The sequence below is a fragment of the Mirounga angustirostris genome, unplaced genomic scaffold (genome assembly GCF_029215605.1).
Source record: "Mirounga angustirostris isolate CCGP_5_RB_7025 unplaced genomic scaffold, mMirAng1.0.hap1 SCAF_14, whole genome shotgun sequence".
Taxonomy (NCBI): Eukaryota; Metazoa; Chordata; class Mammalia; order Carnivora; family Phocidae; genus Mirounga; species Mirounga angustirostris.
Genome location: NW_026991722.1, coordinates 83764058 through 84018736, shown reverse-complemented (window position 1 = coordinate 84018736; position 254679 = coordinate 83764058). Strand labels below are relative to the sequence as shown.

The 254679-nt window shown below is 49.3% G+C and overlaps 5 protein-coding genes and 1 non-coding gene across 13 annotated transcripts; 3 read left to right on the top strand and 3 right to left on the bottom strand.

Moving 5' to 3' along the window:
* The first annotated feature begins 52727 nt into the window (after positions 1 to 52727).
* MYO1H (myosin IH) lies at positions 52728 to 97766 on the top strand. Its single transcript, XM_045887474.2, has 30 exons — positions 52728 to 52874; positions 55221 to 55336; positions 56487 to 56685; positions 57560 to 57640; positions 60355 to 60534; positions 63229 to 63327; positions 64097 to 64210; positions 64551 to 64622; positions 65285 to 65404; positions 66326 to 66393; positions 67535 to 67640; positions 67933 to 68013; positions 69682 to 69773; positions 72067 to 72161; positions 76051 to 76097; positions 79444 to 79524; positions 80202 to 80307; positions 81069 to 81186; positions 86077 to 86190; positions 88827 to 88903; positions 90463 to 90531; positions 92031 to 92115; positions 92547 to 92706; positions 93753 to 93836; positions 94628 to 94721; positions 94907 to 94962; positions 95714 to 95849; positions 96200 to 96270; positions 96411 to 96508; positions 97332 to 97766. The coding sequence occupies exons 1-30, from the start codon at positions 52749 to 52751 to the stop codon at positions 97471 to 97473; spliced, it is 3087 nt and encodes a 1028-aa protein (XP_045743430.2). The 5' UTR covers positions 52728 to 52748; the 3' UTR covers positions 97474 to 97766.
* TRNAG-CCC (transfer RNA glycine (anticodon CCC)) lies at positions 73104 to 73176 on the bottom strand. Its single transcript has one exon. It is a non-coding gene; the product is annotated as a tRNA-Gly (tRNA).
* Positions 97767 to 99166: 1400 nt separating the features above from the next.
* KCTD10 (potassium channel tetramerization domain containing 10) lies at positions 99167 to 126727 on the bottom strand. 3 transcript variants are annotated; one of them, XM_045887472.2, is made up of 7 exons: positions 126538 to 126625; positions 119869 to 120082; positions 110812 to 110981; positions 107744 to 107833; positions 107376 to 107428; positions 106142 to 106337; positions 99167 to 101903 (listed from the first exon to the last, which is right to left on the bottom strand). In XM_045887472.2, exons 1-7 carry the CDS (start codon positions 126538 to 126540, stop codon positions 101679 to 101681), a joined length of 951 nt encoding a protein of 316 aa, XP_045743428.1. In that variant the 5' UTR covers positions 126541 to 126625; the 3' UTR covers positions 99167 to 101678. The 3 variants fall into 3 exon arrangements, with proteins under 3 accessions (XP_045743428.1, XP_045743429.1, XP_064434608.1); XM_045887473.3 differs by having other exon boundaries at positions 107744 to 107830; XM_064578538.1 differs by lacking the exon at positions 119869 to 120082 and having other exon boundaries at positions 126538 to 126727.
* An 80-nt stretch (positions 126728 to 126807) lies between these two features.
* Positions 126808 to 178490, top strand: UBE3B (ubiquitin protein ligase E3B). 6 transcript variants are annotated; one of them, XM_045887476.3, is made up of 28 exons: positions 126813 to 126990; positions 130896 to 130998; positions 132267 to 132448; positions 132605 to 132725; positions 134017 to 134076; positions 134497 to 134601; positions 136228 to 136324; positions 137630 to 137715; positions 138608 to 138690; positions 144088 to 144193; positions 144496 to 144616; positions 145564 to 145741; positions 147336 to 147499; positions 148197 to 148364; positions 151653 to 151824; positions 153426 to 153544; positions 154163 to 154277; positions 154935 to 155034; positions 159428 to 159547; positions 163956 to 164132; positions 164245 to 164355; positions 166808 to 166945; positions 167272 to 167337; positions 169028 to 169086; positions 171400 to 171582; positions 172057 to 172168; positions 175171 to 175263; positions 176270 to 178490. In XM_045887476.3, exons 3-28 carry the CDS (start codon positions 132288 to 132290, stop codon positions 176459 to 176461), a joined length of 3207 nt encoding a protein of 1068 aa, XP_045743432.1. In that variant the 5' UTR covers positions 126813 to 126990; positions 130896 to 130998; positions 132267 to 132287; the 3' UTR covers positions 176462 to 178490. The 6 variants fall into 6 exon arrangements, with proteins under 6 accessions (XP_064434607.1, XP_064434606.1, XP_045743432.1 ...); XM_045887475.3 differs by having other exon boundaries at positions 126813 to 127055; XM_064578535.1 differs by having other exon boundaries at positions 126813 to 127059.
* A 13732-nt stretch (positions 178491 to 192222) lies between these two features.
* On the bottom strand, positions 192223 to 203355 carry MMAB (metabolism of cobalamin associated B). Its single transcript, XM_045887479.3, has 9 exons — positions 203177 to 203355; positions 201944 to 202005; positions 200609 to 200702; positions 198605 to 198662; positions 196461 to 196533; positions 196143 to 196240; positions 195712 to 195776; positions 193990 to 194049; positions 192223 to 192568 (listed from the first exon to the last, which is right to left on the bottom strand). Exons 1-9 carry the CDS (start codon positions 203290 to 203292, stop codon positions 192469 to 192471), a joined length of 726 nt encoding a protein of 241 aa, XP_045743435.1. The 5' UTR covers positions 203293 to 203355; the 3' UTR covers positions 192223 to 192468.
* A 227-nt stretch (positions 203356 to 203582) lies between these two features.
* Positions 203583 to 225253, top strand: MVK (mevalonate kinase). The gene is given in 12 exon segments (XM_045887483.3): positions 203583 to 203653; positions 204794 to 204885; positions 205774 to 205921; positions 208946 to 209090; positions 210436 to 210591; positions 213925 to 214028; positions 214585 to 214630; positions 218420 to 218510; positions 218911 to 219027; positions 222324 to 222477; positions 223605 to 223702; positions 223704 to 225253. Coding segments are annotated over 11 exon segments (1641 nt in total). The 5' UTR covers positions 203583 to 203653; positions 204794 to 204807; the 3' UTR covers positions 224208 to 225253.
* The last annotated feature ends 29426 nt before the right edge of the window (positions 225254 to 254679 follow it).

The following is a 254679-nucleotide window of genomic DNA, read 5'->3' as shown; positions in this document are numbered from 1 at the left end:
CCAAAAATGTCTTCAGACATTAATGTCCTTGGGTCTCAGGGAGAAAGTTGCCTTGGCTGAGAACCATTGGTCTATTGAAAGACTAGGGAGGAAAGGAAACAGATTAAAAAAAAAAAATTGTCTGGACCTTCACTGTCCAATATGGTAATCACTAGTCATATGGGGCTACTTAAAATTAAACAATTAAAATGAAAGTTTCAGTTTACTAGCCACATCTCAAGAGCTTGTTGGTCACGTGGCTCATGGCTACCATATTGGACACCACAGATAGAGACCATCACCATCCTCACAGAAAGCTCTATTGGCAGCACTATCTAGGTGTTTAGTTTAGTCACTGTATTTCTCCTCTCACCCGTTTGGTGTGTGTACTCCTTTTTAAAGTCCTTTCCAGGCTATCCGTGTGTGTGATGTTGATAGTGAATGACCGAGCAGATCTGCCATTAGCCAGGCCAGTAACTGTTAACAAAGCTGCCCCTTGTTACCGGCTCACAACTGCCCTAGTCAGAAAAACATGAATGGGGGACAAAAGCAAATAGCTTGTGAGTTGAGCTCCCCTACCTGTTAGTGATCCCAGTTAACACCTCTTAAGGCTCCTTTGTTTTGCCTCTTAAAAATCTAACAGCACCCATCAGCTGAAGATAATCCTGGTCAGCAATCCCTCCCAATTCTGGCCATCTTGGTGTCTTCCCCAAGCAGCTGGATCTTAGGAGCCGACAAGCAGATGGAAGCCAAGGTCTGTTTGGCCCTGAAGGTGAAGGGTAGAAGGACCGTGCATGCAGTTGGATGTTACATTCTGTGAGCACATTGAAAGGGTTTCTGGGGTCTTCTACTGTGGATCTACTCTCCTTTCTTAGGCAAATAGAAACTAGCTGTTAATACTCAAATACACCTTTAGTTCTCAGAATTGGGAAATGCAGACTTCCTCCTCCTCCTCTTTCCCAAGACCTTGAAGTCACAAAAATAGACATGATAGCATTAGGCAGGACCTTTCAGAGAGAAGATAGTTCTGTGAGATCTGACACTCAATGAGATCCTTGTGTGGTCTGAGTATGAGGGGGGTCCGATAACTATTTTTGTTTACCAAAAAAAAAAAAATTTCTCCTTTGGTTGTCAGAGATGGAGTGAAGTCATTCTCATATGCTCTATCCCATTCCTTGTTGGTGTTTTAAAACTCAAATGTTAAGTCACTGTCACCAGGGCTCCTGGTGGGAGAGGGGCGTGGAGGAGTGCGGGATGGTGTAAGGTGTTTGTACACCTTTGGCTGATTTTTTTTTTTTTAAGTAAATTAGGATTTAAAAAAATATTTTAAGCATGGGGCGCCTGGGTGGCTTAGTCATTAAGAGTCTGCCTTTGGCTCAGGTCATGATCCCAGGGTCCTGGGATGGAGCCCCACATCAGGCTCCCTGCTCTGTGGGGTTGAAAAGGAGCTCAGGGAACAGGATGTGGCTCTTTATCTTTCATGGCCCTCAGTTCGGGGTCCAGCCAACATGGGTGCTCAACTAGTCTCTGACTTAATGACGGCGAGCTAGAATAGTAGAAAGAAACTGCTGGGGACGCCTGGGTGGCTCAGTCTCAGGTCATGATCCCAGGATCCTGGGATCGAGCCCCACATCAGGCTCCCTGCTTGGAGAGAAGCCTGCTTCTCCCTGTCCCACTTCCCCTGCTTGTGTCCCCTCTCTCGCTGTGTCTCTCTCTGTCAAATAAATAAAATATTTTAAAAATATATTTTAAGCATACAACATCATAGTGACAAGAACTAAGAAGTAAATAGAAATTAGCCAACCTTGAAGACATTATGCTAAGTGAAGTAAGCCAGTCACAGAACAAATGCTGCCTGGTTTACTTATGAGGTCCCTAAGACAGTCAAACTTGTAGAAACAGTAGATTGGTGGTTGCCAGGGGGTGGGGGGAGGGGGGCATGGGGACTTGACTAAACAGGTGTAAAGGTTGAATTGCATAAATAAGTTCTACAGATCACTACAACATGGTGCCTATAGTTAACTGTTAAGAGGGTAGACTTCATGTTAAAGGTTCTTACCACATGAAAAGTAAATGTTACAGGCTAACAGAAAAAAATTAGCCAAAGAATACAAACCATTGGGTTTTTTCTAGTTTAAGGTATAATGGACAAAGTTGTAAGATATTGAAGTATATAATGTGATGATTTGACACACCTATACTTTGAACAGGTTTCTCCCATCAAGTTAATTAACCTGTCCATCACCTCACATATTTTTTATGTGCAAGAACATTTAAGTTGTGGTCCCTCAGCAAATTTTAATTATACAGTAGTGTGACCAACTATAGTCACCATGTTTTACATTAGATCCTCAGATCTTATTTTATAACTGAGAGTTTATACGTTTTGACCAACCTCTCCATATTCCACCCCCTTCCAGCCCCTGGCAACCACTTTCCTACTGTTTTATTGAGTTTGACTCTTCTAGATTGCACATAGAAGTGATCCCATGCCTTATTTGTCTTTCTCTGGATTATTGCACTTAGCATGGTGTCCTCCAGACTCATCCATGTTGTTGCAAATGGCAGGATTTCCCTCTTTTCTGAGGCTGAATAATATTCCATTGTATGTACACACACACACACACACACACACCCCCCACATCTTCTTTATCCATTCATCCATTGACAGACACTTAGATTGTTTCCATATCTTGGCTATTGTGAATAATGACACAGTGAACATGGGAGTGTAGGAACCTCTTCAAGATTGTGATTTCATTTCCTTTGGATATATACCCAGGAGTGGGCTTGCTGGATCATATGGTAGTTTTATTACGTTCTTGAGGAAACTTCATACTATTTTCCATGGTGGCTGCACCAATTTATATACTCCCCAGCACCGTACAAGGGTTCCATTTTCTCCACATTCTCAGCAACCTCTGCTATTCCTTGTCGTCTTGATAATAGATATCCCTACAAGTATGAGATGATCTCACTGTGGTTTTGATTTGCATTTCCCTGATGATCACTCATGTTGAACGTCTTTTCATGTACCTGTTAACCATTTGTATGTCTTCTTTGGAAAAATGACTATATAAGTCCTGTGCCTATTTTTTCATTGTTTTTTTTGTTTGTTTGTTTATTTGGGGTTTTTTTTACTATTGAGTTGTATGGGTTCCTTGGATATTTCATATAAGAACCCCCTTATTGGATATATGGTTTGCAAGTATTTTCTCCCATTCTGTAGGTGAACTTTTCATTTTGTTAATGGTTTCCTTTGCTGTGCAGAAACTTTTTAGTTTGCTATAGTCCCACATGTTTATTTTTGCTCTTGATGCCTTGCTTTTGGTGTCAAAACCAAAAAATCATTGCTAAGACCAATGTCAGGGAGCTGATCCTCTGTTTTCTTCTAGGAGTTTTATGGTTTCATGTCTTTAATCCATTTTTAGTTGATTTTTGTGTATGGTGTAAGATAGTGGTCCAGTTTGTTTTGTATATGGCTGTCCAGTTCTCCCAATACCATTTAATAAAGAGACTATCCTTTCTCTATATTCTTGGCTCTATTGTTGTATATTAATTGGCTCCTTTTTCATAAACTGATATACACATGAGTTTATTTCTGAGCTCTCTGTTCCATTGATCTGTGTCTGTTTTTATGCCAGTACCATACTGTTTTGATTATTAGAGCTTTGTAACGTAGTTTGAAATCTGGAAGTGTGAGACCTCTGGCTTTGTTGTTGTTTGTCAATATTGCCATGGCTATTCAGGGTCTTTTTTTTTTTTTGGTTCATACAATTTTTTTTTAAGATTTTATTTATTTTAGAGAGAGAACAAGAGAGAGCACAAGCAGGGAGGGGAGTAGAGGGAGAGGGTCAAGCAGATTCTGTGCTGAGTGCACAGTCCGATGCAGGGCTTGATCCCAGGACCCTGAGATCAAAATCAAGAGTCAGATACTTAACTGACTGAGCCACCCAGGTGCCCCTGGTTCATACAAATTTTAGGTTTTTTTTCATATCTGTGAAAAATGGCATTGGAATTTTGATAAGGATTGTATTGGATCTATAGATTCCTTTAGGTAGTATGGACATTTTAACAATATTCTAATCCATGAATGTGGAATATCTTTCCACTTATTAGTGTTCAATTTCTTTCAATATCTAAGTTTTCAGTGTACAGATCTTTTACCTCCTTGGTTAAACTTATTCATAAGTATTTTATTCTTTTTGATGCTACTCTAAGTTGAATTGTTTTTTTAATTTTTCTTCTAGTTCATTGTTGCCAAGGAGTTTTATGGAGAAAGGCTTTAAATCCCTTAAAGGTCTGGAAGGAAGACCGGAATAAATGTAAAGAGATTTTTCATGGGTGAGATAATTTTTTAATGGTGAGAAATATACATAAAATTTACTATCTTAACCATTTCTAAGTATACAGTTATGTAGCATTCAGTATATTGACAGTGTTGTGCAACCATTCATCTCCAAAACTTAATCATTTTCTCAAACTGAAACTCTGTCCCCATCAAACACTAACTCCCATCCCCTATATCCCCAGCCCCTGGTAAGCACTGTTCTTTCTGTATGCATTTTACTACTCCAGGAATCTCCTATAAGTGGGATCATTCAGGATTTGTCCATTTGCAACTTACTTTGCTTAACATGATGTCGTCAAGATGCATCCATATTATAGCATGTGTCAGAATTTTCTTCTCTTCCTTTTTAAGGCTGAATAATGTCCCATTGCACATGTATATAAATATACATTTATTCTATTGCCTGTGTACACATACATACACATACCACATTTTATTTATCTATTGATAGACATGGGTTATTTCTACCTTTTGGCTATTGCAAATGACATTGCTATGAACATGGGTTACAAATACCTGTTTGAGTCCCTGAGTCCCTGTTTTCAATTCTTTTGAGTATATACCTAGGAGTGGAATTGCTGGATTATATGGCAGGAGACTGCTCTTTAAGACCCTGAGTACAGAATCTGTGCTAGTCTGCTTGGGCTGCTATAACAAAATACCACAGACTGAGTGGTTTACATGACAGGCTTTTATTTTTCATAGTTCTGGAGGCAAGGAATTCTAATCAAGGTGCTAGGAGATTTGGTTCTTGGTGAAGGCTTTTTCAGAGGGTCATCTTGTTGTGTGCTCACATGGCCTTTCTTTCTTGCTCTTCTTATAAGGGTACCATTCCCATCATGGATGTTCCACTCTGGTGACCTCCTCTAAACCCAATTACCTCCCAAAGAGGTTTTACCTCTAAATATCATCACACTGGGGATTAGGGCTTCAACACAGAAATTTGGGGGGACACAAACATATGGTCTAAAATCGAATCCTTCTAGATTTTTATCCTAAATCTTTCACAATTTTCTCCCCTTTACTCATTTAATGGAAATTAACCCCTGGGTCACATTCTCTTTGTAAGACCTATTGAGGACTGTCTGTGTATTTGAATTTCATCAGTTTGCTTGACGTTGAAATGAATTACTTAATTAAAACAGGTTTAATCAGGTACAAATAGGTTTGGAAACAAATAAAGGTGACTCTTAAGCATTCAGTTCAACCTGTGGGGACAGAAGCAGGAATCCATTTCTCTCACTTTACAATGCATGTAGGTCGCCTGGAGATCTTATTAAAAGGCGGGTTCTGATTCAGTAAGTCTAGGATGAGGCCTGAGATTGTACAGTTCTGAGTGCTCCCAGTTGGTGCTGACGCTGCTGGTTCCCAGACCTTAGGCAGCAAGGTTCTAGAAGGTCTCTTGCTGCTTTTGAGAATTCAGCAGAAGTGGGTGTCCTCTGTGTGTTCATCAGGGTTGAGAAAGCAATGGCTAATTTTGGGATTCAGTTGGTGGAGGTCAGTTAAGAGAGTATATTTGTCATGGTTTTAGTTAATCCTGGGGCGTAATAAGCCACCCTAAATTTAGTGGCATAAGACCTCCGCCTTTCTTGTTCTCACTGATTCTGTGGGTAATGAATCCCAGCAGGTCTTGTCTTTGCTCCTCGATGTTTGGGACCTCAGCTGGGAAGACTGGAAGGTTGGGGTTAGGAGTAACTTGACAGCTGGACTCAAAGTATCTGAAGACTCATTCACTCTCAAGTCTGGCTCCTTGCTGGGGTGGACTGAAGGACAAGACCCTGCCATTCAGAGGGCCTGTATATGGCCTTTCCACATAGCGGGTCTTCCTCACAGCCTGGCGGCCTTGGGGCAACCAGACTGCTGATGGCAATGGTCTTTGACCTAGCCCCAGAAGCCACAGTGTCCCTTCTGCCACATTCTTTTGGTTAAAAGTGAGACACAAGCTCATCTAAATTCAAGAGAGGGAATTAAACTCCAACTTTTATAGAGGAATGGAAAGATCTAGAGGAGCAAGAGGAATGGGACCTATTGTGGTGGCCATTTTTAGAAAGAAAATCCAATCTGCCAAAACTACTTTTGAGACTTTTTTTTTCTCTTCTAGATTAAGGTATTTTTGACAAGATGCACCTTTTCAGTACATCTCTTTGATGTTAAAATCATTTTATTAGTGGTTAAAATCTTGCTAAGGGAGCCAGGAGTGGTGATGATGTATTCACACTGAAGTCTTCCCAAATGTATCACTCTGAGAGGACCTTGGTTCTCCTCCTTGCAGGCTTTTTTCTTTCTTTTGTTAAAGATTTTATTCATTTACTTGACACAGAGAGCGAGAGCGCACAAGCAGGGGGAGCAGCAGGCAGAGGGAGAGGGAGAAGCAGACTCCCCACCGAGCAAAGAGCCCAACATGGGGCTCCATCCCAGGACCGTGGGATCATGACCCCAGCCAAAGACAGATGCCCAACCCACTGAGCCACCCAGGAGCCTCCTCCTTTTAAGGCTTTCATCAGACCATTGCATCCTTGATAACTGTTCATTTTTGCATCACGGGCCTGTCCAGACAGGACCTCAGACAGCACAGAAATGCTATCAACTTGCGGTGGCCTTTGCGAAAATGTTAATCAGAGTCCTTGGGCACAACTTGCTTGCCTGCCTATACCTGTCCAGGTGTTCTCCTCTTCCACCAGGTGAGCAGTTCCAGCACTGTTCCCGTTGCCCAGGTCCCCCGCAGTTTGCAGACCCCAGCATTACTTCCTGCTGCCTCCCTCCCCTATCCAATCCTGACTCGCCATCTTGATCTCACTTCTCCCGCTCCCAGGTTAATGAGTCTAGTTGACAGTAATGTTAATTTCACTTCTTTGTTGTGACAAATGTGCCAGGTTATGTAAGATGTTGTCGTTAGGGGGAACTGGGTGACGGATCTGGAGGAACCCTGTATTCTCGCAACTTTTCTGTAAGTCTGTAAACATCCCAAGTAGTGTGTGTGTGTGTGTGTGTGTGTGTATGTGTGTACAAGTACACGTAAGCACACACACAGATACAGGAAGTCTGCCACACTTCTTGGTACTTTTAAAAACATTTCAGTGATCTAGTTACTATTAGAAAGTTTTAATATTAACAGACGCAATGTTTGGCTAGCAGTGCATATCTGAATGTGGCAGATGATAAGTGGCTGATGGATGAATGACTTGCGGGGTTATTCCTACTTCCTTATTTAATAACTGGATTCTTAAGGGCTTCTTAAGCCTGAGTGACCCATGCTTTGTTGCAAGGCCTGGCCCAATGACCCCTACCAAGGCCCCTGTCCCAATTCGTCTATCAGAGAAAAATGAATCTATTTCAGGAGCTATCAGTCCTCATTATCTCTAATTGGGTCTGGCAGCTGGAGACGGGCCTCATTATTTTTAATTGGGGCCCATCATTCTAGAACAAAACGCCACCCAGTTGCATGCAGATCATGCAGGGATATGTGCTTGCAAGTTCAAAGTGAAATTGCATTGTGGGATTTCCAGGAAATCACACTATTTTCTGTCCTTTTGTTTCACCTAGATTTATAGTTGTAGTCTTGGGTTGTTAAACCAAAAATAACAATTGAATTGGGACTGTCGGTGTTTATGTCAGAGGGTTTTTGTTGTTGTTAGCACGTGGGTAGTCATAATGGAAGTTTTTCTTTCAAAATTAATGAATATTATAATACTAGATATAATTTGGCAGATTGCTCACTTAAGTATCATTTAAATGCTGCTTTAGGCATGGTGTTATGCCATGGATAAATTTGCCTTGTTTCAAGGGACTCATTTTTGCTCATTCTAATTTACTACAAAATAGATAATCCTTTACATATCCCATGCTTTTGTGTTTCTTTGTTATCCTGCTAAATCATCCGTCCTTTCCTAACTTTCTGGAAGTAGAAAGTCCATTTTAGAAAAATCCAAAAGTGTCTAGCTCCAGTATTGATTTTTTTTTTTTTAAGAGTTTTTGGCTGCCCCAGCTTTCGAAATATTTTAACGATCTAAGATGGCAAGTAATTTCTTTTTTGATAAGCTCGAATGCCTTCCAAAGGCTCTCAGAGGACTTGCTGCCACTGGACTTAGACGCTCTGAGGTCCAGCAAGGGTCCAATCCCCTGAGAGAGAGTGCCTGGATGGGGCGGGGGTCTCTCTGGTCCCCAGATGCCTTAGCAAACATTCAGACAAAAATCTGGGCCCTCTTTAGAGCCAAGAGCTGTAAGCAAAGCAGACCACCCTGGAAGGGGGATTTTAGTAGCAGCTTCTCCTTGCTTTTCTTCCTCAGGGATTCGTTTTAGACCTTTCAGAAAAGAAAGGCCAGGGCAGGCCTTCCATGGAATGTGAAAGGATCAATATGGCAAGGGTCAGTTCCTCCAGTCCCCATGCAATGATTTCTCCCACCCACACTCAGTTTTATGATGAGCCCCTGGGTTAGCTGGGGGTAGTGGCTTTTGTTTCATTTGCTATTAATGCTTTTCTGTAACCTGGTAGGGATTTTCTGCCACCCTCTCATGTTTGAGATTCCTTCTGAAATCTCTTTTTGTCTTGAGTAGATAGTCCGATTAGGTGCTATGTCTTTCAGTGACAAATTTGCCATATAAAGTACAGAGACTTGCCACAGATCTTTCTGAGGTACTCCTGAGCAGCTGTAGACTTATTTCCCACTTTTTAAGAAACAAAAAGAATAGGTCTTCTGGCACCCTTTGTTCTGTGGATACTTAGTGAATATTTACCAATGAGGAGGAAAGTAGATTGGTAGTTATTAATGTCTACAAACATGGGCACTATTGTCCGGGGATGGATGCAGAGCATGTTCCAAATATAAGCTTGATGGGCCCCTGGCCCCCTCTTGAAGGGGGGAGTTTGTCCCCATATGGAGTGTCAGGCCTGTGTGCATGAACCTGGGAAGTAGATGTTATCCACTTTTTTGCAAATGAGACAATATGGCTCAGAAAGGTTAAGCAGTTAGCAAAGCCAGAACTAGATCCACTGAAAACACCAGCTGAGGCTACTACACTTCTCACCATCTCCAGCTGCCTCCAGCTGCCTCACCAACAAACAGCTGCATTTCCTCCTCTTATATTTAGCATCCTTGTTAGTTCTGTGGTGAATATCTCTTCCCTGTTAGTTGCTATTCTTTTGTTTCTTTAAATAACAGCTTTACTGAGATACAATTCACATACCGTTAAAATATGTACTTTTACTTATTTATTAAGTAATCTCTACCTGCAATGTGGGGCTCAAACTCATGACCCCAAGATCAAGAGTTACATGCTCTATCAACTGAGTGATTCAGGTATCTGAAATATGTACTTTTGAAGTGTACAACTCAGTTTTAGTATATATACAAAGTCATGCAGTCATCACCACTATTACAGACCATTTTTGTTACTTCAAAAAGAAAACCTGTACTCATTAGCAATCAATCCCCTTTTGTATCTCCCCTCAATCCCTGGCAACCACTAATCTACTTTGTCTCTATGGGTTTGCCTATTCCAGATGCTTCATATAAATTTTTACCTTTTGTGTCTGGTTTATTTCATTTAGCACAAAGTTTCCAAGATTTATCCATGTTGTAGCATGTGTCATGCCTCATTCTTTTTTGTAGCTGAGTAATATTCCATTGCATGTATATATCCTATTTGTTTATCCATTTATCACTTGATGGACATTTTTTTTTTCATGCTGTATAACTTAGTCCACGATTCCTACATGGTCTTTTGGAGGTTGGCTGGATTAGGAAACTTTGTGGCAAATGAAAACATTTCTTACAACATGTGTATAAATTACTTTTTTTTTTTGACAATACTGTACAGAATTGCTCTCTTTATAGTATAAAAGGAATCAACCACAAATGAAAAATAAACTGAACAGCTACATAACCTCACCAGTATTCTGCAGTACTTTTTTTCTGTCCACATCTAACTTTTTTTTTTCAATAAGCTTTGAAGCACAACACAGCTGGGACTAGGGTGAGGCAAGTGAGGCACTCGTCTCAGGTGCAAAATTTCAGGGGTCATCAAAAAAATTCAATGTAATATTTTAATGCATTTTTTAAAAAAAATCACAATGCAAAAATCCATGATGAGTAAAAAAAAATACTAAAAATTCAAGTATAGTATCTCTGCGTACCATACAGTATGATTAAGTTTATTATTGGTCATATACTACTTCTGGATAGTAACCAGACCTTAGACTTAGAGAACTTTGGGTCTAGAATGCAGTATCTTGAGACTTTTGTGCTGATGCTGCCCTGGTAACTGTGAAGGCCAGGATGTAAGCGAGAATATTTGGAAAAGTACGTCTCAGGTACAGTTTTGCATGTTGGGATTGGGTGGAAAGGAGAAAAGGGAACTTTTTTTTTTTTTTTTCTGAGACAACAAAGAGAAGGGTAAAGAGATTACAATAGTTAAAACAGGTAAGGGTTTGTTTCTTTGGGAATACAATATAATTAGCCTTGTAATCATCAGAAACCTATCAAAACCAAACCTGGAACCAAAAAGAATGGTTTTACATATTTTTTTAATGTTAAAACCTACTTGCAAGAAGAAGAAAAGTGCAAGAATTAGTAGAAAGAAGACCCCTGCTCACTTTGCCCAGGTTCACCTATTGTTAAACTGCTTATCCCATTTGCTTTATCATTTGTGCTGCTTTTACCCCTAAGTCACTTTCTTTCTGGCATTTTTCCCATCCAGTACAGGATTCAGTGTGGGGTCAGGGATTACATTTAGTTGTCAGGTCTTTAGCCTCTTTATTTTTTCAACCTTTTTTTTTTTCTTCCCCCCCCCCCCCCCCCCCGCTTTATTCCTTCTTTCCTCCCTTTAGCCTCTTTTAACTGGAACTTTTTCTCTTTAAAATATTGACCTTATGGGGCCACCTGGGTGGCTCAGTCAGTTCAGTGTCTGATTCTTGATTTTGGCTCAATCATGATCTCAGGGTTGTAAGATCGAGCCTTACTTTGGGCTCTATGCTCAGCGCTGAGTCTGCTTGAGACACTCTCCCTCTCCCTTTGCTGGTCCCCCAGCTAGAGCTCCCTTTCTCTCTCTCAAATAAATAGATAAAATCTTAAAATACTGACATTTTTGGAAGAATACAGTCCCTCTCCATTTTATTCATAGAACATTCCTTGTGTTCTGCTTGTTCCCTCACAATTCAATTCTGGCTATGCATTCTTGGCCATAATACGGCACAGGTGATACTGCATCCTTCTTAGGGAATCCCACCTGGAGGCTCATAATGTCCATTTGCCCCTCATTGGTGATGCTAACTTTTGACACCCAGTGAAGATTTGTCTGATTTCTCCATTGTATAATTACCATCTTCCTCCTTTCTGTTAATATGCTACCTGTGGGAAGATAACCTGCACCTCATCGAAATTTTTTCCCCTGGATTCAGTGTTCTTTGAGGATTCTAACTTGATCCCATCTTTTTTAAGATGGTTGTAAAATGCTAATTTAACTCTTTTTAAGAGCCCAAAGACAATAGGACAGAAAAGAGGGGAAAAAAGGAACTTTTTGTTTTGATTATATCGGGACCTGCTAAATGAGAGCCACTATACTTTCCCAACATCCAGTGCGGTGGCAGGCAGGAAAGGAGGAAAGAAAATCAGTCAATACTGGCTTGGATGTCTGCCCGCTAACACCACTTTAGCGTGTGCCTTTGGGCAAGTTACTTGGTTTCTCAGATCTATAGCTTGCCCCTCTGCAAAATGAAGTTATTAATATTTGACTCAAGTTTCTAATGAGGTGTGATCATTAATTTTATGTGTCCACTTGCCTAGGCTAAGGAATGCCCAGATAACTGGTAAAACATTAATTTCTGGGTGTGTCTGTGTGGTGTTTCCAGAAGAGTTTAGTACTTGAGTTGATAGACTGAATAAAATGGGCCTCATGTAATCTATTGAGGGCCTGAATAGAATCAAAAGGCAGAGGAAGGGTAAATTTGTGATTTTTGGTTGAGCTGGAGCATCCATCTTCTCCTGTCTCAGATATTGGTGCTCTTGGCTCTTGGGCCTTTGGATTTAGATTAGGACGTACACCATTAGCTCCCTGGTTCTTAGGCCTGTGGGCTGAATTACCCCACCAGCTTTCCTGGTTCTCCAAATCACAGATGGCAGATCGTGGGACTTCTTGGACCCCCGAGATAGCATGAGCCAATTTCTATAATAAATCTCTTAGGTACATATCTATATATCCTATTGGTTCTGTTTCTCTTGAGAATGTTGACTAATAAATATATAAGGGTTAGGTACAAAAAATGTATACACATTGCTTGGCATATATCGAGCACTTAGTAAGAGGGTACCTGTTGTAGGTACACATCCCAAATAGAAAAAGCCTGGGGAATCCTATTTTTTAACCACCTAAACATTATTCCAGGCACTCTATGAACTCTCTCAATACATGTCCTATAAATTGACCACACGTCACCTTTTTCTTCTTTAATCCTCTCCTTAAAGCAACCTATATTTGTGATTTTTCTTTCTGGAGAATACATTCTAGAAGCAAAGGGACATACACACAGTGATCTAATAAATGCCAAGTAAAAGAATGAATGATTGATCTAAGGACTGCGATCCCAATCCAATTCACTCATTATTTACTTGGGTGGTGAACTTCAGCTTTTTCAAACTCCACTAATACCTCATTTACTGGGGTTTGGTAATAGGAGACAACATTCTGAGATCTGTGAATCTAGAATTGGCAGCACTTGCTAAGCATATAAATTAGGGTACTGGCTGAGTGCTGAAATGGAGACCTCCAAAGGACAGAGCCTTAAGGATGATAGAAGCTATTTCTCTCAACAGTCCAGACGTAGGTGAATAGCCCAGTGTGGTTGGGTATTTCTGCTCTACAGGGCCATCCAGGATCCCAGGCTTCTTCCATCTTGTTCTACCATCTCCTGGGGGTGGTCCTTGTTTGCATGGTCAAAGCTTACTACCAGGTCTATAATCCAACCTGTGGGAAGGGGAAAGATGGAGGGGGAAGCCACACAATTTCCTTTTTAGGAAAGTGATGTGGAATGTGCACACATTGCTTCTGCTCACATTCCATTGGTGAGTCACATGGCTACTCCTAACTGCAAGGGAGGTTGGGAAGTGTAGTTTCTAGCTGGGCAGACATGTGCCTGCCTAATAGGGAAGGATTCTCTAGTCCTGAAAAGAGAAAGAGGGGAGGCATGCCACATAGAGTCCCTGTTGTTTGTAACATGGAAAGAAAAGAGAGATGTGCTTTCTACATATCAAAGACCTTACAAAGGACCACAGCAGGCTGACTACAGCTGACCTGTCTAGCCATTTGTTCTGAGGTATCCTGTATTCCACCCAAATCTAGACATTTGCTGATTTTTCTGCCATTTTTTTTTTGGCGGGGGGAGTGCTGGAAAGCATTTCTTACCCCATCCTTCAAAGACCATCTCCAATATCCCTCCTGTACAAAGGTTCCAAGTGGATCTTGTCTACAGATAGCCCTTTGCTCATCTCTTTCTCTTGGTCTGGTATGTTGGTTACTAGTATTCTTGTCTCATCTAACCACATCTGCATTTTATGCTGCTTGGTGGGTATTTCTGTGTCTTGTATCTCCTGTATAGCAGGTGCTTATAAATGGGAGTGGCTGACATCATATGATAAGCCATCTTGGGCTCCATGGGCTAATTACCTCGTTCAATCCAAAGACAACACTGTGAGGTAGGGAATACTGTTTTTTTTTCCCATTTCATGGATGCAAAAACTGAGGTCTAGCCAGATTAAGACACTTTCCCAAAGTCATTCAGTCAGGGAAGCAGTGGAGACAGACTTCCCTCCCAACTTATTGGATTCTGAAACTCTTGGTCCTCTTATCCTACAGCCTTCCCTGACTGATTTTCTTTCCTCCTTTCCTGCCTGCCTTCTTGCCTGCCTGCCTTCTTTTTGCCTGCCTCCCTCCCTCCCTTCCTTTCTAGATTCCATTCATTTATTTTGAGAGAGAGCGAGTGTGCGAGTGGGGGGAGGGGCAGAGAGAGAAGGAGAGAGAGAATCTCAGGCAGGCTCCACACTCAGTGCAGAGCCCGACACGGGGCTTGATCCCATGACCCTGAGATAAGAGATTAACCAACTGAGCTACCCAGGTGCCCCCTCCCTGATTTCTTGAAATGAATTGGATAACACTGTGTGCATGTGTATGCATACGTGTAGGTGTGTGTATCAGGTTGGGGGCAACAGTGTTCTTGCCATAGTGCTTCTGTTTATAGAAGGCTTATATATTTTTCTTATATATTTTTCCATAAAGGAGTGGTTTGTTCATAGCACCTCATGGCTTCCTCTGTAAATTTTTAGGGGGAAAGGAGGGCTTCCTATTAGAAAGTAAACGTTCCTACCTGGAGCCATTGTTGTACTTCAAAGTCTAGAGCACTTAGTGTAGCAAAGGCCTTGATGAGCAAAATCCTAGCCTAGAAACCACTGAGGAAGAGACTTCGAATCAAATTTAACTGTATTCAAATAGAAAACAAATTTTGAAAAATCCTACATGTCAAAGGGCAAGGAACAAATGGAGATAATTTTTTGCAAATCCTGTCAAAGGGCCAAATTCCTTATGTTATAAAGAGTTCTTGCAAGTCAATGAGAAAAGTCCATAATCCAAAAAGGAGTTGGGTGAGGTTGGGGGCTGGGGGGGGGGGGGCGGGCGGGGAGAAGTGGTGGATTAAAGACAAATTCATATGGGTTTTAGGCACGTGAAAAGAGACTTAACCTTCCTTACAATTAAAGGAATGCTCCTTTTTATCCCTCAGAGAGGTGACAAGCAAGACTTTTGGTAATACCTAGCAAGCCACGTTGTGATGGAAAGAACATGCATCTTTGGGTCCTGCTGGGAATGTAAATTTGTGCATCCTTCATGCAGGGCAGTGTGGCAATGTTGAGCAAAACATTAATGGCACATAAACCTTGACTTAACAATTTCAGTTAGGAAATCAGTATTCTGCAGTTTTCCACATATTTGTGCCTCAGAGTCAGATGTATATTACTCACAGTAGCAAAAACTTTAGAACACCTTAAATACTCACCTCCAGGTTCTGGGTCAATATTTTATTTTATTTTTTAAAGATCTATTTACTTTAGAGAGCGAGCATGCCCGCAAGCTGGGGGAGAGGGAGAGAGACAATCTCAAGCAGACTCCCCACCGAGCATGGAGCCAGGGCAGGGCTTGATCCCAGGACCCTGAGATCATGACCTGAGCTGAAATCAAGAGTCGGACGCTTAACCGACTGAGCCACCCAGGCGCCACTGGGTCAATATTTTATGGTGACTCAGCACAACAGGAACCCACAGGGCCGTGAGAAAGAACACTAGACCATACAGCTGCATACCTGGAAAGTATCTGGCACCTGCAGAGGTCACTTCTAACATCTTTCTTTTCTAGACAACAAAATTATTGTCTGTAGTAATCATGAAATGAAACAAATTACAGAATTGTCAGAAAATAAATGGAGTGTAATTTGAACTTTGTATATATAAATCATGCCAGCAAAACATTTCCAAATTAAAATATTACAGTCCAAAATAGGAAAAGAAGTAATGGATTGGTACTTTATAATCGCATTAAGGTATCTTTGGACCAAAGGGGGAAAAAGTTCTACCTGCCTATTTGTCACAATAATGAATATAAACTTTACATTATGATTTTAAACCTTAATTTCTGCATATTTGTCAATGACTTCAATAGTGATCTTTTTTTGCATATGCATGTTCAATAGATGTAAAGCAACAGATATACAAGCAGGAAGTCTTTTTTTTTTTTTTTTTTTTTTTTTTTAAAGATTTTATTTTTGAGTAATCTCTACACCCAGCCTGGGGGTCGAACTCACAACCCTGAGCAAAATCCTAGCCTAGAAGGGTCACACACTCCACCGACTAAGCCCGCCAGGTGGCCCCAAGCAGGAAAAGTCTTAAATAAAAGGATAGATTGGGAGAGAATCACAAAAACTCCTTTTCACAGTACATTCCAGAAATGGCAGTATTATCCATGTCTTTGTATCTTCAGATCCATTCTTGTAGCTTTCAGATGTCTCCATAGCTGAAAATTTCCACCAGAACAATTCACTAGAGAGTGCGTTACATTTAGTAAAAATTTCTGAAGTTTTTCTTCTACAGAAATCAGTTCATGGCTGATTGTTTTCTTTTGGTTGGTCTTTGTTTCTTTCCAGTCAAAGGCTATTTATTCAGAGCTTGCTGTAACAAGGGAGTTGGCCACCATTGCTTGTGTTTTGGCAGAGAATCTAAGGGAGACAGAGAAGTGGGAAAGTGTTATGGGGGGGGCAGAGGAGGAGAAAGGAAGGCTTTCAGTTAAGTTCAGAGTGGAGGCTGTGGGCACAGGAAGTTGAAGATGGACTATTAAGAAGGGCATTCTGTGTGAGTGGTTAGGAAGCTTATCTGACTTTCCCCGGTTGGTCCTCAGTTGGAAGTGGAAACAGAAAGGGGGGACGGTTGGCAATTAGGAATCAAGTCCTGGCCATTTTGAGCTGATGGTGACAGGCGCCACTGCATGGTTTTCCTGGATTGTTAGCACAGATAGGGAGCAGTCTGGCTCCTGGGAAGTCTCACCTAGCAGGCTGGCTTCCTGGGGCCAGATCGCTGCAGAGCTGTGGGTCAGGGTTCTGTTTTTATACACAGGCTGGTCATTGTCCTTTTGTAGTCAGTCTCTCATGATATTGACATCAAGGCATCCTTTGCTTTAGAACAAGCCTCTAGTTAAAGATGATAGAGACTTTTAAACCCTGTCATTTTTATTTCTACCAGTAAAACCAGCATCTTCTGCCATTTCTCCTGCTATTCTTCTTTGAAAATTTTTTTTTCTATGTATGTATCCACTTCCTTACATTTTGTTGTTGCGTAGTTATTGAATTTCTCCATTGCTAAAGCCACAGTTAGTGACTTTCACACAATTTTCTCTGTGAGGATCTTCAGGGTACAATTCTAAAGCCTGATTCTGGCTCTTCACAAATGTTTTTATGATTGACGAACTTCATTTAAAACTGCACGTGAGAAAAAGAACTCTGAAAAGAAAAAAAGAATGCATAAAGCTATCATTATATCTAATCCATTGTTTAAGCCCAGAAATGGGTAAATACAACAGAACCTGGACGCACAGACCAGAGCCCAAAGTGAGCACAAACAATTCGAATTCAATATGATCTTACTCTGAATAGGAACACATGTGGTTGAGTCTCCGTGTGTCAGAGGATGACCACATAACTAGGAAATCTCCAAATTCTATGTAGAATTCCATGCCTTTTAGAGGATAATTCACAAAATGTGCTAATATGAAGCTTACAAATACATTATTAAAACTCAATAGAGTCGGGCTATAATCATTTAAGACTTAGATGAACAAAAGATTCTTTTGCAGAAGGACTATTTTATCCCTGACATTGCCTAGAATTGCTGGTGCCTAGCGATGATCTAAAAGCAGACGGACTTTTAGTTGATTTTATTATGATTTGTAAATACTCTATAGTCCCCTGGGCGATCCTGCCATTCCCAGTTCCCCACCAGTCTGCCTCTGGAAGTGTACTAACACCACAGGATGACCACTAAGAGTGGGTAAGGGAAACCTCAAAAGCAAGGAGAACAGTGTGCCTACATTGTATGCTCCCGGGGACGTGTATGTTAAGTGAAGTATGCACTTCCATATACATACATACTTCAGCGTGGAATAACTCGCAGAACAGAAGACATCATTCAAATGACTATTTCAAGAAGTCTGGGAAACTAAGGGGTGGGATGGGAGCTGGTCTCTGTCTAGTTGACTCTCTGATGATGACTTCGGTTCACTGAGAGACTTTCCTGGATCTCAGCTGAGAAGTCAAGAGCATCTTTACTTTTCTTAAGGGTGCTGACTTCAATGTGCGGTGACTGGTCAGAAATGTAGGTGACTAATCAAAGATCAGCAGTGGCTGTAACGTAATCCCTAGGGAGGTCCGGTTTCCAGTTCTTATCACTTGCAAGCAGCCCCGTGTGCCGCAGGTGGGAGGCCCTAGGGTGCAGTCACCGCCTCCTACGATGAATTATTAATACTGCCCCGCCAAGTGAACTAGAATCGCATCATACCTTGCTGTATGTGCTGAGAAGGCACAGACTTCTCATGCACAATGAAGAAACTCTAGCTACAGCCTGTCATCGATCCATGCATCGCAGGATCATACGCCAACAGAGAGGAGGTTTTGAATGGCTCAAGCAGAGTAACCGTTAACAGCCCACGCTCTCTCCTTGCGGGATGGCATCCAAGGTAATGCGACTGGGAGGTGGCACCTTTTCTTCTATTGGGAGCTGTTGAAACAATAGTAAGCTGGGCCTCCAGGAGGCATGGAGTGAGAACTGGGCCCCCATTTAAGATTCTGAATTTATTTGGTGAGCATTTTGAGATGATTGGTAGGTGTCCCCCTTTTATTGTTTGGGGAGGTGTGATCCCTTTGGATGGAAGTGTGGGGTGTTATCAATTCATTGGAGATGAGAGATGGAGCAGTGCTGTCGATGAACCTTTCTGTGATTATGGAAATTGTCTATATTCTCGACATCTGGTGCAGTAGCTGCCGGCCATGTGTGACTACGGAGTGCTTGGAATGTGGCTACTGTGCCTGGGAACCTGAATTCTCAATTTCACTTAATTTTAATTCAAATAGCCACGTGCGGCTAGTGACTGCTGTGTGGGGCAGCAGAAGCAGAACCTTAAATAATAGGTAGATACCCAACGTTGAAGAAAATCGTGGGTAGTAATGACCTTCACATATGAGACTGTTTGTAAATCTGTCCCAAGTACTTTGTGTTTACTTTTAGACGTGCTAGCCCCAAATTGTCCCAGGGAAAGAGCACCCTAAGAAGCTTAAACTGAGCTATTTTCCTAGGCATGTAGACAATGACAATAATTCTCCTGGGGCAATGGAAGACAGAATTTGAGTATGCCCTACTGGCTTTTTCCAGGAGTTCATTAAAAGCTTAAAGATGTAGAAGGACAATTTTTTCTCTGACCTTTTTTTTTCTTTTGCTTGACCATCTCTAGTTAATTGCCTATTTGGAAAACATTATCTGTTGAAAAGATAATTTCTCCTTCTCTAGACAGCCAAAAAAGGTCACAGAAGCATTTATATATGTAGCTAGAATAATTTAGTAGCCAGGCACAGACTTCTCATGCACAATGAAGAAACTCTAGCTACAGCCTGTCATCGATCCATTCAGTCAATGATCCATTTCTATAGCACCTAATACCGTTGCCTTGGCAACTGGTGACTCCAAATGGCACTGTCCTTGACCGGAAATGTACGTGAACTCCCAGAGGTCCTGGTTTTACCTGCCATTCCTGCATTATGTCTCAGAATAGTAACTCTAGGAAACATGATTCATGGGGAGAAATAATTTGGTTCATTGGAGAGGAGTATTCACTGTGGAGTGGGTCTTGCAGAGGAAATATAACAGGTAGGTCTATCCTCAAGCAAGGTGTCCTATGGCATCTCCCATTGTCATGGCTGTATGAAATTCATGTAGAAGTATACACGCAGATTCATCTATATGTGGTTATGCTTTCAAAAAAATGAAGGCAAGTTATGCTTCCTTAACTTGCGAATTAACTCCCAGATTCCTTTGGTAAATATTTGAGTGGAAATGCTACTTCATAATAAGAATAAGCCAACCATTGATACATCCAGCGTCTTGGAGGGATCTCAAAGGCATTATGCTGAGTGAAAAAAAAGATAATCTCAAAAGGTTATATACTCTGTGACTCCATTTACATATCCTTCTTAAAATAACATGGTTATAGGGGCGCCTGGGTGGCTCAGTCATTAAGCGTCGGCCTTCAGCTCAGGTCATGATCCCAGGGTTCTGGGATCAAGCCCCACATCAGGCTCCCTGCTCTGTGGGAAGCCTGCTTCTCCCACTCCCCCTGCTTGTGTTCCCTCTCTCGCTGTCTCTCTCTGTCAAATAAATAAATAAAATCTTTAAAAAAAAAATATGGTTATAGAGCTGAAGAACAGAACATGGGTTGCCAGGAGTTGGAGAAAGTGGTTGGTATGACTTTAGGAAATGACGGAGCAATTCTGGGTCTCGATTGTCATGGTGGTTACGTGAATACACACATGGGATAAAATTATATATAAGTACATGACATGACTACATATAAAAATTAGTGAAATCTGAATAAAATCTGAAGATTGTCCTAGTGTTGATTTCCTGGTACTATAGTTACTGCTAACTTTGGGGGAGGCTGGATGAAGGGTACATGGGATCTTTCTGTACTAGTTTTGCAACTTCTTGTGAGTCTATAATTATTTCAAAATAAAAAGTTTTTTTAGAGCCCGATTCGGAAATTTTAGCAACGGAGCCATTAGAAATGACCTCTGAAGGAGTTGGACCAGATGAACCAAACAAAATGAGTAATGGTGCTAACATTAACTGAGCACTTGGTTCATGCCACTCAAGTGAACATCATTCATATGTTGGCATTTTTAGTTCATGGGTAATTTATTCAAAGCCTCACTTTGTGCAAATCATCTGGGCAGTTGCCTCTTTCCTCCAAGTTAGTCGAATTGTAGGAACTTGCCATTTGGTCAGAAATCAGGAAGCTCCCCTGCCAGATAATAAGGAAGCAACTCATGATTTCCAGCCATGTTCCATGTTTGTACAGAATGGATTCCACCCTGTTTCTTTCTTTCTTTTTACAGTCTTTGTTTTAAAGTCTGGTTTCTCCAATATAAGTATTGCTACTCTGGCTTTCTTTTGGCATCCATCCATAAATGTTTCACCATCCCCTCACTTTTCAATCTGCAGGTGTCTCTAGGTCTAAAATGAGTCTCTTGTAGACAGCACATAGACGGGTTTTATTTATCCATTCTGACATCTTATGTCTTTTGATTGGAGCATTTAGTCCATTTACATTCAAAGTAATTATTGACAGAGGGGCCCCTGGGTGGCTCAGTCAGTTAAGCATCTAACTGTTGATTTTTGACTCAGGTCATGATCTCAGGGTCATGGGATTGAGCCCCCGTGTCATGCTCATTTGCTCACTCTCTCAAAAAAAAATATTGATAATTTTATTTTGCCACTTTATTACTTGTTTTGTCATTGTTTCTGGAGATTTGCTCTGATCCTTTCTTGTCTTTGGTCTCTCCTTTGCTGTTTTATGATGGAATGTTCAGAATATATCTGCTAAGTCCATCTGGTCCATGTGTCATTCAAAGCCATTGTTCCCTTGTTGATTTTCTGTTTAAATGATCTGTCCATTGATGTAAATGAGGTGTTAAAATCTCCGACTATTATTGTGTTATTATCAGTTCCTTTAGTTTGTTATATATTTGGGGGCTCCCATGTTAGGTGCATAAATATTTACAGTTGTGATATCTTCTTACTGGACTGTCCCCTTTATGACTATATAATGCCTTTCTTTGTCTCTTTTGACACACCATGTTTCAAATAATAAGTCCTTTGCCATAGTTCAAATATATTTTGGTGTCTATATATTTTTATGACTGTAACACATCAGAGACAAAAGCATGGATCATTTTTTTAAAACTTTTAAAATAATTACAGACTCACAAAGTTGCAAAAATAGCACAGAGAGGTCCCATGTACACTTCATCCAGTGTCCCTCAATGGTTACATCTTACATAACTGTCGTACGATATTTAAACCAGGACAGATTACGTTGGTACGATGTGTGTCGGTAGTGACCTGCCATTTTTGAACATTTGTAGATTTGTGGAACAGCTGCTACAATTAAGAGTAATCATTTTCACCCTGGTTATCTTAAGTGCTAATTCACTAAGTTCCTTATGCCTAGGATAGACTCATTTTCTTGTCTGGGTAGGAGGCAATGTCACTAGAAGAGAGGTAAAGTAGTACGTTGGATTCAGAGAATAATTGGGTTCAATAAGCTGTTGGCTCTTATTTCTGATGCCTACATTTAAAATTTTACAACTCATTTTGGTGCAGCTTATTTTTAAAGCAAAACTTCATCTAAACAAGGCTGGTGTGGGGTGTGTGTGTGTGTGTGTGTGTTTGTATTACTACTATAAAAACTTTTGGGGTGCCTAGGTGGCTCAGTCGGTTAAGCGTCTGCCTACGATCTCAGGGTCCTGGGATCAAGCACTGCATCGGGCTCCCCTCCCTGCTCAGCAGAGAGCCTGCTTCTCCCTCCCCCTCTGCCTCCTCCCTCTGCTTGTGTTTTTTCTCTCTCTCTCTCAAATAAAATCACATCGTCCCTGGTGGTCTAGTGGTTAGAATTCGGCGCTCTCAAATAAATAAAATCTTAAAAAAAAAAAACAAAAAAACAAAAAACCTCTTTTGAACACTTGCCTCTCTTCAACCTCCACTATCTTCCCTTATCTTTTGACTAACGAAGCATTTTATATTGAAATGTTGAAGAAAAGCAAACACACACAGTTGGACAGAAGGAACTTATACTATTTTAAGTAACTTCCTAATTTTTTTATTGGAATCTAAAAGCCATTTAAAAGGTTAGGCATGGAGTCTTCACTGTGCCTATAATTGTGTTTTTATCTCTAAAGAGATTGTATGTTCCTGGGGACAAAGTGCTTCCCATAATACCTTGCACACATTAAATGTTCAGAAATTGTTTAATCGGGTGCTGTGTTCACATAGTTTTGATTTTGATTGTGCTCATAGTCCCTATTTATTAAAATCACTCAACTTTTGGGGCACCTGGCTGGCTCAGTCGGTAGAGCATGTGACTCTTGATGTCTGGGTTATAAGTTCAAGCCCCACATTGGATGTAGAGATTACTTAAAAATAAAATCTTAAAAAAAATGTCCCTCAACTTTCTAATCTGATCACTGGCTTCTTAAATAAACAATACAGACTCTACAGTCAACATTTCTAATAGTTTTAGCTGATTGGATAAAATGACCTCATTTTGTCTCTGCTTAAATCAAGCATCATCTAACACAAAGGATCCCATGGTGGTCAGAGAAGCTGGTTCTAATTATGCTGTTTTTCATCACTGTCAGAGAAGGTGAAACTCCATTTTCCCTCCCATATAGTTTCCTAGATATTCAGGATTCTGTCAGATGAGCTTTGCTCTCTTTCTTTGCTTCAGAATTTTACTACCAAATGGAACAAGAAGGTGCTCTCAATATGATACAGAAAATGAAGGGTTTTTTTCATCTTTCCAGGTGTCAGTCTCTTGTTACAGAAGTCCGGTTCTGTTCATAATTCCACTTTTAAGTGAGTCTTTAAAAGATGATACTTGGGGTGCCTAGGTGGCTCAGTCGTTAAGCGTCTGCCTTCGGCTCAGGTCGTGGTCCCAGGGTCCTGGGATCGAGCTCCTCACTGGGCTCCCTGCTTCACGGGAAGCCTGCTTCTCCCTCTCCCACTCCTCCGCTTGTGTTCCTCTCTTGCTGTGTCTCTGTCAAATAAATAAATAAAATACTTAAATAAATAAAAAAAATATGATACTTAACTGTTTTAACTTTTAATGAGGGCATCAGGGAGGGGCAGAGAGAATCTTTAAGAAGGTTTCACACGGAGCATGGAGCCCAACATGGGGCTCCATCTCACAACTCTGAGATCATGACCTGAGCTGAAATCAAGATCAGATGCTTAACCGACTGAGCCACCCAGGCAACCCAGTCATGTTATTTTTAAAAGATAAAAAAAAACCATGTATAAAACATTATCCCAGTATTTTTACATACACACATGCCTAGGGTGAGGAAGACTAGAAAGGAATATTCCAAAATGAAAACAGTGGGAATTTCTGAATGGTGATGATTTTTATTCTCTTTATTGTATTTTTCCAGAATGTCTAAAACGAATGTGTATTTCTTTTATAATCGGACAGAAAAAAGATACCATTTTAAAGAGCTGTATCTGTGGGGGCATTTAATAGATGTTTACTTTTTAAGTATATTTCTCAGTCTCCTTTCCCTACTTAATCTCATCATAAACCTATGTCAACAACAAAATCCAGAAAAGGCTTTTTTTTTTTTTTTCTTAAGTATAGTTGACAATGTTACATTAGTTTCATGCGTAGGAGATAGTGGTTCGACAAGTGTGTATATTACATATTACACTATCCCCACAGGTAGCAGCTACCATCTGTCCCCAGGCATTCCTATCACAATATCATTGACACTATTCTGTATGCTGTGCCTTTTATTCCTGTGATTTACTCATTCCATAACTGGAAGCCTGTATTTCTGCAGAAAAGTAAATTTTAAAAAGCTGTACATATGTATCTTTATTTCGTGCATGTTTGTCCCCGAGAGGTGCCTGTTGCATGCTGTCTTTCTCCTCCTTTCCTATAAGAAGCCCTAGAAATCCCAGCCCAAAGACACCCAGGGTACAACTTGTTGGGAATTCTACCCTTTGTGGAGTGAACGTTTCCAATAAGTTTATCCAGCCCATGGCTAAAGAGCTTGTACATACGTTTTGTTTTTTAATTAAAAATTTGGGACAGGAAAAATTCGGAAAGAGGAAGCTGAAAGACTGGCAGTATCATTTTGGTTTTGGTGTCTACCTACCCTTTGCTTTTATAGATTTGAGAGGAGTCCTTTGGGGCCCACCTCCCCAGAAGGAAAAGAAAAAAAAAAAAAAAAGGAGGTGGGAGGAGGGTATGACCTGCCTGGCAAGTCCAATATCAGAAAAGGGAAATAACCTGGCTGGCATTGGACATGGGGGAAGAAAATCTCTAATCTCCATGGAGGATTGGAAAATCTCCAAAGAATTCCAGTCATAGGAAAAGTAAAACCATTGAACTTGCAGTTTGCATAAGCAGCAATAACCTTCTCAGGTGATGTTAATACTGCAGGTATACAAAGTACTAGCACACTTGAGGGAATGGGGTTCTAAGTACGGTCCTGGGCTGCCTGGACCTATTCATTGGGATGGCTTGGGGCACCTGCTAAACATCCAGGTTCCTGGGCCCACACTCTGTGTTTTCCCAGGCTTCGCCAGGTGATCCGCTGCCATATTCAAGTTGGAGAACCACAGTCTCCACTTTCAGTGATTTCTTCTTCTTCTTTTTTTTTTTTTAAAGATTTTATTTATTTATTTGAGAGAGAGAGAGAATGAGAGACAGAGCATGAGAGGGAGGAGGGTCAGAGGGAGAAGCAGACTTCCCGCCGAGCAGGGAGCCCGATGCAGGACTCGATCCCGGGACTCCAGGATCATGACCTGAGCCGAAGGCAGTCGCTTAACCAACTGAGCCACCCAGGCGCCCTCCACTTTCAGTGATTTCTAAGCCTGCTGGAAGTCCTAGCTGTTTTCACCAGAGTGTTATTTAGGCACAGATGTCAGAATGGGGACTACTTAAAAGGCCACTTAGAAAGTTGTCTGCTGTGGGACATCTGTTAATTTCCTCATTGTCCCCAGAGGGATGTGGACTGAGATGGAGGGGGGGGAATATATCCTGGGAAAATTCCAAGCGACACTTTTGTGTTCCTTGATCCAAATAGGTTTTAGTGTAATCCATGGTCAATATCCAATTTCCGCTGAGTGTTTTTAAGGCTCCCAGATCATGAAATATCTTTTGTTCCGGGGAAAGCTAGCTGAGGATGCCAGGAAGATTCTTTTTTTTTTTTTTTTTTTTAAAGATTTTATTTATTTGACAGAGAGAGACACAGCGAGAGAGGGAACACAAGCAGGGGGAGTGGGAGAGCGAGAAGCAGGTTTCCCGCCGAGCAGGGAGCCCGATGCGGGACTCGATCCCAGGACTCTGGGATCATGACCTGAGCCGAAGGCAGATGCTTAACGACTGAGCCACCCAGGCGCCCCCAGTAAGATTCTTAAGGCAAGAAAATGCCTCTTGTATAATTTTGTCTATAAACTCAGGGAAACAGGGTTTCTGGGTACTTCCATGGACTTCAGGAAAGGCAAAAAGTATCAAATATCCTCAAATAAATATCCTCCGCTTACAACTGCCGTATTGCAGAATTATTAACATAGCCAAAACATGGAAGTAATCTAGGTGTTGATCAGTGGATGAATGGATAAAGAAAGTGTGTGTGTGTGTGTGTGTGTGTATTATTCAACCGTAAGAAGATTTTACCATTTGTGACAACATTAATGGCATTATGCTAAGTGAAACAAGTCAGATAAAGACAAATATTGAGGGCGTCTGGGTGGCTCAGTTGTTGAGCAACTGCCTTCGGCTCAGGTCATGGTCCCAGGGTCCTAGGATCGAGCCCCGCCTCCGGCTCCCTGCTCCGCGGGAAGCCTGCTTCTCCCTCTCCCACTCCCCCTGCTTGTGTTCCCTCTCTCGCTGTGTCTCTGTCAAATAAATAAAATCTTAAAAAAAAAAAAAAGACAAATATTGAATGATGTCACTCATATGTAGACTCCTAAAACAATGACAAAAACCAAGCATATAGATACACAGAACGGATTGTTGGTTGCCAGTGTTGGGGGCTGGGCAAAATGGTTGAAGGGGGTCAAAAGGAACAAACTTCCAGGGGTAAAATAAGTAAATCCTGTGGTTGTAATATACAGCATGGTGACTATAGTTAATAATATTGTACTGTATACTTGAAAGTTGCTAAGAGTAAATCTTTAAAAGTTCTCCTCACAAAAAAGAGTTTTGTAACTGTGGTGATGGATGTTAACTAGACTTTTCCTGATCCTTTCATAGTGGATACAAATATTGAACTATGTTGCACATCTGAGATTAATATAATGTTACATGTCCATTATATCTCAATTTAAAAAATGTATACTATGGGAAAACTATGAATTTTCCAAGATCTTTTCTTCTAACATGTATTTAATTTATGGTTGGGAGTTCAGTGAGCAACATCTATGTCTTGCATTCAGTATTTTTTTTTAGCCCCTGCTTAGGCTGGAAGATATGGCCATATACTGTAACAGAAAATGTTTTCTCTACCTGCAACTCCCATGGGGCAGTTAAGAACCCATGAACTCCATTTTTCACTAGGAGACAATCTAATCCCTAAGGTAATTTAGGAGCATTATTCTGTTTGCTGATATTCATTATTATACTCATTCACTAGTGATTAAGAGGCTGCAGTTGGATAATAAAATGCCAACAGTCCCCTTGTCCTGAGACGAAAAGATAGTCCCTCATTTCAACTGTTGAGCTGTCACTGTTGAGCGAATCAGAGACCTAAAAACTTGCAGTATTATAATGCTTTTATCACTCAAGTTCGATCCTTGTCAGTTCCACAGCTGAGACCCCTCGAATCAAAATATCTGACCACGGTCTCTTAATGGGCATTTTATTTAAATTTTAGCTGCCACTGAGGATGGCCATTCAGAATTGGGGACAGCACCTTCAGACGGGTTTCTTTTGAGAGCTAGACAAGTCTGCCTGCTCGGGGAGCAGACACTCTCTGAGTTCTATGCTTGAAACTGCTCCTGCTGTTTAAAGTGAATTTCTGGTTTCTGTTTGGGAAGGTAATGTCTCCACTCAAGTTCCAAATGACCTCATTTGTCAAGATTGTCAGGCACTGCAAAAGTGGAGCTGCTGGGAATCCAGAAAATCTTAATGAGGAAGTATCACACCTCCAGATCTGAACGATGTATCAACAAACCCTTGAACACTTATTTGGGAAGTGTTCTATTTGAAATTCCGCTTTGATTCTCTTGGTGCGTGCAGTTTTTTTTGTTTTTGTTCTTACCGTTGATTCAGAAGTCTGGCTCCTAAGGAAAAGAGAAATGCATGCTAACCAAGAGACAGAGCAGGGATCAGCAAGCTTGTTCTGTAAAGGTCCAGATAGTAAGTATTTCAGGTTTTATGGGTCATACAGTCTCTTGTGTAAAAGCAGCCACAGACTTGTTTATATATATATATATGTAAACAACAGTGAGCATGGCTGTGTTCCAATAAATGATGCTGAAATTGGAATTTCATAGAATTTTCTCATGTCATGAAATATTATGCTCTTGATTCCCCATCACCCCATCCCCCGACCATTTAAAAATGTAAAAACCATCTGTAGCTTGTGACCAAAACAGGCAGCTGTCTGGATTTGGCCCACAGGATGACACAGAGCCTCAAAGCCGTTTTTTTTGTTGTTGTCGTCGTTTGTTTGTTTTTAGAATTTCATTCTCCACTGGCCAAGCTCCTACAACTGGCTTCACGATGAATTTTGCTTTCTCCCTAAGTCCCCACTGATACAGCCCATCACATTCTTGCTGTTGGACTGTGACCAGAGGCAGTTTTCTATAGCACGTCATGATCATCAGAAGCAAGTGTAATGTTCAAACATCAGGATTGCTGTGATAGGAAAAAGAACAATAATACAGTGACGTGAGCCATTGCCTACTCGTGCCTGCCGGTTTCTTATGGAAACCAACAACAAGAACATTAATAGGTGGCGTACACCCTGCTTTGTGGAAACATCAGTGCATGCTGTATACCCTGCAGTTTATGCAGAGTAGAAATGATATTAGCAGAGTTTAGGTCTGTATCCCTGTACAATGAGCTATGTCCGCTCATCTGATGAGACTTGCAAGATGGGTTTTCTCCCCCGTTGTGTTAGTGAAGGATCCCCTGGTGTTCAACTATTTTACCCTGTTGAGAACAACCAAGAGAACGGCTCTAAGATAAGTATTTCCCAGCCTTTTCTACTAGCAGGCTTCTGTTAGTGAAATCTTTAAATGTAGACATTACAGGAATATACGTCCAGCCCCTCGGGAGTTGGCATGCAATCCCTTGCCGATGGAGCAAACGTGTCAAACTGACGTTCTTAAAGATAGTTTTTGGTGTCCGCCTGGGAGATGGCCCTTCACTACGGGAGGGTGGGAGGTGGTTGGGGCCTGCCCTGCTAACTAACCGATCTGCGGGCCGGATTTCTGGCCTGAACCCAGACGTTAGAGCGCCTCGTAGCTCCTAGGGAACCTGACAGGCAATTGTATTATGAAAGCTGACGTGCTGAATGGACTGCTTTTAACGATATTCTTTACCTGTCTCTTTGTGTTAAAGTGGGAACAAGCGAAGGAACAGAGTGGAGAGTCGGGGAAGGCGGGAGGGGGACAGCAGGTGGAATAAAATATCGGTGGTTTCATGTGTGGAGCTGATGTAGACTGGGTAACAAGAAAGGGTTGCACAGAACAAATCTCTTTTGTTCCCTGTCATCTTTAAATGAGTGTCAAAGTAGGCAGGGGGGCTTTGACCGTTAACCGCACAATTTAGCCGGCCTGTTGTGTCCTGCAGGCCCCACCTCCTTGGAGTTTCTCAGATTAGAAAAGAAGTCCCCAGCCCCTTATAAATGGGCCATCTCTTGTTCTTTGTGTCCAGACTGCCCAGTGTGAAATCCACAGTGACGTTAAATGTTTTCTAATGAATAATTCCTGAAAGGAAATGGGGGACTATATGTGTAATGGATTGTAGCGCATTAAAATGTTTTATTTTGCGCACAAAAATGTTGTCCTTCACAAGCACCATGATTGTTGCCAAAAGGCCTTTGTGACGGACCTGTTTCAATGGATTATCTGCAAGCGTTTCCATCCCAAATGGGAATCAAAGGCTGCCTTTGGCAAACTAATGTTTTTCAAGATGGCAGCCATGAAACACAGTTAGTATTTAAAGTTGCGGGTTTTAAAGGAATGTTTGAACTCGGGAGATTTTCTCACTTACTTTCCCCCCTTTTGATTTGAGAAAGTGAAGCGCCCCCCCCCCCCCCCCAACCCCGACCTCTGTCCTGTTCTGGCGGCCGAATGGTCAGCCTTTACAAGATCCTTGGAGCCTATTTCTTAGAGACGAGCAAGAGGTCCCAGGAATGGGTGGTGGGCACTTTTTCTTTGGCTAAACTTCATTTTTCATCTTCTTCTTCTTCTTCTGGATGTGTGTGGATAAACATCACTGCGGGGAATTTCAAATGACATCTTGTTGTGATCTTAAGGCGTTCCTGGTGGGTTTCACTGGGAAAATTATTGGGATTTGAGCAGCTCTTCAATGTCTAAGTACAGGGACCCTTGGGTTTGTGGGCTAGCTCTGATCCGTTTATAACAAAACTAATGGGAGTTTCTGTGCTTCTTGAATTGGTTTGATGTCTGCTTCAGTTTCAGTGCTATTTGGTTGCCAGTTAGCCAGCCACCATGGCAAGGGTCTGCCCTCTCCCTGCCTCTGTCTCTGGAACTTTACTAATAGGGAGCTAGAGACAGAACAGCTGAGAGACTCAACTTCCGTGAAAGGTCTAGTTTTCCAACTTTTTGGTTATCTGTCTTCATAGGAGAGAGGGTAAGTGTGCTTGTTCCCCAGAAAAAAAGTCTCCTTGGCCCTCATGGAGGATGTGTGAAGTGTAGCCAAAAACATCTGCCATGTAGCTTTTCTCCACGAGAATGATGATAATGAAGTATCGTCGGAGAGAAGAAACCAGTAAACATTCTGCTTCTGTGAATTAGAGATGTCAACAGAAGTAGGTCTTGACTACAAGACTCTGCCCCAAATCCTTGTTGATTGTGAAGCTCTAGACATGTGCCTACCACAGGGTTCTGTGTTGGAGGAGAAAAAGAAACAAAAACCAACACTTTTAGAAAGTACCACAGAGAATTGATCTAGTCACTTTTCCACGTAATTCCCGTCTACCAAGTTGTTCTCTTTTCGTTTGTCCTATTTATCTGCCATCTCTACAAGCTTAACTGAATTTCCATATGAGATAAGACCTCTCAGCGATTTGGCTTCCCCACCTACAACTTTATAGAGAATAAGTGAATAATAAAAGCACGGAATTCATCACCGGGACTGCTGTGCTATATTCTCTTCCTTGAGAGGAAACACAACAGAATTAGGACATGTGATGTTTTTAAAAGGCTTTTTATTGTGGGATGTAACCCACATACTGAAAAGTGCATAAAATCAATGTGCAGCTTAATTATTATAAGGTACACACCGACCTAGAACATTCTAGCCCTCCAGAAACCCTTCATGTGCCTTTTTCACGCCATTTCCTTCATACCCACTTAAAGATAACCACTATTGGAATTTTCATGATCTATTTTTGAATCATTTGCTGAGCATTTACAAACAAAACTTCAGCTTTAAAAAAAAAAATCAGACTAGTTTCACAAAGTGGAAGCCTCTAGATGAGCATAGCCAGCGCAGAAATGAGCAGTTATGTGTTAATGTGCATTATGAAAAATAACGAGCAACCCCAAGGCATCACTGCTTAGGTACTATCACTTAGGACAAGATAAAAGTAGACCCTGTTGTTAACACTGCCTCGGTGTATGTCCACACACAAAAATCCAAACTGAAATGTACAGGATTCATTAGTAATTGGGGTTTTTTTTGGTGGGGGCGGGGAGTGGCTTGCTTTCTGTTTGAGTTTGGAAAGAGAAAGCAGACATCCAATGGCATTTATTGCTCAGCTACCAAAGCCTTTGTAAGTCTGTCCGTGAGAATGAGCGCTTTTACCCAAATACTACAAGTCACCAAATAATCACTGGGGAATATCAGGGTAAGCTGCGGGCCCTTGGTTATTTCAACGAGGGAAGGTGGGGCTCCGTTGACTGCGATTTACTGAACCAACATATCCCTGTATTCAATGTATGGTTTTACAGTCTGAGCTCTAGTGTGAGCCAAAACATCCTCTTTTTTTCTTCTGAATTTAAATTTTATTATAAAAAAAAAAAAAACCTCTATCCGCTGTTTTTGTGTTTGGTTTCATTGGTTACACGCAACAGAAACAGTCCTCACTTATTCTGAAAAGGAATTACTTTTTTGCTTTTGACCTGAGATGCAGGCAGTGAAGATGGTGTGTCCCCAGTACACATCACACCGTCACTATGGTCTTTGTAAAGCCTCTCTGCTGATTTGTTTTGCTTTATTCATCTCCACCATTTAGAGACTCCCCAGCCCCTGTGCATTTGGTATGCATCTTTAAATATGGCTATATCCATGTGCAGCATGCAGCTTTGCTGCTGTTGGTTTTTGTTTTTTTTTTTTTAAATTTAGTTGTTATTAGAGCATGTTCGTCGGTGGGGGGAGGGGCAGAGGGAGAGAGAGAATCCACAAGCAAACTCCTTGCTGAGCGTGGAGCCCGACATGGGGCTCTATCCCAGGACCCGCAGATCATGACATGAGCCAAAACCAAGAGTCAGCCGCTCAACTGACTGAGCCATCCAGGCGTCCCCATGCAGCTTTGTTTTGCATGTGAATTAACTGCTCGTGAGTTACACTTGTTTCTTTTCTCTTCATAATGCATTTAATATCTTTCCACGACGCTGCGAGACTGTTCCCCAAGTGCCTCTCCCATGCTTACCCAGTCCCTAGTGGTAGACACTGAAGTTGCCTCCGAACTCAGATGTCGGCAATCGCCATTTTCCTTTTTTTTTTTTTTTTTTTTTTTAAGATTTTATTTATTTGACAGAGAGAGACACAGTGAGAGAGGGAACACAAGCAGGGGGAATGGGAGAGGGAGAAGCAGGCTCTCCGTGGAGCAGGGAGCCTGATGCGGGGCTCGATCCCAGGACCCTGAGATCATGACCTGCGCAGAAGGAAGACACTTAAGGACTGAGCCACCCAGGCGCCCCGGCCATTTTCCTTCTTTACACTTCTGTGGCCAAGATCTAAGTGCCTGGAGAGCGCGATCGGGAAGACTGAGCTATGTCTGCCGCCGCCTCCTGGCTAGAGATGGGAGCGTCTTGTTGGACTGTCCCACCTGAGCCCTTCCAGTCGGGAAGAGGACGTACCTCCGGGGCAAGCCAGAGGAGGAGGTACAGGTGCTGGGAGGGCGAACGCTGTTATTGAGCATCACAGTAGGAAAAAGAAGAAAGAATTCTCTCGGGCTCAGTGTGTGACCAGTCAGCGGGGAAAGTAGAGAGACATAGAAATGGGAATCCAGTATCTGCACGTGCCACCTCCCCTCCCCCTCCTGTAACTGTGTCTGGCCCCTGTCCCAGTCCAGGCTGGGTCCATAAGCATCCATATGCATACATATTTTGTAATTATAGGGCACTTGAACATTTGTATTCTGTGGCCCTCACTTAAAAGGGAGAAAACGTTGGTTACATAATCTTCATAAGCAGTATTTTAACATATGACAATGTTGCCTTTCTAAGGGATCGTCAAAATTTACAAGGCTACTCGTGGTACATTTGGTTGCAATTTCATCTCAGCCTTGCCGGTATTGTGTATTATTGTTTCCCTGGCCATTTTACAGTAATAACATGGTGCTGTTACAGTTTTCCTCTGTATGAATTTAATTGATACCAATGTTGAGGACCAAAAGGCAATCTTTAGCCAGTGTTCCAGGAACCGAACTGGCAAAAGCAATAATACAGCTCAACACGGGGCATGTTTCCTTATTCTAATTTTGTTGCCTAACTGAAAATATTTCTTGGGCAGATGATGGTATCTAGGCAAAACCAAAGTAGACCAAGCTTCTATCTAGAAAGATGGTTTTGAGATGTTCTTCTGAGTCCTTTTCTTCCATCTCTTCCTTACCTGGGGCATCCAGAGCCTCCCTGGAGATAGTGAGCATGGAACTGGGTGCAGGGCGTCCAGAGTCAAGTGGTTGGTATGAATCCTGCCTCCCTCATTTATCCCCTCTGGGTCTTGGATAGTTTAGCACAAGTTTTCCCTTGAAAAATCGAGGTACCAGCACTTATCTCACAGGAGGGAGCTTTGTGAGGATTAAAGGGGATGAGACCATCAACATGATTGAGGCTGTGGGCCTGGTGCCAACACGTGGGAAGCAGTTGTGACCCATCAGTCATGATAGGAGGGGGATGAGCTCTTTCTGTGGGCCTCCCCATCACCCAGATATGCCTTCCCAGAACTTGTCATGCTTTTTCTTTTCAATTCTCTGCTTTTGCCAAAACTTCTTACAACCGCATCCCACCAGCCTTCATTTAAGCACTACCATTTAGCTCAAGCAAAAGGATCCAGAGATGAATTTTTATTTTTTTCAACTTAAAAATTTTTTTTTGTTTCAAATTTTTATTTAAATTTGAGAGATGAATTTTTAGCTGTGCTAAAGTTTATCCAAGATGCAGAAAGGTTCAGAGAAATTGGGGGAGTCTCTTTTCTATAGCTCTCAAGTCTAGCCATGTAGGGATCCTTGAAACTGCTCTAGGACTGGCTTAAGACCCATTGCAGCTGGGAGTTTTATCTTGTGGTTGAAGTAGAAGAGCAAACCTCAAGATTCCAGAATAATCTCCTGGCCATAGCTCTGGATGCAGGCCAAATGTGTGTGTGTGTGTGTGTGTTTTTCACTCAAATGCAGATAAACCTAATTATAAATTCAAAGGGAAAAAGTACAATGTTGAGCACTGAAACAGAGAACACTTGTATTTGCTATATAAGAGCCCAATTTGAATAGGGAAAGAGGGATGAGTTTGAAGTGACAGATGTGGGTTGAATCCGGGGCTCTGCCCCTTACTGGCTGTAGAAAGTTAGTCATTTCTCACTATTATTATGTCTTTCCGTATTTTATTATCTACTACTTCCAGAGGAGGGGCTCAGTTTTATTCGGTGACACATCTGTAGTTGCCTCCTTATGAAAGAAACATTATGACCCCACTTAGAAATGAGAAACGATTATATTATTTAGTTTCCAGGAACAAAAGCCCAGACAAGTGAGTTTGAGTTTATTTTGTTACAGATCACAAACTCCAAAGGATGCAAGAAGTAAATAGTGCTGGAGTCCTAGACCCTATAAAGGAAAATTTCAATTTTTTAAAAGATTTTATTTAGAGAAAGAGAGCATGAGCAGGGGGAGGGGCATAGGGAGAGGGAGAGAGAGAATCCCAAGCAGATTCCCCACTGAGAGCAGAGCCAGATGTGGGACTCGACCCTGAGACCCTGACCTGAGCCGAAATCGAGAGTCAGATGCTTAACTGACGGAGCCACCCAGGCGCCCCAAGGAAAAATTTTCATACAGTACACCTCATCAGGTATTCCTCTGCAGGAAAAACTGGGTAAGCAAAATCAAAAGACAAATGACAAACTGGGAAAAATATTCCCAGCACGTGGCAAAGGGCTGATTTCCTAACTCCACAAAGAGGTCATTCAAATAAAAGACAAAAATAGTTCCTTATTAGAATCTAAGGAAGGATATGAGTGGGCAGATGATAGAAAAAGAAATACAAAAGCCCAATAGACATGCAAATATTAAAAACTCAATAAACTTGCAAAAAGATGCCCCCACCTGCTTGCAATTCACAAAATGCTCCCATTCCCAGCTATGTGGTGACAGTGAAAAAGATCCATAGAGCAGTATTGGAGAGAGTTGGGGGGAAAACTGCATTTTCATATCCACTTTGTTGAAGGGGAAGTTGGAGTGATCTTTCTGATGCATGTTTACTAAGCTGGCTCTCCAAATTGTCTTTTGATCCAGCAATTCCTCCTCTGTAAAAAAAAAAAAGCCAAGTTGCAACTGACAGGATGCCCATGACAAATGGTCCGTGATGCCAAAAACTAAAAATAACCTAATGTCCATCTGTAAGAATGTCAGCTCCTCAAGGTCAAGGCTATTTTTCTGGCCTGTTCATTGATGCATCCCAAGTGAAGCATCTAGAATGGGATTTGACACACAAAAAAATGAGCTCCATGAATGCTGGTGGATAATTGAAGGTAGTAAACAATGAGTATGCAGTCATTAAAAAAAAATAGGTTGTTCTCATGGATATTAAAAGCTATCTAGATATATTAAGTGAGAAAAAAGCAAGAGGTAAAATGCCATGTAGTACACGGTTCTGTCTGTATAAATAGAAAAATGTTATGTGCAAATGTTCAAGAAGGACAACAGCAAACCTTTGGGGAGAGGGACTGAGGTTTTAAAAAGATGAGAAAGTCTTATTTATTTGGGGGGACTGTTTGACATTTAAAAATTGAGTGACCCAGGTGCCCTGTATCTGTACAATCAGGTGGCATTCGACGCCTGATTTCGGTTTGAGTCATGATCTCAGGGTCGTGAGATCGAGTCCCACATCAGGCTCCACACTCAGGGGTATGGAGTCTGCTTGAGAGTGTCTCTCCCTCTGCCCCTCCCCCCCCCCCCCCGCTGGCCCCTGCATGTGTGCTCTCTCTCAAATAAATAAAAATCTTTAAAAAAATTTACAGACATACCAATCTGTACCGCCAATCCATGTCCTTGCCTCTACGTGGGCTACCACGGCCCGCATCACTGTGTTCATAACCTTGCAATTCTTACACCCCCGTGGTAAAAAGAATGGAGCCTCTTAGATGCCCCCGGCTGGATTCTGTCTCCTCATTTAGGTCTATTCGCCTTCCCAGGGAAGAGCCATACCCTGGCCCACCTGTGACCAATCCAGTTCACCTCTTCAGCAGGAGTGGGAAGGAAGCAGATTCCCCTGGAAGAGACTGTAGGTGGGGAGGCAATTCTTGTCAGCCCTACCATGCTGAGGTTCAAAAGGGGCAATGACATGGTCAAAGTCACACAACTACACAGCAGTGGGTCTAGCCTATAGACTGATCCAAAGCCTGAGTCCTTTCTACAACCTCTCACTTAACTTCTGTTTCGACTTTCACCAAGGGAGAAAAATACCTTCTATGGGATGAGTTGTCATGGATATTTCATGAGATTGATATTTGTAAACAGCCCAGGTACCGTGCACTGTGCATAGTACATGCTCAGTAAATAGAAATGACTATTACCCACATCAATATTATGTTTTATTGGCAGGAGGAATACATTTGGGTAAACCAGTGTTGATTATCTTTCTTTAAACTGTGTTATCTCCCAGACCAATGGCTTTAACTGCAATGCTGTCTCTCTGAATTCTCCAGATGGTTTCTTTTCTCTTTTCTTTCTTTTTTTTTCTTCTTTTTACAGATTTTATTTATTTATTTGAGAGAAAGAGCGAGAGAGCACAAGCAGGGAGAGCAAGAGAGGGAGAGGGAGAAGCAGGCTCCCCGCTAAGCAGGGAGCCTGATGTGGGGCTTAATCCTAGGACCCTGGGTTCATGACCTGAGCTGGAAGGAGATGCTTAAATGACTGAGCCACCCAGGCACCCTCTGGATTGTTTCTAATCTATACAAGGTACAGGATTGGCATAAAATTCTAATTCACTCAAATTTACTGAGCATCTCTTATGTGGCAAGAATGAACTAGAAGCTGGGGATACAACAATGCATAAGATTTACTCTTGAGAGGCTTCTAGAAAGGGTCAGCCTAAGATCCAAGAAATCATGTAATTAACTGCAAGTTGTAGAAAGTCCTATAAAAATGGGGTGCAGAGATCTTGACTATTAGGGACATTTACTTATTTCTAACTTTTGTTTTTGAATAGATAACACAGATACAACATAGAAAATCCAAAAGGCGCAGACAGGTGTACAATGAGAGTTAAGCCTCTTTCTCCAGAAGGAGCCACTGTTGCTAATCTCTTGGGCATCTTTCAGGGAGATGTCATGAATTTGTAAACATATATGTATGTGCATGTGTATTTCTTAAAAATTGTGGCAATCTATTCAGGAGATTCTTTACCTCTATAGTATTCAACTGTATCATCTATACCATAATTTACTTGTTCCTTATTATTGGAAATGTAGATTTTGTCTAATGAAAAGGTTAGAGAGCTTATTTATAGGATAAATATCTAGAAATGAAATTGCTGCCTCAAAGAATAATTTTAAAAAACATATTATTAAATTATATTTCATAGAGGCTCTACAATATATAGACCCTCTCATGTGTAATAGACGTTAGTACTTTTCTTTTTTTAATTTATTTATTTGAGAGCGAGAGAAAGAGAGTGAGTGAGAGAGAGCACAAGCCAGGGGCGCAGCAGAGGATGAGCAAGGAGCCCAATGAGGGACTCGATCCCAGGACCCCGGGATCATGACCTGAGCTGAAGACAGACAGTTAACGGACTGAGCCACCCAGGCGCCTGATGCCAGTGCTTCTTTGCTATACTCTCACCGAGAGTATGTTCTCAAACTTCTACCTATCAGATTGCCAAAAATGAAAAATGGTATCTCGATGCACTTTAATAGCATTTTCCTTTGAAGTTCAGTATTTTTTTTCTTGTGTTTATAAGATAAATCTTCATTTTCTTTTATGTGAATTATTTATCCCTTGTCTATTTTTGATGTGTGAGTGTGTGTTTTTAGGGGGTGTTAGACATTGACTTATAGAAGCTCTTTATATATTAAGGAATCTAGTCATTTGTTTAGAATGCGAGTTGCAAATATTTTTTTCCAAAATTCTTTTTGTCCTTTGACTGTGCTTACAACATTTTTTCTAGGCAGAAATTTTTCTGTGTAGTTGAACTGATCAGTCTTTTTTTCTGTGTGTGTGTGTGGCTTCCTGAATTTTTTTTAAATCATACTTAGAACATTTCTTACTTGACCTATATTTTTTCTAGTATTTTTCCGTTTTAATTTTCTTTTTTAATGTTTGAATCCTTGATTCATCTGGACTTTGTTTTGGCATAAAGTATGAGGTAGATCTCCAACTTTTTTTTTTTTTTTTTAAGTAACACTATCCAGTGTCCTAACACTAATTTTGGAAGTTAGGTTAATAAAGGTATAATTTATGTACAGTAAAATTCATCCTTCTTAGATGAGCAGCTCTGAGTTTTCAGAATTGTATAATGCCATTTGTTGAATAATTGATTTTCTCACCACAAATTTGAAATGCTACCTTAATCTTTTAATAAACCCACCTTTAAGTTTGGGACAAGCTCTAGCTTTTCTGTTCAGTTACATTGAATTGATTGTCTATTCATGAGCAGTCACACACTATTAGATTAACTTTATGTTTTAATATCTGTTTAGGCTGGTATTTTCCCATAAATTTTTTTGTTTATTTCAGGAATTTCCTGGGTATTCTTACTTACTTTTTCAAGATGAACTTTAGACTTAATTTTAGTACCCCCAAAATCATGGCATTAATTTTTAAGTAATCTCTATGCCCAACATGGGGCTTGAACAGAGGACCCTGAGATCAAGAGTTGCATGCTCAACCGACTGAGCCAGCCGGTAGTAATTTAAGTGAGATTGATTTATTTTATAGATGAACTTGGTGGAACTGAGATCTTTGTGATATTGAATCTTCCCATACAACACGGTGTGTTTTTCCATTTGTTTCAGTCTTTTGTTGTCCTCAGGAGGATGTTAAAACTATTTTTATATAAACCTGACACATTTGCTGGTAAGATTATTTCTATATTTCATCTCTCTTGTGATATTTTAAGTAGAGTTGTTTTGTCCATTACATCTTCTAACTAATAACTATCTGGTTGTGCTAAAGCTGTTTATTTCTGATGATTAACTTTGTATTTGGCCTGGATTTATATATCATGCATAATTTTTGGTTGATATTCTTGGATTTTCCATATAAGCACTTAGACAATCTGCAAATACTTTTATTTCTTTTTCTCCAGTATTTCTATCGCTTTCTTTCTTTTGTCTAATTGCACTGGCTAATACTTCCAGAACAGTGTTAAATACGATGATAAAGGCCATCTGTGTCTTGTTCCTTATTTTAATAGGTATGCTTCTATATTTACTATTAGGTATGCGTCTATATTTACCATCAAGTATGGTGCTAGTGTAAAAAAATAATGTTAAATAAGTATCTATTGCTTTTGATAAATGCAATTATTGAGAATGAAAGTTGAATTTTATCAAGTGCCTTTTCAAAATCAATGGATAGGTATAATCTTTCACTCTTGATCTACTGATATAGCAACAAATCTATTGTGTCTATTTTTAAGTCTAATTTCTCTATAATCTATTATTTATTAATCTATTATTTTTTATTAATAGATTTTCCACTGTTGAATTCTTATAACTGATTTTATTAATAAATTATCTAATACTGAATTTCTGGAATAAATCTGACTTGGTCATGTTTTACTATTCCTTTATTATTTTTTTTTAATGTCATTTTTTTAAAGATTTTATTTATTTATTTGAGAGAGAGGGGCAGAGGGGAAGGAGGAGAGAGAGAATTCCAAGCAGACTCCATGCTGAATGCAGAGCCTGACTCAGGGTCTCCATCTCATGACCCTGAGATCATGCCCTGAGTTGAAACCAAGAGTCGGATACTTAACCGATTGAGCCACCCAGTCACCCCTATTCCTTTATTATTTTATTAGGTTTGGTTTGCTAATCATTTATTGAGGAGTTTGTATGGATATACGTGAGTGAGATTGGTCTGTTTCTTTTATATTTCCATTAGAAAATATTCGTGGAGGGCGCCTGGGTGGCTCAGTTGGTTAAGCGACTGCCTTCGGCTCAGGTCATGATCCTGGAGTCCCTGGATCGAGTCCCGCATCAGGCTCCCTGCTCGGCAGGGAGCCTGCTTCTGCCTCTGACCCTCCTCCCTCTCATGTGCTCTCTCTTTCTCATTCTCTCTGTCTCAAATAAATAAATAAATAAAATCTTAAAAAAAAAATATTCGTGGAGAAGAGTATATACAATATATGTATAACTTAAACAATACTAAACACCTGTATGCCTCTACCCAGTGGAATATCTGAAGCACAATCCTTGGTTTCCTTGGGAGTTTTGCCAGCTATGCATGTATCCTCAAGCAGTATATTGCTTGATTTTGCTTGTTTGGGACATTTGTTAAAAGAGAATCAAAGCGTATATACGACTTGCTTTCTCTGAACAAGGCTGGTTGTGAGATTAACCCATGCTGATGAGCATCATGGTGATCCATTCACCTTTACAGCTGTGCATAGCATAATGGTTGAATTAAACATCTTTATTGACTCTCCCTACCCAGGATTTGGCATGTATTTCTGTTTCTTAAAGTCTTCTTTCGTGCCCTTCTGGAGTGTGTTAAAAACAGCATGGATTCTGGAGTCTGGCTATTTAGGTTTGAATCTTGGTTGACATGTACTGGTTATGTGGCAAGTTATTTGATTTCCCCGTGCCTCAATTTCCCCACCTATAAAATGAGAGCTAAAGTACCTATTACCTCCTAAGTCTGTTGAAAGGTTTCGCATGGATTCATATATGAAAAGCCCTTGAGACAGCGGCTGGTGCATTGTAACTCTATATATAACTGTCAGAGGTCGGACGACACCACTAGCCAACAGCAATAGTAATGTATTCTATCAAATGGGGATGTTACAGATGCTGCTGGGCACCTCTTGTACTCGTCCCCCACTACACATAAACAAGGGGAATGAAGTTGCTTGGTCACAGGAGATACGTCTCCAACCTTACCCGGCTATGCTAAACTGTTTTCCGAAGTAGTTGTGCCCATTTACACTCCTCCTCACAGAGTGTGAGTGTTTCTGTTGCTCAGCATCCTTTGGACGAACTGCCAGACTGTTTTTGCAAAGTGTCCATGCCATTTTACATTCCCACCAACAGTGGGGCGGGGGGGGTTCCAGTTTTCCCACTTCCTCACCAACACTGGTTCTTGCCTGACATTTTGATTGTAGCCATCCCGATGGGTGTGAAGCGGTATCTCACTGTGGTTTTGGTTTTCCTCTTTCATCTCTTTACTTTTTTTTTTATTGATGTGTAGTTGATACACAATGTTACATCAGTTCCGGATGTACAGTAGAGTGATTGGACAACTCTATACATTGTGCTCTGATCACCCCAGGCGTAGCTCCCAGCTGCCCCATATACCACCGTTACAACACCATTGCCAGGGCGCCTGGGTGGCTCAGTCAGTTAAGCGACTGCCTTCGGCTCAGGTCATGATCCTGGAGTCCCGGAATCGAGTCCCGCATTGGGCTCCCTGCTCAGTGGGGAGTCTGCTTCTCCCTCTGACCCTCCTCCCTCTTGTGCTCTCTGTCTCTCATTCTCTCTCTCGCAAATAAATAAATAAAATCTTTAAAAAAAAAAAAAAAAAACCAACACCATTGCCTATATTCCCTTTGCTATACCTTTCATCTGCAGGACTGTACCTCCCACTCCCCTCCCTCATTTTGCCCATCCCCTCAGCCCCTTTCATCTCTTTTTTTTTTTAAGATTTTATTTATTTATATGAGAGAGAACATGAGAGGGAAGAGGATCAGAGGGAGAAGCAGACTCCCCGCCGATCAGGGAGCCCGATGCGGGACTCGATCCTGGGACTCCAGGATCATGACCTGAGCCGAAGGCAGTCACTTAACCAACTGAGCCAGCCACCCGGGCGCCCGTCTTTCATCTCTCTTAATATACAAGTTCCCTTGTGCTTTTCTTGGGAAAAAAAAAAAAAAAGTTGAGCCTGGATAGTTTGTCCCGTAGACTTTTCCATTCTGGATTTAGGTGATTGTATACTGTAGCATTGCTTAGTGTTTCTCATTCTTTGTTGTCCTTCAAATGGGAAGTTAGTTCTAGGCCTGTGCTGTTTAAATTAGTTGAAATTAAATTTCAATTCCTCAGTCTTACTCATCATTTTTTTTTTTTTAAGATTTTTATTTATTGAGAGAGAGAGAGAGCATGGACAATGGGAGGGGCCAAGGGAGAGGGAGGAGCAGGCTTCCCGCTGAGCAAGGAGCCCAATGCGGGGCTCCATCCCAGGACCCTGGGATCATGACCTGAGCCGAAGGCAGATGCTTAATGACTGAGCCACCCAGGCGCCCCAAACTATAGAACTTTCTATTGGACTGTTGACCTAGATGCTTTGTATGACATAAAGCCTTTGAGATTTGCCTTATGGCCCAGGCTGTGGCCAACTTTTGTAAATATTCTATGTGCTTTTGAAAGAAAATGTATACTCTGCAATGTCTGGGTGCAGTGTCCTACTTGTGGTAGTTAATTGTGTTGTTCAGATTTTCTGTGTCCTACAGATTTTTTTCTTTTTTTTTGCCATTGTTTTCTCTCAGTTTCTGAGAAAGGTTAGTCAAGCTCTTCCTCTATGGGACTATTTGAATAAACTACAGTGTAGAACAGACATGCAATGGAGTACGTTGCAACTCTGAAAAGGCAAGAGTAATGTTGTTATAAACCACTTTGAAGTGATCACCAGGAGATTTCCTAGTGAAAGACAAATTGGAAAAATGGAATGTAGAATTTGCAAATATATGCATAAGAAAGGAGGGAAACAAACCTACAGGTGCTTGCTAATATTTAAGAAACAGTTTTAGCATTTTAATAATTTTTAAATCGTTATTTACAGAAAACAGAAGGGAATAGGGCTGAAGGGACAGTGATAGGAGCTAGTTTTTGAATATGCCTGATTTTGTTCTTGGAAGCCTTTTAAAATGTTTACATGATTACAGAATAAAATAAAATTTAAAAAATAATCTCAAGTAAGGAAGCGAAATAAACCTCAATGTGTATCTAGTTGCTAATATGGCCACATAGAGATCAACTATTTCAAGGGAGCTTAAAAACGCAGTGATTTGCCTACATAACCCCAACAAAGTACACTCCAAACACACATAATTCAAAAAATTTCAAACTATTTTCAGTAATTATATTGGGGATCGTGTTAGTATTATTACTTTGGAGCTATGATGTGTGTATTATGGGGGGAAAAAGCCAATGCATAATTGTGTCACTGAACTGGGATTTTGGATAGGAGAAAGGGGAAGTAATATAAGAAAGATAAGGCTAAGGACAAACCCCTTAGCTATGTATTTGAATTGATAGAATGAACTCATCATGCATTTTGAGAGATACTTTCTTGCTTCCTTTAAGATGGGGAGCAAGACAAAATGCCCACTCTCACCACTCGTATTCGACATAAGACTGGAAGTCCTAGCCAGAGCAATCAGGCAAGCAAAAGAAATAAAAGGTGTCAGAATTGGAAAAGAGGAAGTAAAACTGGCTCTATTTGCAGGTGGTATGATTTTACATAGAGAAAATCCTAAAGACTCCATCAAAAAATGGTTAGATCTAATGACCAAACCCAGTAAACTGGCAGGATACAAAATTGACATACAGAAATCAATAGCATTTCTCTACGCTATCCATGAATTATCTGGAAAGGAAAGAAAAAAAATCCCATAAAGAATACTTTCTCATTCTCTCTACTGAGAAGACAGAAGCAATGACCAACCCAGTAGCAATGAGTTTCCCTAAGGTCAGATTATTGTACTTTCCCCTTTCCCACAAAGAAACCAGAGCTCATGAGAATATATAAGATAAGCCTGAGACAACTTGGCTTCCTGATAAGTAAGGAAGCTCTGAAAGACTATGAAGGCCATGTCAAAAGAACACAAGAAAAAAAAAAAAAGAGTCCATTTAATAGGTTCCCACTAGCCAAAAATGAGATACTCTGAGCATCATTAAGGATAATTACTATCATGGGATGAAACCCATCAAAACACTTAAATCCATGAGTTCAAAATGACATTAAAAACTGATAGTCACCTTGGGAGGATGCTATGGAACCAGCTCATTATTCTGAAAACTGGTAAATCAAACGTTTATCCTGCCTTGCCTATTTAAACTGTACCTCAGGGCATCCAAATAGTTTATGGAAAGGTCCCAGCTAATAAATGAGGAAGGAGCAGTAGAACTGGAATATTACCATTTTTTACAAACTCCTAAGAAAATGACCTGTGTGGGAACATCGACTTCTTTATTTTTTTATGTTATTTAATTAATTGTATTAAATATATTAAATATATTAATATATTAATAATATAATAAATATATTAATCCCCATACATTACATCATTAGTTTTAGATGTAGTGTTCCATGATTCATTGTTTGCGTATAACACCCAGTGTTCCATGCAGAACGTGCCCTCTTTAATATCCATCACCAGGCTAACCCATCCCCCCAACCCCTTCCCCTCTAGAACCCTCAGTTTGTTTTTCAGAGTCCAGAGTCTCTCATGGTTCATCTCCCCCTCCGATTTCCCCCTTCATTCTTCCCCTCTGCTATCTTCTTCTTCTTCTTTTTTTAAACATATAATGTATTATTTGTTTCAGAGGTACAGATCTGTGATTCATCAGTCTTACACAATTCACAGCGCTCACCATAGCACATACCCCCACCAATGTCTATCACCCAGCCACCCAATCCCTCCCACCCTCCACCACTCCAGCAACCCTCAGTTTGTTTCCTGAGATTAAGAATTCCTCATATCAGTGAGGTTATATGATACATGTCTTTCTCTGATTGACTTATTTCACTCAGCATAATACCCTCCAGGGAACAATGATTTCCTAAAAGACAGCCAGACCTTATGTGTCTTTTGCTGGAAGTACAATTCACTGCTTATAAAGTCTTTTGGCCAAAACAAATCAGTCCTGTATCTGATCAAGCCCCTCGATTAAACTACCAGTTTTCAGGAAATGCAGGAGAAAGAGGACCATCTGAAATGAACTCAGAAGAATGCAATCAACAAAATCCAGAATGTGGACGAATTGTCCACTTTCTTCTAGTTGCAAGAAAATAAAGGGGGAGGGGACCCTATAGAATAAGAAACTTGGGAGACACATCAACTAAATACAATATGTGGACCTTGTTAGGATACTGATTTGAACAAACCAATAGTAAAAAAAAAAACAAAGTTGAACATTGGGTATGATAACTAAGAAATTATTGGGGCACCTGCATGGCTCAGTCAGTTGAGCATCCAACTCTTGATTTTTGGCTTGGTCATGATTTCAGGGTCGTGGGATCAAGCCCTGCGTCAGGCTCTGTGCTCAGTGGGGAGTCTGCTTGAGATTCTCTCTCTCCCTCTGCTCCTCCCTCCTGTATGTGCTCTCTCTCTCTCTCAACTAAATAAATCTTGAAAAAAAATTAATTTGAAGTCCTTTATGTATGACAATGGTACTGTGTACGTATATTTTGAAAGAATTCTTTTAGAGATACCTACTGAAATATTTATAAAGTGATATGCAGTTTGTGACTTTGCACGAATCCATTGTTGGGAGGAGAGGTGGGCATAATTGAAATAACAGAGGCCATAGGTTGTTATTTATTGAAGCTGGATAATGGGTACATTGGGTTTGTTGTGCTTTTGATGCTTTACTTTTATGTGTGAACATCTTTCATAATAAAAGCTATAACTGTATATATTTACAGGAAAAAACTAAAGAAATTATGAGGTAAAAGAGTAACACTGGGGCGCCTGGGTGGCTCAGTTGGTTAAGTGTCTGCCTTCGGCTCAGGTCATGATCCCTGGGCCCTAGGATCAAGCCCCACATCGGGCTCCCTGCTCAGCGGGGAGCCTGCTTCTCCCTCTGCCTCTGCCCCTCCACCCTACAGCTCGTGCTTATTCTCTCTCTCTGTGTGTCAAATAAATAAAATCTTTATAAAAAAATTAAAATAAGACTGGTGGTGCACAGATAGGACTATAAATGTGAAGGAAGTACTCAACGAAGCCTAGGGCACAGGAATCAGGAGATATGGAGGGGCTTGCCAACTCTCCTCTGCCCTGGGGCTTCCCACACTTTCTCCCACATGCCCATGGGTAACCTGGTAAGACTTTCCCCTTTAACCAGAAAGGCTTTGCTTTCCTTAATTTTACATATTGAGGTTTCTTAGGACTTCACTTGAAAAAAGTGGTCCCGAAGCATAAAATGTCAAAAGTTACCACTCTAGGGCTTACCTTCACCCCTTAAAAAATGCTCCCCTTCTCATATTCCAAAGTTCAGAGTAGTAGCCGGAACAGGTGACAGAGTTGAACATGCAAGAGCTGTGACTCACAGTCAAAGTGCTGTTCTCCCAATGGAAAAACCCTTTTCTGCATGTATATGAGTCAGGATAAGCAGCCTTCAGCTGCAATAACAAACAGCCCCCAATTCTCAGAAGTTTGCCATAACAGGAATTTATTTCTTGCTTACACAAAGCCTACTGTGGGTCTTGATTTTTTTTTGAGAGAGAGAGCAAGGAGCAAGCAAGTATGGTGGGGGGTGGGAGGGGGAGAGGGAGAGAGAGAGAGAGAGAGAATCCCAAGCAGGCTCCATACTCAGCATGGAACCCAATGCAGAGCTCGATCTCATGACCCTGAGATCATGACCTGAGCTGAAATCAAGAGTCAGATGCTTAACCGACTGAGCCACCCAGGAGCTCCTGGGTCTTGATGATTCTTTAGAAGATCTCTCTTCCCTGTGACGACTCAGGAATCTAGGCTATATTGATTTTGTAGCTCGTCCATTCAACAAGAGAAATTCTCACTGTGGCCTCGCAGGAGTCCAGATAACCCAAAGAACTGGCACAAATGTCACTTCTATTCACAACCTGTTGGCCAAAATTAGTCATGTGAGTCCACCTAACTGCAAGGGGAAATGTTGGGAAATGCATGGAATGTGTGACAGGCATTTTGGTTTCTGTCACTGCATTTAGCCATCTTGCTATCCATGGTGCCCCCTCCCACCCACCCATACACACATTGGGTCTAGCGCTAGGTCATGTAGAAGGTGATAGTTTTCAGGTCACCATGGAGTATATGAGGCTTCCAAGATAACTGTCCTGGTGGGAGCATCTCTTTGAATCTCCCACCTGCGGATAAGTGAAATATCTAAACCATTTGGGACAAAGGGTGTCTAGCTTGCTTTTGGCCAGTGTCCCACCGGACTAAATATGTGCAACAGGATTTCACATAGAAATTCTAAACTACTGACTTTTCTTGAATAATTAGAAGGCCCGGCAACACGGGCCATACATTCATACCTGGTGTCACCTAGTGGAGCCAAGCCTTGGCTACACAGCCTAGATGCCTATTCATTCCCTAGTCTAAGTGAATCCCCACCACCCAGCAGCTTGACTCAGTCCTAGTCCTTGCCCAGGACCCTGCAGGCAGCAGGCTGTGAGCCCTGATCTGGAAGCTTGCCCAGCAGCATCCCCTACAAAGTTGTATCACCCCGAAGATGTTCGTTCTTAGGTGTCATAAAAATCTCTCTCTTGAATTTCTTCTCTCTTATTTGATCACTTCTGGATTTAATAATCTCTTTGTGATAAAATCTTTTAGTCCTCTTCTTTTTGGTCAAAACTGAACCACTAGAATTTTTTTATTCCCCTATCCCTTTCTGCCCCAATATCCATCCCTTTGACTGTTCCTGTCAGCCATATTAGGACCCTCTGGTTTCCTCACGTCCTTTTAAGATATTTGGAAGTGAACTAGATAAAAGGAACCCAGAAATAGGAATTGAAATGTTGCAGCAAACAAAAGTCCAGTCTGAAGTGGATAGTGTGCTTTGGCCCTTGCAAGTTAAAATCACTATCCCATCCCTTAATCTTCCAAGGTTTTGTCAAATCTTTTTGGGCTGCAAGTCACATAAAGCCCTAGGTACCGACTGCAGAGCTCACTCTGGCAAGAACACACCTACCTCTAGGACTCGGATAAGAAAGCTTTTTAATTTCCTCACCCACCACCTGCAGAGATCAGTCTGTGGTGATATTTGTGGGCATAGCTCCAGACATGATTTCAGACTCCACTCCCCATTCAATAGGGGCTTGCCAACTACTAGCCAGCACATTTTTTCGCTTTATTTTCTTGTTTCTAATAATCGTATTAGCAATACTAATGAGGATAGAAGCGAGGACTCACAGAGCTGACATTGTATCTGGCACTGTTCCAAGTGCTTTCCATGGTCTGTTCAAACCAACAACCCTGTGAAGTAGGTACAATTATGTTTCCATTTTATAGGCATGAAACAGAGGGTCTTGGAGAGGTAGACTTTCCCAAGGTTGTACCACCAGGAAGCAACAGAGGCGGGATTTAAACTCCAGGCGGGCTCATGTTCCAGAGTCCTTGTGCCTAATCACGATGCTATACCACGTCTCTTATACACACACTTTAAGATGGGGCTATTTGGAATCACTAAAATATTCTTTGATCTACACGCATTGTTCTCATCCTTAGCAGGTGCTTGATCTAGCTCCATTTGACAAGTGTAGAGAGACACCTGGTGGCCATTCTGGTTTTTTAAACTTTTTATGACGCAAAACTTCAAATACATACAAAGTACACAGAATTATACGATAAATCCCCCTTACACCCATCACCCAGCTTCAACAATTCTTTACCGTTCTGCCATTCTGTTTCCATTTAGATCTCCACCCACTCTCCATCCCCTCCCCACTTCTCTTTTGTGGTCCTTTTTAAAATAAAATTTACATATGTGGAAATACACAAAGTCTTAACAAGGTATCTTGACCAAGAGACACACCCATGTAACTCACAGCCCTATCAAGACAAAGAATGTTTCCATCACTCTAAAACTGTCCTTTGTCAGACAATCCCGCTAACCAGGCGACAATTGTTCTGATTTTTCACTGCAGATTAGTTTTGCTTCTAGAATTTCATATAAATTGAATCGTAGGGCATGCACTCTTTTGTGTCTGAGTTCTTTCACTCAGCATAATGTCTGTGAGAGTCATCCGTGTCGTGCGTACCAGTCATTTCTCTTTTAGCGCTGTACCCATTCTATTGTATAGATTCTACATCCATTCTCCCGTTGGTGGAAATTTGGATTATTTCCAGTTTGGGGGCCATTATGAATCAAGTGGCTGTAAACCTTTATGTTGGAGTCTTTTTGTGACTATATGTTTACATTTCCCTTATGTAAATACTTAGGAAGGGAACAGCTGGATCAAAGGATGGAGGCATGGTTAACTTTATTAGAAACTGCCAGACCTTTCCCCAAAGTGATTCTATCATTTTGCATTCCTACCAGCAATGTAGGAGCGTTCCATCTGTTCCACGTCCTGGCTCATGGTTGATGTTGTCAGTCTCTTTCATTCGAACTATTCTGGGGCTTATCTCACTGTGATTCTAACTCGCATTTGCCCAATGACTAATGACATTGAGTGTTGTCCCACTTAGTTACCATTTGTCTATCTTCCGTCTTGAAGTGTCCGTTCAAGTCTTCTGCCCAATTTTTACTGGGTTTGACTTTTTGTTATTAAGCCATAGGAGTCTGGATACAAATCCTTTGCAGGTATATATTTTGGGAAGACTTTCTGCCAGTCCCCGGCTTGCCTATTTGTTCTCTTCTGGAAGAAGTTTTATATTTGATGAAGTCAAGTTTCTTTTTTTTTTTTTTTTAGGATTTTATTTATTTATTTGACAGAGAGAGATACAGTGAGAGAAGGAACACAAGCAGGGGGAGTAGGAGAGGGAGAAGCAGGCTTCCCGCCGAACAGGGAGCCCGATGCAGGGCTCGATCCCAGGACCCTGGGATCATGACCTGAGCCAAAGGCAGATGCTTAACAACTGAGCCACCCAGGTGCCCCTGATGAAGTCAAGTTTCTTATTTTTTTTCTTTTATAGTTATTTCTTCCTGTGTCATAAGAAAACTTTTCCTTCCTCTGGTTGCAGAGATATTCCCCTCTGTTTTCTCCTTGAAGCTTTATAGATTATGCATCTACATTTAGGTCTAAGATTCATCTCAAGTTTTTATATATACAAATAAAATGTTATAATATGTATAACATATGTGTTTTTGTAAATTTGTATCTTCATATGTGATGAAATAGGAATTATATATAAAGTTTATATACAATAATTTTCTCTATACAGTTTCATATATCAGTTTATATAGTATATAGCTATATAAAGTTCTATATAGTTTTACATATGTAAGTTTATACAGTGTATAGATATATTAAAAAGTTCTATGTATAGGGCGCCTGGGTGGCTCAGTTGGTTAAGCGACTGCCTTCGGCTCAGGTCATGATCCTGGAGTCCCGGGATCGAGTCCCGCATCGGGCTCCCTGCTCAGCGAGGAGCCTGCTTCTCCCTCTGACCCTCCCCCCTCTCATGTGCTCTCTCTCATTCTCGCTCTCTCAAATAAATAAATAAAATCTTTAAAAAAAAAAAGTTCTATGTATAGTTTTATGTATATAAGTTTATATAATATATAAATTTATTAAATAATGAACATATTTTGTAAGATGTTATTAAAATGTGTTATATTTTATAATAAAAATATGCAAAGATATTATGAGGGAGGAGTTGAAATGAAATTTATTTCATTACAATAGCTAGTTCTTCCTGCACTATTGAAAAGATTTTCCTTTTCTGCACTGAATTGTTTTAGTACCTTTGTTAAAAGTCAATCGACACATGGTCTTGATTAGTTCAAGTGAAGATGTGTGAGTCCTCTGGCTTTGTTTTCCTTTTCCAAGGCTGCTTCAGCTACTCTAGAACCTCTGCACACCCCAAAATAGCAGGTGTCAATTTCCTGTCTCTCAGATCCAGATTCATCCTCTGCCCCTGCTCCGTTATAACAAATTGGCCTCCTTAGGGGCGCTGGCCTCCTTAGGGGCACCTGAGTGGCTCAGTCCTTGGGCGTCTGCCTTCAGCTCAGGTCATGATCTCAGGGTCCTGGGATCGAGCCCCACATCGGACTCCCTGCTCCGCAGGAAGCCTGCTTCTACCCCCGCCCACTCCCCCTGCTTCTGTTCCCTCTCTCGCTGTCTCTTTCTCTGTGTCAAATAAATAAAATCTTAAAAAAAAAAACCCCCAACAAATTGGCCTCCTTAGGCATTTCTCCTGGAAGGGAGCATATTAATCTTTGTCACTAGAGGGCACTGGAGGGACACTGCGAGAGCCAGAGGTTCGTCTTCCTTTCTCCCTTTGCTATGTTTTGCTTGTTCTTTTCCACTGCACAGCCACCTGCGCCGCAGTCCATGGGTGGGGGACATGCAGCAACTGTGATCAACTGTGTGCTCAGAGCACAGTCCCTGGGTGCCCTTGCAGCTTGGGTCAGGTGACCGCCTTGCGCAATCCTCCCAACACATACCTCTCACCCCCACCCCCCAGGCCACCACCTATAGCCATGACCCCCACTCTTTCTGTACACCCTCCAGTCTCCAGCCTCAGCTTGCCCAAGACCTGGGAGCTGTTTCCCACGGCCGTCCTGACTCAAGCACCACTGGTGCTGATCTGATTCCCTTTGCTCACCTGTGCCCGGTGGGGGGGGGGGGGGGGGTTCCGCTGCCTCCTGACAATGTACCAGCTCTGCCCCCTAGTGACACAGTGAGATTCTGCACTGTCCAGTGGGCGAGCAAACCGCTCCTTTTCCAGGGAGGTCTGAAGCCCAGCCTTGGGGAGACGACCCTCCAGGTTTGTCCTTCCTTGAGTACTCACTCCCCTGAAACAAGAAATTCCCGTTCCAACCAAACTCCTCATCACTCATGTCAGAATTACACAGCAAATTTGGGCAACTAACATCCAGTTGAGTAAGGGATGGTCGGAAAAGAGGGCTCTGGGGCCAGACTGTCTGGGTTCGTATCCTGGCTCTGCCCTTTTGGCAGGACATATGCATGTTTTGTAATGTCTCTCCTCAGTTTCCACATCTGTTAAATGGGCACGGTAATAGCCCTTACTTCATAGGGTCAGAATGAGGGTTAAGGGAGATAATACAGGTCAAGTATTTAGCGTAGTACCTAACAGGGTACCTGCTCAGCTCTGGTCAGCTGCCGCTGTTACTGTTAATGCTTTTATTACCATCCCCTTGTACCCCTAACCAGATGGTAGACTCTTAACTGAGAGCAAATCTCATCTCAGTGCTCTACCGTCCCCAGGGTTGAGTATCTTGTTATGTCCGTATTACATGAGCAACAGGAACTCCAGAATAAGTGAGCTGCTGAGGAATGTTCTGTTTGCTGCAGAAAGAAGTGAGGAGGAAGCACATTCGTTTGCACATGGAAGGCGCGCTGACGGCCAGGGACAAGGTTGGAGTGCAGGATTTTGTGCTGTTGGACGCCTACACCAGCGAATCTGCTTTTCTGGACAATCTTCGCAAGCGTTTCAGCGAGAACCTCATCTATGTAACGTAACCCTTTTCTCAGCTGTTTTCCTAGACTGGTGGTTCCCCACCCCCACCCCCACCCCACCCCACCCCTGCCTGTCTTCACAGCCTTGATGATAGTGAACAAAATCCCTCTGTTAGGTTAGTCCTTAAGGGGACGAGTGAAGGGACCACTGCCAGATGCACCCCGATCCTTTGTATTCGGCCTTTAGGGCTGCCAGTGACAGAGACCCAGTTTAAACAGGCCTAACCCCCAAGACGGAATCTATCAACCTATGTCACTTTAGGGACCAGAAATAGATCTAGGGTCTAGGGTGATGAGTCTCGAAGAGCCTTGAGGGCTCTTTCTCCATCTGGAGGACTGTTTCCCACCTCTCTGCTCGCTTTTGCAATGGTCTCTTTCTGGGGCCAACTGCAAGGTGACAAGGTGGTCAGCAGGACCAGGCTGATGTTGGTTCAGAGACTATAGCAAGTCTTCCCGGAGACATAGACATTGGTTGCCTCTGATTGGCCCACGTGGGGTCATGTCTCTACCTCTGAACCAATCCCCGTAGCTAGGATGAGGATTATTCTGATTGGCCAGGCTATTTACCCAGGCCCAGTCCTGGAAGTGAGGGGCGAGGCCAGTGTGCACCTGACAGTAGGATATGGCCTGGAGAAGGTTCCTCAAAGGAATCTGCTGCAAGAAGGGGGTCTAGATACCAGACAGGCAAGCATAAGAGATGTCCACCGCCTCCCATGAATCTTCAAGGCTGCAACATTTTACCAGAACTGTTCTTAGCTTGGTCTGGTTGCTTCTAGTGGTAGTCAGTTTTTAACTTCTCTATTTATCACCCCACCTTGATTTGACTGATCAGTTTTCAGGTAAATTCCTTTAGGGTAAACTCCACAGTGTCTCTATGTGTGTGGTGGGGTGTTAGTAAATGTAATTAACTTTATTGAGATCTTACTAGCTTTTGCTCAGGGTAAATTAGACAAAAACAATGTAAAAATATTTGTCTCGCAGCTATTTTGTTCTTAATGGTGACTGTGACTTAGTTTGCATGTTGGAACCAAGATTACTAGGAGAAATAAGCAAAGGGCTTCTCACAGTATATATTTTTAATTGTGGAAATAGATTTTATGCATGAGCAAAGGAGAAAGAGCGTGGTGTGGAGAAGTATACATGGGATGATAGGATCATCATGAATAAATTGTTTCCAGTTTGAACAGATAGACTTCAGAAACTATATTCTACCCTGGAAGATTTCTACTGATGGAAGCAATGCAGATTTTTAGTCAAAATACGGTATTCTTATCTGTTCTAGTTCTCTGTGTGACTTGGTCCTAGAGATTAGAAATGTTCATGAGCATGATTTCAGGTGTAATTTAGCATAACCTTGGGAACCTCCAAAATGGAGACTCTGGAATGAAAACCCGTAACAAACTCAGAATTGGAAAACTCCGGATGCATTTTCAAAGGAGCCCAAATGTTTTCTTTCTTTCTTTTTTTTTTTTCTTCTTTTCTCTTTCAGAGGTTAGAGCTTTGTTTATTCCTAACTGTATGCCAAGAAGCTTTTCCATTAGTAGTTTTATTACAAATGGAAGCACTTGAAAAACTTGACTCGTAACAGAATCCCGCATTGAAATCCAGGGAAATAGCAGCGGGAGTGTGTTACCCAACTGGGGACGGCTGGGATGCATACCCACCCTGCTTTCACCCAGTGGCCAGAGAGACCTCTACGACACATAAACAAATCAGATCGAGGTGCTCCCTTCTTAAAGCTATCCATCTGACATAACAGCTTACGGCAGCCATTTCATACAGTAGGGAGAGTGGTGTCTCCACCATGCACTGCAGTTGGAATAAACCCCCAATTCTTCATGCCCTGTGATCTGAACTTGCTCCCTCTCGGACATCAGGTCTTACCATTTCCGTTCTCCCCTCCCCCACTGGGCTCCAGGACAGTCAGCCTGCCACATGTGTCCCCTCAGCCCGACTTGCCCTTTCCTGCTTCCTTTTTTCCTGACTGGCTCCTCATCCTTTCAAGTCTCAGCTCAGAGTAACCCCCTTAAAGAAGACTTCCCTAAGCCCAACAGCTAAGGTGGCCTTCCTGAGTCATACACGTTCTCATTACCCTATGTACACCTTTCTTGCCATTCTAACTGAAGCAGTATTGATCCCTTGGTTGGTTGTCTGGCCCCGCTCCCCCGCCCCATGCACACACATGGAAGCTTCATGACAGCAGAGACACCACCTGTCTTATTTATTGTTTTATATCCCCAGCGTGGAATGAATGCATGGGGATCATAGCATGTGATGGTCTTTGGCTATAGCCATTTGCACCCCAGAATTCCTCACTTGTGCTTTGGTCTGTTCCTCTAGACCTATATTGGGACCCTCCTTGTGTCTGTGAATCCATACCAGGAGCTTGGAATCTACACTGTGAGCCAGATGGAACTTTATCAAGGGGTCAATTTCTTTGAACTGCCACCGCATGTGTAAGTAGCACGTACGAGGGTCATCGATAGTATTTTTCTCTTTCTTTCATCTCTCCCTCCTTACTACTCATCCACCCATCCACCCACCCATCAGTCCAAATCCTCGATGAATGCTCATTAGGTTCTGTACCTCACTTAAACTGCTGCCTTCTTGTGAAATGTCTTTCAGTGCAGCAGAAAACATCAGATCATGGTTGAGTCTCAGCTTAAAAATCACGAGAGGTGGAATCTTTTGTAACTACCGAGAGATCCGAGAGCGTGGCTAGAGAGGGGTCTGTCTTTTCCGCAGAGGTTTGCTATAGTCCCATCTACTGGTGTCTGGGTATCATGGCGGCTAAGGAGCATCCCCGTTGGTAGCAGGACTTCAGATCCATAGGACAAGCAATTTCCTGTCTGATCTATATGTGACTCAGGCTTTGCTGAATTTCTCAGTTCTCCCTGGTTGACTTCTGGACTAGTATTTAGGCTCTCCCTCCATTTTTCTTGGTGATTCCTCTATTCGCCTCCTAAGGCATTTATAAACCTTTCTGCATCACTACCACCAACAGTTTCCCAAATAGCCAGCTTTCAAACTCCGCCACGTGGGAAGATGAGTGTCTTGGGAGATTTTCATGCTTTGGTTTCTGATCTTGAAGATAAAGCCCTTATAATAGCTTTATGTCTTGTCCTTTAGATATCACAGAGCTTTTAAGATATTTTCAGTTTCCTGTCTCTGTACTCTTAATACAGTAGGTTTTGAGGGAAAGAGGAAACATGAGATCTTAGTATATCCACTGAGCGTTTAAAATATTCAGACAAGATGTTATTTCCACCTACAGTTAATAGAGCACCTCCTGGGGATATAATTTAATATCTGGCTTATTCTTGTAAGAAATGTTGGATTTTTCCAAATTCTTTCCATTAGGAAATGTCCATTATTGCTCACATTCTCCATTTTAACTCAACTGTTTTGAGTATTGATTTCTAGAACACTTTATGCGTGATCAGTCAGTGGGGTCGTGGTCGAGTCTGATATCTGAGCTCAGTGTCTTGTACCGCTTGTCTGGATGTGGTTTCCTGGAGGCAGGGAGCTCTGATGACGTCACCACTGAGTAAGCAGCATCCCGGCCACTTTGCACTCCTTCCATTTCTGCCCCTACTCCTTCTCCAGCTACGCCATAGCCAACAACGCGTACCGCATGATGTGCTCTGAGCTAAATAACCACTTCATCCTCATTTCTGGAGAGAGTGGGGCAGGGAAAACAGAGGCCTCCAAGAAGATTCTGCAGTATTTTGCTGTGACCTGCCCAATGACCGAGGCGCTACAAATAGCCCGTGACAGATTGCTGCTCTCCAATCCAGTTTTGGAGGTAAGTGATCTTTGGGGACCTGTGGAAGGGGCAGTTCTAGGGAGGCTACTCAGCAAGAAGAATCCTCTGCCTGGGCAGGTCAGTCAAAATGGGCAGGTCACCATCCGGGAGTTAAGCAGAGGGGTCTCAAGGGCAGGATCGTGGTTAAGGGTGTAACTTTGATGTCCAGCAGGCATGGCTGCCAATCCCAGGGCAGCCATGTGCCAGCAAGTTTCAGCAAATCACTCCACATCCTAGATCCTGTTTGCCTTTCTGTGGAATGGGTCTATTCAAAGTTTCTACCTCTTAGGGAGCTTTTGAGGCTAAAACAAGATGGATGCATAAAAAGCACCTGGCAGAATTAGTAGGCACTAAAGTCATTAATATTTTTCTTATTTAATTGGAATCATCTTGATTATTCTGCCATTGCAATTCACTCACTTGCTGGATGATTTTGAACAAGGTGTTTTATTCTGGGTTTTTGTTGCCCTTCATGTTAAAGATGTTTGTGGTTGAAGGAACTTTCCCAATGGACCTATGGCCTGAACAATTTACCTCTTTGATATAAAAAGGGGTCTGGTACTGTATGTTCTAGAAGAGCAAGGACGTGGGCTCCTCTATAGCTGTCCATAGTCATTCCTAGATTGGATGCCACAGAGAAGATATTTTTCCCTCCACTCTAGCTCCATCCCAGTATTTGGCATCAAATCCTCTATACTTAGTGGTTCCTTCTTAGAAGATAAAGTATGGTTTTCATCCCTGGCTCCCCTTCTCTCCTCCATTTTCATAATCATGGCATTTGGGGTTAGGAAGTTGACGAGCACAGTGAGCTTAAATGACCATTCATCACAGTTTGGTTCAGTCTGTCCCTGTCTCCTTCACTTTGTATTCCAAGGCTTTTGGAAATGCCAGAACACTCCGGAACGACAACTCCAGCAGATTTGGAAAATACATGGACATACAGTTTGACTATAAGGTACACTGAAGTTCCTATTACTGCTTCATGGGGACCCCATAACTGACCAGTGACAGAAACCTGACCCAAGGTACCTTAAGCGAGGAAGGGCTTTATTGGCTCAAATAATCGAAAAATCCAGGGTTAGGGCTATTTGGGGAAATGCAAATAAAGACCACGATGAGATACCATTTCATACTTTCTAGGGGGGCAAAACTTAAGAAGTCTGGTGATACCAGCTATTGGTGAAAATGTGGATAATTAGGAACTCTAACACATTGCCAGTGGGGTGTACATTGGTGCAACCCATTTGGAAAACAGTATATTATCTCGTGGAAGTTGAAATCCACATAATCTAAGGTGGAGCCATTCCACCGCTAGAGATACTCCTATAGATTTGCAAGCATGCCCACAAGAGCCCTGCTCATCATGGTAAAAGGACTGGAAATGGCAACACATTTGGAGGACTGAGTGTCCATTGACACAATGGCTAAATGGTGGGATGTCCACCCAGTGAAGCGTCACATAGCGAGAGCAAATGCATGGCATCTAGCTACACATAACACGGTCAAGTCTTAGGAATGTCCTGTGTGTCGGGGTGATGCCATTTCATACAAAGCCTGAGAACAATCCCATGTAAACAATGTATTGTTTAGGCATGCATAATTATACAGCATAGGTCGGCAAACGTTTTCGGCTAGGGCCAGGTGGTCAATTTTTAGACTTTGCGGACCATATCGTTTCGGTCACAACTACTCGGCTCTGCAGTTGTGGGATGGAAGCAACCAGAGACCATCCCTAATGAAAGAGTATGGTTGTTGCACAGAATTTAAACGGGGCTAATGCAAGTCGGGGAAGGTCGACAGAGTTCTCAAGGACCTAGAATTGCATGTGACAAAGCACGTCACTTGGACTAGAGAACAGTCGTTGGCTGAGCATTGAGTGTAGTGATGACAGACTGGCTGAGGCTTTTCCGGAGCCTGGTATGTGGACTTCTGGCGAAGTGTGCCTAGACTTTGGAAAAAATTGAATAGTTACATCTGTCTTAAAACTTCTTATTAAAATTCAACACACATACTAAAAAGGACTCAAGTCGTAAGTACAGCTTGGTGAGTTTTACGTGTGTGTATCTGCCTGTGATAACCGACACTCGGATCAAGATAGAAGAAGTTCTAAGGATGCCTGGGTGGCTCAGCTGGTTAAGTCTCTGTCTTCAGCTCAGGTCATGATCCTGGGGTCCTGGGATCAAGTCCCATATCAGGCTCCTTGCTCAGCGGGGAGCCTGCTTCTCCCTCTCCCTCTGCTCCCCCTGCTCGTGTGTTCTCTCTCTCTCTCTCTGACAAATAGATAAATAAAATCTTTTAAAAAGAGTGTATGAAAGAAGATATAAAAATTCCTAGTACCTAGAAGAATCTCCTACCCTTCTCTGAAAATACCTGCCTTCCCAAAGGTTACCAACTGTTCTGACCTCTATAATCAGATTAATTTTGCTGGTTCTTGAGCCTCATGTAAATAGAATTATACAGTATGTTCTATTTTGTGTCTGGCTCCTTTCAATCAACATTCTGTCAGATTCATTCATGTCACTTCATTTAGTGGTTGGGCATTTTTGGCTTATGTGACCTCTTCACTATTTATCTGTTCTGTTGATGGACATTTGGCTTTTCCGATTTGGGGCTATTGCAAATAGTGCTCTGAACTTCCTTGCCCGTGTCTTTGAGTAGATATTAGTGCTCACTTACGTTGGGCACATGCTCAGAAGTGGCGTTGCTGAGTTCTCACCAGCAATATTATGACAATAACAGTTCCCGTTGCGAGCAGGGTTCTCTACACCCTTGTCAACATTTGGTGTTGCCAGTCCTCTTGGTCTGAGACATTCTGGTGGAGTAGAGTGGTTTCCAGCTGTGATTAACTTTTGTGTTTTCCTGATTATAAATGAAGTCCTGATAACTGGCCAATTAAAAATTTTGTGTTAGAGCCTTTTGCCCCACTTTTAATTAGGTTGTTTTTCTCCTATTGATTTGCAGGAGTTCTATATATGTTCTGGAATACAAATCCTCTACTGGAATATTCTTAAAAATAGTGTGGGGGCACCTGGGTGACTCAGTTGGTTAAGTGTCTGCCTTCGGCTCAGGTCATGATCTCCAGGTCCTGGGATTGAGTCCCATGTCGGGCTCCCTAATCAGCAGGGAGCCTGCTTCTCCCTCACCCTCTGCCACTCCCCCTGCTTGTGCTCTCTCTCTCTCTCTCAAATAAATAAATAAAATCTTTAAAAGAAAACTAGAACCGTGTGCTGCTGGCACAAGGATGTATAAACCGGCCAGTGGACCAGAATGGAGTCTACAAAGACTTCCCCGTATGATATGGTCACTTGGCTTATGACAAAGACACCACTGTAATTGAATAGGGATAGGATTGCCTTTCCAATAAATGGTGCTATCAATTGGAAATCCATGTGAATAAGACGACCTTTGACGCTCTACCTCACTCCATACACACAATTTCAATCCCAGTCCCAAACATGAATGGTAAAATAATCACACTTCTAGACAGAAGTATAGAAAATATCACTCATGACCTCAGGGTAGGCAAAAATATTTTTTAAATGAGCCCAGAAAACACTAGGCTTAGAAGAATCATTGTTTGAATTCAGAATTTCTGTTCCTCAGAAGACACCAGCAAGAGAATGGCTTAGTTATTGTTGTCATTGTGCATTTTTTTGTTGTGTTCTCAAGGGCATTCCTGTTGGTGGGCATATCATCAGCTACCTGATAGAAAAGTCTCGAGTCGTCTATCAAAACCAGGGCGAGAGGAACTTCCACATTTTCTACCAGCTGCTGGAGGGTGGTGAAGAGGAGCTCCTTGCTTACTTGGGACTTGAGCGGGACCCCCAGCTGTATAAATACCTCTCACAGGTTGGAAAGACCAGCACCTGGCTTGGGTGGCCCTTTGGAGGCAGGGATCAAGGGTGTTAGTGAGGGTTTCTAGGGGATGGTCAAGAACTTTCTCATTACCATTCTGGAGGAATCCTACGGACTGGTTTGTTGACACTTAGCATAACCCCTCTGTTTATACTTGGCAGGTAGACGGTAGATCATCTTGGTAAAGCAACCAATCTTTAGGTGAGTGGTTCTCAGCACTGGCTGATATTAGAATCACCTGAGGAGGTTTTTTCCCAACACACACCCACCCACCCACCCCTGGGCCCTACCCTCCAGAGATTCAGATCTAATTGGTCTAGGGTGGGACGTGGACATCGGGGTTGTGTTAAACACTCCCCTGTGATTCAGTGTAATTAAAGGAATCCCTGGTGATTCTAATGCACAGCGGAAGTGAGAACTGCTGGTCTGGGTGTGAGAGTAACTTGCTGTCCGTCCGTGTCCCCAGCCTGTGCTGCGTCCTTCTGCTTTCAAAACTAGTTAGGAAAAGACTCTCTGCCTCCTTGCCTCCTGTTCTGAGACTTGTTGGCAGCAAAATGAACATACTTCCTTACAGAAGGAGTTCAGGCGATTCCCATAAGCAGTCCTGGGGTCCAGTGCTGTGAAATGGAATTTCAGAATGTAACCTCCTCCCCTACCATTGCTCTTTCTGCAGCCAACACAGAGGCTCTAGAAGGTCTAGATTGTATAGCACCTACCAATCTTTGATGTTCCTAGCACCTTCCTGCCCCAAGATTTTTGGGTTTTTCTCTTCTTTACTGGGCCTGGCTTCGAATGGAGGTCACTTGGCAGAGTGCGAGTGGGGACATCATTTGAGAAAGAGAACAAGGTCTTATGAAGTGGATCTTGTAAAAGGAGGACCAACATTTCATAGTGAGTCATGGAGGAAGAGTAGACATGACTGAAATTGATCTTGAAAAATGAAGCTATATAATGAAGATAAAAGAATCCCATAATCTCCTTTTTACAGACTTTGTACTAATTGTTAGAATGAAGAGTAATTCAGGGCGCCTGGGTGGCTCAGTCGTTAAGCGCCTGCCTTCGGCTCAGGTCATGATCCCAGGGTCCTGGGATCGAGCCCCACATCGGGCTCCCTGCTCGGCGGGAGGCCTGCTTCTCCCTCTCCCGCTCCCCCTGCTTGTGTTCCTGCTCTCGCTGTCTCTCTCTCTGTCAAATAAATAAAATCTTAAAAAAAAAAAAGAATGAAGAGTAATTCAAATTTGATTTTTTTTCTTTAAAGGACCTAATTTTTCTAACAAAGCTGTATGGTAGCATCACATTTGACTTTTTTTTTTTTTTTTAAAGATTTTATTTATTTATTTGACAGAGAGAGAGACAGCGAGAGCAGGAACACAAGCAGGGGGAGCGGGAGAGGGAGAAGCAGGCCTCCCGCCGAGCAGGGAGCCCGATGTGGGGCTCGATCCCAGGACCCTGGGATCATGACCTGAGCCGAAGGCAGGCGCTTAACGACTGAGCCACCCAGGCGCCCCACATTTGACTTTTTATAACATGATCAGAGAGGGTCAATTTATAAAAAGTATTTGTGGGCTTCATTCTTTTTCCCAAGGGCTTCTTCCAACCCTTTGATATTCAAATCATTCCCTTTTGGAATGTATCTCGTCTTTATCCTTGCAGATTTTTTTCTAGTCTGTTTAATTTGGACAGATCCTCATGCCACAGTGGCTTTGGGAATAGTTCAAGCAATTCGCCAGTATTATTTTGTTCAGTTTTGTGTTCTACCGTAACTTTGACAAACTTTGTGGCTTTATTTGGCAGTATATCCACACTGCTTCTAAACCTCTAGGTGTCCTCCAAGGACTGACCTAAGCTGGCCCCACCCTTAGGGGTGGGAGCACATCTGCTGGTTGAATGGGAAGGGATATTTGGGAGGATGCAGATTTAACAGCGGCCAGTTCACTGGTGAATATTTTCATGCTATGGCACCTCTGGTTTCCCCATGCAAAATCTTTGAAGATGATAAATCTTCAGATGCCCAGGAATCCAGGAAACACCTTGTACTACAAAAGCAAAACAATAAAAAACCCACAAAACCCTCATCTAGAACATCTTCCCTTTAAATTGTGACATTTGGTGGTGTGTGTCTTACCTAAAAGACAACTTCTAAGGTAGTGGGAAGTCTCATCACTTCTCTGCTGGTGATCAGTATCCATATAACCCGCCTTTCTCTAAATGCCAAACTTTTATTTTCTTGAGTGAGGGTCTCCTTTTACCTAGTCCTGCACTGCAGTTTCTGCTGGAGGTTGTAAGTGCATCAAGATGCTTTCTGAATTTCAGTGCTGTCCTCTCCCTGCTTATTTTAGCAGATGTTTCTTGAGTCAAACATCTTCAATTTATTTGGCAAATAGGACAAGAAAAACTATTTTAAAAAATGCATTCAAAGAGATATACTAATGTGTACATTTGAAATGTGTACCTTTGAAAGTTTTCCCTGGAGAGAGATAAAATTCTAAATAAATTTGAAAAAAGCAGCAGTTAGCAAATCATCCTTCCCTAGACGATTAGTTGAACCTACCTTTTTACAATCCAGAACATTATAGAACCAGCTCTTGCGTGCTGGTAGAGAAAACCATTTCAATTCAAGACTAGCTGTGGGCATGCCTCACTGCCCTTATAAAAATGACATTAGGCAACCCAATTCTGTGTCAACAGGGTCATTGTGCCAAAGAGTCGTCTATCAACGACAAGAACAACTGGAAAACTGTTTCCAGTGCCTTTTCTGTCATCGATTTTACTGAAGATGACCTCGAGGTATGAGCCCCAAGGGCGGAACTGCTGGTCAGTCGGGTGTGGGATTGACAAAATAATCCTGGTATCTTGGTGGCCACCTAGTAGGGTTGCCAGATTCAGCCAATAAAAACACAGCACACCTAGCTACATTTTAATGGTCACCATTATTTGTGGTTACCATTGGGGACCAAAATTAGTCATTGCTTATCTGAAATTCAAATGTTAACTGTGCGTTCTGCATTTCATCTGGCAGACAAAAGATTTCCCAGTGCTGTATGCAAGGAGGAGGTCATGTTTCGTCCTTCTCTCAAATTCAATCTCAAATATTTAGATGTTCTAGAACTGCAGGATTATCATTTATTTACACTTCTATTTTTGAACAAAGTGGAGCAAATTGTGGCTTTATAAACATTGTGTTTTTATACCCCCTTTTTTTTTTGATGGTTAAAACTATTCTTTCAAGAGCCGGAATTTAAAATATTATATATATATATATACATTATATATATATATGTATATATATATATGTGTATATATATATACATATATATATAATCTGTATATATCTGGGATCATGGCATTTGCATATAAAATGGTTTATTGGTGGGGAGGGGTGGGGAAGATATAAAAATAGAAGTGTCCTGTGTCAGAGATTGGGGGGAGGCATCCTCCCCACCCTGTGCTGAGGCTCTTTATCCCTCTTCCCTTGACACCTGTCCTGTGATGACATTCATCAGTTAGGTGGCTGCCCTTCTCTCCCTGTTCTCCTCGCCCTTTCCCACGTTCCTAGAATCTCTTCGGGATTATCGCCAGCGTCCTGCACCTGGGGAACATTGGTTTTGAAGAGAACCACCAAGGCTCTGCCACCATACCAGACACCCATGAGATCAAATGGATCGCCAAGGTGATGTTGCACTTTTGAAGAGCACAGGAAAGGCCCGGCCCTTTTTGGAGGTGGAAGGGCAGGAGAGGGGAGCTCGAGGCAGCTGGATGCCCAGGTCCCAAGTGGCTAACAACGGGTCCATCCGGCTGATACTGCCTAGGAGAATTAAAGAGCGTGGGGACAGGTGAGGGAGTGGGCAAAAGCCAGCTTGTCAAAAGATCGAATGTGATCTGTTTTGCATTTAAGCAAGATTATCAGTCAGGGCATATAATCGTGGGTCTGGAAATTGCACCAGTTCTTTGTAAATTGGCAAAAAATCCAATCCAGTCACTGAATGGCATTTTGGTTTCCATTTTGACAGCTCTTGGGGGTGCACCCGTCCATCCTTCTGGAAGCTCTCACTCACAGAAAGATTGAAGCCAAAACTGAGGAGGTAAAAATGGCTCTAGGTGGAAATGCACCTGCCTTTCCTGCTACAGCTGCTGCCTGCCTCATAGAAGAGCAGGATGGTGGTCCTGGAGGAGGCCAGACCCCAGCCTTCCAGCTCCTGCAGGGGTCTCCTGCCTCAGCCTCCCCATCCCCAACAATTACACTAAACTCTCCATTCCTCCCTTTCACCATGTCTTTCCTCCATGAGGTCTTTGCACATCCTGTTCCCTCTGTTTGAACACAGTTCCCTGTGCTTCTCTAATTAATACCTTCTCATCCTTCAGTTCCTGGGGTCATGTCCTCAAAGAGCCTTCCTGATCATCCCACCCCTATCCTAAAGCACCATAGGTATCTCCTCACATTGCTCTGAGCTCGCAGCATGACTGTGTGTGAATCGTGAATGTCCCATCCCCAAACTGTGGGCCCACAGATGCTAGAACTATTTGTCTCGGTCACGGCTGTATCTCAGCAGCTCCATGCCTGGCACATAGTAGGCTCTCAAGAAATAGCTCCTGCCTGGATGCTTGCAGGTGGGGTTGGTGTCTTGCCCCCAGCACATATCCTTCACTGACCGTCATTAAAGGCTAATTTGAAAACTCAGGAGGGGGTGGGCTTTTTTTTTTTTTTTTTTAACCACTATAGTGATGCACTTGTTGTTGTTCTCAGGTAATATGCCCATTGACACTAGAACTCTCTGTCTACGCTAGAGATGCAATGGCCAAGGCCGTTTACGGACGAACATTTACATGGCTGGTCAACAAAATCAATTCCTCCTTAGTGAACAAGGTTCGTCCACATATTTTTGGTTGACTCACTCTCAGTAACGTGGTAATGTTTTATAACTGACAGCATCACTCTAAAGAATTTGTAAGCATTAGCCGTTGGCTCCTGATGGGCAGGGTTGGTGTCCTTCAGCGTCTACATTTCCAGCACACAGTAGGCTCACAAAAATGCCCGCTAAATGATTGTGCCTCAAAGTGTGGGATGCACAGTATTTGCAGTATGCCAGATGGCTTTTGTTGTACACAGAAATTTTTTACTTTAACAGTAGTATGTTTTAACATGTATAAGAAAAAAATATGAGTCCTTCAAATTTACCCTAAGTGGAATTATTTAAGTCATAAGGGGGGAGTTTATTCAAAGCTAGAAATTAAGGAAAGGGTGCTGGGGCACAGAGTACATTATTGTAAAACTCAAGGAGGTCGTATGTAAAGGACAGATTTGGAAGGCTCAGGATACCATACAGGATGTTAAATTGTGGCCCTTTCAGAAAAAATAGTCCTAATCTCTTTAAATATCCATCCTGTCTGACAGCACTTAGTCCTCTGTTTAAAATGATATTCAAACCACCTGTCCTGTCTCCTGGGTAAACCTCTCCTTTGCTGCTGTTTGTGGAGGTCTCGCTCTTTCTTTGGGATTGATGTGGCCTCGGGAGACCGAGAAGAAGCAAGGGAATGAGTCAGGAGAGGAAGGTCTCACTTCTCGGGTGGGTAGACACGGAGCCTGCAGGGGGATGCTGAGAGGCTTCAAGCCAGAGGAGTGCACTGGGAAAGTCATTTCCATCCTACGATTCCTCTGTGAACCAATGTTGGAAGGAGAGAAGGTGGGAGCTGTATAAGCAAGTCCCAGCCTTGGAGGCAGCTACTGGGTCTTAAGAGTCATTAAGTAAATGACCTAACAACAAGCAATGTGTGCTACCTTGACTAGGATTTCACCAAGAAAACTGTGATCGGATTGCTGGATATCTATGGGTTTGAGGTCTTGGACAAGAATGGGTGAGTTTGTCATTACTTACTGGTCCTCTGTTCTTCTTTAAGGTCTGAGTCTGGTTTAAGGCATCTCTAGTGTTACTGGAATTGGTTTTCCCATCCTCAGAAATTCTCTGGGTTTCTATAGCCACTAATTCATAGACTGTTCCAGAATTGGAATAACCATAAAAAATGAAAATGTTGGGCGCCTGGGTGGCTCAGTTGGTTAAGCGACTGCCTTTGGCTCAGGTCATGATCCCAGGGTCCTGGGATCGAGTCCTGCATCGGGCTCCCGGCTCAGCGGGGAGCCTGCTTCTCCCTCTGACCCTCTCCTCTCTTATGCTGTTTCTCTCTCGCTCGCTCTCTAATAAATAAATAAATAAATAAAATCTTAAAAAAAAAAAATGAAAATGTTGGGATGCCTGGTTAAGCGTCTGCCTTTGGCTCAGGTCATGATCCCAGGGTCCTGGGACCGAGTCCCATATCGGGCTCCTTGCTCAATGGGGAGCCTCCTTCTCACTCTGTCTGCCGCTTCCCCTGCTTGTGCTCTCTCTCTCTTCCTGACAAATAAATAAATAAAATCTTAAAAAAAAATGCAAACATCTTTTAGCTTGACTCTTCGGATCTATTTAGTAAATGATGTGATTAATAAGGACTTTGCTTTCTCTGTTAAAAAGCATCTTTAGGGCGCCTGGGTGGCTCAGTTGGTTGAGCGACTGCCTTCGGCTCAGGTCATGATCCTGGGGTCCCGGGATCGAGTCCCGCATCAGGCTCCCTGCTCGGCAGGGAGTCTGCTTCTCCCTCTGACCCTCCTCCCTCTCATGCTCTCTGTCTCTCATTCTCTCTCTCTCAAATAAATAAATAAAATCTTAAAAAAAAAAAAAAGCATCTTTAAAAATAAGTAAATACAGTTTTTAATTGGTCTACATGTGTAGCTCTAGTTATTTAAATTTTGCATCTCGAGGCACATGGGTGGCTCAATCGGTTAAGCGTCTGCCTTCAGTTCAGGTCATGATCCCAGGGTCCTGGGATGGAGCCCTGCTTCGGGCTCCCTGCTCGGTGGGGAGCTTGCTTCTCCCTCTCCAGCTCCCCCTGCTTCTGCTTTGTTTCTCCATCTGTCTCTCTGTCAAATAAATAAAATCTTTTAAATAAATTTTTGCATCTCCAGTTTTGAACAGTTCTGCATCAATTACTGCAATGAGAAACTCCAGCAACTGTTAATTGAGAGAACCCTAAAAGCAGAACAGGCAGAATATGAAATGGAAGGTATAGAGGTAAAACATTTTAATATTTTCTCCTCATTTGATTTCCTACTCTAGCAAAAGTGATTCGCTTGAGCAATAATATTTCACTGGAGATTTTATCCTCATTAGTACTGGGAATTATTTTTTACTCTTTCTCTGAGTATTTCCTAGGAAATTACTCTGACATTCAGAAAGTTTTTTTTTTAATGTTGGAGATAAAAATCAGATTTTGGAAAAATAACATTGGAAAATCACTTTAAAAGAGAGATTTTATGTTCATCTAAATCCTCCTTGGAGAATTCTTTCCTCTTTGTCATTTTAGTGGGAGCCAATTCAGTATTTCAACAACAAGATCATCTGTGATTTGGTGGACGAGAGACACAAAGGAATCATTTCCATTCTGGTGAGAAAATTAATGTTGGCTTAGAGTCTTCGTACGGTGTTGCCAACACGCAGAAGAATTTCCCCCCAGGCTTCAAAGGGTTGCTTAGCCTGAGCGGAAAACCAGAAAACATAAAGGAAGGTTTTACAAAGAACGTCCGTTGATCCTGAGCTGAGGCTCCTTGGGATGCACCTGTGACTTTATCTTAAACGGTTGCATCTTCTGAGAACACCCATGGCCACCAATCCACAGTTGTTCCAATTTAGACATCACTGTTTTTAAATCTAAAGGCCGATGAAAAATTATTTCTTTGCCTTTCCATTTGCGATCATCTCCCTTCTAACGAAAATAACAGGTCTCTTTTCTCCTCCTGCCCCCTCCTCCACCTAACTGTTGTGGGAACAAGATTCTAAAGCCCAATAGGGACATTAATGGGTGGTGACTGTAGTTACCAGGGACATGGGCACCACCTGAACTCAGATCCCAGCCCCCCCCCCCATTGCTTACTAGCTATGTAAACTTAGGTGGGTGGTTTAACCTCTCTGAGCTCCAATCTCCTTGTCTTTAAGTGGCTGCAATGATATAGTACTCAGAATTATTTTTCACTCTTTCTCTGAGTATTTCCTGGGAAATACTTAAGAGGAGTTGTAAGGACGAGTTGAGATTGTATATGCACAGGGCTTAGAATTATGCTGCTGTGTGGTAAGCATTCAGACTATTCACTCAACAGATACTCATCAGTGCTTACTTGGTACCATGATTGTACCTTGTGCTTTGGGACGCAGCAGTGGACAAAACAGATCAAAACCACTACACACATGAGGCTTTAAATTCTAGCACAGAGACTGGCAAGAAACAGGTTAATGGGCAAAATTAGTAAGTTGTACAATGAAGGAAAAAACAGACAAGATTAGATGTGGTGGGGAGGACGATTCAATTTTAGGTAAGATGGTCTGGGAAGAGCCGTGTGGACCTCTGGAGAAGCACGTTCCAGGAAGTGCAGACTGACCTCAGCTATTCTGTGTCACTCCATGCTCATACAGATTCCTAGACTAATATTTTTAAATATTTTAGTGATAAATACTTGTTTCTATGTGGTTTTCCATAGATGGAATCAGGAAGCATAGAGATGCTACTTAAAGAGAGTTGCCTCACCAAACTGAACCCTGGTGGGTTTTTTATTTTTTCTTGCTGTTTTAATAAAAACTGCAGGGTTGATTCATTTTTTAAGATGGTCCATTAAATGCTAACAATGTTAAGGACCCGAAATAGGAATTAGACACAGCTGGAGAAATGTGAAAAATTAGACGCAGCTTTCTTGCCATGAAGATTTTGCTCCTAGTAAAAGGGGGTATGTTTTTGGCCAGCAATGACTGGTTAAGAGAAAATGAGGTGGTATGTTTAAGTAAGCTGGTCATGGAGGCTGTGGAATGTCCTTGGGAAGACTCTGGAAATATGGCAGTCCAATGGGTGGGAGAGTTGATTTTTCAAAGAATTTCCCATCCCTCTGAGACGCTAGGCACATGTAACGGATCGCTGCCCTCCCACCCCCAATGTTCACCTGAACTTGTGTTAGATGACAAGATTTTAGTCCAGTACATTCTGCCACAGCTGGTAAGGACATTTAAACTTAGAATTGATGGCTTGTGATGGATGCTATAGATTGAGTCCTCTCCTTTTCTCTGGAAGGATGAAGAATGTATCCGTCCTGGTCCTGCTACAGACTTGAGTTTCCTGGAGAAATTGGAAGAGAAAGTAGGCAAGCATGCACACTTCCAAACGTATGTATCTCACTTGACAAGCTGTTGTATGGGGAAGCTCATCGTATATCCACTTTCTTGGGTATCTGGGCAGTGGACCCCATAGTTATTCTTCATTCACTTCTTCATACATTGAAATGTGATGCACCATAATGATACACCAAGTCATATATATGTATACCTTTTGTTAGTAGAAATCAAATTCAAATGAATTCCAGGTAGAATGTTCTAAGATTTTGTATCTTTCTTTATGATTGTTACATTTTGGATGGGGTCACATGCATCAAATAGTCTTTTTTAATGGTCTTTTTTGAAGTTAGGTTTAAAATATAAAATACATATAGTGATATGTTATATCTGAAGTATACAACCCAATGAATCTTTACATTGTATGTACCTCCCTCATCACCATCACCAGATCAAGATATAGAGCATTTATAACATCCCAGAAAATTGACTAGAAATTTAATTTAGTCTTTGAGACAAGGAAGAGAGAGTTGAATATATCATGCTCAGGAGTCCTAAAGCCCTGGTCTTAGATCCCAGCTCAGCCACTTATAAGACATGTGACTTACTGGGCACCTGGGTGGCTCAGTTGGTTAAGCAACTGCCTTCGGCTCAGGTCATGATCCTGGAGTCCTGGGATCGAGTCCCGCATCGGGCTCCCTGCTCAGCGGGGAGTCTGCTTCTCCCTCTGACCCTCCCCTCTCTCATGCTCTCTCTATCTCATTCTCTCTCTCAAATAAGTAAATAAAATCTTTAAAAAAAAAAAAAAAGACATGTGACTTACTATACCAAGCAGGTAGCTACATAAATTATCTAATACACAAATTATCTAATAAATATCTGCCCGTGGCAAAGACTCAGTAAATGGTAGTGGCTTTATCAGAGCTTTTGTAGAATATTGCAAGGATAAGTAAATGAATCGGAAATGGAAAAACTAATCATGGTATGTTCACAAATGGAATAATAGATAGCCATGAGAATATACAATCTGTAACTACATGCAGTGATGTGGGTAAATCACAGAACATGTAAACGAGAACTCAGACACAAAAGAATATATACTGTACGATTCCATTTCTGTAAAGTATAAAACCAGATAAAAACCAACCTGTTGTGTTAGATGTCAGGTCATAACTGGAAAGGGCTCAAGGTGGTGGTGGGGGTAATTCTCAGGGGGCTGGTAATATTCTGTTTCTTGATCTGGGTGCTGGTTCCATGGATGTGATTATTGTGCCAGAATTCACTGAACTGTATACTTAGGATATCTGCGCTATCAATATATATGCATATACATTTCAAGAAAAGGCTATAAAAAATTAGGAATCACGAAAATCTGAAAAATGACCTTTTGTGACTATTTTAGTCACTCAACATCATAAGAATGTAAGGCAGTAAAATTGTTTCTTAGTTGTCACCTAGAAAAAAAGAGAAGTTATTTCACTGTATAAGAAAGTGTTTCTGGGGCTCACATATGTTTCTTTAATTCCTCAGTTCTTAGAAAAAGGATCTAATTTTTAAGTTTTTATTTCAATTCCAGTTAGTTAACATACAATATAAAATTAGCTTCCGGTGTACAATATAGTGATTCAACATTTCCATACATCACCCCCGGTGCTCATCACCACACGTGCCCTCCTTCGTCCGCATCCCTATTTCCCCCATTCCCCCCATTCCCCCACCCGCCTCCCCCCCGTCACCATCAGTATGTTCTCTGTAGTTAAGAGTCTGTTTCTTGATCTTTCTTTTTTTCCCCTTTGTTCATTTGTTTCTTAAATTCTACATATGAGTGAAATCATATGGTGTCTTTCTCTGACTTCACTTAGCATTATTGTCCCTAGCTCCATCCATGTTGTTGCAAATGGCAAGATTCTATTCTTTTTTATGGCCGAGTAATATTCCATTGTGTATCTATACACCGTATCTTCTTTATCCACGCATCAATCGATGGACACTTGGGCTGCTTCCATAATTTGGCTATTGTAGTTCATGTTGCTTATATAAACATCGGGGTGGGGGGGCATGTATCCTTTTGAATTAGTGTTTTTGTTTTCTTGGGGTAAACACCTAGTGGTGCAATTTGCTGGATCATGAGGTAGTTCTATTTTAACCTTTGGAGGAAACTGCACCAGCTTGCGTTCCCACCACCAGTGCAAGAGCCTTCCCCTTTCTGCACAGAGCGGGATCTAATACTAGAGAGACCTTCGCGTGTTTGTCAAGGCTTCCCTCGCGCTCTTCGCTCCACGTATCCGTGCCTTTTGTTGCGTGACCTTGAACCGTTCCGTTCGTGTCTATTTCTGTCTTGCCACAGCCGGAAGCTGGCGGGGCCCAAGGGCTGGAAGAGGATTGGCTGGATGGAGTTCCAGCTCTCCCACTACGCTGGGGAGGTCACCTACTGCACCCAAGGCGAGTGTCGCAGCCGCGCAGGTGCCCCTGTGTCCACGGAAGACCTGGCTGTCCGTCCATCCCAAATGCTCGCTCGCCCTGCTTGCAGGCATGCCACCTGAAGGGTTTTTTGTTTTTTTTTTTTTTAAGATTTTATTTATTTATTTGAGACAGAGGATGAGAGGAGAGAGCACATGAGAGGGGGGAGGGTCAGAGGGAGAAGCAGACTCCCTGCTGAGCAGGGAGCCCGATGCGGGACTCGATCCCGGGACTCCAGGATCATGACCTGAGCCGAAGGCAGTCGCTCAACCAACTGAGCCACCCAGGCGCCCCGCCACCTGAAGGGTTTTATTCATGACTTACCGTCCAACCACTTCATTTCACCCATTTAGTTACACAACCATCACCACAGTGCATTTTAGAACACTTCACCCCCAAAAAGAAACCCCGCATGCCTTAGCAACAACTCCATTTGCCCCAGCCCCCTCCCCCACAGCCCTAGGTTACCAACTCCGCTGTTTTCTGTCTCTGCAGATTTGCCCCTTCTGAGTATTTCATATAGATGGGGTCTCACAATATGTGGTCTTTTGTGTCTGGCTTCTTTCACTTACCATCGTGTTTTTGAGGTTCTCCCATGTTAATTATTTTTATTGCTAAATCATATTCCATTCTCCAGATAGACCCCATTTTGTTTATCCTTTCATCAGTTGATGGGTGTTTGGGTTTGTTCACACTTTTGAGCTATTAGTAATAAGGCTCCTGTGAACATTTTCTTTCACAGCGTTTAAAACACATTTTCCTTGGTCACTTCTGCTTTAGGTTCTGAATTATTTTCACTTCTTTCTTTTCTTTTTTTTTTACATTTTTTTAAATTTAGTACATCATTGGTTTTGATATGATGTTCAATGATTTGTTGGTTGCATATAACACACGGTGCTTATTTTTTTTTTAAAGTAGGCTCCGTGCCCACCGTGGGGCTTGAACTCATGACCCTGAAATCGGGAGTCACATGCTCTACCGACTGAGCCAGCCAGGCCCCCCTAAATCATTTTCACTTCTAAGTAAGTTTATTTCGCTAAAAATCTTTAAAAATCAATACATTTTTTTCTCTTAAATTCCCAGTGGTATAAAAACAGAAAACATTTAAAAATAGGATGACTCTCTCTGTGGAGATAATCAATCGATTTTTGTTTAAAGAATAATATACATGTAAGGCTGGAAGTTGCTGTCCATACAGAAAAGTACAAAAAGGAAACCAAAAGCCCCTTTTACTCCTAGCTTCTCCCTGAGGTAACCACAAGAACCAACAGTTTCTTGTACTTTTTCAGGAAAATAGAAATCTACATGCGGGGGCGCCTGGGTGGCTCAGTCGTTAAGCGTCTGCCTTCGGCTCAGGTCATGATCCCAGGTCCTGGGATTGTGCCCCGCATCGGGCTCCCTGCTCGGCGGGAAGCCTGCTCCTCCCTCTCCCACTCCCCCTGCCTGTGTTCCCTCTCTCGCTGTGTCTCTCTCTCTCAAATAAATAAAATCTATAAAAAAAAAAAAAAAAGAAATATACATGCGGGTGCACACATACACATCCAAACAGCACACATGTGCACCCAAAACTAACAGAGGTTATTGTTTTGTGTTCTCTATTTTGCATCTTTTCATTTAATGACTATTAGAGATCATTTGGATTCCAGTTAACACTCAGTGAGCACTTACTGGGGGCCAGGCACTGTCCCAGTGCTTGACCTCTGTTGTTCACTTAAAGCTCACAGAACCCTTTTATTATTATTATCATATATTATCCATTCTTCACAGTAGCCTACAGATCCCATCACGTTTCTTTTGAGAGACTACAGGCACTCCCTCTAGGGCTGTGTCCTTTGACCCATTTGATGGACACTGCTTGTTTCCAGCTTTGTCTCTTGTAGACACTGCTGTGTTTGCGTCTTTGCATATTTCACTTGGCTCATCGCAGCATGTTCTATACATAGGCTGAGTTCCCAGAACCAGAAGTGGCGCCTTGCTCATTTAAAGGTGCTATCAGGGGGCGCCTGGGTGGCTCCGTCGGTTAATCGGCTGCCTTCGGCTCTGGTCATGATCCCTGGGTCCTGGGATTGAGCCCTGCATCGGGCTCCCTGCTCAGCGGAGAGCCTGCTTCTCCCTCTCCCTCTGCCTGCCGCTCTGCCTACTTCTGCTTGCTCGCTCTCTCTCTGTCAAATAAATAAATAAAAATTAAAAAAAAAATAAAGCTTCTAGCAGAAGTTAGTTTGGACCTCTTCTAGGTGTGTACCTGAAGAGAGCAGGGACTTGAACAGATATTTGTACACCCACATTCATAGCAGCATTATTTACAGTAGCCAAAAGATGAAAACAATCCAAGGGTCCATGAATGGCTGCATGGGTCGAGCTCTACATAAACAGCCGGAACATTATTCGGTCCTAGAAAGGAAAGGAGTTCTGATACGTCATGCCACACGGATGAAACCTTGAAAAAAACCTATGTTAATTGAAATCAGCCAGTCACAAAAAGGACAAAAACTGTATGGTTCTGATGACAAGGTGCCTAGAGTGGCCAAACTCATTGAGACAGAAAGTAGAAAAGTGGGTCTCAGGGGGAGGGGAAATGGGGAATTAGCATTTAACGGGGTCAGAGTTTTCAGTTTGAGAAAATGCGTTCTGGAGACAGATGGTGATGGTTGCACGAGAATGTGACTGTACTTAATGCCGCCAAACACTTAAAAATAGCTAAAATGCTGAATTTTAAGTTATTTATATTTTACCGTAATAAAAATGTTAGTTTTGATAGCTCCAAATAGTCTTCTCAAAAGGTTGTATCTTAGATGTTTTTGATGCATGTCTCTTTTTTAGCAGGTTTTGATTTTTTAATTTTTTAAGTAGACTCCATGCCAGGCAGGCGTAGAGCCCATTGTGGGGCTTGAACTCACAACCCTGAGATCAAGACCTGAGCTGAGATCAAGAGTCGGACGCTTAACCGACTGAGCCACCCAGGTGCCCCTGGTGTTGATTTTGTAATGTCATTTAGTTACTAATATTATTAACTGACTAGGTTTTAAGTGAGCACTTAAAAACCAAATTTTAACATTGGAAATGGCACGTCCTCCTTTGTATGAAGATACTGTTGGGTCCCTCTAGTCCTAATGCTTCAGTTTCACTTTCCTCAGCGGTGGGGATGATTTTTCTCACCTGGCTTCCCCTGGCCACTCTTGAAATTCAATACTCCCTCCATTGTTTTGATGTCATTCCTTTTTTTTTTTTTTTAGATTTGATTTATTCATTTATTTTAGAGATATGGGGAGGAGAAGAGGGAGAGGGCAAGCAGACTCCAAGCTGAGTGCAGAGCCTGACACAGGGCTCAATCCCATTACCCTGGGATCAGGATGCGAGCCAGAAGGAAGAGTTGGACGTTCAACCGACTGAGCAACCCAGGCGCCCCTCGATGTCATTCCTTGTTTGCATAGCTCTTTGCTACTGGACTAGGACATGTGTACAATACTTAGCATAAAGGCTCTACATTCGTGTGATAGCTCGTGAGAGGTTAGACGACAGTGTGTGTGTGCCATAAATTCAATTCTGAGGACCTTGTTCTCAACCAGGGATGGGATTAGTCTTCCAGGAACATCTGGCAATGTCTAGAGACAAATTTGGTTTTCCCAGCTGGGGAAGGTGCTGCTGGGATCGAGTGGGTAGAGGTCAGGGATGCTGCTAACCATCTTACAATTCACAAGACAGTCCCCACAATAAAGAATTCTCCAGCCCCCAAATGTCAGTAGTGCCGAGGCTGAGAAACTCTGATCTCAGCCTAGGAGATGATTCGCAGGATTTCCCTTTGCAGTCAATTGGGATGGAGTTGCATTTTTAGGCAAAACCAGTGATTCAAATAATTTTCAATGTTTTACAGGATTCTTAGAGAAAAACAACGATCTCCTCTACAGACATCTGAAAGAAGTAAGTCTGGAATTTATATGTATTTCTGATGGTATCACCCGTGACACTGATTTGGGGGTAGATTTGACCTTCTGGATTTTTCTGTTCAATGCATTACGTTAGAACTCCATCATGTCGGGCGCCTGGGTGGCTAAGTCGGTTGAGCGGCTGCCTTCAGCTCAGGTCATGATCCCAGGGTCCTGGGATCGAGCCCCACATCGGGCTCCCTGCTCAGCGGAGAGCCTGCTTCTCCCTCTCCCTCTGCCTGCCTCTCTGCCTACTTGTACTCTCTATCTCTATGTCAAATAAATAAATACAATCTTTAAAAAAAAAAAAAAAAAAGAACTCCATCATGTCATGCCCAGAACAGATATTCAAGATCATCTGTATGATATGCCCTTGATTCAAGAATGTGTGTTGGCCGTGCTGTGTGCTGGGCTAGTTCTAGGCAGTCCTCATTCTCATGGGGCTTACCATGGGGGCGGGGAGTGGCCAAGAATATATATGTACAGTTGACTCTTGAACAACATGACCCTGCTAATCCCCTGTGCAGTCAAAAATCCACATGTAACTTTTAACTCTCCCAAAACTTAACTACCAGTAGCCTACTGTTGACCGGAAGCCTTGCTGATACATAAATAGTCAATGAACACATATTTTGTATGTTCTGTATTATATACTATATACTGTGTTCTTACAATGAAATAAGCTAGAGAAAAGAGAATATTATTAAGAAAGTCCTAAGAAAAATACATTTACAGTCCTGTACTGTAAAAAAAAAAAATATCTGTGTATAAGGGGATCCACATGATTCAAACCCATTTTGTTCAAGGGTCAACCTGTACATGAATAAGTTACCCATTGGTGAGAAGTGCTACAAAGAAAGTAAGGAAACACGATTGAGAGGGATATTTTTAATTTAGTTTAGGAGATCAGAGAAAACACCCCTATGGAGGTGACTTTGGCTGAAACCTGAGTGAGAATGGTATTGGCTGTGGAAAGATCGGGCTGACTCCAGATTGAGGGACCGATGTGTGCAAAGGCCCTGAGGCCCAGATGAGTTCAGTGTGTGTTCAGTGAGGGGTATAATGTTAGGAGAGGGGACTGAGCCCAGCAGGGTCATGTCCCCAGGGAGGAACAGAGATTTTTTTATTCTGGTGCAGTGGGAATATACCGGGGTAGCATGAATAGAGGATGAGAAAACTGAGACCGAGAAGTCTCGACTTGCTCAGGGTCACATCATGAAGCAGAGCTGGAGCTGAGATTAGCCCCTGAGGCTGCCACTGCAAGTCCCAGTCTCCTTCCATATTCCTCACTGATCAGAAAAACCTTGGGTGTTTTGAAGCCTTACTTTGTATTGAAACAGTTACCTGTTTTATAAAAATTGGGTTTTAGTTAATTAGCTTGGTCTACAAAAAGCTTAAATGTAGGGAGACCTTTTCAGAGTGAACACACAGACTGTTCATTTCAGGAGTACCTTCTGGCCTTTCCCCATCTTTCTCTGCCCAATCTCTGGGCTTCAGGATAGAGAGCTATTCCTAACTTTGGATCTCTGCTCTAGGCTGAGTGTTGGCCCCACCTCTTCCCAACGGGGGGTTCTTGAGCAGATTTCCCCATTGGTGGGGTGGGTCTGGTAGTGCCTCCCTCCCAGAGTTGTGAATGACACGGGAGTGGAAGGGCCCGGCACTAGGCTTTGCCTCTGCACACCACGCCCATGCCCTTCACAAACCCACCCACGGAGGGTGCTCCCCGTGGAAAACTCTCAGAGTCTGTCACTTCACCAGCCAGGGTTGACGCTCCTTGCCCTTTCTTTTGACTTCAAGATGGGTCGTTTCTAATGTGTTCACTCCTGTCCACAAATTGCCCTTTCATGCCATCGTTAAGTGCAGAATTAGAGTGGAATAAACGTATTTTTTTTTATAGGTTAACTGGAGAGGCAGGGTTTTTTTTTAAGATTTTATTTATTGAGAGAGAGCAAGAGCGAGAGCACAAGCAGGTGGAGAAGCAGAGGGAGAGGGAGAAGCAGGCTCCCCAGTGAGCAGGGAGCCCGACGTGGGGCTCAATCCCAGGACCCTGAGATCATGACCTAAGCCTGAGCCGAAGGCAGACGCTTAACCGACTGAGCCACCCAGGTGCCCCTAAACAAATTTTTTTTTTTAATTTAAAGAAACACTGAATTGTGGTAAAATGCATGTACCATAAAAGTTACCATCTCAACTGTTTTTAAATGTGCATTTCGGTAGCTTTAAGCGCCGTCCCATCATTGCACAACCAACCTTCAGGATCCTTTTCGTCTTGGAAAACTGAAACTCTGCCCCCGTTTAAAACACTAACTCCCCGTTCTTCCTCCCTCAGCCCCTGCAGCCACCACCTTACTTCCTGTCTCTCTGAATTTGATTCCTCTAGGAACCTCATGTAAGTGGGGTCATACAGTATTTGTCCTTCTGTGTCTCATTTCTGTCCCTTAGCATAAGGTCCTCAGTTTCATCCATGCCCCCACACGTGTCACAATTTTCTTCCTTCTTAAAGGTCAAATGATATTTCGTTGTGTGGATATAAAGAAAAGAATTTTAGTGTCGAATTAATTGTTTTTTACTTAAAGATTTTTGGGGCACCTGGGTGGCTCAGTTGAATGTCCTCCTCTTGATTTCGGCTCAGGTCATGATCTCAGGGTCATGAGATTGAACCCTGAGTTGGGCTCCACACTGAGCGTGGAGCCTGCTTAAGATTCTCTCTCTTCCTCTCCCTTTGCCCCCCCCCCCACTCTCTCTCAAATCTTTTAAAAATATAAATTAAAGATTTTTGGTAATGCAGATTATTTTGAGAATGTGTGCACAGGGGGGAAAAATCAAACTGCCCTAAAGCTGGTGTCCTTGACCCCATGTCACCAACACTCACTCTCTTGAGAGCCAGCTGTTCTAGGCATTTGATTGTGTATCTTTCCAGGGATGGTACAGACCAAGAGGTGTGTGTATCTCCCTCTTTTTCCTTTCTCTTCATACAATAATCACACACTGTACATGTGGTCCTCGTCTTATTTTGTTCTTTTTTTTTTTTTTTTTTTTACTTAACGCCGTATCTTGGAGATCATTCTTCAAGAGCTGGTTCTTTCTCTAGCAGCTGGACTAGGAACAGAGATAGCTTCACTGTGTCAGAGGAAAAACGATCCGACGGCCTCACCTTATAGACAGAGCAGTGGATCTAGTATTTAAATATTTCCTTCCATGTTTGTCTTTTTTCCCATCTTGTTCAAGTGCTCCCAAAGCAAATGGCTCTGGGCTGTTGTGTGCACTTCACGCAAGTTTCCTGAACACAGCTTAGGGACTTCTGAAGCAGTGAATGCGGAGCTCATTTCCTTTACTTGCAGGTGCTGTGCAGGTCCAAAAACCGTATCCTGAAGGAATGCTTCCTGGTGGCTGAGTTAGAAAACCGGAGAAGGCCACCAACGGTGAGTGGGGGGGAAATGCCCATGCGGAATTGGAAAGGTGGTAAAAAATCAGCCAGAGGGTGCAATGATTCTCAGTTACCTGTACATTTTAAACTGTCCTTCCTTTTTCTGAAAGCGTCACTCTCTAACACATACTACTAAATATATATTTTCCGAGTGTAGCAACCATTGTGTTTATTTGCAGACACTCACTGAGCGCCCACTGTGTGTCAGGCACTTTGTGGGGGGCACGAGATTTAGCAATAACGGAATGGATGAGGTCCCTGTTCTCATGGGGCGTATAATCTAGTGGGAGAGAGTATAGGAAAACACCGTCAAAGAAAGAAGGAACTTAGCACAAATGTCAAAAAGGAAGCTTGGTAACAAGGAAATGGGAGGCCGATGGGCGTAATGGTCTCAATGGCGATTCTGACTCCCACGAGGTGCTTACCACGTATTTGCTGAGTAAGGAAAGCACCCTGGACAGGTGCTTGTCCAACCTCTGCTTGACCAGCCTGAGCTTGCACTTATCAGGCCAGAACACCCAAAACCTTCTCTTAGTGGGCAAGATGGTAATGGGTAGGGCAGTATGTCGGGGGCTGGAATCTAAAGAGCTGGAGTCTTGTGCCCTAGCCAATTTTCTCTGTATTTACTGGGAGAAGCAATATCTACTTAGCTCATTCTCTCTCTCTCTGAAGGTGGGGACTCAGTTCAAAAACAGCCTGAGCAGCCTTCTGGAAATCCTCATCTCTAAGGAACCTTCGTACATCCGTTGCATCAAGCCCAATGAGAGGAAAGAACCCAGTGAGTCGTGAATCATTCTGAACACTGAGCTCAGGGAAATGAGGCTGGGAGGAAAGCCCAGATGGCAGTGGGTTAAAATCCTTAAAAAAAAAAAACAAAAAAAACACCCCACAGCCTTGCTCCATGTCCTTTGTACATGAATTCTTTTCATTTTTAAATAATAGAAGGCAAATGAATAGGGAGGGAGAGTTTTTCTGACGGTCCTGAGTGAGCATTGCTCAGAGCCTGGCCAGTTTCAGGAGCAACACAGCTGAGTCATACAGATGTCAGAGGTGAGGGGAGCAGTGTTGTTTCTCTCCAGCCAGGGAACGGTCTTCCGAGATGGTCTATGACTTGGGCATCTTCCAAGCTCATGCTGTACAACACTGTTGTACGGAAGGCAGGCAGGAAGAGCAAATGAGTGAAGCAGACTGGATGTAAGGCAATAGGGAGTGGAGGGGACTGTGGCAAACTGCAAAGGGTACATGCTGTCCAAAGGGGCAGCCCTCTTCCCTTCCAACCAGTTGTTGCCATGTGGAACTCTAGCCCAGAATGGCCAGATAATATGGTTTTTTAAAGAGAAAGCAGAAATCCAGATTTTCCTGTAAAATTCCCCCTCATTAAAACACACACACACACACACACACACAATTAGGACCTGACAAAATTTGTCCGTGGCCAGATCCAGCCCACGGATGGTCAGCTTGCAGCCTGTGGTCTGTCTTGGTTGAAACAGAGCCGTGGGGTCCTTTACTGTCACTCTCCCTTGTGTGTTTCTAAAGACAAGTTTGACGACTTGCTTATAAGGCATCAGATCAAGTACCTGGGACTGATGGAGCACCTTCGGGTGAGACGGGCGGGCTTTGCATACCGGCGGAAATACGAGCATTTCTTGCAAAGGTAACATTTGTTTTGTTGATCCTAAGCTGGTCCAGTCAAAAACCTACTGTGTGGGGAGTCTCTGGGTGTGGCCATGAATCAAAGGCCCTCCCCCAGGGAACTCAGTTGGGTTCTTCTGTAACTGTGATGAACACTAGCATTTTGGAGAATAAGAAGCTGACTCAGTTTACCTCCTTCCCTTCATCCCCCAAGCCTGTATCTTCTTGGAGTCCAGGAAGCGCAAGGCTGATGCATAGGCCGGTCATGAGGGGGCAGACGTGGGCAGGACACCGCTTGAGTCTGTACGTAGTTGCAGAGGACCCTCTTCGTGGTGATTGTGGGTGCTGGATTAGTGCCAGCAGTCTGGGAGCGATCCTCTCAGCCTCATGGGCTATCCGGAGAAGCAAGTGTAGTGGGGGGAACATGGGCACTGAAGCCACACAAACCTGGGTGGGAACCCCCATCTGGTCTCTTCTAGCCATGACCTATTTCCTTATGGGTAACAGAGAGATTAAATTGTCTGCTCTTAGGGAGCTCATCAGGATTTAATGATATAACCCACCGCCACCCAAATTGCTTGTGCACTAATACTTCATTGGTGATGGGCTGTATGTGAATTGTGCAAAAAAAATCAACACATTCTCGCACCCCCAAGGGAAGCATAATGGTTATTTTTTGAAGGTCGACATGGTTGAATGTTGGCAATTTCATATTTCTTTTTTTTTTTTTTTTTTAAGATTTTATTTATTCAGGGCGCCTGGGTGGCTCAGTTGGTTGGGCGACTGCCTTCAGCTCAGGTCATGATCCTGGAGTCCTGGGATCGAGTCCCGCGTCGGGCTCCCTGCTCAGCAGGGGGTCTGCTTCTCCCTCTGACCCTCCCCCTTCTCATGTGCTCTCTCTCATTCTCTCTCTCAAATAAATAAATAAAATCTTTAAAAAAAAAAAAGATTTTATTTATTCATTTGAGACACAGAGATACAGAGAGAGAGAGAGAGCATGAGCAGTGGGAGAGGCAGAGGGAGAGGGAGAAGCAGACTCCCAGCCGAGCCAGGAGCCCGATGCGGGGCTCGATCCCAGGACCCCGGGATCATGACCTGAGCCGAAGGCAGACGCTTAACCATCTGAGCCACCCAGGCGCCCCGGCAATTTCATATTTCAACCTGATTACTAGGCTTCTTTGGAACTACAGCTTTATAAAAGTCGTGTACACGAGCTTACATTTTTCATCTAATTTCTTGTATTTTGCAATTTATGTCAAGATTCTGCCTTTTGGAACTTGAGCATTTCCTAGCAGCTCTTATTTTTAGCCCCTGATTTAGTGATCTCAGATCCTTCTTTACAAGGATCATGCTGGTTTTTCTCCCATGAGTCTCATGTCTTGGTAAGTGCTATCTGCTTATTTGCATTTATTAAGTAATAATCTATTTCCTCACTGTTATTTTTATTTAGCTTCTAGTTAGTTAACATATAGTGCAATATGGGTTTCTGGAGTAGAATTCAGTGATTCATCACTTATGTACAACACCCAGTGCTCATCACAAGTGCCCTCCTTAATCCCCATCCCCCATCTAGCCCATCCCCCACCCACATCCCTCCATCAACCCTCAGTTCTCTGTCGTCAAGAATCTCTTATGGCTTGTTTCCCTCTCTCCTTTTTTTCTTCTCCCCCTTCCCATATGTTCATCTGTTTTCTTTCTTAAATTACACATGTGAGGGGCGCCTGGGTGGCTCAGCCGTTAAGCGTCTTTATTTGGCTCAGTTCATGGTCCCAGGGTCCTGGGATTGAGCCCCACATCGGGCTCCCGGCTCCACGGGAAGCCTGCTTCTCCCTCTCCCACTCCCCCTGCTTGTCTTTCCCTCTCTCGCTGTGTCTCTGTCAAGTAAATAAAATCTTAAAAAAAAATAACACGTGAGATCATATGGTGTTTGTCTTTCTCCGACTGACTTATTTTGCTTAGCATAATACACTCTAGTTCTATCCACGTCCTTGCAAATGGCATGATTTCATTCTTTTTGTTGGCTGTGTAGTATTCCATTGTATGTATATACCACATCTTCTTTATCCATTCATCTGTTGACGGACATTTGGGCTTTTCCCATAGTTTGGCTATTGTTGATAATGCTGCTATAAACATCGGGGTGCATGTGACCCTTCAAATCTGTATTTTTATCTCCTTTGGGTAAATACCCAGTAGTGTGATTGCTGGATCATAGGGTAGTTCTCTTTTTAGCTTTTTGAGGAACCTCCACACTGTTCTCCAGCCTCACTGTTATGTTAATGATTTATATACCTGCTGATACCCTTTAGCTATAACCTCCTTATCTCCTTACCACCCCAGCCCCAACCCTAAGCAACCACTAACATACTTCCTGTCCCTAGAATAGATTTCCCTATTCTGGAAATTTCATATGCATGGAATCATACAGTACGTAGCCTTTTATGACTGGTTTCTGTCACTTTGCAGTGTTTTCAAGGTTCATCTCTGTGGTAGCATGTCAGTATTTCATTCCATTTTAGGGCCGAATCATACTCCGTTGTGTGGATAGACCACATTTTATATATCAGTTGATGGGCATTGGGGTGGTTTCCACTCAGGGCTATTATGAATAACGCTGCTAGGAACATGCATGTACAGGTATTTATGTGGACATGTGTTTTTATGTTGGGGGAAGGTGTATACCCAGGAGTAGATTACTAGGTCATATGATAACTCAGTGTTTAATTGGTTGAGGAACTACCAGCCTATTTGCCTTTTTTTTTTTTTTAACGTACCTCCCTTGCACCCCGTTTTTGCTTGTCAGCTATTAGTTGTTCATTTTTTTCCCCACATATTCATTTCTTCTGAATCTGACTTCCGGTGGAGATGGCCAGAATCAGTAGCCACTGCCCACCCCACCCCACCCCCAGCACATGTGCAGGGCATGTTCCCATTTTTCTGCAGTTTTTGCACTTCATACATCTTTTTTCTACTTTGTCGTCATCTGAGGCTCATTGACTCTGTTGGTAAATACTAGCAAGGTGGGAACTGGGCAGACTGCAGGACCAGCCAGGAGGGCCGGCATGGCCGCAGGTCATGGAGGGGCTGGAGATGCTCAGGGCTGTGCACCCTGCCTGGCACCGCTTCCCTTGATCAGGAAGCAACTGCATCTCAGAGCTGAAATGTCCCTGTCCCTCTACCTGTGGGTGTTGAGGACATCTCCCCATTCCCCGCCTTGTGTGTCTGCCCCATGTCTGGACAGCTTTGATGGTATGTGCTAGTGATGAGCGTGGACTGGCCAGGTGGGAGCAGGGCCTGAGGTCGTACTGTGGTCCCTGGGGTAGGCATGCACCTGCGCCTTGGTGTGTGTGCCTGGACCGAGAGAGGTCATCGTGGAAGAACATGGGACGCTTAATGTCTGTCTTCATTCGGGCTGCTGTAACAAAGTACCATAGCCTGGGTGGCTTATAAACAACGGAGAAGTACTTCTCACAGTTTTGGAGGCCGGAAATCCGAGATCAAGATACCAGCATGATCATGTCCTGGGGAGAACCCCCTCTGGGTTGCATGCAGACTGCCCTTCTCTTGGGTAGGTGGAAAGAGGGTGAGGGAGCTCTCTGGGATCTCTCTTATATAAGAGCACTGACCCCATTCATGCGAGCTCCAGCCTCACGACCTCATCACCTCCCAAAAGGCCCTCACCCCCTAATACCATCACGTGGTGGGTTAGGAGTTCAGCCTGTGAGTTTAGGATGAGGAGACGACATAGACATTCATTCCATGACAATGCCCTTAGTGGACTTTTTCATAAAGTATAGTTCCAGGAAAATAAACTTTTTTTTAAAGATTTTATTTATTTATTTGAGAGAGAGAGTGAGAGAGAGAAAGAGCACAAGAGGGGGGAGCGGGAGAGGGAGAAGCAGACTCCCTGCTGAGCAGGGAGCCCGATGCGGGACTCGATCCTGGGACTCCAGGATCATGACCTGAGCCGAAGGCAGTCGCTTAACCAACTGAGCCACCCAGGCGCCCGAAAATAAATATGTTTTTAACAGTTTAAAATTTTAAAATAGAACAAACCACATCACAGTATTAAGGGTAAGAAGCACAGTAGGAACACCGTAGCTAACATTTTTGGAAGTCTTGGACTGTGCCCAGTACTCTCCATGGATTATCTCACTTCGACCTCATGATGGCCCCACGAGGAAGGTCTTGTTACTTGCTCACGTTGCAGAGGTGAGGACGCGAAGTGACTTGTCCAGCTCCTGAGCTGGACTTGACCCCAGGCAGTGTGGACCCGATCCAGTGGCTCCAGGTGTCTAGCTTCTAGCCTTTAGTACATAGGCACTTTGAATTCTGCATTCTCTTATTTCATTATGTTACAGACCATATGGGTTTTTTTTTTTTATGGTGACTACATCCTAGAAATACATGCTGAAATCAGGATCTTAAGTCATCACTGGATCCAAGTCCCTCATTACTTACCAGGCATGGCACCTTTTCTTCCTGTGCTGACCCATGTTTATTTTATCCATTCATTCATCAGCAGACGGACATTTGGGTTGTTTCTACCTTTTGTCTGTGATGAATAATGACACTGTGATGCTGTAAGCGTTCATGTATGAGCTTGTGTTTGGACGTCTGGTTTCATGTCTCTGCGTATATACTTAGGAGTGGAATGGAGTTTCGTGGGTGGAGAGTCTGATGATGTCATTGTTCCACGAAGACAGGCCAGACCCACCCTACTGAAACGGTTTCCCCCTTTTATCTTTCTTGCCAAGTGTATATTGTTGCATTCAAGGGAGTTGGTGTGACGAGTCCGCTAGATTATGCTGAGTGACTGGCATGTTATAGCTGAGCAAAGCTGACCTCTGGCAGGGGGTGGGGGGCGAGTGTCGGGTCCGATGGCTTTCTAGAGGGCCTCTCCTCTCTGCAGGTACAAGTCCCTGTGCCCAGACACCTGGCCACACTGGCGTGGACCCCCAGCCGAGGGCGTGGAACGGCTAATCCAGTACATCGGCTACACACCGGAAGAGTACAAGTTAGGGAGGTAAGCGGCCAGGGAATCCCCGTTCGAAAGTTCTGTAAAGGAAAAACGCCTGTGTGTGCCTGCTCTCAGTACTTTGCTCACACCCAGAACATTCCACAATACTTCTGAGAGTAGCTGGGTGTCCTACACTTCTATTCTGACACTTTCCACCCCTGGAGGTGTCAGATGCGCAAGGTAAGGACTCAGTCCCACAGGACTGTCTATCTCCCACTTCAGATGCCAATTGCAAGTCCCCACTGTCACCTGGGCTTCTGACGGCCAACTGGATATCTGTTGGTGGTTCCCAGGACCCCCTCTGTGGGTTTGACGGATTTGCTAGAGAGACTCACAGAACTCAGAAGACATTTTACTTACTGGATCACCGGCTTATTACACAAGGATAGAACTCAGGAACAGCCAGATGAAAGAGATGCCTAGGGCGGGGTATAGGGAAAAAGCACAGAGCTTCCATGCTCTCTCCGGGTGCACCCAGAACATCAAACCATGTCCTTTTTGGGGTTTTATGGGAGCTTCATTACACGGCGTGGTTGATAAAACCATTGGCCGTTTGGTCATCACTTCAACCCCCAGCCCCTCTCCCCTACCTGGAGGTGGGGCTGAAAGTTCTGAGCCTCTCATTTCAAGATTGGTTCCCCTGACAACCAGCCCCCATCCTTAGGTTATCCAGGGGACTTGGCGGACATCACCTCCTTTGCATAAACTCAGGTGTGGTGTGGTCGAAAGGGATCTGTTATAAGTAGCAAGACACCCATTTCACTTTCATCACTTTGAAACTATCTCAGGAACAAAGTCCAAATATTATAACAAAAGGTGCCCCTAGTGCTCTAATTATAAGGGTTTGGGGACCTATGGCTCTAGAATGGGACAAAGACAAAATACGTATTTCTTATTATGAATCACAGCATCACAAGCTCCAGGTGGTTGGAAGGATGTTGGAGAAGATGAAGTTAGGAAGGAACCCTGTTTTCTGAAGCTGACCGAGGGCTGGGTTGCACCTCTTTGCCTGCAAAACGAGTTTGCCTGGTCGTCTTATTGTTCAAATGCACGCAGGACCTCTCAGAGGGGGTTTTAGGACTTAAAGTGTTGTGAAAGTTTCTGTGGCATCCCGGAAGGTGGTGTTCCAGAACTGTGAGCACATCACTATAGCTGTAGCTGTCTAGGAGCAGGAGAACTTTAGAACACGTTGATAGCGTTGAGGCAAACTCTGTGGGGTGAACTGGGAAGATTTTAGTCTGTCCTGTTAGTCATTTTGGTCAGGGTTGATGCGGTCGTAAGGAACAGTGCCCCAGGATGTAGAGGGGGCATTCCCAGGCTGCAGAAAATTTCTGCCTTCGAATCCATCAGTGGAATTTGCCTGCCAACCCCTAACTCCCACTTGTCTATAGCCCTCTGTGGCCACCCTGGTCCTTTTCCATCCTTACACTTCTGTCCCGGGCCCTGCTTCAAGAATTAATTACATTTGCAAGCCAGATCCCCGAGGGGATCCTGAGGGAGGCTGACCACGGAGGTCATAGGTGGTCATAGGTGGTATCTGTCCCGATTCCGTAATCTGGGATGGGGATGTGGGATCACGCGGCATGAGGCACTGCTGCCCCCTGGTGGCTTCCCTGGGAAGTTTCCCTCACAGGGTGGGTAGGCCAGGCAGGAAGTGATGGACATCGATAATTATTTTTCTTAAGATTTTATTTATTTATTTGACAGAGAGAGACACAGCAAGAGAGGGAACACAAGCAGGGGGAGTGGGAGAGGGAGAAGCAGGCTTCCTACAGAGCAGGGAGCCTGATGTGGAGCTCGATCCCAGGACCTTGGGATCATGACCTGAGCTGAAGGCAGATGCTTAATGACTGAGCCACCCAGGCGCCCGAGGACATTGATGATTGATCTTTGCTGGTCGATGGGATCTTCTTTATAATTAGACTCCTATTCCTTGTCATCAATTTTCAAAGCCCAGGGAAGTAACGTCAGGTTAAATCGGTGTCCTAGTTTCTTGAGGCTGGTTAACAAAGGACCACAGACTGGCTGGCTTAAAACAACAGGAAAGTACTCTCTCACGGTTAGTTGTCAAGGCTTGAAGTCCAAAATCAAGGTGTCGGCGGGCTCTGCGGGAGGATCCTTCCATGCCTTTTCCAGCTTTTGCTGACTCCTGACATTCCTTGGCTTGTGGCCCTGTCCCTCCAGTCTCTGCCCCATCTTCACATGAACTTCCCTGTATGTGTGTATCCCTTTCTGTCTCTTATAGGCACACGCTCATTGGGTTTAGGTCACCCCCAATTCCGTACAATCTCCTCTCAGTCCCTATCTTTTTTTTTTTTTTAAGATTTTTTTTTTTTTTTTATTCATGAGAGACAGAGCGAGAGAGAAAGGCAGAGGGAGAAACAGGCTCCCAAGGAGCAGGGAGCCCGATGCGGGACTCGATCCCAGGACCCTGAGATCATGACCTGAGCCAAAAGCAGATGCTTAACCATCTGAGCCACCCAAGCGCCCCCTCTCAGTCCCTATCTTGATGATGTCTGCAAAGACCTTATTTCCTAATAAGATCACATTCTGAGGCTCCAGGGGGAGGGAATACTACTGAAACCAGTGCAGGATTAACCAACCAAGTTAATCATTACAACAATCTCTCTTTTCACTTCTAGAACCAAAATATTCATTCGTTTCCCCAGAACTCTGTTTGCCACCGAAGATGCCTTTGAATTTAGTAAACATCAATTAGGTATGATTTTCTCTGTCCTGACTTCAGTAGAATGTGAAACGAACCAGTTTAGCTTGGGAGACGCCTTACACGTGGTATCCGATACAGTTTCAGAAGCGCTGGCTTTGGGAACCCAAAACAGGATACGGGGTTATAAGACACACAGGGATGTATGCCTTAATGCCTGTTTGGAGGGCAGTCATGGATGCGCCCAGACACTTAAACACTGGATTTGTGTCCCAGTTCTCGTTAGGAGCCAACTCTTGTGCTTCACCAGGGCCTAAGCTTTGAAAACTTCATTCGTACGGGTATCTGATGTTGGAAGGTATTGCTTTGAAGCCTACAGCTGGGGGCGGGGGGTGGGGGGCTGTGAACAGTCAAGGGGGAAAGTTATGGGGTGGGGGTAGGGGAGTGCAAAATCTTTTTTAAGCTACTGGAGGGGGGTGGGGCTTCTCCCTTGAAATCTCAACTGTTTTGTTGAGACCTACCCTGTTGAGTGATGAGTGCTTGCTGCATATTAAGTCCTCTGCACTCAGGACCTCGGTGTTTTTTTGTTTTTGTTTTTTAAAGATTTTATTTATTTATTTGACAGAGAGAGCGCACGAGAGAGGGAACACAAGCAGGGGGAGTGGGAGAGGGAGAAGCAGGCTTCCTGTTGAGCAGGGAGCCCGATGTGGGGCTAGATCCCAGGACCCTGGGATCATGACCTGAGCCGAAGGCAGCCGATTAACGCCTGAGCCACCCAGGCGCCCCCTCGGTGTGTTCTTAGAACAAACCTACATGGTCATAGTATCTCCGCTTTACATTCCGGGAAACTGAGGTCCAAGATGTCGGTAACTTGCTGAAGGCTGCACAGCTAGTAAGCGGCAGAGCTGGGGTTTGAACGTGGGTCTTTCTGGCTTCCAGACCTGGGCTTGTAACCACTGTGCTTGCTGATCTCATTTGTTGTTGTTGTTGTTGTTTTGTTTTTGGCCCTGACAGCAGCACGCACTGATCCCGGGACCTGGGACTGGGTGGGTGCTGGCTGCGGGTGGGGCAGGGGCACGCTCAGTCAGCGTTTCTAATCAGCCTCCAGGGGGATGGCATGCCGCTGGTCTGCAGGGGGGCCCTGGATGGGCTTGGCTTGTGGTGGGGACTCGGTCCCCAGGTGGAGGGAGGTGGTGGGAGAAGCTCCAGGGTGAGTGTCCCTGTGGTCCCGCATCCCTGGGTTCACACTCCTCCTCAGTAGTCGCACTGCGGTGCCCTGCAGGTAGGTGTCTCCATCGCCTGAGCCTGCATGCCCATTTGTAGCATGTACTTGACACCTGCCTCGAGGGGTGGGTGTGCAGATGAAACAGTGCCTAGCCTGGAACCCAGCGCCAGCAGGCCCTCAGTAGACCGGGTGGGCAGCTCTTACCACTGAGTCTGTTCTTTACCTTGAGGGAGGGAGCCAGGAGCTTCTGGTAGCCAGGCTTCCTGTACCCCAGCCCCTCCCACCCCTGCCCGGCTGCACCCCGAGGCCTCTTCTGACCTCCCCTCTGAAGAGCACAACTACACAGTTGCCCAACTGAAAGCCATTTCACCAACACTCTTATTTTCAGTTGCGAGGATCCAAGCCACATACAAAGCCTGCCTAGAAAGGAGAGCGTATGTGAAAAAAAGACAAGCAGGTAAGAATGACACAGAATCCTGCCCGATTGCGAAGAGCCAGAGTTCTGTGTCTCTCACCCGTGCGGCACCTAGAGGCACAGTCTCCTTTGTGGCTTTTCTCCCCCTGCCTGTCCTTGGAACCCGGGTGTGGCTCGTCTTTATTCTGTGGACCCGAGATTGTAACCCAGTGGCCCGTATTGGGTCCCACAGTTGTGGCTTATTTCATCCACAGCATGTGCTCGTTTAAAGAATAATTTTTTTAAAAGGATACTAACCCTGCAAGTACCCGGGAACCTGTCCCCTGTGGCACTCCAGTCCCTTCTCCACCCCTCACCCACGTCACTCTTCTGAATTTTGCCTTTATCCTTCCCTTTTCTTGATAATTTTACCATCTATGGATGCATCACTGAACGATATATTTAGTGGCTGGCATGTTTTGAACTTCGTAAAATTATACCATTTGTATTTTTAGGGACATTTTTGTTCCCGAAATTCAACCAGTTGGCCATGTGCAGATTTGGTCGTTTAGTTTCGTAGCTGCACAGGATCGCACGAGTTCAGACATTGGAAAACTTTTTCTTCAAGGCCAGATGATCCTTGAGACTTGTGGGTCATCTGGCCCCTCACGGCTTCTCAATGCTGACGTTGTAGCAGGAAGGGACTTTAGGCAATACATAAATAAATGGGCAGAGTCCTGTTGCAATAGAACTTTATTGACAAAAACAGATGGCCGGCCTGAGGGCCATAGCTTGCCGACCGCTGTGCTGTATGAGTATACCACAATCCAGCCGTTCTGTTGATGGACATGTGGGTTTTTGCAGCTATTTGTTTTTGGAACAGAAACAGCGCTGCTATGATAAGGAATAAAACCATTTTTTTTAAAAAAGATTTTATTCATCCATTTATTTGAGACAGGGAGAGAGAGAATCTCAAGCAGACTCCGCGCTGAACACAGAGCCTGATGCAGGGCTCGATCCCACAACCCATGAGATCACGACCTGAACTGAAGCCAAGAGTCGGACGCTTAACCGACTGAGCCCCCCAGGTGCCCCAGAAAACATTTTTTTAAAAAATTGGAATACTGAACGAAATATGAAAAGCATTAAAAATTGGGAAACAAGCCAGAAATCTGTGTGTCCCAAATGATGTGTGTCCATTTTTAAGTGTAGACAACTAAAGCATACATTGGATGAGACCAGCCAAATGCAGCCCCACGACTAACGTGTGCCCCTCGAGACGACCTGGGGAAACTCTGACCCCCTCACACAATTTCAGGGCTCTTCTTGAAGGCTCCCACAGCATCGCCGGGATTCCTCGGTTGCCCTGGTTCGGTGGCCTGAGCACCCCCAGACAGGAACTTGCTACACTCACTTAGCAACCCCGGGGAGGGGGGTGTGGGCTGAGAGTGCGGAGGTGGGCGTCTGGATGTCTGGGGGAGGGCGTGAGCAGTTCTGAAGAAAGCCTTTTGTATGTAAATGTGATTGTGCCATCTTCTAATGCTAGCAGTGAACTCTTTCAGCCATCAGACTGGAAGCGCACTGGCGTGGGGCCCTGGCTCGGAAGGCGGCCAGAAGGAGAAAGTGGGCTGTGCGGACCGTGAGGAAGTGAGTTCTCTGCAGAAGGTGATCGCGGCCTTGGTTGAATTCTTCGGCTTTGTGCAGAAAGCTAAGCTTCCGTCCAGGATGTCAGGCCTTAGGGAGTCCGCTCCGTGGCTTTCCTCCGAGCTCCCTAATCTGACGGTGATCACAATTCACTATGCTCGTTAGTTTCTCTTAGTTCAGAAGTCTCAAGGTCGGCTGCCTTCTGATGCCAGTTGCTGTTAGCAACTAATTCAAACTGCTCAAAACAAAAAAAATGGTGTGGGTGAAATAGAACCTATCTTTGGGGCAGACTTGACCCATGGGCTACGTGACTGTCGCCCTGCGTGGGGACCAAAGCAATCTCTACCGTTTTGGCCTCCTTTGAAATCAAACAGGTGGAGAGAGTCCCAGTGCAGAAATGGGCCAGAAAGCTAACAAAACGCTTGCCTCTTCAGGTTCATAAAGGGATTCATCAACCGCAACCAACCCCTCTGCCCCGACAATGAGGAGTTTATCGTGTTCATGCGGAAGAATTACATCTTGAATCTTCGGTATCATGTCCCAAAGAATGTCTTGGACAAGAGCTGGCTGAGGCCTCCCGGCATCTTGGAAAATGTGAGGACCGAACAGCGACTCCTGTTGCAAGTGACTCGGGCATTGGCGGGGCTCAGCTTTTTTTTTTTTTTTTTTTAAAGATTTTATTTATTTATTTTAGAGAAAGAGAATGAGAGACAGAGAGCATAAGAGGGAGGAGGGCCAGAGGGAGAAGCAGACTCCCCGCCGAGCAGGGAGCCCGATGCGGGACTCGATCCAGGGACTCCAGGATCATGACCTGAGCCGAAGGCAGTCGCTTAACCAGCTGAGCCACCCAGGCGCCCCTGGGGGCTCAGCTTTTTTGTGTGTCTTCGTGCAGCTTCCCTTGGCTGGAAAGGGTTGCCCTTAGTAAAGCACTTCTTTGCAAGGCTGTTACACAAGAAATGTCACTCCTCTAAATTCATACTCTAAAGCCAACAGAGGTCTGTTTGCACAGAGCACTTGTCAATAGTTCCTATCCTGATGTAGCCTTCCCGATGGCTTTTTATGACTGTCACCTGGAAAAGTGTTTCTCAAAAGACAATTCCGAGGACCCTGTGTCTAGAGCACAGGGTGGGGCCACTGTAAGATCCTGGGTCCCAGCCTGGGTCTACGGAGGATCTTTAAGAGTCCTTTTCTTTTTTGCCAGGTCCTTGGATGATTCAAACACATTCAAATTTAAGAACCAGTGATTTAGCAACAGTGAAAAAGTAGTGCAAGATTGGCAGAAGAGCTGCCTTCTTGGAGTTTAAAATACTAATGCTGTACTTTAATTTCTTTATATAAAAAATTTCATTTACTTGTTTGACAGGCGGAGAGAGCGCACAAGCAGGGGGAGCGGGAGGGAGAGGGAGAAGCAGACTCCCCGCCGAGCAGGGAGCCCGATGTGGGGCTCGATCCCGGGCCCCTGGGATCATGACCTGAGCCGAAGGCAGACGCTCAACTGACTGAGCCACCCAGGCGCCCCTAATGCTGTATTTTACATGAGACTGGATTCAACCGTGCTTTCAAAGCCTCGGTCTTGGTGGCCACAGCCAAGAACTGGGTGTGCGCAAGGCGGGTGGGACAGAAGTGTGTTCTCCACACAGGCGTCGGACCTGCTCAGGAAAATGTGCACAAGGAACCTGGTCCGGAAGTACTGTTGCGGGATCACAGCCGAGAGGAAAGCGCTGGTAGGGACGGGGCGGGGGGCGCACGGGCAGGTGGCCAGGTGGGGGAGGGGCCGGGGCTGGTCTTACCTGGGAGGCGAGGGTCGCACTGTTCCATGCCTTGAACGTGTATTGAGGACTAAACACGCCTAGGCCACTTGGCACAGAGCCCTGGCTCCAGGGCAGCTGTTACAAATAATGCTGCTCGTATTGTTGCCATGGGAACAGGACCCAGATGGTCCCCTACGCTGCCCAGAACGCAGGACGCCTTCTCTGCTGCAGGGTTTGGTTTATACTTATCTGCAGGTCGGCAGACTTTCTCTGTAAGGCACTAGAGTAGTATCTTGGGGTCTGTGGGCCACATGATCGCTGTTAGAATCACTCGACTCTGCCAGCAGAGCATGACAAGCTGCCAGGGACAACATATAAATGGATGGCAGAGCCGTGCTGCCAAAAACGAACAACAAAGCCCAAAAACTTACCCAAAAAAGTGGGCAGCAGGCTGGATTTGGCCCTCGGGTTGTAGTTTGCAGATCTCTGACCTCGAAGAAAGGAACTGCTCTCTGAAATTCTGAAACTTCCACTTCTGGGAAGAGCATGCAGTGGACCAGCCTTAAGTGTCAGCTCTGGTCTCTGCTGGTATAATTTTTAGGGCATTTTGGCCAAAGCCTGGAACCTGTTATGATTTCTGTGCCAAAGGAGGACGAGGCCACTACAGCTTATCAAGGAAAGTAAGCTGTCCTGTGGACCTAAGGGGCCTCTGCGCCAAGGATCCTCGTGGCTACCACTTTGTACTTCCAATTCTGTATTACCAGATGCAGCAAAAGGTGGTTGCAAGTGAGCTCTTCAGGGGAAAGAAAGAAGGTTATGCAGAAGTCTTAAGCCAGCCCTTTGCCAACAGTCGGATCGGCAAGTACATTTTTCCATCTGTGCTTCTATTTTAAGAGTTGAAAGAAGGTGCCTGACTCCGTAGCATGTCCTGACCGTAGCTGAGATCTTGGGTCACAGAGGGGCGTAAACCCAGCAGATACCAGTGGCTTTTGGCACCAACGTGGTATTTAGTGACGACTGCTGTGCTCTGCTTCCCTCCCCAGATGAAGGAGACATTAACCCCAAAGTGCTTCAACTCATTAGCAATGAGACAATCCAGGTAAGGAAACGTGGGTCCTTGGGTCCAACAGGATTCCCTTAACAAGGTCTGCTTTCTGTATGAAGAGTGTCTGGAAGCACTGTTGAAATGCAGGGGTGCATGTGGGTGGGCTGGGCTCTCGACTGTAATGCTCTGGGTATTAACGAAGACTGTGGGGCCCACGTGACCACTAGGTACCTATTGCTGTTCTTACGGTCCTTATCGGTCACCCTAGAAACTGGGTTCGGTTTTCTTTCTTTTTAAAAAGATTTTATTTATTTGAGAGAACACGAGCAGGGGGGAGGGGTAGAGGGAGAGGAAGAAGCAGGCTCCCCGCCAAGCAGGGAGCCTGATGCGGGACTCAATCCCAGGACCCCGGGATCATGACCTGAGCCGAAGGCAGCTGCTTCACCGACTCAGCCACCCAGGCACCCCATGGGTTTGGTTTTCTATGAAATTGAGCGAAATGCAGCTGAACCCCCCCTATTAGAAGTGGTGTGGCAGGGTGCCGACACGGGCTTCGTAACTTAGCTGAGCGCCATCTGGGCAGGTTCCTTAAGCTCTTGCTGCCTCTGTGCTTCTGCGAGTGGGGATGGTGGGGGTCTTGAGAGGCCGAAGCAGTCGATGGTGGGAAGCGCTGTATGGTAGTACCAGTTTATCTGAGCCTCTCTCTGTTTGAGTGCTTGAAGTAACTGGTCTTAGCAGTCTGGGGTAACAAGGAACTCCGTACTCCGCCCCGTCCCCCCACGGGGTCACCTCGCTCTCCTTGCAGTATGGTGTCCCGGTCATTAAATATGACCGGAAAGGCTTCAAGGCCCGGCAGCGCCAACTCCTCCTGACTCAGAAAGCGGCTTACGTGGTGGAGCTTGCCAAAATCAAGCAGAAAATAGAATACTCAACACTCAAAGGTAAGACGCAGGCTGTCTTCAGACCATTCACGGGGCGGACGTAGCTCCCGGGGAACACCCGTAAGGAAGGCGCCCTCTACTAGAAGACAGAGTGTAGGGTGCCCAGAAAGCCTGGGGCTGCCTGGGCCTGGCCTGGGCCTCTCTTTTCTGGCATAAATGAAAGCGGCCGCCCCTTCCCCCAGGTTGGACAACAGTCACCTTCTCCGATGACCTGTGTTTTATTCCGAGCGCAGCCCTTCACAGCCTCCTAGCATGCTGCCTGCTGGGGTGTGCCCTTCCTCCGCCTCTTTTTTCTGCATGAATGTCAAGTTGTCCAGTTCCTGGTCCCTAACTCTGGGGTCTGTCCTAAGGTGTCTCTACTAGCAGCCTCAGTGATGGCATCTTGGTCATTCACGTCTCGCCGGAGGACCACAAACAAAAGGTAAGTGATGGCCACCCGTGCCTGCCGGAGGAGGGAGACCCTGCCGTGCTACTGAGCTGCCCGCTGGGAAGCCTCCGTCCAGAAGAGTAATTTTCTTCGAGGCCGTGGCCTCTGAAACTGCCACGTCCTCTCCTCGTCAGGGGGATACCGTCTTACAGTGTGAGCACGTCTTCGAAGCAGTCACGAAGCTCGTCATGCTGCTCAAGAGGGGGAACGTGGTGAATGTCGCTCAGGGAAGGTAGGGGCTTTCTTCGGCGATCGCCCGTTCACCAAGGCAGCCGGGGGCTTGCGGCCCAGTTCTCCAAGGAGGGCCTGCCGTCCCTGGGGGGAAGCTGTCGGGCAGGGGAAGGTGACAGCCACACCTTTCGCTGGTTGAGGCCTGTTGTCTGAGCACCATGGGCCACAGCTTGGCAGGCTGCTTACCACACTGATGAGAGGACAGCGGTAACATTTCTTTAGGATGTAGAGGAAAAAGACTTGGCACAGAGGGTGCTCTTACTCGAGTCTCTCATCTCTGAAGGAGGGGCCGTGTTTTCAGTTTCACGGGCACAAGGTGGCTGAGCAGTGGGCCCCGTGTCAGCTGGCTGGTCAGGGACGGTGTGGGGGTTCCTGGGGCTGAATCCCGGAGGCTCCCGGACCCCCATACAAGCAGCCTGCCTCCCTCCCCGCTCCCGCTGCTCCTAGTGGGTCTCAAGCCACTGTAGGCAAATTCCTATGTGCAAGAGGGAGAGAGAGTGGGGAGGGCTCCCCTAAGGGGGAGACCTGGCCACCCCGTGAGCGTTTCAGCAGGACCATACGTAGGTGGTTCTTCAGATGGCAGACTGGCCCCCTGAAAAACTGAATATGCTAAGTTGATTTGAGAACAGCCAACAGAAACATGGGGTAAGTTTCCCAGTTGTGGCAATGGTTGTCTTTTGAGGACTCAAATGTGCACTAAAACTCTGTAATAATACAAACAGGAATTTGATCTCGAAGCTAGTAAAGTCTCGTAAGTGAATTTCTTTTGTAGACAGAAGGTGAAAAATAGAACGTCAGTAATTGATTACTTGGTGTGTTTTCAGTTTACAGTTTTGTATCAGTCCTGGAAAAAAAGGCACGATAGTTTTCAACACAGGACCGGAAGAACTAATCTATAAAGATAAAAACGGCCAGTTAACAGTGGTGAGTGGCTGTGGCGGGAGGGGAGTTTTCCTGAGAATATAGATGAAAATGTGGCCATTTTCAACCCTCCTCTAGACTTTTCACGTCTCCCTTTATTCCCGATTCTGCGTCAAAACAACAGGAAGGTATTGATGCCAAAGACACACATTCACACACGGGAATGAGAGGGTTTGAAGAAAGCAAATTTACCTCCCATTTCTAGTTGTTAGTGAACAGGACGGTGACGTTAAATATCTCCTTGGTTTTAAATGCGGAAGCCAATTTTTCACTGGAGGGCCAAGGCCTAAGGCTCTCCCAGCGAGCTTCCGAACATACCTGGTCCGGAGTCTCGGCCCTGGACGCTGTGACTGGCGGGCGTGTGGCCTGGGCTTTGCAATGGGAGCCGTGTCAGGTCCGAAGAGCAGAGCTGACCGCTGTCTGGTGCAGTCCAGGCTGGGTGCTCGGTGCTTAGTCCTCCCTGCCAGTCCCACTGTGCTGGGCCAGGCATCCCACAGCTCTCACTGGCCATGTAGTACACCAGGCTTAGTTTGATCCCATTTTGCTAGGAAATGACAGATTAAAACCTGAGGGGGCTGAATCTCAGATGTATTTTGTAGGTGCACCCAGTTTTATCTGATACAAACGAATGAGCAGTCTGCCAATATATGGGGTGTCTCATACATACTTCCATTTGCATCCCCTTAACTGTGAAACTGTTTTTGTGGGTGTAAATAGGACCCCAAAGGCTTTCATAACACAATTGCCCCTGAACTCCTTCAGGGAGAAGATAAAATCTTGAAGTATCATGTCAGATGTAACCTATCAGGTGACTTTTCAGTTTATATGCTGTCTTAGGGGGGTATAACCTTTAAGAATGATTTTGTCTTGGGAGTCACACGGCTTGTCTGCCTGACTGGCTAGAGCTGAAAATGCTAAGCAGCCTCATTGAGTCCTTTTGTAAATGCCCTTTGTCTCGGCGGCAGGTGGGGCTGGCTTCTAGAAGCTCGTCCGCACCGCTGCTGGGTCATGAAGGGTCTCTAACCTAAGTGTGGGTGCTCTCCCAAGGTGTCGGTCCGCACGAAGTCCTCTTGACCTCGCCCATGGCCATCTCTGTTCCGGCTGAGGAAAGCACCGAGGAAGCGGGAGGCTGTCCAAGGAGCTTACTTTCAAGGCAAGAAGTCCCAGCAGCTCCAGGCAAAGGAGCACCTCTGAAGAAACTGAGTGGCATCTGCCCATCTCCCGGGTCTCAGCAGCACTGGGGCACTAAAGGAAAAGGTCCTCTTCAGGGGCCCAAACAAGTCACCTGTGGGGATGGGTTTCAATGTCCCTACCTGGTCCTTCCCTCAATGGGTACTTGAACATGTCATTATAGGGTGGGCAACAGATCCTCTACCTTTATCAAATTGGTCCTCAGGGGCAGCTTGACAAAGCTGCAAATTTTGGATTTTGCTTTAACTAAATGGAACTTAGGTGCTTTGGGTTCCAGATGGGGAGCTGTAGCAGAAATGTTAAGGCCTTGGGTGTGTTTCTTTCTTGTCCCGGCCCCCCGCCTTCCCTTGTATTAAAGCAGCAGCAACCCCAGCTGATTCACTCTGCTTTCCACCTAAGACTTCCTTACAGTGTTTACTAGAACAATGACCCCCGCCGTCCCCGGAGACTTCAAGGATGACTGGAGGATAGAGGCCTTGCTCTCTCTGTGAACCCCCCTCGCGCTGGCTGGATCATGCTGGGTGTTTCTGAAGAGACCCAGAAAACATTTAAACAGAGGCATTACGTAACTTTTATTTTACACGTCCACAAATGCTTGTACAACAGACAGTGACTACTTCTAACGTTTATAGCATTTTTTTCATAGCACGAAAAGCAAGCTTAGGGACACAGGTGTGCCACAGGCCCGCTGGGTGGGGCAGGCGAGCCCACCTACGCGGAGCGCGGGCTCCCTGCACCTCGGCCACGCTGCTCATGTGCTACCTACCGGAAGGGGGGAGGGGGCAACAGAAGAGGCTACTCCAGGATTGTCTCGGGCACAGGCCCCCAGTCACCACAAAGAAGGACTTCTTTGAAAAAAGCTGTTCTACTTCAACTGTAAGCGCTTACAGTGTAATAAAACTTAACTCTTTACCAAATCTTAGGCCAGTGTTTTACTTAGATGGTTCTTAAGTATAAATATGGACCTTTGTTTGTTTGCCCTTCATGCTAGCATAAAAATCAGTTCCTTGTGCAATACGTTTGCTAGCAGAGCTTGGACCGGCCACCACTTGCTGTCCGCCCCCGGCTGTGCAGCTAACCGTTCACCACGGGATGTTTCGGGACCCTGTTCAGATCCCAGGAAAGCAAAGACTCAAAACGACAAGTGTAAAGACTGCCAGAAACATTAGCTCATACGGTGTAGAAGCCTGAACGACTCCGATTGTTCCACAAACTTACTCTCCACAGAAAGATTTAAAAAACAATTCATATGATGGCTTTTCCATTCCTACAGAAAACATCACAACTGACATTCACTTTAACTTTCTAAAAAAGTTCAACCCAAACGTTAGGGTTGGTGTTTAAAACTAAAACGGTATATAAAATATTTACCAAACAGTATTTAAACCCCCCTTTCCTTAGCACTTAATAAAACCCGAATGGCCTAATATAAAAAGTACCCCACAAAACAGTTTAAAAGGCATCGACCCCCATACATGATTTTTTAGGTTCAGTCACGATTGTTTCTAAGTTTTATTGTAGGCTTTGCTGCTGGATACAAAATAAAGGCATACAACTGTCCCAAGAAGGGCAGTATGTACAAAGCCTAAGCTGTAAAAACCGTTTCAAAATATAAACTTGTTTTTTGGAATACACTGTGTCAAAGGCTGCCCACCTTAATACCTTTGGTATAAAACAGTAACATTTCCCTTGAAGAGCAGACAAGTGCCATCTATTACCTTACACACGTTCACATCTCCTTGTAACTATTCTACCTAGTCTAGTCGCGACCAGCCACATCAGTCACCACTCACTTCTGTCCCTTCCCAGGCGCAGAGGAGACTGGGAGGTAGATAACCGAGAACGTCCGACACGAGCATCGTGCGGATAGCTGGGCTCCAGCGTGGGCCCCCCTGCGCCCCACAAGCACACATCCCCATCTACAGTCACACACGTCCCTTAAACACGAACACAAACACTTAGCTGGACCCCAAAGGGGCTGCACATCCTCTAACTTGGCTCACTGTGGTCACTCCACACTGTGTAAAAACCAGAGGCAAAGACACAAAGGCGGTCTCGGGGTGATGGCGGCGTCTACAGCAAGCAAGCTGCCCCAAGACTGCTCGTGTGAATGGGCTTCCTGCCTGGATGCCAGGCTGGGGGACAGAGGCCAGGCCACGTCCACTTTCTAAGCGAAGGGCAGGGCTTCTACGTGAGACAGGAAGCCCAGCTTAACAGGGAAGAAGGCTGAGGAAGAAAGAATGGAGCACGGGAAGTGGTGGCGTGTGAGCTCCACCCATAACCAGGCGTTGGTCAATAAGGGGGGGCAAGTGGAAGGGGCAGGAGGTAAGGAAGGAGCCGGGAAAAGTGCACTCCCTGCCAGGGCCAGCTCTGCCCTTAGCCAGGCATGTGGGGGTCCCAACAGGCCTGAACCTCCAACAGAGCCGGGCCTCCAGAGCTATGCTCTAACAGTCAGAGGCATGGAGCTCATCGGTCCTATCTTCCGTGCCACAAACTGCACGCATCTACCAACAAGCCAGGGGGCGAGATCCTGGGGCCGAATGGACTTCCGGCAAAGCCCCGGAGATGGCCCGGTCTAACGCACAGGAACGCAGCCAGCGTGCGGGGCCGGAGGATTATGAAACAAGCAGCTCAGGGAAACCTCTGGTGGCCGCCAACTGCAGGATCCCTCTTCCAGCGCTCAGACAGAACCCTGAAGGAATGCCGCCCCAAAGCCCGAATAGGTAGTCAGCACCCATCAAAATAAATACTGCAAACAAAATTTCTCACATCTACTTCATACCCATTCATACTTTTCTCCGAGAACCAAGAAAGCCTGGCTCCAAGGATTCTCAGATCCCCACGGGAAGGGGAGACCCTGGACACAGCTTGCTCAAGAACAGGGGTGCATTCACCTGGGGAAAGACAGTCACCTGGTCGAGAAATACCAAAATAATCAACTGGCTTGTTACAAAAAAGTATCTCCAGACTCCAGGGGAAGTGGAAGGTGCCCAGGAGGCTGCAGGCATCGGAGTGAAGAGCAGGGGAGAGGGGAGGAGGAGGGCGGCTCGCCTGCTTGCTCACTGGTGGAGGTGGGCCCGGTCGTCCGGACGCTTGATGTGGATCCGCCGCACGCGCTCGATCCGCTCCCGCTCTCGCTCCTCGTCTTCATCCAGGTGATGGGAGCGGCCAGCCGCCCCACCTGTGGCCTCCAGGAGTGCGTTGTCAGGTCCTCGGCCGTCCTGGGCCTCGTACAACAAAATATTGAGGGTCTCCTCATAAATCCGGGCCTCTGGGAACTCCACCTGCAACCCCACAACAAAACACAAGGCAGGTAAGTTAGCATCACACCCGCCCCCCCCCCCCACCTCCGCTGCCACCTGCTACTTCTGGGAAGGGCCCCTGGCTCAATCAGGCCCCTGGCATTCCTTTTAAGACTGCCATTACTAGTTTTACAGTAGCTTTTATTTACAGCAGGCAATACTTACACATGGTGCTTACACAAGAAACAAAAGGTATACAGTGCCTATAAATGTAGGATCACATATATTCACCTATATATTCACACCTTTATATTCCCCTATATATTCACACACTTTAAAATGCACAAAAGGTGGCCCATCACACACTCCTCTGCACCTTTTGCTTTCCCCTAACTTGGGAGATCCTTCCATAGCAGGGAATTACAACAATGTAACAATGCAATTAACCAATGAGGTCGTTTCCAAAAGGTTTCTACTAACAATAGATCTGTACCCCTAGAGCTGCTCCATAACCTCGAGCAGCCTTTAAAGCAGCCCCATTTTTTTGAATAGGGACCAGCTGAAAAGGACATGACCCCTCCTGCTTGGTAAAGTTCGGTGTCCGCTGCTTGTCCTTCGGGGTTAAGGCACTGGGAACTGGAGGGAGGCTGTCCAAGTGGGCCCCGGGCACTTGACTCACAGAGTAGAGACTTTGCTTTCAAAGGCAGGATTCTGAGGTTCCCAGAGAAATGGAGGCAGCCCACTCTCCTCTGTCTTTCCTACTGAGACCACAAAACCAGGAGAGAGAATGTGCAGCGGCCGAGGACTGAGCGACATGAATCGTGGCAGACGGGGCGGGGGGGAAAGACCAGTTTGGAATAACCCCTAACCAGCAGAGAGTTTCCTGCCCCGAGGTAGGTCAGGGCAGCCTGCAACCCCGGAACAAGCAACAGCACAGAAAGCCCCAGGGGGGCACCAGCGTCTCCCAACACCTAGAGAGTTCCAGGTTTTCCTTTTTTCTTTTCTCCATTCTCTTGCACTCCCACCCCCCAAAAATCTTGTGGCAGCAAAGGCCAGAGCCTGGGGGAGTCAAAACTCTGAAGGGGAACCTTCCTTTCTGATGAGGAGAGCTGTGGTCCCATCAGGGTGGAGCAAATCCCTGCTGGTTTTCTCTCCCTTCTTCACGCCACTTGGCTCCAGGTACAGGTCAAGTCACGGGCAGTGTGCGGCAGAGTGGGGACCTGAGGCCCCAGCTTTCTGGCCAGATGACAGGAAAGGGGAGCCCCAGGGAAGCAGGAAGCACCAAAAGATGACAAAGGACGGGTGCCTGGGAAAGTAGCTTCTTGAGGTTGTGCGTGAACTCCTGGGCTTGAGCCCAGCTGTCAACCTGTCCCTCAAGAGCACACACACAACTGAGCAATGGCACAGACTGCTACCCGGGACACAGACATGCCCTCAGTGCGACCCAGATCTGAAGGCTTTGAAACCTGGGCTGTCACTGGCACTGCGACCCACAGCTGGTTGGAACTTGTGGCCCAAACCCAACTGGGTCAACTGCCTGCTAAAACAAAAAAAATCAATGTTCTCATTAGGATTTAAACAAGACCTAGAGCCCTGTAACATTCAGAACATCCAGAGTACAATTCGAAAGTTCCTGGCATAATGAAGAACCAGAAAAATCTCAACTCCTGAAGGAAAACGTAATCAAAAGATACCAATGCCAAGTCCAAGATGACACAAGATGTTGGAATTATCTGACAGAGACTTGAAAGCAGCTGTTATAAAAATGTCCCGATAAGGAAGGGCAAACTTTCTTAAAGCAAATGCAAACACAGGAAGTCTCAGCAAGGAGACAGAACATCGAAGAAAGAAATGAAAACGGTATGACTGAAAAATATAGTAACCAACAGCAACACAAAAACAAAAACAAAAACAAACCCCAATTCACTGGCAGCGTTCAATAACCGAATGGAGATGACGGAGGAGAGTCCGTGAACTTGGAAGACACAGCAACAGAAGTGATACAATCTGAACAAGAGACCAAAAACAGACCAATAAAGGGCGTGGTTCTGTGCTCTATTCTCACCGAGTTCCTGGTGAGTCAGAATCAAGAACCAAATGGACAACATATGTGTTACATATCTACTTAAGCCTTACTTTCAGCAAGCCATACCTTTTCCAGCTTAACCACAGAAGACAGTTAAATGATTAAAAGAATTAGCAGAGCACCTGGAATGTTGTATCAAGAAAGACAGCGATACAAAAACCCCCAAGCAGGAACATTCGCCCCGTTACTTGAAACAACGAAACACAAGTGTTGGCTCCATAGCATGGCTCCTGACGGTGTTGGCCAGAAGGCGGCACCTGCTCGTGTAAGGGCAGCCATCCCCTGACGTGAACCCCCTGGAAAGCCAGTCACATGCCTTCCCTGGAGCAAGGAAGAAGCCCTTGGGGTCAGGATGGCAGAGCAAAGGGGGTCGTGGCTAGGGGCCATGGCCTGCCAGCCGGGGCCCCACCTCCAGCCAGTTTCAGAAACGCCCAGAAACCTGTGGGCTAACCTACAAATGGCTGGGATCAGACTGTGTGGTCTCTGAATCCTTTGCTCCCTGTTAAACTCTGAAAATGTAAAGTAGTATTTTAAAGCTCTAATCAATATGACGATTATCCTGTTAATATCCAAAGACAAAGGCAACCCGTGTATATAACAAAACCAAACTGACAAGACAGGGAAGCTAGTTACAGGTGGAATTCACAGCCCTAAAAAAAGCTCACAGGAGGAAAGAGGTGTGCGTCTTGCTAATGTGGTAAAGGGAAGCAGGCGATTCTAGTCCCCCTGCAATCTTTGAAAAAAGGAGGAACCTCAGGGTTTTTCCCTTCTTGGCTCTCTTAAACCAGTACCTATCTTTTGGGATATATTCTAAATACCAATGATAAAATGTTTTTAAAGTTTAAAAAAAAAATGCTAAGAACTCTGGTTTCTACGTTGTGGTCTCATTTTCTCTCATTTGCCTTTTCTTCTGAGACCAGCTCTAGAATCACAGAGAACTGTGTGTTGTTCCTGGAGCCACACTGATGATGGTAGCCTGACTGGATGATCTACAGATTCGTGCGTGAAAATCTGCTCAGCAGACCCACCGCATGTCCCTGGTAATCAGGGTCCCTTAATCAAGGTTCAGAGGGAAGAGACAAAGTGTATCGTAGGATTTTTTTTTTTTTTTAAAGAGGAAGAAAACGGAGTTGCATAGCCCAAGAAGGGCAAGCAAGCAGAAGATCTGAAGGGACCAGATCTCCGACAGCACCCTGTGGCATGATCTAGCTTCCCAGAATGGCACAGTGACAGAGGTCAAGTCTGTTGGTTTGGAGAAGATGACAGAGAAGTGCATCCAGAGTCCAGATCTGTCAGGAAGTTGTGTGCTCAGAAGGAAGCCAACAAGCCTGGGAGCTAAGGAATGCCCAGCAGGCCCATGAGGGTGGAGGGCCACTCCAGGTCAGTGGGCCAGAGGAGGACAGACAGGTGGCAGTTAAGTCATAGATCATGACTAGAAAGCCAAGGTCAAGCTCTTAAAGGTAGCATGGTCCCTCTGACGACTGAGATGGGCTGGGGCCATGCTGGCGGGAAATGGTGGTACATGGAGGGTGAGGGGCAGCATAGGGCCATGTCCCATCACTGACAGGAGACAAGGCTGCTGGCACGAGGACAGCGGTCTGAGGATACACCTGAACTTTTTTCTTTGTAAGGTTTTGTTTTGTTTAAGATTTTATTTATTTATTTAATAGAGCGAGCACACAAGCAGTGGGAGCGGCAGGCAGAGGGAGAAGCAGGCTCCCCGCCGAGCAGGGAGCCCGATGTAGGGCTCCATCCCAGGACCCTGGGACCACAACCCGAGCCGAAGGCAGACGCCCAACGACTGAACCACCCAGGCGCCCCTAAGGTTTTGTTTTTAAGTAGCCTCTACACCCAACGTGGGGCTCGAACTCAGGACCCAGAGATCAGGAGTTGCACACTCCACCGACGGAGCCAGCCGGGCGCCGCTCTGAATCAGCATTTATGGCAAAGGGACTGAGGTGCAGTAGGACTGTCCCTGTTTGCGAATGGTCAGAAAGGAAATGCCATTCTGCTTCTCCGAGACCTAGATGTGACTCTCCCCGGGGCCCCGAAGATAATGAGTATTTTCACAATGAGCAATCATGCATCAAGGAAAGCATTTTTAAAGCCTTTCCCTTTTGCTCCAGGAGAAAGGGAAGCGGTACAAGAACGCATTTCAGACCAGCCACCCAGAGCCGCCCGTCGGAGCTCTGACCTTGGTCTGTTTCTTCTCAGTGGCATAGACGATGGAGGTGCAGCAGACCTCGGCAATCTTGCGGCCCTGACCGTAAAAGGACCAGCAGCAGATTTCGTCCCCAATGACGTCCTTTATGAACAGGACCCTTCCGTTAAAGCGCAGAGACAGCTTATCAAAGAGCTCAATGTTTTTCAACATATTGTCGTCAGAATTGCTGCAAAAGAACATTTGAGAAGGTGAGTGTCTCCCCCTCCCAGGCTAGAGCGGCCGCTCTGTTGGGCTCTGCCTGGGCCGGGGAGGAATCAGGAATGACTCGGGGCCCGTGGGCACAGGCATCAGGTCTGGAGCGTGGAGGGAGCCCCGTGAGCCCCGGGAGTGGCAGAATGCAACTGCCCAAGGGAGACTTTCCAACTTGGGTCCATTTATGGGTCTTGAGGAACCTCATTAAACCCCTTACAGCTGAGACCACATGGTCCCAAGAGCCAGAAGACATCTAGAAACCTGTATATATTGCTGGTGGGAATGTAAAATAGTGCAGCTGCTTTGGAAAAACAGTTTGGCAGGTCCCCAAATGACTAAACGTAGAGTTACCATTGGACCCAGCAATTCCACTCCTAGGTACCCCCCAAGAGAAAAAAAAAAACCTCGGTCCACATAGAAAAATGTGTATACAGATGTTCACAGCAGTATTCACACTGGTCCCAAAGTGGAAACAACCCTGAATGTGCATCCACTGGTGAATGGATCAACAAAATGCAGTAAAGATCCACACGATGGGATACTAGTCAGCTATAAAAGGGCAGATGGATATTGATCCATACGCCACAACAAGGATGAACCTTGCCAACATGATGCTAAGTCAAAGAAGCCAGTCACAAAGGCAAGGTATTACATGGTCCCGTTTCCATGAAGTGTCCAGTGGGCAGACAGCCGTGTTTGCCAAGGGTCGGGGGGAGGGTGGTGTGTGTGCTGGGGGGAATGAAGAGTGACTGCTAATGGCTTTCTTTCTGAGGTGATGAAAGTGTCCACAAAGCAGGCATGTGATGATGGCTGAATAGCTCTGTCAATCTGCTGAAGCCCACTGAATTATATACTTCAAAAGGACAGCCTTCATGGTATGTGTGAATGCCATCTCATTACCTATCGTCTGTCTCCCTGGGCATCCTCGAGGTGCAGAGGGCCACCCTCACTGGAAGATAAGAGGAGGAGCCCCCCTAGCTGATGTGGGGCGGCCCTTCCCGCTGACACCTACCTGGTGTACGAGTACTTGTTGTTACTCCTGTTGTACAGCAGCTTCACGGCTGGCTGACGGCGGTCATAAAAAAGAAAGAAAAGAGTCACTTGGGGTGGAGGGACTGTGGCCTAGGGCCTGGGCCCTGCCACCAGGTCAAGGAGGCAGCTGAACACAGCTGTCAGACTGGGGGAAGGGGGTGGGCAGGGGCAGAGAGGGAGACTGCAGGACCCACAGCTGGGGTGGGGGGGGCCACACAAGATGAGCTGCAGGCTCCCATTCTTCATCCCTCCTCAGGCCTTGCTCAGGCACTTCTATAGGTCTCTATTTCAAACCTTATTCATCATTTGGGTAGCTAAAGAAAGGCCATAAGAGTGTCTCCAACATACCTTATTGGAAGTCGCTATAAGTTTCTGCTCTTCCTTGGATGAGGTGATGACAGGAACTTTGCAGAAAGGCTCGTAAGTATCTTTGTTCTGCTGGAACAAAACATACTTTCAGCCTAGGAGGCCTGCCCAGCATCGGACTATTTAAGCTGGCCTACAGGGCAAAGACAGGGCTCTGGCGAGGGAAGATGGGGCTGCCAGCACTGGGAAGAGAGGAGGATTCTTACCACCAGTGAATTAGGGTGGGGGACGGCCAAGAGTCGAGTTCTCCAGTAAGTCTGCTCTTTGGCCAGGGCGCTCAATAAATCCTAACAACGATGACACACTTCCACAGCCCAGGGAGTCACTTAAAAATAAACTCTAAACATGGCAGATGAAGTATGATCGCATCGAAGCACCCCACTGCAACAACTGTAGAAAGAACTTAAAAAGTATAAGCCTAGAAGGAGAAAAAGAATGGGAGAAGTGAGGTCTACAGACAAAAGATGTCAAAAACCTGAAGCTTTCGGGGAAGAAGATGAGGGCTAACTGAGCGGAAAGAGAAGGCGGAAACGAGTAAGCAGATGGGAAAGAATCCTGGAGGTTTTCAAACAGTTCTGAAGGCTGGCGGGCAGAGGGAAAGAGCAGAGGCTTGCCAGCCAGTCAGAAGAAGCCTCAGTGAGACACCCGCTCCCCCAAATGGATCCCCTTCCCCAGGCAGAAGAAAGGTCTGCTTTCCTAGAGTGGTTTGTAAGATGAGGACAGGGCTGAGCTACTCTTCTGAAAACAGGGGGATTAAGTGAATGGTCCACATACTAAATGGTGAGCCCCAGCTCCCAGCCCCTTCTCCTACTCAAGTAGATCCCAGAAGGCAGCCAGCCAGGCTTATCCCCACCAGGCAAGAGAGTGGAGGATTCCTCCATAGGGATCTGATCTGTCCAGGAAAAGGCTTATTATAGATTCTGACACTGGGGGTTCCCACTAAAGAGCCTTATCATCTACCACTAAAGCCCACTGGACAACAAGCCTCACCCACGCACATACAGCTTTTCAGAACTTTACTCTTGAATTTTAACAGACCAAAGATCATCAGATTATATGTGGAAAGCCTCTCAACCATGAGACTGAAACCAAAATATAGAGAAAAAGGGAAGGAGTCATGACAAGGGCAGCAGAAAGAAAACTTCAAGACAGAGGAGAGCAGATACTGAATCCTAGGAAACAAGAGCAGTGTTCTATATAAAAAAGAACACTCAGAGAACATGAAAAGGCTCTTGGAAATTAGAAATATGATAGCAGAAATGAAAAGTTCAAAAGAAGGGCTGAGAAGATAAAACTGAAGAAAATCTCTGAGAAAGTAGATAGGAAGATAAAAGCAACAGAAACTGCGAAGAGGTCAGTCCTGAAGGTTCGATCTTAAGACTAAGAGAAACCATAGGAAGGGAACCCAGAGAGCTTGTCTCTAAGACAAAGAAGGAACAGATATTCATTGGTGTGTCTGAACACACCAATAGGAGATGAACTTTCTTACCATTTAGGGATGAATTATGGATATGCACTTACAAAACCAAGCAGACAAAACAATGAGGCAATCACTAACTCTGGAAAACTGAAACGTTGCACAATAAAGAAAATTTTCACTGTGTACTCTGTGACTCAACTGTTAACAATACTTAGACATCACAATGTAAACTCTGAATACTGATTTAACCAAAGCTGTGATAAACACTATATTGGGAAAAGAGGAGAAGGAACATGTGTACATGTCTGGTAGTGGTTGGGGGGCGGGGTGTAGCGGTAGTGCATCAGCTAAATATTAATTTTCTATACGCTAGTACATAATGTTGAAAACTGAAATATCAATAAATAGCAGTGTAAGAAATATGAAAGCAAATAGAATTGTTGGGAATTAACAGAGGAGGGGCGCCTGGATGCCTCAGTAAAGCATCCAACTCTTGATTTTGATTCATTTTTATTTTATTTTTTTTTAAAGATTTTATTTATTTATTTGACAGAGAGAGAGCAAGCACAAGCAGGGAGAGCAGCAGGCAGAGGGAGAGGGAGAAGCAGGCTCCCCACAGAACAGGAAACCTGATGTAGGGCTCAATCCCAGGACCCCAGGATCATGACCTGAGCCGAAGGCAGATGCTTAACGACTGAGCCACCCAGGTGCCCCTTGATTTCAATTCAGATCATGATCTCAAGGTGGTGAGATCGAGCCCCATATCGGGCTCTGCACTCGGCATGGAGTCTGCTTGAGATTCTCCCTCTCCTTCACCCATCCCCCTCAAATAAATAAATAAATAAAATCTTAAAAAAAAAAAGAACAGAGCAAAAAAGTACGATGTATATACATTACTTTAACAAACAAAAATGAAATAAAAATACTAAGGCAAAGGCTATATAGCATTCAGTTAGATTTACAATGAGTTCAGACTCTTGGGGTAGAGGTGGTATGTGGAAACAACAGTTCCTCACGGAGCTAGGCAGTAAGGGTACTGCTCCAGTGGAGGGCCAGACAGACACATGGCCTGAGGGAGGCACAAACAAGAGCCTCAGATATACAGATCCAATTCCTACGAAAACCTAAAGGGACTCTTACGATTCTCTGCCATGTCGGAACTTTGCTTGAAATAAATGGCCACTGGCTATGTCCAGAAGCATTTTGGTTTTATAGGGATTTTGCTATCACCAAACTTGACCCCAGTGGTCCTGCCCTGGGTCCAGCTGAGGAGTGAGGGGTGTCTGAGTCTGCAGAGATTATATGAGGCTCCCAACAATGACTGGTGGGGTGAGAATAAGTCCTGAGATGCGTCCAGAAAACGGATTCCCTACACTGAAGGGTTTCAATGTACATATGAAATGACCCAACACCATGGCAACCGAAAGCCAGAGGGTAGCTAGGTGGCCTCAGCATTACAGGGAAGCCTCTAAGGGGTCACTGACCGAAGGAGAGAGAAGATCCAGGGTTACCTGTGAACTCGCACATCTCAGTGAGGAAGGAACTGCCCCCATTTTGTAGAAGAGGAAAATGAAGAAAGCAGGTTGCCTGGTACCTCCCCACTCATATGGGGAAAAACGATGATACCTACTTGTAAGGCTGCCTGGCATTCTTCCACCAGGCCCTGGACCAGGTAGTACTTGGCTTCCGCCAGTAGCTCCTCAATCTCCCGGCGGCTCTCGGGCAAGGGGACCGCCCCGTCACGGAGGTAGTTGAGTATCGTACCAAAGTGTTTCCCACACCGGTCAATAAGGATCCAGCCTGCAATGGGAGGAGGAGAAGGGAGGCCTAGTTACATGGGCACTCATCTCCTGGAAGGTGCTGAGGACAAATGGGGTATCTCTTGGTTCCCTCTACCTCCAGGGGAAGAGCAGGACCACAGAGGGGGCAGCAGCCCCACCTGCCTAGCTACCAGCAAAGGGCTAAGCCCTGCCTGGAAAAGCACTGCAACGCTCTCCAGGCTCTGCTGGCTGGGGACAACCACAACCACAACCACGGACTCATGTGGTCTCATGCTCTTTTGGATGCCAGGACCTCTGAGGCCTAAAAGCATGTTTGTAAAGTGTCCTCAAAAATCCCTTAGCCATCCCGAGAGTGCACTATACCTGGATAAAATGGGTCCAAATGACCACACCCCAACAACAGGGGAAAAGCCAGAGGTAAAAGTATCTACTCTCCCTCTTTCCACGATGCTTTTTTCAGATTTCCACATAATAGAGCCATTTCTAAGGAAGAAGACTGCAACCTCTGGCTCCCAGAGGGGATCCCCAACACTCACCACTACCACCTCGGGATGTTCCTTCCTTCACTTCCCCAAAAAAGCACTTACTGGCTAGTGACAATGACCAGAGAGAAGATGGTGAACCAGACAGACCTTGCCTCAGGCAGTTCAGTCTAGCATGGGGAGATGGAACTTGCTTTCATGAACTATGGGAAAATGTGCCAACTGCTGACCAGAATCAGGCACAGCGAGACACTCTTGGGGGTGGGGGCCAGGAAGGCAAGCCCTTCAGCTTGATGACCTCTCCAATCTGGGGACTGGCCTGCTATACCCCCACTAGGGATCCCCAGGTTTTCACAATTCCTCTTCAGAAATGGAAATATCGGGGGGGGGGGTGCGGGTTGTTACTTGCAGGAGGAAACAATGCTGAAGCCTGGGAAGTGGAGGGACCGAAAGGAGAGGTAGGGATGAAGCAAAGACCTGGTTATGTCTTAACAGAGGACAGGAGGCTCTAGAAAGAAGTCAGGTCGTAGAGAAGTCCCCCCCTCTCCCAGGCCAGCAGGGCAACCCCAGCAAGGGGCTTCCCCAGGTCTCCTATCCCCCATTACAAGGTGAGAGGACACCAAGGCACAGGGCAGTTAAGTTTAAACAGGAATCTGTAATTTTATGCCTCACTTTCCTCAACAGTTGCTCAGTTTGGGAGAAGGGCCCCCACACTTCCATTCCTAACACCATGTCACCCTGCCCCGAGTCCTCCGCAAACCCCCAAGCCCTGCCTTAGACACAAAAGCTAAGAGCAGCAAAGACACCTCTTCCATATCCAGAGTCACAAGTCCACCCACCGCCCCCTTCCCAAATCCAGCCCTGCCAAGTATGCTTTCAGAGTTAGAGGGCACTATATTTATTTGGTATGTGCAACAATCCCTAGGGGAGTTTGGTAAGAAGGCCCTTTCCATACTCCCATCCTACAAACTCCTCAACCCAGGGCTCCTGGACCTTTGCTTAAAGGTCTGGTCTTGTCCCTCCAGAGGCTTTCGCTTGGTACTTCCCCACTGCTACGGTTTCCTGAATACAGTAGGAAGAGTAATTCCCTGTGTGGCCAACACAGTGCAAACGTGCGGCCTGGAGTCAAATCCTGGTTTCAAGGAAGGAAGAGGCCTTCACAGGCGTGGTAAATCACATCACCCTGACAGTGACTGCTGGACCTCATCCCACTGCTTCTTTCTACACTGAGACAATAAAGTATGGACACAGTATCTGCCATGCAGCTCAGATGCCTACAGGGGCCTGCAGCAAGCACCATAAATGAGTGTATGGGGCCTGCGCCCACAGGCTGACCAGAAAGCACGTGCCCTGCCCCCTGGGGACAGGAGATGCGGAGGCTCTTCTCACTCCAGCCAAGAACAGCTAAGCAGGAATGTGGGCCTAGGGCTGTATGAGCCCCTGATATTCCAAGAGATGCCAGAAATGCAGGCCTCTCTGTGAAACCTCGAGCAAAGAAAACCTATCTGCAGGCCGCCTGCAGGCTGGCATTTTGTGAGCTCTCTGCTACCCTGGATCAAGTGCTTTCCTGCCAATGAGCAGACAAGGTGTGGAAGAACCATATTATCTTCCCAACAGTTCTTTCGGAAGGAGGCTAAGTCTCCTGCACTGTCCACAGATGACAACAGAGCCTCAGAGAGGGTTAGGGACATTCCCAAGTCAGGGAGGCAGAACTAGACCACAAAAAGCAAGGAAGAAACTCACAGGAAAGCTCCTTCCACCAGAATTGAGAAGACGAGTAGAGTCTCAGTCTTCAAAGCAATGGCAAACCCATTTAGCTCAACAACTCTGGGAAGAAAATGTCCACGTTCTGCCTTTGATGCGTGGATAACTTAGCTGCTCAGAATGAGCAGGGGCCCCTGAAATCAATTATCCAAGTGACAGTCCAGAGTTTCCATAAACGAATAGGCAGACCGTGACATTGGGCTCCAGCTCAAGAATGTCGTCAGGAAATGCTTGCGGTGAAGGAATCATACTTTGGACAAATAAGGGCAAAGGAGCTGGGCGTGCTCGCCATGAGGTTTCAATTAGCATTTTGATTTTAAAATATTTTAGTTGCTTTCGAAGCCGGAATCTACCCCTTTGAAAGAGCTCAAATGCCTCGCGTGTAGAAAAGCAAATGGAAGTCAAGCAGCGCCTTGCTTGTGGGGAGCCTGGGCAGCTGCCGTGGAGCACACAGCCTATCTCAGAAGGCTGCCCCGGTCAGGGCGGCCGGCGGCCCATCCCGCAAGGCTGCGGGGCAGAACAGGCAGGCACAGAGTGGGAGGCTCTGGAATGGTTTGGGAGATGCCAACACAGCCCAGTGGTTAAGAGCAAGGGCCTGTGTTGGAAATCCAGTTCTGCCGCCTACTTGCTGGATGACATGGGCATTGCACCAAACCTCCCTGTCCACCAGTCTCCGGGCACCCCTCAGGGCTGGTACAAAGGCACGACGAGAGAGGACACGGGCAAACACACAGCACACTGCGGGTTCTACTGGCAGCACTCAAATGAGGTCTGTGACAGTGAGCCCTTCCCATATCTCTTCATCCTCGCTGGAGAACAGAGCATCAGCAGTGTCCAGCGGGGGCACATTCCAGCCCTTAGGAGAGTCCCGTGGCTTTCCGGGTACCCTGGAGAAGGCTTCTCTCAGGGACTGGGGACTGGGCGACAAGGCTTGCCCCCTCCCAGCCCCGCCAGCATGCCATGCACTTCTCCTCTCTCCTTTCACTGCCCCCACCTCCAGGGGCGGGGTGGCAGGGGGAGGGGAGGGGGACACAGGGGCAGGAGGCCTTCACTGACCTCTCCTTAGCATCCGAAGGTTTTGTTTCTTTTTTTTTTTTTTTTTTTAAGATTTTATTTATTTATTTGAGAGAGCGAGAATGAGAGAGAGAGAGCGCACATGAAAAGGGGGAGGGTCAGAGGGAGAAGCAGACTCCCTGCCAAGCAGGAAGCCCGATGCGAGACTCGATCCCGGGACTCCAGGATCATGACCTGAGCCGAAGGCAGTCACTTAACCAACTGAGCAACCCAGGCACCCCAGCATCCTAAGGTTTTTATACTCTATTTCTGTGGTTCCCAAACTTGCCTATTTATAAGTCACCTGAGGTACTTGTTACAAATTCAGATTCCGGGAAGCTGCCTCATTCCCGAATCAGAATCTCTGGGGCAGGGCTTCTCAGCCTCAGCACTACTGATATTTTGGACTGGATAATTCTTTGTTATGGAGGGACTGTCCTGTGCATTGTGGGGTATTTACCAGCATCCCTGGCCACTACCCACTAGGTGCCAGGAGCATTCCCACCCCCAAACTGTGACAATCAGTAAGGTCTCTGGACACTGCCCAATGTCCCCAGGAGTCAGATTCATCCCTGTTTGAGCATCAGTTAGGTAACTGAAGACCTAAATGTAAAAAACAAAAAACAAAACAAAAACATAAAAACATTGAGATATCAAAAAAACACCATTAAAAAAGTTGTAACAAGTCACATTGGAAGAAAACATTTACAACATAAAATCACAAAGAAATGGGTCCAGAATACTTTTATAAAGCAATAAGAAAAACAAAACAAAAACAGGAAAACATGTAAATAAGAAGTAATCAGGCAGCTAAACAATGAAACACAAATGACAAAAAGATGCTCGACATGCTAGAAATTAGGAAATGTTAAATAAAACCAGAGTATCAGATCATAACCATCAGATTAGCAATGATTAAGAGGTCTGTCTGTGCCCAGTGTTGGCACAAATTCGGACCGTGGGAGTTAGGTCGGCACAACAGCTAATACCAACCAAGCCATGGATGCTAGCCCGGATGCCCCTCCCAGGAATCAACTCCAGGACAGACCTCCCAGGGGTGGGTAAGATTTCAACGCTGCAGCCCCTGGTGGCTGGGTCCACGGCCTTTTCATTTACTAAAACAGAAATACGACTTTCTGTGTGTGTCATGATGTGGCAAAGGTTGGGAAGCTCTGCCCTAGAGATGCTCACACGTGCCACGGAATGTTCAGGAAAGGTAATATTCCAAATGGTGAACACTGGAGCAATTTAAACAAACCCTCACCAGAATATGGATCCATAAACAATAGTATATTCCCAAAATGGAACACCCACATGTTTGAACTAGAGCTATATATTATTCGTGGCTCTATCTAACAAGCATAATGCAAAGAAAGCAGAGAGACTTTAGACAATGTAACATCACCTATGTAACATCGGAAAACACACCAACAATACATTGTTTAGGGACAGAAACGGTATAGCAGAATTACTGACAGATTCACATCAGTGTTTTTCACCACTGGATGCACATTAGAAGCCCCTGCAGAGCTCCTCAAAGTGCTAACACCCAGTGCATCTAGCTGGGGTGGGGGGGAGAACCCAGGCATGAGGCTTTAGCTCCCAGCTGAGTCACTGTGCTACGGAGGTTGAAATTCACCTAGTGACCCCAAGGTCAGGCAAGTGGTCATCTCTGGAAGGGAGAGAGGCAAATAAAGAAGGTAAAGAGAGGTCCCATCAGCCTAGGTAATGTTTTATTCCTTGTCTGAGTGGGGGTGATGTGGAAAACAAAGGCAAAAGAAATGTAGAAAAAACTACATCTCCTTACAACTTACAGCCCACTGACTAACACTTGGGACAGGCAGAGTGACCTTCCTCCAGGAACTCAACTGCCTCTATGTTAATACTTTGCTAGGGACAAAAAGCAACCTTAGTTTGGTAGTAGCCTGATCTCCCGGATCCTGGAAATCTTCTTTAACATATAAAAATCCCTTTGTAAAGTTCCTTTATCTCTACCTGCTCCAAATATATGTTGGCAATCATCCTCCAAACATAAGGCCCATTGAAATACATTTGAAAGGTCTCCTGACTAAGGGTTTACTAGACAGTATTGTAAATGACTTTATCCTAACCACATCTAGCCCCTCAAGGTCCTGGAAACCTTACTTCCAAATTCCTTCAACCTTACTTCCAAATTCCTTCAACCTTACTTCCAAATTCCTTCAAGACTTACGCTATCCCTAACCCTCTCCCAACTTTAAAGTACTAACCAGCCACTCCTCGTGACCTCAGTGCAGCTCTTTCTGCTCACGGGTCCTGTCCCCGACCCCGTGCTTTAATAAAAACCATCTTTTTTGCACCAAAGATGCCTCAGGAATTCCTTCTTGACCATTCGCTCCCCGGCCCCAACATTTCACATCAGGGGCACGAGGGAGTTTGTTTTATTAATCACATTTTAAAAGCTCTCGATGTATTCACAGTTTTACAGAAGAGGGCATTCTAATTTAAGCAGGAGGCGTGGAGATCTCAGGGAAACCACCGGGTACTACGGTTTTCCCACAGATTGCATGGATTTCCCCACTGGTTTTCAAGGGAATGTGTGCTGATAATAAGATTAATGATTCCCTTCTTTAATCTGGCTCACATACTCCCTCATTCCAGAAACATTAGCAAGAGACCAGAAACCACTGGGAAGGGGGCGTGGGGAGGTGGACCACTGTACTACGGAACAGGGTTATGAAATAGGCAACTATAGGTGAGTACGGAGGCAGAGCTCTTGTTGGGAAAGGTGCCACATCCCTCCATGCTGACAAGGAATCAGGTAAAAATGCCAGCACTGGAAGAACCACGCCTTTCTGGGGAGGAGTCTGGGAAAGGCCTTCTTAAGAAAAGCCATCCTTTGGGGGTAAGGTAGAACTGCAGAGCGTTCACCCCCAAGGCCAAGGCGGGCCACTTCTCCCCCAGGCGCTAAGACCTGCTTCTCCAGCCCCTCACGGCGCTCCTCCCTCCACCTGGACATACCCCACCCAGGCAAGCCCCACAGACTGAGTCTCCCATTTAATCCCGTAACAACCCTGAAAAGCATTACCATCCACAACTTGGAAAAGTGGAAACAAGCTCAGAGAAAGTCACCTGCCCCCTGTCCCATTACCAGTCAATGACAAATGAGTCTAAATCAGCCCAGGGCCACATACACAGCAGCGGCTCCATCAACGTGAGCTGTGACTGTTACCCTGGGCCGGAGCCAGGGCCCAAGCCCACTGACTGCAAACTTCCCTGTTTAGGAACTGAACACACATGCACACAGTACAAATCGCCGACAGAGAAGGGCATGGAGCGCTAGGGAGAGTGTACCACCCACCCTGGGCCCCAGGTCCTCTCCCCAGAAGCAACCGGTTTCTCGGGCATCCTTCAGGGGTTTCTAGCAGCTCAGTACATCACTGTTCTGTGCCCTCGGAGCCCCCGTTCCTCGGCCAGCAGGACACACTGCTGCATCCGCTCGCCTCACAGAGCTGCACTTGCGGTTTTGGCCTGTTTATGGCAAACCTCACTGTAGGTGACAGGCTTCCTGCCTGAAGCCCAGGGTGCAGCTGCGAGATGTGGGACATTTAGGTTAATTTGTAGACCAAAGGGTGTATGTATCTGGGCCAACACTCAGGCCACTGGTCAGGCTGTGAGGTGTACTCACCAGGGGCCAACAGGATCACGATTGCGCTGCCTGGCACAGGGTGGGCTGGAAGACCAGACACAAAGCTGGCGGCTGACCCATAAGGCTGTGGAGCTCAGGCAACCTGGCCTGGGCGCTGGGCCCTTGGTGAACTGAACCAAGGCCAGCAGAGTAAGAGCCAGCAAGCCCTGAGCTCAGTGGCTCTTCTTTTTTTTTTTTTTTTTTTTTTTTAAAGCCCCATAGCTTTTGAAAAGGACTTCTCACTTACTGCAAGGTAGCAACAGTACCACCCCGGAAGGGTTAAGATGAGAAGGAAAAACACCAAGATGTCACCCGGTGAGCTTTCCACGACAGGTGGAGGGTTGGAGTTCGAGCTTTAGTGGAGCCCTGTGAAAATGGCCGGGGCCGGAGTGCCAAAGACAGCCCTGTGTCCCTGGAGGCGCTGGGGTGTCCAGGAAGCACTGGGGACAGGACAGCCCCCGGCAACTGTTCACAAGCCCGAACAGGAGCCCTGGTAGCATCCCCATGTCTCTCCCACTGGGGGGATGAACCAGCCTGAGGACCGGCTCTTCCTCGGCATGGCACGAGGCCAGCAAGGCGAGGGCTTTCAAGGAGATGAGGCTCCAACTTCACTTCCAAAGTGACTCCGCCGCTTTTCCTGAGCCCCACCAGAGACTGGGCAGGGCGGAAGAAAAGCTACAACAATCCTGGGTTCTCAGATAAGGTCTGTTTCCTTCTGCAGCTGGGGCGCTATTGTCTCAGTCTCTACAAATACTCCCCCAGCGATGCTGGGTGTGGCCCCGCGCAGGGGATCCTCCCACTCATAAAAAGCTCTGTGCTTTCCCGGTGAGACACAGAAGGAAGCTCTGGGGCTCAAACCTCATTTACCTGATGCTTGGCCAGAAACCCGAGTTTCCCAGGAAGCCCAGGGAAGCAGAACCTCAAGCCCCACAGCCCGGCCTTCTCCAGGACACTGAGGGAAACACCCTAACTAGCACCCAGCTTGAGCTTCGGGTCCCCAATCCCCCCTACTTATATCAAAACTCGCCCACCTTTCCCAGGAACCAAAGTCCCAGGGAAGGCAGGGGCTTTAGCCAGGCACCAACCTCAGAAACAGGTAAGGCCGGGTCCAGCCAAGCTGTGGTCTGGCCAGGTCTTGAGCAATCTCAGGCCAAAGAGTGAAAGATGGTGCCATTCTTAAACCTCATTGTGACCCGCCCCGTAAACCCAGCCAGGCAAGAATGTCCCCCTTGCCAAGTGCTCTTGGATTGTTCCAGTTGGGTAGTAAGATCACTTTAAAGAATTCTTTGCCTTTCACGAACATGACTTCCCATGAAGAAAAAGGAAAGAAAAACACGCCCTGAATATACGTGTATTGAATACTACGCACCAACAGCCCCAAGAGGTGGGTACACTGGACCCATTTCACCTGGTTAGGATCACCAGCTACTACACAGGAAGCTGTGACTCAAGGCCAGGTCTGTGAGTCTCTGTCAGGCCCCCATCCCGGGAGGACAAAGGTCCAGAGAAAACATTCATGCCTCTCTCTCACTCGAGTTTCACTCTGAAGTCACAGAATCATCGCTGAGACCTGGCAGGGGACCAACCAGGGCAGCCAGTCCAGCCACCATTTCACAGGGCTGAGACCTGGACTTTATCCAAGTCGCACGGCAAGTGGACAACTGAGTCAAGACTACGAGCCCCCGCCCAGGTGACTCCATCTCCTCTTCACGTCTCGGCTCATCTGTCACTTCCTCAGGGAAGCACTCCTTTACGACACCCCCCAGACTAGATCTGGTCTCCCGGGGACGCGCTCTTGAGGCTCCCCACACACTGAGGTAACACCGAGCACAACCGGAAACGTGTACCTGTGTGGACAACTGCCCATGTGCTGTTGGCCCCCTGAACTAGGGTGAAGCCCCCAGCCACGAGCACGGCCCCAGAACCCGAGGGGGGCTTACCTTCGCTGTCAGTGAGCACTTCCATGCGCCCGCTGAACATGGCTTTCAGCATGGTGTCCTGCTTGGTCAGCGTCTGCATGGTGGTGTAATAGAGGGCCCCGCCCACATTCAGCTTCACGTACTTGGAGCTGGGGCTCGTGCCCTTGAAGGAAGTGGTGCGGGTAGCAGCCGCTGGCACCGCTGAGCTCACCACGCTTTCTCCTGACATCTCTTCCTGCCAGTGAACACGTGGAGAAGACACAGGGTCACCAGAGTCACGGCACCAGGCCTGCTTTACCTCGGTCAGCCTCTGGGCTGAATCTGGCCTCCAGAGGTGTTTTGCTTGGCCCAAGTCTATACTGCATTTAAATCTCCCAAGGCTGACAACTCAGAAGAGTTCACCAAAAAAACCCTGGATTTCTGGCTTCTCTTAAAACCAAAGGCCAACTGGGCCACCAGGGCTCCCACAACTGGTGGGAGCTGGGGTACTGGCTGCCCCGAACCCCACCCAGATAGCCTCATATACTGACCTCACCTGCTGACCCTATGGGCACAAGTTTACCACTGACTCTTGTGTCCTGAGGACTTCCTTTCTGCCTGGTCCCCACATAAACCAACACCCTGGATGCATCCTAAAGCAGCTCAAAGCACTGCCCGGGTCTCTCTCTGTTTTATTGTCACGCACCACTCAACAGCTGAACTGCAGATGAAATAAGTTTTTTTGTTTTTTTTTTTAAAGATTTTATTTGACAGAGACACAGCGAGAGAGGGAACACAAACGGGGAGTGGGAGAGGGAGAAGCAGGCTTCCCGCCGAGCAGGGAGCCCGATGCAGGGCTCGATCCCAGGACCCTGGGACCATGAACTGAGCCAAAGGCTGATGCTTAACGACTGAGCCACCCAGGCGCCCCAGATGAAATAAGCTTTTATGAATTGAGTAGGATCCCAACTACCACTCCTAATCCTTCCTATGGGGGGGGGGTGTGTGTGTTTCTCAGGACTACACGACAGACATTAAAAACCCCTGGAAGCAAGTTAGTGCAAAATTAGAGACTTCCTGTACTAGCGCTGCCCTGAACAGCAAGATCTGGTGACAGTCTCCTTAATGGCACGGCCAGCTCATGTCCGTCTCAGAGAAATGGATATACCGTCTGATTTAAGCAGGCCTACAAAAGGAAACTTGTACCTGGCAGACGTGTACTCAACGAGAACATTTCTTTGACACATTTCTTTGACACATTTCTTCTTTGGAGAAGATGTCCAAGACCAGGCTGAATCTTTAGGACTATGGGGCATAGCACAGAGGAAGCGGCCCCCGACAGCCAGACCTGGCCCTGCACTCATCTCTGGGCCTTGATGTTTCCACCAAACATGAACGATTCATATAGCATGTCACCTTCTGAGAAGGCCACTCAGTGGCTGATGGGTCAAGACACAAACAAGACTACTCCATAATTATGTCTGAACACAGACAAAAACAAGACCATTGCCCAAAACAGAAAAAGTGACCGAACATCACCATATCCTGACCAATGTGACTCACTGCTGCTTCTTTACCAGTTAGAGCTTTAACCCCATTCCATTCTTCCCCACCTTCAACACAGGAATTACTGAGACCCCATCCAAGAATGAACCCTCCTTCCTGACAGCTTTCAATAAATACAGAGCAAAGCCTCACTTCCCTGAGTCCTTCCCCAAAACCACCCAAGGCAAGCCCTAATCCTCTTTCTGAGATGCTCCGTGGTTCTCCCTCACTGCCACAAGGAAATAAACCCCACTTTGACAACAGGCATGCTTGGGGCGGGGGGGGGGGGGGGGGGTTGACAGCGCAAAGCTTTAAAAAACAATACCCTGATCCTGAAAAAGGATTGTTTTTTTAAATTTTTTATGCCTTTCTATCTTTTCCAGATCTCCCACAATTAACGTGTATTACACTCATAATGGGAAAAACACAACTGTTACTTTTCAATGGGAGAAGGGGCTAATGATGAGTGGCAACCTGCTGTCCAGTGATCCGGAATAGCAGAGGCAAGGGCCAACCCTCTCGACCTCCATCCACCCAAAAGAGCGGCCTGGAAATCAACCACTGGGGGGCTCCTGTTGGGGCCTGCAGAACGGCACAGGAAGAATGGACTCCTGGAAAGAAAAGTGTTTTCTCAAGAAAGTGCTCTTGCTTCATCAAGTGAATATATCCCAAGAAGGTATTCAAAAGCTCAAGCTTAACTCACCTGGGGTCTCTATGGCCTAACGCCACAAATAAGAGGCAGAGAGAAAGCAGTGACCCCTCCCTTCCAGCTTTCCTTTGAAATCAGTCCCCAGAAACCCTACACTAAAGGTTATCACCAACACTTCGCCCCAGAAATACTCTGTCCATGGGATGATAGCTTGGGAGAAGAAAGAGTTTCTCAAAACTTTGAAGACCTAGGGCACAGGAAGAGGGTGAAGGCCTACAGGTGTGGAGTTTTGGGGTTTTTCAGTTGGGGAAAACTGCTCCAAAATGGAAATCTTTAAAGCACCCTTTCAGATCTAAATTTACACAAAAATACGTGTTTTGGGAAATGGTCTAGCATTTTGTAAGGCACCTACGAAACAAAAAATCATAAAGTATACTTCAATGTACTTTTACTTTCCAATACCTTTTTAAAGATAATTTGCCTCCAGTAAAGTATATTTTAAGTGCGCAGTTTGAGGAGTTTTGGCCAGCATATGGATCTGTGCAGCCACCACTCTGATCAAAATCGAGAACATTTTCATGGTTCCAGAAAGCCCCTCCACGCCCCCCCCCCCCAAAGAAGATACCAGTTTTCATCTCTACCACCACATACAACATTTAAAATCCAAACAATGCTGGAACACAGCTACTGTTATTTCCAGCTAGTAGATTCGGATAGCATATCCCAGAGAAGTTCAGTCACTTCCCAAAGTGCACTGATACTGGAGGTGGGTCAGTGACAGAGCAAGGATAGGGGCAAGTCCTGTGTGGCTTTGAGCCCACGATTTTATCAACATTCATGCTTGAAATACATAGAACTGGAACATATACGTTGAGAAAGGAGTGCCCCACCCCCCCTTCTTTATCAAGTACTAAAAAAGCTTTGAAAAAAAGATGGGAGGCGGGCGCCTGGGTGGCTCAGTTGGTTAAGCAACTGCCTTCGGCTCAGGTCATGATCCTGGAGTCCCGGGATCGAGTCCTGCATCGGGCTCCTTGCTTGGCAGGGAGTCTGTTTCTCCCTCTGACCCTCCCCCATCTCATGCTCTCTCTATCTCATTCTCTCAAATAAATAAATAGAATCTTAAAAAAAAAAAAAAAAAAGATGGGAGGCAATGTGTGGCTAAGTGCGTGGGTTTGGAAGTCAGACCTGAATTTAAGCGCCCAGCCCTGCCATTGATTGACCAGTTGTGGGAGCCTGGGCGAGTCATCTGAGTCTTGTCCTGTCTATGAAACAGGGACTACAGCAGTGTCTCCCTCCCAGGACTGCTGTGAGGGATGCCACAGAGCACTCAGCTCGGCCGCCGGCTCAGAGCACACACCCCAACACAGAAGACTCACACTATGATTATTTGAGAATGCTCTCAAAGACTCAAATTATCTTCTCTCTGAAGACCATTTCCATCTCTACTGACATCCACCCGAATCACTAAGAGATAAAGGCAGAAACCATCCGGATGCATCTAGCTTGAGACTCCGGAATAGACAAAGCTCTGAACCTTTCCGGAGCCCACCCTTCCAAAGGTCAGTCACCTCAATACTGGGAATGGCCCTTGGATAAAAGGTTCTGATTGTTCATGTCCCTGAGCCTGCATGACACTGAGCTAAGGACACAAAGCAGCAGACAATAAGCCTCTCCCAGCATATCTCTCTACAGAAGACTCCCCAGCCATTGCTCCTGGGATCCTGCTTTTTCACTTGTTTCAAAGATTTGATTTCATCATTAATGAGGTTGGGGAGGTGGGACAAGAGACAGCAAAACTGGTTACAAGAAACAAAGACGGAATTGATACTTGAGGTATTGGTTACCAATTCTATTCAATCAGAAAAGTTTAATCCAGTTAGATCTCCCCAGAGTATCCTGTTGCAGATTCTAAACAGTGGCTCTCCACTTAAAAAAAAAATTACTGACATGAGGGTCCTATCCGTGTAAATTCTGATGTTAACTGGTCTGGGGGTATGGTCTGGGCAACAGAAGTTTTTTAAAACTCCCCTAGGTGATTCCAATGTGCAGCCGAGATTGCAACCCACTGCTCTAAACAGTTCTGTACACCTACTAACTTCATCATCTTGGAGAAGCTCCCCAACCTCTTGTTCTATTGGCCCAGTGAATTCCTGATCACACATAAAAATAAACCAAAGCATCATCAACAAAAGCCAGCCCCCATCTCACAGCTTCAGAGCCACAGACAGGAAGCAACTGTATACATACTTAAAAAATAAAAATCAGCCCAAGGAGGAAAAGTGTTGACTTGAAAAGAGGCTTGGGCAAGTACAATAGGAGAAAAAGGCACCAAATCTCTCACTGTTGGATGTTTTCTATACAGCTTTCTGTGGAACTGTCTCTCTCTTGTGTGTTGGGGGGAGATGTGCATGTGGAAGGTTCGATCAAAAGTCTGAGCAACCGGGCGCCTGGTGGCTCAGTCGTTAAGCATCTGCCTTCGGCTCAGGTCATGATCCCAGGGTCCTGGGATTGAGTCCCACATCGGGCTCCCTGCGGCGGGAAGCCCGCTTCTCCCTCTCCCACTCCCCCTGCTTGTGTTCCTGCTCTCGCTCGCTCTCTGTCAAATTAAAAAAAAAAAAAAAGTCTGAGCAACCTAGACTAGTCTCAGTTCCACCACTTCCTGTGTGAGGTTCAGACAAGCGTTTTAACTGAGTCTCAGTTTCCTACCTTGTAAAGTGAAGGCAAAGCCATAATCTTCATAATAAGCTTCAGGGAATGAATGTTAAAGTACTTGGCACCTGGCCCTTAAGGTCCCTCAAACTTAAAGACCAGAGGTCCCAGCCCAGGCTGTACTACAATCACCTGGGTGCACTTAAAAGCAGACGCCTGGGCTTCACCTCAGGCCAATTAATCAGAATGGGGGGGGGGGGTAGCTCAGCAGTATTTAAAAAGCTCTTCAGATGATCTATGGTGCAGCCCCAGCTAAGAGCCACAGAGCTAAGGTGTTTCTTTAACCAGCTTGATCGAAGAGTCACTACCTTTTGGCTAACTATAAAACTTGCCCAAACTAAGGGCATTTCTACAACTCAGGAAAGTCTGCTGCTCCATTTCAACCAAACCGCATTACATCATCCACATAACTGTAGTATTATTTTGCATCCAAAACTTACTTATAGGGCAGCTACTGCTATTTCCAAGTGTTCTGCTAAATTACTTTCTCTCCCTCTGGGTAACCTGCAAACTATTGGCCTCTTTCTCTCAGGGGTCCAGTGAAGATGTCATCATCAATCCCATTTTTTAGGGGAGAAAACTGAAGAATCAGAACTATAAGCGTCCTCTGACTCAGGCCCCTTTCATTACAAAACCCAAATCAAGAAATTATTAATCTCCCACAGGGCGTGTTAAAACAGATTGAGGAGCCCGACCCCCAGACTAATTCAGTAGTCAGTGGTAGGGCTTGAAAATTTGGCCATTTCTAACAAGTTCCCAGGTGATGCTGCTGCCACTGCTGGTCTGGGGACCAGTTTGAGAACCACACTGGTTTAATGCCTCCTTCCCCTCAGGTGGTCCTGATTTTGCATAAAATGGAGCAAAGTCAGATACAGGTTGGCTAAATTTTCTTCAGCAGGGTCCTTGAAACTCATCTTCTCTAAAGACTGCATTTTCCAGGAAAGACACAGGCAAAGAAGAAGTAAAAGAGCAAGGCTGAACTCTGGTCATTCCCACCCAGGGCCAAAGAGCCATTTAAGGTATAGACCCTTAAAGGATCACAAGCAAACAGAACCATTCCCACAGCTGTGTGACAGCATGTGACCCATTCCCAGCTCCTTAGGTGTGGCCCTTCGGGCTCCAACGGAAGTGACTAGATAGGTACCAAAGCGCCAGTTAAGGGCGCTGGGCTCCGTGGGGTGAAGGTACCCTGACCTCAGGCCCCCGGCATCCCTCCAGGCACCGATGCACGTCTGCCCTCCAGCTGCCTCTATTTCTCCCCCCGCCCCCTCCACTCGCCCTTGTGTTTAGAAGCACCTGGAAGTCCCTTCTCCACCTCCCCGAAACCCAGAGACTGCAGTCACAACTTCCAAAAACCCCCCAAACGCTCCGCCCCAAGGAATCCCACGTCGCTCTTTCATAACCTAACCGTTTTCTTTCGCAACACCCTCCCACCTTCACTTTCCACCCCAATGTCCATCTTCGACGACCCCTCTTTGTTCTCTTCATAATCACCAATCCCATTTCCAATGAGCACTCAAGACTCAGAGACACCCCCCCCCCAACTCACCCACACACAAATCTATTCCCCCAAGCCCAAATGCTCTTTCCAGATCCTGAACAGCCAAGGACCCCCCGTTCCAATTATCCACCGAAGCCCTTCCCCCACCCCCGGCCTCGCCCCCCTCCAATCCCCCAACCGCCTCTCCCCTTTTCGCGACAGTCCCTCATCGCAACACCCCCCCTCAGCCCCTTCTCTCTCTACTCTGCCTCTGCCGGGCTCTCCCCGCCGCCCAGAGGCCCCAGTCGGTGGGCAACGCCCTCCCTACCATGAAAAGTCGGAGGACGCCAGAGTCTCCAAACCCGGACTGAGAGAGGCAGGAAACACCCAGCTCGCGCGAGCCGGGGGCAGAGGCGGGGCCGGGGCGGGAACTTCCGCTGCCGCAGCCCGCTTCCGCCCCTCAGAGGGTGCTGTCTTAAAGGGTCCGTCGTAAGTCTACACATTAGCTGCGTTCCCTCCAGGCTCCCCGGCTGGAGGGGGTTGCATCTTCTCTTGGCTGGATCGGGCACTAACCCGCTCTTGAATGGCCCCCTTTTTTTTCACCTTCCAAAGAGGAGGGAAAGATGCAGGGAGGTCGTCCTTCCCGGGTACAGAAGCTCTTCGGAACTGTCGTTCACCGGAACTGGATAGTTGCTTCCCAGCGGAGCTTTGAGAGCGGACACCCCGGGGCAAGATGGCGGTCGGGCCTCGGCCGCTGCCCCGGGTCTGGCAAAGCTCGAAGGTATTGAGCTGAGGCGGCCTCGACCCCGAGCGCGGGGGCCTCGAGCGGATAACGGTCTACGGCCTGTGGGTAGCGAGTGGGAACAGGGTTGGGGGTTCTCCGGTGGTGGGTGGGGACTTTGAGGGAGGTGGCCCTTTGGCCGGGTCCCTGCCTCCCCAAGTCGGAGGGCAGGTGTTGGGGACTGGCTTTCGTGTTCCAGGGGGGAATCTCGTCGTAGCCGTTTCCACCCTTTTTCATCTCTGGGACGATAGGCTATTTATAGACAGACTAATGCTGGGTGAAAAAGATTTGTTATTATGTTGATGCCGAGGGAAGATGCTGGGCTCAGGAGTCACCCAAACCGGAGTTCGAGTCCTATTCACTCGCTCTGTGACCTTGGGTGAGTTTCCTCACCTCTCCGAGCCTCGGTTTCTTGCTTTGTAAAATGGAGTAATTAGCTCGTTTCACAGAGGAGGTTGTGTAATAACAAGTTTTAGTATCTGACACTCAGCTCTCTCAGTAGAGACAGCTGGTGTTAATGATTTCAATAAGAAAAACTTGGTGTAAATGGACGCAAACTTAGCCCTAGCGGCAGCCTTGCCTACTCAGCTTTTCTTTGCTGTCCTGTGAGTGACAGAGTCCCTTGGTCTTGTCTGTTTCACTTAACTAATAGCTTTGGCGTTAGAGGTGGCTTCGAATTCAGGAGTCTAGTGACCTCTCACAAGTCATGTCCCCCCCCCTTTTTTTTTTAATTTTATTTATTTATTTGACAGAGAGACAGCGAGAGAGGGAACACAAGCAGGGGGAGTGGGAGAAGGAGAAGCAGGCTTCCCGCAGAGCAGGGAGCCCGATGCGGGGCTCGATCCCAGGACCTGGAATCATGACCTGAGCCGAAGGCAGACGCTTAAGGACTGAGCCACCCAGGCGCCCAAGTCATGTCCCATTTACATTTCATTTTCTCTGTGTGAAGGTGGGATTGATAATTACACGTACCTGGATAGGCTGTAGCCTTCAATAAATGATAGCTGTTGTTCTTAATAGTCTAAGTCCTGTTGCCTATTCTTTAAAAATTGGACCCCTGAGACCTTCAAGGGCTGTTGAAAGACAAAATTAGTTAAATATCTGTGCAGTGTCTGATACATGAACCCCCCTAACAAATGGTGGTTGTCACTAAACTTGGCTGCCCAGCTCTTCCACCATAGCGGGGAAATCCTCTTGGGCTCAGACAGCAGTTGATATTTATGATGCTTCACCTTTGGATGATACTCTCTGGACTCTTTGATAATTCTCCATGAAGCTGACCTCATCCAGGGAAGACTGATTTTGAGCAGATACCATGGGAATACAGAAGTAGAAAAGTGTCTGAGTCCTGTCTCTTAGTATTAAAATCTTGGCTCTGCCCCTTAATAATGGTCTAACATGGACTATGGGACATAACTAAATGATCTCACATGGTTGCTGGTCTTACTATGTAGAAGGGACGTGACGCATAATGGATATTTAATCAACTGTTTTCCTTTTTGCTTTTTAAATAATCTCGGTTATCACCAACCTCTTGTGTTTCTAATTTTTCCACATATATCGTTTCCCTAACTGGATGGTAAGCTTTTTGTTGTTTGTTGTTGTTTGTTTGTTTTTTAAGCCTAGATGATAACAGTAAAGCTCAGTTACCTGCTATCTGCTTTCAGATACTCCTTGTTAAAAATTTCCCACTTAATCCTGTCAGAGTGTCATGTTGACTAGGTCACAATAGAAGTGTAAATGTTTCAACTAATTATTTTAGCACCCCTAGGAGGTAGGTACTATTATCCTCAACTTACAGATAAAGAAACTAAGGCCTAAAGTGGCTAAGCAATTTGGCCAAATGAGGTAGAATCAGAACTAAAAAGAACCAAGGGTACTTTGATCCAGGGTTTTTTCTACTACATACAGCCTTTTCTTTGATTATGTCAGTTTGTGTAATCTTTCATTACAGTAACTTTGAATATATAAAGACTTCATAATGAGCTTTATTTCTTTGATAACTAGTAGATTCTAGGCACATAGAAGAAGTGAATAAGAAGGAATTAGAAAAACTGCAAAGTACAGACTATGGTGTAAACAGAAACATATCGTATTGCTGAGGGGATGGAAATTTCAAGGAAGAGCTGTTCTGCAAGGCCCCCTGGGAGAAGTAAAAGTTTTGAGGTAGTCTTACAGCTACCTTGTCACAGTTTGCCTATGCGTCCTCCGGTTTTCCCATTGAGAAGAGGCTCACTCTCCTCCTCACACCTTGTGCGCACCACCCCCCGTGAGGGACTGTCTACATGTTAAAGAATGATCAGACCACTGTACTGATGGCTTGGGCCCTTTCTTTGGCAGCTCTCAGGAGCTTGAAGCTGTTACTCAATCTAAACAGGGTCCTAGCCCAAGTGACAGGACTGGTGAATCTTAGTGCACCCAGGGATAGGACAAAATTTAATGGGTGAAGAATGTACTGGTCCCAGCACTATTTCCTACCCAAAGAACCTGTGTGACTATGCAGATGAGAGCCTCTACTGAAGTTTTTTTTTTTTTTAAAGATTTTATTTGAGGGGCGTCTGGGTGGCTCAGATGGTTAAGCATCTGCCTTCAGCTCCGGTCATGATCCCAGGGTCCTGGGATCGAGCCCCATGTCCAGCTCCTGGCTCAGCGGGGAGCCTGCTTCTCCCTCTGCCTCTCCTCCTGCTCGTGCTCTCTCTCTCTCTCTGTGTCTTGAATGAATAAATAAAATCTTAAAAAAAAAAAAAAAAGATTTTATTTGAGAGCGGGAGCACAAGCAGGGGGAGGGGCAGAGGGAGAAGCAGACTCCCCACTGAGCAGGGAGCCCCGACTCAGTTGCAAGGCCAGATCCCAGACCCCCGGGATCATGACCTGAGCCAAAGGCAGACACTCAACCAACTGAACCACCCAGGCGCCCCTACCAAAGAAGTTAAAAAAACAAAACAAAAAAACCCCAAAATTCATGTCTGTAAAAATAATGCATTGATTACTTATTGGCTGTGCACTCTGTCAGCCACCTTGATAGGTATTTGACATACACCATCTCATTTGGTCCCCCTTTGCCTCTGCCAATTAAGAGATGAAGGCAGAAAGCCTCTGAGGCATTTCTCTGCAGTCCCTGGCAGAGCTGGGGACTGGCTCCAGCTCTGTGTGACTCCAAAGCATGTGTGCTTCTCAGTGCCATGCTGCCTCACCATGTGCTTTCTGCAGAAATTTTAGAAAACAGGCTAGTTAAGGAAACAGAACTTCCTACCTCAAACAACCGCCCTCAACATGTTGGTGTATTTTTCCCAGCTTTGTGCCTCTGTGTGCACATGCATTTTTCTTTTTCATTGTGTAATTGGGATCATATTGGTTCACAGCCAGCTTTTTTTTCATTTCTCCGGCGTAAACATTTTTCATATTGTTAAAAAATGTCAAACATAATTTTCAGTGGCTTTTTAACATTCCGTCCCCTCTGTTCTTACTATCATAAAGCAAGTACAGCTTTAATTCAGCTTCTCTGGATTGTTTTCAGTCTGTTCCCTTTAAACTGAAGGCCTGGGGAGATACGGTGTAACATTTAGATCAGACGTTAACTAAAAAGGACACTAGTGTTGTTTTAAGCCAGAAGCATTTTTTATTATTTTTATTCAGTGAGAAAGATCTAGGATGCCCTACCTATAAAACTTAACCCTGGGGCGCCTGGGTGGCTCAGATGGTTAAGCGTCTGCGTTTGGCTCAGGTCATGATCCCAGGGTCCTGGGATCGAGTCCCGCATCGGGCTCTCTGCTCCTTGGGAGCCTGGTTCTCCCTCTGCCTCTCTCTCTCTCTCTCTCATGAATAAATAAATAAAATCTTAAAAAAAAAAAAAAAAACTTAACCCTGAATCTGGACTTTTTTTTTCTTCCTTCTGCTTTTGCCAGAAAAGACACGCTCCTCTGAAGCAAGAAGCTGCCCTCAGCTGTGAGTCCTCGACAACATCACTAATGATTACCTGGCGTTTCTGTGTCACAGGCAGGTCCTCAGGTGAGCTCTCCAGACTTGCTTGGGCAGAGAGAGCAGGTGATTGAGAAGACTGTTCTCTTTTCCTCCCCTGCCTTCTTACCCTCCCTTCTGTGATCAGGTGGGCTTTGTTCATTTGATGAGAGACCCACGTGTTGGGAAAGACTTGTTATTTAACAGATGTGAATCCCTGTTGAAAAGGGACCACAGAGGCCCCTCGGTAGGTTGACATGGGGGGAGCCCTGAATGAGCTTTTTATTCTTAATGGTGTTTTCACATGGGCACTGCTTTGAGGGAGGTAACATAGTAAAGAGATTGTTTTCCTGAAGTCGGGATTTCTGAGTAATCGATTTCAGTCATTTTGTCAGCTGGGCTGATTATATATTTGGGACAGAATGACAGTTTTCAAGCATCCAAAGAAATCATCTCAGTGTGGGAGGCTCCCTGGGCCAGTGTTGGGTGCGCTAGGCTGATAGCCAAAGCCACCCCTTTGAGAAAAGACAGTTACTGGTGATTTAGATAAAAATGTAATGGATAATTGAGAGGCTCTGTCCAAAACATGCCAGTCAGTGGATGGCAGAGTTCTGCTCCAGAGTCTTCCTCGGCCGTTGGCAAGATGGGATCAGTCAGGACAGCAGACTAAGTTCTACAGAAAACCAAACATATTCAATTTAACAGATTGTCTTGCATTCTGGAATCACATTTGGCTTTTTTAGCATGAAAATGTCCCTTTTTCCAAAAAAATTAAGGGTTTCTTTTGTGGTAGGCACAAGATAAGTGCCAGTAAATATTTGTTGCATGAATGGCTGAATGAAATAATGACAGTAAATGATTGTTTATTTATTTTTTTCCTCCAAGTCTTGACTTGGCAAAATAAATTTGACTGCTCAGTGTTAGACTGTTCCAGAAAATTCGGTTATCTAGGAACCTTTGACCTGGAGGATGCCTGGTTTGCATTACAGCTTTATGGATGGAATCAATTCATACTTTGTTCATCTGTTAAACGATTACGGAGCCCATACCCTATGGCAGATGCTGTGCTCTTTCTCTTAAGAAGATGTAATTATTTAATACAGGAAAAAGCATCGCTGGTCTAGATGAGTCACGTGAAAGGAGCCGATAGGAAGTTGAGACTTGTGCCAGGAGAGCTATTAGCCCTTTTGGAGGGCGCAGAAGGGTCCCTACTAGCTCTTTGCTGCCCAAGTGCCTGCCTGCCCTTGGCTCCTGAGCCCCTTCCTGTGTGTTTTTTTCCTGGAATGACCTATAGAGGCTGCTCACCATTTTCCCTGCAGGGTTCGTGCAAGTTTGCAAACATGTTCACCGTTTCTCAGACCTCGAGAGCATGGTTCATCGATAGGGCCCGTCAGGCTCGAGAGGAAAGGCTCGTGCAGAAGGAGCGGGAGCGGGCAGCCGTTGAGATTCAGGCCCATGTTCGGAGTTTCCTGTGTCGGAGTCGGCTGCAGAGAGAAATCAGGTGGGTGCCAGGGACTCAGCACATTCTCCCTTGCTCCCAATTAATAGCAAGAAAAGGTGGTGTTTTCTCCTATAGTTCTTGAAAAGCCTTCCAGCTGCTGTGAGCTAATTTAAAATGTCCTTCCTTTTCTTTTCTTATCCTTTCCTCCCTCCCCAGGAGAGAGATCGATGAGTTTTTTAAAGTAGATGATGCTGAGTCCAGTAAAAGAAGCGCACTTTGTATTTTTAAGATTGCCAGGAAACTGCTGTTCCTGTTCAGAATTAAAGAGGATAATGAGGTAAAACAATAGCGAACACTCTGCTTCCCCATCGGCCAGGTCTTTTTAAAGTATTTTATAAATATGAATTCATTTAGGCCTTACAGCAAGTCTGCGAGATAGACTCTGTGACTGCCACATCCTGCCCTTTCTGTTTCTTTGGGACGTGTTTTGTAGGCATTGTGCCCAGTGCTGCTGAGAATCATCACGGCATTAGGTGAATGAGTAAAAGAAGCCATTTACAGGACAAAACATAAGAGAAATCCTAATGAGCAGTAACCCCTCGGGAGGTGGTGGGGATGGGAGATGGTGAGGACATCAGAGGGAGTGATGGTGTCTGTGGCATGCCCAAGAGTGGGCAGCCACTCTTGTGTTCTAGCCAGTGGTGGGCTGCTACTCTGATTTGGAAAGGAGGTGCTGGAAGTCCTGTGCTCATTTGTAAAAATTGGTAGCTGATTTGAAATTTCTCTCAAATCCTATAAACCACAAACAAAATGTGCTGGTTGCACCTTTGGGATTGGAACGATCAGCCTAGAGCAGCGAGTTGTCTGTAATAGGACTCCCGAGACCATTGAGGAGTGCCTCTGTGCTCCCAGGGATTAGACATTCATTACTGCTAAGTGTCCCATTGTGCCAGACCCTCCTCGAGGCGCTGGGGCCCTGGAAGGAAACAAGATGCGCAAGGTCTCTAGCCCCATGGAGCCTGTAGCCCAGAGAGAGGCAGAATTATCCTGGTGATGGACACACAGACACACAGATGAGGACAGGCAGGTGCAGTGAGGTGACCCCTGTTGATGAGGAAACTATAGCTCCGGGTAATGAGGTGGCTGCCCAGGGCCATGGCACTTTTGAGGGTGGATCCAGGGTTGGGATAGACAGTGTAACTTAGTTTCCACTTTCCTTCCTTTTGCATTTCAAGAGAAAAATGATGTGACAGTTTGTGAGGCAAAAGTCCGTGTCCATGGTGCTTACAGAATGGCCCCTGGGAGAGCACGATTCAGGGGACAGCTTCTAGTTTGCAGGAGTGCAGGCCCAGATTGCCAGATTGATTTCGTTTTTCCAAAGGAGCCCCAGTCCGAAACGCAGGTGTGGGTATCATCCAGCTCGTGGGCCACCAGTTTGAGAGCCTTTCATGAGCCTTTCTGATCCTCGGTTTCCGTATCTATGAGAGGGAATTAAATATGATCAGATATGTGAGTCATCTGGCTCCATGCAAGTGCCTGCATGTGCCAGGTGCCCACGGGACACTTGCTTCTTTCCCATTTCACCGTTGGTTGTGGGAATTTATAACCCCCACTCTGCCTCTTTGCAGAGATTTGAGAAGTTGTGTCGCTGCATCCTGAGCAGCATGGATGCTGAGAATGAACCCAAGGTAAGCGGGATGGGGACTGGGCAGCCTCCCGGAAGCTTTCAGTCCGGTCTCTTGGCTCTGAAAGTTCCTGCTGAATGTTAGGATTTTGTTAGGTATGACTTTGCATAGGTACACACAGCCCTGCGTGTAAGGAATGGATCGAAAACGTTAACAAAGTGCAACTGATTTTTTTAGTCTCTTCATTGTCCAAGAGCTATGGTCTGCTCTTACCTCTTACTCAGGATGCTAAATTCCCTTACTAGGCTATTTCATCTCTGGGTTTAGCATTAAAATAAATACTGCTTGCTGCTTACTCACCCATTCATCTCCACTGCCTTCTCTGGCACTGGACCTAACAAATTGGTCCCATTCCAGTAGCTACAATGTATATAATTTGGTCTCCGTACCTGCCCATTATGTTTCTCTTTCTCTTGCTTGTAGGTGTGGTATGTGTCCCTGGCTCTTTCCAAGGATCTCACCCTCCTGTGGATTAAACAGATCAAACACATTCTTTGGTATTGCTGTGAGTTTCTTGAGCAGCTCAAGGTAAAAACAAAACAAGACACCTATAAATATATTCTTCTCATTGGAGGCCTTTAGCATTATTTTGAGAGTCCTCGTGATTCATTCATAGGTTATTCCTTTGGAAGTTTGTCAGAATCTAGTAAGAAAGGGCGCCTGGGTGGCTCAGTTGGTTAAGCGACTGCTCAGGTCATGATCCCAGGGTCCTGAGATCGAGTCCCACATCGGGCTCCCGGCTCAGCGGGGAGCCTGCTTCTCCCTCTGACCCTCTCCTCTCTCATGCTGTTTCTCGCTCGCTCGCTCTCAAATAAATAAATAAATAAAATCTTTAAAAAAAAAAAATCTAGTAAGAAATTATTAGAGCCCTTGTTCTGAGAGAGAGCGAGTTAGATACCGTTATCATAATAAGCCCTTCTTTCCTGTGCAGTATTTTGAACATTGGGAACCTGTTGGCTTTCTTTCCATTCTTTTGATACAACGGATAATTTATTGTTTATGTTACTGTACTAGTCAGGCCTCTTGTTACAAGTGCAGATACCAAACATGAGTGCAGCTAGTGATACATACAAGCTAAGCAAGAAAGAGAATATCTTTTAAGAATGTTCTCTGTAACATGGCAGCCAGGGATGACCAGAACCAGGAGCTTCTAGGATTCTCCTTCTTGTTCCTTTCATCCCTGCTCCCTTTTGGAATCACGGTAGCCAGCAGTTCTGGCCTCAAATCCTTACCCTATCTTGACCAAAGAGAAAAGGGAGGCCTCCCCACTGGTTTAGAAATCTGGGAGGACTCAAAGGTGCAGTGGGATCCTGGTCTCAACCTTGAGCTGGTCACAGTGACAAGAGGGATGGGGTACTGCCACTGGCCCTTCCTGGTCCTGTACTCACATTTGTGTTATGAGAAGGTGGGCAGAGGTGTGAGTCGTTGCAAATGGCAGACATTTTCACTTGGCACGATGCCGGGAGAGGTTTGGCAATGACTCAGGTAGTAGTGGAGTGATGGAGCAGATGTCCCCAGAGCCTCCAGTGATCCATTAGTAGCCATCTCCCTCAAGGCACTTGTGAATGACTCACTTGGCCTTGACCTGGCAACAAGCATGAATTATGATTATAATAATAGCCAGTATTCCATAGAGTTATCTCCGTGCCGGGCACTGTTCTTAGTGCTTTATATACATTAATCCATATATTTCTAACAACAAGCCTATGGAGAAAGCAATGATCCTACCCCTAGTCAACAGCTGAGGAAACGGGTACAGAGAGGGTAAGTGACTTGGCCTAAATCACACAGCTAGGCAGTGGTAAAGCTAGCCATCTGAGCCTAGAGTACCTGTAATGTTCAATTGGATTTCTACACTGCTGCTTTACTGAACATACATGCATGCACGCATACGTACGTACTCACAGCAAGCCAGCTCCAGTCAGCTTGTTTTCCAAGAATTCTCAATTCCCAAGAGCATTTCAGATTCCATGCTTGAGCACTTCTGTCATTTAACTCCCAAAGTGGTCGTTGCCCAAGAGAAAAAGAATAAACTCGGACAGTCCTGACTCACTTTTCAGAGGCCGAGTGCATCCAGGTAGGTTGTAAGTGGATGCTCGGCTGTCAGAGACTGGAGGGCATATGTCTTAATCTCAGTCTCTCTATTGTTTCCAGCCTGAAATTTTACAGGACTCCAGACTCATCACGCTGTACCTCACAGTGCTTGTCACCTTCACAGACACTTCAACGTGGAAAATTCTCCGTGGAAAAGGTCTGTGGGGCTTGCTTCAAAACCCTTCCCAGGTGGCATTTGCATAGTGAGCTTGGGGACCTTTCCACCTTTTTGAGAAGCTTGTTCACTGCCGTAAGCCTCAGGGAAAGACCGAAAACTGTACAGATGAAGATGCCCTTGGCGCTGCCATCAGATGCATCTGCAGTATCCAGGATGTATGTTCAGTGTCGTGTCACGATTTCTCCTTTCTTTGCATTTATGGGTAAAGGCTTGGCCCTTCTGACCTCATTTTTTTAAAACCCCCAGCACCTCAGCCTCAAAGCAATAATATTTGCTCAAGCCTGTCATTCGTGTCAGAATCATTGAGCAGCAAATAATTCTATTTTGCCCATAGAATTAGTGTTGTGAAGCTGCCTCCTTTTCCCCGGATAGTGCACTGAGCCTTACGCGTTTCATACATTCGCTTCATCCATCCGTTCGGCAAATAGCCTTCTCCGTGCCAGATACCGCGCAGGCGCTGCAGAGACAGAGAGGCCACTGCCCTTGGAGGGCTTTAGGTGCCCAACGCCTGCTGTGTGCCTGCCCTTCCTCAGAGCACTAGGGAGTCTGGTGAGGGAGACAGACTCCAAAGGGAAGTCACAGATCTGTGACTGTATATGAACATAGGCAGGCTATACACGTAAACTCATAACATGTCCTGACAGCAGTGTGGCCAGTGCTTGGAAGGAAGGGTACAGGAGGCGAGAGCATTCAGCGGATGGGGGAGGACCTGCCTCGCTGTGTCTGGCGCTCGGGCTCTCCTGCAGGAGCGATGTCTGAGCTAAGAGCCGGAGGGAGAGTAGGCGTTCACGGGGCCAAGAGGAGGGACAACACTGAGAGCAGAGGCAACTGTATGTGCAGAGGCTCCCGGCCAAGAAGGGGTGATTTTAAGGCAGGGGCATTGGGGGGTGGTTTAAAACTGGGTGAGTTCTGGCCTTGAGTTCCAAGGAGCTCATATCCCAGTGTGCTAGGAGGCAGCCACAGAGAGCAGAAAGTGCCAAACCCTCGGAATCAGGAGAGGTGCTACAGGCGCTCAGAGGCTGGGGACGTTACTTCTGGCCAGGGAAGTGACAGGACTCATCACCTAAGAGGGGACACTTGAGCTGGACCTTCTGGGAGAGAATTTTGGAGATTGGCCTCTCCCTGTACTCTGGTACCGAACCAAAGCGGGGAGAGTAGGAAAGCAAGCCAGAGAAAATCTACTTTCTTTATGGCCTCGGGCCTGGGCCGTGATATTCTGTACCACATATAAAAGGTTCACAGTAAGGCCAGAGCCTTTTTTCTCAGACTTCTTTCTTCATTTAGGGGAGAGTCTTCGACCAGCCATGAACCACATTTGTGCAAACATCATGGGACATCTCAACCAGCGTGGATTTTATTCTGTGCTGCAGGTTTGTGACCCCCATCCCCTATCATGGGACCTCGTTCTTCCGTACCTAAACTTGGATTTTTACAGCTGATTTCGGCCTATCTGGTGCCCTCCCCACAGAAACCTTTTCACGGGAGTTTAAGGCCTGGCATCCTGTCTCTTCCCCTACCTTGAGTCCCTTGTGGTTTGTGTCAAGGGAGGACAGTGGCCCTGGGATCCCTTTATCGTGCTCCATCTTTGGCTCCAGGAATAACCCAGCCACTTGACATTTAAAGTTGGGAAGGAGGCCTCAGGGCTTGGTTCCCTCAGGTTCCTTCTTGGGTGGTGTCTGGAATTACCTTTCTTGCTGTGTCCTCAAACACCTTCTGTCCACACTGCCCCTGACTGCCATCTCACACCCCCAGGGAATTGTCAGAACTCTAACCGCTGTTTAAAAGCACTTTGGAAATTTCGAGTTTAAGAAGTTGCATTGATTTAGCCCTGCCTTCTGCCTGGTACTGAGATGGGCTCCTTCCTGATCGGGTTGCCTTTTCTCCTCAAACAAACCCTGTGAGGTGGCATGCTGGCCAGAGGTCGTGTCGTCAGCCGTTCATCTCCGTGAGGAAGCTTTTGGATACCAGAATGTAGGAAGAACACACAGGCGAGATTTAAGTCTGGTGTTCTTTTCACTGGCCATTAACTTTTTTAGCTCTTTATTATTTCAAAATTTTAAATACGATATCAAGAGAGGTGTATGAAGGCGATAACCCTAACCCCTAACCCTAACCCTCACTTTGCTCTCCCTTCACTTGCAGAAAACATTCCAGTAGAGTTTTTTATCTGAAGCCCTCATTTTACTTCTGTGCTGCTTTTTTACGTACAAGTGAATATATAGTTGGCGTTGTCCCCTGACCAGTTAAAATGTTCTTTTTCAGATATTATTAACCCGTGGCCTGGCGAGACCCCGGCCTTGTCTGTCCAAAGGCACTTTAACTGCAACCTTTTCTCTAGCGCTGCGGTAAGTGGTAAACTCCATCTGAGGGGTTGGCGTACTTCGGGAGGCTTCCTCCCCTCGCTTTCCTTTTCTCCTGTTCCTTATGTTCGGTGTGGGCTACCCACTTTGTCCGAATTCACAGGAAGTGTCTTTCTTCCGATTGTGACGCATCTGTGGCAGCTCTTCTGTCTGTGTCCCTGAATTTTTTGCAGCATGAGTTGAAGGAAGTTTTTCAAAGTGAATTGCTTTTCATTGTGCCAAGGGCCCGAGACACAAGCATTTTTCCTTTTGAGCTTTTAATCGATATAGAGAACCCGAGAGCTGGAGGAGGCTCAGCAAAGGGCCAAGCAGAGGGTTAAGGGAGTAGTGTTGTGAACACGGGTTTAAAATGTTCAAATCTGGAGGCCCAGAGAGGATGTGCTGTTTGTCTTCACTTAGTTAGGAGATACAAAATACATACGAAGCTAAATAGTTCCATGTAGAAATTATGCCTGCAATTCAGAGAATCGCCGTGTACACAAAGCTGTGTCTTTGTGTCTGGAACATTCTTAAACTGTTGAAAGGAGCACTGACTTGGGAGAAGATGTTAATAAGGTAACCTGCTGATCTTAATCCCTAAGATAATAATAACTTAGGGCAGAGGGAGTGTTGGGGTCAAATTAGCTTGGTAGAGCTCCCTGCTCTGTCCCCTTTGCTAATCCACAGTGGTGGAGCATGTCTATTAATGTCCCATGGAGTCCTTTTCTATGGAATACTATTTTGGAAAATGATGTTCTAGAATATCAGTTGGCAAACGTTTTCGGTAAGGGGCCAGCTAATACGTATTTTCGGTTCTGTGGGCCACACACTGTCACAACTGCCCTGCTCTTGCAGCACAAAGCAGCTGTAGACCGTACATACACAAGCAAGAAGGGCTGTGTTTCAATATAACTGTATTTAGAAAAATAGGCAGTGGGCAGAATTGGGTCTTTGAGCCATATTTTGCCACTCCTGGTCTAGACTGTGCTGTCCACTAACCACTGAACCCTGTGGGGCTGTTTAAATAGAAATACATTACAACGAAGAATTCAGTTCCTCATTTAGGCACGTTTCAAGTGCTTCCGGGCCACATGGGACTGAGCAGTGATGACCTTCCTGGACCGCACAAATAAAGGAACATTCCCATCATCACAGAAAGTTCTATGGGACAAGGCTGGTCTAGAGCAGCCCTGCCAGTAGAAATATAATGAGAACTGCATTTAAAAAGTCCAAAGAAAGGGGAAATTAAGTTTAATAATCTATTTTGTTTAAACCAGTGTATCTGAAGTATAATCATTTCTACATGAAGTCAGTATTTTTAAATAATTTATTTTATTTAAAAGTAATAATTTTTTTCTTTTCATACGGAGTCTTCAAAACCTGGGGTGGATTTTATACTTAAAGCCTGTCTGCTGCTGAACTCACCACATTGTAAGTGCCCAGGAGCCACACGTGGTCAGCGGCTACTGCTCGTTTCTAGAGGCGAGATCCTTAAGACCGAAGAGCAGGTGTCAACCAGTGATGCTATAATTAGTTCCAGAGCTAGACAGATTATCCAGTAAACAATTAGACCTTCCTTGCAGACCTTGAGAGGAGTTGTATTTAATGAGTCGTAGGATGTAGGTACAAACAGGTTTTCCAGTGGGAGGTTTCCTTCAACTTCTTTTCCTGAGTCACCTTCTGGGGCGGCTCATTCCGGCATCACCCACCCTCTCCTCTGCCAGGGGCAGCGAAGGGTTGACACACGGATGCCTGAGCTCCAGGCACAGCAGCAGCTCTGCCACCTCCTAGGTCTCCCTGAGAACACAAATCTTCCTTCTGTTCCGGCGTCCCTCCCCTGCCTCGAGAGGGTTGTCATTCATGGTGTGATTCACCAAGAGGGTCACGTCCACCCATTCCAGCACGTTTCTTCTCCCTTAAGAATACGGTAGCATCCATCATTTTAGGTTTTTTCACTCTGTACTTTAGAGTCCTTTGGCTCACTTGTGAAGGCCGGGCTGCTTTAAAGCCTTTTTCTTAAACAGTGCACTTTCTCCCCCTCGGAATATCTGTATGTAATTGAAAATGGCCGGGACCTTTTAAAACAAGATACCTAGTGGTTTTGTCATACTGGAATAAACTGTTGAAAGTCTATAAAATTATAAATGATATGTTTAGACATGATCACCAAATCTTACGATGCAAATAGCTAACATTCATGGGCCACACAATTGTTTTAAGACTTCTACTCACATATATGACTCCTTACCACGTTCTCTTATCTTGGTTTTATAGATGAGGAAGCTAAGGCCCAGAGAGGTTAAGCCACGTGCCCCCGGTCACACAGCAGGGAGCGGCAGGGCCAGGAATTAAACCCAGGCTGTCTGACTCCAGAGCCCATGCTCTTTTTTACACTTGCCTACCTGCCTCCCGTATTGGACACATTTTTGTATTCTAGGTACAATATATATAGAATTCGTGCACGTGGGAACTTTCTCAAATTCTCCCTGTTCCATTTCTTACCCAGGCCCCAGGTTTGCCCAGGCTCAGTTTCTGTTTTTCCCGTGTGCCTGTCCCGCTCCCTGGTTGCAGCATGAGCTCTCTGTTGGCGGGTACTGTGCAGTGAACCTCTCTTTTCCCCTGCTCGCCTGCCGTGCCTAACCCTGAGACCCGCACATAAGGCGCACCCTGTCCAGTGTGCCACTGACAGGACACTGGAAGGATTTGTCACCCTAGGGGGCTTAGGTGCAACAACCACAAGGCTAGAGGAAATTTTTGATGACCTCATGCTGGGGGTATAGATAACAGGGCATTGAGGGAAATGGAGTGTCTGGTGTATATGTGTGGTCTTTTGAAACTGGCCTCCCTCAGGGCAACCCTGCCTCCTAGCAGTCCTGCAGTGCCTCACTCCTGGTCAGCCAGGCGGATTTACTCCGGGATATGACTCAGGGTGGGATCCTGCCCTTGGCGTCCCCTTGGAAGCGGGAAGTGATGAGTTAAAGTTTTGGTGACATTCTCTTGTGGTTTGCTTTTCCTCTGTCTAGGTAATTGCTTAGTCCTGATCCACACCTCTTTCTAACATACAGAAAGTAACTTAATTCTCTTTTTAGAGAATTCGCTTTTGTCCAACTCAGCTCAGTGAGTCTAGCTTGACTGGTCAGCCTCCTATAGACAGGTGGTTGATGTAGACACTGGTGTTTTGAGCACTTCAGCCATATGCAGTTTTCTGGTCCCAAAAATGGTACCCTTGAAAGTGGACGTTTATAATACAAATTCTGATAGTCTAAATACTGGTAACATACTTGCTTGTTGCCACTGGAGCACGTTAGCTAGAAGAGATCAATTTCCTCCTGTAAGTTCTTTTTTTTGTTTTGTTTTTTCTTGCATGACCTCTGGTGTTTTTTTAAAATAACTTTATTGAATTCACATATCCTACCTCTCACTCCTTTGGAATACACAGTTCACTGATTTTTAGTACATTCACAGAGTTGTGCAGTCATCACCACTGTCTAATTCCCGAAATAAACCCCATACCCATCACCAGTCACATCCCTTCCACCCCCACCCCCTCCCCCCTTCCATGCCCCCAGCAACAACTAATCTACTTTCTCTCCCTTGGGATTTGCCTGTTCTGGACATTTCACATAAATGGAATCCTACAACGTGTGGTCTTCCGTGCCTGGCTTCCTTCACTTTCATCCATGTTGTAGAATGTATCCGTTCTTCGTTCTTTTTTATGGCTGAGTAATATTCCGTGGTATGGCTATGCCACATTGGGGTTGTTTCTATTTTTTGGCTATCATGAATGGTGCTACTGTGAACATTTATGTGTAAGTTTTTAGTGTGGACATGCTTTTCATTTTGTATATATTCCTCAGAGTGGAATTGCTGGATCAGGTGGTAACTCTGTGCTTAACTTTTAGAAAAACTGCCAAACAAAGTGGCCTCACCGTCTTACATTCCCACCAGTAATGAATGAGGGTTACAAATTCTCCAAGTTCCCACCAACCCTTGTTATCTCCTTTATCATAGCCCTCTTCATGGGTGTGAGGTGATCCCTCCCTGTTGTTTTGATCGGCAGTTCCCTGATGGCCAGTGATGTTAACCATCTTGTCATGTGCTTTTTAACCATTTGCATCTCTTTCTTGGGAGAAATGTCTATTTGCATTCTTTGCCCATTGTTTAATTGGGTTGTCTTTTGTTGTTGAGTGTTTGAGTTCTTTATATGTTCCAAATAAAAGTCCCTTATCAGGAGATAATTTGCACATATTTCCTCCCTTTCTGCTGGTTGTCTTTTCACTTTCTTAATGGTGTCTTTTGAAGCCACAAGTTTTATATTTTGTGATTTTTTTTTTTTAAGATTTTATTCATCCATTTTGAGAGAGAGTGAGAAAGAGCACACGTGCACACAACAGCAAGGAGGAGGGGCAGAGCCAGAGGGAGAAGCAGGCTCCCCACTGAGCCGGGAGCCCCGTGTGGGGCTCGATCCCGGGACCCTGGGGTCATGACCTGAGCCGAAGGCAGATGCTCAACCAACTGAGCCATCCAGGCGCCCCAAATTTTGTGACTTTTTTTTTTTTTTTTTTTTGTCCTAAAAAATCATTGTCAAACCCAAGGTCACAAAGATTTACTGCTGTGTTTCCTTCTAAGAGTTTTACAGTTTTAGTTGTAAAACTAGCATTTAGGTGTAAAATCCATTTTGAGTTAATTTTTACATATGGTGTGAGGTAGGGGTCATTATCTTATTTTAGTAACATTTATCTTTTTTTCTGATTATGGAGGATTGCATGCTTATTGTAGAAAACCTGAATGAAATAGCGTAGTATAAGGAAGAAAAAATGTCTCTCCTGATTCTACCACCCAGACATACGTTGTTAACATTTTTTTAAATCTGTCCTTCTTGGGTTTTTTTCACTTGTATATACTTATGGGGTTATCTATATATACACATATCTAAGTTTTATTATCATAACGCATACTTAACAGTACATTGCTTAATCGAAGTGTGAATTGTTGGTCAATTATCACATAGTAAACACGCCTGCATAAGGACCCCTCCCCTTGAGAAATAGAACAGTGCTGGCATTCCAGAAGCTCTTTTCCTTCCTCCAGGTCACTACCTTCTCTCTTGTCTCCCATAGACATAGTTCCTCATCCTGTTTTCCTTAAAGTTTATTACAGCATGAGTATACGCTCATGTCAGTAAAACTTCAAAACGGCTTTCTGTCTCATAGCTGCATCCTACCACTATACTGTCACTGACTCAGCCACTCCCCTTGCAGGTGTCCTCATTTTCAGCCTCTAGTTTTCCTAGAAGTCCTGGGAAGCATAATTCCAGGGGAACTGGGGGCATTGGCAGAGTTGCTCTTTGGCTCTGGGGTGACGTGCAAGCCCGTGTGATTAAGGTGATCTTTCTGTGTCTAGCCCTGTGATTGCCGCACAATTTTCTGACAATCTGATTCGGCCATTCCTCATCCACATCATGTCTGTACCTGCTCTTGTGACTCATCTCAGCACAGTGACCCCTGAGGTAAGTGACTCCGTGATGTCCCCCTGAGTCCGTTTTTGCTTTTCTTCTTAGTAATTAGAGAGTAAATGTTTTCTCTGTTAATTTCCACTTCTTCTCCTGAGATTTCTTCTAAACCAGTAGCCACCATAGGCACGCTCATGTTAGCAGGCCAGAGAACCAGGTTCTCATCTTTGTTAGTATTCTTCCTGGCCATTGAGGGCACATTTGGCATCCAGGTGTTGATCTGCAAGCCTTCACATTCATGCTGTGGTGGGAAATTCTTCCTGTCAGCTCCCGCTCTAACAGTCTGCAATTGTTTGCAGCGCCTCACTGTTTTAGAATCTCATGACATGCTTCGTAAATTCATCATGTTTTTAAGAAACGAAGATCGATGCCGTGACGTATGTGAAAGCTTAGAAGGATGCCATACGCTCTGTCTAATGGGTGAGTATCTGTGGCTGGAATTTGACTGTGTTCTGGGTGTCGGGAAAAGTCCCAAGTGTTTTTGTTTTTTACTGTTCTGGAGATCATGAGTTGTTTTTAGTAACACTTGGAAGTACTTAAAAGACATATAACCAGATAGATAAAACAGACACGTAAAATTGAAAATCAATGGAAAATATATCCACCTGGCAACCTAATTGAGTGACTGTAAATGAATATTAAATTTGGGCCCTCAGCTTCCTGGCAGCCAAGGGAAAAATGAAAATGCCGTGAATCGCCTGGATAATTCTCCATCTCCAGAGAGAAGAACGGGCACAGTTAGGTGGTGTTTAGATCAGAGTAGGGCCTGCATCATCTATTTTACGTTTTCCTTGTAAATGAGGACAGGACAGAAGCAAATGGATAGAAGCATTTAAAATCAGCAGTGGTACATAATTCTCATCACTTAGAAGAAGTTTATTTTACATAGAAAAGGGTTCTCGGGGCAAAATTTTAAGAGAGTTTATGGTGAGAGGCCTCACACAAGGCATATTGAATAACTTCGGTGAACATTGGACAACAGTGATTTCCCAGAACGCTCAGATGTCCTTCCAAAGGTCATTTCTTACACCGGCTCTTGATTTTTTAATCTTAGCGTAATATCAAAATGTTACGCTAACTAAAGATCACACACCTCTGTGTGATGTTTTACGTTACTTCATATAATCCTCACATCAAGAGTGGGGAGCTTTGTTCCAGTCTTACAATGAGGAAACGGGTTGGAGAGGCAGGTTGAGGGGCACGCAGCTCCTCTGTGGCAGGGCCAGGATTTGAAGCCAGGCACCTCTCTGCGTGGAGTTTCTTCCTGCACATGGACTTGTCTGCAGGAGCCCTGGGCAGAGAGCAGGGCTGTGAAGGTGACGCAGTGGGTCACCTGGCCCCACTACACTCTGTTTCTCTCTTTGTAGGCAACCTCCTGCACTTGGGCTCCCTCAGCCCCAGGGTGTTAGAGGAGGAGACGGAAGGGTTTGTGAGTTTGCTCACCCAGATGCTGTGCTACTGTCAGAAGTACGTGTCCCAGAAGAAATCCAACCTGACACACTGGCACCCTGTCCTCGGCTGGTTCTCGCAATCTGTGGACTACGGGTGAGTCCTGGAGGCAAACCGCCATCTTTCCTGTCCCCTGCCTGCCTCTCACCACCTCTCCCTTCTTCCTTCCTTTCTTCCAGCTTGTGTTGTGTTGTTTGTTACAAAAGTAATATATATTCACTGAATAAAATCTGGATAAGACCAAAAGAGACTAAAAACCACCCCATTATGCCACTACCCGGAGACAACCTGCGTGAATATCCCTTCAGTTTCTTTTTTTACCTGTAAATATCAGCAGTTGTTTTGAGGTCATTTTTTTTGTATTTAATTCTTTAGTAAACTATGAACCTCATCTATCAAATACTATTTTTTCTTTTTCAATATCGCTTTTCCTGACTCCCTAGACTGCCATATTTTGGAGATACTGAAATAAGACACATGATTGAAAGGGGATAGAAGTCACCTCATCCTTTTCAAGAGGTAGAATATCGGTTTAAAAATTCTTAATTACAGAACTCAAAAACATTAAAAATGTTAGGCAAGAAGAGCAATTAAGTGAAGTGGCATCGCAAGTTTGAAAATGAAAGCTGTACCCTTGACTGAGATGAGGCAGGTCTCAGAGCAAAGGCGGCTGTGGCTCCCCACTGTTTTCCTGTTCAGATCTCTGCGTGGGTCCCTGGCAGCTGCCCTTGAGGCAAAGAATGAGGGCCAGGGAAGGAAATCCCCAGATTGTCTCCCTTTTCCTTGTGCCTGAGAGGCATCCAGTTGAAGAGACAAATGACCAGCTGATGGCAGGTCCCTGTGTGACATCCCAGCCTGAAGAGGATGGAGCATGTGTGATTGGGACTCGGGAGGGAGGTTGTGGGAGGCAGGAGGGGCGGGAGAGCACAGCACTGTGCAGCCTGGTCTGCTCTGGGGGCTTTGGGCAAGCCGCTTTACCCCACTCTCCAATCCTGAAACATGGGGACAGTTTTCCCAGTCCTCGGATAGTGTTGTTTCAGAGGACCGAATGAGATAAGGTATGTCAAGGGCCTGCCTCTAGGCCTGGCCCATGCTCGTGGGTGGTGTCTCTTTCTCCTGTGATGCTGGGAGCCTGAGGGAGCCTTGATGGGATGGAGAGCCGGGAGGCGATGAAGGCAGATTTCAGGAGGGAGTCTGATGCTTGGGGTGCCATGTGGATTGGGGGAGGGAGCACTTGAAGGCAAGGAGACTCTTAGGAGGTTGGGGGCACGGAGACTTGCGGGCCAGGCCTGCAGTCTAGGTGTGAAGAAGAGGACCGTACAACAAGAATCATTTAGCTTTTGTCGACTGGGTGGTAAGTGGGGTGGGGTCAGGATGAAGAACTGAGACGGGGTATCTGGGAGGACTGTGCTGAGGAGAGCCTGGGGCCCTGGGGTGAGCAGGAATGCTGTCAGCGGCACAGGAAGCCCTGGGGAGGGTGGCAGAGAAGACAAAGAGGGCAGTACCTTATGCATCTAGGCCCTCAGTGGCATTTGTGGATCCCACTTTCTCTTTTTTATCCTCTTATTTGCCATGTTGAGTGGCAGGCCGTAGCCAGCCCCCCGCGTGGAAGGCCCAGTGGGGAGCTGAGAGCTGTCGGTGGCCATCCATCAGGTAGAACTGACCCACCTGGTCTCCTGCTCTCTCCTAGCCTTAATGAGTCCATGCCCTTGATCACCAAGCAGCTGCAGTTCCTGTGGGGGGTGCCTCTGATCCGGATCTTCTTCTGTGACATCCTGAGCAAGAAGCTGCTGGAGAACCAGGAGCCAGCCCACGTGCAGCCAGCATCCCCCCAGAATGTGCTTCCCGTGAAGAGTGAGTGGCTGGGGCGGGCGGAGCCCAGGGCTCTGCTTGGCTCCAGTGCAGTTCCTGTGGGCCCTGTGGGCCTGCCCCCTCCACTTCTGTGACACTCGAGCTTCTCCCACACAGGCTAAAAGACTGCTCCAACCAAGTTCACATTTAGCAAAAGAGCAACAGAAAACCCTTAGGGATGGAAAACAAGGACCAGGGAAACCTAAATAGGTGAACCAGACCAAGACCATGTGTAGAGATTATGGATTCCCTGAGGGCTACAGTGGGGATCTCTGAACTTCCATTTGGCTCTGAATTTCTAGTAGCTAGAATGAAAGGGGGTTTGTGGATCTTTTCTTACTCATTAACACGAGGAAGGAAGGCCCATTTCTTAGGGGAAGTCGAGCCTTTCTGAGCCCCTAATCAGAAAAATCTCCCTGGTAAAAGGGGGTCTGGTAAAAGAATCCCCTGTAGGAGTCAAATAGACTTGGCTTGGTCTGAGATATTTTCTGATGTTCTGAAGAGGTCTCTGGGTTGCACCTAAAAGCCTATTGTTAACGCTTTTCTAATTCGTCCCAAAGAGATGACTTGAGTCAGAGCAGCCGCCCCACCGTCCAGGCCTGGCTGTAAATCAGGCACTTTATTGAAATGCTCTTTACAGAGGAAAACCAGACAGATGGCTGAACGTCTGCTCACCCATTCCTTCTCCTCTCCATGCCAGATCTCCTGAAGCGTGCGTTTCAGAAGTCTGCATCCGTTCGGAATATTCTCAGGCCTGTTGGGGGTAAGCGTGTGGACTCTGCGGAGGTCCAGAAGGTCTGCAACATCTGTGTCCTCTACCAGACCTCGCTGACGACTCTGACCCAGATCCGGCTACAGATACTCACAGGTTCGGAGTCCTGAGGCGGCATCTTCCATCTCTGACATTTGGCGGATGATTTTTCTTAGAAAAAGTTGATATTCTTCCGGCTTTCTTGGCTCAGAAGATACATTTTGAAGGGGAGGGTATTTTTGAGCTGTTCTTCTTAGAGGTTGATACACCTCCGTTAAATGGCTCACACTGACCTCAGTCCCAGCGCTGCCAGTTCGTTCCTGTGACCTGGCTTTTATTTCCATTATGCAGTGCAATTTGCCTTCAAAAGTTACTACTTTTTCTGAATAGAAAACTAGAAAAGACATGAAAAAAGAAAACTTAGACCATATTAATCCTATAGTCCAAGGATAACCACCTGTGCCTGAGTGTACCACATTTATATATATGTATGTTTAGATTGAAATATGTAGTTTTACCTTTCCCTTTCTGTTCATCACTTTAGAAGCATCTTATCATTGTCAACAATTCTTCCAAAATTTCATTTCTGTTGACCGCATAGTATCTCATCACACGAATGTGCCCAGCGTTTTCCTTCTTAGCCGAGCAAGGAAGAAAGTCGTGTGTGTCATGAACACGGGACTTGGGCATTTGGGGCTTCCCACTGCCATGCAGGACTTGTTCATATGAATTGGTGTGATGAGGACAGAAAGTCTGTAGGCCATGAAGCTGTTGACTGCATAAAGGGTTAAGAACTTTTTCATTTTACATTTTTTTAAAATTATAGATTGCCACTGCTTCTCTCTTTCACACATATTTATTCATCTTCAGACGTTAACAGAGCACCTGTCTGTGCCAGGCCGTGGGGGTGAAGAGGTGACCAAGGCAGCGAGAGTCCCTTTCCCAAGAGGATTCTAAGAGTAGGGAGGCGAGCTGTAGGCAAGGGAAAAGCGTATTTACTGTCATGATGGGCTCTGTGACCGCGGAAGTAAGGAGACAGTGTGGGCTTGGACTGGAGCGGGCTTTCCCAGCCTCAGCACTGCTGCACTCTTGGGCCCAAAAATTCTTTGTTGTGGAGTCTGTCTTGTCCGCTGTAGGGTGGTTAGCAGCCCCTGGCCCCTACCCCGGCGTCCGGTAGTGCTGCCCCCTCCCCGGTTGTGCCAGCCCTGCGTGTCTCCGGACACTGCCAGCTGCCGCCTGGGGCAGCACGGTCTCTGGTTGAACAGCACAGGACGGGTGTGCTGGCAGGGTGGGAAGCAGGGGCCTCTGTACATGTTTCAGAGGTCGCGTCTATAGGTCTTACAGGTACATTGGATTTGGAAGAGTGAAGGCTAAAGGCCTCAAAGGTGAGGCCAGAGTGTTGGCCCCAGCAGCCTGTGTGGATGGTGGTACCATTTGCTGAGCTGGAGACAGCCAGCTGAGGGTGGGGCTTGTGGGGAACGACGAGTTCTCTTTGGCTCTGATGAGTGTGAGGTGCCAAACAGGCATGTGAGTATACTGTGGGGGTACAGACAAAGGGGTGTCATGTAAAACCGTGGGCCCAGGGCAGGCTCCATCAGGAGAATGCAAAAGGAGGCAAACGGGTCTAGACCAAGCCTGGCACCCCAGCACCCACTGTGAGGGTTTGAGAAGCATAGTGAGTGATGTGACTTTTAGGTTATGGCCTGTGCTCAGCTTTTTAAGGTGACCACAAATTCAGGCATCCCTGTTGTCTGAGTGAGAGCACCCAGAAAGAAGCTTTCTCGGCTAAGTTGAAAATACATCCTTTTAAGAAGGAGGTAAACTAGTCTAAAGTGTTTGTAGAGTATTCGGTCTGTTCAGCTACATGCAAAGCAGATTGTAGAAGATAATACACTTCTTTGCTCATGCTCCTCACATGCACTTGGTGGCCCAGAGCCACGTGCTGGCCCCTGGCAGAGCTCTCCAGAGCCCTGCATCTTCATTTCTATTGGAGTTGCTGCAGATGCAGCCCTGGTTGAATCTGTGTCTGAGGCTGGAAATGAGTATTCTCGTCCACACCGTGAGGACCATTCACATAATGTGAGAGTAGTTGCTCTTCCTAATTGTCCTGTGGGAGTACATTTGTGGTCTCCACAGTTTAACTACTCACTCTGTTTCTCTCTTACTCTATTTTTAAATTGTGAGGGTTCTGCATTCTTCTTTCTTTTTTGGTCTCTGCATTCTATAACCACATTCTGCTACCTTGAAAATGTGAGCTCAGACCCTTACGAATAATAACTAAGTGGGCACTCCCGTTTCTTTGCCTCCTCTATGGTCCCTTCAGGCCACCCCAGTCTAAGCATTTATAGCAGCATAGATTGTGTCATCCTGCCCCTGTTCCAGGCAAATATATCTTCCCCAAGCAGTTCTTTGTTCACAATTAAGTAATTCAGAGTGCTCTGTAAAATGAGAGATATTATAAGGACTCAAATATAAAGTGAAATATGAGGAAAAATTTGAGACAGACACCTTATTGTATATTCAGAGACACGTGGAACTTTAGAGCCGGGCTCTCTCAGTCAATAGCTGTATTAATAGACTTAAAATGTAACAGTGTTGTAGCCTGTGTGTCTGAGGCCTTGAGGCCATCAGAAAGCAGATCTAAAATGTCTTCTGCTTCACCCAGGGTTAAATGTTTGTGAGACACTTCACAGGATCTCTGCTACAGTCATTCATTGCTTTCCCATTTTTAGCAGAGATAGAATAATAGAAGTAGAGGAGAGGAAAGCTTTGATAAATATAGGTGAGCCTGAAAGATGGTTTAAAGCAGGGTCTGCAAACTGCAGCCTGTGGGCCAAATGTGGCCCACCACTTGGTTTTGCAAATAAAGTTTTATTGGAATACAGTCCCATCCATTCATTTATGTATTGTCTGTGGCTGCTTTTGTGCTACACGGGTAGCTTTCAGTAGTGTGACAGGGTGCTAAGCCAGGCCCATACAGCCTAAAAAAATGCTTAGTCTCTAGCCCTTTCCAGGAAAAATTTGCTGATCCCTGATTTAAAATATAAACACTGAGTCAAACAGATGTGGGTTCTCTTCTTAGCTCTGATACTTACTGGCTGAGTGGTTTGGGGCTAATTAACCTCTCCCTGCTTCAGTTTTTTTCTCTTATAAAATGGAGGTAACATTGGGTTTCACAGGATAGAAAGGAGATAATGCATGCAGAGTACTTAGATTGATATCTGAAACTTGGAAAGCACCCATGAAATATTAGCTATTACTGTGATTATTCCTCTCATGGGGATAATGATTTTCTTAGTGATTGCACCTTAGAAGTGTAAGCGTTTTGTTCCCCCAGTGGGTAGGAGAAACCGTGGACCAGATGGAGCCCCCACCTGAAGCTTGGGTTTCTCTATCCTTTTCCAGGTCTCACTTACCTTGATGACCTGCTCCCCAAACTGTGGGCGTTTATCTGTGAGCTGGGGCCCCACGGAGGGTTAAAGCTCTTCTTGGAATGCCTCAACAATGACACTGAAGAGTCCAAGCAGCTCTTGGCCATGCTGATGCTGTTCTGTGACTGCTCCCGGCACCTCATCACGTAGGTTGACTGCTGTGGGCCTCCATTCCTTTCCTCGAATGTGGAGAAGCCAAATCACAATGCTGTAAGGAAGCTGCTGCTGATGTGATTACTGCCATCGTTCGGACCCCTGTGGCAGGGTCATTAGGAAAATTAGGCCAGAAAACATTTACAGTACAAGGTGGGCAGCACGTAGTCGGGGTTCAGCAATTCTTAGTTCCCATCCTTCTAGGGGAGCTGGGTCAGTACCCTTGTGTGTGGGCTTTGGGGGTCTCCCAGAGCTGGGTTCAAGTCACACCTCCACCATTTACTCACTGGGTTAGGTAGTTACCTGGAAGATTTCAGAGCCAGGGAGCTGGGAGGCAAATCCTGGGTTGGCCACTTCCCGAGACACGTTGGGCAAGGGGGCCTCGCCTCTCTGAGCCTCCATTTTCTCCTCTGTAGATGGGAATAACAGTAGTATGTGCCTCTTGGCCATGTGGTAAGGATTAAAAGAGGTAATGCACACAAAGTGCTTGGCACAGTCCCTGGCACACAGGAAGGGCTGTGATGCTTATGATTATCAAACTGACCCTAGGCAAGTTGCTTAACCTCTCTGAGCTTCGGTTTCCTTATTCATAGAATGGGGATAATATTAGCAATCTGATAGGGAGTAAATGAGAAAAGGAACGTCACGTTCTCAGTACAGTGCCTGGCACAGAGTGGGGCATTAGCAAATGTGAGTCCCATTCAGTTCCTTTGTTTTTTAAGCTTATGTGTCTACTTGTGTGTTTGGTATTTTTTTAATTCCACGTTTTCCCAAAGGTTGGTAAAGAATTATAAGAGAGAAGGGATCCCAGACAGTTATGTTCAGGGTAGAAGACACTGATTGGTAGGAGGGGATCAGGGATGGTAGGTGGGTAAGAATCATGGTGAGCAGTTGGAGGCGAGCGCAGGGCTCTGTGGCTGCCCCTGAAGACTCGCTGATTGGCTGGGTCCAGCGTGAGCTGAGAGTGAGTTGTGCTGTAAAGCAAATGAAGCAGTCTTGGGAAATTTTCACATAGAGCTGTAACTTAAACGGTTCATTTACGCACATGTTGTTTCAGGCATCCATTCATTTCCTCATAAATACTTCTTCTCAGGCACCTACATTAGTGGTTGTCGTAGATGCAGAGGAAGATTCCATGGCTCTCCTCAGTGGACACAGACTCTCAGTCGAGATTCCTTGATCGTTAGGCATGAGTTCAGGCAGGAATTAAGAAGGGTGTCACAGTCGGATCCTTACGAATAAGAAAAATATAAAGGGGAGCTTATTTTTTTCCTCTCTCAATTGTAGGTTTAAAATTTTTACTACGGACAATTGCAAATAAATAGAAAGTGGGGAGAATAGTAGAAGGAACCCCCACGTACCCATCCACAGTGGTCAGGATGCAGCCACCTCTGCTTTCCCTCCACCCCCACCGGCTCTCCCTTCCACGTTATCCCGAAGCAGATCCTACACATCCTATTGTGTTAGCTGTACATTTTATCTGAAAGATAAAGCTTATTTCTTGAGCTTATTTTTCTCTCATAAGAGGTAGAGATCTCCTATTTTCCCCCCTTTCCTCAGTGGGAAGTTGTGACTAATTTTCCATCTGATTTAGGATCCTTGACGACATTGAAGTTTATGAAGAACAGATTTCCTTCAAACTGGAAGAGCTGGTCACCATCTCCTCTTTCCTGAACTCCTTTGTGTTTAAGATGATCTGGGATGGACTCGTAGGTACGGTAAAGATGCCAGCTGTCATTTCAGCGATGCCACACAGGGAGGCCACGGTCTGTACCATCACCTGATTCTTAGCTTTATTGCCCATCACAGTGAATTGGAAAGGCACATTTATTCACGTAATTAGAAGTTTTACTTCTTTGCTCTCTGCATGGCCCCTTAAGGTAGCAGTGTGGTTATGGAGGTCTTAGATCTCCCTCCAGCATGTACATATACATGTGGAGGATTATTGATGCTGAGGATTTTGCCCTGCCTCTCCTTTTGCTTCTTTGAGTTGATTTCCATGACGTGTCAGGGCACACTTCAAATCAAAGTTCCCGTCCTGAAGTGCTTGCAAGTTCAGTACAAAGCTCCTTACGTTAAAAAGGTCTTTTGGATCACCTGCTAGTGGGAGGCAGCATGAGTGATTGTGTCTGGGGCACCCAGGTCCTGCAGACATTTAGAACGTACCCAGGGCGCCTTTTATTCTCTTGGTTCTGTGTGAAATCCAGAATGAGGGAGATGAGGGCCTTGGTGGGGCTTGGTGACAGACGGAGACAAGAAGCTGTCCTCCTGGCCCCCCGCCGACTCTGACCAGCTCCGTGCATACAGCTCCCCCGTTCATTTGCCCCACAGAGAACGCCAAGGGGGAGACTTTGGAGCTGTTCCAGTCCGTGCACGGGTGGCTGATGGTGCTGTATGAGCGGGACTGTCGGCGCCGCTTCGCCCCTGAGGACCACTGGCTGCGCAAGTGAGGAGCGGGGTAGGGAAGGGGTTTCGCAGAAGCCAGAGTCCCCTCCGTCACTCTCTGCACTCATGCTCTGGGGCCGGAGGGTGGTCATCCCTCCTGCATCCCCTGTCCTTCTAGGAGGACAGACGCCCAGCAGTTGCGTCTGTGAGGACGTGCGGATGCTGACGGTGATGAGAGAACATTATGGTGACAGCGCCAGGTCCCATTTAGCAAATGGGAAGCACGTTCTAGCTGAACTGAACAGCAGGTTACAAAGTTCAGCGGTGGTTTTTATCAGCAGAATGAACAGGACAAAAAGGACAGCTAGGTTTTTCAGGGGTGGCGTGGGGAAATCCTCTTGCAACAACTAAACGTAAGATGTCTGCAATTTTTTATCAATGACATGTCAACTCAGGTTGTGGCACTAGAGTGGGGTCTGGCAGGCACTTCGGTAAAGGGCCAGACAGTAAATATTTTAGGCTTTGCCGACCACACGGTCTGTTTTGCAAGTGCTCAACTGTGCCGTTGTAGCGTGAAAGCAGCCAGAGACCGTATGTAGTGACTGTGTTCCATGGAAACTGATTTACAGAAACGGCAGCAGGCTGTCGTTGGCCACCCCTGCACTAGAGAATGGTTTTCGTGTTGTAATAACCCCAAACCCATGCCTTTCTTCTGAAGGGATCTCAAACCTAGCGTGCTCTTCCAAGAACTGGACAAGGACAGGAAACGGGCCCAGCTGATCCTGCAGTACATCCCTCACGTCATTCCCCACAAAAACGTGAGTTGCTCTCGGAGCTGGGCTCCTGTGAATTTTTCTGTCCCACCACGTGGTACCTGACTTGCCCTCTTCACTGTAGCAGTTGGAGAGAAAGAACTGAGCTCATTCACTCAGCAGATGCGAACGGTGATTGGATCTCCCGCTTCGTCAGGTGTTAAGCCAAGTACAGAGACTGAAGACAGTGGGAACTGGCAGTTCTGGCAGGTGGGGTGCATGTTACAGGGATGGTTGCTGTGGGGGCCCAGACAAGCGGACCTGACCCAGCTGGGAATAGGGGGAAGTGAATCAAGAGAAGCTTCTAGAGGCAAAAGCGGACAGTGGTTAAAGGCCCGGGTGATTGAGAGTATGGTGCTCCTGAAGGGCTGGCCGTATGGTCTGGCTGTGGGGAAAATAAAGGGGAGCCAGGAAGCTGAGGAGGTTTGTAGGAGTTGGAGTCAGAAGGACCTTGCAAACCAAGGGCAGGAGTGTGGATTTCGGTTGGAGTCACTGAGTGTTTTCAGCTTCGGGGGCCCCTGGTCAGAGCTATGCTTTAGAGAGTTCCTTCTGGCCGTGGGATAGAGGCCTGGCTAGGGGCAGCAGTGTTAGAGGAGTGGAAAGACAATAGAATCATAAGAACGAAGACATTCAGAGGAGAAAGAGATGGATTTCAGGTGGTGGGCGTGTTTCTGGCTCGGGCTCCCGGGCGCTTTTGGGAGTCATTTCCTGGGGTAGGAGCACAGGCAAGAGCAGGTCTTGGATGTGCTGGTGAGGTCAGCTTTGAGCAGGCAACAGCTGAGGTGTCCACGACTCCTTGAGGCCATTGGACAACGGAGCTGGAGAGAGGCTCCGCATGTGGACAGTGCCCAAACCTGGCTGCATCCACGGCCATGGACAGGGTAGTCAGGGAGCCACATGGAGTAAGACGACGAGGGAGCTGTCCTTTACAGCGCCAGCATGAGGAGAGGACTAATCAGAGGAAGGAAACCAGCAATGTGGTGTCCCAGACTCCAGGGACTGGAGAGGCTCAGAAAGGGTCGGGTCCTGTGGTGATAGTGTCCGGAAGTGAGGGTAGGCACCGCCCGCATCCCTGGTCTGTAGTGACGCTCCAGAAACGTCTGCTGGACACCGCAGCAATACGGGGCTCCTTCAGAGGGGGCTCCTACAGGTCTTCGTGTGCCTTTCTTTCCTTTCCTTCTTTTTTGACGAAAGACGTTCTTAAAAAAGAGCACAAGTCACATTTTTGTATATTGAACCTTATTTTTCGGAGATACTTACTCCTCATTGCTGATACTGTTTTGACCTTGATGTTAATACTCGCGATTGTCATTCTTCTCCCTCAAGTAGCAATTCGCAGACGGATGTGGCTGTTTAAATTCTTGTTGCACTTGACAGCAGAGCCTCTCAGAAATGAAGGGATCTCATGGAGATGACTTAGTGAAACGTGCCCCCTAGCCCCACCCCCAGAGGGAGCCCTTCCGACCATATCCCTGACCTTGCCTCAGATAGAGCCAGACGTGCTGTTGCTCTACTCTGCCCAGTGATGGAACGTTCTTCCTCACCTGAAACTGAGTGATTGCTCTGTACCTTCGACCCTTTGGTCCTTGAACAGCCACAGACAGTGGAATCTCTAAATCTTCTGAGATGCGCAGATGACTCTCACACAGCACCTCGCCCTGGGCCTGCGTGCCTGCAAAGTCAGCCTTGGACTGTGGCGTTCCCATATTGCGTGGCCTGGGATCTCCGCTCCGTCTCTGCAGTTCACAGATGGCGTGCCCGGGTGGCCCTGGGTTGTCCACAGGATATTTTAAGCTTTTGAGAGGAGCACAATGAAATCTGTTGGCCACTCTGTGAAGTACCGGCTCAAGCTCATGATGTCAGCATTCCTCTTGAGGATGTCCTATTTGCTAAGCTGGGTTTTAAAGAAGTTTTTTTAATTTCAATGTACACGTATTTTTAAAATATAGCTACTAAGTCCTTAGCACACAAATATTTATTTTTTTTAAAGATTCTATTTATTCATTTGAGAGAGATAGAAAACACAAGCAGGGGGAGGAGGGGCAGAGAGGGAGAGGGAGAAGCAGGCTCCCTACTGAGCAGGGAGCCCAACACGGGGCTCGATCCCAGGCCCCGGAGATCATGACCTGAGCTGAAAGCAGATGCTTAACCGACTGAGCCGCCCAGGTGACGATGCACACAAATACTTATTAAGTGGTTGAGGACCCTAGCCACCTTGTAAATGGCGCTGTATTTCTTTTGACCTAGGAGTGCCATGAAAGTCCTTCCTGAGCCTTTAGGGGTGCTGAGAACAAGAAGCCTGGGAACCTCTAAGATTAGTTGGCATGACCTGGGGGCTCTAATCTAATCCTTGCTGTGTTTTTCTTCGGGGAATTTTGCTGAAGATTGCCATCAAGGCTTTTGTTACTTGGTTCACGAAGTCTCTCTTTCCTGTCTCTTGGGGACTCTTCCTGGCCCCTGTCCTGATCCCGTGATGGCCCCGGCAGGTCCAGGAGGGCATCTGCGGCTCAGTGTGTCGGAGTGGTGAGGGCTCTGTTCCGTGCTGACGTGTCGTGTGCTGCCCTCGCCCTGACACGTCTTGCCGGCAGGCACAGGTGATAGGGTCTCTGTAGTCCTGCCTGCTCTCTTGCGTCTGTCACTACCACGTCGGCTCTAAATGCCAAAACTCTCCCTGTTTTTGACCTCACTCAAGTGGCTGGCTCACAACACTGTTCTTGCTTCCCTTAATGTTTTTAAAGGCCTCCACTCTGCCTGGTTCACACAGCACTTCATTCTCTGTGCTGTCTTACGTAGCTTGTACTAATCTATGTGCGACTGGGACTTGAGGCCTTTCTCTCTTCTTTGGGCCTGGAATGCCTGGCACCCTGTGAGGTGGGCAGGGGCTGTGTGGTGTGGTGGTCTGTGTGTGGGTCCTGGGTTTGAATCTGGCCCCTCTGTCCACCAGCTGTGGGACCTTAGGTGAGTCACTTTCTTCATCTGCACGGTGGAGACACGGGTCCTTTCCCAGATGTCTCCTGTGGTCGCTGAGGCCTCTCAGCCCCTTGAGCGCTGCTTACAGTTGCCCCAATCCGTCTTCCACACCCCGTGGAAATCAGGGCTTCATCCTGGGATTCCTGGGAGGCGGGCATTCCCTCAGCCTCCTCTGCACTTCCACTTCTGTGTATGAGGTCTCTGCCCCATACTGGATCCACCCAGATGGGAAGCTCTTCTGCCTTGTGTGCAGGTGATCGTGCTAAAGATCTGAGGTCAGAGGAAGCCGTTGTGCCCCACAGCCCACACAAATGAAAGACCTGTTCTGGAAGTCGGCAATCCCCCCGCACAGATGGGATAGACGACGGTGCCCTTCACCCCCATCACGGCCGCCCTCCCTGATGCTCAGTCTGTTCTTCCCCTCCATGTTGTCATAGAACCCCCAGAGCTTCTGGTACTACTCAGAGTACTTCAGTCCTTGTTTCTAGATTTGCCGACCAGCCACATTAAGCTGCCCCGCTGAGAAGTAGCCCCTCTGCCAAATACATTCCTCCTCGGGAGGCCATTGGCAATTGCTTTTCCTGTTACAGCCGTATTTACTTCGTAGCCTCAATTAAATGATCAAATGTGAATGCACTAGCCTCCCCTGTATATAGTTAACCCTTTTTACCATTGTTATTGTTCTGACTGTCCTTGTTTGTATTTAACAAAGCTTTTGGCTTCGGTGGGGCTTCTCATTTTTGCTAAAAAAAACAGCAGTGGTTGGATTTAGGTCTTCATTCAGCTGACATCTGAGTGCTTGTACAGCAGTGATGCTCAAAGCCAGGATGGGGCAGAGGGCCGTGCTCTCCTAAAAGGGGCTTATCAGAATCTTGACCATGCGGCGGGGAGAAGAGGGTTCCTCTCTAACAGTAATTGAGGAATGTTACTTGGCAGGGGGTGGGGGGCGGGGGTTGGGCTATGGTGTGCTTGAGGGCACAGAGGACGCAGATAAAATTTCTGACCATGAAAAAAATTATCTTTGAAATATTTCTGTTTTGTAACTCATACCATTGATTTCCTTTAAAGCAGGCTCAGCTATATAAGGCAGCCTCTGTAACCTGTCCTGACGCCAGGTCTTTATAGTGGTTTATCAACTGAATGAGAACCATTTTCTCCCAGACCATTGTAAAGTGCATTCTGGCTACAGCCAGACCGCTCTTTCTGGGACCTTTCTTCCTTGGCATGTATTCGGCTATAATTTCTAATTCCCCAGATTGTGTTGGGGAATGTCCACTCTTCTCCCAAGACACTTCTAACCTGCAGCTCATATCAGAGTGTCCTATTCTGTTTGCCTCTCATATGACTTTTTTCACTAATCTTGTACACTGTGTCTCCGGGAATCATCGGTTCTTGACCCAGTTTCTGGTCTCACCTTTGCTCATTTCAGAGAGTTCTCCTGTTTCGAAACATGGTCACCAAGGAGAAGGAGAAACTGGGGCTCGTGGAGACCAGCTCGGCCTCTCCCCACGTCACTCATATCACTATCCGACGGTCCCGGATGCTGGAGGTGAGAAGCCCATCAAAAAGAGGTGTACTCTGTGAAATGCTGGAGTTTTAGTGGATGATCCGTTACCTCCAACCATTCTTGTCAGTCCGTGATCTAATAGCACTGAAATCAAGGCTCGGGGTTGGAATGGGGCTGTTGGTCCCATCATGTGCTCTGGAGAGCTGCTCGATTAAACATGACCTCAGTGCTGGGGACCCACAGTGTGGTATTTCCCTGCCTTTTCCCCACCAGGGCCCCAGGGCTGGAACATCGAACACTTGGTGCTCTTTGCAGTGAGGACAAGGGGTGCTACGTGCAGACATTCCCGTGTCTGGGCAAACTCCCTTTGCCCTGGGAGACACTTTGCCCAGACTCCCAACTGTGAATGTGCAGGCTGGAGTGTAGGTAGTAAGTTGACTGAGCCATACTGGGGGGTGCATTTACCACAGAGCTAGGGGTTCTTCGTAGACAGGAGCTTAGGAGAAACAGTGGCCCACCTCAGCCAAGCCCAGTCTCCAGCGTGACTACTGTGTGGCAGCTTCATGTGAACAAGAGGTAGATGCCTGTTCTCAGAACACTTTACCTCTGTATGTCCGAAAATTGTAATAACTTAATGTTTTTGTCAGGACATGATGCTGATGACAATCCGCTGGAACGTCGATATAGTAAATGTACATGCCTATGAGGTCACTGTGTGCCGTACCCCTCAGGGTTGTGCAGTGCGGAGCCTTCCCAAATGTGCTGAGCCTGCCAAAGGTCAAACTGGTGACTGAACCCCAAGTCCACATTCCCAGGAGAGGCTGGACTTGATACAGTTGCCTGGGCTTGCCCTTCAGACCTTCTCTCTGGCTCCAGCCACAGCCCCTGGCAAATTAGCACGTTCTGCGGTGTAGGGCAGTTGTGGGATCCCGGCAGGGCACATGGCCACATAGCCAGCCACCAGCAAATGGCACTGGCAGCGGCCCTTCCTCCCCACCCCCTCCCCCACATTTTCATTTCTCCCCTTTGGGGCATTCCTGCTCCTTCCTGGAGAGCTGCTTTTAGTTCCCCTGAACACTGGCGATTGACACGGGTCTGCTGGGGAGAGGCAGCGTGTGTTAGCCAGATGATGCTTTTGACATTCTTAAAAGTAGAAGAAGCTTAAGTGCCTACAGGGACCCTCCCTGGTCACGGGAATGGGTCAAGCTGGCTGAGTATGTCCGCACAGGAGCATCTTGTTTGCACGCGAAACAGGAGGCGTATTCTTCACTTCCGTGGCTCCCTCCTGCTCTTCTTAAAACACAGCCCTCAGCATAGATAACTACGTGAGAAAAAGAGCCCCTCTCTTGAGTGGGCAGATGACACCTGACATGCAGCCTCAGGGTTGGCGAGCAGTAGAGAGGGTTGGCACCTCCTCTTCATCCCACCTGACAACTTCTGTGTGCGAATTCAGGCTCCGTTATGCTCTGGGGTTTTTTTGTTTTTTAAAGCTTTTACTCATTTATTTGAGACAGACAGAACCCAAGCGGGGAGGGAGCATCAGAGGGGGAGGGAGAAGCAGACTCCCCACTGAGCAAGGAGCCCGACATGGGACTCAATCCCAGGACCCCTGGGATCATGACCTGAGCCGAAGGCAGACACTTAACCAACTGAGCCACCCAGGCGCCCTCCTCTGGGCTTTTAAGAGCAGGCCAAGGGGCTTTTATGTTGTGAATGACTGGGGTTTTGTGAAGTGTCTGGAAGGTTAGATGACCCAGCGAATCCACCCTGTGGGCCACCAGTCTGCAGGCTTTGCTTTGACTCAGAGAGGAAAAAGCCCAGTTGTGTTTGGAAACACCCTTCTCCAGCACTTTCCTTATCAGATCTGGATGCTCCTCCCTTGTCACTTACGGTCCCCAGTCCCTCAGATTTGCCGGCACCAACAGGAAGGCTGTGGTGGTAGAGACTGGTACGTGTCCTGAGAGTGACGGAGTCCCCAGCTCCCTCCTCAAGTGTCATTGCTTGTGGGAGACTCACCGCACGTCCCGGTTACCCCAGGCCTGCTATCTCAAACACAGCCCTCAGGGTGTCACAGGAGGGGTGTCTGTCTTAGGTTCTTGGCCAAGTCCACTTTTCTTCTTCTATTCCATTAGAGTCTATCTCGTCATGAAACAGATTACTGTTGTTCCTATTGAACTAGGAGGAGGAGAGGGTCACATACTCAGTTACCCTAGTTCTCATTACCTGCTAGTTTGGTTGCGAGAGGAGAGCCCAGTGGCATTTGCTTGATTTGGACACAAGGGGGCATCAAAAAGCTGATATTAGACACGCCTATGCTCTTCTGGCCTTTTATTCAGTCTCCTTTTCTGTGGTTTTATTGAAGATGGCGCTTCAGTATTCCCCTTGCAGGTGTTAGTTTGAAGTCTTGCAAGAAGGCTTCTCCTCACAGAGGGTAAACTGGGCCAGGACCCTAGCATCTCAGGACCGGGAGGAACAGTAAGACATCCTCTGCCCAGCCCTGTCCCCTCGGTCAAAGGTGGAACTGAGGCCAGAGAAGTTAAGATTCACAGTCACGTTCACTCGGGTCTCAATGGGACAGCTGGGCTCTCATCCCCAGGTCAGAGTCCTCTGCCTATGCTGTTTGAGATGCAGTGGGGAAGAGGGATACCCTCCTCCCGCTCACCTTCCAGAAGGAAGGACACCAATCCAGTTCTTGTGTAGTGACGCTCGTGCCCAGAGGGCGCAGCAGGCAGTTTGTCAGAGGAAGCAGCTGGCAAATTCCTCTCTCCAGCTCTTCAAAGAAAAGGCCAACATGGGGCTGATAAAGAAAAAGCGAGATTCAACTCCAGCGAACATTCCTTAAGCACCTGCCATGTGTGCGGCCACATGCTAAGTGCTTGCACGTAACACCATCTCATTTAATCTGCGTGATCCTGGCACCCCTACCAATGCGAAGTCAGCTTAGGAAGGCATCATTTCAGAGCAGAATGGAGGAAGTCCTGCAAGCAAGCAAGAACATGCTGGAATTCTCCACCCATCCCGGACTCCGTGCCAAGATAATTACCATAAATGTAGGCAGAATGGTTTGACCATTCTGCTGCAGCTGCGTGCTGACTTCCTGTGTTCCGCTGCTTTTCCTCTCACTTGGTGGTTCTCAAACTTCCACTTCTCAGGTGCTTCTCAGGACTGCACACCCAAAGCCTCTGCCTTCCACAGATGGTTATTATTGGCTCTCAAACTTGGGAGTTTAACCCCAGAATAAGATCAGGAGCCACCAGGGGACAGTCATTTGCATCACGAGGGAAATATGATCAGCAGGAAGAACCCCAAAGCAGTTCTTACCAGTCTGGCCCCTGTGCTTTGTGACAAGGGCTGTCACTGGCAGGTAGGTGGCTGCCGTGGACATGGTCTGTCTCGTGTTAGCGGAACGTCTGACGGCCCCATGGCTGTGACTGGGAGGGAGATCCGCAGGGTGGCCTCAGTAGGATATTGCAGTTGATTTGCAGCTTACACGACAGTATCTAAAGAGCTCGATTGCACCCCCAAGATGGAGTATGTCCTGTTGGACCAGGAGACTGCTCCCTGGCTGCTGTCTTGTTCAGCACTGCTTCTGGCAGTCACTCCTCGAGAACAAAACCCTGAGCAGCTTGCTGATGCCAGGAACACAGAACCAGGAGCCTAAACACCTCAACAGATTAGAATCGAGAGGCGGACTAAACAATATAATCGAATACGAGAACTCTAAAGTCGCATCCTCGAGTTCTGCATGGGGGTTGCTGGATGGCTGCCAGCCAGGGGGTGTGCTGGGCTTCTCCCTGCTGCCCCTGCCTTGTGTGGGCCCAGCATCACTCCTGCACCCTTGTCTCTGCCATCTCTGCTCTGCCACCAACAAAGATCTTTCTGAGAAAGCCAGTCATGTCTCTCCCTGCCTGGACTCTTCTGTGGCTCCCTGCTGCCCTTCAGGGTGGACCCTAAATTCCTTAGCCTAACACTCACCCAGGCCTTTCATGATCTGGGGAAAGAGACCGGGAGTTGAGGCGTGGGGGTATTTTTATTTTTATCTCATAGGGTCTGAGTTTGACTGATTTTTACCATGAGCTAAATAAGCTAGTCTTTGCATTAAAATAGGGTGGGATCTTGTCCCCGTTACTTCCGTCCTTTGTCTGACGGCGAAGAGCTTGTTGCAGCTCATCTTGCCGGGTTTCCCCATCTCCGTGCTCTGCATCATCTCAAGGGCAGCCTCCCCTTGCCACAGAGCAGGGGGGTCCCGTCCCCAAGATGAGTTTTCCTTTTAACCGGCTCATTTAAAAACGGGTGAGAACTGCCCATCCCCACACCCACGTCTTGACTTGCGTGTTCAGTAGTTACGCCAGGAAGGCTTCACACAGGGGAGCCGGAACCCTGGAGCGGCAGCCGTGAGTTAGGCAGAGGGCCTCCCCCTCCTGATGGGCTGCCATTCTGCCCTTGGCAGGACGGCTACGAGCAGCTCCGGCAGCTCTCCCAGCACGCCATGAAGGGCGTGATCCGCGTTAAGTTCGTCAACGACCTCGGGGTGGACGAGGCAGGCATTGACCAGGACGGCGTCTTCAAGGAGTTCTTGGAGGAGATCATCAAGAGGGTGTTCGACCCGGCACTCAATTTGTTCAAGGTATTTAAGGGGAGTGGGAGCGGGGCTGATGGCAGCCACATTCTCTGACGAGTGAGAAGCAAAGGGCCGAGCACGTAGGCTCCCTGCCTCTCTCCATTCTTCTCCCTTGCAGACAACCAGCGGGGACGAGAGGCTCTACCCCTCGCCCACGTCCTACATTCACGAGAACTACCTGCAGCTCTTCGAGTTTGTGGGCAAGATGCTGGGGAAGGCCGTGTACGAGGTAGGCACATGCAGGAGCGGCGCACCCGGGGGGAAACAAGATGCTAGAAGCCCTGGGGACTTGTGCGCAGTGTCATGGCGGGGCCCAGCCACATAAAGGCGCTGTCATTAGGATGGAGCCCGGGAAAGAGGACAGGACCCACGATTACTGGACAGAAATCCGGGGTGCTTTCCACGGGGTATGTCATTTCACCCTCCCGCCAGTCCTGGAGCCAGGCTGCTGCTGCCCCATTTACCTGCCGGTGACAGGACCGAGGCTTTGAGAAGTCACTGGTCCAGGCTCTCAGTGCTAGTTAAGCGGTAGAACCCGAATTCAAACCCAGGCTGGCGTGGTCCTGTTGTAGGAGGGCAGCATTTTGTGGGGCATGTTAGTTGTTACAGCTGCCTCCTTAAATCTTTTGTAATTGGAGTGAGTGCTTCAGAGCAAGCCGCAGGCGTCTCAGTGTTGCGTGTGAGCCAGAACAGGACCGCAGGACAGCGCCCCCAGCTGCTGGTGGAGACTGGCCGTCCCTGGCCAGCGTATGACTGCGAGCATGTCGCGTTTATTTCTGTAGGCCCTCGTTCTGGTCGGAGGGAGTAGGGGTGATAAAAGCTACGTGATGGGGTTGCTGTAGATAGTAAATGAGCGAAGACAGGGAAGACCCCCTCCTGTGGTGCCCGGCTCGTCGGTCTCGTGGGGTCAGGGCGGCATGAACTTGTGCAGGCCCCTGGTGAGGCCCACATAGCTCCCGATCCCTGTCCACTGCAAGCCGGGCTGGCAGAACTCCCTCCAGGGGGCATTGGCCCCCACCCTGAGGGTCCCACTCCCCAGGCAGGAAGGAAAGCTGCAGCGGGAGCTTGTGGCCTTCACAGTGGGCTCCAGGAGTGCCTGAGCAGCACTCACCTCTCACCCGTCACAAACCCTAGGGAAGGCAGTGTGCCCTCCGAAGGCAGGGCTGGTAGCTGGGGCCAGTGGAGGAAGGGAGGGAGGGAGAGAGGCCATGTGCGGGCGAGCATACTCATTTTCTCTGTGTTCATGGCCTCAGTCCCTAGCCAGGGTGCGGTCAGATGCCCCCTCTGCATCCCTGCCCAGGCTCCCTCAGGCTGCCTCCTGCCCTAGACTGGGTGGGGGTCCTGGGCTCCTTTTCTGTGTTTGTTTCCACATCTGCAAATGGAGACCATTTCTCAGCTGATTCCCATTTAGAAAAGAAATCCCGGGCACCTGGGTGGCTCAGTTGGTTGAGCGACTGCCTTCGGCTCAGGTCATGATCTTGGAGTCCCGGGATCGAGTCCCGCATCGGGCTCCCTGCTCGGCAGGGAGTCTGCTCCTCCTTCTGACCCTCCCCCCTCTCATGTGCTCTCTCTCTCTCTCATTCTCTCTCTCAAATAAATAAATAAAATCTTTAAAAAAAAAAAAAAATCCCATGAGGATGTACCTGGCTACATGCCACATTTCTCTCTCAAACATGTAGCTGTGATATGCCCAGAAGAATTGGGCCAGCCGAGAAGCATGACTTCGTGGCTTCTGTGAATGTGCTCCCCCGTTCCCTGGACCCAGCGTCTGTCTCCTCCTTCTCCAGCAGTAACAGCGCAGAGAGAAATTAGGACATGCTGGGCCCCGTGTGAGGAGCAGCGTGTATTAACTCACGTAACACTCGCAGTCCTCTGAGACGGGCCATCATCGAGTCTGAGCCCCTGTCCCTTCTGAATCTCTCTGACCTGCACACTTCTCTCCAGCTAGAACAATCTGTCTGTTCTCCGCAGTGTTCTGCAACAGTTTTCGTGCTGCATCCCTCCCTGCCTCCTGTCCTCCTCCGTCCGTTCCCCACGCCAAGTACAAACCTGACACTTCTCTGCCTAGAGCCCCCCTGGGGCTCCCTGCTGCCCTCCACAGAGAGTTCAGACTCCAGGAAGCTCAGGAAGCCTCCCCTGATCTGGCCCTGATCCCTCGCCTCTCCTCCTTCAAACACTGTGCTGTGGCCAGAGAGCTCTGTGTCCCCCCCCGGGGCGTGCCTGTGGGCCTCGTACGAGAGCCCTTGTGCTCCTCAGGTCTAGCCTAGATAGGTCTCTCTCCTGGAGCCTTCCCCTGCCCTGTCTCCAAGTGAGAGCTGATGCTTTGCGTTCCTCTCCACCCTGCTCATTTAAACCTGAAAACTGGGAGGCTCTGCTGGTCCCCATTTACAGAGGGGGAGAGCCGACATCCCGCAGCCAGGCGGCAGTGCAGCCGGGACTGGACCCCTGAGCTGTGCAGCTCCAAAGCCTGTGCCCTTAACTGCTGCGCTGTGATGTCCCCCGGAGGCGCTGGATGGTGTGCAGGTGGCGGGAGGTGCTGGTCTCCACCTCAAAAGTTTACGAAGCACCTCGAGATGTCCTTGACACCCTCGGAGCCCCTCTGCGGCCCGAGCCACCCCAACAAGGTCCCTGAGGTGGGATCCTGCATGGCAGACAGTGAACTTCTGTCTCTCCTCTCGCAGGGAATTGTGGTGGACGTGCCCTTCGCGTCCTTCTTCCTGAGCCAGCTGCTTGGGCACCACCACAGTATCTTCTACAGCTCTGTGGACGAGCTTCCTTCGCTGGACTCAGAGTTCTATAAAAACCTCACTTCCATTAAGGTCAGTGCGGCATGGCGGAGGGCATCGCTGCAGGCTGGTGCAAACTCAGTGAAGTGAAGGCCTCGGGGTTCTCGTGTGGTGGGAGGCGATTTCCTGCTCTGGGGCCAGGGCTGCTCTGTAGCCACCATGGGCCCCCACGTCCCCTTCTGGCCACTCCTACCTCCTTCCTCACGGTGATGAGTGGCCTTTCCCTTTGCTTCAGGCTGGGTGGCAGTCATAGTGGTCCTGCCCATGCAGCATCGTGTGTGTGGTGGGGGGGAGTGTTAAAGCTTTCAAGGATATGGCCCGCCTGGGTCCCAACACTTGCCCTTTCTCTGTTGCATTAGCGCTACGACGGGGACATCTCCGACCTGGGCCTGACTCTGTCCTACGACGAGGACGTCATGGGTCAGGTAGGTCGGCCTCTATGGCTGAGCGATTCTTTGCCGCCCTCCACTGGCTTCCTGGGACCTGCCCTGCTCTTGGTGTTTTCCCCAGGAGAAGGTTCACAAACCGAGGCTGGCTGTCCTCTGGTGTCTGGTTCCCTTGCCCATCCCCCTACTCCCGCCTCGCCAGCCAGGGGGGCGTTCCCCCTTCCGTTCCCAGTTGACCTGGCCTTTGCCTGCTTGGCCCTCGGAGAGCTCCCCACAAAGACCCTGCTCTGCTTAGATCGCACTTAGGGTCCTTCCTGATGGAAGCTCTAATTCCCCATTTGTAACATTGCTTTTTGTTGCCATGGTGAGGATTAGCTGTCACACACGGAGGCGTGTGACTTGCAGAGGGGAAGAAGCCGCCCGAGAAGTGCCTCGAACAGAATCCAGGCCTTGCTCTTGCTCATCATGGAGAGCGGAGCAGGAGGAAAGGACAGTGGACACTGTGGCAGCAGAGAAGTCTCCTGCCAGAGCTTGCCTTTTGGCTTTCCCCCGAAGTGCCCTCTGCGCCCTCCAGTGCTGTCCTAGCAGACACCTGTGTGAGCCTCCATGCGCCCGTGTTCTGAGGGCTGCGGGAGAAACCGGACCTAGAGCTTCCTCATGCAGAGCTGGCTTCTTGGAGCCGAGCCTGCGTCGCCTCCGAAAGGTCACTCGTCTCCCCAAGCCCCGCTTCTCTTCTCTCACAAAAGTACCTCTCGTGAGTGTGAGTCCTGGCTGGGAGCAGTGTGACGCCATGAGCTCCTGTAGGGAGCCCCGAGCACACAGGTGTGTGAGCGCTCTGAGGAGCCTGTGAGGGAGGAACCTCCGCCTTCCCACAGAGCGGTTCTCCGAGGCTCTCCAAGTAGTAGCGTGCGGACGGGGCGCTCCCTGGAGCCCTTTCCAGGAAACACCAGGCCGGGGGCTTGCCAAAGACCCTTCCAGCTTCAGAGTCCTCCCGTTGCCCCAAGGTGTTGGCAACGGTGGGACTAGAGGCCACGATCGCTCCTTTCTTCATCATCAGAGACCCAGGATATTCTATTAGTAGAATTTCTGCTAAAATTAGCTTTAAAAGTATGCATTCTTTGATTTTTAGGTGACCCCCAGAAATGCCTGAAGTTGAGGAAAATACTCGATTCTGTGGTCTTCAAATCTTTAAGCAGATTTGAGCCTTCCTCAGAATTTTCTCTTTTGACAATAAAAATGATGCAAACTGGTAACCACAGATTCTGCTATAAGATGAGCACAGAACGTGAAAAAGCCAGTTACAGGACCAGCTCCAGGAAAGCACCACTGTTAATGTGTCATGTGTTTTCAGACTTTTCTCCCGGGGCACCTGTATCACTTTTTTTTTTTTTTTTCCAGAAATGGTACCATACCATTCCAGGGTACGGCTGTACCAACATTTATTTAACTATGCTCATAATGCAAACATGGTCCCCTCTGTGATATCTTTAAGCCTTAGTACAAATGTCTGCATGAGGTTCGGATGAGAAGAAACCTTCCACATTGATTGTGCAGGGTCTGCTTGTTGATATTTAAGCCCTGGCTTCTTGTGAAAATGATTATTCCCAAACACGTCCCATCTTCATTCTGTCATCATTACGGACATTGGCGTCAGGCCCTTTCATCTTCAGGAAGCCCTGTTTCCCTGTTAGAATTCTCTCAAGTAATTGCTCCCCATCTTCTCCCCCAGCTTGTTTGCCATGAACTGATTCCTGGAGGGAAGACCATTCCTGTTACGAATGAAAATAAGTGAGTATAGCAATTAGATTTTTAAGGTCAGCACTTGAAAAGACTTCATTCTGGCTCTCTGGTCTTACTTTGAGAATTTATTAAGATAGATTGAAGTAGAAAGAGGCCATAAATATCATAATGGAATTTACTCGTTACAGTTCATAGGCCAAAACTGTATTAAATTCGATTTGCAAAATAAGAATTGACAACTTATTTTTGGCAGTAGCCCATCTAAGGGCAGAGGCACCCAGGCCGCAGTGTTCCTAGGCATTTAATGACGGCTCGAGATGCAGACAAATGGGTTCTGAGCCACTTGGGCACGTAGTCCTGAACCCAGAGGGCACGGAGGCGGAAGGACACCTTGGAGGGGCAGATCATTTTGGAATGATAGCATGTGGCAGTTGCATAAAATGCTGTTCTTGAGAAGACACAGTGATGAATTCAAATGCCACAGACAGGTTCTTAGACGTGGGGGGACTCGGAGGCCCGGCAGCTATTGTCACAGATAACAGGCTTTTAGAAATCTATCATAAATGTCAACCTCTTTGGTCCCTAGAAGCAAAACTCCTTAATGCACTATCTCCACCGCACTATTCTCACCTAATTAAAACAGTAGAACCTAGCATGAGGAGTAGATATTGGCCCTTTTGTCAAACTATTAATCTTCTGCCGCCAGGCTCAGCTGAGCATCTGAACTGTTAATCTGAGCATCACTCCCCCAGTGACAAGTGAGAGCTCAGTCCCACCTGGTGAGTCATTTGGCTCAGATGCACGTTGCAGCCCGAGCATCCTGCCCCTCTCGGGTCAGGTGGTTGGGGCAGTCTGCATGCTTGCGGAGCTTTGATTTAGACTGTCAGTGTGGTCAGAAGAACGGGCCTGATTCTCCTCGGGATTGAAAGACACCAGTTTTGACTCCTGGCCACAGGGCATTAGTTGGACAACTGAGAAGAGAGCCAGGAGCTCAGGTGGGGAGGCGCTGCTGGGAGCTGTCAGCAGGGACGCGTCCTGTCGCTCCCTGCCGTGTGCCTATAACCATCCCTTCAGAGGGCTTCTGTGAGCTCATGCGTGTAAGATACCTTGCGGGATATCTGGCTCAAAGGGGGGGGCCTCAGTAAAGGAGAGCAGTGAACGTCCCCAATGTCAGCTGTGTGACATGTCCCATAGAGCCCGCCACCCTCGGATCGGCCGTGTTTTGCTGGGCGTGGCACGGGGGTGATGGTGGGAGCGGCATGGATCACAGCCAGAGGCAGCGGGCCGATGCAGCCTGTGCTGGAGTGAGACTCCTGTCCTGCCTGGACCTGTGTGAAAGCCACTTCATAAACTTACACGTTCTCAGCAAAAAAGCTCAGCATAAGGGCAAGGGGATTCGGTTCGACAGATGGTCTTAAAAGGCCTGGAAACGCCAATTCCGCCCTCCTTAGGGTCTTGTACTTTCTGTTAAATGGGAAAGTCCTCCAAAGTCCCCCTCCCTCTTTTGGTAAAATGGGACAATATCAGCAACCTGCTTCAAAGCGTGTATGAAAGGGGTATCGATAATGGAAAAAGTCATATTTAAGTATCTCAATGTGCAAGTCTGCTGCTGGATAATTTTTTTAAATAAGCATATTTTCAGGGTCAGAAACTCAGATCTGAGCACTGTGGGGTAAAATTTTTATTTGGACTGTGCTAATTTGGGATTTGGGGAGTTGTACCTGGGCTGGGCTCAGGTTCTTTGCTAAGAAATCAGCCATGCTAACAAGCCTGGATTTAACCTGCTGGAAAGGTTTGCGTTGTATTACAGTCGTAGATGAGGTCATCGTGCTCAGTAAAGCAGGCCCAGAAGACCATCTGCTCGGAACTGTTGTTAGTGCTCTGACTTCCCCTTTGAACCTAAGTGTAAGCTAGCTGCATTTGGTCACAGCTTTCTGCAGGCTTACTTTTCATGGCTTCGAGTCTTGGCCCAGATTAGCAAGGCTTTGCTGGAGGTTTCCTCATGAAGCCATTTTTTCTCCCGTTTTAAAGCTTACTGGAGGACAGAATTCTCTCTTAATTGGATGAAATTAAATAAAAGTCCAAAAAGCTGTACTTTTTGTGCTGAGAAAGGGCCCTCTCCTTATCTGGGTTTGGGGGAGGAGTGAACACATACACAGTGGCACCCAGCGTGCCATTCAGGAAGGTTAGCATTACCATCGTCGTCATCGTCGTCATCCTCGCCGTCATTCTGGTGAAACGCCCTGGTACCACTGGTGTTTTCGTTAAGTGGTCCAGAAATGGCTGGACTCATCTTTCAGCCCACTGGTAACAGCCCAGCCTGGCCTCCTAATTCCCACTGTTTTCTCCTGTTGGCAACAGGATTAGCTACATCCATTTGATGGCACATTTTCGGATGCACACCCAAATAAAAAACCAGACAGCTGCCCTCATTAGCGGATTCCGCTCCATTATCAAGCCCGAGTGGACCCGGATGTTCTCAACCCCTGAGCTACAGCGTCTCATCTCCGGTGACAATGCTGAGATTGATCTGGAAGATTTAAAGTAAGGAGCGAAGGTGGGGAGGGGGGTGAAATCTTCAGCCTCCTGGAAAGCAAGCTGCCCCCTTGCTGGGCTCCTGTTTCAGAAGCCCACTTCCAAGTGCTCTCCTCCCTGATCACTGGGTGAATTGCTCTGAAATAAAAGATCCCCCACTTGTCTGCCTAGAGACTAAGAAGTGGAAGTAGAGTTTAAGCAGGTGTCGAGGACTGTGGGGCTCTCCAGAGTTCTGGGAAGTGGCAGTGCAGGATCTCCTGTTAGCTCCTGTTCGGGAGTCTCAGGGCCCGCTCTTGAGCTCCCTACCCCCTTAGCTTCCAGGGACATGGGTTACGAAGGCGTGAACTTCCGCCTTTAAGAGAGGTCAGGAGGCACCCAGGCCTGCCGGAGTTGGCTGTGCCACTTGGCTAAGTTCCGTCCCTGCCTGTGTCTGTGAGCACCCATTGGAATGTGTGGCTGAGCCCGTCGTCTGCATTTTTTCAGGAAGCACACGGTATACTACGGTGGCTTTCATGGAAGTCACAGGGTCATCATCTGGCTCTGGGACATTCTGGCCTCTGACTTCACACCCGACGAGAGAGCCATGTTTCTGAAGGTATTTTATACGTTACCTAGATGTGCATTCATAGATATTCTCATAAACCTAGAGGTCACTTGCTGTAATAATTTATACTGGGAAAAAGTAAAATTATCAAGAGGACCTCCTATGATCAGCATATCCTCTCCCGTAGGCCGCCTCCATGGTAGGTCAGGCAGTAACCAGACAGGCCCGGGGTGAGGCTGAGTCACGTGGGCCCAGGAGCTGCTGCGGACCCCTCTGCAGAGACAGGCTTGCGTGGGCTTGAGCTCGTTGGGCTCAGCACTCCGTCTTCCCCTTCGCTGGTGCTGGCCTTGCTCACATCTCATTTCTTCCTTCCTTATAGAAGCAAATGGTGTTTATTACCTTAAAATACAGACAAGCAAATTTTTTTTAAGTTTTTTTTTTTTTTTTAAGTAATTTCTACACCCAACGTGGGGCTCAAACTTATGACCCCAAGATCAATAGTCACATACTCCACCGACTGAGCCAGCCAGGCGTCCCCAGACACGCAAACTTTTGAACAATCTCCATTCCTACTCTCCAGGGACTGCCTCTGTGTACCTTTTTCTCAGCAGTGTGAAACATGCAGCACCACACATACAGTGTCCCCATAAAACACACGTGATTGAGTAGGCTGATAGCAGTGTGTATTTCTGCAAACAGGGTAGCTGACATTAACCAGTTCCCTTATACCGGTGTCTTTAAAGTTGGAAACGTTCAAAACATTCCCTCCGATGACACCATGTTGTTTCCTGTTACTGACGTCGGCAAAGCCTTTTATAGGACCCTGGATGACATACACACTTGTCTGTGTATTTGTTACATGCTTGTGTATTTTTATAAAGATGGAATCCTCACTTTGCCACCCGCTCTGCTGTTTGATATTTTATCCTGAACACTTTGCCATATTCTGGGGGTAGATTTAAGTACCTTGAAATATTTTCCTTTGGACATTTGGGTTTCTAGAATGGTTTCCAGTGACCTTGGTGGTTGAGGCAACATGAACAGTATCACCACTAGTTGAAATGGCAGCGGGTTTTCTTTCTCCTTGGTTTGTCATTCTGAGGAGAGTTCATTCCCATCAAGGAGGCCACCACTCCTAGATGCAGAAATGCCCAGGTCATCCCTACAGGTTACAAAGGGCTTGGGGTAGGCAGGTAGACATAATTCCAGAAATTCTTAAGAGAATCAATTCTGATTTTCCAGCAGCACCTCTTATAGGCCAAACACTCCCTGAGGGCCTATAAAACCGCTCCCCTGCCTCTCCTGGAAAGAGGAGAGAGCCCATGTCTCCTAACTGTGTGCAGTCTGTCCCACACAGCGGGTGTGTTTGTGTCTCTGGATAGCCGGTCTCCAGACCTGCAGTTCCTGCAGACAGGCCCCCGAGTCGGGTGGAAGACACAGCCCTCGTATGGAGTGCACCTGACTGTGCTTGCTTTAGCTGTAACACGAGCAGATGGCAGCTTCCTGTGCCCTCTGCCCCTCGGCCTCCCGTCCCAGGGGGATGAAAGCACCGCCCCCTCCACAGAGCAGCCCCGGCTTGCGGCACACAGTAGGTCTGAGCGGCCTGAGTTGGGACAGGCACAGGCTCTTCTGGGTCTGTCTCCTCATCCTTAAAACGGAGCGAATCGCACAGCTTCCGAGGAGTGATGAGGTGCGGCCGGGTCCCAGAGCGCTCAGCACAGCGCTCGGCCCTGCTTTCTTAGTAGGAGCTGCTGCTGTGCTTCGGCTGGTGGAAAATAAGCCATACTGGATAGTAACATCGATACTGGGTGTACAAACGGTTTTTGAAACCTGCCACACAAAAACTTTGGATGCCATTTAGAACAGTTTCATTGGTAACATTTATTGTATTAAGACCCAAACACTCAGCTTGCTGAAGCACAGCTGGGTGCTGTAAGTCGCAGGCCCGTACATCCCCTGGAGAAGGGAGAGCCTTTGTAGCTGATGTTCAGTTCTTTTTATTTATTTATTTATTTATTCATTTGAGAGAGCAAGAATGAGAGAAAGAGAGAGCACATGAGAGGGGGGAGGGTCAGAGGGAGAAGCAGACTCCCCGCCGAGCAGGGAGCCCGATGCGGGACTCGATCCCGGGACTCCAGGATCATGACCTGAGCCGAAGGCAGTCGCTTAACCGACTGAGCCACCCAGGCGCCCCGAATGATGTTCAGTTCTAAAAAGCGAATGGTTTCTTCAGACTTCCCTCTGCAGGTTTATCACTTGGATTTCTAAGTCAGTCCGATTCCTCTGTGCAGACACAAGCTAGCACATATGATGAAATAACCCAGGTGCTGCCATCTGGGAGAGGCAAGGAATCCCAGGAGTGTAGCAAGGGAGCATGGGTGGCTGCCCATGGGCCCCATTCCGGGTGTCCGGCGCATTGGTGTGCCCCTCAGCCTTGCTGGCGCCGGATGCCTGATTGTTGTCTGCATGCTGAGGGCAGATTCGTCTGTCAGGGAGGGGCCCCCAGGAGCCGAGCTCACTCTGTGAGACTGCTCTGTGACACAGCAGTCCAGGGTGCTTGGGGGAACGCACCTGCACACCTCCCCCTGGCTGGCTAGGAAGCCGAGCAGGAAGCCAGGTGCCAGGGGTGTGGGGCCCTCTCTCCTGTGCCACGTGTTGGGGGCACCACCGTCTCCCTCTGCCCAGTGGTCCCATGCATGGCGTCTCTCGAAGCAAGGGCCCGCGTGCCAGTCCCACTGAGATCGGTCCCGTGGGGGGTAGTTTGTGTTGTTCCTGAACTCTTCAGCTGCACATTCTCCACCAGCCCCTGGGCTGGCACACACAAATGACTGGTCACATCCGCTGGTGTGGCTTTCGTGTGTTTTAACCTTCAAGAACAACACCCTTGAGACATGAGACGTATACAAGTTCTTGGGCCGAATGCATGGTCTGTGGTCACCCTCCTGTCATACCATGACTGGAGAAAGCAAAAAACGTGCAGCTTGCCTGCCAGGGGCCTGTTGCTGAGGGAGCAAGAGCCCCAGTCTGGCCCCTCGACCTGCCTTGTGTTGCAGTTTGTGACCAGCTGCTCCAGGCCCCCGCTCCTGGGATTCGCCTACCTCAAGCCTCCCTTCTCCATCCGCTGTGTCGAAGTGTCAGATGATCAGGTACCACTGCTGGGGGAAGAGTCAGCTGCTCTTGGTGGTGGTTTGCTGTGCCCACTGGGTAGAACCTTCACCCGGTCTGTGTCCGCGGGGCAGGCAGCGCAGCTCCTGGGAGCCAGGTGCAAAGGTTCCACAGCCCTCCAGCCAGGAGAGCAGTCGGGCCCCCAGAGGATGCCCTTGGACTCGGGCTGCTCTGGGGCCTCAGCTCTCTCGGAGGTCCCTTTCTCTTTACTCCCTCAGGAAAGAGTACCTGGGGGTGGTTTTAGTAGCTGGTGGCCTGGCCGGGGCTCCAGGTCTGAGAGGCAGTGTGGGAGGGGGCTTAGGACACCGGCTTAGGAATGGGGCAGGCGAGGGCTTGTGTGCTGGCCCTTCACGTCCTGCAGGCCGCTTCATTTCCTCTTCTGTAAGGGGGAACAGATGCCTCCGGGGTTATGCTCCGTGGAAGGAGTGCTCCAGTGGTAGCCATTGTTCGGTGTCTCAGCCCCTCTCCCCTGCCTGCAAAAACCCAGCGGCCTCTGAGCATAGCTGCCTCTCCGGATGCTGCAGTCTGGCCTCCACGTCCCTCATGTGACACTAGACAACCCTCAGTCCCCTTACTTAAGGAAGGTTGCCCCACATTACAGTCTGCCATGGGCCACGCGCTGGTGGGAGGAAATGGGAGGCTGCATTTAGACATGTTTTTGTACCTGAAGTATGTTTACAGTAGTCTGGCTCTTTGAAAATTGGTTGAGCAATAACTGGCAGTTAACCCGAAGGCCCCCTTTCTGAGTGCTTACCTAACACAGGGGTCCCTCGTGGAGCACTGGGCTGCCGGGGCTGCTGCTGTGTGCTCAGCAGTCGGGGCCGGGGGCCTCCGTTCGGGGGCGGCCTCGGGCAGCAGTGCGCTCTCACCGGCCGTTCTGCTCGGCCCCGAGGCCAGCCAGGTCCCCTCCTGCGTCGCCCGCTCTGGCACCCGCCGAGTCTCCCTCGCCAGGTGCCTCCCAACCAGGGCTGTGGTGTGTGCTTGCAGGACACCGGGGACACCCTGGGCAGCGTGCTTCGGGGCTTCTTCACCATCCGCAAGCGGGAGCCGGGCGGCCGTCTGCCCACCTCCTCCACCTGCTTCAACCTGCTCAAGCTGCCTAACTACAGCAAGAAGAGCGTCCTCCGGGAGAAGCTGCGCTACGCCGTCAGCATGAACACGGGCTTCGAGCTCTCCTAGCTCCCCGCTCCCGCCACCTGCCCTGGCCGACTCCTGGGCTGCCAGGGGCCTTCAGCTCCAGGGGGCGGGGTCACCCTGGGAGTGGGTGACCAACAAGCCAGGTGACCTCTCACTCTTTATAGCCATGAGACTCCCCTGTGGCCTCAACTACTTGGGACGCACATGACGACTCCGTAGCATTCTCCAGGTGACACTGATGGGAAGGGTGTTGAGAATAAACCTCCAGGTTCCGCCCGCGCTGATCCTTTTCTCCTACTTTCCGGGGTCTGAAGCCCAGGCCTGTGATCACAGAGGGCCTTCTCCTTTTGATAGTTTGGTTTTTTGGTGAGTCTTTTTTTTCCTTAACCTTGTGAGTGAGCTGTGCATGAACAAGTCCCAGGAACTCCAAGGGTCCAGAGCGGTTTTCACGATATGGTCCCGAGTGCACAAAGCCTACTACGGGTGAGACGCTCTCCTTCTGTTTCTGAAAACTCCCTTCTCAGGTAAGGCCTTGCCAAGCCTCTATGCACTCGACAAAGTCTCTGCCTCCGTCCCGTCCACACGCGGCCTCTCTGCAGACAGTCAGGCCCACCTGCTCCCCAGGGAAGCAGAGGTGCCTGCCGGGAAGGCTGCAGAGCCCAGGACTTTCGGGCACTGCCCCCACCTCGAAACCACGCATTCCATGCGGCGGCCGTGCCCCACCCCCAGGCTCGCCTCAGATGCTCTGAGTCCTCAGGCCAAGCTGCCAGGAGGCCCCCACTGGCTTGATCCTGTCTCGTGCATTCACATTGGCATCCTGGCTTAGGGAGAAAAAATACCTGTTGGCCCTTAAGAGCAGCTCCGTTTCCAGAGGGCGCTGGCTGTTCCCCAAGGCCTGCTGATTAGGGGGTAGCTGCCTTCCCTCTGCTTGTTTGCCCTGCTTTTGTCTAGTAAGGAACAAACACTAGCCGAGTTTCCCAGCCTGTTGGGGCGGTGGCCTCCCCCCATTGATGGTAAAATCCCAAGAAACTTGGTCTTGCCGCTCATTTTTCCTCAGCACGGGGAACCGGGAGCCCTTCACACTGATGGACGCTCAGAGGGCTGAGAGAACTCTGGGTTGGGTTTTTTGGTTTTTGGTTTTTTTACTTCGTTTTCTCTTCCAACCCATTGTGCTCCTCTGCCCTCATTCTTGCCCCTTATCATAAGAACTTTATTCTAGATCCAGGGAATTGAGACAAAGGCCATGTCCATGGTCTGTGTTGACAGCCATCCACCCTCGCCCCCCTCGTCAAGCTCCTTATGCATCCCCACCACCAAGATTGAAGCCAGGAGTGCCTGGTCCCTCCTCTGCTCTGTGGAGCTCGCTGGGGGCTTGCAGCTTTCTACCAAGCAGCAAAGCACCTTCTGGCAAAAACCTTCATGTTGGCGGCAAAGCGGGCAAGATCTATCTCCATGGCCTCCCTCAAAGGGTTGCGGCTGGGTGCCATGTCCTGCCCGGGCCCAAGCCTGGCTCCCTTAGAGCCCCTGGGCTTCTGGAAAATAGAGTTTGTGTTTTACTTTGATGGAAAGATGGCAAGGAATTTAAAGGCAGGAATTTGTTATTATTATTTAAGATTTGTTAGTAACCTCTGATTCTGTGGATTTGCCACTTTAAATACTCGACTCCTTTGAAGACCTCCTCAGAACGCGCGTGTACGCGGAGCAGGTTTGTACGTTTATGCTGGGGCCCAAAGGACGATCAGCCTGCACAGAGACGTTTGATTCCATCTTGACTTGGATTACCCGAGAATCCGCCAGCGGGGGGCTGGGGAGAGAGTGGTTTCTGAGCACCGACGCCAACTTTATCTGTTCTTTTGACGAGGAGGGGTGGTTTGTAATTTCATTTAAATTGTTCTCTTCAACAGCTGGAGATACCACACTGTCAAAAACACTGCATCTGTACTTTTATGGCTCGTGTTCATTGACACCTCGATGGCTCTTGATGGCTCTAAAAAGTTGGGGGGGGTTGGTTTCATAGATAACCTAGGGATTAAAACGTGATCAGAGGCTTTATTAAATTTATACTTCAGCACATGATGTCTGTGTTCTGCTTTTTATCTGAAGAAGGAGCGACTTAGGACCACATGCCTGGGGAGCTCACGAGGGGGCGCCTGGAGCTTAAAGGGCACATAGGCTCCCGCAGTGGAAAGACGATTCAGAGGAAAATACAACAGACACTCAAGTCTTAGCGGCGAAGCAGAGTTAGTAGCGGTTGACAATGTTCTATTTGCTTCCAGTTCTGTTTTGAGAGGTAGCACATTTCACATAAAGCTCAGGTCACCTCCAGCACCACCCAGGCCGTTGTCCCTCTCACCCACTTTTCCAGAGGCAGCCATCACTCCAGATGACGTGTTTTATACAGTAACGGATACAACAGATGTGTGTTCATTGAAAACCATCCACATAACTCTCACAAACATATGAAGGCAAATTTTACAGCTACAACGGGGTCTATGCGGTTTTGCTCCCTGAGGATTGTACTTGCAGGACACACAACCCTGTGTCATTCTGTTCAGCCCACATTTACGCTCAGCAGAAAACCCATCTCAAACCGGCCCGTTTTTCCAGCTCCACCTTAGGTGGCTTTTGCCCTCATCTGCGGTGGCTGTGGCCTCCTGGGAGCTCTCGCCGCCGCCTCCAGCCTGGAGCCCCCAGAGGGTCAGAGCAGGAGGCTGGCCCATTGAAATCCAGGGACTCAGAAAAGAAGTCCTGAAAGCCTGACGGCCCTTTTATAATAGAATGCCTGGGCACCCAAGAGGAGTTTGTGTGTGCTGGGTTTTCTCACACGGAGCATTCGTACCGGCAAAGGAAAAGAACCAACTTCCCCAGATACGCCGGCAGCGTGTGAGACACTCCCACCTAAAAATCCAAAGCCTCGTTCTGTGACATTTTGGCCTTGCCAAGTTACCGCGGCAAAGAGAAAGTTCTTACGACTAGGAAAAACAAGTGGGTTTTTTAAAAATTTATTTAAATGAAGACAATTTTAGTACACAGTCAGAACTTGCAAGTGCCTAAGAATATTGAGGTGGAACACAGTTTGAGAAACACTCCACCGTGTTTGGGACTGCAGCAAAGCCATCTGCCGGTCTTTGTCCTGTTGACTTAGCAGAGGTCGCGCTGCTAAAAGTGTGTGGCAGGCTTATGGACAGACCAGTTATCTCTAAGGTTGGTTCATCTGGAGATCCAGGCCTCCCTTAGGCCTCAGACCTCCTTCCTGGAAACTTCGTAGGTCGATGAGCCGCTGAAGAACTGAACTGTGGTTCGTTCGGTGCACTTTTTCAAGAAGCCGAGCGAGGGCTCAGGACCACAGAGGCGCATGTGAACCCTCCCTTCCTGGTTGGGGGCCGGGATCGGCCTGTGTCTCCTGAGAATCTCGGTGCCCACTTCAGGGGCACGGGGATTACATGGAGCAGCATGTGACCTGCGCCCCCCTCAGTTCCTGGCACCAAGTCGGCATCCGATGTTAGTCCTCTTCCTACACTTGCTCACCCTGCACTAGAAGAAAACGGAGCTGCCTGTGGCCTGTCCATCAGGCCCTAGCCCAACTTCTGGTAGCTTCTGCAGCCACCAACAGTCACAGCAGGGCGGTGAGAAATCGGCCGCGGTCTCCCAGGGAACTTCTGCAGAATGGCGGGAAGGCCCGCTCCCTCCTCCACGCTGCCTGCGGGCAATGGGCCGAGGCGTTCCCGGCTGGCGTGGCCTCCAGCCACCTCACTCAGACACACGCTCCTGGACGCCAGGCGGTCTTCAGGGTCAAGATGAAGTCGCTTGCTCATTATAATCATCATGAGAGCTAACATTTTTTACAAGCCCGGCTTGCATCGCCACTGACTCTGGAGCCTGAGCCCTTGGGGCTCTGAGGGCACTGGACAGAGCAGGTTTGGAGCCTCGGGAACTGGGTTCGCGTCCCAGCTCTGCCGCTCACTGCAAGGCCCGGGACAAGGCCCCTGGCGTCTCTGGGCCGTACTTCCCACCATGCAATGACCTTCCCACCTGTGCCAGGCCCTCTGAGGACAGTCGGTGATTTGCGGTCGGTGTAACTGTCACCATTATTTTATTCCAGAGACCTAACTGATGTTCTCTCTGGAATTATCTTTGTGTTTCAGACTCCTTGCAAGGAGGCCTCCAGAGGTGTTAGCAGGACATCCCGAGGGGCTTCTTCTGGACTTCACCCTCAGCGCCGGGTTTTTGGCTCCTTTACCTGAGCCCTCACCATGTCCTGAGCTTCCACCACACACTTTGGCCCAGCCTCTCCCCCGGCCTGGGACCAGCAGCCACATTCCCCTCACGGTTTTCCCAGCCCGTGGCAGTTAGGTGGCCTCTGAGCCATAGGGAGACTCAGAGACTTGGGTAGACCAGGATGGGATCTGTGTCATTTTCCAGACCTTCCACCAAGAGAGCCAGACAGAGCACCCAGTGATGGCAGGAAAAACCTCACTGAAGATGTGACCCGCTGCTCTGACCGCAAAGAAGCCTGCAGAGGAAATCAAAACCCGAGCTTCCCAAACATCCACACTCCCACGAGGCACCAGGGAGATCCTGATTCAGCAGGTCTGGGGTGCCCAAGGTCCTGCATTCCTGACTCAGGAGTCCGCCACGGCCCGGCATTGAGACAGGTGGGGTAAGACCCTGAACTTGGCATCAAAAACTGGTTTGCATCAGCTGAGTGACTCTGGACAAGTTTCCAACTCCCTGAACCTTCTTTCCTCATCAGTACAATCGCCTCCAATACTAGTAGCCCTCCTGATGACCTCACAGACAGCTCGGGGCGGTGGGGTCACACAGACCCCGGTGTCAAGCCCAGCCCCGCCTCTCACCGGCTGCGGGAGCTCTGACCCACCTCTCCCAGCCTTGGTGTCACCTGAAAAACGAGCCTGAGTCACACCCTAAAATGCGTCTCCATGGTAATGGGACAAGTAGTGCTTCTGAGTCAAAAGAGGGGTCATCTGTGTTTAGGGAGAAGGGGGCCATAAAGGATGCGTTCCTTCATCTTCACCTGGAAAGAGGGTTTACCCTTTGGAGACAGGAAGGGAGGCAGTTGGGACGGAGGAAGCAGCCCAACCAAAGGTGAGGTGGTGAGCAGTGGGAGTCACATCCCGTCTCACTGAGGGCAGAAACGGGGGCGTCCTACCACAACCAGTGGTCGTCCCCCGGACCTTCGCCGTGAGCAAAGCACTGCGCTCGGCCTTCTGTGCAAGTTCTTCACATTCTCCACCCTGGGACCCTGGGCACCGGAGTAGAACCAGTCCATTCTGCGGATGAAGATGTGGAGGTTCAGAGAGGTGGATTCACTTGCATGAGACCACACAGCTAGAAAGCACCAGAGGTAGGCTTCAGCCCTGGGTCCCTGTGACGACAGAGCCCCCTTCAACCACTAGCTTTGCTGCCGCGGGGAATAATCTGTGCAGGACAACCCATGTGGTGGGGAGTGTTAGTGTGGGAGAGCTGGGGAGGGTTAGAAGTCGTTGGGTGCAAGCAGAGACCGAGGGGGCTGTGGGAGAGGGGTCCCCAAGGGGGGGTAGGGGAGCCTAAATTTGAAGGCAAAGAGAGCCGGTTGGGGGGGTGGCGCATGACAGTGACGCTTTGTCCTCTTGGTACATGGCCTGCTCTGGGCACCTGTATCAAACATCAGGCTCCGTGACCTTCTCCCCAACCTGCTTGTGTCCCACCCAGGGACTCTGTGCCAGGGAGTGAGCGTCACCTGTGTGGGGCAGTGAGGGCCTGCCCTGCAGCCTGGGTGGCCTTGTCACCATGACAGATGATGCCCGTTGGACTCGGCAGTTGGTGGGTGTCCCAGCCAGGAGCCAGCCCAGGTAGCCAGATTGCCAGGGAGTTCGGGCTTGCCTCTATTCATCCGAAAATAGACACACAGGCTGCGCCAGGTGCTGGAGGCACAGCCGGGAAGAATGGGGACACCTCCCTGCCCTACAGTGCTCACTGTGAGGCTGGCGGAAGAGGTAGAACTAATCCAAGAGAGATGCCTGAGCACATACTGTGCTCACGCCCCCTAGAGCCACCCTGTTAGGATGCCCACTTCACAGCTAGGCAAACTGAGATTTGGGGACAGCAAGATGCTTGTCCAAGGCCCTAGAGTCTGTCAGTGGCAGAGCCAAGATCCGAACCCTGGTTTGCCATGCACTCTAAACCCCTGACCAAAGTTGGAGCAGGCAGAAGAGGAGTGGGAGAGCCTTCTGGACGATGCGATCAAGACTGAGCAAAGGCCCAGCAGCTGTTCTGTCCCTTTCTGCATCTGGTGCTCATCCCTGTCCCATCTCCCCTTGAGGGGACTGCTGGAAACAGAATTGCACCCACTTTGCAGGTAAGGCCCTATAACATATTTAAGGACTTGCTGAGGACCCCAGGGCTCTCGTCTGCCCGAGTCCTGGCAAAACTGGGAGAGGTGACAATCTCCGGAACAGCACCATTCCCAGCTACAGAGGTAAAAGGCTGACTTGGATTGGGAGTGTACCTGAGCGAAAGGGGACCCGCTCTGCTGTTAGCCTGCCTCTACCTCCCCCACCAAAGCTCCCCAGGCAGAGGCAGGCTGCAGGAGTTTCGGGACCCTCCCCCACCACTTCCTTAGCTCCTCACTCCTGTCCCAACAAGCGGAACCCCTCTCCTCACCAGGTGAGCCAGAGACCCAGGGAGGACAAGGTCAATGCCCAGAGCGCCTCCTTCATGCATCTGGGACCATGATCCATTTGGGACGGTGGTGTCTTCTCTAAGAAGGCCTTGCCCCTCAGCCCTCAAACCATGTTAATAATGACTGTGAACTTGCCTCTGCTTCCACAGCAATGGCCAGAGTTCCTCGGTCTTCCTTCTGGGCTGGCTGTAGCAGTGGCCCCTGGTGGACAAGCTGGGTGGCTTGTCCCGGCAGGTTCACACTGTGAAGCCATCGGGAGCGGTTTCCATCAGCTGGGGTTCTGCCTTATGGAGACCGAGAAGGGATTTATTGGCAGGTTTCGAGGATGAGAGAGCCAGAGCTGAGCCAGGCTGCTCAGAGTCTTAGCATACAGTGGCAGAGCCTCTTCGGGACTCGGCAGGAAGGGCTCGGCCCCAGCCAGGAACCCATCCTCGTTCCGATCATGCCAATCTTCAGGGCAAGTGCAGGGAAAGAGAAAAGACTGAGCAAGGCACTGATGTCATTCTTGCATTTATCCATTCAGTAAATGTTGGGCACCTGCTGTGTGCCAAGCACTAACTAAGCACTAGGGTACGGTCGACTTTGGGAGAGCCAGACACTAACAGGAAACCCGTAAGATCATTTCTGATGTGTTGAAAACAAAACAGAGACACCCCCCCCCATGGAGATAGTATCCCATTGGGAAAAGTAAATCCCCCAAAGGGAATTGAGGCATGGCTATGAAGAGAAGAGGGACTGGATGAGGGAGTCCCCAAACACAGCAAATATCCACAAGAGGGTTCCTGCCATTTTTAAGACTTCAAAAGCCTGCTCTCGTGCCCAGGGTGGTGGCAAGGATTTGGGTTCTGGAAGTAGATTAGACTTCATATCTGGTCCCAGCCACTTCCTTACGTGACCTGGGGCAAGTCACCTAACCTTTGCAAGCCTGCAAAATGAGGTTGATAATTCTTCCCACGTAGGGTTGTTGTCAGGTCCCATGAGGTCAGACATGCCCCACGCCTGGCACATAATGAGCACTCAATTTACTTCCCAGACCAAATACTCAATCACGTCCTGGGTGTGGGGTGTGGGGTGTGGGGACACGCACGTGCAAGGTGGGTCGCTGAGCCAGGTCCTTGAGGTTGGGGGCTATTCCTGTTGACCCTCCAGCATATTCCATTACAGCTTTATTCTTTTAAGTTAGATTGTTGAGTTTAGATTTTCCTTCCTTTTTAGATTTTTTTTTTTCCAGTATTCTCTACACCCAATGTGGGTTGTGAACTCACAACCCCAAGATCAAGAGTCACGTGCTCTACCGACGGAGCTAGCCGGGCGCCCCACCATTACAGCTTTAATATCATTCCCGCCTTCCTTCTTCTAGATAAGATTTACTAGGGTACGTAACTACAGAACTGCCCTTTCTTCCTTGAACCACCCCTCAAAACTCCCAGCACACGCTGAAGAAACCCTCCTCCTGAAACACCCCACATTTCCCCAGGGTGTGTGTGCTTTCGTGTTGCAACAAGACCATCTGACATTGTTCAACTATAGGCGCGCTCTTCGGGGTCTTCAGTGGGAGGTCATTGCAAACCATAAACTCAAAAATGTCCCCCTAAACAAACTGCCTCCCCTGAATGCAGCACCGCAGGGAGGGGAGCTGGATCTGGTGCCGAGCACAGCAGGAAGCAACCCCACAGGGAACCGAGAGAAGAAACAGCCAAAGGGATGTGGCTTCCAGGACACCTGCCTGCTGACAGGAGGGGGTGGGGGAGAGAGGATTGTGGCAGAGGCTGGGGGTCGGCTGGGAGATGGGAGGTGTCATGCTATTTCTCACTGGTCTTAATCTTAACTTTACGTGCTCTAATGTGAAATGTAATTACAGATTCTGAATTATGGTGGCGAGCTCATCAGGGCTGACTCATCAATTAGTCAGATTTATACGCATGTGGTTCTCGGAGATCTATGACCCTGATGTGTCACCTCGAAGCTCTGAGAAATCTGTCCTGCCTGTTCGCTGTCTTGGGGAACCGTGGGGTCGAGAGAGCCATTTTGAGGGCCGGCTGGGAGGGACAGTGTGACCACTATCAGGAAGCCTGGAGACCATACATGCCTCTGAAGTCCCCAGTCTTTGAAATCTGTGAGGGCGTTGGCCTAGGAATCCAGAGATGTCAAATACACATCAGAAACCATGCGAGGCTTCACTAATGGACTACCAGCACCTTCTGCTGCATGGGGACCCAGCCTCGAGCTCCTTCTTAACATAGCCTTCCAGGCAGCCCCTACCAATCACCGTGCATTGGCACTTCTTTCCCACCCCTGGGATCAGCCCGTCCACTATCTCCGCAGAATCATAATCGGGAAAGGAAGCTGGGTTTTGACGCAGAAGCCCCGGGTTGAGTGCTGGTTTTGCCACTTGCTCACTGTGGCACATTGGACTCATCACACTACCCGCTGGGGTGCCACTTTGTCCAGGGGAAGGTAGGGTGGTAATCCACGGTGAAAATCCACATAAGGTAATCAATGGGAATGTCCTGTGTCTATCTCAAACCCCATACAGGTTAAAGATGCAGCAACCAACAGAAGAGAAAGAAGGATGAAAAGCGGGCGCGATTACCCTCCAGGGGCAATCCTCAGTGGGGCTGTGATCAGCTTTCTTCCCTCCCCTGTTGCCCTACAACGGAAGCTAAGCATCCACGTTCAGACCGCATGGGAGCTGCGCTCCAGGCAGCCAGCCGGCTCCAACAGAACGACCAGGCGCATATTCTCCAAGGCTTCTAGACTTTGGACGGGCCCCGTGGCTTTGGCTACCAGAGGGCAGCCTCCTCTGACTCCAAACATCCCAAGAGAGGTAGATGATTTATGACAGGCATGGCAAGCAATTGTCAGCTGCTTCTCTCTTCTGCACTTAGGTTTATTACACAAGTGAGCCTCTGTCAAATCCGACCCAAATACATTGTTAAAGAAAAGGTTGGAAAACCCAGACAGACAAAAATGAAAGTTAAAACCACCCATAATCCCATGATTTGGAGGCATTATTAACACATGGAACAGATCCTTGCATATTTTTTTCCTGTGGTGTATATCCACACACCTATTTCTTTTTCAGGAATCAGGTCATTCTATACTATGCCACTGGATAACTGGGGTTTGGTTTGGTTTGGTTTTTTCTACTTAAAAGATGGATGCCTTTCCATAGTAATAAATAGATAGACACCATCCATTTCAGTAGTTTTGTGTTTCTTAGAGCCCCTTATTGTTCAGTATTTTCCTTATTTGACCATTAGCTCCCTATTGTTGGACAGAGCATCCAGTTTTTCACTGTAATGAGCAGCTCTGCCGTGAAAAAAAATCCTGCTGGCTTCACCGACGTATCTTTCCTTTGGAGAAATTCTCGGACACAGAATCGCTGGGCCGTAAGGACGCACATTTCCAGGACTTTCATATATGTTGCCAAATTGCCCTCCTGCAAGGTTGACCCTAGCTCCGATCCCCCCAGCAGCAGAGAGTCCACGTTTCTCTCTCCCCGCTGAAGCCTGCAGGTGGAGAGCCACAGGCTCAGAACTCTCTCCAGCTGCCGGGTCCTGTGGTCGGACCCCTGAGGGTCCTCAGAATCAAGTTCTTCCTCTCCCACTCGGCAACCCAAAGTTGGCCCAAGAGAGTCTGTGGCCAGGGTCCTGGTGCCACCTGGCGGGGCCACCCGCAGGCCCCGACCCCCTTCCTTTCCACCTACGCGCCCCGATGCCTTTTCTCAAGGCGGGCTGCCCACACCTTGTGACGGCACAGTGAGCTTTTGAGCTATCATCAACCTTATTTTCCTCTACAGCTCCTACGGAGTTAACAGATGTACGCACGTCTGAGGCAGTCATGCGGCAAGAGACTTTGGGGCCAATCCTTCCCGTTTTGACAGTGTGTAATCGAGGTGAAGCCATAAATTTTATAAACAAGAATAAACGACCCTTAGCAACATATGTCTGTTCGACCCTTCCAAGGTGATCGTAAATAAAGGCACCTGCTTGCTGGGGGAGGGACGTGGGCGCTACGGATGGCCAGCGGTGAGGGCCGAAGGCTCTTGCCTTGGGAGCATCTGGTGGCGGATAGGTCACCCCGCCACCCCCAGGTCCTGAGTCAGCTGGACGGCTTTCTGCCGTTTATTCAATCATCCCTCCAGCCTGCCTTTGCCCTTATGCCCCCCCCCCCCGCACCGAACTGGTACCTGCTTCTCACTCTGAGAGAGGTAGCTTGTAGCAGGGGCAGTAGGGTCCCCTCCCTCGGGGTTTACGATACCCTCTCCTCCAGCCCCACTTCACTGTCAATGGCGGCGGCGGCACCAGTGTCCCAAGTCGCTGCCCCCCAGGAATCTGAAAATGGGGGTTCTTGTCCCAGCCCCGCTGCTGCCCGCAGGGAGACCTCAGGCAGCTTGAGCCACTGTGGAGACGTAAGAGCGTGCTAGAGGTAGACAGGTCCAAGTTCAAGTCTGAGTTTGGCCACCGGCTGAAGTGCTCTCTCCCTGTGCCTCAGTTTCTGTGTCTGCATCTGAAACAAAGCTACTGATATCTACCCGAGGGGGCCATGGCATGGGGGCGGAGTATGGGCTAAATGCACACGCAATAATAGTACCACCTTCATGGGCTTTTGGAAGAATTAAACAATTGCATGTAAGGTGCTTAGCAAGATGCCTGGACACAATCTCTACTCAATTTGTGGTCATTATTAATATTTATTTCTATATTCTCTCTTGGCCTTAGTTTTCCCATCTGTAAAATGGGAGCAGTGATCTCTGCGCTCCCTTCTGGCTCTTTGCTCTGCCACTGAGTACTTGGGCAGCATGGTGTCCCTGGAGCCAGGGCCCCTGGTCTGACTGGGACCAGCCCCCCTGGAGGCCACCTGTGTCCCCCAGCCTCAGCAAGTCCAAACCAACTGGGGGTGCTGCTTAGTGGTCTTCTGAGCTTTACCCAGGCCTGAGCTACTTGAAAGTGCTTTGAAAAGGAGAAGACACAACTCAACAATAGCTACATTTTTTTTTTTTTTTCTTGAGCAGCTCCCTTGTGCCAAGCCCGTGGGTTTATTCCCCGAACCCTTGGAAGCTGAATCACGAGCCCCAGTCATAAAAGATAAAGACTGAGGCTCAGCGAGGTCAAACAATTTACTCAGGGTGGTTCAGCCAGGAAGCGGCAGGGCTGGAACTTGAATTCAAGTCATAACAACAACTATAAAAACAGTTAACTTGGGGGACCTGGGTGGCTCAGTCAGTTGAGCATCTGACTCCTGATTCAGGCTCAGGTCGAGATCTCAGGGTCGTGAGATGGAGCCCCATATTGGGCTCCACCCTCAGCATGGAGTCTGGTTGAGGATTCTCTCTCCCTCTCCCTCTGCCCCTCCCACTTGTGCTCTCTCTCTCTCTCTCATAAGTAAATCTTAAAAAAAAAAACCAAAACAATTAACTTGCCAGGGGCCATGCTAAGTCCTTTAAAAAAAAAAAAAAAAAGATTACTTATTTTAGAAAAAGAGAGCATGGAGGGGCAGGGGCAGAGGGAGAGAGAGAATCTCAAGCAGTCTCCACGCTGAGCACGCAGCCTGACGTGGGGTTCCATCTCACGACCCTGAGATCTTGACCTGAGCCAAAACCAAGAGTCGGACGCTTAACCGACTGAGCCCCCCAGGCGCACCTAAGTCCTTTTAAGTACTGCCTTATGTTGACCTCTCTTAATGGCCTCTATCTATGGGGTATATATTATCGTCCTTCCTGTTTCACAGATGAAGAAGCGAGTCTGAGAAAGATGGAGTGACCCACCCAGAATCATGAAGCTAGGAAGTTTCAGAGCTGGTCTTGAAACCGAGTCTGCCTGGCTGATGCCCAGCTATGTCGGGCTGTTGTTCACTGCCCTTCCACGGTCGGGAGCGTCAGAGGCCATCCAGCAGCCTCCCCGGCCAGGCCTGAATGCTGCTTCTCAGGCTGCAAGGCTGGAGCTCTGCGGGACTGCACAGGTTATTTTAAAGTGGGGATTCTTGGGGCATCTGGGTGGCTCAGCTGTTAAGTGTCTGCCTTCGGCTTGGGTCATGATTCCGGGGTCCTGGGATAGAGCCCCGCATCGGGGCTCCCTGCTCAGCGGGGAGTCTGCTTCTCCTTCTCCCTCTGCTTGTGCTCTGTCAAATGAATAAAAATCTTAAAAAAAAAAAAAAAAAGTGGGGATTCTTACTTGGGCTTCCGTGGACTTCCTCTAATTGTACGCATCCTGTGAACATGTGTGTGTGCGCGCATCTGTTTCGGTAGAGTATGCACGTAGCCTCCATCAGAAGCGTCTCAAGGACGCTCCACTTCTGTGGAGTACGAGAGAACACGAGGGACATCCCCACGGCCTCAGGTGTCCCCAACCTAGCTGTCCCCTGCCTCTGCTCGGGCTCAAGCATGGCCTTCCACGAGGGACTCCCAGAGAAGGAGACTGCACGCCCACTCGGGCTGCAAAGGTGAGTGATCTCAGTAAGCAAGACTGGGCCAGCCTGGGTCCAGGATTGCCAGGGAGACTGCCGAGCCCCGGCGAAGGCAGGCAGGGATGAGCCACAAATCCTTCCAGGTACTGATTTATGTAGCATTCACGCGGAATTTATTATACAAGGGATTTTATTCAATTAAACTTGAAGTGTGTCTGGATTCTTAAAGGTTCAGTAGTGATAACTGGGACAGAGCGATCATAAAACTGGATGGGCTGTCGGGGGAAGGTGTCGGGGAGGAGGCGAGGGTGACATTGCAGCTGACGGGGGATTCGGAACCGGGACGTTTGTCATTGGGATGTGTTACAAGTTCGGGCTGAGAAAATTACTCGGTGAGAAATGCACATTAGCAATAGCCAGGAGATAGCAGTTAAGGGAAACCAGGTTGAGAAATGAGACAGCAGAATCTATTAGCATCTGACATTGTTCTCAGTGGCCCAGGTCGTGATTAAAACGGCTGTCAAAGGGCGGTGGGGGCGGGGGAGTCGCAAGGCCCCCTCCCGGGCCCACACCTTGGTGCTGACTCCCTGAGACAGGGAAGGGGCTTCCCCCGAGCCTCAGTTTTCTCCCCTGCAGAGAGTGGCTGTTTTGGGGTTGCTGTGAGGTTTGAACGAGAATGATGTCCGTGGTGCCCCAGGATCGGGGCCTGGCACGTGGTTTAAACCCCTCCCCGGTGCTGGCTGGAGTGATGATTATGTGCGGCTCTCTCCGCTGCGCTATCCAACCACCAGCTGCTCTCTGCAGGGGCACTAAATGTGTCCCGAGGGCTGGGCAGGGCTGGGGGGAGGCAGGCGAGCCCGCATAGGGGAGCGCCCAAACCCCCAGGAATCAAGGTAAATACAACTTTCACGTGCTATTTTAAAGGATCAAAACTATGCAAAAGACCTATGATCAATGAGGAATCACAAGTTTTTTAATTTTAATTTTCAGGTAATCTCTCTGCCCAACGGGGCTCAAACTTCCAACCCCGCGATCAAGAGTCGCACGCTCCTCCGACTGGGCCAGCCAGGCGCCCGGAGGTATGGGAATTTTAAGTAAAACCTGCCCGCTGTTTCTTTCCCGGCCCCGCCCTAGTGTGCAAGGGGGCTGTCCCTTGTGCGCATTGACAGCAGTGTGCAAACAGATCGGGCACCGCGGGCTTTGTACCTCGTCGTGTGTTTTGACGGCGGAGCGTTGCGTTAACGTTCCCCGCTAGGTTCCAGACCTGGGAGGCTGTTCCGGCGAGTGCACGCGTGCACGCAGGTCTCCTTTTGCTTCGGGCTCCACTGTGGCTGTGTGAGGCCCTGCGGACGGGCCAGCTCCTAACCAGTCCGTCGTCCGGGCCTGCAGAGCAGGCCTGCTGCTTTCCCCAGGCTGGCCACACCGGCGGCCCCTGCACCCCGGCCTGTGCGGGGGGGGGGGGGGGGGGGGGGGCGGGGGGGATGTCTGCCCGCCCTCGGGAGGCGGTGGCTGAGGCGGGGCCTGGGGACCCGGAGAGAACAGAGCGAAGGTCAGGTCCGCGCCGGCCGCTCCCAGCAGGGGCAGGGGGGCCGGGATTTGGCAAGAGGCCAACTGCTTTGTTCCGAAGCCTCACTGGATGCTGTCTTTACTCAAAGCGCTCCTCTCGTCCTTTGTAGGGCGTCTGACCATGGCCAGGAGCAAGGGGTTGTCGTTTCCCTATCTACGTCCTGCTCTTTGCAGGAAGATCCGGAGTGAGTGGACCGGGTCCCTGCGAGCTCCCGGGGCGAGCGCCTCCCTGGCCCGGCCTGAGTGCTGAGCCCCTCGGTCGTGCTGGGGCCGCGCTCCGCTCTGCTCACTGGCCCCGGGCGCCTGCCGAGGCCCAGACCTGGCGCTAACCACTGGGGGGGCCTTCGCCTTCCCCCACGCGCCACCACCCCGGCCCACCGGGAACCGAGGGACCGACCCAGCAGGATGCCATGCACCTGTTTCTTCGGCAAAACTCGCCGGCACGGCGGTGACAGTGAGAGCCCAAGTCTGCACGTGACCGATGGTTGTCGCCGTCGCGGAGCCGCTGGCTAGGACAGCCAGGGTGAGCAGGCTCCCCGAGCCGAGCTGGGGCCTGGCGCTGAGCAGGAGCTCGGTGACCGAGTGAGTGCCGCACGGAGTCCGCCAGGCATCTGGGCCCTGACAGGTCGTGAGAGCCTGCCCTTCCTGAGTCATTTCCTGCAATTAGCGGCGTGCAGTCTCCACATTCTCGGCCACCTCCCTGCCCTGCATAAATATCCCCTTCCCAAGGATACAGCTGACCCTGGCAGGGTGGTTTGGGGGGGGTGCAGGGGTGACAAGAGAAATAAAACACAGCCGTGGCACAGATCTCAGAGGCCGAGACCAGCAGAGAAAGAAGTCCTCCTCTGAGCCATGCTGTGCTCTCCCCAGGGTCTCCGCCCCTCGCCCCTCAGCCCCCTGCCCCCCACCGCGGGAGGAAGGCTCCCCGCCGGGAGTGGGGGGTCTCTGGGCTGCACTCCTGCCATGCACACCTCGTGTGTCTGCAGCTGTCCTTCCCCTTTATAAACGTGACACTTACAGCCCGTGGCATGGCTCAACCACAGTTCCACCTCCAGGGGCCTCTGGTACAGCTCCAAATCCTTACGCCCCCCGAGCCCGCAGTGGAAGGGCTCTCTCAACACACGCACGCATGCGTGCACACAGCTCGAGCTTTTCCCACTTTTATTGTTCTTCTACGTGGCTCTTCCTTGCACAGCAATCACTTTACCTTGTTTTCTGCAATACCGAGTTCATTCGTTCCCACTTCCTCCACGACCCCGGAGAGCCTAGGGGAGCGGGCAGGAGTCTCGCCCAGCGCCCCTGGCTGAGATCTTCAGCAATCAGGACAGGAAGGACAAACTCTTCACCTCCGAGGGGTCTGCCAATCTCCCCCTTTGCATTATTTCCACGTGCCTCAGGCTCGCTCCGACGGGTCATTTTTCTTGTATATTTTTTCCTGATTCCCCTCCTTCATGGCCGTGTATCTGGCTAACGTGAAGAGATAGTCGCTGAGTCTGGAGGGGCAGACAGAAGTCAACGGGATGATTTGAAATAAGAGATCAATGCTAACCGGGTCCTTCCCATATTAGCCTTCAAGGAGGAAATATAAATCACATGCCCTAGGAGCACTGGGCGGGACAGTGGGTGCTCAGCCAACTTGGGCTTGATGGATGGCCCTCCAGGACATTTTCTGTGACTCCGGCGCCAGGGCTCGGGCAGTTCCTGCTGCATGAGGCCGCTATCTGCACCTGGCCTCACAGGGCTGATGGCTTTGGGCCCCTCCTGGGCTGCTTTCTGCACCTTCCAGTGGCCGGGATTGAGACACCCAAAACTGAAACACCCAGCCTGCCCTTAGGGTGGCTGCAGTGAGTTCAGGAAGCCGCCTACCTCTCAACTGTCCCCCACTTTTCCTTGTTTTCATGCTGAGCACTGACCACCACCCTCCTCCACCTCTCCCAGCCCCAATCCTACTCTCTGAGGCCAGCCCCATGCCAGGTCCTGCTGGAACCTTCCCTGACCCACGCCCCCACTGGGATCGAGCCTCCCTCCTCCTAATGCCTGGCTGTCTCTCTGGGGACAGGGGTTGGGGGCAGCGGAAGACATTCTGCTCTGGGCGTCCCCCATTCCTGGGGGGTGATGACATCCTTGTATCTCATCTGCTCAGTGCCACCTTCCTTGCTAAGGGAACGAACTGGCCCGGCCCACACAACACTACGGGACTATAATGTTCCCCAAAGGTCACTGCTATGAGAATGAATGGAACCTTCCTCACTCCCTTTGGGCCCACCCACCTCCCAGGAAGAATGGAACTGGTCAGGTCACATCCCAGTGGGAAGAGTGACCACAGCGAGTGGCCAGACCCAGGCTGTGAAGTCACTTTCTAGACACCCAGGACAGCTCCCAGGGGCCCCTGGGTTCTCAGCCTGCCCCCGGGCCCTGACCTTGCCCACACTGGGACTGCATGAGCCAAGGCTGCAACAGAATCCAGTGGAGCCTCCCCGGGGCCAGCCCAGCTCACTGGGTCCTGCTCGGGGGCCCTGGGCTCCAATGGTCCTGAGCTGGCTTGGCCCGGCTATCTCTTCTCAGTTCACATGGCCCCGGGGCCTTGCAGGGACAGGCTGAAAGATCCCTGCCTGAGCTCCCTGGTCCCTCAAACCTGAAACGGGTCCCTTGGTACACACTGTCCCTTTGTTTTTATGTTTTGTGCCACCAGTTTTTATAACAGCCTCTCCCAGTGAGACCTTCACCTCCCCAGGGACAGGGACGGTCCCTGCCTTGTTCTCAGCAGCGTCCCTGCACTGGCTCAGCACCGGGCACGCCACAGACCCTCCATGGGTGTGAAAGGAGTGAAGGAGTGTGCGGGGCCCCTGGCCTTATTGTTATAATCGGCCTAGTTTTTCAGAGGCCTGGGACTCCCCGAATTCCATCTGAGTACCTGTTCAAGAACTTGGCCACGTTAGCGTCCGTCTCACCCATCTGGACAAGAGGCACCACGCTGGAAGGAGAGGAAACCACATCACGTACATTCCGGGGGCCCCAGGGCTGTGTCCCACACCAGCACCTCCAGAGTCCGAAGCAGCTCCTTGCCAGTCTGGCTGCAGACGTTCCAGACAGTGGACTGCTGTCTGCCCTCGCTGGGCCCCTCCTGCGTGTCCCCTCTGCCGCAGAATACTTGCTGGGAGGTGCTCCCCCTCAAACCGAGGCTCTGGGTTTGTGGCCCCTGCCCAAGGGGCTTTTTCATCCCACAGGCACGTCTCCACCTCCCTGTCCGGTACTGAGGACCCGTCCTCCGCTCAACTAAGCCCCATCGTTGGGCCTTTGGGTTTCTCCAATGTTTGCTATTATGAGCATTGCCGAGGTGGATGGTTTTGTACGAGTGACCAATTTGTTGAGGCTACAGTTCTGTTACCCAGGATCTCTCTGGCAAACCACTTGATGAGCTTTTGAAAGCTTTATGATGTGGGGCTGTGGACAGAGCTCAGGGTTGGACTCTGCTCGGGACCAGCTGGCTGCCCGCCCTGGCCAGGATGTCACCTCTCAGAGCTCCCATTTCCTGGCTCCCTATATTGGAGGCTGCCACCTCCTCTCTGCCAAGGTTATCATGAGGCATCAATGGAAGAAGGAATAGGAAGTGCCCAGCGCAGCCCTGCCAACTGTATCCAAGTGGTGCTTTACTTCCACTTCTCTGTAAAGCCGCTGGCAGCTGGTCTCTGAGTGCAGATGGAGGCTTTGCAGTGAGCTCTTTTAAAGTTTCTCTGAAAAGGCTATCGGAGCTTTTGGGGGCCCCTCCCCTCCCTGACTCCATGTCGGACGTGTCGGCACAGCGGCTGGCTGGTCTGTGTAGGGCCTCCCCCCTGGGCCCCCCACAGCCATGGGGGCTCCTCTGGGCCCTTCTCTACCCAGCAGCCAGCAGGGTCCCTTCGTGCCACCCCATCCATGGCTTCCCGTGGCTCTCAGGACAGAGGGAGACCCCTCTGCGCCTACAAGGCTCTGCCCGGCCTCTGGCCTCATCGTGCCCCACACCCTCTCACTCTGGATCCAGACACTCGGCCTCCTCAGTGTCCGTCCCGTGCAGGGCCACCTCTGCCCCTGCTGTCCCCTCACCCTGCACACTGTCCCACCCCGCCCCCCAAGCCTTCAACTCCTGGCTCCCACAGCGTGACCCTCCCTGTGCCCACAGCACGTGCCCCACAGCCCCTGCCCACGGTGTGGGGTCCTCCCCTCACCTCGGCCCAGCTCCGACCGCCCCGCTTACATCGACCCCCAGGAACGCGGAGCCAGGGCATAGGGGAGGAGAGAGCATCACCGAATAGCCTTTTGACTTCAATGCCTCATGAGTAGTGGAATTATCAATAACCAGCTAAACCCACCAGGGCCTCCTCCTGGCCTCCTACCCTGTTCACCCATAAGCTTCTGTTTCTCTAGAAGCTCTGCTCTTGATGTGGTGACCTCATCTGTCATTCGTGGGCTCCCAGGTCACTGTCTCCCCTCGGCAACGCAGGGCTCTGAGGACAGAGACCTGGTCTGGCTGGTGGCCGCCTAGTAGTGAAGGTGGCAGGTGGAGGTCTGTCGATGGCGGGCCAGCCGTATGGAGCCGAACCCCCGGGCATACCTGCTGCTCTGACCGGCCCCCCACCCTCTCCCTCGGCCCCCTTACCGTCTCTCTGCTCGGCGGCACACAGCCCGACAGACGTGCAGCGCGGAGCTGCCCTTGCCTCCGGACTGGAAGGAGAGAGTGGGTGTTGGCTGGAGCGGGGGGAGCAGGGGGAGCGGGCGGCGTCGGGGAGGGGGGCAGGCATGCCCACGGCAGACAGATGGGCCAACAGGTACATAGGGCCCCGCACCCCAATGGGCAGTGTTCTGCTTCCAGGGGCCCTGCAGGGGCGTACCTGCTGGGCAACCCCCTCCAAAGGCAAAGTGGGCAGGGCTGGGGCAGAGACTGGTGAGGATCTGGAGGGGACTTGGGAAGCTGGGGGACAGCTTCTGTCACTGACAAAAATTAAAAGAGGGGACTTAGTCAATGCTTGTATGTTTCTGTGACTACGCCTGGCCGGCAGCACCCCCCAGGTGAGACCCCTCAGTACCCACCGGCAGAATAAAGGCCGTGAGCGGGGGTAACTGGCTGGAATACTTGTCGATCCACTGCTCCAGCTCCAGGATGGGCCCTGCCTCGAATGCGGCATGTCCTGAGGGGTGGGGAAGCAGGACACGACCGTGAGACCCACGGCCCGCCAGACCAAGGAAACCACCCCTGTGTCCCTTCTGCCCAGGGGCTCTACAAACCCCTCCCATGGACTCAGGAGGTCCTTCCTTCTCGGGGTCTAGGAGCCAGGCTGCCAGGGGAACCCAGGTGACACCCAGGACGGAGCCCCACCCCCTTGGGCCCTCCAAGCACAGAGAGATTACTTAAGTGAGCCTCCCTGGCCGAGGAACGCGGTGTCGCCAGGGCAGAGCCGACATCCTGCAGCGAGCACTGGATCTGGGGAAGCGACAGAAGGCGAGAATGAAGATCCACTCGTGGCCCGCCAAGCGGAGATGACAGGACTCCTTGAGCAGAGGGGCTACCGGATGCCAGCAAGGCGCGCAGGGTCTGGCCTGACGGGGACTATCCGATCCTTCGGCTAGCCGGCCCTCCGAGGCTAATGCATTAACAAAGTCGGGTGAACCTTCCGCACATCTGCCTTGGACGCCAGCTCTGCTGAGAGGGGCCCTGGGTCCCTCGGGGATATCTGGGTCAGCCCGACGAGGAGCGACAAGCGCCCAGTGATGGCCCAGTGATGGTCTTCTCACCCGGTCTTCATCTCCCTGGGGCCTGGGCCCCATGACGTTTTTCCTTTTCTCTAAACTGACAGCTTTGGTTTTCTGACCTAGAACAGCTCGGCCAAGACCCCAAACGTGACAGTGCTTTCTAAACCATGAAGGACAAGTATCTGTGAGAACGGGGTCAGCCCTGCGTGACAAACACCCCACCGGGCCCGGGCCAGTGACGCCCGCAAACACAGCCTCGGACACTGCGCGTAGCCAGAGGGGGACCGTGGGGCAGGTGGGGGTCTGCGGCCTCGGTGAAGAGGGTCACTGTGACAGCACGCCAGGAGCAGGACACAGGGGAGCCCACCCAGCAGCGGCCCGGAACCCTCCGTGGGCTGCCACTTGGGTGAGTTCCTCGAGCGCCTGGTGTCTCTGGGGCTTCCGGTGGGAGGCGGAGCAATAGCACCCCGGGGCTGGCCCCCTGCAGCGTCTGCCCCCAGGACTGGAGGGAGCCGGCACCGGCCTGGGAATCGGACCCCAGCTCCGCTGATTCCCAGCCAGGGAGCCTTGGGCAAGCAGCCCTTTCAGGGTCTCGGTTTGGCCCCATGCCACGTGGACGCGGACCTCCAGGCACGGGCTTCTGTGAGGACAGCAGGGCCCGGGCGGCCTGGCGCTCTCCCAGACGCCCGGCGAGCAGGGCCCTGGTGGGGCTCCCGGGTGAGAAAGTCACGGTCCGCACCCTCGGGGGGCCCAGGCCAGTGGGGAGAGACAGAAGGATCAGACCATCTGACACTCTTTGCGGTGCCCGCGGGAAGCCAGGGGGCCAGCCCAGGCCCCGGAGCAGGTGACGTCGAAGCTGTGACCCACAGGACAGGAGCCTCAAGCACAGGTCGGCTCATCACATCACTGGCGCCCCTCCCCAGCCTTTTCCCTCCGCAAACTCCGCTCAGAGATGAGCACAAGATCTAGAAATGACCAGTCCTCCACCGTGGGTATGAACAGTCCTCCACGGTGAGGCTGCAAGCCATCCTCCAGTGCACAGAAGGTGCCTCGTTCACAGAATGTTCTGGCAGTTGAAGCCTCCCATCCTTCTGCAGCCCCCTCACTGCCCTCTGTCTGCTCCCAGGAGCCTAAGTGGGCTCCGGCCTGGCCTGGAGGACTGAAGCGGGCAGGGCTGACCCTGCAGGGAGCAGCTTCCAGTCTCAGGTCACCCTGTAGACTGTAACCTTGTCCTGTGCATTCTAGGGGGCATGCCTGTCTCCACTGTTGAAGTCCCGTCTGTGGGTCAGAGCCTCCAGGCTTCCTACGGAGCAGAACACGAATACTAATGACCACAAAGTCCGCTGGCTGAGGGCTTACCGAAGTGGGCCTTCCCGGCTTTCTCCACCCCGGGGCTGCTGACGTTCGGGCCCGAGGCATTCTCTCGTGTGGGGCTGTCCTGTGCACGGTAGGACGTTGGCCTTTGCCACCCAGATGCCGGTAGCGCCCCACCTCCATGTGTAACAACCAAAAATAATACCAGACATTGCCGAGTGTCCCCTGGGAGGGGCCGGAATCGCCCTGGGTCAAGTCCATTGCACTTTACACTCCCCCCATCCCCCCGGGTGCTGTCTCACCCCTTGCCTGGGAGGGAGGATGATGTGTGTCCCCATTTGGCAGGTGGAGAAACTGAGGCTCCCGGAGAGAGAGTGACTAGCCCCAGGTGGCACAGAGAGGAAGAGATGGTCAGATGGCAAATGCAGTGACAACCACCCGGCCACACGGACAAATATCCCAGCGTGGGGCCCAACACTGCTACTCACTTTCCGAAGCTCTTCAGCAAATGGGTGGCCTTTTTCTGCAATGAATTCCAAAGCAAACCTATGAGGAAAAAGAAAAGAATCTGCCTCTAACATGATGTGCCTGGGCCCTGCCCTTACATGAGGCAGCAGGTCCGCTGGGTGCAGGTCCTTTAGCTAATGCAGCTCTAACACACGCGGTCTTATTTTTCTTGGGGACGAGAAGAATGTCAGACCCTTTCATTTGGTTATCGGGTGTGTGTTGCTCAAAATGCCTTTTCTTATACTCATTACTGATCCAGTCGACGCTTCTTTTTTCAATGCCTGGTCTGGCCCGGTCCAGGCAGTTCAGCGTGAGTGCTAGGGACACAGGCTGTGTTCAGCAGGACAGGGAGGTGGGAATCGGGTATCACGTGACTGAATTTGACGTTGCAAACTGAGGTTAGTGCTCTGGAGGAAAGGGCCGGGGTCCCGAGAACCTTGGCCTTGGCTGGGGTTCAGGGAGGGCTTCCTGGAGGAAGTGGTGCTGGAGGTGGGTCTTTGAAGGCTGAGTAGGAGTTCCCTGGGAAGGCAGGTGGGACAAGGAAAGCCAAGCACCCCAGGTGCAGGTCAGGACCCTGGCTCCTGCCTCCCTCCAAACTCTGCTCCCTCTCTCTGCACCAGGCAGGGTCCTGGCAGGGAAGAGTCAGTGGCGCATTCACAGGGTTCCTAGAGGAAAGTCTGGTGAGGGGACGATGAACAGAGTGTGGGAAGAGTTCTGGAAACTGACAATGGATGGCAAAGATTAGCAAAAGCAGGGGCCTGAACAGGGGGGGCGGTCAAGGGAGGGTCAAAGGCACTACCACCCCAGGAGAGCTGGAACCTTGGGGGGGCCACTGCCCGGAGCCATGCAGCCGGCTGGGCGAGAGTCACTGGGGAGCAGGGGCAGAAATGCTCCCACACCTGTCTCCACCAAGTTCCGTCTCCTGCTGGTGCCTCCCATCGGCTGGACCCACCCAGAAGCCAGAGGACAAGGGGACTGGGGTGGGGAGGGTGAAAGCGTCACCACGTGATGTAGGCTACCTCCTGGGCAGACCAGAGAAGACAAGGGTGGAGAACGGCCTCAAAAGGGCCAATGAAGAACCACCAGTGCACCTTCGTAGTTCATCTTGCAGTCAGAACTAAACAGACAAACGTGTCATTTGTCATCTAGTGTGGGACAACTCTGCAGGCCGGACACCATCTGCCCTGAGCACAGCAGTATCCCCCTGCCTGGCACAAAGTACGTGCTCAGGAATATCGGCACCGAGGACGTCCCCATGACGCAGGCCAGGTGTCAGCCCCTCCTCGGAGCTTGCTCCATCAGGCCCCCACCGCCTGTAGATGCCCCTCTAGTGTCTGTCTGCTCCCCGGCCCCCTCGGACTGCGGGCTCCACAGAGCATGTGGGCTGGGGCACCCTGCTGAGCCGCGCCTGGCACATGGAGGTGCTTGGTCATGATCTGACAAAGAATCCACAACTGAGATGCCCCCCGTCTCCTGCCCACACGGACTGGGGGCTCACGGCTTACTGATTTGCTCATCCTAAACAGCCGATGCCCACCTCACCTTCCTTCCCCTCTGCCCATTTCATCCTGTGCCTCACCTCCCACCTTCACACACAGACCAAAGCGTCTGCCTTCTCTACTCTGCTGGCAGACCCTCTGACCCTCTGCACCTGCCATTATCTGGCCCGAGTATCTCACCTAGACAGGCCTGTCACTGAGAAGCGTACTCGCCTGGAGGGTGGGGGAGTCAGGGATGGAGGGGCCGGCAGCTTCACATGCATGGGACGGATGCCAGGCAGGGGCAGGCAGGGCAGGAACGGAAAGGAGCCTGCAGCCCGGGAGCCTTGTGGAACTGACCCCAAGCCCCTGCACTGCCAGGCCAAGGCGGGTTCCTCGAGCGTTGGCAGCCCGGGGGACCAGCCAGCACTCTCGAGAGCTACACGTAAACTACACTGACTGATGCCAATTCAAACTCAACCTCAAGGCTAATCCCGTCTGCCTTACCCAATGGCTGAACTTAATTCATCCGTAGTTCCCACGGCTTCAAACACTTGGTCATCTTTAGGTCTCCTTTCTCCAGTGAAGGTGCTAGAAAACCCTGTGAAAAAATGTTTAGCCACTCAAGTTAAGATTTTTTTTTTTTTATTTTCCTGATATGCTCTTTTTAAAAAACTTTCCACCTGAAGTAGAACATATACACAGAAAAATGCTCAAATCATAAGTGTACAAGCTGGGGGCGCCTGGGAGGCTCAGTCGGTTAAGCGTCTGACTTCAGCTCAGGTCATGATCCCAGGGTCCTGGGATCGAGCCCCGCGTCAGGCTCCCCGCTCAGCGTGGAGTCTGCTTGAAATTCTCTCTCTCCCTCTGCCCCTCCCCCCACTCGGGCTCTTTCTCTCTCTCAAATAAATAAAATGTTAAAAAAAAATTAAGTGTACATGTTGATGAATTGCCACCACCTCAATATACCTGTGATCACCCAGATCAATAACTAGAATCTGATCTGCATCCCTGAAGCCCCCATGTACCCCCTTTCAGTTGCTACTCCTAAGGGTAACCACGACCCTCACTTCTTTCCTGATATGCTTTTATTTTAAGCCTCAAAATCACGGACTCACCATCCTGCTAAAGAAATAAGACATGGAGGTACATACTATATATACATTATAATTATATTTCATGTAAAATCGAAGTTCTCTGTATCTCTGCCTAGGTCACAATTTGCCACCGTTCTCCCCTAACCACAGAGAAAGAGCGAATCTGCTCCCCACAGCCGGGAGCTGGCCTGGCGCTCACAGGTGGGCTGTGGTGTTCTCCTGCTGGAACTCGAACGAATTCACAGAACACCATCTGACGGCCCCATTCGGACTGTGACACATCAAGACCAAAACAAGAGCCTCCATAATCACGTCTGAGCCCAGAACACTGTCCAAACTGTAACAATGACCAAACACCCCCATTTTCTGGCCAAGGCGAGGGACTGCTGCTCAGTCGTTAAAGCGTCTGCCTTCAGCTCAGGTCATGATCCCAGGGTCCTGGGATAGAGCCCCGCATCGGGCTCCCTGCTCAGCAGGAAGCCTGCTTCTCCCTCTCCCACTCCCCCTGCTTGTGTTCCCTTTCTCGCTGTGTCTCTGTCAAATAAATAAACAAAATCTTTAAAAAAAAATATATATATATTTGAAAAACACACACACATATATATATGTCTTAGACCTCTTTCATTTCACATATTTGATATTTATTGAGATTTACATAATTTTTAATGACTGAACAATTTGGCAGAACTTTAAGATGGAGTTGACTATCTTTTTTTTTTTTTTGCATGTTTCACCCGCCCCCTACCTTTATCTCCTGTTTTGGTGTATATCTTGGGGATCTTGGGTGTCTTCAAGGAAGACTGTGGCCTGATGAGAAATAGACATCAAGACGTGGTGAGTGGGGATGGCTTCCCCAGTGTGACACCTCCCTCAGTGGTCACAGCTTGCTGCTTGTAGCCTGAGGGACAGCACCAGCATCTGCCGGCATCTCTGCTGACATCATTCCCCTCCTTTTCTTCCTAATGCAGCCCTTTGGGGGCAAGTTCTATGTCTTGCCCACATCCATATCTGCAGAGTAGCTCATGCTCAATAAATATTCACGGAGTTTACTGATCACTTTCCATAGTCTCTGCACTGTGCTAACTGGATTGCTGGCATTCTCCTGGAATCACCCCTGGAATCTTCCCACAGCCCCAAAGAGAGGAACTACCTATGACCTTCATTTTACTGTTGAGAAAACTGGAGCTCACAGGATGACACCTGCCTTCCCAGGTCACCCAGGAAGGAAGACATACGGCTGGGATTCATGCCCAAGACTACCTTACTCCCCCCCCCAAACTCTTACTTCCACCCTTACTTCTACCCACCCAAACTCTTATCCTCTATTCCGCCAAGTCCAGGCTTCTCGGAGAGAAAGCAATCTGGGCCACTTCCATTCTATGAAGCTTCAGGTATACTCAGGAATGATGAACTGCTAAAACAGAGTCGAATTCTGGCATTTTCAAATTGCAACATAACACCTTTAATACAGGCTTCGACACTAAAACATGGCATTAGGAAGTTATTCAAAACGTTCAATTACTGGATCTATGAAATTTATCGATCCATTATTAATTCATGGTACTCTGCAGGTTCTGAGGTCCAGGAATGGGGTGCAAGTTTAAAGGTCTATGATGACAGCCATCTTCAGATCGTTGGTGTATCTCTGTGTCTTAAGGTATGAACTGCCTGGGAGATACGTCAAAATCTGAACTGAGGCCCCCACCTGACCGTGAGGCCCCGCAAGATGGCCCTCCCGGCCCCCGTGGGACATGTCCTGCCCTGACCGCTGACAGCTGGGCTTCCTTCGGACTTGGGCAAAGAAATGTTGGTCTCTGGCTTCCACGGTGCCCACGGTGCCCACGTGACCACTTAGGACCAAGAGAGGACGTCACCCGGCGGTTGCTACGGTGACCTCACAGCGCTGTGACGTCATCATAGCGACGACCCCACAATTTTGCGGCAGGTATCCGAGTTACCCTCCCAGCCAGGCACTCACCCGTCCCCGTCTTTCACGCCCTGCGGGCGGTGGCTCTGGAAACGGGGACACAGTAGCCTACCGGCGCCGACACCGCCGCGCAGGCCAAGGCGGCCTCCCAGGCCCCACACAGCCATGCGCCAGGCAGCTCGTCGGGGGCTGACCCCGCCAGGCTCCCGTCCAGGTCCCGGAGTGACTCCACCTACCCGCGGCCGCACCACCGTTCAGCCCCATTTTCCATTGGTCCGTGGCTCTCGGCCCAGGGCGGGACACTCCCAGGGGCTTGCTTCCCATTGGTTTACTGAAGGGGCGGGGAAACCCGTGACAGCTTTGTTGCAACACCTATTGGTCAATGTTCAAGCCAACTGGGAAAGGACGCCCAGCTCGCGTGTTCTGATTGGCGGAGAGGAAGGACGAGGCCCTCCCCCCGGGAGAGGGGCGCTCGGGGACTAGGTCCGGAGCCGCTCCCGCTTCTGCTCCCGGGGCGGGCGGAGGCAGGTGAGAAGCTGGGGTCGCGGGGCCGGGTGGCGCGAGGTTTGACGCTGAGACCCAGGACGACCTCGGGCCGGGCTCCCGGCTTCTCTGGCTCAGTGTCCCCGACTCTGGGAGTCCGTCCCGAGCGGTCGGCGAACTTGAATCTGAAGTGGTTTGGAGCTTTGGACCAGCAGTAGGCTTCCCGGTTCCGAGCCTCAGTTTCCACCGCTAAGAAACGGGATCACGATAGTACATGGCTTGTTGTGCGGTTCGTGTCTTATATTAAGGTAATGCACGTAAGGCCTTAAATGGGTGGTAATTCTCCAGAGTTTATAAAAATCTAAGCCGCGCACACCTGTAGACCCAGCGAGTCACTTTCTAGGACTCTGTATTGTAGAGATCCTGGCTTACGTTTGCAAGAAGGGGTTTGACGGCTGTTCTCTACAGCCTGTGATTTATCATTGTGAGGCAATGGAAACAGCCTAAAAGTCCAGGGAAGCGTTCCTTCTGGCCCATGATTTCATTTAAATTTCTGCCTTCGACAGCAGCAGTAATAAAAGCTGCAACCAGGAACAGAACCAGTAACAGATGGCTGTCAGTAATTGAATGAGTGCCGGACACTGTCAGGTGTTCCTCTTGCATTATGTAAGGTAACCTTTCCAAAACCCACTGAAGTTAAGTCCCGTTCTTGTCCCCACATAACATGAGGAAACCGAGATTCCTAGCCATTTGAGTGAGTTAGCGAAGATGACCTCATTGGAGAGTGGAAGAACTGGGATTTGAACCCAGGTCTTTCTCATGCGTTTAGTGCACTGCCTCACTGCACAGTCTTTGGGGCGCATAGCAAGTGCTGAATGGTAGCTGCCCTTTTTGTTAGAATGATGAGTTTGAACTAGGCAATCTCTAGTATCGCTTCATCCTCTCTCTGGCTTTTTCTTTTTTCTTTTTTTTTTTAAAGATCTTTATTTATTTATTTGACAAAGAGAGACACAGTGAGAGAGGGAACACAAGCAGGGGGAGTGGGAGAGAGAGAAGCAGGCTCCCCGCGGAGCAGGGAGCCCGATGCGGGGCTCGATCCCAGGACCCTGGGATCATGACCTGAGCCGAAGGTAGACGCTTAACGACTGAGCCACCTAGGCACCCCTCTCTGGCTTTTTCTTTCAGGATTGTCAGGAGCCATGCTGTCAGAAGTCCTGCTGGTGTCTGCTCCAGGGAAAGTCATCCTTCACGGAGAGCACGCCGTGGTCCACGGCAAGGTAAAGTCCCCCAGAGCCTTTGAGAATTGGGCACCTCTTCTCCCTGACCCTACTCTTAAGCCAAAAGGAAGCCTGGAGGCATAGCCTGGGAGTACGTAGGAGAGGAGATCAGTTTCTCCGCAGCAAGGCAGGGAAGAGACAGGTCTTACACCCACTGAAGGGCTTCCCTGGCCTCACCCAGTAAGAGAGCACAAAGTTGAAATGTAAAGCTGTGCAGGTGGAATGAGACAACCTGGAAGCTGGGCTTCAGTGGAGAAGAAAAGAGGTGGGAGCGCTGAGCCCTGGGGCACCCCAACATTCAGAAGTGGGGAAGATGAGTAGGATCCAGCAAAGAAAACTGAGAGATGCATTATCTCATTTAACTCTTAGGACGGCCCTCTGTGGTTAAACTTTGATTATCCCATTTTGCAGATGTGGAAGCTGAGGCTTAGGAGAGGGTTGGTAGCTTGACCAGGGTCCCGTGTACCTTAGCAGAACCGGGAATGAACCTAAGTCTGTCTGAACCCACAGCTCATGCTTTTTTCCACTCCTGTGCTCCTCCACTGCTTGTCACTCTTTGTGTTCCTAACTTTATCTTTGCTGACGTGATGATTGTGGGGAAGCCTTTCCTTGGTGTGGAGGACTTCTGAAGTTTTGCACGGGGAGGGCAAACATAAGTAGATATTAGCTCCTAATTGATGGGAAGAGGCTGTGTCACTTAGTGGGAGAGCATGCCAAGGTTGATCAGCAGTGTCTGCCACGGGCATGGGTGGGCATGTACCCTATATGCTAGTATGTGCTCTCTCTCCTCAGTACATTGACACTGACCCCCGGTTTTAAGACTGGAGCCAAACTCTTTGCACCTCCCCCCTATGCCCAGGCTCATTGCTTTTGCCCTTTATTCTACAGGTGGCACTGGCTGTGGCCTTGAACTTGAGAACATTCCTCCGGCTTCAGCCCCACAGCAGTGGGAAAGTGTGCCTCAGCTTACCAAACATTGGCGTCAAGCAGGCCTGGGATGTGGCCAGGCTTCAGCTGCAGGACACGAGCTTTCTGGGTAAGTGCAGCGGGGAGGAACCGGGTGTGGGAAGAGCCTGGGCCCTGACCAGAGGGGAAAGGGGACAGCTGGGTAGTTATTCTAGGCTGTCTCTGAGAGGGTCAGAGACTAGCCACTCTGGGGGTGTTTTCTCTCGACCCCATAAAATGAGCTTTACTTACTTATTTTTTTAAACTTAAGAGTGTCAAATGATGCACTGGATCCATGTGGGCTGTGGTGGACTGATCCTCAAGGCCTGTTGTTGGATGAAAAACCACAAGATGCAAATAACATGTATCTAAGGAAAGACCCAGTTTAAGTATCAGTATGTATGTACATGCAGGGGTGATTAGTGACCTCTGGGAGGGTCCTGAGGTCTGAAAGTGGACAAAGGGAGCCTTCCTTCTGTGAGATGGTTTTGACAAGGAGGAGGTATTGATTGGTGTTGGGTATCATTAAAAATCATTAAAAATAAAAGTAACATGCTTATTAGTTGGAAAACAGAGTCGATAGTGAAACACAGTCAGTAAAAAAAAAAAAAAAAAAGGCACCTGTTACCACTGCCCCCCTGACCACCCCGCATGACAACTCTCAGCATTTTGGTGTTAATCCTTCTGGATTATTTTCTGCAGATGGATAGATAGATTGAGGGAGATGGGGAGGATATCTTGTTCCTTAACCAAAATCCGATCAGGCCATACAAACTTGTGTGGTTTGTTTGTTTTCTTCAGTGTATCAGGACTCTCTTTCCATGCCAATAAAGACCCCTGCGCTGATTTTAGATAATATTGTGAATGTTGTGTCCCCTCATAAGCAGGCAGGGTTTTTCATCCGCGGGTTGCTTGCCATCTGCACCAAAGCTGAAGGGGTTTTTCTATTCTCCGTTCATTTGCTGTCTCCTCGCCAGGCTGATGCCTCATTGTTTGGAACAGTGTTTCTCAGCCAGAGTGGGACAAGTGGGAGTTCTCCGGGGTCTTTTCCCAACTGCTCCCTGCCCTCTGGAACCATCAGTCCGCAGCAAGCCACTCCTGAATTTTGCAGGGAGATGAGGTCAACAGGCAGAAAGCTCCATTTCTCAACCAGTCATGCCTTGGGATCCCCCGGGGAGGTTTTCATTGTTGTTGCTGTTCTTAACAATACAGACAGATTCCTGGCCCTGCCCCTCTCCTATTAAGAACAGGGGTCGTGGTCGCCTGGGTGGCTCAGTCGTTAAGCGTCTGCCTTCGGCTCAGGTCATGATCCCGGGGTCCTGGGATCGAGTCCCACATCGGGCTCCCTGCTCGGCAGGAAGCCTGCTTCTCCCTCTCCCACTCCCCCTGCTTGTGTTCCTGCTCTCACTCTCTCTCTCTCTGTCAAATAAATAAATAAAAATCTTTAAAAAAAAAAAAAGAACAGGGGTCGTGGTGGCAGGGGATCAGGCAGGTGTAATTTGAAAGAAGCTCCCTGGGTGATTCCAAGATCACCGGGCCTCCCCTCCCCGAGGCTGGAGATGTTCCCCTGTCTGTGTGAGCCTGGACAGGTCACTTAGCCCTCGGAGCCTCTGTGAGCAGAGTCCTGTGGCCTGGGAGGGTTGCTGTGAGAATCCGGCAGGATCGGAGGTGGGCCAGGGCTGGGACTCCGAGTGTAGTACGTGTGTGAGGGCTTCTGAGTGATTTCTCCAAGGAGAAAAAGGAATATGGAACATGAGCCTTTCAGAGACATGTTTTCTAGTAGATTGCCAGGCTCTCTGTCTTTTTCTTTCAGTATTCTCTGGTTGCTTCCCAATAGTTACAAAAACCGGGAACATTTCATTGGGCATCTATAGGTGTGCCAGGCACTGGACTAGTGTGTCGTGGATACTGGTACTCTTAGAATCCTCCAGCTTGCCTTGGACACAGGTGGTGGTATCCATCCCCATTTTATGGATGAGAAAACTGAGCTTCAGGGGCCAAGTGGCTCAGGTCACACAGCATTGTCAGTGATGCAGAAAGGATTCAGACCCAGATTTTTCCAAACTCTTCCAAAGTCTTTTTTTTTTTTTTAGATTTTTTATTTATTTGAGAGAGAGAGCATGAGCAGGGGGAGGGGCAGCGGGAGAAGTGGGCTTCCTGCTGAGCAGGGAGCCCAATGTGGGGCTCAATCCTGGGATCATGACCTAAACTGAAGGCAGACCCTTAACCTACTGAGCCACCCAGGCGCCCCTAAACTATCCGGTGTCTTAACGAGTCATTCCATTTCCCTTGCAGCGCTCTGAAATGTCTGTGCTCTCCGTAACACTGTTAACTGGTTCGGCTGCCTTTAGTGTGTCATTATTTCGGGGAATACATAGGGCTTCACGCGTACCCCACCCTAACATTTCCCAGCGCCCACGCACCAAGCTCGACGTTCTGTTCCCTTTACAGTTGGACCCGTGACTCAGGGAGCAATTTGTAAAGCTGGTCGGGCTTGCTCGGCCTCCTCAGGCTCTCTGAGGAAAGCGGCCCAGCCTCCTACCGGGCCTCTTCCTGCTGCCCAAGCAAATGTCAGCACTTCACGTTCTCTGATTTTGAGTGTCCCATTCTCAAGAGTTGGTTCGGGAGAGGGACGCGTTTGGGGGATAATTGAATACTGCCTTTGGTTTTGGTTTTGTACCGTGGGGGTCGAACCCAGACCTTTGAGTGGTCAAGCTAGCATGCACTTCGTGTGCATATGTGCGTTTCAAGATGACCATTAATTAAGCACGTACTACACGCCAGGAACTGTGCCGCGGGTCTTAAGCACCTTATTTCAGTTTATTGGAGGAGGTACTGTTCCTATCCCTGCCTACCAAGGAGGGAAACTGAGGTTCAGAGAGGGTAAGTCATGTGCTCAAGGCCCCAGAGCCAGTAAAGGGTACCGTGGGGACCCAGACCCTAGTGTGCATGCCCGCAAAGCCCAAAGCCCCCGGCAGACGTGGCCCTGGTGGTCGGGCCGCGAACCCATGTCCCTCAGATGCTGATCCTCACATCCGCTCGGGTTCCCGTGTTCCGTTGTCTATGAACGCTCCTGCGACCCTCTCACCTGGCCACGTGTGCTTGTTTGCCACAGAGCAAGGTGACGCCACGGCGCCCACTGCAGAGCAAGTGGAGAGGCTGAAGGAGGTGGCGGGCTTCCCCGAGGACGGCGCCAGCCCCGAGCGCCTGGCCGTGCTGGCCTTCCTCCACTTGTACCTGTCCATCGGCCGGAAGCAGAGGTACGTGCGTGGCCTGGGCCCAGAGCCAGATTCCCGCCTCTGCCACGTGACTCCTCCCGGGCCACGCCCACAGAGGCAGCCCTGCTCCCCGTCCCGCGGCCCCCGGGGAAACTGACGAGCAAAGTGAAGCCGACGTCCGCTCCACCCCTTAACATAGGACCTGGGCTGCCTGCCATCAGGGAGGCCGGCTGCTAGGGTGGTGGTGCTGGTGAGACCGTGTCACGTGGTGATGGGGAGTCGGGGCACGTTGGGTCAGACCCCACGGCGGCCGCCCACCAGCTTCCTTGAGGTTCTTACCCTCCCTGGGCCTCAGTGTCCTCATCTGTAAAATGGGGGTAAGTAATAGTACCTACCTCGTAGGCTTCGTGTGAGGGTGAGAGAGTTTATTTATCTAAAGTGCGTGACGCAGAGCCTGGCACACAGCTTGAGAAATAAGAGCCATTAATATTCTCCCAAGGAAACTCGGAGGGTTGGAAATATATATGAAATGAGCCTAGCTCTGTAACTAGCCCACAGTGATTTTTTTTGGTCCCAGGCCCAAAGGGAAAGCCTCGAAGGGCAGCCAGCCCTTTCCTCAGACAGCAAAGGGCCAGGCACGGTGCGGAGGGCACATTCACAAACATCTCAACTCTTGCTGTCCGCCATGGGATTTTCATCTTGAGTGAGGGGCACGTCCCTTTCTGGGAAGGGGTGCACATTTCAGAACATCCTGATCTAAGTGGGGCGGGCATGTGTACTTTGTAAAGCAGATTCTCATTATAATCTTACACGTGGAAAACAGCAGAATTACTTAACGGGAAATACAGAACGTAAAGTGTAACAGTCCTTGCTTGGGGGAAATGCAACAGGGGAAGCATCCTGTGAACACACAGTGCACCTAGAGAAGATCTCAGTGGAGAAAGGGGGCCGTCGAGGCGAGCTAGGCATGGCTTCTGGGTGGGTGGCCAGGGGAAGCTTCCCAGTGGAAAAGACGTTTGAGAAGGGTTTTGCAGGATGGGTAGGAGTTTGCGTGGGGGAGGAAGAGGCCGTCCCGGGCAGGGATACACACAGAGCAGGGCCACGGGAGAGCCCCGCTGTGCAGGGAACAGGAAGGAATTGAGAGAAGCGGTTGGTGGTTCACAAGGGAACGTTGTGCTTTAAAGGATCCTGGTACCTGTTTCCAAGCTGCCTGGTTCACCATGACTTCTGCCCATCCCGTAGGGCCGCTTTTGGGGAGGGCAAATGTCCCCAAGTTCAGAAACCTAGGCCGAAGGGTTGGAGTCAGGCCCTGCCAATGTCCAGTCCTGGGCCTTGACCGCTAACTCGATCTCAAGAGAGTCACGCTCGGCACCCTGCTGTGTTTCAGGGCCCTGCCCAGCCTGGACGTCATGGTGTGGTCACAGCTGCCCACCGGGGCCGGCCTGGGTTCCAGCGCCGCCTACTGTGTGTGTATGGCCGCCGCTCTCCTGACTGTATGTGAGGAGATCCCAAACCCACAGAAGGACGGGGAGTCCACCGGCAGGTAATCACCGCCCTCACCCTGGGCGCCACGACCCGAGCGTGGGTTCTCTCTCAGAGGACTTCCCACCAGAGGTGTCACGTGGCCACTGAACAGCTGAGGAAGCTGAGGCCCGGAGGCCAGAGGGCGGCCCGGCCTACGCAGCAAGGGATGGTAGAACGAGACTTGCACCCAGGCGGTCTGAACCCGGAGCCACTTCAATTCCCCGACCCCTCACCCCCCACCTTGCCTCTTTTGGGTTCAAGAGCCCATGGTGTGGCAGAAGGAAACCGAGCCCGGACGTAGGGAGCCGTTGGGTCCACTTCTGCCGGTGACTCACTATGGGACCTCGGCCAAGCCGCTGCACCCCTCGGGGCCTCAGCGTCCTTCTCCGCAACAGGTCGTACCAGACGGTTATATGAGAAGTGACTGTGAGTCAATGAGGCTCATTGGGACAGTGTCACTGGCAGCCATGTCTGTCACTGGGGAATGCACCTCGAGAAGCCACCCGAGCACGGTCTGTCCTGGGTCCCTCCCTGGGAGTGGTGCCAGTCCAAAATCCAGCCTGGCAGCTTCTTGGTGAGGCCTGTCCCTGGGCCCGTGGGGCTCAGGGAGGTCCTCCCACTGGCGGCCTTGGGTACCCCCCATGTGCCATGTCAGGGGCACCGCTGGCTTGTCTGTCTCCTGGGGTAGCCGGCAGGAGAGAAAGCTGTTCAGGCCGTGCTAGGCGCCAGCATGGACATGGCCGTGTGGTTCCTCCCGGAGTGGTGCTCCCGTGCCCTCCACACCCCTGCAGGGGCCCAGGCTGGAACCAGACCCAAAGGCCACGCTGTGCTCGCCTGCAGCTGAGGACCCCTTTCCTCCTCCAGAACTTGGTTTTGAATTGAGGTTTCCTTCCTCGGCCCTGAAAATGCCGTGCTTTTCTGATAGCCCGGGCCCCGCTGGGTGCCCTGTGGGGGCCAGTGATCTCTCTTCTGAGACACGGAGGTTAAAATACAGTTGAATTCAGACTGAGCCCAAAGGTCCCTTGGATCCTCATGGCTGCAGCAGATCTGGGGCGGGGGTGGCTCTCGATGGGATGTGTCTGTCAGCATTCCTCACACTCGCTTTGGATGGTTCCTGTGCATGAAAAGAAGTGGGAGGCCTGGGGTAGAGACGGCTTTTGTCAGGGGAAGAATCCAGAAGGTAATGAGAGATGGCACCTGTAGGTCACACAAGGTGACGGTTTTCAGGAATTTCGGTGAGGTTTGTCTTTTAACTCGCTGCAGGCCATTGAGCCACCCCTTCTTCTCCCTGGGCTCTGTTTCCTCATCTGGAAGTGAGGGGCTGCACCTAATGGGCCTTTGGGGGGCCCTCCAGCCTTGATGTTTGGTGATCCTGTGATACGATGGTGCTCATTAGCATGTGCTAATCACTGATTGGTGAAGGCCCGCTTGCCCTGGGTCCCCCGAATAGACTCGTACGTATGGGCCAGCCGACCAGCTTTGCTGTTCAAAAGGCGTGGTAACTCGTGTGTGCGCGAGTGTATGTATGTGTGTGTGAGTGCTCGAGAGTGTGTGTGGTGGGGTGATGCTCTTTCTCACGCAGCTTCACAACCAGCTCTGCCGCCTCCCCTGAAGACCCAGTCATTCCTTCCCAGGACCTTTGATGAGAGCAGGTCCCAACCCCTGCCCTGGCCCCAGCATTTCCAAATCCTACAGACCTGGAATCCGGTCTCCTGTGAAGAGGAGGTTAGAAATCTGAGCCCCCGAAGGATGAACGGTGTGCAGAATGGGAGGGAGACTCGCCTTTGTGGAGAAGGCCAGGTCCTGGACTGGGTCCAGTTGCCCCTTTTCCCCGTCACTCACTCACTTTGCAGTTCCTGCAAAGGGCCGACTCTTGCCCAGTTCCAGATGCTACACAGCCTCGGTCTGGAATGCTCTCCTCTCACGTCTTGCCTTGCTGACCCACCTCAGGCCCTCCCCTTTCCAGATGGGGGGCACCCCATCCACCCCACATCGCATCTCCTGGGGGTTGTAGTTAAATAATGATTGCTGCTGGGCATCCCCTCTCCGTGAGATGCCAGGCCTCAAGCAGTCAGGGGCCGTGTCTGGTTCATTCCCTACCGTGAGCTTAGTCACAGGCCCATAGTAGATGCTCAGTAAATATTGGACAAATGAGGGAGTCTTGTTGGCACCATAAAGCTCAGTCGTTGGGAGCTTGGGCCCCAGTCAGCAGATGTGGTACTGATGTAGCAGTGAATAGCACTGGGATCTGCTCTACCCACCTGAGCCTCAGTGTCCTCTTCTATACGAGAGGGATAGTAACTACCTTCTCTGTAGGGTTTTTGTGGGGGTTACCGGAGACAGCCATTTGAGAAAGGCTTCAGCACGGTGCTCAGCACTTGGTGATGGCATTGAGCCTCTCAAGCGCCATGTGAGTGGTGAGGGCATCACGTTCTCATTTGGCCAGTGAGGAAAGAGAGGGGGCGATGGCCTTGCTCAGGTCCCACAGCAAATGAGCGCTGGACCAGGCTTGGAGTGAATCCAGGAGCCGCAATCCCAGGCGACCTTTTTCCGGAGCCCTTACTGTTTCCCAGGCGTTTTACAAAGCACTTTTGTGTTATCTCACACGTCCTCGGTGGGGGAGACATGATCACCCGTGTTGTGTTGATGAAGATGAGAAAACAGGGTTGGGGGTGAAGCTGTTGTTTGGGGATGCCCAGAGAACCAGCGGCATGCCTGCTGCACAGCTCTGCCCCGGAGCCCCAGCATTCTCGGGGCCACAGCACCCCGTTTCATGGGGGCAGGGGGTCCCCAGAAAGGAAACAAAAGCTGAGAGAAAGGGCAGGGGAAGGGCTGACTGTATCCTTGTTCGATACTCACGGGCTTGGGGTCTGCTCACTCAAACCGTGCGTGAGCCCCCACTTCTCCTGAGAAAGGCAGCGTGGCCACGTGCTTAGGGACGATCCAGAGATGGACAATGCACGCTTGACCCACTGAGGGTGTCCGGGGCACCTGCAATCCACGTTCCTAGCGGTTGGGCTTTGGGAAAAGTCAGATGAGGACAATGGGGCTCAGACAGGTTAGGTAACGGGCCCAGAGTCCCTCAGCTGCTAGGACCGTGTGCATCCGAAGCCTGGTCTCCTTCCACGGTGCCGGGTGGGAGGGCTGCAGGGGAAGGGAGGAAGGTACAGCACGCTCTGTAGGGGAGAGGTTCCAGGCTGTTCCTCTGTTTCTGGGTTCGAGGGCCCAAGCCCCTTTGACTTTTTTTGGTCTCCACCAAGCTTAACCTGTGCATCCTTCCCCCTGCTGCCCTCGGCGACCCTGGCCCCCTGCTCTCCTCCGAGGCACAGACGAACTCCTGTGTCTTCTCCAGGTGGACCGTGGAGGATTTGGAATTAATTAACAAGTGGGCCTTCCAGGGGGAGAGAGTGATTCATGGGAACCCCTCCGGAGTGGACAACGCCGTCAGCACCTGGGGTAGGGGCTGCCTCAGGCTTGTTTTCTCTATTTTTAGTATTTTATAAATTCTCAGGACCATTGTAGCTGCTCAGGCTCTGTTGGTTTGGATGAACGAAATCAGCGGGTTCTGAGGAAAATAGTATTTTCCTTTTCGGGGGTGGGGGGGATGGGAGAAATTTCAGGGCCCTGCCTCACACCCCTGAATCTAATCTCTGGGGGTATCTGGGGGGCCGGGGCAGGGCCTGGGAAGCTACAGTTTCAGGGAGCTCCCCACGAAGGTCCGTGTGGTAAAGCTGCAGAGCTGCACCAGCTGGGGTCCCCTCCGGGGAGGACCCTGGCTTATGGGGCCTGGCCGCAGTGCTGGGCCCCCGTTCCCCCGTGGCCTGTGGCCTGAGGCCGGGCAGGCTGGAGATCAGGCGAGCCTTTGTGCCCTCCTGGACCTTGTGTAACTGGGACTGGGATGACTAGTGGATGGGACAGAACTCTCACCCGCACCTCAAGCCCAGCTTCTCGGCCAAGAGGCAAAGATTCATAGCTTTTCCTACAGCTCTGACCCGCTGCTTTTTCTCTTTAGGAGGAGCACTCCGATTCCAACAAGGAAAGATCTCCTCTCTAAAGAGGTAATTCTGGGGCGGAACAGCAGCTCCGGGCACAGCTGTGGAACGCGTCCAGCTTGGTGGGGGGCTCTAACCTCATGATGAGGGACACGGGTGGGCCGTGTGTCCCCGGGCTTTCTCTCCCCTCCCCCGTGAGGTCTGTTCTTACCTTCTGTGCTGTGTCTCTTAGATCGCCGAGAGCTTAGAGGGAGAAGTCATGCATGGCTGTGCCGGTCACTTTCCGGAGAGCGACCGCTCCCCCAGACCCCTGGCCTCTCAGTCATTTAATCCATGCGCTCGTGTATTCATTTTGCAAACCAGAATTGATATCTGCCTGTGTTCCTGGGCAACGCTGTACTAGGGTCTCGGGCTATACAGTTGAGTCGCAGACACAGTTTTGGTGGGGGTGGGGGGAGTGGGGGCGTAGGGGAAGGGCCGGCACACATGCGCACCAGGTGCCGCAGGCAAACGTGGGAGTTGCCACACTGAGGCCCTCGGGCAGAGCCCGGGCTCGAGCGGGCGGTGACATGTGATAGCTTTTCAGCCCGTTTCACGTGTCCCTTGACCCCCTTCCTCTGGAGGGATGGGGATTACAAACGTGCGTGTTAAAATAGAACACCCTGTTCTCTTCAGACTCAGAGTGGACACGGATGGGGCGCGCGGTAGCAGGCGCTTGTTGGCAGTTCCTTGAGCCCTCCATCAAGTCGGGTGGTGGTGTTTGTCCCAGGGCACTTTGCTACTTTGGTGGCCTTTCCACGGGGATGAGGGTGAGGAGGGTTGTCTGCACTGTGGATGGGCAGCAAGTCCTAGCCCGCTGCCCTTGCCCACTGGGCCACTCCGTTAGTGGCTCCCTGACCTGGCGCGACATGGTGCTGTATTCTTCTACCTGCACCTCTGGGATCTTCCTGCCTCGCCTCTGTTGGTTTCCAAGAGCCAGGCCTGCCTTTCCGAGGCTCGACACTAGGGTTTCTTTAACCTTGACACCATCGACATCATGGACTGGATAATTCTTTATGGCGGGGGGCTGCCCTCTGCAGCGTGTTTAGGAGGTTTAGAAGCATCCCTGAGCTCTACCCGCAAGATGCCAGTAACACCTCCCCCATCTCCCAGCTGTGACAACCGGAAGTGTCTCCAGACATTGCCTCATTACCCTGGAGGGCAAAAATCGAGATGATAACCTCCACTCTGCACCGAGGAGGAAGCAGAGTCATTTAGGGGAGGGACCAGCCCGCTGTAGCTGCTGCGCACTCGGGGCATGGGAGCTGGGGGCCCAGGTGGGGCCGGCTCTGCCAGGTAGACTGATGCCCGGTGCAGCGACAGCAGCAGTCGGGGGGCTCGAAATGCCAGAGCTGGGCCTGCCCGTGGGGCTCCCAGTCACCCTCAGACTGGGGCGACTGTCTTCCTCAGGACGAAGGCCTCCAGAGAGTACTGGAGCTGCTGTGGATGATGGTGAGGGGTGTCATAAGTCGGGCTACAGATCTGGGGGTGCTTCATGGGGGCCATGGCATCTCACTCAGGGTTTTCTGAGAGCTGGTTGTATCCTAAGCACCAAACTGGGCCCCGGGGATAGAAAACCAGCTAAAACATGGTGTGGGTATGTGCCCATTCTACCGGAGGGAAGTCAAGAGATGAGTGATAAAGGGCTTTCCAGGTGGGGGAGGCAGGGGGAGAGGCCCCGAGGCATATTCGGTGGCCAGCTGGTGGTGGTGTGGTGGACAGAGGCTCTGGGATCTGTAGGCTTTGATTTGAGCCCAGCTCTGCCACTCCTGAGCAGGGTGCTCTTGACTGAGTCGCTTTTCCTGAGGCAAACTTTCCTGTGTTTATATACTGAGGATCCTGAGCATGAAATCAGAAACCGTATCTGTAGAGTGTTTTGCCCTTTGCCGACCAGATTTAATTCCACAAATATTACTGAGCAACTACTGTGTGCTGGGTGCTGGGGCCTCAGCAGGGAAGAATAAGGCCCGCCTTCACGGAATTCCCATTTCATGGGAGGAGACAGCTGACAAAGGGCTCCATAAGAGCATGGCAGGCAGTTGGGTGGAGGACCAGGGGAGCCTCTGATGAAGTGACATTTGAGCAGGGACCTGAATGAAAACACAAAAAGTGAATCCTGGAGCTGTCGAGGACACAGGTGGGTCCCTCCCTGGCGGAGGAAACGCAAGTGCAAAGGCCCTGAGGCCGGGGTGTGCCTGGCGGGCTGAGCGGGCGGTAGGAGGCCAGGATGGCTGAGTGGAGCGAACACCCAGGGAGGGTGGAGAGGAGGTAAGACCGAGGAATTGGCCAGGCCTAGCACCGATAGGCACTCACACAGCGGAGCCTGGGCGGTGGTGTCTGGCTGCCCCAGGAGCCCGGGGTTTGGGGGGGCCAGCGGGGCTGCAACAAGCCTGTTCGCAGAGGACTTGCCTAAGAAAGATGAAGACACAATATTCAAACTCCTCCCACCCCACTGGATGGGAGCACAGAGCAAACCGACCTTCACTGCGGGCCGCGGGGCGCCACGGAGAGCAGATGGCGGATTCTCTGAGAAGCTGGGAGGCCAGACTCCGCATTAATCCCGCCGATGGCTTCAAGAGGAACCCTTTCCCCCAAAACCATGCATGGTGCTTCTCCATTAAAAAAAAAAATGCATTGTTTGCGAAGTGGATCAAGATATGGCCTCCCAGAACGCTGCCCTTTTGAGGAACAGCTTGTCTTTAAGGGGAAAAGAAAAGCCAAATAGAATGTTCATTTTTTGTAAAGTTAAAAAAAAAAAAAAAAAAAGTCGGCCTCCAAGGCTGAGAATCGGTATTAATTACATGGGCTTACGGTCGGTGAGATCAAGCAGGTTTCTGGCAGCCTTTTCCAGCCCTATTGGATTTTACAGTCTTGGGTTGTGAAAAGAAAAACGGGTAAAGGTATCAAGGGGTCTGCCTGTCTCCAGCTGTCTTGGGCCAGAGCTCATCCAGATGCTCCATTCTCAGTCCCCAGCCCACAGTGCTCTGAAAGGCAGCTTGGGAATGACAAGAAACGGTGCCCTGAGTCCCCCAAGACCACCAGCCATAGCACAATTCGGATTGTGACTTTAGGAAGTATTCTAAAGCTCAGGGGGTTGGCGAGGGCAGCTTACCATGGCCACCCTGGGCCCTCTATTTGCTTATGTGGGGGAGCCAAGCAGGGACGCCTGACTCCAACCATCTCTGGCTGAGCCAGGGCAGCGGGTCTGAGCACCATCAAGGCAGGGCAAGGATGGGCCCCACGTGCTGGGAACCTGACCCCTGCACAAGCCTGCCCTTCCCTGCAGCCCTGGGCTCACTGTACCAGCCAACCTGGGCATCTTCTCTCCCTGCGTGCACCCCTTCTGTGTGATCCACCCCAGGTCCCATTGCTTTTCTTCTTAAATCTCTAGACCCTTCCACTCCAGCAAGCTGGGGTGGCCCACAGGACAGACCCTCCCCCCCTTCTTCCACCTTCAGCTATAGTACCTTTGAACTCCTCTGACCCTGTGAACTTGGCGTGCTCTGCCAGCGCCAGGCTAAGCCAGGGCCCCTCACGTGTGCCCAGCCCATAGTAGGTGCCCCCACTGAAGTCGAGTGGGTTGAGTGACAAGCCAAAGGAAAGTGTCCCATCTGCCTGGGGGCTGGAGTGGGGACACCTCTGTGACTGGCAGCAGGAGTCCCTTGCTCCCCTCGCTCCCCCTCCAGCCCCCTGATGTCCCCTCCCTGGGCCTCCGCTTCCTCCTCTGTGACAGGGTGGGGTGATGTTTGGGATTCCCCCCAGCCCTGACACCACTCCTCCATCCTGAGCTCACTGTGGCCCCCCTTCACCCCACAGGCCACCGGCTCTGAAGATCCTGCTGACCAACACCAAAGTCCCTCGCAGCACCAAGGCTCTGGTGGCCAGTGTCAGGAGCAGGCTGCTTAAGGTGCGTTCGGTTCCACTCCTGGGCAGGGTTCCACTAGGGCCACGGCAGCCAGGTCTGGGGGCTCAAGCTCGCCCTCTGCCCCGTGGGTTAGTGGAGGGCCGGGATGGGTGATGGGGACCGGGGGAGGCGGTTTTGGCTGACAAGGAGGTGCTGGGTGGGCCCCCCCCAGCCCCCCCCCAGTCCCCCCCCCAGTCCCCCCCAGTCCCCCAGCTGGGAGGCAGGACAGGAAGTGTCAGACATACTGGCCTGGCCATGAGAATCCCCCACTCATGTCAGGGGGTGCCGGGCAAGGCAGATACCTGGAGGGAAGGAGAGGCGGGGAGTGGGCCGTGGGGACACCTCTCTCTCCTCCCATTGCCCGGCCCTAGGCCTCACAGCCCCTTGCTTCCTCTCCCTGCAGTTCCCGGAGATCGTGACGCCCCTGCTGGCCTCCATCAACGCGATTTCGCTGGAGTGCGAGCGGCTGCTGGGGGAGATGGCAGCGGCCCCGGCCCTGGAGCACTACCTCGTGCTGGAAGTAAGAGCCCGCCTGCGGGCTGCAGGGCCTCACCCACACTGTCGTCAGGCAGGGGCTCCCAATCTGCACTCAGAGTCCCCAAGCCAAAGCAGAGAGGCTGGGCCCAGGCCTGAGGTCCCGCGTGTGCAAAGGCCAGCAAGCACGCCTTCTTTTTAAGCCTTTTCCCAGGTGATTCGGAGCCGTGCAGAGCGCAGAGCGCAGTGCCCGGACGTGCTAAGCACCAGGGGCCAGGTTTGGGTTCCTGCCCGTGAGGAGCAGTGGGATATTGCGACACCGTCTTCTCTCGGTCCAGGAGTGATTCCTTGCTTGGCCACCTTGTTCCTGCTGTTCTTGCTAACTGCATTTGTTCCTTTGGTAACTGTTTACCCCCGGCATGCTTTGGTTCAGACATTTTTATTTATTTTAGAGAGAGAGGGAGAGCGGGGGGAGGAGCAGAGGGAGAGAGAGAGAGAGAGAGGGACAAGCAGACTCCCCGCTGAGTGTGGAGCCTGTCATGGGGCTCGATCCCACGACCCTGAGATCATGACCTGAGCGGAAATCAAGAGTCGGACGTTTAACCGACTGAGCCACCCAGGTGCCCTGGTTCGGACATATTCTAACACCATTCTTTCTTCATTGTTCTCCGAGCCGCCACCCTTCGCGTAACTCCCGTGTAGAGGCTGAGACCTCACACCTTGGGTTTGATCAGGTCCCGACCTGAACCCAGCTTCACCCCTGCTGGTCTCCCCCGAGCGTCCTAAGAATGCAGTAAGGCGCAGTGGGTGACATGCAGTCACCATGTCTGATGAGCCACAAGCTCAGTAAGCCCGAGGGCACAGGCTCATCCTCAGACACAGTCCGGGTGGCCTGGCAAACATGGATTGACATTAAAGAGCCATCGGGCTCCCCTTGAATCGGGATCAGGCAGGCCCCACGGGCAAGGCTGTGTGGCAGCAGTCGGCAGGAGGTGCAGAAGGGGCCCCCCGGGGGAGGTCCTGTGGTCTCCATTCCTCCACAGTCCCCACTACTCCCTAACTGCCACCCCCAACTGCTGCAGGCTGCCTGGTACCTCCCTGTCCCACCGTAGGCATTTGAGTCAGCAGCCCCTGTAGTGAACGGAAGCAGCTCCTAGGCCAAGCCTTTTCACAAGTGACTTCTCCCTTGATTTCTGTAACCACCTGCCTGGGAAGTAGATATGTTGTGCCCATTTTACAGATCTAAAAACTGAGGCCTAAAGAACAACTTTCTCCAATGTTCACCAACCCTTGAGTGGCCGTGCCAGGTGTCAAACTGACTTGCTTGTCTCTTCAGCCAACAGATCTCTAACAAGTGCCCACCCGGGCCAGGGGCAGCGACCCTCCTCCTTTCTGTGCTTTTGCTCCCATTTCCGTAGCTGTCTGCCTCCAGTCCCCCAGCGTTTGCCTTGCTGGCTTCAATTCCTTTCACGTAGAAAGGAGGGAACACGGTCCTCCTGAGTATGAAATTAATAATGATAGAGTACTGCCTAAAATACACCCCGTTGAGCCCCTGGAGAATGCCACAGAACAGCACGTTGATTATACATTGTGTATATTTTTGGCTGTGGCAGCCGCTGAAATGTGCAGCTCGGCTCCTGGACAGCTTTGTGCTCAAACCAGCGAGCTGTTCTCCTGTGTCACAACCTGTCATCTGATCCTTGACAGATTTTGGATCAGAATGTGACAGGTGTCTGAAACCTGCCTTGGCAACGTGACACCTCGCGCTCAGGCGCAGAGAGCAGCCCCCAGAAGTTTTCCCTCACATCCAGCCCCTGGGGCTGGGGAAAGGCACCCGGGGCTGCCACCGGGCCATCACGCCTGTCTGCTCATTTGTCAGAAGGGTTGGCGGGTGTGAGGCAGGCTGCAGGGGAGGGCTGACCTGAGCCCGCCCGACAGCCCAGGGCAGGAGAACCAGGTGGGCCTCAGCAGACAGCTCGGTGATTGGCAGCCCTCCCGGCACGCAGGCGCTCCCCGTTCCCTGGAGCAGAGCCGCGCGCTGCCAAGCCACATGCCACAAGAAGTAGGTGGCCGCCGGAATGCCAAGGGCGCTCTTGGAGACAGGGTAGACGCGAGCTTTGCACCGGGCAGACCCGGCTTCCAGGGCTGGCTCAGTACCTTGCCAGCTCAGCGACCTTAGGCAAGTCGCTTTCCTCCCTGAGCCTTAGTGTCCCCTGAAACGAAGATGGTGGTGATGTGACCATAAAAGTATTAATAGCAGCTGACTTTCCCAAAGCCCTCGTCTCAGGCCAGGCATCATGCAAAAAACTCACTTCGTCCCATCCCCACGGCAACGAGGCAGAACCTCTTACGATGCCAGTTTTACAAGTGGGGAAACTGAGGCACAGGGTGAACGCCCTCACGGACCAAGAGGTCACAGAGCTGGGACTTAAACCCAGGCCCCCCCTGACTCCAGATCCCACATTCTTAGCTTGCCCGTGGCAGGGACCGTAGCTGGGTGCTCATTCCTAGAGCCCCAGTGCCTAGCACAGTGCCCGGCATGGTGAAGGTGTTTGGCAAACACAGGTGGAGTAAATGAAATGTAGGGGGCACCTGGGCTGTGCTAGCTGTCAGTTTTGTTATTTCATCAACCTACGTGCTGTTTGAGCCTCAGAAGAGCAGGAATTTTATGCAGGATCAAAGAAACCTGGAACACATTTAGCTTTTTCCCCGCACTTGTGACCTTGTTGGGACAATAAACCGGTTCTTATTCTGAAAATCTGGGCACCTGAGGCAGCTGTAGGATGGCATAGTACTTCAGACTTCTCCTGCAGATGATAGAAACCCATCTCAACCAGGCTTTAACAGAAAGGGAATTTATTGGCTCATAACTGAGAAGACCAGCAAGAACAACATCAGGCATAGCTGGATCCAGGGGCCAAACCAAGTCAGTCTGAAATCTCTCTCCATCTTCCATATAATCTCTGACCATGGGCAGGGCAGATAACTTTGGTGGCTTCTCTCTGAAGTCAACCAGTTTTAGCAGCTCCAGGGCAGAGGCAGAGAAAACCCTGGGAGGGCTGTGGTTGGCCCAGTTGGGGTCACAGGCCCATTCCTGACCACTCACCGTGGCCACAGGCTTCTTTGGCCAGGCATGGGACATGTGTTCGCCACCAGCTCCATCCCAGCCCCATGGGAAGTCCTGCGGGAAGGAGAGGTCCTTTGACTAGTGGAGAGGGACACGGTGCTGGCTTGTCTAAGCCATTTGCCGTCCCAAACCGGTGGCCGTCACATGGATGGGGTGAGCACAGGACCTTGGCTTCAGGCACACCAAGTGGGAACAGATGGAACCTTCTCCTCCAGGAGCTCATCGACATGAACCAGCACCATCTGAATGCCCTTGGCGTGGGCCATGCCTCGCTGGACCAGCTCTGCCAGGTGACCATGGCCCATGGACTGCACAGCAAGCTCACTGGCGCGGGCGGCGGTGGCTGTGGCATCACGCTCCTCAGGCCAGGTACCTGGGGGGTGGGCAGGGTTGTCGGCCAGGGCTCATGCAGACGTTCTACCTGGGCAATTCCCTCGGGAGGAGAAAGACGCCGGAGAACAGCCTCTCCTCTGCTGTGTGGCTTTGGTCGAGTTAATTAACCTCTCTGGGTCTTTGTTGCTGCATCGGTAAAGTAAAGGATGCTCACATCTATTTTATAAGATCGTTGTGTAGGTTCAAGGAGAAAAGTGCATTTAGAATGCCTGGCACAGGGCTGGGCTGTGGTAGGGGCTCATACCATGGGCGGCTGTCCCTACCACCTCCTTACCTGCCAAGTCTCCCACGAGCTCGAGAAATAACCAGGACATTGTCATCACCCATGTCAGCCTCACCCCTCCCCCGCTGTCACCTCTTGATGTGGCCAAGATGGGGACTGACCTCGCTACAGAACAAAGGGCTTTCTCTCCCCGTAGTGTTTGGGGAAAGAGCAAGGCTGGGTAACGTGCCCAGGGCCAGCAAGGGGCTCCTGGTGGTGCTCAGTCAACACACCTGCCCTCAGGACCAGGCCCTCAGAGCTCTCGCCTCCGTTGCTTTCCCTTTGCCTCCTCCTTCTGGTCTTTCTCTTCCCTTCTTTACCTTCTCTTCCTTCCTCTTTTTGTCCCACCTTTCTCTATTGCTTTGCAGTCAGCCCACAGTGGCCCCAGCCACTCCCCTCATGCTCAGTGCACTCCCAGGCGTCAGGAAGTCAGCTTGGCCGACAGCCGACTTTGACTGTTGGCTTCTAGTTCAGGGTCAGTGACGATGATGAGAGAAGGCTTCTGGGGAATGTCTGCTGTGCCAGGCACCTTACCTGCATTCTCCCATGTAAGCCTCACAGTGACCCTCGAGGGGTAGGTATTACTAGCCCCATTCCCAGATGAGGAGACTGAGGCTCAGAGAAGGGAAGTCACTTGTCTGAGGCCCCCCGGCTGATCTGTGACAAGGCCAGGCCCATGAGTTTAACTGTTGCTCCGTAAGCACCCCCCACACCCCCTCCCGAGGGTGCAAGGTTTGACATTCCAACAGGAAGACCTGGTTGGCCCCGGGCCTTTTCCTGGATGGACAGTCTCTAAGGGAGCAGAGATTGTTGGGTGACCTGCTGCTTTCCCTCCCCCCAGATCTGGAGCAGCCAGAGGTAGAGGCCACGAAGCAGGCTCTGACTGACTGCGGGTTTGACTGCTGGGAAACCAGCATCGGGGCCCCCGGCATCTCCATCCACTCGGCTGCCTCCCTGGACGTCCCTGTGCGCCAAGCCCTGGTTGGTCTCTGAGATGAGCCCGCACCGCTGCAGCCCCACCAAGAAGCGCCTTCCTGGGGTATTCTGGGTGCCGGAGTTGGCTTCGGGGCTGGCCAGTGGGCCCCAGCCTCTGTGCGCTGGCCTTCCCAGCAGCTGTACCCCTGCAGTCCCAGCGGTGCGATCTGGAACGTGCAGTGGGCTGGGGATCCTGGAAGACCCGGTCTGTGTCCTGCCTTCTCTTGAGCTGCCTGGGCAGTGGGGTCGTGTGGGGTCCTCTGAGATGCTAGGGCATCTTTGGGCCACTGCCGCCTTCTCAAACCCTCTGCCCACTTGGCTGGACGCTCAGATGCAGTGTGCCTTCTCCCTCCCTCTGCCACCTGTCTCTCAGGGCCCGGCCCCTCCCACCTCCTCCAGGAAGCTTTCCCCGACCCCTGGCAGGGTGACCCTGGTGCCACCTCCCTCCCTGTACGCCCCGTCTGTTTGAACCGTTCAGCACTGCGTGCTCTGCTCTTCTCTCCAGCTAGACTGCGGGCCCCCCAGCGGTTGTATGGGCAGTGGTCTTTGCCTTCTGCCCTCCCGTCCCAGGGTTGGCCGAAGGCATGGTCGATGTACCCAGTTTCTTCCAGTCTGTACCCACAGGATTTGCAGAAAAGATGGCAGAGGGGAAATAAGAAGCTCTTGAGTAAACCAGGGCTTCCCTTGGAGTCCAGAAAGAAGGATGACAGTCTGGTACAGTCTCCAGCCCGCCCATGCCTGCCTCCTCTGTACCTTCTCCAGCCACTTTCCCCCGTGGAGCTCTTAAGGAGTTGAAGGAAAGAAGGGCTTTGGGCCACTCAGTTTTGTGTCTCAGGGACACTACTGGTAGGGTTTTCCCAGATGGCCCTCAGTCCTCCAGCACAATTCCTACCTGCTTTTCCAGAAAGGGGAGTTTTAAGCTTCCTGGCCCCCGGAGTCGTGAGCACTCATGAATTCACAGACTTTTGTGAGCCTTAGAAACAAAAACCTGTAGGTTCTGGAATCTTCCTTTTTTTTCTGCAATTCGCTGGGTGGGAAAAAAAGATTCAAGTGCTTGTAGCCCAGTGCCTGGCACCTACCTGGCCCTGCTTGAACTTTATATTACCAGTCAAAGCTCCATCTGAAACGGCAGAATCCATCAAAAAGCCCCCGTAGCTAGCGCATGGCCGCGGGGAGCTACCACAGCCCGGGACCTGCAGGGGGCACACAGGAAGGTGGGGGCTGGGCAGGGAGTTCAGGATGCGGTTAAAATGGCCCTGCGCTTCTGCCCTTGGCCACTAGGGGGCAGCGGGTGCCTTTCCCAGGGTCTTCAAAGGGAGGGTGAGTGGGAGCTGGCCTGAAGAGCAGCATCTGAGCTCCGCACCCCCCACCCCCACCCGTCATGCCAGGCCTCCCGGGCTGTGCCTGGGCTCACTGCCAGAGACATGAGGGCAATACGGAGGATGCCTGTCCTAGCATCACTGATGGCGGTTGCCTGCTTCTCCTCAAAACACAAATAACGCATAAAACAAATAACGTGAATACTGAGCTCTTACCAGGTGCTGGGCACTGTTCTAAGCACTATAGATCCATCATCTTTTTTCATCTGCTCCGGGCTTGGAGAACAATTGCTCGTCTCAGCCCCATTGTATAGATCGGGAAACTGAAGCTCAGAGAGGTTGAGTAAGTCAGCCAAGGCCACACAGCTAATCCACATGGGAGGCAGGATTCCCAGTCCAACGATGTGACTACAGCACCTGCCCTCAGCCCCTGCGTGCTTCTGCCTGGACACAGGTCGGGGCGATTCTCGCTGCTTTCTACGCTTGGGCTCATTATTTCCTCTGGATTTGGATGTACTCGGTCAGAGTGGGGCCGGGGCCTGGGTATTTTCAAAAGTTGCCCACACCATTTGAACAAGCAGCCGGGACCGAAAGATGCTTTCTCGAGGATGCTGCTTGACAGTATTTCCACGCTGTAGGAGGCCAGCCTGGGAGCTCCCTGGGGCGCCCAGAGATGCCCATGGCAGGTGTCCAGAGGCTGAGGCCCCCAGAACCTAGCTGCTCCTTGAGACCCTCTTTCTCACTCCCTGGGGACTGTGTGTGTCTCCCAGAGCAGAGGCCAACCCACTGCTCATGCCTCGGCCAATACAGCCTCACCCCAGCCACCACAGGGGCCTCGAGGCGCCCACTCCTGCCACCGATCTCTCACCGATCTCTTCCATTGTGTTTGTAGACAGTTTGCATTTGCAGGGAGCATTCCCCCCTTTCCCTTGCCTGGGGTTCTCCCAGCTGCACATCAAAACCACCCTGGAATGCCTGCCTCACCCCCCAATATTCTGATTGAACGAATCTCAGCAGGACGCAGTCCTGGGTGGTGTTTAAGAGCTCCCAGGTGATTCCTGTAATGCGGGGCCAAGGCTGAGGACACTGAATGAGATGAGCCCCAGCTTCCCTTCCCCTCTGCCCAACCCACTGGCCACGTGACCTCAGGCGAGCCAGGCGAGCCAGGCCCACCTCCTCCTCATCTGGAAGGTGGAAGAACTAGCAACACCCACCTGAGAGAGGTTTCAAGACGAGGGCGTGAGAAAGCACGTAGAGCCCGTGGCCCAGTGCCCGGCACACAGTAGGTGCTCATGAACGCTCAGCGTGCTCCCTGTCCCATGCCAGAAGCTAGAGCGCCTCTCAGAGCTCCGAAATTTCGGGGCGGTGCACAGAGCCAGTGAGAAGCCGCCAGCCCAGTTTGTCCAAACCGCCTAGATTGCGACCCCGGGGGGTCACCGCCGCTCCAGCTCCCCCGACGAACGGGTCACCCAAGCACCTGTGTCTGCTTTGCCAGCCGGAGGCGAGCAATTCCCCAAGTCAGCATTTGGACCGCTCCCAGCCTCTGCAGCATCTTGTGGATTCAACACCCACCGTCACAGCCTCAAGTTGGCAATTTCTCCGGGCTGGCAGAGGTCTCACGTGGCGAGACAGGTGGCAGATATTGCGACTCTCGGCAGACAGAGTAGCTGCTGCGGTTCGCACCCGTGCTCTCTCTGTCGGGGAGGATTTGCTCCCAGTGGCCGGACGGACAGCTGGCAGCCTGTGGAGGTAGGGAGCTGGCTGCAGGTGCGCGCACGGTCAGGCCCCGCCCTGCCATCCCAGTGTGCTTGGGCCAGTCCCTTTGCCCAGGGCCTAAGCAACATGCCTCCAATATGTTTGCACCCTAATTCCCAGGCCATAGTTACACTTCCCCCTAATTGTCACCCAAACGCCCAGAATCCTGTTTAGGACCATACATGTGGCTCTTAACAGCCCTAAGTTCTCTCTCTCTTTTTTAAAGATTGTATTTACTTGTCAGAGAGAGAGAGAGGGAGAAGCACGCTCCCTGCTGAGCAGGGAGCCCGATGCGGGACTCGATCCCAGGACCCTGGGATCATGACCTGAGCCGAAGGCAGACGCTTAGCCAACTGAGCCACCCAGGCGTGCGTGCATGCGTGCGCGCGCGCACACGCACACACACACACCCCTTTTTCCTCCATTACACAGCTTGCTCAAGAGACCCTACCGGTTATCCTGCAGATATGTCCCATGAACTGTGTTCATTGTTCAGTCAATCCCCTCCTGGTGGCTTTGTCAGCTCCTGAATCGCTAACAGCCGACCTCCCGGAGCACCTGCTCCATGCCCAGCGTGGTGCCTAGTGCTTTGTAGGCCTTACCCCTGTGAGCCTGCTCAGTTCAGTGAGATAGGTATCGTTCTCCCCATTCTGTTGATGAGCAAACTGAGGCCCAGAGAAGGGAAGTAACTTGCCCTGGGTCACAAGGCAAGCAAGCGACAGTGGGATTTGAACCCAGGTGTTCGTGACTGCAGAGCCTTGTTCTTAGCGTCTCTTCTCTGCTGTTCTCCAGGAGATGACCAGGGACCTCCCAAAGCCCCCTCTCCAATCCCTGCCTAATCGTCATAGCTGAGATGTCGTTTCCGCCCTAGAGGTGCCAGCTCATCTCACCCCTTCTGCCCGCTTGGCCATCCTTGCTGCCCACACCTTAGACCCCCATGGTCCTGCCAATGCTGTCTGCTTCTTCCTGTAAACCGAGGAGGGACGGGGCAGGAATTGGGGAGTCACAGTCCGAGGGAGAGAGAAAGACACTTCCTGTCATCCTGGGCCACCCCCAACCCCCTCTCAGCAGTGGGGAGAAGGGGGGAGGCCCGAATGCTCCCATTATCACCACCCTCATGGGCAAACAGAGTGGGGAGCAGCCTAACTACCCAGACAGGGGGAGAGACGAGAATTGGACATTTTTTTTACAGGCTGCTCTGCCAAACCCCTCCCCGGCTCAGGAGATTAACTGAGTCTGTTCTCATACAGTGTTTTAAATCTGATAATGAAAACATCCATTTCGAGGCATTTGCATAATGTACTGGCAGAGGCCGGGGTACCACCTGAATGCTGATGGGGGCACCTGGGCTGAACCTGGCATCTTAGGGGCCCCCTGGGCCTCCTCCCTGCCTGGGGACCAGGGGCTGCCCTCCTCCCCACGGCTCCTGGCCCTGAGCTCCCGGATGTTCTCATTCAGCAGATACTAAATGTGCACCTACTGCCTGCCAGGAGGAACTGGGCGGAGCTCTGGGGAAGCCAGGTGGCAGGTAGGGCTGCCTCGGTGACCGCTAGGCACCCCGGCCTGTGGCTCTGGGTGCCTTCACACCCATGCCCTCCACCTGTGCCCACAGCAAGCCTGTGAGGAAAGTGTGGGGAGCCCCATTTTACAGAAAACTGGGACTGGGATTGGGGGCGGTTGGGGGGGGCTTCCTGCTCCAAGCCATGAAGTCAGCAAGGGCAGAAGCTATGCCCTGATGGGTCTCTGGATTCCAAATACAGCCCTCTTCCTCTGACGCCCTGGCTATGAGGAGAAAATCAAAAGGCGGTTTGCTGTGGGAACTCAGGCAGGTATCTTACCCTCTCTGGGCCTTGGTTATCCCATCCATAGAAATAATAGTGCCCTCCTGTGCCAGGATCTCTGTCCTCATGCCCTGGTTTCCGCTTGCCAGTGATCACTATTTTGTGGCTATGGGGTCAGGCAGGTCTGGCCTTGTCCTGTGGCCAATCACCTGTAGCTGTGGGACTTGGGTGGGCCACATCCCCTCTCTGGGCCCCAGGTTCCTTGCCAGCAATGTGGAAATGCCGGGCAGCAATGCACGTTACACAGAGCCTGGAGCCTGGTGCGTGGCGTGGGCTTCCAGTGAGCGGGGACTGCTGTCATCATCCGAGATGGGGGAAACTGAGGCTCAGAGTAGGGACATGACCGCCTGGAGGCAGCCAAGCTGGGATTGGAACCCAGCAGCCTCTGGCTGCAAAGCCCGGGCTTCCTCCATTTTCCTTGCCAGGCGAGGCTAGGTTTTCCGGTCTCGTCCTGCTTCCAGAGGGACAGGATTGGCAGGACTCGGGGCGAGGAGGGAGGTTTGGCTGAACGGCCTCACACACTGTGGTCCCCAAGATCAGTGATCATCATGGGTCTGGGAGTTGGGGATGTGGACTCTGGAGGAAGAGGCTCCCCTCGGACCGAGCACCTGCCTTCTGTCACCAGGATAGTAGCCCGTCTGCTCTGTGCCCCCTTTGACTTTAATAGGGTGGGGGCAGCTCCTCGCCACAGCTGGGCTGGAAGTGGGGAGCACAGGTAACGGCCCTCTCGTCGGCCCACGTTAGCGCCCCTTGGTGCATGTGGCTGGCCATGTCCTTGATGGGTGTAGACTGGAAGGGCACTTACACTCAGGTTCCCAGGTCCTGCCACCTGCCTCAGCGAGGCGGGTCCATCGTTTGAGAGGGGATGTCCTTCCATCGAGAGCATTCCCTGATAGAGCTGAAGGACCTACTCTCTGTAGATGGGGAAACAGGTGCAGAAGAACAGTGACCGATCCGTGGTCACACAGTGTGTCTGTGGCAGAGCTGGGACCTGAACCCAGGCCTCATGACTGAGGGTGCTGGCTTGAGATGGGGCATTCTAGTGGCCAGGGCCGCGGACGTGTCCTTGCTGGCCCGAGGAGGTGCTAGGACCCCAGAACCAGCTCCCGGGAGGGCTGACAGTGCACGCATCGTTAAGGGAGTCTTAACGGGCTTTGATGGGGAGCAGAGAGGGGAGGCATGGTGGGCCAGAGTCAGGACCTCCTCTCTCCCCATCTGGCTCATGTGGTTGAGGAACGCACCGTCCACAAGTTGGGAGATTTCTGAAATGCTGTGTGACGTTGACAAGTGGCTTCCCCTCTCTGGGCCTTGGTCTCCTCTTATTCCTGAAGATATTTCCAGCCCCATGAAAAGTGCCCCGGAGTTTTCCACCTGCCCCTCAGCACCCCTCTGAGGAATCCTACCCACTGGGAAGCCTCACGCCTGCAAACCTCCAGGATCCAGGCAGGTGACACGGTCAGGCTGGTGGGATCAGGCTGGGTGGGGGTGGAATGTGGCGCCCCCCACCCCAAGCTCCACCCATTTGTTGCTCTGTGGGTGGTGGACCCATGGTTGTCCAACCTTCCTATCCAGTTTTTAAAGAGAATTCGGAATCCAGATATTTGGATGAAATACCCTGTTTTTAAAGGACTATCAACCAATAAAGAAAAACCAATTAAAAGACAAACTCAAATGGCCAAATCAGGCTCTTCTTCTGCCGACGGAAAGCTGCCCGGGGTTGAGACCTCTTTCAGAGACAGTCTCCCCCTGGCTCTGGAGAGTGAGCTGGGGAGTGGGGGCACCACCTGTGGGAGGGCACCCTGCCTCCGGTGGAATCTGATTACCCCTTGGCGCCCCTATGAAATGGCAGGCGGGGGGTGGGGGGCAGGGGCGGGCAGGGGCGCCAGAGGTTGGGTTGAGAGCTCTTCCCCGGAGGCACAGATGGTATTTTTTTTTTTTTTATCAGAGTCAGCATTGGCTTCTTTCTGCTCTGATGAATAGATTCTAAAGAGGCAGTGACATTATGCGAGATAACAGAGGGAACAGAAAAAGGGTCAGCAATGGAGAGAAAATGGCAGAGCCAGCAGATAAAGGGGAGGCCGGAGGGGGCGGAGTGCCCTGGCTGGGGCGCCCCCCCACACCAGTCCCTCTCCCTGCAGCGGGGGGCTGGAGTGCGGCCTGGACAGAGCAGGGGAGACCCAGCCAGCTGCACCCCCCTGCTCGCCCCGCATCCCGCCTCCGTGGCCCGGCTGCCCATTCCGCCTTTTCAATTCGATTCAATTAGGCCTCCCCGCTCGGAAGCTTGTCTCCTCTGATATCCAGTTTAACTGACAGGGGATTAGAGCTGTTTGTATTACACACACACTCTCGGGCCGCTAAACCTCCGGCCGGGCCCAGGGACCTGGGTTATTTATGGAGCCCGAAGTACCATCCCTCTTAGAACTGCTTCCTTTTGGGAGGGGGGAGTTGCTGGGGGCCTGGTGCCTGCTGCACAGCCCCCCACCCCCACCCCGCCCAGACCCCTCCACTCCAGGCCTGGGGCAGTGGAGAGAAAGAGCCCAGACAGAACTGGGTCGGAATCCCAGCTCTGTCCCTTGCTGGCTGTGTGGCCTTGGACAAGCACTTTCACCTCTCTGCGCCTCAGTGATCTTCACCAGACAACCAGCTCACCAGGTGATTTGTGGGGAGTAAGCCAGGTAACAGGTGCAGGGCGCTTAGCCCAGGGCCTGCCTATTCACTCTGTGCATTCCTTCCACACTGAGTGACACCTCTGTGCCAGGTGCTGGTCTGAGTCACCAAGGAAGTCATAAGGGGCCAAGCAGACCCTGTGCCTACCTTCAGGAAGCTTACATTCCAGTGCAGGAAGCAGGAAATAAGCAGATTCACGGGGCTACAGGAGTCCACATAGAGAGTGCCAGGCAGATGACAGCAGAGATGGTGACCATGACGATGATGATGGCAGAATCAAGTGCCACCGCAGGGCCTTTGCCCCTGCTGCTTCCTCTCCGCCTGGAATGCACCGGCCACCTCCCATCTCGGCCTTTGATGAATTTCCAAATTGTGCAGTCATTTGTTGCTACATCACTTGTCACCCAGGAAACCGCCAGCCCCCTGAGGGCAGGTGTCATGGCTGTCTTGCTCACTGCCGTCTCCCAAATCTAACACAGTGCCTGGCACATAAGTGCTCAAGGTTTTCAGAATGAATGAATGAATGAGAAGGAAAGTAGCCAGGAAGTGGCCCCTCTTGCCTGCAGTATGGATGGCTACCCTGTTCTGCTCGGGGGACTTGGCTGGGCCGGCCCTCCAAAGGGGTTTGCTGGGTTTGGGAATAGGTGGGGGTTGGGATCTTGTCGGGAAGGGGTGGGGCACTCCCTTTCTTCTCTTTTCTTTACTCAAAGGGCCAGAAGGGCCTCCACGGACCCTCCCTCTCCAGCGGCCAGGGCACTGGTGAGGCAAATAGCATTTCTAAAGTCCTTTGAAGTGCTGGGCTGGAAGGCAAAGGAAACGTCCTCATTGTTAGGGAAGGGGGTGATGCTGCCAACACCTGTCTGTGCCCCCTTCCTCACTCTGTTTACCAGACTTTGGAGGCTCCTGGCCCTGGGGCAGTGCGGGTCTTGCCTTTTTATCAAATTCGGGGCAATAAACTAACACCCATCACTTCCTGCACACATTCCCTATGTCAGGCTTGTGCTTTTCATTCTCAACACAGTTCTCTGCGGTGGGCATTGTCCCCATTCTCCAGAACAGAAAACTGAGGCTCAGAGTTGTGGTGGGGTATGCCCAATGTCACCCAACCGGGAAGGATGGGAGCTGGGGTGGAGCCCAAGATTGAGGTTAGACACCTGCTCGTCTATCTAACTGCTGTGTACCAGGCACCTTCATGTACACTGACACCTGACATACTGAGGAGTGGGTATTCTGTCCCCCATTCTGCAGAAGGGAAAACTGAGGCTCAGAAAGGCAAGGTGGCTGGTCCTCAGTCTCACAGCCTGTTTGAGGCAGAACCAGATGGAAACAGGTCCACCCAACTCCAAATCCAGTTTGCAGTCTCTGCCCTGCGCTTTCCTCCTCGGCTCGGTGCCCAGATTGTTTCAGATTTGTATTGGGCCCTTAGTGAGCAGTGAGGGTTTCAAATCGATCAAGCAGCAGTTGTCGAGTCCCTCAAGAGCCCCTGAAGTATGACATGGTCCATGCTGGTAAGGGAGATGTCATCCAGTTGGGAGGGTAACATATTAATATGTAAAGAGTTGTAAGAATTAAATGACAAACAGTTACAAGAATTAAATGACGAACACTCTCACAAGGGTGCATGTATGATTCACGATTCTGAGGATTTGGTTAGGGAAGCTAGCCTTGAAGGACACACAGATTTTGGAAATGGAAGTCCACATGGTATCTTAGAATTACAATGAATCAATCATCATTATAATGATAATACCCATTAATAATCATTATAATTAGGCCCTGAGTTATAGGTTTTACTGTTCCCATTTCACGGTAAAGATGCTGAGGCTCAGAGAGATGAAGTGATGTGCCCAAGGCCAGCCAGCTGGTAAGTGGGACTTAAGCCCAGACCCTCTGACCCCAAAGCCAGTTTCTCTCCCTCGACCCTGGGCAATCTCACAGGATGTCACAGGTAGGAGGCTGCCTGGTCCAGGTCTAAATGGCTGAGCCAACATTGCTTCCCAGAGTGAGCTTCTTGGTCAAGGAAGCCAGTGCACATACTACCTAAGTCCAAACCATGTGCTGGGTCCTGGGGTCCCAGGGGTCAGTGAGACCCATCCCTGCCTTCCAGGATTCATAGGGCAGAGCCAGAGAAGCAAAATGGCAATGACCATAAAGAGCAGCAGGTTCTGAGTTCATCATGGGAGCCCAGGAAGGGGTGGTACACATCCCAGCTGGTGTGTGGGAAAGGGATCAGGCAGGCTTCCTGGAGGAGGAGGTGCCTGGGCAGAGAATTTTGGCTGAGCTGGGAGGTGAAGGAGGTTCCCGGCAGCAAAGACACCGAGTTGAGCGGTGCTGGAGCATGCGCAGAGAAGCCAAAGGTGGTTTGGTGTTCAGATGGCACCTGGAACCAACACAAGGCAAGGTTTATCTTGAGGGCCCTGGGAGCCGGGGTGGGAATTAGGCACAGGAGGGCAGGTCACAGCTGTGCTTTAGAAAGTCCTCTGGCTGTGGTATGATGGCTGGAGAGGGGCAGTGGGGCGATGAGAGACAGCAACGTCTGGAAGGGGGCAGTGGCCTTAGGGACGGTTGGAGAGGTGACTGATGGGAAGATAACCAGGATGCCTGCAGAGGCCTTTCAGTTTGGGGTCCAATTTGTCTCTCAAAGGAGGTATACTCCTTTTTTGATAGTCTCCTGCCAGGGGTAGGGCCTCAGCTGATTCCCTGGTTGCATGGGTGACTTTTGTCTTAGTGCCCCTGGGCTGCCACAACAAAGTGCCACAGACTGGGAGGCTGGAAACAAGACAAATGTATTCTCACACAGTTCTGGAAGCCAGACGTCTGAGAGCAGGGTGCCAGCAGGGCCAGGCTCCCCTAAGACTCTGGGTGGAATCCTTCCTTGCCTCTTCCAGTTTGTGGTGGCCACCAGTCCTTGGCATCCCTTGGCTCGCAGCTACATCCCTCCACTCTCTGTCTCTGTGGCCCCACAGTGGCTTCTCCCTGTATCTCTGTCTCATGTGGCATTTCCACTTCTTATAAGATGGTGTCTTATAAGGACACCATCACATGGGATCTGGAGCCCACCCTAATGGCCTCATCTTAGCTCGATGACATCTACTAAGATCCTACTTCCAAATAAGGTCACACCCACAGGTACCAGGGTTTAGGGCCTCATTTTGGGGGGGATGCATAACAGCCTTAAGGGCAGGAATTTTCCTGGTTCCCTTCTTCATCTGTCAGCCCTAGCACAGAGCCTGATGCATGTCAGCGCTTAGAGGGGGGTCGCAGGATGAACAATGAGCTGATGGAGTCAGGGTGTCCAGCCCCTCCTCCATGCTGACCCCTGCTCCTCTGGGAACGGCGGCAGCCCCAGCCCAGCCGGCATCTGGGCGAGACAGGTCTCCGGGGCCGCCTTTCCTGTGGGTTGTTCTCCGAAAGAAGTGGTGTTGATGTCAGCAGATGCCTGTCACTTTTCTTCCCCGGCAAAATCTCAACTGTCAGCGTAAGTGAAATAGTCATTGCCTATCCCTGCATTTGAGATTTTATTGACAGTTTCATTGTCACCCAAAAAAACCTCCTTTTCTCCTTTGGCATTTTCATCAGGTGATTCTGGGGGCAGGAGGAGGACATGGGGCTGGCTTCTGAAAACATGTTTTGGCAGCTGGTGGGCACTGGTTCCCCTGGCCTGGGGTCGGTAGGGGCAGAAGACCCCCATGGTAGGCTCTAGCATGCCTTGGCTTCAGCCAAAGACTGCTTGGTAGCCCCTCCAGCAGGCAAGAGGGAGATGAGAGACCAGAGGGCCCCTGGAAATAGCGACGGTGGCCCGATGGGGCGGCCCAGACCCCGTGGTGGGTCTTTAGTCCCCTCGCCTGCCCTCCCTGGGGTATCTGGGGGCTGGAGTGAGAGCATGCAGGATCAGACCCCCTGGGTGCAGTTCTCAGCTCAGCGATAGGTACTTTAGGGCAAATACTTTGCCCTACAGATCCTCAGTGGCCTCATCTGTTAAATGGGGGTTAGTAACAGGAAGCTTCCTTTGGCTGAGGCTTCATCTGGACCGAGTACCAGCATCCGGTTCGGTCCTCACCAGAACCCCGAGAGCTGGGTGCCATCAGGATCCTCACGTGAATGATGCAGAGAGGTGAGGCGGCCTGGCCAAGGCCCCCACAGCCAGGAAGTGGCAGAAGTGGTGTGAACCCAGGCTGGGAGACTCCCAGCTGGGCTGTGACTCCACCTCGCCGGATCTGTAGGAGAGTGCAGGCAGCAGAATGACACAGCGCTAGCACGTAGGAAAAAGCTGTCTGCCATTCCTATCATCTCGGTCGTTGCTGGCATTAGCATGTGTGGAATTGGCCCCTTGGCAGCCACCCTGTCCCCAGGACTCTCTAGACATCACCGGGTGGTGGTGGCCCAGTGGGGCCTGGAGCCAGCTCAGGGGGTGCACGGGGGCTGAGGACCCAGCCAAGAGTTGTACCCTGCTCCACGCCAACGACCCCCTCTGTGCACCCCTTCCCTGGCCCCCAGCATGGCTGCAGGTGGGACGGTCAGGGACCAAGGGGGCTGCTGGCCACGGCGTCAGACCCAGGCTGTGCAATGCCGCGTCACCATATCCGAGCCACACCAACGGGAAACGGGGCCCAGAGAGGCGCCCCGGCTTCGGGCTGCCAAGCCGGGCAGGTGAATAGAATACAGTCGTTACAACAATGTATTCTGGAGTCAACTGCAGCTGAGTTTGCGTTCTGGCATGGCCACCGTGGCTGGTGATGAGGCACTGAACCTCGGCTTTATGCTCTGTACAGTGGGGTAACAAGCACCCCTCGAAGGGGCAAGGCCAGAATGCTACCGCCCGGAACGCATCAGCCCAAGGCTTGGCACGCTGTGGAGAGGAGACACAATCTCAGCACATAAAGGCTCCTTCAAGATCTCAGCCGCCAAACCCCTGCAGGTGCACAAGAGGACACTGAGCTTCCCCCCCCACACACACACACCGCAGAGCTGGGGCTTGCTTCTGGACCTCCGCACTCCTGGTCTACCTCCCCACCCGGCTTCTCGGCTGAGCCCCTTGGGGCCCCGGCCTGCCCTCCTCCCTGGGTCTCGGGCTCCCGCGGCTTCCAGAGCCCGAGCGGCGGGCCCGCAGCGAGGACTGCCATTCTCCCTCTCCCCAGCGCACTGAAGGTTTTGAAAGTTAAAGTATTACCGTCGGCTTTGTTGTTGCCTAACTACGACAGACAAATTGAGAACCAGTTGTCAAAATGTCAGTGCACAACAAATCAACATGCAAACCGAGTCACAGCGCTCTGTGGTGTATAATTAAACAAAAAATCCCTTTTAGAAATTTCAGCGAGCGTTGGTTCCACTTTATATTTGTCTGTGTGATTAATAAAGGCAGCTAATTTTCAGACTTTAAAAACAGCTAGAAAATAGCTCCTAATTACATATTAGGCTCCTAGCAGCCCCCGCTGAGCTCTGCCGGCATTGGTGGGCCGGAGAATTTGGCAGAGCCTTAATTGCATTCTGAGCATCATCTAATTTTAGTTAAATGTAATGTAATCAGCAGCAGATGTCTGAAATAAAATATGAATTATGAATATGATGAAATTTCATTCTTGAATAAAAAAGTAATTTGCTATTTAGTTCATTAAAGTCTTAGAGGTTTATTAGGAACAGGTATATACAGCCCGGCAAGGTGATGTAGTCAATGATATTTGGGAGAAAGAGAGAAACCCCAAAGGGATGGGAAACTTTATCCAGGAGTGTCTGCTTTGGATCAATTACCGCGGGGTGTGGGGGAGGGCGCTGCATCCACCCCAGGCCTGCGGATGACTCTCTCGGGCCCTTTGAGGTGGGCCCAGGGTTTGGGGGCAAGAGGGCTTGGAGTGGGAAGCCGTGGCACCCCTGGCATCCCACCCTATCTCCTTCCCACCCAGGGCTGGAACCCCCTGGCGTTGGAGACGAGCATGCGGAGGGCTTGCTCCTGGTGACGAGGCCAGGCTTGGTGACACCGTGTAAGGCAGAGATTGGCGTCCCAGGACAGGATCTCAGTCTCGGCCTCTTGCTGTCTGGGCAACTCTAGGGCCTCAGTTTCCCTTTCTATAAAATGAGGATGATAACAGCACCTATCAGACGCTCTGAGCACTGCCTGGAATGTGGCCAAGCCCCTGTTCAGGGTTGGCTGTTGTTGTCAGCGTTGTTATTAGTTGTAGAAGTCATAGTCAATCAGTATTAAAATGCCTTCTTTTGTTTTGTCTTTAGAAGCAGCCCGGGAAGCAGAAATGATAAATGCGGTTTTGTTTTTCAGCCGAGGCTCAGAGAAGTTAAATAACCCTCCAGTAATTGATGGAGCTGGGATTTGAACCTAGGGCCATCCCAGCTCCCAGTGTTTTCCCCGGCATCCCAGAGCAGTGCTGGGAGAGCTGGCCTAGGGGTCATGGGCTGAAGATTCTGGAAGGAGGCTGGGCAGGAGGCAGGAGGGAACAGGGCTTGTTGCCCCAGATTCGAGGTAGAGAGAGGCAAGTAAGGGGTGGGAGTCAGGGCAGAGGGTTGAGGCCAGCATCCTGGGGTCTGCCAGGATGCACTCTGCAGGTGGGGGGTTTGGGGGGCTACAGAGGCGGCCTCTCTACCCCCGCTTCACACGAACCAATAATTTTCTGCAATTATCTGGAAAAGATTAATTAGCAAAGTGCACCATATTGACTCAAGGCTGTCCTGCCGATCGATACACTCGGGAGAGTCTCCCAGGTGCCTGGAGAAAGGACCAGAACTTGAAAGTGGGGAGGGAAACCCAGCTTTGACAGGTCTGAGCCTTGTTTTCCAGCCCTGGGGAAGGCTACTCAGCTTCAGGGGTTGGGGCCCGGCTGTGCGTGACATCCTGTTGGCTTGGAGCAAGTAAGTCCCTTTGGCTCTCTGAGCCTCAGTTTCCCCATGTGTAAAATGGGGGCTGGGTTGCCCTGAGCCGAGGATCTTCCTTCTGTTTCCATAAGTTCTGGGAGGAGAGCAGGCTCCCCAGGGGTATAGGGGCCAGTGGGGCGGCCTCTTCTCTGGGGCTCCACTTCTCTTTGCTGACAGCAGGGACCCCCTAGACCTGAAGGGACAGAAATGGAGCTACCAGAGCCCAGTAGTTGGGGAGGCACGGAGGGAGTACCATGAGGCCGGAGCCCTGGGCTCAAGGGACACAGCCTCTGCCGATGAATGCCTCACTACTGGTGGAGGTCAGCTTCCCGGGGCACGGAGAAGAAAGTGGGAACAGGTGGAAGGTGGACAGGTGGAAAAGGGAGAAACCCACCACAGCCCTCATCCTGGGAGTTTGGAAAAGTTTTGGAAGCGGGGGGCAAGTGGGAACAAGGGAGTCCTAAGCAGGCCTGGTCTTCACCCCATGTGGCTGATGCTGGGTCCCACGTGCCCTTTCCCCAGGGCTCCCCCACTCTCTCCACAGGGCCTCACCCTGCCCATAAGAATCTCACTTCACATCTAGTGCTCCCCAAACAGTGCTCTGTGGGAGTTGGAGAGGGTGGCCAGACAGGCCTGGGTTCACTAGTGCCCAAAGGACTTGTGTCCTGGGCTTAGCAGCTTCTCCTCTCTGAGATCAAAGAGGCCATATCAGCAAAGTCAAAGCACAGATCACAGTGCATGATACAAAGTAGGTGCTCCAGACCCCATCTGCTTCTTCCCTGTGTCTGCCCTCTTTCCAATAAGCCCCTGTGGCATCACATGTTTGTTTAATAGCGCCTGGGCTCCCTCCTGCCACGTGCCAGGCCTGTGCCAGGCCCCAACCCGAGTGGCAGAGAAACCGAGAATCATTTGTCCTGCAATGAAAACTGACAGAGCATCTCCTACAAGCTCGGCTCTGGGGACACAGCGGTCACAAGACAGCGCTGGGCTCTGCCCTCGTGAGGTCCACGGTGTTGCGGGGAGGCAGACTCCAAGCTGGAGTTCCCAGTCTGGGTGCTGTGTCGGGGGTGGCCCAGAGGGCTGCAGGGTGGGGGCCCTGGCACCTTCAGCAGCCCCCCCGCCCCCCCACCCCATACTCTCAGCCCGGGAGCTGGGAAGCCGTCCCTGGACAGCAGGCACAGTGTGCAAAGCCCCAGGAGGCGGGGCTGGGCACAGGGTACCCCCAGAAGGCTGGATGGCTCACTCAGGTGCCTCCCCCTCCCCTGTCCTCCCCTCACCGGTCTGTCCCCCACCGCCTCACCTCTTTCCAGGCCCAGAGGCTGCTGGCCCGCCACCCCCCGGCCACTCCCTGGGCCAGGTCAGCCGCCTGTCCCTGCTCTATTCATCAAGGGCATGACAGCTAAAATTCATTTGAAGATGAAGAAAGTGCCCGCTAATCCGTTCTGCAAGACATTGATAGACTAGCAGCTCAGGGAGAATTGCACAGCAGTAAGGAAATTAGGCTAAAGCTGCTGGCGGATTGCAGATAATTGCCCTTGTCTGTCCCTCGGAATAACATCTCCCAGATCCAACACAAGGATTGTTCAACTTGCAGGAATTCCTTTTCTTTCTTCCTTCCTTCCTTCCTTTTTTTTTTTTTAAATAAAGAGAGGCAGGAGAGGCAAAGCCAATCTGGGGTTTTGTCTCACGGTAGCCCAGGGCAGGTGGAGATGGTGTCATGCTGGTGACTGCCTCCCCTGCCCCTGGAGGCCCCCGGGAGCCCCGGCCTCAGCCGGAAGGACAAGGGGGGCAGGCGAAGGGGGCTGAGCCACAGTCCTAGGGCATTTCCCCCACCTCCCGCCCTGAGCCTTGATCTCTCGTTGATGCCCTAATCCGCCCCCCCCCCCAGCTGGCAAAACCCTGTGGGGAGCAAGGAAATCTTGCAGAACTGGGGTTACAGCATTGATGGCTTTGGATTTTTTTGGGGGGGTGGAGCAGAGCCCGGTTGAAGGAATGGTCCTAGGACGTGTGTTAAATTTGCATTTGCCTTATGCCAAGACCACCTCAGTCCTTCAAGAGAAGAGAATGGTCAGACTCTGAGGGACAGGGACAGGTAAAGTGTCCCTAAACCACTCTCTGGTGCCGCCATGGGGATCTAGGTTGCTGGAGAGAAAAGTTCCAAGAAGGGACAGTTTATGGAGTTCAGGGCGGTTGGTGTGACCGGTATGTAGCTAGCCCTCAACCGTGCTTTCATAGAGTGTTGGATGTCAGGGTAATGTGCCTTTTTGCGTGTTAGCATTAGAAGCTGTTTGATGTCAGTAGCATAGAACATTGGAACGTTAGCATCATGCTACGTTGGAATGTCAGTGGCCCAGAAATCTTGAATGTTCCTCTCCTTCAAAGGTGAAGTATCAACATCATGGACTGTTAGCCCATGAATATCATTGACCTGTAAAATCTAGGAGCTGTAAGGAGTCTTGGGAGCTGGCCCAAACTCTTCATTTGATAGATGAGCAAACTGTGGCCCAGAGACGTTAAGTGGTTTTCCAATGGTCACACAGCAAGAAGGACCCTACCTAATGTAATTTTCATTAAGGTCACAGTTTTGTCTAGGTCGGTCCTGGGAGAACAGATAATCCCTTCCTCTTGTCCAGGCCCCACTTGTACCAGTCCCCTCAGGGTACTGGTCCCTGGTGCTCAGCTCTTGGAGGTATGTGTCTGTTCAGGGATTCATAGCAGTGTCTCCCAGAGTCCTCTGGCCTGCTAACCACTGTTAGCCAGAGTCGCTAATCTGCCCCAGCCATTGGCAGAGCCCCCCTTTCTAGCTCATTCCTTTGGATCGACCTGGGTCTGCCAAGGGTCAACTAGGTCTGTGGCAGAATTTGGGGCATGAGGTGAAGCTGGGAGGGAGATACCGAATGGGTGGGAGGTTCAAGATGAGGACACATGATCCCTGCCAAGGGCTTGTATTCAGGAAGGCGTCAGGAAGATCTTGACTTTGAGGGGGGTTTTGAAAGAGCCATTGGGTTTTCATTAGCAGCCTTAGAATTGGGATTGAGGGAGGAGCTAGGCATGGGGCTGGGGGACACCTGCCCCCAGAATGGGGAGGCAGCCCCTGAGGATGGGGGAGGGATGGTGGTACCTGACGAGGTAGGGCATTTCATTAAGGTCTTTCCAGCCACATCTTCCAGCACCCTTGGCAGCCCCGAGGCTGGTCACCCTGGATCAGTGGTTCTCAAAGTGTGCTCCACAGACCTCTGGGGGTCCCCAAGACCCTTTCAGGGTACCCAGGAATCAAAACCATGTTCGTAATCCTACTGAGACATTATTAGCCCTTTTCACTGTGTTCGCATTTACATTAATGCTATGAAAACAACGGGTGGATAAACTGCTGCCCTCAAAGCATGAATCGTGGCTGAGACACCAAACTATAAAACTATAATAGAGATCGTTGCGTTCTTTACCCCAAACACTCCCTCAGTTAAAAACTAAAAAGCCCGTTTCACTTGAGCATGCTACTGATGAAAAGTAAAAGTTATTAAATTTTTTTTTTCTACAAAATCTCAACCTTTGAGTTATACATCCTTTACATATCCAGCGCGACAGAAAGGGAAGCATGCCCATCAAGGCCCTCCGATGTACCATTAGTTGCTCCAGAAAAACGCCGTGTGGTGAGTCTCGAGCTGTGCCAACTATTTTCGTCACAGGACACCATTGTCACATGAAATAATGATGGACCGACAAGGGAGAGCCTTTCAGGCTTGGGCTATCAAGCAGATATTCTCTCAAACACGAACAAGGTTGCCTGTCAACTGATTTGTTGCCAAGGATAAAATTTGACTTTCCAGCAAAAATTAGAATTTTGGAGAACTTGTGTCTGCCACTGTGGGTTTGACAGTTTCCTACTTAAAGTCTTTCCTGAAGAGACTGTGACTTTTTTTTGGATATTGTATAAGGAAAGAGGGGCTGCGTAATCCGGTAAACCACGATTTTCCCAGTGGCCAATATGTAACCTTACAAAAGGAGCAGAGGATCTATTCAAAGGGCAAAAGCGACCGAGGGTTTTTTATTTTACAGAGTATGAAGGCTAACCCTCAGCCAACTACCTCATGTGGAGTTGCGTTTTCATACCAAAGAAGAAGATCCATCATGATCTGAGGTCGATGTTGGAATACTCCCGTTGTCAACCTCCCTATCTGTGCGAGGCCTTGTGTTCTGCGGCTACGTCAACCAGAACAACATGTTGCAACAGACTGAATGCAGAAGCAGATGTGAGAATCCAGCTGTCTTCTGTGAAGCCAGACTTCAAAGAGATTTGCAAATATGTAAAAACAGAAACAAAACAGAAAACAAAAACAGTGAATGGATCCCCATTTTACAGATGCAGAAACTGAGGCTCAGAAGGCCTTGGACCAAATCCCTCACCCTGCCTGGGCCCAGATCCCCCATTCTGGTCGCTAACTTGCAAGAATCTGTTGGGCGGGGGTCTCGCCAGGGCTTCTGCCCCCCCCCCCCCCCCGCCGCCCCCCTGGCATCTGGGAGGCCCCCCCCCGCCCCCTCCCCGCTGCTCATCCTGTGGCCCAGGGCGGGCGGGAACCAGGCCTGGGCAGCTGGTAGGTGGCCCCACGTCGCCGGGGCAGGGGAGGGGTGACCAGGGCCGTTTGCGGTAATGGATTGCGGGCGGGCGGTGGCAGGGTGAAGGAGCGCGCCGGCCACGGCCCGTAATGCCTCACGAGCCAGCTCTGGCACGGGTAATTTACTGCTGCCGACAATAACATATTTCACTTCCCGTCGCCCCGATGAAGATTAGTTGTGTTTGAAAGTGGCTGAGTACACAGTCAATTCCGCTTAAACGTTTACAGTCAACTGAGCACAGATAATGCCCCCTCCGAACATGTGTCCGGGCCTCCTGCGGCTTGGGGAGGGGCTCCGAGTGGGGGCTGGGGGGGGTCCCCCCGCCCCAGGAGGGGGCTGCAGCTGTGCGGAGGGAGGGACTCTGGGGCTGGGGGCTGGGCGGGGATCTATGGCTTCCTTCTGTCCCACTTTTCAGATGGTCTTTCCAAATCATTCATTCAACGAACGCCTCCCCGGGACGGGCCAAGGACGTGTGTGCAGGCTTTGGGGACAGAGAGAAATCAAAGGCATGATTACATTTGATCCCAACAACATCCCTGGGAGGCAGGTTTTATCTCTACTTTCCCACAGAGTGGAAACTCGGACTCAGAGAGGTTCCGTTTAGGTTTCTGGAGGCCACACACCCAGTACCGGATGGAGTCAGGATTTGAACCCAGACCTGTTAGAATCTCTGAGTCTCATATTGGTCCCGGTGAGCCCGATTCCGTTGGAGTCCCCCGCTCAGTGCGGCAATGGAATGGGACTCCTGGGCCAGCTCTGGGCTCACATCCTCTGTGCTCCCACGTTTGGGTCGACCAGCAGACTCCAGGGGTCAGGCCTGAAATCTTTGGTCCTGTGGGTGGGGGATCCCATGACAGAACTGGGATGCCAGGAGCCTAATGGGATTGGAGGCTGGACAGAGTCCCGGGCCCGGAAGGTCGCTTGTCGGGTACAGGACGTTGCCCCTGACAAGCAAGAGTCTTGCTGTCTTTGGGAGACTGAGCGCTTGGGGGCTGCCATGTCTAGTCCTGGGCCCGGCTCCCCACCAGGCCTGCCCGTGACACTCACTGGGGTCTGGATGAGGGTGCAAACGGGGCCCCAGTGCCAGCCCACCAGGCTTCTCCTCCCACCCTTCTGAGAGCACATGGCCTAGTCCAAGCTTGTGCTGCCACCAGCCAGCCTTGCTCACAGTGGCCGAGGGGGTGGACTGGCCTCCCTTGGTCCGCGCCGCTCCCCATCTGAGGCCAGCCCTTGAAATCCTGAGGGGCTCCCACCCCCGAGAGCCGATGGAGCTGCGGCCCGTCCGTGGCCTGCCAGAGAGAGCCAGAGGCTCGTACATCTCACTGCAGGCTAAGCCTTCCACAGCCACGATCACGCTGGAAGCAACAGACCTTTATTGAGCACCTGCTGTATGCCAGCCCTCTGCACACTTTCTTTTCCCCCCTCAAGCTTCAGGGTAACTTGGTGGCTGGTGTTCTCGCTCCCTTTTCCAGAGGAGGAGATAGAAACCCGGACTGGGATGGGGGACACACAGAAGGAGGGATGGGGCCAGGATTCCAACCCTGTATTTCTCCGCATTCCTCTGGGAGGTCCTGGCCTCTCGGCTCTGCACATGTGGTGTGAATGTGTGTGGTCGTGGCCGCTCATGTCCCCGTGTGACGAATAAGGTATGTCCCACGCTGTGTGTGATGCCATGTCTGACGCATCATGCCGGTGGAGGTCATAGGCCCCGCACCGGCTTGGAGGTCATGGTTCCAGTTACGCTGTTTATCTGTGACTCTAGGACATGGCCGTGTGACACCCTCTGTCTGTGTCTCGTGACACCATTGGGTGACCTTGTCGTGTCCAGCTGGTGCTGCCGCCTGGGAGGGGCTAGGACTGTGCATTCTCAGGCTCGAGAATGCCTGCTGGGCCCCGGGTGCTGGCCGAGCTCGGTGACCGCTGGACCCATCTCTGCAGCCCGGGCCACTCTGCCCAGCCGCCCAGCCATGCCCAGACTCCGAGGCGTGAGCCCTGGAGTGGGGCTAGCTGCCACGGAGGCCACGGTCCTCACCCACACAGACCAGGGTGCCTACCCCTGGGCAGGGCTGACTCCTGGTCACCTTGTCATCCCTCCACATAGGGGGACGTGTCTCACCAACACCTCTTTATCCTCAGGGGCACCAACAGCAGGACCCTTCATCCCAGGCTAGACCCCAGCCCAGCTATTTCTTTTTTTTTTTTTTTTTTAAGATTTTATTTATTTGAGAGAGAGAATGAGAGAGAGAGAGCATGAGAGGGAGGAGGGTCAGAGGGAGAAGCAGACTCCCTGCTGAGCTGGGAGCCCGATGCGGGACTCGATCCCGGGACTCCAGGGTCATGACCTGAGCTGAAGGCAGTTGCTTAACCAACTGAGCCACCCAGGCGCCCCCCCAGCTATTTCTAAGTCCGGTGCCTCTGTGGGGCTCCCAGGACCCTCCATCCATCCGCTTATGGATCTCCTCCAGGAAGTGGAGCCTGTTCCAGACCCCGGGGGATTCAATCAGATCAGGCCAGGAATACACCCATTAGACCACCCTTGGCTGCAGAGCCCCTGCCTAGCCTCCACCCCACAGCACGGCTGAAGCCTCCTGCACTGGGGGAGGAGGAACTCAGGACAGGATCCGCGAGCCTGACTGATGATGACCTCTCGCTGGGTGACTTTAGATATATTGCTTAACTTCTCTGTGTTGAGCCATGAGACGGCCTAAGAAAGGGCTTGACAGTTGGGAGGTGTGGCTGAAAGAGCGCAATGCCCTGCATGGCACAGAGCTCTGCCATCAGAGAGGGCAAATGACTTGCCCAAGTCCACACAGCAAGAGATTAACAGAGTTAGACCAAATCCATACTCCGAACAACCCCTCCATCTCCTACCATTGGCTACAATATGGATGAGGCATGGCAGGAATTAACATCCCTTTTACAGGTGGGGGAAACTGAGTCTCAGAGATGGGATGTGATGTTTTGGGGTCTCTGGACCCCCAAGCCAATGTTCTCTCCCACCCCCCCCATCTCCCTCTCCCATCCTGAGCACACATCACCGTGGCTGGTGTGGGGGAGGGTCGGGCCGGCAAAGAGATTCTGTCAGAGACAAAGGGCCACTCTGGCCGCACAATGGTGACAAGCAAAGCAAGAGGACGGACGCTGGGCTTCAGGAGCAGCTCGGAGCCCACCTGCAGCTTCCTCCAGACAATGGGGAGACTGTGCTCCTGGGAGGGGCACAGTAGGCGCGCTGTGTTTGGGGCCCTGTCTCTCTCTGCACCACTCTGAGGACAAGGGATGGCCCTAGCAGGCAACGCCCCACCCAGGAGCAAGGGGAGAGGGGCAGGGCAGCTCACACGCGGTGGTGATGGGAGAGAGGAAACGGGCAGCCCACCCACGTGATGGGACTTGGAAAGCCTCTTTCCTGGCCCAAACACGCCACCAGAAGTGGCTTGTCACCATGCCTCAAAGTAGATAACTTGCTCTCCATTCCCTTGCCTTCGGACAGCAACATAAACATCTCAGAGCCTCAGCTTCTCCATCTCATCTGTAAAATGAAGATGATAGACTTTACTTGACAGAGGCACTGTGAGAATCAGATGAGGGAGACACATAGGATGACACATAGTGAGGGCTTGAGATGTGTTCGTTCCTTTACATGGTGGATACATGGTGGGTGGAAGGATGGAGGTGTGGGTGGGTGGATGGATGGGTGAATGAATGGATGGATGGATGGATGGAAGGATGGATGGACGGACGGACGGATGGATGGATGGATGGATGAAAGGAAGGAAGGAAGGATGGGTGGATGGATGGATGAAAGGAAGGATGGATGGAAGGAAGGAAGGATGGATGAAAGGAAGGAAGGAAGGAAGGAAGAAAGGAAGGATGGATGAGATAATAGATGAGTGGAAAGATGGTTGGGTGATTAGATGAGTGAAAGGGTGGGGGGCAGATGGCAGGATGAATGGACAGATGGAGGAGAGAATAGATGATTGCAAGGATGGATGGGTGGGAGACTAGATGAGAGGAAGAATGGATGGGTGGGTGGATGAATATGAGGTTAGGATCTGAGTAGCAGGTGGAAGGAGGAATGATACCTGAGGTAGTCAGGGAAGGCTTCCAGGAGGAGGCAAGCTACACATAAGCAGAGGGAGGGTGCTGCATGCTCCTCAAGGGCAGGCAATGTTCATCTCTCAGCTCTGAATCCCCAGCTCCTGGCCTGAGTCCCCACAGAGGACAGGTGCTCAGAGATCCTTTATTGAATTAATGTGTGCTGTGCTTCCAGCAGGTCAAGGCAGGGCCCTTCTCCCTGGAAGCCAGATCTGTGCTGATCCAGGCCCCAGGGGCGTTCCATCCCACACCAGGCCCTCCCCACCCTCAGAGGAGGCGGCAAAGGTAGGAGACTTGGAGTCAGCTGGCCCTGGGGCTGAGTTCCATCTCCACCATGTACTCACTGTGTGACTTTAGGCCTGTTCCTTCCCTTCTCTGAGACTCAGCTTCCTCTGCTCTTGAACAAGGCATCTGCATTCTGACCTCACACTGCAGGTAGCAAGAGAGGCGATGGGGAGGGAAGCTCCCAGAACACGGTGAGATGCACTGGAAGAGTTTGATTGAGGTGTGGGGCAGGGGAGAGCCCTGTCAGCCTGACCCCACAGCCTCCTGAATCCTGACACTCCCCTGACCCTGCTCCTCCAGCCCCTGAAACTGGAAGGAGCCGACGGGACATTTCATAATTTAAAGAGAATGAGCAGGAGACTCTTGAACCATTGCCGCCTCTTAATGGAATTACTGAAAAGGGGTTTTTAATTAAAAACAAGAAGTTGGGGACAGGTTCATATCCATAATTCAGGGCCCTGGTGCTGCGGCCGCCCATGGTTCCATTTTCCTCTATGTCTCACTCTTGGCGTGATCTATATTGTTAAAACCCTGCCTGAAAAACGGGCCTGGCTTTTCGGGTGGAGCCGTAAATATTTACCCTGCCTAACTTGGCTCCCCCTGTTGAGGGAAGCTTAGGGGCTTTTAAATGCAGCTTAAGACATCCCAGAGATGTCTTATTAAAACTTAGTCTCGCTCTTCTGTCTGCTGTGATTAACGCTCACAGGGCACAGGAGGGGCGGCTGGGAGGGGCACCTGGAGGCAGAGGAGGTGGGTCAGGGGGCCCTGGCTACGTAGGCCCGGACACCCTCCCTCAGGGGGTTGCAGGCAGGGGAGGTGGCCTGGAGCTGGCTCTACCCCTGAGAAGGGAATCCATAAGAGCCCAGCGTCAGGCTTCTCCCTCTCAGCCAGGGGTCCCCCTGAGTCCCTCCCTCCATCCTGCCCTTTCTTCGGAACATGCCACACTCTCTGGAGCCTCTAGGCTTTCACATCTGCTGTTCCCTCTGCCTGGTATACTTTTCCACTCCCGAGTTGCTTTCTTTCTTCTTCGCTCCTTTGCACCTCTGTCTACAAGTTGGTTCCTCGGGAGACCGTCCAGGGCAGGGGCTGGGTTAGGTACCCCTCCTCCCTGTGCTTGCCCTGAGTATAGCAATGTCGCCCTGAGCTGTCACTCCTGCCTCCTGGTCAGCCCCACTGTCCCCCACCCCGCCACCACTCATCTGTTGGTCTGTCCTTTGGCTTCCTGGAGAGAGGGCATGTCCCTTACTCCCCACTGAGTCCCCAGCTCCAGTATAGGGCTTGGAACATCAAATGGAGTTTTGAATGGTGGACCAGGTTCAGGATTATCTCCGGCCATGGTTCCATTTTCCTCTATGTCTCTCTCGGTGTGATCTATACGTGACTTCCTGGGCTGTGCTAGGGGCCCCTGCCCAGCTTCTGTGGGGAGTCTGAAGGCCTGGGCTCTCCCCTGAGCACAGTGCAGCAGGGAATTGCAGAGACCGGGCAGGGGTCCACTCACCAGTGTATACTGGGTTTTGTTTTTCTGCAACAGCTTTTCACCAAATTCACACATTTGAAGTGTATCTGAGTTTTGTAACCAGCACCACGAAATTTTAGAGTATTTCCTTATTTCTCCTAAAAGGAAACTCCTTCTCATTAGCACACACACCCCTCCTGGCAACCACTAATCCTTCTGTTTCATGGACTTGCCCATTCTGGGCATATGACTGTAAATCATACATTAAGTGGTCTTTCGTGTCTGGTTTCTCTCACTCGGCATAATGTTTGCAAAGTTCATCCATGCTGCGGCACAGACTCGTGCTACGTCCCTTTTTAAGGCTGCATTATATTCCACTGTACAGATGTTTTACCCATTCCTCAGGTGGGACATTTGGGTTGTACCCTTTTGGGGCCGTTATGAAGAATGCTGCTATGAATATTCACGTACAAGTCTTGGTAGGGACATATGCTTTCACTTCGCGGGGGTAGATGCTGAGGAGGGGAATTGCTGGGTCACGTGCTTGGCTTTGCTGATGGTGTTTCGGCAGCTCTCCTGGGGGGTGAGGGAGGGGCCTGGGCTGCGAGGTGGTGGGGAGGGCTGGTGGGGGCAGGTGGAGAGCAGAGAGGTTCTGGGCCACCTGCCACAGCCTCCGGGCAAACCGCTCCATCTCGGAGGCTTGGCCTCCCCATCTGCCAAACAGGGACAATCACAGCACCGCCCAGAGTTGGCAGAGGCCACAGGAAATGACAAGGCTGGAGCGAGAAGCCTCCCTGGGAGCCATTCGCCTTCGCCGGGTGTAGGAAGGCTCCTGGGAATGCTGTGTCAACTGGAAACACAGCGGCTCCTGCCAGCAGGGGACGGAGTCGGGAAGAGCCCTGACTATATTGCCCTGGGTGGGGGAGGTGTCATTATGGTGCCCATTTTGCAGATGGGGAAACTGAGGCCTTGGGAAGTGAAATCACTTGCTGAGGTCACAGAGCCAGCCGGCAGTCTGCCAGATTAAGTCCCTTCCCTCAACCTGTTCTCAACCTGGTCCTGCCTCCTCCTGGTTGCATTATAAGAGGGCTGGGACTCAGGGCACCTGGGTGGCTCAGTCGTTAAACATCTGCCTTCGGCTCGGGTCATGATCCCAGGGTCCTGGGATCGAGCCCCACGTAGGTGGGGGGGGTCCCTGCTCAGCGGGGAGCCTGCTTCTCCCTCTCCCTCTACCTGCTGCTCCCCTGCTTGTGCTCTCTCTCTCTCTCTCTAATAAAAAATAAAAAATCTTTAAAAAAAAAAAAAAAGAGGGCTGGGACTCTTTATGTCTTGTCCCCTGATGTGGCCCCACGCCCAGGCACAAAGCAGGTACTCGGTAATTTTGCCGAATGGATGCGTGATGTAGTGACTTAGTTTCCTCCCCTGTGAAATGGGAATGACATCTGGCCCTTCTGGCTTGTGAGGCACAGGGCACACAGTCTGAGCTTTGCAGATGGAGTTCCTGCCTCTTCCTGATCCTCCGCAGGGAGGGTGTGGGGCGTGCGTGGGACACCAGCCTCCACGTGGGGCGGGGTCTCCTGGGAGAAGACAGCAGTGGCGGTCACCATCCAGGGCAGGGCTTGCCCTAGCAGAGCTCATGAGGGCACCTGGCACTTCTCCCGCTGTCCTGTCTCCCTTCCCAGCACGGGGGCGGTCAATCAGCTCCCGCACAATCTATCTGGGGCCCCACAGCTCTGCCTGTCCCGGGGGTGCTGACGAGTGTCTCTTCTGTGCAGAGATGCCCTTGCCAATTTTCCATCCGATGGGGCCAGTTAGTGGTGGCAGTGGGTCCTTTCAGCTGTGACTCCCGGATGACAGCCAGATTTGTTTTTTAAGTAATCTCTGTGCCCCACGTGGGGCTTGAACTCACGACCCTGAGATCAAGAGTCACATGTTCTACTGACTGAGCCCGCCGGAAGCCCCGACAGCCAGATTTGAAAAGTCTGGATTATCAGGTGCCCAGCACCAGCCCTCACTCACCCAGAAATGGTAGCAGAGGGAAGGGTGTCCACGGGGTGGTCAGAGGCCTGGCGTGGAGGGGACCGTGGCTTCTCTCCGCCCATCTGCAGGTGCTCTTCTGCCAGGGAGTCGGCCCCCGGCCTCTAGGGGCTGTGGGCTGGTGGGGAGAGGGGGCACGAGGTTTCCCCCTGGTCCACACTTCCTGTCCCTGTACCAGCTCACGTAATCATCATAAAGGCGGCACAGTGGACTGTGGAGCTGAAGTCCCCTGGGGCCGAAGACTCAGAGCCCATGCTTTGTCAACCTCAATGACAGGTCGTTGCTGTTATTGTGTTATTATTATTGTCAACATCCTCCACAGATGCACTTTGCAAAATGCTGCCTGGCAGACAGAGTCCTGGACTGGGAGTGAGGTCTTGGCCCCTATGTGCTGTGGGCAGCCCGAATGACCCTGACAAATCCCGCCCCCACCCCACCCGGGGCCTTGAGTCGCCATCTGTACAGTGGCCCGTAACCCGCAGTGGTCAAGGCTCAGGCTGGGAGCCCTTCACAGGCCGGTGACCTGGCGCAGGCAGTTTCAACACGAGAGCCTCCATTTCCTCCTCAGTAAAATGGGAGCATAGTCGTCCCCGCCCCCTGGGTCGGGTGAAGATCTGCTGGGGTTACAGGTGCAATGCCTGGCTCGCGGCAGGACGAGTCGATCTCAGCAGAGGTGGGAGCCCCAGGAGGTGACCAGTGGAGGGGTGCTTGGGGAGTTGCCCTGCGGTGGACAGAAGCAGGGGCAGCAGGAATGAAAGCACAGGCCGGCCCCTGGCCCCAGAGGTAAGGCAGGCTGGTGGGACTGGCACTCTGTGCCCCCGCGGGACCCCTTGCCTGCGGCGACCACACAGGTAGGCGCGAGAGAGGGGCGGTCCGCACGTGTCACACGTGTCACACGGGGGGCTGCCCCCATTTGTGTCATCTTCCAATCTGCCACGGGGAATCAAAGGCTCTGACGGGCCTGTTAGCGCCCATTCTCCAGGGATCACTCCGACAATTTCCGCCGAGCTCCGTGACAATGGGCCGTAATTAAGGTGTCAGCATATCATTTAGGCCTTTCAGTGCAAAGCCCAGAGACAGGCTGGGCAATCTGCAGCCTCTTTAAAGAGAGATGCACACAGGGAGCAGAAGGGTGGGAGGCAGAGAGGTGTGCGTGGGTGAGAGGGGGTGCACGTCCCCCAGAAGCCTTCGCTGGAACCTCGGGCGTGGCCATCCCGTAGGCAGGTGGGTAGCAAAGCGCCTTTGGGAGTCATGGCCGGGGAGGTGGGCAGGAGATGGGATGGCCTGGGTGGAGAAGCAGAGGTCCAGGGCTGGGGGTGGCGCCGGGGATAGGCTGGCTCAGTGCGTCAAATGTGCCCGCAGACCCCCGAGCCCCCGTGAAAGCCTTTGTGAGGTGGCCTCACCCCCCGGGCAGATGATGAGCTCCTTGAAGACAGGGCCCGTGCCTGTCACCTCTGTCTCTGCATCTCTCCAGCACAGAGCCTGGGGGAGAGCGAAGCTCAATAAATGCTTGAAGGAAAGAAGGAACGAAAGACAGAAGAGAAAGGAAGAGGGACAAACAGATGAGGTAAGAGATAACCAGAGAAGGGAGGCAAATGTTTGATAGCACATGGGCTGGGGTATGAAGATGCTAGAAGCCTGACAGAAAGGTGAAAAGTGTGTGTGTGTGTGTGTTGGGTTCAAGTGTGTCCCCGAAGAGAGATGTGGAGTCCCAACCCCCAGTACCTGTGAACGTGACCTTATCTGGAAATAGATCTTTGCCAATGACATCAAGTTAAGGTGAGGATGTTAGGGTGACCCTAATCCAATATGTTTGGTGTCCTTTTAAGAAGAGGGGAAAAGAGGGGTGCCTGGGTGGCTCAGTCGTTAAGTGTCTGCCTTCGGCTCAGGTCATGCCCAGGGTCCTGGGATCGAGCCCCGCATCGGGCTCCCTGCTCTGCAGGAAGCCTGCTTCTCCCTCTCCCTCTCCCCCTGTTTGTGTTCCCTCTGTCGCTGTGTCTCTCTCTGTCAAATAAATAAATAAAATCTTTAAAAAAAAAAAAGGAGAAAAGACACAGAGACACACAGGGGAAATGCCATGTGGTGACAGGGGCAGAGACGGGAGGGATGTAGCTGCGAGCTGAGGGATGCTGTGGATTGGTGGCCACCCCCAGAAGCTCGGGAGAGGCAAGGTAGGATTCCACCTAGCACCTCAGTGGGAGCATGGCTCTGCTGACGTCTTGATTTTGGACCTCTGGCCTCCAGAACTGCGAGAATACATTCCTGTTGTCTTAGGCACCCAGTTTGTAGTACTCTGTTATGGCAGCCCTAGCAAGTGAACACAGCGTGTGTGCACAAGTGTGTGTGAGAAAGAGAGGAAAGATGAGAGAAGAGGGGTAGACATGCAGTAACACAGGGGGTGTAGAGCCCTGGAAAATCTGAAGCTTTGGCATAGCCTGGCCTAGCACATTTTCTGTGCTGAGAAATCTCTTAACAGCAGCACCACCCTCCCCATCATCACTGCCACCATCACCACCATCATCATCCTCATCATGACCACTGTCACCACTGCCACCACCACCACCCACCATCATCATCATCAGCAGTACCATCATCACCATGATGACCACCACCATGACCACCACCACCACCATCCTCATCATGACCACTGTCACCACTGCCACCACCACCCACCATCATCATCACCACTGTGACCACCACCACCACCATCATCATCATCATGACCACCACCACCACCACCACCATCATCATGACCACCACCACCACTGCCACCACCACCACCATCATCATCATGACCACTATCACCACTGCCACCACCATGACCACCACCACCATCATCACCACCATGACCACCAGCACCACCACCACCATCATCATCATCATGACCACTATCACCACTGCCACCACCATGACCACCACCACCATCATCACCACCATGACCACCACCACCACCATCCTCATCATCATCACCATCATGACCACCACCATCACCACCATGACCACCAGCACCACCACCACCATCATCATCATCATGACCACTATCACCACTGCCACCACCATGACCACCACCACCATCATCACCACCATGACCACCAGCACCACCATCCTCATCATCATCACCATCATGACCACCACCACCACCACCATCATCACCACCATGACCACCAGCACCACCATCCTCATCATCATCACCATCATGACCACCACCACCACCACCATCATCACCACCATGACCACCAGCACCACCATGACCACCAGCACCACCATCCTCATCATCATCACCATCATGACCACCACCACCACCACCATCATCACCACCATGACCACCAGCACCACCACCACCACCATCATCATGACCACTATCACCACTGCCACCACCATGACCACCACCACCATCATCACCACCATGACCACCACCACCACCACCATCATCATCATCATGACCACCACCACCATCCTCATCATGACCACTATCACCACCACCACCCCCACCATCACCATCACCAACATCATCATGACCATCATCACTGTCACTATCATCAGCATTACCATCATCATCATCACTACTACCATCATTACCACCACCACCATCATCACCATCACCTCCACCACCACCTCCACCACCATTATCCCCACCATTATGACCACTATCACCACTGCCACCACCATCACCATCATCATGACCACCACCATCACCACCGTCACCACCACCATGTGTGGAAGGAAAAGAAAGAGGGAGAAGGGCAGAGCCCTGGGGAACACCTGCATTCAGGAGATAGGCAGAAGAAGAGGAGGCTGCACATACAGGAAACAGAGCAGACAGGAGGAAAACAAGGGAGAAGCCATCCCAGACTCGAAGAGAAGGGAGAGTTGCAAGGAAGGGGTTAGAACAGTGTCTGATGCCCCAGAGAGGCCTCTGAGGTGGGCCTGGTGCATGTCTAGGATTGAGGGGAGCACTCGCAGGGGATGGGGGCCAGAGCAGATTTTTGGGGAGTGGGTGGGAGGTAGCGGAGT

Bases quoted from the DNA above. Each gene is read 5' to 3' on its own strand.
- MYO1H (XM_045887474.2), top strand. From the start codon at position 52,749: ATGGAAGGCGCGCTGACGGCCAGGGACAAGGTTGGAGTGCAGGATTTT. The intron at 64,211-64,550 runs GTGATGTTGCAC...CCATTTTGACAG, and splicing joins AGATCAAATGGATCGCCAAG to CTCTTGGGGGTGCACCCGTC. The intron at 65,405-66,325 runs GTTCGTCCACAT...TACCTTGACTAG, and splicing joins ATTCCTCCTTAGTGAACAAG to GATTTCACCAAGAAAACTGT.
- KCTD10 (XM_045887472.2), bottom strand. The intron at 110,982-119,868 runs GTAAGCCCCCCT...CTCCCATTGCAG, and splicing joins AGTGCTCACTGACAGCGAAG to GCTGGATCCTTATTGACCGG. The intron at 107,429-107,743 runs GTATGTTGGAGA...GACCGCCGTCAG, and splicing joins TTATAGCGACTTCCAATAAG to CCAGCCGTGAAGCTGCTGTA.
- UBE3B (XM_045887476.3), top strand. From the start codon at position 132,288: ATGTTCACCGTTTCTCAGACCTCGAGAGCATGGTTCATCGATAGGGCC. The intron at 132,449-132,604 runs GTGGGTGCCAGG...CTCCCTCCCCAG, and splicing joins CGGCTGCAGAGAGAAATCAG to GAGAGAGATCGATGAGTTTT. The intron at 164,133-164,244 runs GTATTTAAGGGG...TCTCCCTTGCAG, and splicing joins CGGCACTCAATTTGTTCAAG to ACAACCAGCGGGGACGAGAG.
- MMAB (XM_045887479.3), bottom strand. From the start codon at position 203,292: ATGGCTGTGTGGGGCCTGGGAGGCCGCCTTGGCCTGCGCGGCGGTGTC. The intron at 202,006-203,176 runs GTGAGTGCCTGG...ATTTCTCATCAG, and splicing joins GGCGTGAAAGACGGGGACGG to GCCACAGTCTTCCTTGAAGA. The intron at 196,241-196,460 runs GTAATCTCTCTG...CCCACCCCTCAG, and splicing joins GGCCAGGGAGGCTCACTTAA to GACATGCCGCATTCGAGGCA.